Genomic DNA, 288,358 nt, shown 5'->3' with positions numbered 1-288,358 from the left:
AATGCCTATTTCACCCTAGCTCTGCCTGTGTTTGGGCTGTCAGGAAGACTGTGCCCACAGATTTCCGAGGAAAAAGAGCCCACTGGTGTGGTCCATCAGGGAGCTTTGGTTCAATCCCCTAATGTAGCTGACTGGGGAAGTTGGGGCCCGCTGCTGCTCACCCAGTGGCATTTTAAGGACTGGGTAAGGGTGGGTGCAGTGCTCTTTCATTAAGGAAATCAGCATTCTGCTCCAATCTGGTAACTTACATTCTTGTTTCAGCAGAATGGTCTGTGCCTTTTTAGAAATATGGCAGGTTCCCTTCTATCTCATTAAGAGCCATTATCATATTTTCTAATAATTTGAAAAAAGAATGATTCCAGTATTGCTGCATAATGGCAGTATTTTTTGTATCAATGCCACTTTATCTCTGGGGATTTTTCATAGACAATGTGATATCCGTTCAGAACATCTTGCAACAATGAAGTTTACTTTTAAAAGCTCCTTCAACACTTTACAATAGGAATTCATGTTTTTATGCCAACAGTTGAGATGTTAGCATGAACTAAAAAATAGGTGCTGGCAACTTATTGGGATTTTGGCTCAGGGTGGACTGCTCAGGTGGAGTAAATGTGAATGGGTTATGTAGTCACATGCTTTAAAATGCAGGTGGGTAATGAGTATTTTGATGGACTTCTTTTTAAAGAAGTCATAAATTTCAAATGTCCAGAAAGATAATAAAGAAGCTGCTGTTATACTCCACCTTTGGAGGAAAAGAGTTTGCAAAGCAGCAGGAAGTAGATTTCAGTCCTTGTTAAACTGACACATGGCCTGGAATATGAACTGCATGACACCTACCTTGCCAGCTTTTACGTGGCATCCAGCGTGAATACAATTCTGATAACAAAATAACAGAGCAACAATGAAGCACTTCAGAGCCAAACAGCCTGGCTAACCTGGCTACCCCGTAGGAGACAAAGTGGGTGATTTGAGACCAGCGTGGCACAAATCAAATCACTTTTATTTCCTATGAAATCAATTCTGTTTTCTGTTTCTTTTACAAAACACCTTCTAAATTGTGTTGCCATTTTATTTTTCCATGAGGATTCTAAAGAGATGTAAAAATTATGGAAGGGCTGATGTGGCCATCCTGCCTTTTCTTTGGTGCCACCAAACTCTGTACTGACTTTTGCCATTTTTCAAGGAAGTAGAGTAATGCTGAAGACGTGATGCTGTTGTTTCTCAGGAGTTGACAACTGATGGGTACACCTAGATATTACCTTCCTTCACTATCCCTCCCTGTTGGGATTGCTGACGTCAGGGATGCTAACAAGACCAGTCAACAGTAATTGAGTTTGAGGCTATGCACACAGTGGACTTGCTACTCTAGAAGAATTTGCTGGGAGGCTCAGTTTGGTTGAATTCCCTTTTGCTGATTACTCTTGATAGATGATCGTGAGTAAAGTTACGAAAAAGCAGGCGTCTCACATCAGATGGGGACCAGGGAGTCAAAAATCTCCACTGCTGCAAAAACAGCACATGTTCCAAGAGGCGTCGTGCTGCCAGTGCCCGTCAGTTTAATTAGACCTAGCTCAAAATAGATTTCATAGTTGCTGGATTAAAAGGCTACATTTTACTCCCAGGTCTCAGCCCGGCATCTGTTTTCAGAGATATATCTGTGTCTGCAAGCGCAGGAGCTAGAGCTGCCAGTCAGGCATGGAAGGCCTGTTTCTTATTTCATTTGCAGGTATTTTTTAAAAACCTCATTTGCAATGTTATCTCCAGAGTAGGAATGCAGCACATAGAAGATGCAGAGGCATCAGGGCCTGATCTCTTTCTTCTGAGCTCTCATTGCTTCCTGCCAGTGCCAGGCAGCACAGTGAGTGCAGCCAAGGGAGGACTCCTCAGGTCCATGCTCATTGCTGGGGGCAGGAGTTAAGAAGCCACCTGAGCCCCAGAAAAGAGCTCCTACTCCTGTCTACTCCGTGGCCTCAAAAAAACACCCCAGCATTCATCTGCCTTCTGTGACTTGCTTTTACAGAGCACCTCCTCAGGATTTGTCTGGGGGTGTTTGTGTGGTGGGATGAATTAATATACGCTGACATATGTGCAGGAAAGGTAATAGAGGTAGGAAGGCATAAAAAAATGATAATTTCATAGCTCTCGTTTTATATTTTTCCTGCAAGTATCTGGCTTTGGCTTGAGAAAAGGCATGATGGAGGCTCACCAGTGCCATCCCTGTATAGACCAGACAGAGATGATGCAGTCAGCCTTTGCAGACCCCTCCTGCTGCAGGCCACTGCATGCACTCAGCTATTCTCAGCCATCCAGCACAGCCCCCTCCTTTCTGAGCTCAGTAACAGCCAAAGCACAGCTGACCTGATGTGCACGTTTGCTTGTGGGCTCACCCGGGACAATTTCCCCATAGCACACTGACATGCGGAGGTGGGAGCCTGTTGAAGGTCTCAGGATGTATATGGTGCAGTAGGATACAGTTCTTCCTGCCCCACTGCTGGAGTACAGCCCTGCAGCATACACAGAGCTCTCAGCTGTAGCAATACAGCTTGTTTCAGAGTCAGCATGCCTTTAAATTCCTTAGCAAGCCTAATACTTGGGGACTATTAAAAACATCAACAGATTCCACAGACTTAAAAACATGAGGAAAGGGCACGAGCAAGCATGTGGTAACTGTCAGCAAGTATTGATTTTCTCACCACAATCTGAGCACACAATCAGGCATACTGAGGACGTGGCATTCCTATGAATTCAGTTTTGATACACCGTTTCTCAAATAGCTCTAGAGAAGCAAAGCTAGGACTCTTTGCAGCTGAATAGGCACGGAGTCCTGTATAACTCTCTGTGTTTTCTTGCCATTACTTTATTTCCAAAGGAGAGGAAGAGCACTGTGTTCATGAATGCGATGTAAAAGCTGTTCACGGTGCAATAGCTTGGTTTGCCTGAGTTGGGAATGAAAACCTGGTCAGAGGGAGGGAATTAAACCTCCAAAGTAATGCTTCTGATTTGCAGAAGGGAAAGGGGAAGTGCTAAGTGAATGTAGGAAATTGCAGCATTATGCGTTGTGAGCGCAATTCTTTCCATCCTTGTAGCTAATGGACTGAACAGAAAGTGAACAATTTGTTTCATACGGTGATTCACCAACACTCTGACAGCGTTTCCAATTCTGAGCTCAGTTTCATATTCAGTTCCCTGTTTACCAGTGAAATAGTACAATTATCTGTCTACCTCTTACATCTTACAAGCAGGCAAGGCTGCAGTATCTGGAAGGAATAAAAATAATGGTATAAATCCTGGCTGTTTAAGGCTGGAGGGAGGGGAAATGAAGCAAGTGTTATCTTTCCAATGGTTTATTGGAACTCTTGTCTAGAAATGAAGTTAAATTTCCTGGGAAAATAGGTGCAAAGGAAAAACTGCCAATGGAACTCAGTTTTCAATTTCTATTTAATGTTTTCTCCATTCAGGTTTGTGAAAGGAAATCACAAAACATTTCCTGTTTGAATTTTCTCATCAAATTGTCAATAGTAAAGTGGCCAGAACTGTTACAGCTGAATTGGCCACACAAAGCTCTGGTAAAAATGGGATGTCTCTCCCAGAGGCATTTGGTGAATGTGCTAAACTGCTTTACAAGGCAGGATGACATTTTTCTGCCTTTAACCCCAGTTTTATTTTGAACAGAAATCACTTGCTCTATAACGAGTTCCAGTTTTAAATCTGGAAATGTTTGCGAGCCTGCCCTAGCTGCATGTATTTCTTACTGGTGAGATCAGTGTTTGAATAAAGGAAAATCTTGGAGCATCTTCCCAGAAGAGTGTAATTAGTCACTTGTTAGTATCGACTATTTATGATGCATCAGAGCTCATCAGGGCTATCTCCCAAGAGATTCTGTAAAAATATATTGTAAAGTGCCTTTCCCCAAGCATGTACTGTATAAATTCAGTAGAATTCTGAGTCTACACCTAGTGCCCACCATAAACAGTGAGGATGAAATTGTTGCTCAAAAATGCCTCTAGCCTGAGAGACATTTAAATTGGTGGCAGCGATCAGTGTAGGTGCTGAAATAGGAGATTTTCTCTGTGGTGGGCATCAGAGGTGTCCATCTATCTGGGGATGGCACCCATCACAACCACAGCTTGAATTTCATCGCAGCCAATTTGCACATTGTTCCTGGTGACCCGAGTGGGAACTCTTGAAGTATAATCTGTGAGAGCTTTCCTTGGTAAAGTTAACCTTGGGTAGTTAGTGTGTGTGTAGCAACCTGCATTGTTAGGTGACTCCATTCGATCTGATGAATCTCACACCACATCCTTCTGACTGCAATAAATTCCAGGCAGATCTGGGCATTGGCTTGAAACTGAGTCCTGCCATTTTGTTAAGCTCTGGAATAAATCATATGTCTTGAAAAGACGAAAGAATTTCCCAAAGAGCTTCTGTGCTATGATGACCCTTTGCAGCCAGTTAGGTAACTTTTTGAGCTAAGAAGAAGAGATCATGATGGACCCATGACAGCCTTAAAGTCATTCTGGGTTGAATTTACACAAAGCCATTTCTGCCACTGGGGAGCTTACAGTAGATTTCTCTGGTTTCCCTTGTATTTCTGGGCATAGAAAAAGGAAAAGAAACCACAAACTGGAGATGGCAAAAAAAAAAAAAAAGTTTTCCCTCTGTTGGTAGGCAAGTGGTGCTAAGAGAAGCCTCTTGTTTCCAGCACCACCAAGTTTGGGAGAGTGAGTGAGGGGAGGTTTAGGTTAGATGTTGGGAAGAAATTCTTCACTCATAGAATGGTAAGGCATTGGCACAGGTTGCCCAGAGAAGCTGTGGATGCCCCATCCCTGGAGGCATTCAAGGCCAGGCTTGGTGGGTTCTTGGGCAGTCTGATCTAGTGGTTGGCAATACTACCCATGGCAAAGGGTTGGAACTAAATGATCTTGGAGTTCCCTTCCAACCCAAGCCATTCCATTGTACTGTGATTCTATAACTGCTCCTCATTCAGCCTCCCTGGATTCTCATTCCCAGAAGTTGTCTCAGACGGCTTTCATTCCTTGTGGTGCCTTCTAGCAGCCTTATTTTCAGTTGCCTGGGGCACTACAGCATGGTGAAAGGTGACTCATATTTCTCTTTCAGAATATGACTTCATCTTTGCTACTGCAGAAAGGATCTTTATTGCTTGCCGATTTCTGAAAAATGTTTTGTGATGAGATGACAGACAGTACACCTACTTTCACATGTTTGCCAAAGCGCAAGCAGCTTGCACACATCTTTCACTATTGGACATTTTCCAGCACAGGGATCTGTAATGCCCCAAGCCCTAACATCTATTTTTTTTTTTATTTAAGATTAAAGCAAACAATCAAACTGATATTTATTTTATTGCCCTCCTTCCCTTCTGTGTTTAAATAGCCATTTCTCCTAATTAATCCTCTGTCTGGCTCCTCGGATGATAGAAATGAACTTTTATTTTTTTGTGTGTGTGTGTATGTACATGTAAATTAACAGGATATTATTTTCGGGGCAGATTTCTCCATGTTCTCCTGCATTGTGACTGCTGCCCAGGGTTCTGCGAAGCTGCACGTGTGCTTATCGTGCAGAAAGCAGAGCAAACATTACATAACTAACCCACATTGCCTACCAGATGCCTCAAAGTGTCCAAGACTTGTAGGAAATTTCTGTTTTCTTAGGTCTGCATCCACCCTGACTTCTGACGTTTTCCCTCTGATGCACTGTGACCTTGTTGTGGATGCGGAGCCTTCTGCTCAGTGCTTCGTGGACAGATGGACAGTGGTGCCAGCAAGAGACTGCAGTATTCAGCCCGTTAGACTCTCGCTTGTCATTCCTCAGATGGATGACAACTGATTAGCTATAGCTAATGGTTTCAGACAAGTGCTTAACTAGACTTAAAGAAACACTGTCTCTGTGAAACAACACTCTTTTGATGGATATTTAAAACTTCACTTCTCTGCCAGATGGATGTATTAGTAACTGTAGTTCACCAGCTGATCACATCTCATAATTACAATTACTTGTCCTAGCCCAGGGAAAAGCTCAGTTCATTTGTCCAAGTATTGATTAACTGGTGTAGTCAAGATCGCTTTACTTCACAGCGGATGGATAGCCATTAATAATGTTATAATTACAGCACTGAAAATATGGTGATGAGGGGCTGGATTGGAACTTCAATAGATAAGGAGACAGGCATTGTTTTTATAATCCTGAAAAAAATTAAAGCTATTATATAAAAAGGAGATTGTTAACCCAAGGACCCTACTGGCAACAATGAGCTATTTGCGTTCCCATCTGCACAGATGGGTAACCTGGAGCGAGTTCCTGGGGCAAGGCCGGGAAAACATTTGCCCAAGTGAGACTTTGGGCTGAAAGGTGTGCAGGAGTGTGAGGAGGCAGTGCTGTACTTTAGTATCACAAAACCATCATGAATTGTCAAACTCAGCCATACCTGAGCAAAGGAGTGATGCTAGTTCCTGCTCTGGTGAGGCAGGGGAGAAGGAGTGAAGGGCCTGGCCCTCATGGAAAGTGCAGAAGTGCAGGGTGACACAAGTCCTTCCCTCTTCTGTCTTCCCTTGTGAACCTCCCGGCACTCACTGACCCCCATTGAGCAGGTGCTGCTGTGGGCTGGGATTGGGCAATCTCCAGATGTCCACTCCAGTCTCAGCCATTTGGTGACAACAAGGCGGGGGCATTTCACAAATGCTGCTAGTACATTCTAATAATGGTGCCGCCAGAAGTTTCACCATCTCTTTCTAAACCAATGCAACATAATGTAAATTTCATCTAATTTTTGTGATAGGATTCACACCACTGTGTCTGCTGTTTTCTTCTTTGAAGCATTTTCCATGCTTTTACTTGAGATATCACTGATCATTAGTCAGTAAGCTCTGTTCCTGACAGAGTGGGATCTCTTCTGATCTCCCACGAATGGTTTGAAGCAAAACAGAAAATACATTTTGTCCTTCTTATGCAGTTTGCAGGAATGCAGTTCTGCAAAAGAAGCCAGCAGTTTGAGGATTGTGTAGTTGGTAAATTTATTTCTATCAGATCTCATAGTGAGCTGCACACTCTATCTCTGCAGCTTCAAAGCCAGAATCTGACAGCTCCTACAACTCAGCGAAGGAATCCTGTGAAAATCCTTCCACTGTGGACAAAGACCAGAAGAATTTTCTCTGTGTTTTAGGTCTCAAAGTCGAAAGTTCAAAGACTTGGGCACTTTGCCCTGCTATGAGGGTGATGGAAGTCTCTTGGGTTAGGATTGCTTCTGGAGAGTCACACATGATACCTTGTTCTCTTGAACTTCTGTGGGAGGTAAGAAGTAGAATATGCACCAAAGATGTGGCTTTGTGGATGGGGTAAAAATGGAGAAAATTGTTATCAGTAAGGTCATATCTTCTGTTTCTTTGACCTCATTGTCTTAGACTTGACTTGTTCTCAAGGATTTGTTCTGAAATTATTGTTGAAACAGTCAGTTAATCTGATGTTCATCCATCACATAGATAAACGTGACCATTTCTACAGAACAGGTAATTGCCTGTGGATAGTATATGTGCTTTTATTCCTTACACAGCCTGTTCTTCCACACAGGATTGTATTTTTCACAATTTTGTATGTAAATTCACGCTTATCTCAATCTGTGTACACGTGAGCACATTTTGCTCTGCTGATAAGGATCAAGGGATGCATCCATTGCTACATACTTTATATTCAAACAAGCTAGAGGTTAATTTGATGCCGGGAGAACAGCTTTTAATTCTTCCTCTCATGGCATTAAACAACCAACATTAACTTGCTTTGCTAGCTCTTGGGGTCTATAAGGAGATGGTGTGAGCAAATTTGATAGCAGGTATATTGGCATGTGAATGTAAATCAGGTAGAGAGTTGTAGGAAAAAGGAATCTCAAGCTAAGGTGGTGTGTCATGTTTTCCAAAGGAAAAATGAAACAAATTAAGTTCGGGCTTTTTTGTTGTTGTTGTCACAGGGTTGATAGTTCCGCACTGTAGTGGATGTTTTGGAAATAGTAGGTAAGGAATTCTTTTATTAGTGAAAACATAGAGCTCTCCCTTGTCGCACTCTGAAATGTAAAATCTCTTTGCCAGTGCAAGTCTTTGTTGCTATTTATTTATTTCCACCAAAGACTGATATTCCCTTCATCTCCCACTCTCCTTAAAGTTCTCCAGAAAGATACATTCCCTCCTTTTTCCCTAATAGGATGCATACTCCGATAGCATATTTTTAATTTACAAAGTAATACGGGGAAGCAAAATGTAGACAAACAATGATCTGACTCACAGATACTGATTGTACACCCCCTCTTTACCACAGCCATCATCACTACAAAATTTTTATTGGATTTTATTGGTACTTGCAAAAGTTAAGAAGTTCCAGGGAATTTTACTTTCCCTGTTAAAGCTAAGAAACGTATCTCAAAGCTTGGAGCCCTCTTTAACAAAACCACTGCAAGCAGGTCTTTCTTAAATTGGCCAGATGACAGCATGAGCGCATTTGCTGAGTGCCACCGTGACAATCTGGGGAAAGAAGTGTCTCTTTGACAGACTCCAAACTATTTCGATAATTACAGGTGAAAACTAATAGCTTGCCTTGAGATCCTTGAGTGACCAGGGCATGTACTTTCAGTAGGGGCTTCCACAGTACAACAGCTGCATTTGGTGATTCTGCTCTCTGGGGTGCTCCAATGGGCTCCCTGGGTAGAGGGCATTATAAACAGAACAATCAGGAAGTAATAAATGGAATGGACAGCAATTCTGAAAGCTCCTGACCAGCTGGAGTTGAAAAACCTCATGCCAGCTATTGCAGCTATGGGATAATCAAGTGTGGGCTGGGTACCTAACTAGACCTTCTGGTTGCAAACTAAAGTGATGCTCCTTGTATCCAAAAAAGTTGTTTATAATACTCCGTGATTGCTTCTCCCAATAACATTTTCATTTTCCACCCTCATATTCTTGTCTGTTCTCTGACATTTACTAGGCACTGAATCAGAGTATCAGTCTCACTATGGGGTGGAGTGGTGATGTTATTGTCACCTGCATCAACATCAGAGATGATGTCAGGCTGTCAGTTTTCTGTCCTTGTAAGAGTTAATTAAAGCAGTAGCCAATTGGTAGGATATTATCATGGCTTCAACAGGTCTTTCCCTGAATTTAGGTGCTAGGTTCAAAAAACAGGTTCTAAAATTTAGACTAAGTGTAGAAAGCTAAGTTCAAAAGCATGGAAACTGCCAGCTCCTTTCCTGCTTGCACTCTAGAGGTATATTATAATTAGAGTATATTTATATATACTTAGAGGTATTTGCAATCTAGAGGTATTAAGGAAATCAGTTCTGACTTTGGCATTCACTGATGCCTAAATCTCAGGAAACACCCATAAATGCCTTCATTGGGGCTAGGAGTCTGCCTAAGTCTGACATTTCCCTGAACAAGTCTTCTGAAAGTGAAAATCAAGTTGGAATCAGGAGGACTAATTTCACAAAATTAGGTGTGCATGATCTTTACCATTCAAGGTTCAGGCAGGGAAAGCCATCTCCCTCTTTCTCAGAATACCAGTTGGGAGCAGAACTGACCAAAGCCATATGATGATTTTGGTCTTCTGCCCAAAAAAAGAGAGCCCAGCACCTCTCACCTGGGTGGGGGACATCCCAGCCACTGCTGAGCACTTCCATCTTTCCCAAGAGCTATGACTCTGTGTGTCAGCAATTGGAGGGGGCAAATGAAGCTGGACTGTTAGGACGTAGTTATCTGAATTTTACCTTTTCTCCCTTAGCTTAGCAACAGCTGCTCTGAGTGACTTCCTACAAGAAGTACAGCAGGAACCTAAATTAATGTCTTTAAAACTGCTGTCTTATCCTGGTAAGATAATTCTCAGACTAGAACTAGTCTTAAAAGAATACTAAACTGTAAAAACAAGAGCATGGATCAGATCTGTCCAGAAAAGTTCCTTTACTTAGAGAGAGGCTGCAGTTCTTCTCTGTAATTGTATGTAAAATAACTTTCTCGTGTCCAGGTATCAGGCTATTTGATGTGTTAACAAGGCTGTTGTGATAGAGTCATGGAGCACCAAATCTAAGCTTCTGTTAAAACAAGTGCATTTCTAACCATTTTGTTTGCCAAGAAAACCTTCTCACAGTCTAATTAATGTAATGTTGTCTGTCTGAGCCTGCAGACAGCCTTAACAGAATAGCATGAACCCTTCCACCCCATTCATCTCAGTGAAGTGCCAACTTCACACTCCTTGGCTTCACTCAATGTCAATGCTACTTGTTTTATTGCTGAGTGTTTTATCAGAAGGTTTGGAAGGGGCAGGTATGCTGGGACATGATGAAAAGGGTAAGCACAAAAAAAAAGATCAAAAAGAGAGAAAGGAGAGAAAGGAGAGAGAAAGGAGAGAGAAAGGAGGAGAAAGAAAAAGAAAGAAAGAAAAAGAAAGAAAGAAAAGGTTGAAAATGAAAAATAAAACGCACTGGTTGTAAAGATGGAAATGTTTTCTCTACTTTCTACATAGTTTGGAAGACTGGGGGTCCTCAATTCTTTCTGCCACACTTAATGGATTGGAATTACATATAGATTTTGGTCTTTTTTTTGAGTTATGTTCTGTTCTTTAGATGCCTGCACTACACGTCCAATGCTTTGCCACATGTGATCTCTGATAGGTTGTGCGTTTTGTAAAACATACCCTCAAATGATTTGAAATTCATTGTTGAGGCATTATGTGTATTTTGAGGAGAAGGCTTAATTCTTGGAAGCATATGAATCATGATTACCAAATGGAAAGTGCAAAGAGGGCTAACGGTGAAAGTCGTGAAGAGTGAACGTATTCTGTAGTGCTTGGATATGAATGCACATTGTAGCAGAAATGCTAAGTCATGGCCTGAACCAGTGATTGAGCACCTGGTGGGAAGGCAGGGCCAACTCAGGGGAACTCGGGTGCATGCAGTGCACCTCAGTGACCAGAGAGGTGGAGCCAGGATTCACCCCCATCCCAGACCTCATTTAAAGGTTGGAAGTAGAGGCAAGGTTATCTTGCTGTAGATTCCTGCATATCTGAGCCCTTCTATGGGTTAGCAGATTATTTTCTTTGTTTCTGTGGCTATGGCTGCTGCATTTGAGCATATTCTCATTTGCTGCAGCCTAGAGCTTTTCTACTATGCTGTCATTGCTTCCCTTTTCATTGCATTACAGCATTACATATGTTTAATATAACTTCTTAGCTTAGCTTTCTGATGGTCAGGGCTGGGACACTGGGAGGAAGACCAACTGCACATCAGCTCTGGGCCTGAGGAAGTACAGTGGTTGCAAATACCTTTCTTGAGACATCTGTATGGCTTCCCTCTCCTTGATTTGGCCTCTGCCTCCTGCTGTGTTGTGCCTGAGCTCTGACTGCTGCTGTCCCCCATTGTGCCATGGTTGGGCGCTAACCTGTTAGAGGCACCAAACATCCTGTGCATCTGGGTGATGGACTGAGACTTCCAGTGACTGCAGAGCAAATGGGAATATAAGATCTGCTTGGCTCCTTCAGGAAAATTCCTTCAAGGGCCCTTCATGTGTTGCACTACTGCTGACGCTGGAACAGCTGTAACTGTCAGTCCTGCAAAGCAATCTAGCTGCTACTTGTCCATCTGCCTTGTTCCACTTTCTGCTGCACCAACCTGTGTTGTCATGGAGAGCAGCGTGAATAGGTCTGTGCAAGTATCCTGAGTGCTGCTAGTTGGAGGTGTTGATGTTGGCACTGACTTCTGTCCTGTATCCAAAATGCACCAATCTGCTTTTGGCTTCATCTCCATCAGAGTGGCACCCTTCCTGCGCAGTTCTCTTGCAGAAGGTCTTGCTTGCTCCTCTCTTCCCGTCAGCAGGTTTTCAAGATACTGCAGTCAACTGCTTTTCTTCATACCTGGATGAGACTACCCACTCTTAGTTTCCACGTTACCTAAGTCCTGCTCATGCTCCGTAGCTGAAGTGAAACAGACCTGGCAGCTCTGGGGACTGTGACTTGTGAAACACTTTTATTCTAAGGCCTCTAGCACAGACGCTGCAGCTTCATTTGTGCTTGAGCTTTGTTACTTTTGTAATGAATACCCATAATGAATGCCCATAATTTCTCTCCTCACAGACAGAAAAATTCAAGAGTCACAAAGTATGGTTCCACTTCCTTGGATGGATGGTTGAGGAGGCATGGGCTGTGAAGGGGAGATTGGCTTAGGAGGGAGCGTTGTTTTTCTGAGCAAGGCCAAGCCAAGCTGGGGAGAAAAGGGCATGGGGAGATGCAGGGAGAGATGGGGCCTGGAAGGACTGTGAGGGGAGGCTACCAGGTCTGTCCTTCATCACATGGATAAACAACCCACATAGCAATGACAATAAATAGTTTTGTGAAGAGCTAGATCAGCTTTTAAGGGAGAAAATGGCAGGAGATGTAACTGCAAATTGAAGAGGAAAGCAGCTGAGATGGGTTTCCCTGATGCTGTCTGTCCTTTATTTGGCAGCGGCTCGTTTGTGAGGTGGGAAAAAAAAAAAAGCAATCAAGAGTAGTTTATGATGCTAAGACATTTCAATGGCTTGCACTCAGTGAAAATCATCGATGCTCCCACTTTAGCTAGATTTTGCTACTTGCAGTTGAAAGCATTTCACTGCCTGAAGTCCTATTTCGCTAAACCTGGCAATGAGTAAAATCACAAGTTCCCAAAGAGAACCCTCTGGGCTTGAGAGAGAGGACATGTTCATTACCTTCCTTGCAGTTAGCAGGAATGCTGCGCCTTGAAGGGGCACCCCATCCCTTCTGGTCCCCTCCCCACAGCTCTCTAATCACAGGTGCTGTACCTCATCACCAGGTGCCAGTCAGGTTGTAGATCGCTGCTGTTTACTGCATTTTGTAGAAATCACTGATTATGTGTCACCATGAAACACTCTGAGAGACAGGCCATAAATATTTCTATCAACCTGTCTCTCCACTGTCCCCAGGACTCCACTCCACGCAACTCAGCTAATCCCTCAAAATACAGTTTGTGTTTTGCTTTCTGTGGAGCTGACCCATATGCAAAGGAAATGTTACCTTGGGAACAAGGTTAAATGATACGCTTATGGACTTACTCTCTTTTTTCCCCCTCTATTTTATGATGGAAATGTAAGATGTTGTGAATGGTTCATCATAACATATGCCAACAGAAGCATGCCAAAAATAACAATCTGAAGCAGCACACGGTATGTAACGCTTGCATACTTCTCCCAGAGTTAGAGAGATCATTGAAACAACACATGTCAGATGCTATTACTGTCATATTGTTGGGGCCATCTGTTAAAGCCCAAGATCAAGACCTGCTGCTTTCCCTGGAACAGCAGCTCCACAGAGGACTGTGACAAATTAAACTAAATCTGCTCAAGCCTGGAGAGTTCATATGAGGGGTTTGCTTCTTTTATTTCAAGATTTCATCAGGGATGAAACCAACAGTGTATTTTGGATATTGCTCCAGGGAAGTCTGGGGAAAGAAGGCTTTTTTATTTCATTTATTTATATTAAGTGAGAATAAGCAATAGGTACAAGATGAGGACTGCATTATCAGGATGGGAAATGTGCATCTGCACCCAGAGCTGTACTTCTTAGGAAAAGCATGACTATAAATAAGATTCGTATAAATGTGCACATACAATTTTGATAAATATCGATAAATGATAATTTGATAGCAAGCTGCAGTTGAAAATTATGACTGATTAATTATGGTGACTACACACAAACAGATTTTCAAAGGAGAAGAAGTATTTTTGAAATTACATATGGAATTCAGATGTCAGCTCTTTCTGGTGGTCTTCGGAGTCTCATCAAGAAAACCTATAAATCTCTTTATTATAAGTAAGATAAATTTCTATGTAGTTTTGGTTTCACAAATTTTACTACTGAAGGCTGTGGGCTAGATCTCGCATATATGTTTGCTGTATTGTTACAGTTACACACACACAGACACACAGTGTGCACAGATACGTATGTGATGTACCTGCTCTCAATAGAACCAACCTAATGGAACAGCTTTTAGTTCCACAGTATCCATATATGCTTATGTAATGGACATATGTTTTACTGATGTGTTTCATAACAATTTTAAACAATGTCCTTACTGACACCAGAACACTGAATAATTAAATGCGTTGATGTGGAAGGGGGAAAATCTGTGTTATGAAGACAGATATGATTCAAATGCCATCAAGTAGGAGTATTTTTCAGATATGGGTAAATGACATCACAGATCTGGAATATTTTTGCGGAGGTTTAGTTATGCCTCATGTTGGTGAAAGACTTGGACCATCTCCTACTCATTCTGCATTTTGCAGTTAGTGGGGGATCTTTTGCTTCAGAACACTTCTAAACTCTGATTAAACTCTGATGCAGGACAAGCTTCTGCTTTGAAATCTCAGTCTGTGCTGCAGCTGCAGCATATGGATACTTCTCCTGTGGACTCAGGATGCACATGCTCACTGTGAGAGCCTCTTTCTGCCCTCTGGAGGTGTTCAGTACAAGGGGTGCAGGAGAACACTGGGGAGGTGGAGGATCAAAGCTAGTACTGAAATGAGGGGGAGGCAGCAGAGAGATGCCCTGTGGGTCTGTGGCAGAGAAGGAAGATATATCAGGAAGAGAGGACTGCTGGGGATTCAGTGCTGGTGGCTTCTCCTTGTTCTGCCTCCCACTGTGTCTTTGTGTAACCTACTGGTGGTTGCAGCTCTAAGGATGGTCCTTAGAGCTGAGGAAGGATGCAAAGTCCCAGTTTCCAGGAGAGCATTCCTATCAACAAGACAGTGACTTGAAGATTATTAACTGTGCCATCAGGTCCGGGGGAGAGAGCTTTTACTTGTGAAGGTCAGACTCTGGGGAGAGGACAGGAACTTCATAGATTTTGTAATCTACTGTTGTTCTTTCCTTTGGGTTTCTTGCAGGAATCTGGAGTCAACAAGATGCTGCTGCATCTGCTGCAGGTGATGAGGAATGATCCCAGCTGCAGCATCCTCTAAACACATTGCTCTATCTAGGGATACTAACTCTGTGAACTGATTATACAGTGCAAAAAAATCTAACAACCTTCTATTTATTTCTGTTGCAGGAGAAACTCCCAAAGCAGATCTGTGTCACTCCTCCCAGCCACTCTTACTCATTGCAGTCTTCAATGGAAAGTGTTTGAAATAATTATTTGAAGCTCTGCTTAATTTAAATGCATTGTATCCAAACTAACTCAGAAGAGCCCAAACTGTTTTTGTGATGGGCTGCAAAATTCTAGAGTCCTTGGAGGGGAGAAGTCAGGTGGAACTGAGAGATGATGAGGCAGTTGTGGGGCCAGGCAGAGGGCATGCTGTTGGACTGCAGGCACCATGGAGTCATTTGTCACCCTCAGAAAGAGCTAGCCTGAAAGAAAAAAGCTTCCACAACATGAAGTAGCCCCCCCCCCCTTCCTTCTTCCCTCCCTCTGCAGGTTTGATCTCACTGTTATTTGGGGTGGAAGTATTTTTCTGGTTTTGAAATTTCTGCCAAATGACAAGCTCCCAGGACAGGGCATTTCAGCTCAGTGAGACTGATGCTCTTGTCACTTTTACTGCTACCTCCAGCACAAACAGACAGAGATGCCAATTTCCCTGAGCAGCTGCTGGCGTCTGCCACCAAATGGGACTCTCGGGGCACCCACCAGTGGATTGGTCCACAGCTTCCAGCATCTCCAGCCTGGGGCAGGTATGCCAGCAGTCAGAGGATGACCAATCTCAGAGGACTGTCCTGGATTAAGAGGAAGATGCTTTGACTGGAAAATTTCAAGCTTTACAGTTCAGTATTGTGACTAATCTGTATTTTGACAGCACTATCAAACATTTGTGCAATAATTCTCAAGAATTCTCGCAATCTATGGTCTCATGTTCTCTCTTTGCTTGCACATCAGATGGACTCTCTGATTGCATATAATATCCACCCTGCATGTGAGCAGAAAAGCTCTTGAAAGTAGGTCCACTTTTAAGGTCATGGAGAAAGAACAGGCAAATTTGACCAGAACTAAGGCAATTCTTCTATGTTTCATACTAAGTGAAAATAAAAAAATTTTCATAGAGGAATCACAGAATCACAGAATTGTAGGGGTTGGAAGGGACCTCCAGAGATCATCGTGTCCAACCCCCCTGCCAAAGCAGGTTCTCTACAGCAGGTCGCACAGGTCGGCATCCAGGCAGCTCTTGAACATCTCCAGAGAAGGAGACTCCACCACCTCCCTGGGCAGCCTGTTCCAGTGCTCCGTCACCTCACTGTAAAGAAGTTCTTGCGCACGTTTGTGCGGAACTTCCTATGCTGCAGTTTCAGGCCGTTTCCCCTTGTCCTGTCTCCACTCACCACTGAAAAGAGTCCGGCCTCGCCATTCTGCCCCCCACACCTTAGATACTTATAGACCTGGATCAGGTCACCTCTCAGTCTTCTTTTCTCGAGGCTGAACAGACCCAGTTCACTCAGCCTTTCCTCATAGGAGAGGTGCTCCAGGCCCCTCACCATCTTTGTGGCTCCGCTGGAAGCCCCAAACAATTCCAAACTGCTCTTTCCATGAATGAATTCAAACACAAAGACAGCCTCCCTGTGGTGTGCAGGAGTTCAAACTGAAGATGGGTCAGCATGAGCTCTGTTGCCAGCCTCAGCTATTGTTAGTCCCACTGCCAGGCACCTAGTAATTCTATACTGGAAGAGGCTTGTGCTGTCTCAGTGGGGAAACAGGAAGCCACAGTAGTAGAGACTATCCAGTTATGAGGAGTTTTTCAGAAAACACCGTAAACACGTTTTCTTCAGGAACCTTTTCTTGAGCTATGTATCTCTAGAAATACATTTATTCTGCATTACTTTTTCTGCTGTTTAACCATGTGGCAGGTTTAAAAATCTGGTGCCTGAAAGATGAAGAAGTATAGTGCAGAATTATGTTTTCTTTCTTTGCTGTTTTCTCGTTTGATTTTCCTTAGTTAGAAATGGTCTTCTGGTGAAGAATTTAACTAAATATTTCCATACTGCAAAACTCAAATGTGTTTTCCAGTGCTGAGAAATATAGACCTTCTTGTCTACACTGGGAATGCTATTTAATGAAGACAATCCTCAAGGTAATAATACGTATGGGGGAGGCCAGGGCTGGAGCTATTTCTCCTTAGGGAATTGTGAATTAATATGTGTTCCTCTCTTTTCCTGTCGTTTTCTTATGCTGTTAGTAAAAAGTATATCCATACTGTAGATTTAGTCTGTGTGGTTTAACATCCTAGAACGGTTCCCCTTGGGACCTAGCAGAACCGGGGAGGAGTATGTTTAGGAAATTAGATGATTTGTCAAGAATTAAAGAGCATTTTGATCAAAACAAGATTCTTGAAATAGATTCTGTATAGATGGTTTCGAATCTGTTGGTTAGAACTGCAGTTCAGAGCTGATTTACTGCACCCTTTGGCTCCTGGAATCAAAGGCAGGAAAAAAATAAAGTCAACCTTATTAATTCACGGTGCTGCAAGAAGGAAAGAGCACCAAACATTCTGCCCATGATGATCTTTGGGGAGAGAGTAAAAGAAACAGGGCAAGCCCTGAGGAATCCTTGTCATCGCCCAGTGCTGATGGCTGTGCTTCTGCCGAGGGAGGGCCTGTTCTGCCTAGGTACGCCTGCCTGTGGGGCCACTGTCCTCCATTGGGCACACATTGTCCTCTGTTGTCCTTCCTTGTCCTTCACTGACCTCCCCTTTCTTTTGCCCATGTGGAGACTCAGCCCGGTAGCCTTTCTTGCGACCCCCTGGAAGGACAGCGCCAAGAGAGATCTTGAGATATCTCAAGGCCGGCCAAAAAAGGAGCCCCTTTTTGGAATGAATGCAACATGATCAAAGTCAGAAGAGGATAGCTTTCTGCAGTGTCAAAGCCCTATTTCTAGAAAGCATGTAGCTGTTTAACAGTCTTCTCTTTGTGAGGGAAGCCATTCATTTTATCTGCATTTTTCCTTGGGAGACTAGTCCAAAGCCTGATGTGGCATCAGGAGGATCTGAAGGGGTACTTACGGTTCTCATTGTGCCAATTTTCAAATGAATCCAATTCCCACTGTTGCTGGTAAAGTCTTTTAATATGCATCTACTGAAGTTTTATTGACATATTTATGTACTAATAAAAAAGGAAAAAGAAAAAAGATACTCAGGAAGAACAATTTTCAGGAGCTGAAATGTTTTAACAGTGGTTTTGTAACTGACTTGTATTATTTTTGATCTTTGGAGAAGGAAACTGTGGAAAATTCAAAATCACTAATGAAATGGTCTCTGGCCTCTGCCTTTTAAACCATTTTATGTGGAGTTTTCTCATTTTCTGCTGCCTCTCGTTTACATTTCACGTCCTTCATTTTTAATGTCTGTGGGCAGCTGGCTACTATGTGTTGTACCTTCTTTCCACACAACTCATTTATCTGCTATTATATTTTCCTGTTCTCTTACCACTGGGAAAACAGCATGTTGACATACCATCTTATGATTTATGCTTTTAAACATTCACCTGATCCAGCCTTATTATGTCCTCAGTTGTTGACTTCAGAGCGAATTAAAGTAGAGACTTTAGCATCTGTTTTGAAATTGCAGAGATTAGCCAGAAAATTTTGTAATGATTCTGATGAGCATCTGTCAGGTTTTTTTTTGTGGGGCACTGGTAAGAGCTTGTCAGTGGCATCTAGCTTCCAGTTCATCATGTCTGGTGGCTTAGGGTATAGGCTTTTCCAAAGCCTAGGATATACTCTGTTTTGCTCTTTTGCATGGGCACTGTTCCAGTTTTATTAACAGATGATGTGTAACTTTTTCATCTTTTTTTTTTTTTTTTTTTTTTAATAAACTCATAAAATGAGTCTGATTGAGAACTATGCCTTTTCAGTTCACTTATGAGAGTTGTCCAATTGCTGTATCCAGTTCAGTTAACATCCAAATTTGGTTTCATGGAAAAAAGGTTATTGGTTCTATCCCAGAGGTCACATTGAACTTAGAAAATAAAGGTCACATTATATCTTGAATTCAGAATGCACAGATGCTATATGGAGATAAAACGTGAAACCCAGAAGGAAGAGGAAGACGTATTTGCAACTATTCTATGTATATGTAAATAGAAAGCAGATAATTTAGTACTGGAAGAGTGTGGTTTCCTTTCTTTCTTTTAACAAAATAATGTCATAAAAATAGACAAACAAGAAAAAAACAAAATGGACAAATGAATTACAACCGATACTCAATCACTCTTAAATAGGAGACTAGGGGAATAGATGCTAGTTTCTTAGGATATGGCCAGTAAATATATAGACCCTTAGTGGCAAATCTAGCTTCTCAGAACATCAGTTCCTATATCACCGATGAAAATAAGGATATAAACATCAAAAATGAAGTAGAGAAACAATACATGTACCCTTGAGATCTCAGTATAATCCAAATCAGTTGTCTGTAGGAGAGTTTAAAAATATTTTATGCACTGAAGGAATGCAGCTTTCCATCAGAGAAATAAAATAGATATATCTACTAGGTATCAGGGCCAGTCTCATTTCCTTTATTTGGAGATCATTTTTCTTCTTCCTTCTCTGATGTGATTTCATAGTCACTGTGCTTACTCCTTTGAAATTCTCCATTCTTAGCTCAGATGTAGCTACAGGCAAATTTCAGAGAAGAAACTCTTGGCTCAGTTTTCTCCTGTGTTGTTGTGTTATCCTGTTTTACATTTCCAGTCTTCTTCTCTGGTGAGACATTCTCAGTGCCTTCACAAGCATTGTGTCCTGTGAAGGAATTGCCTTTTAAATCTATTTGTCTAGAAATCACTGTGACTATCACAGATACATTTATCTATCTCCCTGTTTATATTTATTCTCAGCTATCTTCAGGAGTGTGGCTGTAATGGCTTATGTATTTAGATAAGTGCTGCATCTAGATTTGGGCAGTTTTATTATTTGCTTCATTTGTCTTCTGAGAAGCAGAGCCACTGTATATTAATGTCTTCAGTGGGGTTTGTGGATGGAGATCTGAGTCTCCTCAGCTGTACTGGGATTGCTGTAGACAGACGCACAGAGCACACAGATTTACCTAAGATCGAAGACTGCCCAACTATATTTCTTGAAAAAATCACAAATCCTGGAGGGCAAAAAAAAAAATCTGAAAGGGAGGCAGGTGCTGGAGGCACCTTCAAGCATTAGCCAGCTGCTGCAGCAGCCTGAATACACGTCCCACTGGTAACCACTGAGCCCACTCACTCTTTGTCAAGCAGTGCTGGCACTGTGCATAGTCAAGAAAGAACACACACGTGTAGATTTAAACTTCTGGTACTAGGTTTGACATTAATGCTTTGAGTCTTAAAATCATAAAGTTTAACATACAGAAGAAAAAGAAGGCAAGCTGATTGTGCTTGCATATCCTGTTATGCCTAAAATATGTTTGTCTAGTACTAATACATTTTATTAAATATACTGTGGTTTTTAAAGCAGTGGATGCTTCACTCATACTGAAATCTGCACATTCCCTGTTTCTTGTTTATATTCATAATCAGTGCTTTAGTGGCTGCAGTCTTCAGGTGTCAGTGTGGGATGCTGCGTTCTGTCTGACAAATAGAGAACCTAAGCACAGGCAGAGTAAATGAGTTCCCTGAGGTCGCATGTGGATCTCTGCAATAGGAACAGGAGCTGCACTGAACTTTTCTGGTAGATCATTAATGCAAGACTTTCCTATCCATGTCTTTGCCAGAGCAGCCCAGCAAGCAACAAGGGCCGAACAGAGGGATGCTTGTGGTTTAGCATGTGTGTGATTGAAGGCTGGTTTATGACACAATAATCCAGTGTGCTTATGAAAACCGTTAATGATTTTCATAGGATCACGAGAGCATCAGAGCAGACTTACAGCAGTGTACTCTGCCTCCTGTGCTTGGAAGGAGGATGTGTGGTTCTGAAGCAAACATTGTGGGACTTGGATCCCACACGGTGCCTCACCCCAGTTTCAAATACAGATTGGCATAGCCTTAAAGCAAGATGTTTGATGTCTCTTTGTTAAGTACCTTCAGCAAAACCCTTATACGCTTGTAGAAAAATACCTTTTGAAATGTGATGTATGCTCAGACTCAATCACAGGTTGATTACATTTTCTGTGGAAAAAATTCAGAGCTAAACAGTACTGATTTTTTTTCTGGCCTTTATTTTATAAAATGCATGCTGGTTCTTGACACGCAGAAATAGATAAAGCAGAACAAAACAAATATAATTTACCAGCATAGATTAGAAGCCCATACACAGTAGAAGGAAGTAAGTCAGTTGTCACCTCTAAAAGCTCTGGAATTGATTTGTTTATCTTAATAGTATAAATATTCTTAGTGCTATTCCAAGGGTGATTTTAAATGATGGATTCATATACTAACAGACTCCACAATGTACATGCACAAAAATTTACTCACTGTACGGTGCATTTCTCACAAGACTGAAAGCTCAGTGGTTTAAACTTAGTTAAAATCTTGGTGCAAACTTTCAAATTGATCTCTTCTGATGTCAGCTAAATTCTATATTGTTTATTACTTTGCTTAAATAATTAGTGACCTGGTAGTGCTCCTAGTCCTTTCCATCAGTGAGACTAATGATGTCTTCCATTATTGATGTTTCAAATGTCTCTCAGACTGTATCAAAGGGCAGAGCACCTTTCATTTAATGTGATACTTCCATGATAACTCTCCCTAGATTTTCACAGGATTGATCATTGCGTCGGGGAAAAGTGTTTGTTTTTTTTTTTTTAAATGTTATTTTTTTAAAATGTTATTTAGTATTGTAATGTTGGTGATGCACAAGAAAAGGAAGATTTCCTGTATAGGAGCATATACCAACCATTTGATGAGTCATTGGTGTGCATGTAGTAATTTAATTCAGTCTTCAGGTTGTCTGTTTTAAGCAAAAATCTTACCTCATTTTTCATGTGTTTTCTATTTAGCATAGGCTTTTGTAGGGATTACTGGGGAGGAGGCCAGTTTGTTCTCTTTAACCATGAAGAGGAATTATACTGCAGCAATTAAGGAAAGAAGGATAACGGTGTAAAAAAACTCAGTTTGAATCAACTCCTGGCTGCTTAACTTCACCTTTATCCTCCATTATCTACTATTAAAAGTGAAGCGCTATGGTTATCAAATCTTTGGCTTCAAACTTAAAAGTGCCATAAGGGGTCTTCAGCCTTGATGTTGCTGTTTGTGAAGCTGACTTCAAGCCACTCTCAGAAGGCAAAGGAAAGACGCTGATGGCAGTGTTTGAAACAAGAACCTAACTGATTTCCTGAAGGGAAAGGGTTTTGCATTTGTTTATGGATTGGGCCACTTGATTAAAAAACCCACCTGCAACTCATGGTAAATACTGAATTGCTTTGGATCTGAACTGATCTGTACCACCACCTCCACCCCTTTCTTCTCCTCCATCTCACCCTGGACTTGGCACTCCTCTCCCAGATGCATCAGGGGCTCCATTCTGTAGCCCATGAGCCACAGCTCACCGCATACCTCTCTTTAGTATTCTCTTAAGTATACCTCTCTTAAGTATTCCTGTTTTAAAGCCACCATCTTACATTTACAGTACAATTCTCAAATAGGAAAGCTGTCTTTGCCTTTAGTACACTGTGACATTTGTAAATATTTTTTGCTTTCCCCTGTGAGTTCAGAGTAATACAGTGGTATGTACAGGGGGACTTGGGGCAGGAATCACCAAAAATCCCTGCTCAGATGAGGAACTCTTTCCTGTTTTTATAGTTCCTTCTAAAGGAATGCCTGCTCTTCACAACTCGTCTCAAAAATCTCCCTCAGATTCTCTATGTGATAAGATGTCTCTAAAATACCTTCATAAGCAATGTGAGTTCAGCATTTCAGGCATATTCCTGTAGAGACTGCAGGGCCATTCCAGGAAGCGTGTCCCCTGGATCTGCTGTTTAATAACTCCTGATCTGTACTAGAACTTAGCATAGCCATTACCGAATGAATAAATTGCTCTCAGTCACCTACTGGTGGAAATTTCTCCTCACAGCATCACTTCAAAAAGAAAGCAGTTCCCCCTAAAATGTTAAATTGATGTTCCAGCTGAGAAAAATAACAGTAACTTTTGAAAGAGAATTTGATTTTTATACTTTTCTGGTTTAATAACCAGCAGCCTTGGGTATCTACAAATATATCCTGAATGCGTAATCAGCCTGTGCTGAAACCAGCACAGGTTTCACGTATCTCTTGTAAATACAGCTCCTGAGATGGGTACATGATCTATGGCAGCACACAGAAGTCACTGCATGAATTTACAGTGTGCTCCAAGAGCGTACCTTAAAGGGTTGTGCGTTCAGAAACATGACATGCTTTGGTTTTGCAATCTGTTATGTGGATAAAAGCCTGATTTACCAGCTGGGAGGGGGTCGCGAAGTTCAGTTGCTGCAAAAGTTTGAATTTCCAGTTCTTGGGACTGGAGACCAAAATATGGACTTGTCCCTGTCCCTGGATGCATTCAAGGCCAGGCTGGATGTGGCTTTTGGCAGCCTGGTCTAGTGGTTGGTGATCCTGCCTGTGGCAGTGGTGTTGAAACTAGATGATCTCTGAGATCCTTTTCAACCCAGGCCTTTCTATGATTCTAGTTTTGTGGCAGAATTGACAAACCACCGATTCCCAAAGCACAGAAATGTATCAAATCAAAATCCATTTGTATTAGCAAAGAAGGTTGCATACAATGACATGGGAAGTTCTCTGCCTGTGCTCTTGATTCTACACTTTGATCTTGTATTTTTTAAAGCATGTTGTGTACATGGTAAATAATATGGAGTAGTAGAATATGAAGGTTTCTGCTTGCTTCCTTCCATTGAACTCAGAGTGCTTTATGTCAAAGTTGCAAATACACCGGGGGTCATGGAAAGAAAATATTTGCTAGTTCTCAGATAGTTTGGGGTGAAGCAAAGGACTGCTTCAGCAGGTGAACACATTGCAACCCTTCCTCCCCAACCTGCAAACTTCACTGACATGAAAGCATTTGACGGGGTGGTCAAACTAGGAACAAATTTCCCCTTTTCTGGATTTTGAGAAATCACTCTGATTCCTGCTTGGGAATTTTTATCTTTCCAATGGGTTTTCAACTCTGGCTAGTGTCAAACCAGCACAGCCCCATTTGCAGCTCCTGAGACACCACTGGTGGTGCTGGTGTTCACTGGTGCTGACTGCTCAGCTGCTGCGGGGGCATGTTGTGTTTCCATGGAAGCTAAGCCACTGAAATCCTGTGAGATGCACAAGAATTGGAGGGTTAAGGGAGATCCTGATTAAAGTTCCATTTACTGATGCTCTTCACCAATTTATATCCAAGTGCTACTTCACTAATTAATGGCTGCTCATGAAATGCCATGTGTCAGCAATGAATCACTTACTTTTGTTGCACTTCAGTAGTATATCGTTAATGAGCAAGGACAACTCTTATAATTAAAGCCTAAAATAGCCCTGTCTGTAGGACACCATCAAGTGTTTATGTCTTGCTGCAGTGGGTGGACCAGTTTATATCACTCTCCTGTCTTTGTCTGTGCTAGTTTTGTAAAAAAAAATATGGAGGATTGGAAAATTGTGGGGCAGCAAATTGTTGTTTGTTGTTTTTTGTTTGTTTGTTTGTTTGTTTTACTGTAATAGGGGTAGTAGTTTAATTGCATTTTGAAAGAAAGAAAAACCAGCCAGCTACCCTTATCTGGAGCAGCCTTAAACAGAGGTTCTCTTAGAGTATTGCTTCTAATGAGTGTCACTGAAGCTCAAAACTAATTAAAAATAAATAAATAAATAAATAAATAAATAAATAAATAAATAAATAAATAAATAAGAGGGAGAATCAGCTTGTTTAGAGCAGAGGGCAATTTGGTGCAAATCACTGATAAATCAGTAATTTCGTGTTCCTCAGCTGCAGGTAGCTGTGAAAACTGAGAAACGGGGTCAAGCCCTCTGCGAATGTACATAGACAACTGTTCATACTTTGAGCAACATTATGAAAAATGTGCAGCTGAACCAATAAAGCAGTAAATAACATTTCTCCTGCTTGACCTGATCAGTGCTGGCACAGCTGGAATTTTGCATTTCTTTCATGGGAGGTGAGACCAAGTGTTTGGAGAACATTTGGTCAGTCCATGCACCTGCATTCCTTTCTCCATTATGTTATTTTACATTGTAGTTTGAAGCACTGATCCAGTCCAATGGTTTCTTCATAAGAGGAAAAAATGAATATTTTTAGGAGCAGAGCCAAATTGCCCCACAGTAGCAGTGATGTGCACAAGTGACTGCTTCCAAAATCTGGCAGTGGGAAAACTGAATCCCACCTTCCCTGCTGTGGGGTAAATCTGTTATTTGTGGGCCCACTCCTTCTAACAGGCATCACAAGGGAAGAAGGAGAGGGATCTATGTAGTCTATCCTGAGAAGATTAGACAAAATAGAGACACTCCTGAAAGATGGGCTTCAGTAATTATTAAGCGTAAGAATGGACTTTTAATTTTAATGGTTAAGAAAAAATATACGAAATTTTAGGGATTTAATTTTCTACTGAAAAACAATTTTGTAGAAATACTGTATATTTCACCCCTCAGCAGCCCCTCACTCCCACACCCTTTTACACCAGCTTATTTGAAAGTTCAAGCTTCTGTAAAGGAACAAATATTTACAAAAAAGCTGTATCTACTCCTGCTGGAGAAAGTTGTTTTTCCAGGAAAAGAACAACAAAGACAAACATCTGTTTCCTTTATAATGGCTCCTGAATGCTTTCCCACTGTGGCCAGACCCAGTCCTGCAGCTCTGCAGACTGAGCAGCAAAAGCTCTCCCATTTAAAAGCTTCCATTTTTGGTAGCACGACAGCTCAGCACTTGTCCTCGCTGTAGCAAGCAACATGTAGACCCTTTGTATTGGCCTCCTACAGAGATTTGGGGAAGAAAAAAAAAAAAAAAAAAAAAAAAGCATGAAATGAGGATCTTTTCTGAAATGACTTCTACAAATTCTGAGAAAAGCTTTGTGAGTGCCTGACAAAGCCCTCGTGCTGGTATATAAAGCGCAGTGGGATTGCCAGCTATGTGTGTTCCCAGGCTTGCTGAGGAAAATCGCTCAGCTCAGGTTGAGGAGGGGAGATCCAAAGCTCCTTATTCCTGATAACGCTGCAGCTTTCCCTGCCTGGTGTTGCTGGAATATTAAGTGCTGAAGACAAACCTGCAGCTTATCCCCTCCACAGCCCCAGTGACATCATGACGCTGGATAGTTACGCAATGATAAATTAGGGAATAATTCCTCTTGTCAGCATCTGCTCTCCCCCATTTGTTTAGCTTTTTGGATGCTGTTTGTTTGCATCAACAGGACTATGGATAACCACCCTCCATCTGAGCTGTAGACAGTGACAGAAGACCTGGGATGGGATTCATTAAGATATTTTTGGTCTCGTGACATCCCTGTTGGATAAGTCAAGGTTCTGTATAGCTGCGAAGTGGAGAAAGGGATATGAGTCTCATTGCCAGAGCATCTGCAAAATGGGCACTTTATGTTTTTAAAAAACAAGCACTGTTGTGGAACAGAAGCGTAATATATGCCGTTAACATTAGTGTCATTGAGCAGCCTCTAAATAGCAGATTGGTAGGAAAAAAAAAAGATATGAAAATATAAACAAAGAGAAAATGAAAACCGTTATAAGCGCTCTGCATAAGAAGGGCAATCTGCAATTAAACACAAAGGCTAAGCTGAAATAATGTGAAAGATGAGACATATTTCCTATTCTAAAGTGAAGACTGATGCTCTGTCTCTAACCCTCAAAGCTGTGACAAAAACTTAATGGTGTGAAGCAGAGACACCATGTCAGACTTCATTCTGTGTTCCTGGCTTTGGATGATTTATCACTTGCAGCCGTTCTGTCTGCCATTAATTAAGTAGAAAAGTTATTTTAGTAAGTTAGATTGGTGGTGTTGCATCCCCTTCTGAGCTTAGATAAAACTGAAACAAAAGGCTTTTATTGCAGCAGCTGTAAATTCAAGTTCCAAATGCATTCTTTCACATTTTTACACTCATAAAATAAAATAATAAAAAAAGTAGCTTTGATTCTTTGCTGTAGGTGCTCCAACACTTGTTATAAATGTGGTTGTAAAAACTGATTACCTCCTAACAAATAATCTGCATGAATTTTTACACAGCCATGAGGATGCATGTGATCTGCATGGCATTACGAGAGAATTCTGTCATTTTTTCCCCTTGACAATGACCTTAACAGCCTCCCATTTGAGTTTTGGAGGACAACAAACTATTGACTACCAAAGTATGGGAGAGTGATGCTGGATGCTGGGAAAGGCTGCCTGGAAGTGCCCCTGAGAGACAATGCTCAGCAATGCAGGTATTTCTTGGAATTGGAGCCAACTTCCAGCCAGGCTCTCTCTAGTACTCTGACTGCGTTGGAAATGTCAATAATGTCAACCAAAATGAGAGGCTCATGAACAAGGAAGACAGAGCATCTTGCTGAGCTATGGCAAAAACAAATTTGCTGCCAAATGTGAGTTACTACTACCTACCCACACAGCTTTCTGTGTTGAGTGGATAATACACCTCTTTACACAACTTTCCTGGCAGCGCATCTATTTGTTCCACAGTCCCACTCTGTGGGGAACTGGAAACTTGAATAGACACATATTTATGAGAAAAGAGCTATTTTTTTGTCAGCTCTGTTGGGAATGAATTCCTGTTCTTCCTGATGTATTGTCATCTTCTGTCTCTTCCTTCTTTTTCCCTTCTAGTCGCAGGATATTAGATTACTCACACATAATGTTTTTCTTAATGACACATAGTATAAAAGTTGTACCCCAGTAAACACAGCCACAGAAGTGTCAAGGTAATTGGTTTTCTTGCAACTCAAATCACGATGGAATGAAAAGTACATAGGTCACTCTGAAAGTAATGCCTCCTATGTATATGTGGAAACTAACATAAAGAGATGTCAAATAATACTATTTGACAGAGCAAATTCTCAGCAACCAGACACTATTTTTTCATCAGTCTCACCACCATTAGCTATGCAATTTTGCCAGCAATGAGCAACAACGTCTGCACGCCAGGCAAAAATACGCACCATGGGAGGTGATCTGCTGTTTCACAGCTGCTGTAACTTTGATACTGCTAAGGAAGTGTTGCCCAAACAGTCCATCTTTAATCAGCCCTGATGAAAGTCAGACGGAGCCAAATCTGAACAGTACCGTGGGTGTGGCAGGACAGTCCAGTCAAGACTGGTAGTGTGCTCCACAGTCTTCAAAATGGCATGGGACCAAGAGTTATTGCATTGCAATAGAAAGGTTGTCATCTCCTTTGGCCTGACTCTAGAAGGTCAAGAACTGAACTTAGTCAGCTTTGCAATCTAACAGTCAGAAGTGATGGTTTTGTGAGCCAACATAATAAAATAGGAGACTTTACTTTAGGAGCAGCCCTTGTACAAATTACCAAACTGATGAATGATATGGCTGCTTGTTTTCCATCAGCCAATGACAAAGTAAATGCCTCATTCTTTCTTGTACAAAGATGACAGATTGGAGACAAGAATTGGAGTTGATTCTAAAAGTAAGTATTTTAGGTGGCTGAATTGAAGATGCATGATGGGAGAAAATTAGTCTTGATGGAATATTCTTTAAACATTTTATTATTGCTTTTTGCACTACAGTGTCTTATTCAGTCTCATGAGAACCATCATTAGACATTTGACATAGTTTTTATTCAATTCAGAAATTAACAGAGTGGCTTTCATGAAGTTAAAATAAGCTCAGAGTGAGTAGTGATGTGCAAGACAACTGTTTTTGCTCACAAGAAGAAAGCCAAAGAAAAGCTTTTCTGGAAATTTTGAAGATAATGTCAAAAAAGAAAAGAAAGGGACAAAAAGAATAAAAAATGGGTGTGAAGACTATGGTTTTTAAAATGACATTTGGCTGTTATCACAGTTAGCAATATTCAGGGATATTTGATTGGCTGTGTGTGCGTATCTCAATATGTGCGTTTGAGAGGGTAATAGGGGCTGCAAAAATTAATTTTCTTGTGAAGATCTGATTGCTCCACCTGTTATGGTCTGTCTACAACCTATACTCCTATCAAGTGTTGCCGATTAGTTCACAGAATGTAATTGAAGAATGAAAATAGAAGAGCAAAATGTCTGATTTATAGACGGAATTGGTTATGCACTGTGATTCTTTTTTGATGCTGGTTTAAATATTCTGTTATTAAATTGATTAAATAATTAAATGCTGCTATAAACATGTCAGATGGTATTTTACATCGATTTTCTACAGCTGAGTGCAACTCTCATGTACTTCCCAATGCAGTAAGCATTACTGAAAGTAAAGCTGGTGCTAGTCGGTGAGGAAGAGCGTTAAAGAGCATGAAGGAAAGGAAGAAGGGATGGAGTGCCCTCTATAATCACACTGGTGAAAAATATAGTTAGCTTGGGCAGGTCATGCTGTTTGTGTATACTTTGCTAAATAAAATGCCTTCTCCACTGGGTTGAGCAGAACTGAAAGCAAAAAGATTATTTAAATGACTGCTGCTGTTCGAAAAGAGTTTTGTGACAATACCATCACCAAACTGCATGCTGCACTTCTTGTATGTTTATTCAAGTGTAGAATTAAATCTGTATTTGAGGAAGCATGAGAATTTAAGACTGTAAGAAATCCCAAGATCAAAACAAAACTTCTTGCTGCAAATCATAATATTAGTGGCAGAAATAAATTAAAAAGTGTTTTTTGGAGGAAAATATAAAGGCTGATAAAATTAAGGTTAATCAGCAGGAATTTAGTATAGCAAAATTAAAACTAACTTCAGCTATAGTCATAAAGAAAGACAGCAGCTGCTGTGTGTTGCTCTCCACCCAAAGACAGGGTGAAGTGGGAAGTGTGGGAACCCACAAAACCCAAGTATTTCCTCCTGCAGTGGCCTCATTGCGTGGCTCTGCTCTCACACTCCACCTTGCACCATCTGTCTGGCCCAGCAGACCTCATGTTATCCAGAGCATCTGTTCACTCATTAGAAATACTTGATTTTTCTGGGCTGTGGATAGCATAACAGTTACATGCTTGCATTGTTCAGTTTCCTCCTGTGAAATCAGTGGATTTGGGGCTGTGGAGCAAAAGGTGATGCTACTTCTAGTACTATGACTGCCCACTCTTCTAACCCCTCACCTATCTCAATCTCCAATTTTTCCTGCTTCTTGAAACCTTCAGTGAAACCTACAGAGAAGGCTCTGTAGCCCCAAAAGCATGGGTTGATCAGGGGTCTGTGGCAAGCTGGAGCTGGAAGATGAGGTTATTGCTGTGAAGGTGAAACAGAATGGCTGTGCTTTACCATCCGTGGTGGGCACAGTGAGTGCACTGTGGTCCCCACAGGCATTCCACAGACAGCCTTGTCCACCCTAGCTGGTCATATGGCCTCACTGCACCTGGGCCTGCCTTTGCAGCTTCTCATTGTTGAAGAGCAGGTGTTTGGTCTTGAGAGCTGCCTTGAAGCTACTCAGACATCCCCCAGGGTGATGTCAGGAGCAAGAGGCATGCAGCATCAGCCGGCCTAACTTGGGATGCTTGAAGTGGGGACAGTTTCCATGGTACTAGGTTAAGGACACATCCAGCTGCACTCATAATGACTTGGCAGAGGGTCTATCAGATCTGTAAGTGCTGTTTTCAGCACACTCCTCCAGATCTGCAGCCGATGTGAGAGTTCCACAGCACCTCCCTGCAGAGGAGTCATTCATTTGCACTAGTTATGCAGTGCCTATATATAAAACAAGATATAGAGAAGTTCAAAGTAGCATGAAGAGATTATATTCATCGAGATACTAATGTCAAAAGTAGATCTGGTTTGTCAAAGATGATGGCTCCTTCACCAGCACTGCTCAAAGGGTTGGTAAGGGTTGGTCCAGCTCAGTGACCCACATCTGGCTATTGGAAGGAGTGGGTGTGCATGCTTGGAAGGAGGTACTGTGGCTGAAATTCTTTTTCTAAAACAAATTTAGAGTTTTTGCTATGGTTTTGTTTTTCACATATCTTTAAATTTTAAGAGCATTCTGGATGCAGTATATGCATTTTGCCCCTAAGACTTTACTTCTTTAATTTTTTTTCTTAATGTATTCTATTAATTTAACAGAAAATCAAGGCAGAAGTTGAAGATATATGGATATTCTCTGTATTTGGCAAACAGCAATTTCTGAGAACAGGTTTGCCTTACAGCAACTTAAGACTTTCATTTGTAAACATCCACATGGAATCCACATTCTAGGAGTCCCAATCTACATCAATCCTCTGCCACAGCATCCGCTCACATTTCCTCACAATTTTTCTTGTTCACTGAGGTTATTTTTGGACTTAACTGTCCAGCCATTTAGAGCCTGCACATGAAGACAGGCGTTTTGCTACTGCAGCAGCAGCCGGGTGCTGGGACATCTCTCTGCTCACTGTCATTTCACAGGTGCAAGGCAGGGGCCTTTTTGCAACTGGTCATTAATCATGTACAATTGGACTCAGATACAAAGATTAGAAACTGCTTAATGATTTTCATGTTCCCTTTTCAGACCAATTCTGAGCTGGGCGAGCTTCTGTCTCTGAATACATATCAGAGAAGATTACATTAAAGCATTTTCTTCACATGTTGGCAAAGAGATTCATTAAGAACTTATGGCTCAGTATGTTGCAAGGAACTTGGGAATTTGGTTCAGTGGGTCTGAAATCAGTTATTCCAGCTGAAAGGATAGCAAAGGAGGTACAATCATCACCTGTGTTTTGGGGACTAAGGTTCCTTCAGATGTATTTAGGAGAACAAGTTAAATATTAGCGTGAACAAAAGCAGAAAGCTTATAAAAGGATCAGGATAAATACTGAAAAATAAAATTATTTTTCAGCAGTAAAGAAACTGGAGAAGGCCAATAGATCTTGTTGACAAGTCAGCAATGCTCACTATAAAAGATATACTCAGAAGGGACATCTCCACAATTCAAGTGCTTGGCTTTACTCCAGTTCTGTATTTTGAAGTCTTAAAAATGATAACTGTCTAAATAGCTCCAAAAGGTTTGTGGATTTATTTATTTATTTACTTCTTTATTTAAGAAATTAGCTGTAACTAAGAACAGATTTGATTGGAATTTGGAAGGCAGCATTTGTCATTACTGAACTTGTTTGCTTATATTTACAGTTCTTCAGCAAGTATCAAATGCTGAAGGTTTTGAAACAAGTGTGCAGTGTTGTTAGGAAATGTGGCAGAATAGTTCCCTTGAGATGTTCTCTTTCTGCCTTGTAAATACTCCATGGCAATTTTATGCAATGCGTGGAGAGCCAGGCATAAGTGTCTGTTCATCTCAGTTCATTCAGCATCATTCAGTGTGAGGATAGTGTTTTGCTGTACATTTTATTAAATGAAAAGCTGAAAAACAGAGAAAGCTTCCAAGCCCTCTGTCAGTGAACCACACAGTAAATGTGCAATTATAAAACTATAATAAATATTTATGCACTTACCACATATTGTAAATCATGCACATGCATGAAATAACAGAAAACTTAATAGTGGAACATTTTCTGCTTTACCAATTACTTTAGGACTACCATTGCTCACCTGCTTTGGAAGCAAGAAGTGAATATGTTAATATTTTCATGTGCGTGAAGAAGCCGGCACTTTCTCATACCTGACAAGGAGGAAGTACATCACACAATGTGTTTAATGTCAGTGTATTCATGCAGAGTATAGGTGTCACTTTTTAGCAAGTAGTACCTCCTCCCCTTCTGTGGACAGAAACCTGGGCTCTTCTGCACTGTTTATTAAAATCTCCCTGATTCTCATTTTGTAAAAAAAAAAAAACAACTCTGAGGTATAAACTCTGTTCCTTTGCAGAAAATAAAAATTCTGCAGCCTTTTTTTTGTGAATGGAAATAAAGGTTGAGAGATAAGTTTGGGGGCAATAATTTTAGAAACTTCCAAATGAAACTGTCAAATAATTTCTTTGAAGGCACTTTTTAATATGTATTTCAGAAAATGAACAATTTGTAAGACGTCAAACATCTTTAATTGAAATTTCTGTGCCTTTGCTTTAATAAGTTAACTTCATTTACTTAATCTTTTAAATTTTCTCCTTAAGTGGTCAGCACTTATTAAGACAGTGATGTGATTTACGTAGAATTCTGCTCGGTTCCATTTTCATCGATAAAAAGAAATGTCCCCTCCAAATGTGGTGCAAATATGCAGATGCTTTTCTGAGGAGACACGAGAGGACAAGGAAGGCTGGAGAGGCTGATATGTAGATCTATTTCTGTGGGGCTTGGTTATAGCATTCTATGAATAATCCAATCATATTCAAGTCCTCAGCCGAGGACTTGAGTGTGTGAGTGAGTCCCCTATGGCAGGTCAAGGATTTTAAGATAAGAATGTTGATTAGATTTCTGAACAGTCATCAGATATGCTGTGGGACTACAGGGAAAGAGGGCAGCAAGACTGGCCAAACAATTCAGTGTTGCAAGAGAAGGGACAAAATCAGGTCCTGGGGCAGACTCAGCTGTTGTGGCAGAAGAGGCCTTCCATACGGACTGGAGATGGCTATGAGCAGAGATGTATGTGTCAGTGATAGTTTGCCTTTTCAGGGGTACTGTTCTTTTTCAGCGCACAAAGGGAGATTGAGCGGGTGTACTAAGATTCTTCCTCGTTTTTCTCAATATTGTTTTGTCTAGTTTGCTGACATTGTGATAAACACATTATAAAGACATTGTATGCTTGCATGCAAAGAATGTTAGTTGGCATGCCTTCCAAATCTGCAACAACACAGTAGTACCCAGTGGCTGAGAAGTAGGTGCAGGTGGACAAAAGCTAATCTAGTCATGATGACATTAAGAATACAGATCACACACCATTACAAAGGCAGAGGCTACAGCCCAAAAATAATTTGTGTAGAAACAGGAGCCTATGTCTAGTGATAAATGAGATTTACTCATCCCTGCAAAAGAAATAAGTAAATAAATGAATAAATAAATAAACAAATAAATATCTGCTTAATTGCACCTTTTCTCAGCACTTTTGTTCCAACCTGAGACCTGTCCCAGGTGAGCTGGAAAGGCAGAAATCTCTCAGGAAAGCAATGAATCTGTAGTTTTATACGAGGTATTAATTGTATAATTTTATGTCACATTTTTAAGTGTAGCAACAGGTAAAATGATTACCAAGCATCATTTTTTAGGCGATTTCTTTGAAAAGCGTAACTACTGTTGCAGTTCTGAAACAGAGTACTGTTGTTCACAGTAGTACAAGTTAGAGGGAGGCAAGAGAAGGATGAGAATTTTGTGCCAGCCAGATTTAATAAGTAAACTGAAGTTACCTAAATCATATGAAATCTTAGCGTAGTTCATATGCTTTACACTGTATTGTCCAAATATCTTGCTGGGCTGATAGGCTTAGGTTTAAAGAATTCCTAAAAGAATGTGAAATAATTTCTGTTCCATATTGTAACTGCTGATGTGTATTGGTTATATATTCACCTTAAGCTGAAAAGTAAAGGGCTTTTAGCTTCAGGCAAACAAAATCATGAGTTAGATTTGTCCTCTGTATGATAGACAGGAAGATAGCTTAAATGGCAATGTTAGATCTCTCTAAGATAGGGATATGCCTTAAGGATAACCACTGTTACATAGAGGTTTCTGGTGAGGTGAAGAAATGGCAAATGGAGTGCCCGAAGAAGAATTCTACAATACTTGCCAATATCTTGTCAAAATTAGATAGATTAAGGATTTATTCCCTCAGTTGGATTTTCACATTTAAACCGATTCTGATTATTTATCCATGCATAAGCAGATACTATTCCCCCATAATCTTCCTTTCTGTCTCCTCAGAAAATAAAATAAAATATCACAATACTTGTACTCCCCTGTGCCATATTGGTATTCCTGTGTTTTAGGTACAGAATTCTCTGTGAGTATATAAATTACTTGTCAATAATGGACATGAGTAGTGGAAGGTGGGGTGCCACATGGCTACTGTTCAAATATCTGGCTCCCCATTCCTGAACTGAAAAGCTCAGGACCCCCACACAACGTTTCCCTAGACGAAAGTGGAAAAGGAAGCATAGTTACTAACAGGAATCAGTCCAAGCAGTTACTGAACAGGAACACATTCAAAGATGTAGGTAGATTGCTCTGAAAGTAATGCCTCCTGGTTATTTCCATGGAAACTGCAACAGTTACAGAAAGCACAGAAAGTTACTGTCAACAATATTTGACAGAGCATTTTCTCAGCTACAAAACACTATTTTTCAGCATAGCCACCATCATTAGCTGTGCATTTTCGCCAGTGATGAACTAGAACTTACATGCCATGCTTGCCAAAATCTGCACCAGCAGTGGTGACCCACTGTCACTGTCACCATCACTACTGCTGAAACATACCACCTACCACCTCACTGTGCTCATATCCACTCTGGTTTCCATAACCATTCAACAAGAATAGATGAATGTCAGTGGGTGCAGTGCTTTCCTCATGAAGAAATTCAATGACACACCTTTATTTCATACGCACTTCCATGTCAGACACTATTTTGCCATACCACCCCTCTGCTGCCATCTGTCACGTGGCAACAACATGTAATAGAGTATCTATGAGAAGGTTTAGCCTCTACAACCATACCACCAACATCCACCTCTGATGTTGTGGACCAACATACTGAAGTTGATAGAAGGGCACCACCAATCTCATTTTTATGTTTTTGCTGGAATTGAGAGGCAGGGAAGCACCATTTGACTTCTTATTGAGTGAATGCTGAAAGGTGCCATCTGTACCTCCCTGTGTGCAGTAATAATGTCAGTGGGAAATCTGTGGTCATAGTTGTCTGGGACAGAGTATATTCACTTTCTTTTTTATACCTCTGTGTTTCGACACTTCCTTTTTCTCCTATCACACAAACAGAAAACATTATTTAAAGGTTTGTCTCTCAGTGTATTTATCTACTGTACCCTCTGCTTCATTTGAGGCTGTTCATAGAAAACCTATACGCAGCACTTTTGAGAATTGGAAGCGTGGAAGGAAAGAAAATTGCACGTTTATCTTTACTTGATTTCTTAATTTTGAGAAGCAAGTATAAGTTAATTAATTGACAATGAGGTTTTAGATTTATCCCATTAGCAGTAAGGGCTGGGATTGCTGAGCACTTAACTATTTTGACAGGTCCAGAAGATTGGTTTTGTTACATACTGTTTTTTCTCACTTCACTTTTATATTTGTTTTAATATTTTTTGCTAAGTAATGAGAATGCTAATATTAGCTAGCATGAAAAGATCTTTGCATCCAATAGCTTATACTGAATAGTTATTTTGTTAGGAGAATAACAAGATGCTCTTGCACTACAATTACAGATTCCACTCCTCAAAAGCTGGTGATGTTGAGATTCAGGATTCTTGCTGGATTCTGGTAAGATAAAGCTAAAAATCAGTGGATCATAAATTGTAGTAATATTGAAGAATTCTAATAATGTTAAAAAGTAATAATTAAATTTAATGGTGATAGTTCTTCGGAAATCTAATAAAAATCAGTGTCTGTGCTAAATTCTGTACCAGAAATTTATAGTCAAAATATCCAAGGCAACCAGGTAGGACATTTGCACTGAATTCAATGTCCTCTTTTTTTCTGAGTGTTTGGACTAGATATTTAACTTTAGGCATATCAGGATGTAAAAGCATCTGTTAGCTCAATTCCTCTACAATCAAAATTCTTTGAAGTCCTTCAACTTCTCCCTTTCAAGACAGAGCTGCATCTGGTATGTGGTAGGAGAATTCAAAAGTATTATTGTATTCTGTTAATTTCTCAAATGATTTAATCAAAACCCCCAAAGAATTGCACCCAAACTTGGTTTGACTCCTTGCACTTAGCATAAATTCATACTGGGGCTTTATTTCCTCCTAACCTAGCTAGATAAATGCTGCTGTAAATTATTCTGCTTTTAGTGAAGTATTATTTCATCTTGGGCCTGCATTTCATAACTTTCAGAAGCAAAATAAGATTTTTGTTCATCTTATTTCCAACATTTGCTTAGATAAGCTTTGTGGCGTGGCTGCAAGGTTTATAAAAACAATACACATATTAAGGGATTGGAGGGCATTGGTGACATTTCATATTGCCACAAAAAGGGATCTTATTGCCTGGCTGAATTCTCCTCTGACACATATAGGATTATGGGATAATTTGGGCTGGAAGGGCATTCAGGAGGCCTCTAGCCCTATAGTGAGCTCACAGCATAGTCCACTGTAAGGTCAGAGCAGGTTGCTTGGGGCTGTACCACAGCATGGGCTTGATGTCTAAATAACGTTGGTGGAGACTGCACCTGAACAGTGTTAGCAGCCTGCTCTACTGCTGGACTGTTCCCCTGGAGAAAACATTTCCTCTGTCCAGACTGAATTTCTCTGGTTTCAGCTTACATCTATTGCCTCTTAGTCTCTGGACATGCACTGCTGTGAGGAACCTGTTTCCACCTCCCCACAGGTGCTGAGGGGATGCTGTTGGGTCCACTCAGAGCTGTCCTTTCTACTGGAGAAAAATCCCTCAGCCCATCCTCACAGGACATGTGCAAAAGGCACCGTTATTGTGGTGGCTCTGTACTATCTTACTCCAGTAAACCAGTGCCTTTCCTGGATGGGGCAGTCCCAAATCAGCTGCAGTGCTCTCAATGCGATTTAACAGCTGCTGAGTGCAGAGAAAAGCCACTCTGCTGGGTGTGCCTGCTGACATTGCTCAGGGTCCTGCTGCCTTCATCACTGCCAGAGCTCACTGCTGGCCCATCCCTAGGTCGGGGCACTCCAGCACTCCCAGGATCTCCTCCCCAGAGCTGCTCCTCAGCTGAAATGTCTTCTTTCTTTCCAGGGGCATGGCTTTGCATTTGTCCTTTTTGAATTTCATAAGGTTGCTGTGGGCCCTGTTACTGGAACTTGACCTCAGGCAGGACTGGAAATCAAGTGGGAAAGATCTGAGAGGATGAAATTGAATTGGGTTAACTCCTGAATCATTCAGGACTGAAATTTAAATACATTAAAGGGAGCAAGACAGTGCAAAGGTATTCCAGTGAATCCTTGAAAAACCTTGAAATGTTGTAACAGAATCTTTCATTAAGATACGTGTGGTGTTGAATACAATGAAAAACCTTACACTATAGAAGTAAAACCACTTGGCCAAGAAAAAAATCTTTATAAGTTGTCGTAGCACGGAGACCGGTAACTGGCAGCACTCAGCTACATAAAGTTAACATTAGGTGTCTGATCCGAAAGTATTGTGTATGCCCTCACATCTGTACATCCATACACACAGCATGTGAAAACTGGATTGACAGTGTCTGTTAATGGCGCTGGAATATGCTGATGGGATGGGCCTACACCTGGCTGGGAATATATGCCCCTTCATCATTATTAAGGCATTAAAATAAAGAAAACTAATGGAATTACTTGAGTTGGATCCTAAGAATAAAATTTACCTAGGTGAAATGCCATTGTTCTACCTACTCACTGTATTGGGTCTTTTTGAGTGTTATTTAGGATTAAGGAAGGACGTGATTTAAAGTAAAACAGGTATTATTTTTTTCTATGTAAACAAGATCTCATTTGACTTTTCTCAATAATTATTCAGTAGAAAGAAAATTAAAGACTATATTCCCAATTAAAAGCCCTTATTAAGCGTTTGGCCCAAATTACTTGATTGTATCATTTTAATGAACACAGAAAAAATTAATCAGCACAAAAATTCTTTAATTATAAAATGGCAGAAAGCCACAGAAACAGACAATGGTGGTTCTTCAACAGATACCTAATTACTCAGACCATTTCAGAGCCATCTGACAAATTTGTCCAAACTTTCGTGGGCAACACTCATCAGAAGTTCACCAAGTCCTTTTAGTGCTTAGAGCAGGAAGGGGTCTGAGCTTCCCTTTAACCAACGTAGTTCAGGAGTCACTCAGCTAAGGCTGGTTTATTCTACAGTAGTCTACATACACGAAAGACAGAGGAGCATTGCTAAATAAATGAATAAATAAATAAATAAATTTAGAAGCCATCTCTCTTTTCACAAGTACAACTTGATCAAAACTGAAGACTTTGTGAAAGAAGGAATTGCACACATAACAAAGCCCCAAAGCAATGAAAAATTGGGTGCAACTTAAAGCCACATCAGTGCTACCAGCTACTACCTTCCTGAGGACTAATTTCTATGTCTGTAAGGATGATGTATTTTATATCTGCAGAACTCAAGATGTGGTGTTTTTTTTTTCTTTCCTGAATGCAGTTCCTCTTGTGGTCTTTATTTTTCCCTGATAACTGCACAGCAATCAACTTCTGGATGAGAATCCCAAACAGATCAAGTCCCTGAAATCAGAAATTCCACTCCCAGCTGCTTAGAGAAAATACAAAGAAGAAATGTGGCAAAAAGTGCCATGAAAAACACCCTGAAGATTGAAATGGCTTAAAGTGCATGTTGGCTTCTTGCAGAAAATAGGATGAAATTAAATGAGATGCACTCATTTTTTGTCTTTAATTCTTAAGTAATCAAAACAGCATAGCAGGACAGTGTTGTGCCAGAATATCAGGAGATGTGGTTTGGAAATTAGGAGATAAAAAAAGAAACAAATATTCACTTTCAGACTTCTCTTCTTCTTCTTAATTAATTAATTTACTTATTAAATTTCTGGTACTAGGATTTTCTCTTCAAGCGCTTACTCTAGAAATTAAGTATTCTTTGCTCTGCATGAGATTCCCTATCAGTGTTGGCACTGCATGGGAAATACCAAAACTACAGCACACACAGCTCTGCACTGGTGTGTAAGCGCAGAAAATAACTTACTGGTCATTTCCATAGGCAAACTCTTCACATGGTCTAACATGGGTTAATTCTGCAGAAGTCAATGGAGCTGTGTTGATTCCCACCATCTGGGTGTTTGGCTAAATCACTCCCTGGCAGAGTTACAGAGGTATAAGGGTGCCAATGCTGTTCCACTGTCATTCTTTGTGGGTTGACTGTGTATTTCCTGAAAGAAAACAATAATTGAGGCACTGGTATTTGCTTGACAGATAATGCTCATGGCAACAATCTCTCAAGCGTTTATTGTGTACACAGTTATTGAGAACACTGACAGTTTTCCTCTACTTGATGACATAATAAAATACTATAATTAGTACAAAATGTACTGAGCATTCAACATTTAGCTGTCCAGTGATATTCAGTGTTGTTGTGATTGACAGTTTTTAGTGGAGAAGGAGGAATTTACTCTAGTGATATTTGCATATGTTTTTCAATTGATGCTCATTGATTTGCAATGTCAAAAGTAATGTGATTTCCAGATTATTGTTGCCAAGTCAGGACTGGTTGCATTTGTTATGAGGTTTTCCATTAATCCACGTAATCTATTGTGTAAATTACTGTTTATTTCATCATGGATAGGTGCATTTCCTACAATGAATAACCAATTGTTGGTCTCTTGTTCCCATGATGTGTCACTGAAAGGAAACAGTGACTTTTCTCTGCATGCTTTGCTGACTTTAAGATAGCAAGAATAGGAAGTGAGGTTAGTTTTCTCTGCAGAAGGAGGCTGCACTAGTACTGCCTCATTCAAGGGAACAAGGTTGCTTTTCTAATTTTGTTACATTCAAGAGCTGTGAAAGCGCAATAAAATCTGAAAGAGTGAAGAGTAGGAAAAGGACAATGTTTGTGCTGTGGAGACAGAAATGTTTGAAATCACTCCCAAAGAATCAGTGAAGGGAATAACGACACATACGACCCTGGTAATTCTTCCCTGATACTGCCTAGCTGAATATTCTGCTCGTTTCGATTGCAACATTTATAATCAAGCACTTGCCATAAAGCATCATATTGCCACATAACTCTTTCAGTAGGCAGCTCCAGAACAAATGCATGCAAACCTTTATCAGCATACGCTTAGGGTGCATGGTGAGGTGTATCTTCACCGGATATTAAACCCAGGTGAGAACTCAGCTCTGAGGCTTGAAACTTAGAATTTTTAAAGCTCCCCAAAGCATGCAACATCAACATTTAGTCCAGCTCTCCTGAGGATCAGAGTGCAACAGGGAGGTCAGGTTCACTTCTGAATTGAAATAAGAGAAAGTCATTAGGAAATCACTGTCTGTCGCAGGTAGGCCACCCCAAATTCTAGAACTGTAGAACAGAAAAGTGAGGAATGGACTTCTGGAGGTCATCAGGTCCAACCCTTGGCTTGAATTAGGATCACTGGAATCAGATTGCTTAGAGTCTTATCCAGTCAACTTGTTAGTTTCTCAGTTGATGAAGAGCCTATATCCCATCTGGTCAATCTTGACTGTCCTCCCACTGAATATTTTTTCTCCTAATTTCTAATTGGAATTTTTCATTTTGCAGCTTGTGCATCTTGCCTCTTATCCTATCTTTAAGAATAGCCTGTTTGTGCCTTCTCTATGCAATTCTATTTGTTCACTGAAGACCGCAAGAAGACTCATCCTTAGCAATTTCTTAAGATTGCATAAATTTGTCTGACAGCCTTACTTTGTACACCGTGTCCTCCTGACCCCTGCTGAGGTCTAGGAAGAGCAAGGTGGGGCACAAGGACTCTTCCCAGCTTTTCCTTCCCTCTTCAGTTCCTGGTGCTCATATTAGGTTTTGGTGCTGATACTGAAGGTCAAGAGTCATGGGGCAGAGAGAGTATACTCAGGTGGATGTGAATGTAATCATTCTGCTGGGGCCCCTATCTGTGAATGCTATAAACTAACCTGCAAGCCTAAACGTTATGGAAAGTGACCAGGTAGGGAGATTATGTATGATTATGTATGAAGATCATTCTGTTTTGGGCCTGAGAACTGATTTGAGAATAGAGCTGGTGCCTCCCTTATGAAATTTCTCTGCTGTTGCAGCAGCAGACACCCAATAAAAGCTTTGATCAAGTGATATGTCATGTGCAGGTGCTGTTCATATTCACCACAGATATTTTAAGAATAATTTAAAGAAGGTTTTAAAAGATTTTATTGTAGCCTTCATTTGTACTTTCCCACCTGCAAGGCCACACTAAGATGCATAAAGCAGATACCAATCAAAGAGATGTGCAGCAGTGATGCAAGTACTCATTCACTGCACCCTTGACAAGGCTGGATTCAGTGAGGCAGGCTGTCTGCACAGATCAGCTAGTGCCCATCCAGTGCAACAAACCGTTCTTCCAGCTACTGCATTGCTATGCCTTTACATACATCTGATGATATCAGATGAGAGTTTAGGTTCAGAGACGAGGTTTTGATTCTGCCAGACTGATTTCCATTCTTTAAACAACCCTAAACCTGAATGGTGCAAAAGGAATGGAGAGAAACTGAAGAAGTAGCTCAGTTATCAACTGCCTCTTCCACTGGACAGTGCAGCCAAGTTTTCATGTCTGGAGCCGCATACCCTGTCCCTTAAATTGTGCTGGAGTGACTGCTTTCCTGTAGGGCTTCCAGAACCATACTCAGCATAAAGGTCTTCAATCATTCCAATTTACTGGGTGATTCTCACACAAGAAAAGCAATGTCTACAAATTCATGCAGTCGTGGATTCCACAGAATACTGAGATACAGAAGCTTTCATGGCATAATCCAGTGAATCATAAAGATATGCATGTACAAGCAGCTTTAAAATTTCAGTTTAAATATCAAATTGCTGAGCAACATCAACATAACTTTGTCACAGTGTTTAGTGAGAAACACTTAGAGCAAAATATTACCCTCCTAGCCAAATGTGTGTCAGAGAGAAATATTCATGTCTTTCTGTATGGCTGTAGATTCAAACTGGAGTGAAGAAAAAATACAACATTTTTAATGCAAGTATTTATTTTGGGTTGATTTTTAATGAAATATTTGACAATCCTGAAGCACAAATATCATCATTTACTGCAGGATTTAATTAAAAGTTGCCTGTTTTAGACAAAAATAATGCATCTGTCCTGAAAAATCTGTGCTACAGCATGCAGGCAAAAGAAATGAGAGAACACAATTTTGAAGTGCACATTTATTTCATGAGTGCTTTTAAGTCCTGCTTATGGGCCAAATTCAAGAACCTGTAGTTGGCAGTCTCTGTAGGAGAAGAGTTGGTGCAGTGTTAGGAGAAGTAAGCAGGATCTCCATGTATCCCTTACTGTTACCTTCCTTTCCTCCCTGGGGCATGGCTGGCTTTTCCATATTGTTGTACAGCCTTAATCACAAATTGGCAGCTTTTCAAACATTTTCTGCCCTGCCCTGAAAGTGCACTTCAGTGCCTGCTGAGTTGGAGCTAACCATATAAAAAAATTGGCTGGTTATGGCCCCAGACAATCCTTGCCCTAAACTGCCACTATGTGGTTAGGTTACTGAAACTTGTACTCAGCTGTTTTGGCAGGAGCCCTGTGAGGGTTCATGGAGCTTTGTGTTAGGATTGAATTGAGAATGGGTTTGCTGAGGATTCCCTTAGTTGGACAAAACTCTCTCATAGGTCGCAACCCATGTGATCACAAGAAGGCAGGCAGAGCTGTGAACATGCTCCCAAGGCTGTGTGTCCTAAGAGAAGAAAATAGATGTTTCACTGATAAGATGGTGGGATTTACTGGCTTTGGGAACAGATGTGGTCCTCTCAGCGAGTAAAGCTTTTATAACAATAATCTGGATGAGTTCTCTGCTGATGTCCTATAAAGTGAACAGCTGGCTGGAAATGTTCCACAGAACATCCTGGATAGAGGACAGTTGTGATACACACTTTCTTCCCTTGCAAACAATGCCACACTGCAGGGGCACGAGAAGCCAGTGTTTTTAAACATTATCAATTAAAGTGCAGAACTGCAAGGATAGTCTGTGTGCATGCATGTGAAAAATGTGAACACGCTCTTTAACAGTCTGGGCTTTCCAAAGCTACTCTCCAAGTGATCTGAATGGATGAATATCACACATTTCATCTGCTTCTTCCAGGTGATTTTTCAGTATTGCTGAGCAGCCTCAGTTTCCAGTCACCATTTTATGCATGCTGGAACTCAGAAGAGTCTGAAAGAAATGGGGTCCTAATACTGTTTATATTCAAGTCCAAGGTTATCTACCCATCCTCAGCTTTCACATGAGTCACTGTTTGCATTGGGTTAAGAGGGTATAGAACTGCTGCTAGCAGGTATCCTTAGGGATTCTGTTTATGATGAGGGTAATTGGCAGGGCTCTGGGGAAAGCAGGAGGCAGCTTCCTTTCCTCAACAGGGACTTGATTGAATAACTCAAGCTCCTTTACTATTCACACTGCTCTCACTGGGTGATGAACTGGGATTTGAAGCAAACAAGCAGGTAGCTTAAATCAGACAAAACCAAACAAAAACAAGCTAGCAGGTACCTGAAGGGATCTTCCAGCTACAATGAGATGAGCAAATAAGCAAAGTTGTGAGGATGTGAGCTCACAGAGCAGCTCCTGGCATATTCAGTGGGAATTGCTTCTCTGTGTGATGAAAACCAGGTCATTTGCTGAGTGCCTAAATGTGGACTTCGCAGCCTCATGGGAGGCCAACGTGGCTTTTCTCTGAGGAATTCTTGGCCTTATGTTACATGCTTGCAAGAGCATACACTTCTCCCCCCCAGCCCCTAAGAAGAAAAATAAAAAAACACAACTGCTGTAAATCAAGGAAAATTCATAACTTGCTTGAGGTATAACAGCTGTTGATTTAAGGCTCAACATCTTTGGTAGCACATTGCTGCTAGGAAGATAAAAATCTTTTTGACAAAGTTGTGACCATAAAAATTGCAAGGCTTTAGTCAACATTTAGAAAGGATTTGCATCTCCCTTATAATAAATAACAATAATAATAGCTCACATTTATATGGTGCTTCCCAGATTCAAAACGTTTTGCAAACACCCACTAATTAATCTTATTGAAATACTTCCCCTTGCAATACAGTGATACACAGTCCAAAATGTGTCTCATAAAGAGGGCTGATGACTCATAAAATGCAGCATTTTCCTCGGTGTGTGACTACTGCTGGATTTTAAAATGACATATATAAAAATTACACACCTTTATGTTTTTGCAGCCTATTCTTCAATTATTACAACAGCAGAGTGGCTGTTTAATTTGGGCTGGAAGCATGACTGGAAATCAGATCTCCAGTCTGATTCTCTGGTTTGATATTCATTCACGTGGGCAAATGGTGGAAGTCAGTGTCAGCCTGCCGAAGGTGATCACCCCAGCTCTTCCTCAAGGTTTGTGTGTCTGCTCCAGAGGGCAAGCCAGAGCCAGCACCAGTCATTGGGGAGCAGAGGGGCTACTCTACTCTCTCCAAGGTCTGCTGAGTCCAGTGAGAAAGAACAACATTGGCAGCTGAAGTCCTTCCTACTCAGTTTTGAGGATGTAAAGGAAACATGAAAGAGATACATACAAACTTGCTCTCTTTTTGTACACTCCTTGAGCCCTCCTTGTTCTCCTCTTCCTACTTTTGCATCACAACTCATACTGATTTTGTACCTGTTCCCGAAGAAATATGAATCAATCCTGCAGTGGTGAAAAAGGATTTTTTTCTAGCATGGTTTCTGGCATATATTTCTTGAATGACATCTAATATTTTTGTGAGAATCCCACCAGTCAAAACACACTGTTGACTTACTGTTGATAATGGCTGATTGAATTTTTTGTGCTGCTGCCCAGCAAAAAAAAAATTAAATAAATAAAAAAAATCTTTGTGTCCCTACTACAGAGGACATGTCCTCCAAAGCTGGAAGAACAAAACATGGCTATAAATAGAGATAGATGTACATCTCAGAGCATTTGAAGTACCTGTATTCAACAAAATCAGTTAACTTCACAGCTTTCCCTTTTGTTTACTGTTTCTTACTTAAAAAATTAATGTAGGCAAATACCCCACAATGTTTAAATTTACTAAAGATAAACTCAAAATTTACTAAAGATAAACTCAAGCCAACCTTTGCACCACATACACATACTAATGACTCTTCAATATACTGTATTTTTTGATGTATTAATTATTGCTACAATGTTGGTAGCATTTTTTACTGTAGGCAGTAAGGTAATTCCAAAAGATGTGAAATTATGCTGTAGGACAGAATCATTGTTAAAACTTGTATTCGCTCTGTAGAAATTTTGAGAGACTGTGTTTTAGGTCTTAATTCTTATTTATTTGAATGCTGCTTTATTCCATATAAGCAATACCAGAAGCACTTACAGTAAATACAAAAATAGTTGACTAAGTCTACAAGGCCTTTTTATGCTGACAGAGTGGTACAAAGTATTCTTAAATATTTATGAGAATCAGGCTGTTGTGGCTCTTGTTTAGCTCTGATCCATACTTGGTTTATATCCATTCTTTGGCTTAAGAAGCTGAAACCTGTGGAGCTGGCTCTCCTCCCACAGGCGGGTCTTGATTTTCACACCACAGCAAAAGGAACTGTGGCATCCTAAACAGCCTTCAGCAACTGGTAGTGCACATCTTTCTGGCAGCAGCTGAGCTATTCAGCCCTGTCAGGCCCAGTGAATCTCAGATTATGTGGCAGGGCTGGATCCAAAGCCTCACTGCCCTCAGCAACATGCAGATTCCCAGGAGAGGATGTCCAGGAGCAAGGGAAGCTCCTGTCAGACAGTGATGGGGAGAGTGGGCCTGGTTGCATGCAGCCATGGCTCCAGCTGCTGCCAGGCAGCCTGTCCCATTCTTCAAGCCATGCTCTTGGCAGTCCAGCCTCCTGTGGTGTAGCTCTGGGTTTCTATGAGCGGTTCCTCAATAAACAGACTCAAGAACATGAGAAGGCTCCAGTCAGTCTTTAAACGCTTAGCCTCAGCTGTGAAAGGTCACTGGGAATGAAGCAGGTAATATAAGGAGCTCAACTTCCCCCTCTGTAAATTCAGATGTAAATGATGACTCCTGACTAAAATACATTTGCTACTTTCTCCTTCTGTTAGCTCTGAAAAGCCACCATTACCATAGAAGGAGGGAAACAATCTCCAGTTTGAGCTTCATTAGTGGAGAGGCTGCAGTGCTCCCGTTGCTGGTGATGTGTGAAGGTGGATGTGGGAAGCCAGTTTTCTGCTCCCAGATTGACTTCGCAGGGTTGCCTATGAGCAGGAGATAAGTTTCTTTGTGGCTTAAGCAGATCAGATTTGACAGTTGTCAACACATGGGATGTGTATGTAGAGCCTTTATAATAGAAGTTCTAAAAAGTTAGCTTCAGTTTAATCAGTGACACATGCTGCTTCAGTGACTGGCATGTTTGCTGGATCCTACTAATATGCGTCTTGCATGTTATCATATCACACAAATGATGTTTACATCATCACTCAGAGTGTGTTGACATGGCCTTTTCCTTGCAGAGTAATCCTTGTGCTTTGTTTACACATTTGGGAATGATTGTGAGTATTTAGCTTAGATTTCCATTTAAGCCTGAAAATAAATATTTGAGAAGCCCAAGCACCAAGCATTTGTTGTTCAGACTGTTCTTTACATTCAGTGCTGAGCCCTTTTCACATTCTTATGCTGGACCATTGTCAGCTGGCTGAGGGGAAGACTAATGAAACTTTGTTGGCAAGCAGGGATCAGCATTGCTCACTGAGTTTAATGGAAGTGCTGAGGAATTGACATAAATTTAGGTGTAGCCACTTGGTGGTAAGCAACAAACAGGCAAGAAAAAAATATTAACATATGACTGGAAATTGCCTCTAATCTAATACATGACAGTTAATACCTCTCTCTTTGCTAATGACTATCTATATGAATGCTCTGAATAGATGCTTGGACTACTCTACTGTAAAAAAAGAGTAAACTCTTGAAATCTGCAGCAGACTTGAGAAACAGGTTAGAAAGTAAGGTTAGCTGTTAAGGAAAATGTAGTGGTTAGGAGTTCAAACAGCACACATTTTACATTACAGCACTCTTCATATCGCTACTCTTACTCAGACCAGAATGTCTGCTCTGCATTTTGCAGTCCAGTGGGTAGGGCTGTAACTGAAAAGTTGAAAACACAAGGTTGGGCCTCCTTCAGAACTACATCTCCGTATGCCAGGAAAGAGTGCTATGTTATAATTCATTTTGGGAGATGTGGTTCTGAATCTTCTTCAGGAAATTACCTGTGAAAGTGAGGCTTTAACATCACAGCTTTAGATTAAGGCATGTATGTTGCACCCGAATTAACTTTTGGGTACTCTATGGGTACTGTTAGGTCATGGCTTGAACTGGTGATTGAGCACCTGGCGAAGACGTGCTGCTGGCCCAGGGAGCACAGACAGAATGTTTGCACCTGTGCTCCCCCTGTGACCAGAGGGGTGGATGCAGGCTAGAGTCACACTGGGCTCATGTAAGGGCCAGCCAGTGAAGGGGAGGTATCTTTTGGACCATGGCTGCTTTTTATAGAGGGTCTGTTGTATAGCTAGAGAGCCATTTCACCAGCTAGTTGTATTCAGTTCTCCTTTCTGTATGTGGCTAGTGGCCTACCTGTGACTATTATGTCTAGCATTGCCAGGAACTTATCAGAAACTGGTGTTTTTTGGGTTTTTTTTGTGAGTGAAATAGGTACCTAGATCAGAATTCCACTGATGCAGAAGTTGTGGAGTTGATAGTACAGTATTTATGGAAAAAATATCTATTGTTAGAACTGCTGGTCTGTAATGTTTATATGGAAGCAGTATATCCTATCACGCACTTCAGAAAAAAGCTTCATACAAATTCAGCCTTTTTTTTTTTTTTTTTTTTTTTTTTAATCCTTCTTCCTGTTTTAACGGAAATGAGTTGGGTGAGATTTTGTTCGATCGCTGTTTATGTTAGAGACTTCCTTAGCCTATGACTACATAACACCTGTTCACACCGAGTGAATTTTTCTTATATCAACATTCAGTCAGTATGGTTTTAACCTTAGTTTAGTTATCTTAACTCCTTTGATATCAACAAGTCTTCTGAAAAAGCTGCTGTGGAGGAGTAGCTTTTGGTCTTGTCATATGAGAGGCACAAATATAACTGTTTATGCAGGAAGAGCTTTTGACAAGTAATTGTAATGCCCCTCCTCACTCTCATCACACCCTCTTCTCTCACCTCATGTATTATTAGAGTAGTTTATATATTTCAAACATCTTATGACTAAAACTTCTGATACCATTTCGATTGAAATGGAGGCACTAGTAGAGAACAACTTTAAAATCTTTCTTAAACAAAAAAGACACTTTTTTTTTTTACTTTTAACAATGTTTAATTCTCTGAAGAAAGACTAAAATCTCTGCAATCCTGGCAGTCCTGCAAAGCATCCATTTCCTTGTATCTTTACTCCTAGAGATCTGTAAGGGGTAGTTTGGGTAAACCTGTCGAGATTTAAACCTCTTGTAAAAGTTTCTTCCTCTAACATTACCATTACTAATTTATTTTAAAATGTCAAAGGCAGAAGACTTGTTCTAGTCAAGTATAGATCACCCAAGCTAAAGCAGGCCAATATTTTAGAACTGAAATAGCCTAGTATGGAAAGAACCGAAAGAAATAAATCAGGCTGTGAACCGTTATCGTTCACTTTACATAGTGAAAAACAAATATAGCTGTCATTTTCTAACATTCATTCAAAAGAAATTGAAAATGTATATCATTCTTGAACCTAACAAAGAAATAAAGATCTGCCTAATATTCTGTGATGCATATTACTTGCATAATGTGTATTACCACAAGGAGAAAAAAGGAATGAACTAACGAGATAGTTTAAAGTTGTAAAAGTGGCTTATCGTATCCCAGAATCGTAAAAGGCTCATTTGAAAGAGAGAAAAGGGGGAAAAAAAAAACCCATCACAATTAAAAGTATACCAAGTAAATAGCGATTGTTTCTATCTTCCTACACTGCCTTGGAGCCACTGTATCGAGCAGTGGCAAGGGTAGGTGTGTGTGGGTGTTGTAAAAGTCCAATATGGGAATTGGCTCAGATCCTCAGATTTCTGAAGTGGTTTATAACTCTGAAGTATTATTTTTAGAGGATGCCAATGCAATTACGCGGACTTTTCTTCTGAAAATTCTGAGAGAATAAAAGAAATTTACCACCAATTTTTTTTTTCTTGCTAGCTCAGTGGATTGGAGTAATGAAAATATATAAGCATATGGGCTTATTCTTTGCTTTAATTTTGTGTTTATAGGTATGGAATGTTGTTCCTCTTCAGAACTTCTGGCCTGGCACTCAGTCATGCTGAGGATAGTTTTGCTGTTCACTCCTCATTGACCAGACTCAGCACTGAGCCGGGTGAACTTCTTGTGCATCTCAGTGGGTTTAGTTGCAGGAGTCATGCTTACACTCTTAGAATTGGACCAGACCCACAAAGCTGTTTCTCAGGGGAACACCACAGTGTTCAATTCACAGTTATTCTCCTCTAGCCTGCAAGGTTTTGGACCAGGTACCTACGTAGAAAGGTTTCTCAATTAGCATCACTTGTCCCTTCTACTACTCAAGGGTAGTTCAGTCTGGTTCCTGGCACTTTGTCACTTCTGAAATCTGAAGAATTGCATATTCTCTATTTTCAATTTCAGAACCATCTCACTTGAGAAGTAACCCATCTTAAACGATTCCAATGGTCCTTTCCAGAGGGTGATCAATGGCCAGCTGACATGTAAGGGATGCAGACAGCTAATGAAACGCGCTGATGAGAAGCCTGCTCACAAAGATAAAGGCTAATTTATGTAATTCAGTTAGACATTAAAAATGATGTCCAGTTTCCTTGGAGCAGTTGCTGATCACATATTAATTATCCTTCAGAAAAGACCATTACCAAAGGCTAATAAAGTTTAACCCTGTTGAGTGGAAAATACTTGTTTTAGAAAATGTTTTTCAGTAATCAACATATATAAACTTGCTTCAGAGGAAGAAAAAAGTCAGATACCATGTTGTATAGTAAGGAGTTACACAGAGTTCTCCTCCTTCAGAGGACCTCTGCATAAAACATGAATTACATTCTAATTTGTAGTATCCTAATTGTGTCAGTTTACACTGAGAAATAAAACCTTTTTCATACAATATACCTGACAAGCATCTATTATAGCATTCCGCAGAAGCAATTTCCAGTGAGATGTATTTTCATGCATTGACTTATTAAAAAGTTAAGGAAATTGAAGAGTATACTTGACAGATAAAATTAGAAAATTAATGGAAATGGATAATCCACTCAGATATTCGTGAAAAAAAAATGCATGAAGGACTGAATACAAAAGCACAGGAGAGGAAATACTTCAATTCATGAAGATAAAAGTGAATTTTACTATTGGTTTGATTTCTTTTTCCTTGGTATTATTAACTTATATACATGCATACTGCAGCTCCAAGAAGCCCTAATCAAGTCTGCAACTATTTTATAACACATCCTTTTTATATACTAACTCTGATATGCTTTGGCTCTCCCTTCTTCCTCCCTCCTCCATGAAAGCATCCATTTATATTTTCTTAGAGTAAGAAGCATGCAAATTGTAACTGAATGCTAGACACAAATATCATTACAGCAATTGTAACAAATTCGGTTTCAGAGAGAGGTTCGTGGTGAATTGTTTCCTGTTTTGTGAAGAAGGACATATAATAATTTTGTTTTCACTATAAATTATTCTCTATTTCCTAAAGCGCTCTTGGAAAAAGAACTGTTAAATAGTTCATACTTTTACTTATTTCCTTTTAAATAAAAGATTTAAAATGTATGTGGGATGAGATCATCTGTGCATACTTTAAATGTCATTATATTAAGTTCTGTGCATGGCTGCTCATATTGAAGCTGCTGGTAAAGCTCAAATTGATTTTGAAATTTTACTCTGCCATAGTTATATGTACTAACATGGTGTGGGGTGAAAAGGTGGAAAAAAAAAAAGAAAATACAATGAACAAGGACTTGAGGGTTCAGATGAGGACAGGGAGATCAGTCACTAATTACTGTCATAGGCAAAACAGACTTTATATAAGGGAGAATAATATAATGTATTGCCTATTTCTGATACCCTAAAGCAGTGAGAACTAAAAGCAAACAAAATACACCACTGCTCTGTCTGGTACCCATGGGCTGCAGGAGATGGCCTGCCTCCCAGGCGCCGCTCCTGGGCTGCAGGGAACTTGTGCAAGTTAATACTGCCACTATTGTGTAAGTGACACCTCTTACATCGGCTGCAAGATGAGGAGTTCAGGATTATCCTCAACAGACTCTCTCCAGAAGGACGCTTGGTTTTCATCATATCGATCATATTCTGCCTGAGAAGATGGTTTTTACATCATTTCCTTAATTAAGTTTTATTGAGCAAGAAGCCATTTACAAGAAATTATTTTCAATACTTGGCACTGGATAAAATACTCTTTTAGATGATGGTTATTACGTTTATCTTCAGTTTTGGGAGGCAGTATGAGAAGATAACAATAAAACAAACCGCAGTCCGTGGTGCGCATTAGATGCGGCTGTGACTTTCCCATTGTGCCCCTGTTCCTGGCACCCAGACAGGTTCCTGACAACAACGATTCGGGTTCTCATTCTTACTGAGCATCCCCTTCTATTTCTGCAAAAAGCCTTTTGGCTCAGCTGGCCTCTAAACAGGTGTATCCCTTTTCTCTGTACCTCATTAGGCTTCTTGCCAAGGACAGGAAGGCTGATTCAACTCTCCTGTCAGACTGTATCTTTTAAATTGGCACTTTCTAAAGTGAGATTTGGTATTCTGCTGCTTTAATGGGGCTGAAGTTTGGGAGACGGTGGAGCATTCCTGGTTACCCCAGAGATAAAAATTTTAAGGTTTTGTGATGACATTTAAACAGATTAAAACTTTTCTTATGTCCTGCACATCTCACTGAAAGACAAATATTGTATTTCAGATATTTTCAATAACAGTTGACTACTTGTTATCACAGATAAATAGAACTTCAATGTTTTTCTTGTGCTGGAGTTGTTCATAGGAAACTGGCTGTTCAGGAGAGTCAATATGATATTTTTTCTTTGGAAAACGTTTCCCTGGAGGACCAAACCTTGCCATCCTTTATTCACATTCTCTTGCAGTGGTTTCTCAAGGTTTCCCTCTGACTCAATGGCTTACCATCTGGCAGGAGCCATCTCACTCTCTCCTCCTCCCTTCCAGGGTATTTTTGGTAGGAGGGAGGCTAAGGACAAATGCTCTGCATTAGAAGCTAGTCTCTGGGCTCTTCTGAATGAAGACTGGTTGCAAGCTGAGTGTGGGGAATTTTCCACCTAGACAGAGCACAGCTAAATGTGATAAATGGTGGGGCTGAGGCTTGCAGAGCCAGACACAAAGTGTAGCTAAGCAGCTACTCCTGGGATGAGCAGTGGTTACACGGCTAATCCTTCACTTGGTAGTAGACAAGGTGGGTGCAAGTGTGGATGTGCTGAATGAATCAGTGCTACAAATAAATAAATAAATAAATAAATAAATAAATAAATAAATAAATAAATAAATCACCAGTTTATTTTTCTTTCTTTCCAGATTGTTAAATCTCTAACGCAGCTGTCATGAGTCAGATTTGTGCCTTCAGTGAATCATATAGGATTTTGATAATCACTTCCTAAGCTGAGCCTACACTGCATGCTTGATAGGAGTCACAGTCTGTGCTTTTGCTCGTCTGTCTTTCACTCTACCACCACCTTACGCTTGGTTCTCTAACCATGGGCAGCTCCAGAAAATGGCTCTCTGGTGCTCTTGCCTCGTGAAGTGCGTGCTGTACAGGTGTCTGGCTGTCTTACGGCCATCTCATGCTGCAGCCAAGAGGAGATCCACCCCGAGGCTGTAGGATGGGTACAACAGCCCCTGAATTTTGCCACAGCAACAACGACCAGGAGGTTTCTCAGCTGCTGACCCCAGCCCGCACCAAGCGCACTGCCTGAGTGCAACACACTGACCTGAATGTGCACGTGGCCACGCTGCTGTAGTGCTGCACTGCTACAGCCTGCCCAAAGCTTCTGCTCTACGGGCTTAGAAATTAATAATTTAAATAAAACAAAGGAAAAAAAATAATTTAGGGAGTTCTTCGCATGTTCTCAGCTAATGTACCCATCTATGCAGAAGGAGAAGATCATATACACAAGTTCTATAGAATGTTTGCAAACATTAATGTTAATGTGCACACCTTATCAACATACATTGATTTCATAAATCCTTTAATTTAAATACCTTTGATTTTCTGTCTGGAAGACAGAAGAGAACAATAATAGCCGTTGCTTACCGAGTTTACAGAGCCCTACATTAGCTCTTGTAAAATGATCTTGTATTTCCTTTGCTTTAACTATTAATATTTAAAAGAGTATTAAAAATGCTGGAAATCTGAGTCAGGTAGACACTGTATAAATAAATTGCATATTTGATATTAATTTGCTCTGTTACTTCCTATCATCCTCTATGAAATTGTAAACATCCTGCAAAGCTGTGAACAACAATCTCTGTGTGCCAGTTTATTACCTGTATAGATATCATTATACCCTTGTGACAGCAAAGCCAAATTCAAGGCATTTTTCATAAAGTAGGAAAAATTACCTTTCCAGTGACATATGACACAACCTTCAACTACTAAATGAATCCAAGAAAAATTCTCCTTTGGGAAAAGACCTTGCACATGATTTGTCAGCCTTAAGATCATTTTTTGAGAAAGTTAATTCTGAGAGGCTTTATAACACAGTAATGTTTTCTGCCTATATTTAAACTGTCCTTTGCTGTGATGCATTTCAGAATCAAACTACAGGGGCAAAATTTGTTTTGGTACATTTTAGCTGTGCAAAGACTTAGGCTCTCATGGTGAGATCTGAGAACTTATTGGAAATCTCATATAAAAATCTTATTTGTAAATGTCATGTCATGATTTTCAGCGGCAAAGTGTTCCAGGAGATTGATGCTGCACTGAGGAGCCTGAGGGATGGAGACTACAACTGAGGTGAGATATCGGGGGACTGACAGGGGAGTTTAAGCAGGATGAAGTGGTTGGAGCAAAAAGTGTCAGCTCTGGGGAGAATGAAGGACAAAAGGATATTCGTAAAGAAAGCACATTCGTTCCAAAGCCTCACCAGATTTAACCCTCCTTCTGCTCCTGATAAAGATGTGTTTGTGGAGCCCGCTGGCGCTTCAGCTTTACAGCAAGTCCATACACAGGGTGATAACTTACAGCATCCAGTAATTTCTGGGATGGTGTGAATGCACTGTGCCTGCCCACAGCCCTGGGAGGGTTAAAGAGAGCCTTAGTTACCTCCTCCAGTCGAGATCAGGCAGCAGCTCTGCACCAGCTGCTGTGATAGATGGCATCGTGGGGCAGCAGGTGGTGAGGCTGCAGGCTGTCCTGCAGAGGTGGTGAGACACAGGCTGACAGGAGTGGTGGAACAAGTAATGTGGGCAGGAAAACTGCCAAGGAGGGAGCTAGGAAGCTGCAAAGGAAGCCAGGAGGACAGGGAGAGATGCTCTGCTGTTGCTTGTTTTGCAGCTGGCAGGAAAGAGCAACCCTGGTCATCTCTGCCCCAACCAAATGGGTGGGACAAGGGTGCCTGAGGTTGGGGTAGTGGCATGTGAGAAGGTTCAAACCCTTGCACCCACAGCAGGTGACACTAAGCCCTTCTTTGTATGTGGGGATTACCTGCCTGAAAGCATGTGGTTGGAGGGGGCTGTATGGGATGGACATGCTTGACTTCACTGCAAATGTGTGCAACACGCTTCTGCTGCCTTGGAATTCACCTTGGGGCTGTACAGAGCCCCTGGGGCTGTCTCTAAAGGCAGCACTGTGTGGCGGCACTCTGTCACTTGGTCTCACACATGGTCTTGCTGAAAAACACACTGGAGCAGCATGAAAAATCACAGGATTTAAAGCAGCTAAGCCCCCTTTGCCCATCTGGATCACAGCTCTTCCAGGTAATGCTACATCACAGATATGCAGATATTTACCACTCAGAGTTAACAAAAACAATCCAAAAGAAAGGTTCAGGTGTTTACTGAAGAAGAGAAGTCTGCGAGTCTTATCTTTTCTGCAAACTTAAGTTTGCCACCTGCATAAACACAAAAGAATTTTCTGGGCTTTGGAGAGCCTTGTGTTTTGAAGAGGAACAAAACTCTGGACAGGTAAAATTATTTACATGTTTTCAGAAAACTGCATTGTGCAGTTTCTTTAGCAAGGGAAGTACTTGAGTGGGAGTCTGTCTGAGCAGTGGGTCAGGAAGGTGGTCAGATCCTGAGGAGTGGTGGCTCTGGGCTCTGCCATCCAGCTGACCTGTGGGTTAGTCAGAATGTAGGTAGATGTACACATGCTGTTTCTAATGCAGCAGAACCTAAAACAACCTCATAGAAAGCAGACCCTTATCTGTTATGTATTTCACCAAAGCCAGCACAAGGACCTGTTCTGTGTGAACAGTGGTCCATTTTTAGGCACATGGCCATTCCTCAGTGTGACTTTCAGAGAGGCAGATAGCCTCTCCATGCCTTCTGGTACCAGGAAATACATTGGCTTAGCTGATTACTGATGCTAGCCCGGTGTATTTGAGGGTTTGGGTGGGGAAGGTGTGGTAAGAGCAGCTCAAGAGAACACAGGGCTGTTCATCTTTGGGGAAATTCCCTGAAGCTCATTGAGCAGCTTCAGTTGTGGCATGAGTGCCCATGCAGCTCCCTGCTCCCTTTCCATCTAAATAATGGCTACATCTGATCATGGGAAACTGCGTTTGTGCTGTCTTATATTCCTTCACTCATCCTGATCGTATGTCTTAGGGATGAAATCTAATTTCAGTAAAACCAAAGAGCTACCATTTAAAATGACCCCATCCTTACCAGCAAGAGTACTGATATAAGACAAGTTGATTTAGTTCCAGAGATTTTCAAGGATGACTTATTTCCTTTATAAGTTTGTATTTAGGAAGAGAGAAGATAGAGGAGGCAGCCAGCTAAAGTATAGAATCTGTAACCTTAAAGTGGTTTGCTGCTTTTAATGCATATGTAAACAAAACATAGAATGTTTTGTTTGGGGATAATAATGTAAAAGAGCTGCTTTATTGCAGCTTTCTAAGTTGAGAAAAGTGACAAAACAGGTTAGTAAAAGAAAAAAAAATTTAGGAATATCAGAAACATTTTCTGTCCCACTTTCAAGAAGCCAAACCAAACAGCATTGCAGCTCCTCCTGGGACGGGGTCGTGTGGGCTCAGTGCCGTAGAGCTGGGCAGCTGCTATCAGTGTGGGGTCACTGGGCAGCCCTCATGAGCACAGCTCACCGCAGCTCAGGCTGGATGCCCTGCTCACTGCCTACATCCCCTGGCTCTTTAGTTTGTATATGTTTTTGAGAGTATCATCGGCTGAATCTGAAGCTTCTGTGTGGAAATCCACCCTGAATTTCACAGGCAAGTGTCCTGCGGTATCGAATCTGATCATCCATCTCTTCTGAAAGTGGGATTAGTGGGAGTTTACAATTATCTAGCTTTGCTTCTCACGGAAAGCTGTTGCAAAACTAATGGCAGTGAGATACAGGAGCATTTCTCTTGCGGCAAAAATCACACAAGCCAGAGCTTGCCACTTACATTTTCCGAGATAAGTTTGATGATTATCCTGTAAATTAGCATTGATTTTTTTTTTTCTGCAGATCCCATTACTTTCAATCTCAGAGAGATTGTTCTGTCTCCTCGCATACCTGTTATAAATATATCGCAAACGTTTTCCCCGTTGTTCTTTCTCTTTAAGAAGCCCCCGACCCAACGCCTCCCCCTTCCACAGCCCGACTCCGGGCTCCGGGGACCCATCGCTGTGCTTTATGGCCGGCCGACCCACAAGGTGGCACTAAAGAGAAAAGTGACAACTTGCCTAATAAAAAATGAAAACCAACGGCAAAATACCATATGCTGAATCAATATTATTTTAATTAGGAGCACGCTTCCTTTATTGTCAGTCGAATTTTTATTTCGTGAAAAAGCCTTAAAGCCAGAAGGCGGCAAAAATGGTTCATTGCCCCCATCCCACATCAAAAGTTAAGTTTTAACGAGAATGAATGAGACCCAGGCCATCGACTTATCACAGCTCCAGAATCTGGAGGAGGATAATAGTGATCAAAATTTAGTTAATTAATTTTCTTCTCTAAGGAAGAAAGGAATTCAAATGAACTAAAAGCTGAAATCTTCTTTTCAGTCATTAGTCATGTTGGTTAGAGATACGGCACCAGCAGTTATTTGTCATCTGCTGTAGCAATGCGTTTTCTATGGGAAGGTTTTGATTGTTTAATTTTTATGATTCTGTCCTTGAGTGCTCTGGGCTCATTTTATAAACCAAGTATCTGAAATAACATGGCTCTGTGATCGTGAATTTTCTACTGATAGAAGTTAAATCTTGCTGGTTGGATAACAAGTAAGGATTTGCACTGAAAACATCTTAATCGTGAAAGTTCTGTTGAGCTCAGAGTTTAAGTGAGCACCCAGATTGGAATTTATCTGACAAGAAAGCAACAGCCACCCCAGCCAGGGCCGCTCCATAGATAGCTGACCTGAAGCTTGCTACATAATTAAATTCCCAGACAGACTGGCTACTGTATTTTTATTCCTTCTGAGATGTATGCCAATGGGATTAGTGCTTGCAAGGGCGATAGGGGGCAGGAGTTCACTTGCAGATACATACAGAACATGGTAGCAGTGTATTAAGAAAAAAAATCCTCAAAATGTTTCAAAGCTGTTTTTCTGTGAGGTGAGCAGCATTATTGAATACTGTTCTCTGGGAGCCACCAAATGATCCAATGTGTTGTCATTGTATTTTGTTGCTTCATGAAATTTAAGAGCCTTTGGGAATCAAAGTGACCCATGTGTAGCTTGAAAGACTGGAACCTAGAATTACGAGGGATTTTAAACATTGGTTAAAGTTTACATGCTCCTGATGCATTAAGAATAGATCTCTCACTGGAAACAGATAAGATTTTTTTTAAAACAATCAATAGCTGGTGCTCTACATTCAAAGACCTCGTTCGATTGGTTCACATTATTCACCGGATGAGAAAATACAAGCATCTATTCCTCAGAATCCCAGTAAAAGCAAACTCTGGCCAAGAGCAGCAGAGAAAAGCCTTCTGCCTGCCCAGCCAATCCCTCTCTGCTGTAATACCTCCCCTTCTAGGACACCTCTTCAGCATGTGCTCCATTTTCAAGGCTAGCCAGAAGAGAGCCACATCTCAGCATGCACCAAAGCGCTTTGTTGGAATCAATGATAAAAGCATGGCAGCTATAAGCATGTGCTGACCTGCTTCATGGAGCCCTTGTACAGAGAGCATTTGGGATCAATCAGAAATTTGGCTAAGGAAACTCCCAGTGATCCTGCAGAAGTCTGTTATTTCTTTAACAGCCCATTCCTCTTGAAGGACAGTTGCAAAGTGCATTCCCCTCAGACATTAAATTTATTCACTTCTTCCAAAATTGTCTGTTTCGTACTTCTACAGGACATTTGGCAAGCCAAAGACCCCCATGGCATTCTGAGTAGGAAAGTGAGGATCAGTGTACACATCCTCCCAGTAACCCTGAGAGCCTGTAATGGGCTACGGGTGGTGATGGGGGGGCTAAATGAATACATCTGTGTACTCACGCTGTGTCAGCTGGACACAGAAGATGATCTGAGGCAGGACATGGAAAAGTACAAGGAGGGTTCTTGCATGATGAGTGGGTTCTCAGCTTGGCTGAGTCAGGAGAACATCTAACTTGGCCTCCATATTCTTTCCTTGTTAAATGGAAAATGGAATACTGAGAGAAACAAAAGACTTCAGCATGCTTATAATGTTTTACAAAGCACACTAAATACTGAGAGAAACAAGAGTTCAGCATGCTTATAATGCTTTACAAAACACACTCAACTGTTCGCACCTGATACCAGAAATCTGAACATGTATTGCAGAGTAAATGGACAAAGAACTTACCTACCTACCTACCTGTCAATCTATACATACTTCAGCGTTCTGAAATATGTTTTAATTGAAACATACCCTTGGCTTGCCTTCTACCATGTTCCTTGTATTTTTCAGTGAAAGGTGCTGAACAAGCAGGTCAGATATGATCTAGGTGGAGAAATATTGGTTCCTAAGCTAATATGGAATATCCACAGATCCTTGAGACTAAGGGGAGTGGTTTTAAACTGAGACAGGGGAGATATTAGGTGGAAGTTTTCCCCTCAGCGAGTGGTGATATGCTGAAACAGGTTGCTGAAGGAGGTTGTGGATGCCCCATCCCTGGAGGCATTCAAGGCCAGGCTGGATGTGGCTCTGGGCAGCCTGGTCTGGTGACTGGTGACCCTGCACACAGCAGGGGGTTGAAACTGGATGATCATGTTGTCCTTTTCAACTCAGGCCATTCTATGATTCTATGATTCTTACTGTTAGTTAATTTGAATTTACCAGCTGTAAGTGTAATGAATGAAAGAAATAAACTCTTATTTCTATACTCTGTACCCTACTACTAGCAACATATCTTTATTGACTGGGTGAAACGGAAATGGGTCATAGTTGGAAAAAAAAACAACTCTTCAAGAAGCTGTGTTTAAAACAGCGAGAAAACAAAATGAATTGAAATATATTTAATTAAAACTTGCTAGTGAAGAATGAGGACAGTTGTTTTCCATCTTAAATTGCTACTTAGATGAGGAAAAGGAAATGAATGGAAGAAAAAGAAGAATCAGTTGCTGAATAGACATGGGTAAATATGAAAACTGAACATCTGGGTAAAATAATGCATCTCAGCCATATAATATGAAAATTTAAAATAATATTCAATTCCCATATGGAAGTAGATATTTTTATCATAGAACTTAAGGTTAAAAACATTGGCTTTTAAGTAAAAAATACTTCAGGACTCAGTAGGATAGTACTGAATAGGATCAAAATGATTGAAAGAAAAAGAATTGCACAGAAGAGGATGGTGATGGTAATATGTCAAAGAACAGAGAGAAAGGGAAGCAGCAGGGGGTCACTGGGGCTGCTAGTGTGTGGTGCATGGTACATGGGCAACGCTTCATCAGTGCCTCCTCAGCTGTTCCTTCTCACTCAGGGGGCAACTGAAGAGCAAGAGCTGATGACAGGAAAAGGAGAGAGGAGGAGAGGGATTCAGGGATGCCTTGTTTGCCTTGTGGCAAACTCCCAGTTTCTCACGATACAAGGCTTTAGCCACAGCATAGTGCAGTTCCACGCTTTTCCTTTTCTGTCTGTTCCTTTAGAAAGGGGAAAATAAAATGTGCCCAAGCTGAAGTTGTAACTAGTCATCTGGCCATCTCTAATTATAAACTAAAGATAAATTCTGCTTAATGCCACTGGATTCAAGTAAGCAAGGCTGTTTAAACAGGTGGTGTGGGGAAGGCTAGGGTACAGCTGTGAAGGAGCAGAGGAGAACAATAGAAGAAAAAGCTTGATTTCTTTGTGCATTTAAGCCAGAACAAACCATGTGTCAGCTTGTTTTACAACCCAGAATTTTGGCTCTTTAGGCTTTTAATTAGAACGTTTTTCTCTTAGCATTTTTCTTAGTGGCAATTTTTAAACAAACAGAAGTATATTCACAGGGCAATACAATACATTAAAGAAGCCAACTTGCTGAAAATGTCTTCTGGAAAAACATAAAGGATCCAGGAAGGAAGGAGCACTGTCCCAGTTTGCTCCTTTTGGTCCACTTGTTTGGCAGTGGTGCTTCTTTTGGGAAGAGTGAGTAACTTGCAAAGCCAGCAGATTGTAGACAGCCTGTTGTGCTTGGAAACAGCCATCTCCTAACTACCATTCAGTCCCAAATACAGTAAGAAATCACTACCGCCTGGAATCTGGGTCTGTGGGAAGTGACTAAGTAGTCCACAGTATTTCAAGAAATCACCTTATTGATGTCTTTTTGACCAACACGTTAGCAGTCTGCTTTGGCACTTAGAAGGGAGGAAGAGCTGTGGATAGCCTCAACTTTGAAGTATGCAAGGAGAACCCAGCTATGACCACAACTGAAAGGGTCAGTGGCACACTGACTACACTGACTGATGTGGGCTGACTCGGCCTTTTTCCCCTGAAATTCTTCCCTCTATACATTCCAGAGGCAGTTTTTTCTGGACTTTGCACAGCATGACATTTTCTGGGACCATATTTTTTTTTTTTTTTTTTTTAAAGGGGGATCAGTAAGATGAAATCTGTCAGTAAAGCTCTGATGTGCCCGGATGAATGAAGGATGGATCAACCAGGTGAAAAAAAACAGAAAAAGTTACGCAGCCTCTGAAAGCTGTAACGTGCTGCTTCTCTCTTTGGAAAAACTGTACCCAGCTGCATGATATACAATACGGTTCTCGTTTATAGAGCTTTTCTGCCCAGACTGTAAAGTAGCATTGTGAATACCGAGTGGTGTTTATGTGTGATCTTAACATAACATAAAACACATCTTTATTGGGAACCCTCATCAGATCTTTGCTGGCCATAGTATAAGCCGGTACAGAATTGGAAACTGCACTGTGTGAAGTTTATCCATGTTTCTCCTGATAATTATTTAGGAAGGGCCATCTCCGCAGCAATTTGGTTAAAGTAAGACATGCTCTTTTATTTTGTACGAGTACCTGAAACCCTCTTCTATAAGCTCATAAAATGTGATTGCATACAAGATGTTGATGGCCTAGGGGAAGTTCTGAACAACTGGGAGTCATTACCACAATTTTGCTGCAAAAATGATCCATGATCTGCTGTGTTTTCCAACACTTTTCTCAGAAGGACCAAAGGAACTGCAAGCTTCAGAGCACTACCCTGGAAATCCATGCATGCACTTACAACTGTGCAGAAATGAAAAAACAAGAATCCTTCCCAAACGTGCACAAACTGTTTTGCAAGGGCTCAATGCGTTTGTCATCTTCTGTAATGTCTCATCAGGATGGCTATACATAACAACCTGTACATGGAACTGCTTGCAGAGAGCAGCATTTGAGAACAAATTAGTAAGTTAATACCTCCCTTGACCTGTATCTCATCAAGCTGAATTTTAGAAACCCGTCATTACTAATATGAAGGAGAGGTTAATCTGGTAATGTGCAGTTTTAGAGTGATAGATGAGTCGAAGCACTGGAGCTATTTAGCACAGCACCGTGTGGCACCTTCTCAGCATAAGTCTCCAGACTGACAAGGATCCCACGGGGCTGTGAACCTCTCGCCACTCTCTTTGAGTAATGGGACCAAAGTTGGAGGTGAATATAAGCAGCCTTAACTCTGCTCACCCATGCCTTGCTCCAGTATTTTGCGAGTGCTATTGTAACTTGGCTTAAAAGGAATTAGCCTTGTGGTTTTTTACTAGCATGCACCTTAAATCTTTTACACTCTCTCTGACACCAGCTCTTCAGTTTATAGACAGCTCTTGTCAAAGCAGAGCTGTGTGACTGAATCCCTCGGCTGGTGCTGGAAGATCTCAGCCCAGAGAGTTCTGTGCTTGTTATCTGTACAGCAAGAAGGCCAGAGTGATGCTCCCATGCTGCCACAGGCAGCGTGGATCCCTCCTTACATCGGCAGAGCTGGCAAACAAGCACAGCACCATTGCCAGGCACACAGCTCAGCAATTCGCTGAGACAGCTTCACAAAACCCTTCCTCTGTGACTCTGTGTTCAACTCTTCACTTGTATTTAATTAGAAAATATGATTAAAAATATTTGTAAGTGACACTCACACTGTTCCGTTTCATTCTAGTCCGCTCCTATTCTTGAAGCACATCTTTGACTGACTGTCTCCCTGATGGGAACAAACACAACTTAAAACCCATTGCAGAAAGCGATAGAGGGAAACACTGCCTTCTCTGCTCGTGCCTGATGCTGACAGCTGCATACAAAATCTCAGGCACTTCTTTTGTGCCTACTTTTAAAGAGTTTAATGAAACATACAGAAAGTGATATTTGAAAACCCGTAGCTTTGGATGTCAGTTTGTTTCTTTCTTTCTTTTTCCTTCTCCAAATCACATAACAATAGTTTCCTGCCTTTCTGCCTCAAACTTCAGTCAACGAATCACAAAGGCTATCTGCAGATAATAACATATTTCTGTTCATCGGCCTGTTGTAACAGGTGGGCAGCTAAATAACAACACAGTAACTGTGGCAGGTGCAATTTAAGGGGCAGTCTTGGCCCTCTTTGGACATGCAAACACCATTAGCAAAAGCATCAGAGCACTTACCATTAAGGCTACTTGAAACTATCAGCCTCTGTTAGACTGAGCTGCAGGATGAAACAAAGACTAAGATCCTTCTGGGGAGAGCGTCCTATGTTCTGTCCTGTTTTACACCGGTTTGAAGGTCCGTGAGTGATTATTCATATTCTGCAACTGCTTGCAAAGTCAGATAGCATTTCTAAAGGATGCAGGAGATTCGCGGAAGGCAGAGATCAGGCATCCCTTCAGAAGGGAAAATGAATACATCTCATTTCATCAAACCGTGCAGATTTGCTACACTTATGAAAGAAGTGTAGGACTTTGTTATTGCATTTTCCCCATGGAAAGTAAGGCCCTTATTCGTCAAACTAACGTATGGAAGTACATCGTGTATTCCACAGGACTGAATGCTGTGGATAAACAGATAGGCAACTGCTCATGAGATCGGAGATAAAGAGATCAAAAAAAAAAAAAAAAAAAAAGAAAAGAAAAAAGAAAAAAAAAAGGCATGGAGATAGTTTTTGAAGCATGTGAGCAAAGTAAGGAGAACAGGAGCGATGCTTTCATACATCGATCTGGATCTCCGCTTTGCAGATTAATTCTGCATTTTCACAATCCCTACCCGCAAAAGTTTGGGGGTGGGGGAGAACGTGGGAGAAGCGGGCTCAGACCGAGGCTCTCCATGCTCCCGGCCGGGGTTAAGCCGCGTGGCGGTGCTCACCCCTGGCCGCGCTCACATAATCCCCGAATGCTGCGGCTGTGAGCGGGGATGCGGCGCGGGTCGCGGGTGTGCAGGGCCGGGGGGGGAGAGTGGGAGCCGTCCTGGGGCCGCGGAGCGGCGACATGAGGCTCTCGGGAAGCGCCAGCCAGCTCTTAAGGGCTGATTCTTCTCGGCATATTAATCCCTTCGATATAAGTAGGATATTTATCCTTTATCTCGGCTCCATCCCCGCGTTCGGATGACAGCGCTATTGTCGTCCAAACGTGCGTTCGGCGGCTCTTTATTAAGTCTATATAAATACAACCCAGCACCGCGTTCAATATTTACGGGGCGAGCGCGCTCTCAAGCGCACGATCGCGGGGAACCCCAAGGCTCGGGGAAGGGGGAGGCTGTGGTCGCCCAGCGCATCGTCCTCCTCCCGCCTCGGCCGGGGCTCCCCCCGCCCGCAGCCCCCCCGGAGCCGCCGTGTCACCCGGCGGGACACCTCCCCCGTCCCCGCGCCGCCCCCTCCTCCCGCCCCCGCCCGCTCCCCCGGGGCGCCGCCGTCACCGCCGGCAGCCGGAGCAGCCGCTGAGCCGAGGGGCGGCGGGGCTTGCCCGCCTCTCCCCCTTCCCATCCCTTCCCTTCCCTCAGCCTCTCCCCGGTGCCTATATATAGCTGCCTCTGCCCGAGCCAGCCGGGAGAGCGCTCTGTACCTGCAAGAGACAGAAAAGACAAAATAAGAGCGGAGCGGCGAGGAGCGACTCTCCAGGGCCGGAGGGAGGAAGAGGAGGCGGAGGCGCCGCCGTCCGGTGCCGCCGCCCCCGGTGCCGGCCGAGCCCCGCGGGGGCGGCCCTCCCGATCTCCCTTCCATCCCCCACCGCCCTCCCTGCGCGGCGGCGCGGGGCGCGCATGGCTCAGGCGCTGCCGGGGCCGGGCGCGGAGCCCGACCCCGGCCCCGGCGGCTCGGGCTGCGCGGGAAGGAGAGCTCCGTGCGAACGGCGGCGCTAGGGGGAGCTGCCCGGCATGTGCTGAAGTGCCCCGCAGCAGCCGCACAAGTTGACGGAGCGGCCGGACGGCGCGGAGAGCCCGCAGCCGCACCCCCGAGCCCGTCCCGTCACCCCGGCCGGGGCTGCGGGCGATGTGAGCGGCGCCGCCCGGGCTCTCCCGGCTCGCTGCCTCCCATGTCTTCGGGGCCCCCTCGGGGGGCGGCGGCCCCGCGGGAGGCGGAGGCGGCGCTGCCGTAATGGCCCTGGAGGAGAAGCGGGAGAAGCGGCCGCCCGTCACCCCCATGATGATCGAGGAGGAGGCAGCCCTGCGCAACGGCAGCCGTGGACTGCCGCCGGGGCCCTGGGCCGAGGCGGCGGGGCCGCGACCCCGCACGACGGAGCGGCACATCGCCGTGCACAAGCGCCTGGTGCTGGGCTTCGCCGTCTCCATCCTGGCGCTGCTGGCCGTGACCATGGTGGCCGTGCTGCTCAGCGTCCGCTTCGAGGAGTGCGGCGCCGCCGCCGACGGACCCCCGCGGGCCGCTAACAACGGGAGCCTGCCGGGACTCGCGGCTGGGCAGCCCCGCGGCCGGGCCGAGCCGCGGGAGGAGACGCGGGGCGGGGAGGAGGCGGCGGAGCAGCAGCAACAGCAGGAGGAGGAGGAGGAGGAGGAGTGGCAGCGGCGGCGGCAGCTGCCGCCCTGGGCCCGGCCACGGCTGCCGCGGCACCTGCGACCGCTGCACTACAACCTGATGCTGAGCGCCTTCATGGAGAACTTCACCTTCTGCGGGGAGGTGAACGTGCAGCTGGAGGTGCGCAACGCCAGCCGCTACATCGTGCTGCACGCCCACCGCATGCACATCGAGGCGGTGCGCGTGGCCGAGGACAAGCTGGCGGGCGCCGTGCGGGTGGCACGGTCCTTCCTCTACCCCCAGACCCAGGTCCTGGTCGTCGTCCTCAACCGCAGCTTGGAGGTACAGCGGAGTTACAACCTCAAGATCATCTACAACGCGCTCATCGAGAACGAGCTGCTCGGCTTCTTCCGCAGCTCCTACGTCCTGCACGGCGAGCGCAGGTACGGCGGGAGGAGCCCGGCGGGCGGCACGCCTCAATCCGCGCCCCTCGGCGGCGGCCCGTGCACAACTTCGGGCGGCGCGGGGCGGCGCTGCGAGGCGGGGAGGCGCCGAGGGCCGGCGCTTGGAGGGGAGGAGCTGCCGGAGTTTCTGCGGCCGGGACGGGAGAGGGGCTAGGACTGAGGGAAGGTGGTGGTGGCAGTTGGGGCCGAAGGGGTTTCTTCGCTCCGAAAGTGAACCTTTATCGGTCGGTGCGGCCGAGAGAGAGGCTGAAAATTAGCCAAAAAAAGTAAGTCAGTCAGGAAAAGAACGCTCGCCGGTTCAAATCGACAGCCCCTGCGTTAGAGAGTACTCTTGCGCAATGTGGTTATTGGCAGTTTTCACCAGTCTGATGTTGGAATTGCAAGTGGGATTGAAATTGCCTGAGCCGTTTGTCATTGCACTGAAATAAAATGTAAATTTGGAAATGCACGGCTGTAGGAAAGGATGCAGATAAAACGCCTTTATTGCAGAGAAGTGAGCGAATGGGGCAATCAGGCGTTTCTGCAGACCTGTGTAGAAATGGGCACGCAGTAAGACAAGGCTGCCGACAGCAGGGGGGATAATTCGCTTTACAAAGGCAGCAAGAAGTTGTTTAAGCAGTTACTGCTCCTGCCTGTCTAAGCTTCCTGTGGAAATAGTTGAGCTGCCTGGTAGCTGCTTCTGCTGTGACGTTTCTTCAAAGTTACTGTTCTGTGTTCTATGCCAGTGCTCCTGTTATGATTTGGGGGTTGAAAAAAAAAGAAAAAAAAGTCAGTTTGTTTTCATAGCCATCAGGAGAGTGTAAGGCACAGGAGTGGAAGGCAGTGGTAAAATGCCCTTCCCACAACTTTCTGTATCACTTCTGAGAAACGAGGCATTTTGCTTTCAATGCACTCGAATATAGTTATACTCAGCATGATCCTTACTGTTACGGTAGTGTGGTGTTGAAATCAGCAGTGGTGGTTTTTCTTTGCGCCAGCTCACGTGTTTATTTTGGTAAAATGCTGTTTTTTAAAATCTGCATCAGTTCAGGGTTACGGTTTCAGATGTGTACCATGAGCATTGTTTTTCCCCTTGAACTATCAAAAAGTTAAAGACTCCCTGAGATATAAAATAAATAATACACATTCTAAACTACGAAACTTTTTCATTAGAAGTGCCCTCTTGCGATTCGCATTTTGATTAGTGGCCTGATTTTAATGTAACTCATGTAACCATTTGTCGTCCTGAAACGTGGATGATTTCTGCTGTGACAGACATCAAGGCTTCTCTTCTGCTCCCAGGGACCTTGATTTTCCAGCAGAATTTCAGCTTTCTGACGTCTTTATATTCGATTAAAATACAGAGACATTGCTGGAGGAGTAGTTGTTGTAAAAGGGTCTAAAACATCATTTTTCACTTTTGTGATACGTCAGGAGTGAGTAATGGGTTAACTGTGAAGCTTTCCAAGTGTAACAGTGCCTTCATTTCATAATTCTTTTGTTCATAAAGTTAGTCCATTTACTGTGGTCTTCATAGGTGAAAGCCATAAATTAGCCTAAAGTGTTCACAGTAGCATGAAGTACTTATTTTCTTACTGCAATCTGTGCTACTTTAATTGAAAGCTGAAATTCAAGTGATAAGCCACAAACTTATTCTTCATTATGTGCTAGAATTCGCTGATTACTGAATCAACACACATTTAATACACAGCTCCTGTAGAGTACCATAGTAATATGCACACGTAATTTAAATGAACATCCACCTTGGGCATAAATGAAAAAGAGAAGAGAATTGTATATTATTCAGACAAAACAAACAGACATATTCTTCCATCTTATCACTACTAAGATGTCAAAATAGATAGCTTGTTGAGGAAACACACGTCTTCCTTTAACAGATGAGGTGGAATTAAAATACCTGCAAATTACTGCTGTGGGGATGCTGAGCAGACAGGCTGCAAGGCTGTCATTCCCAGAAGTACAACTTTTGTGGTGATATACTTGGGAATCGGAGATAAAAATGTCAGTGCCCAGAGAAGGATCTAGAGGATGAATTACTCAACCTGCTCTTCATTTTTGGTATGGGGTAGAAGTTTTGCTTGTTGTTCTTCCTAACACTTAGGGGAATAGATAAGAATCATAGAATGGCCTGGGTTGAAAAGGACCACAATGATGGTCTAGTTCCAACCCCCCTGCTGTGTGCAGAGTTGCCAGCCACTAGACAAGGCTGCCTAGAGCCACATCCAGCCTGGCCTTGAAGCACAGACTATTTTACTTTAAGCAGTTTAGTCTTTGGGAAGAAGTTTTAAACTTTCTTTTTGTTTTACTTTATGCCACAATAAGGAAATTGGTATTTGATAGTAATGTGTGTGTTACAAACACCACTGTTACTGGTAGCTGGTGTATTTTTAGTATGGAATATTGACCATCCAGTGTTTGCCCAGTTACGTCTGTGTGGATGTTATCTATTCCTCTGTGTGAATACAGAGGATGCAGAGGTCACTGGTGAAGAGATTGTTTCAATGGCCTAACACCTAACAAGACTGCAGATAGGACCCTGAAAAAGTGGGAAAAATGTTCCCTTTTTTTTAGAGGGTAACAGCATATATACAGTATTCCCTATTTATGCATTTACGTGTATATCTGAGCTCATTAAAAATGTTAATTGCAGCTGAAAGTTCATCATTCTGGCTTTATTAATAACAGGCTGGTACAAGCTTCCGAGCTCACTTGAAGCTACTGTTGGTGTCTATAGCTCTTTAGCATGTGCCTAGAATGCAGAATCAGGACCACTTGAAATACTTTGCATATAAATTAAGTTGCTTTGCTTCATTTAATTGGCTGATTTGGCTTTGTTGCACTAGTGCAAATCCACTGATAATAATGGAATTTTCCTGGATTAACACTGGAATACCTGGCATCAACTTTTTACCTTATATTGAACAACCTTATTCAGGAATATGATGTAACTAATCTGTATTTTATAGTGAAGCAAGACAAATGCAGTATGATGAATTCCTTCGGTGATGATTTGCCTAATAAAGCCTTTTGTTTTAGACAAAAAAAAAAAAGTACAATGGTAAAACCTTCAGTGGTGGGAAAAAAAATCTTTTTTTTTTTCTTTTTTCTTTTTTTTTTTTCCTTTGAATAGATTTATGAAAGAGGTGATCGTTTCACTTAAAACCATATCTGGTTGTCTCGAGCATGGATGCTCTATAGCGAGATAAATGCAACATTTCAAGAAGTTTTTCTTCATGAATTTTATAAAATAATGCTAGCAATATTTCTAAAACCCAAGAAGTTGTAGAAAAAAATAATTATCCTTAAAGGTTTCCTGATTATTTACTTATATTTCCCCCTCAGGGTTTGAGAGCATCAGATATTACAGAATACAGAATATGATACCGTTATTTGTACTGTAGAGTAATGCTCGTGGACTGATGAATAATGAGTGCCACCACTTTCATTTTATCAAACGTATCCACCTGCTCTCTTCCTCCAGAGGAGTAACAGATGATTATTCGACCTCTAAAATCGTGGCAAATGTTTACCAGCTATCTAAAATTGCATGGTGATTTCCACTGATGAAATCTTAAAAATTGAGACATGATTCAATACTTCTCCAAAAGCCTTCATATTTGGTTATGTAGTTTAGCTGTAGTCATTTTCTTGCCCTCTGTGCTTCAGAGAATGTTCCTATTGAACACTGCAGTTCAGCCTTTTAAATGCAGCTCCTTTCTGCATAGTGATCATCGTATGTGGGGTTTTGTCTGAATGGTGTAAGTTTGGAGAAAGTCTCTACTTGCAAAGGTTCCTTTTCAGTATCTGCATTAACATCTGCTTAGTTCCAAAGAAAATGATCACTGTTATTGATAATAATTGTTATTATAATGAAATTAAACTATTGAGCTTTCCCATTTTATACAGTGGCTTGGTGTCTTCAGAAATCTTTGAGTATTTTGCCGTGTGAACTGATACGTATTTGTTTTCAATAAAATATACCACATAAGAAAGGCACCTTTGAAAAAAGGTAAACTACTCCGTGCTTGTGTAATTATTTGGTTGTATTTGTGATTTTTGCGAAGATCCCTGAATATATATAATTTTTTTTGTGACTATATGCAGTAGCAATACTGCTGTGTTTTAGCACAGCGTGTCTGAGACCTGTCCACTTGCAGAGAAGTAATCAGCAGTGGAAAACAGCAACCCCCCTGAGTACACTGTGTGGGTGTAAGTTCTAATGTCCAAAGAAAGGCAGTGTGTGCTGTCAGCATCTCAGGGCAGAGTGAGCTCCCCAAAGGCTACTAAATCCTGGCTTTAACTGAGGCCGTGCTTGCTTATGACCGATATTGGCAAACTTTTTTTCACATACAGAACAAAGCTTCTGTGAGATCCTGAAGTCTGATAGAAGGGGATTATTTAACCTCAGCGTGATGCCAGCAAATTTGTACAAAATTTATAGGCCATTACTTTATATTGATTGTGTTACAGTACAGGTAGTAAGAATTCACATCAAGAAAGGCCACAATGATAAAGCAGTGTTCAATGCTGTATACTTGTACTGTTACATTTGTTGTTGTTAAACCACAATAGTCAAGCAATGTCTGATTTACTATGCCCATGAATAGAGTGCTGGTCACAGACAGTAACTGCCGCAATGTCTTTTGTTTGCTTCTGTTCCAGGTTTCTTGGTGTTACGCAGTTCTCTCCTACTCATGCCAGAAAAGCCTTTCCTTGCTTTGATGAGCCCATCTACAAGGCCACTTTCAAAATCAGCATCAAGCATCAGGCAACTTATATATCTTTGTCCAACATGCCAGTTGAAACATCTGTTTTTGAAGAAGACGGGTGGGTTACAGATCACTTTTCACAAACCCCTCTGATGTCCACATATTACCTGGCTTGGGCAGTGTGCAATTTTACATACCGGGAAACCATCACCAAGAGTGGAGTCGTTGTAAGTATTTCTGATGTTGTACCAGACACGTTTTGCTACTTTGAAAATCTCTTTTTTTTGCAAGGGATCATAACATCAAGTACTTTAAGAGTTTCTTGCTTAGCATTCCTAAAATTTGCCAGCTCATTCAATGTTAGTGTGCATTGTTTGGAGCATTTTCTAAAAGTTTACCTGATTTTTTTTTTTTTTTTTTTTTTTTTTAATTTCTCCCTGCATGGGAGCTGCTGAATCACGGCCTGAACCTCTGATTGATCACCTGAGGCGAGCCGTGAGTCAGCCAGAGGAGCACAGGTGAAGGCAATTCAGCTGTGCTGCCGAAAGGGGTGGAGCCTGGCTGCACCCCTCCTAGACCTATTGAAGAGCTGGCTACCAGTGGGGAAGGATCTCATCTGGAGATCCCTCCTTCTGGTGTTTTGTGAGTGAGCCCAGCATAAGGGTAAGCCTTCCATTTATTCTCTTTTGTTATCATAGTCCACTTCACCGAACTCTCTTGTTTATTTTGTGGTTGTAATGTCTTGATGTCCATTGATTATACGCTCCCTAATGCTTTTTTAATTGTTAAGTTTACAAAGTTTTGTTGTCTAATGAAATTTTAAACTTTCAGGTATCCTTTTCAATTCACTTTTATTTCCTCAGTATGTTTTCTCTTGCTTCGATACCAGTGTTTGTGGTACAGTAATATGGAAGGGTTGTTAGTCTCCTTCTTTTAATATTGACATTCCCGTGGTGTGCTGTGTGCTAGCTTGACAGGCTGCTTAAGTATTTTATCTCAGAACTTGTTTAGAAGCAGAACTTTATGTCCTATCAGCTTCATGAAGTGCAGTTCCATGTTGGTGGAAGCACTGACTTTCTGGAGCTGTTGTTTCCAAATTCAGCATGATTCCAGTTATGCTGTGGAGGGGGAAAAAAAAAAAAAAAAAAAAAAAAAAAAAAAAAAAAAGGAAATCCTTTATTTATATCAGTTTTGTTTTTGTTTACAAATATCAAGCACAGAACTGTACAACAAGCTAAAACATACATGAGAAATGCTGTCAGCTTAATAGAATATTTCACAGTGCTGTCATCTTGATTTTTCAGGTGTATGTTCAGAGAAACACTTCCTTTTTAGTTTCTGTGAATAACAAAACTGATCTACTTTTGGAAGCTGAGGGCTAGGCTGGAGTTCTAGCTTTGTGCCTGAGCAAAGTGCATTTTTACCTTTATGCTTCTACAAATGCTCGATTACTTGTGCTGTAGTTTGGTGCCATAAAGAAGAACTGCCTGCCTCCTTACTGTTGTTGATCAAGACATGGAGTGTATCCATAATCACTTTTATCAAGTCTGAGCTTTGAGCTGCTGCAGAGGGAGCTGATCTCACCTCCTCTCAGCCAGAAGTTTTCTTTACTTTCTTGTGCCAGTGCTCACCTCTGCACAGCCCGATGCAGTTCTGAGAACTGACCTGAAAAGATAAATGAAAATGTGTGAATGTGTTTTCAGGCAGATCAGTTCTTTGATCCATCTTTTTGTGTGACTGCCTGAGATCTAGGATTCAAGGCTGTGGTAAGATGAAGGAGTTTAGACCCAGCCCTCTTTGTTGGTGGCTCTCACTTGGGTCATACTGAAATCATGAGGAAATCAGCATCTGAGATTATTTCGTCTGAGTAATGTAATGATGTTGGAAATTCAGAGCCTGTACTTGCAGTTCTACTGGTTGCCTGTGATGGCTGCACTGCTTGTGTAGCTCAATGTTACTGAAAGAGGAAGGCTCCTAGCTCTGCTTCTTCAGGCTGGGACCAGCTGCTCCTCCCTGTGCAACAGCTCTGTGCTAGCTGAACCATTAGTTGAGTTGATTTCACTTACAAGCTTGAAGAAATGAAACCTCTCTCTCTCTCTCTCTCTCTCTCCATTTTTTGTTCCTTCTTTTTTAGCAAGGATATTTCTCTGTCAATTCAGCAAGTTAATTTAGAAAAAGATTGCGTATGTGCCCGTGCAAAAAAAATGTAAGAAGGGAGAATGGTGGAGCTGATGCCTGCTTCTTAGTGCTGCTACCTTCAGATTGATTGTCTGTAGAAGAAGCATTGCTCTTGGGATGAGTAATTGGTTGCCTCAGGCTGTTGTAATAGTTGCAAGACTGACCTAAGTAGAACAGGCTGAGATTTCAGGCCATTTCTTTCTCCTTATCAATCAGTATGGAAACAGACTTCTGTCCAGGTTGGAGTTGATGATCTTCATTGTAATCCTTCCTGGTGAAGGATTTGGTTTTAAGCTCAGAACAATATCATATTTTTCTGCTTCAGAAAACAGCAGTTACTTGTGTTTCTCCTGTAACTCCTCTAAGATGGAAGTTTTCGATATATGCTGTCTTATGTTCCTTGTTCTCTAATACAATGTATTATTTGCAAGTTCAGCATGCATAATACTACTGTATTATCTCTGGCAAGTCCTCTACACATCCTTAAGGAAAAAAAAAAAAAAAACAACCCCCCCAAAAAAAAACAACAAAACAGTTGTAAGCTGTTCAATTTTCAGCATCACGTAAACAAATATGTGCAATGTGAAGAATGAGCTTCAGGACCATCAGTTTGAAAGATACATCCTATTTCCTCTTTATTTTCTTATGGTGTTCACAGCTCATAACTCATAAGCTTCTGCTACTTGAGCATGTATAATATCTTGAAGACAGAAGCATACTCATGTGATATAGACACTAACTATTGCTTTCTGCTGGTCTCAAAGACAACATCCAAGTATTTATTTCATGATGGCTGCAGTGGTCTTAGTTATGTTTGAGTCTCTTGCTCAGCAAATTTAGGACATGTTTACTCCACGACCTTGAGCGTACCACCACACAGAACTTTGTCAGCAGTTGCTGCAAATTAGTAGGCAGTTTTTGGCGAAGACATGAAAACTAGAAGCCTGTATAGATTGAGATAATCTCATATCCTATAAGGTTGCTCAGATTTGTTGAAAGAATACCTTGTGTTAACATATGGTGAACAGCTTAGAGCTGGCTTTGTTGATATGAATTGCTGAGGTAAGCCATCACTTTGTGGCTTTTATACTGTAACCCCAGGGGTCTGTGTCTATTATCTGGGTAAATTTTTGAAATTTGACCTCCTGGTGCAGGCAAGTCTAAACTTCTTGGTTCCCTCTGAAGCTGTTTGGGCACTAAAATTTACTTGTTCCTGTATTCTTGGCAAGTGAACATAAATATTTGATGAAACAAAGTTAGCTTCTAAAAATAAATGAATGTTCAAGAAAATTAACCCAACCTCTGTGATGAAACATTTTGATGTGTATTGATTGGATGGTCATAGCCGCAGGATTGTGGTCAATAACTCTATGTCCAGGTGGAGGATAGTCATGAATGGTATCCCCCAGACACACTGCATGACCTGTGCTCTTCAACATCTTTATCAAAAGCATAGACAGTGGAATCAAGTGCACCCTCAGCAAGTTTGATAATGACACCAAGCAGAAGGGTGCGGCTGACACAACGGAAGGAAAGGACGTCATCTAGACAGACCTGGACAGGCTCAAAAGTTAATAATAAATAATAAAGTTTAACAAGACCAAACGTAAGGTGTTGCACTTGGGTCTAAGCAATTCCAGATGTGAGTACAGACTGGGAGAAGAAGACACAGAGAGCATCCCTGCAGAGAAGGTCTTATGGGTCTTGATGGACAAAAAGCTGGACATGAGCCAGCAGTGTGCTCTTGCAGCCTGGGAGGCCAACAGTATCCTAGGATGCATTGAAAGAGGGGTGGCCAGCAAGGTGAGGGGGGTGATTGTCCCACTCTGCTCTGCGCTTCTGAAGTCCTAGCTGGAATACTGCATTTAGGTCTGGCACCCCAGGCGCAGTAAGAATGCGGAGCTATTGGAGCAGGTCCAGAGAAGGCCACAGAGATAATCAAGTGACTGGAGTACCTCTCCTATGAAGAGAGGTTGAAAGATTTGGACTTCTTTAACTTGAAGAAGAGAAAGCTTTGGGGAGATACCATTTCAGCCTTCCAGTAGCTGTAGGGAGTTTACAGGCAGGAGAGGGACAACTTTTTAACATGATCTGATTGTGATAGGGCAAGGGGGAATGACTTTAAACTGAAAGAGGGGAGATTTAGGTTAGATGTTAGGAATAAATTTTTTACTCAGAAGGTAGTGAAGCGCTAGAACAGGTTGCTCTGAGAGGTTCTGGATGCTCACATTCCTGGAGGTATTCAAGGCCAGGTTGGACAGAATCCTGGACAGCCTGATCTAGAGGTTGGCAATCCTGACTATGGCAGGGGGATTAGAACTAGATGGAGAGGTACCCTTCAATCTATATCACTCTATGATTAAGGGGCCTTTCTTCTATTAATGGGATGTATATTATTTTATAGATCTGTGGAAGAATCACACAGATCACAGAATCACCCGGGTTGGAAGGGACCTCAAGGATCATGTAGTTCCAACCCCCCTGCCTAGCAGGGCCACCAAACATACACATTTAGATCAGGTTGCCCAGGACCCCGTCCAACCTGGCCTTGAACACGTCCAAGGACGGGGCATCCACAACCTCCCTGGGCAGCCTGTTCCAGGGCCTAACCACTCTCCTTGTAAAGAACTTCCCCCTAACGTCCAACCTAAATCTTCCCTCCTTCAACTTGGATCCATTTCCCCTAGTCCTGCTACTGTCAGCCCTTTTGAAGAGTTGACTCCCCTCCTGGGTGTAGGTTCCCTTCAGGTATTGATAGGCTGCAATGAGGTCGCCCCGCAGCCTTCTCTTCTCCAGGCTGAACAAGCCCAACTCCCTCAGCCTGTCAAGAAGACTGCAGCTTGTGTGTACTTTTGGTTTTTGTACTTGCACGAATTTGATTTTGGTTCACAGACTGTTTAGAGGGGCTCAGGGAAAGTATCCTTTCAGATTTTGACAGTACTCTAATGCTTAAAATCTCCTCTCTCTCCTGGGTGACCACTTTTAGTAAACTGCTGTGGTCAAGGGTGGATAAACTTTCTAAGGAGTAAACAAAACAGTGAGTTTAAAAGCAGGTTTGTTCTTCAAAAAAGATTAATTTCTGACTTTTCAGTTCTTCTCAAAGAATGGCATTGACCTCAAAATTAATTTTAATCCATGCATGACATTCAAATACATACCAAGTTAAAAGTAGAAACTGACTTGGAAAACTGAGCTAGCCAATCAAATAATAATATTGATATATCCTATATTGTTCTTGCAGATATGGAGACTTATATTTCATGTTCTACTATTAATTTGAAAGAGGAATTAAGACAAGTGGTGCTTTTGTAGGAGCAGAGTTCAGTGGCTGTGAATCATTCCCATAACTCTTTAGTCTGTATGGATCTGATCAGAATCCCTTCCAGAGCAGGTAATTTAAAAGCAGAATTGCCTTCTTATGTGCATTACAAGACTATAATTTGTTGCTCAGATTCATCTGGGATTACAAGGGATGATTCAAATCGTTGGAACTGCCTTTGTGTTTGAGCACAGCTTGACTCCTGTAGAAGAGACTGTGGTGTGCATACCTGTGCTGCTGTGGACTAAGAAGCAGAGCAGTTCTACCAGGATGCTCCCTGAGGTAATCTTATGTTGAGGGAGCAGGAATATCCTTACAAGCAGGTTTAGCTGATCTCTGATGGCTCTGTACTGCACTGCAGCTGTGCCAGCTGTAGTCAGTGAAACTCTTGGAATCTGTGTATTGTTAGTTTTGCACAGTAAAATAATCCCTAGGAATTCGCATACCTTCACATGATTGCTAGCTTTTACTCATATACTGTGTTTCCTTATCATACCTCATACATATGTTCTTTGTCAGTAATTCTTAAAAGCAATATATTGCTGGCTGTATTGTAACATCTGTCACACCGCCTCTGTGTCTCTTTCCTTCTCTGTTGTCTCTATTTGTCTTTCCCATTCATCAGGCCTTTGCCTCATTTTTCCCCTATCTGGATTGGTATTTACTCTACTTCATGTTTAGCAGTGCTTCTATTCTTCAAACCCTCTGTTTCTCATTGTTCCTTTGTCAGGTGGACATGGAAACTTACTATCTCCTTCACCTCTGTCTCAGGTTATTTTTCTTCCTTGCTTTTCTTCTCTGCTTATTCTTTCAGTTAGTAGAAGGAGTGAACGCTCAGGGACAAAGTCTATCAGTGGAGATGAATGCATTGCTGGGAAGGGATGTTTCAGGGAGATTCATCTTCTATCATTCTCTCAGTGTGGATGGGATGTGGAGATAACTACAGAAATGAAGAAACTTGCAGCTTTAAAGTGTATCAAGTGTATCTCTTGTCAGAGCAAATATCTGCTAGAAAGGAAAAGTATGTGGAAAGGAGTGGTTTCAGGAAAAGATCTGGGTGAACAGGTTAGAAGAATGTTGCAGGCAGTGCTGGAGGTGGTGAGAATGAGGAATAGTAGTAGAAAGCGGCTAGCTGAAAATGTGGTGATGAATGGAAGAATGTTGATGGAGGACAGTGCTGTAAGAATTTTGTGTGGTTTCTCTTTGGCTACTCCTGCTCCTGTTCCAAAATGGTGGCAGTGTGAACTGCAGGATTGGCAGCATGTGGGGCAACCCAGAGGTTGGTCAGCTGTGCGGGACAAGACCTTCACTGGGTATCTGAATCCATACACAATACATCTTTAGGAAAGCTATAGTGCTGGGTTGGTCTTGGTTTTATTTTTGTTAAACATTACTGCACAGTCATTAGGGCTGAGTATTTTTTCATGATATTGAGAAAGACCTTGAGGCTAAGAAAGATCTTATGAGAAGAGTTATACCAGAATAAGGGCAACTGTTATTGCACTGATGTTATTTTGTTATTACTTTTTCTAAGGCATAATCAGAGATCACAAGCTCCGGGTTACTGCAGATCTTAATTCTGTGCTTTTGTGTAGCTTAGTCTTATCCTGACCAGTGGAAAGGAGCTGTGAAAAATTTGGCTAAAGGAAAATAAGATAATTACTGCTTCCATAGTGCTAACTAGCTTTCAGAGAACCTGAATCAATGTCTCTGCACTGAATTCTGTAAGGATTGTGTTTGGGGGACTCCCTCGATTTGGCTTGGCATCACTCAAATACAGAGAGAGATCTTAAAATGGGATCAGTGCACTGATAGTCACTTGGTTCTGCTGATGTAAAAAGTCATTTTTACTTGGGAAGGGTTAGTGAATGGGGTTGCATCAGTAGATATAGGTCACAGTCAGCCAGCATCACACGAGGATTGTTAGTTTAGGTTCAGCTCCACGTGACATAACTCTGTACTCACGCTCGTGTCAGGAGGGTTGGAATCACAGTCACGCTTCTGACCATTCATGAGATGCTGGAGAGCTAGGCTGGGCATTTCCTTATCTGCAGTGCAGTTTGCCTGCAGTCTGAGCGATCAGTCTGGTAAGACCGGAGAGCTGACTTTTATTAATAGTCGGAAAAAAAAATAGGGAAATCAGGTTGAACAACTATTCAGAATAACTTTCTCCCCAGCGGATTCTGTCATTTGTTAGATGCTAAAAAAACCCCCATCAGTTCTCTCTAAAATAAATTCATGCTTATTGTACATCCTAGCCTGTAGATTTCAGCAGATTATTCTGCATTTGAAAAATGTATTAATGCCTGTATATAATAGCAGTAATGACCTCAAGACCAGGCATTTTCTGTCAGTTAATGACTGCCTGGGTTAAAGGCCTGAGGCTTTGCCTTAGGCCCTCTCTTGTGCTGCTGGTTATTAACTGCCAGCAAATAGTCTCTCCATCAGTTATTATTTATTAATCAGTATTGATGCAATTATACACCAGATAGTTCTTTGTGAATGAGCAAATTGGTTACAGCAGACTGATTTAGCTATCAAAAATAGAATTAGTTCTCAATTACATTTAAGTTTTCTTTCTCTGCAGCCTGAGTTTTGCCTGGCTTCAGAGTTGAGCCTTATTTTCTGAACCTACCTATGTGTAAAAAGTAACTTTTGTTAGCCCACCACTCACCACTGGGAGGCCACACATGTATCTGATAAACAGATAGCAGCTAATGCAGAGAGCACTGGACATATTTCTAAAGCTTGACGCTGACTCTCAGTGTTTAATCTTTGTATGCCCTGAAATGCTGATATGATAGTGATATCATGATACTCATTCATTTTTTTTTTTTTTTGTCATTACTAATATCCTACCCTTGTATCCCTCAAATAGCTTTCATCAACAGGTTCAAAAAAAAAAAAAAAAAAAAAAAAGTAAAGCATGTCGCAAAAAATGTGTTTGGAGGTAAGAGTTTTGAGCTAGAAAAACACACAGATATGAACAGATTCTTTGTGCTCTCTTTTGCTTGTATGAAATTTTCTCTGTAGTAACATCAGTAAAGGTTAGTTCTGCACATGCTTTTCTACTCAGTTCAGTGCTTATTACTGTGAATTGTTTTAGTTAGTTGGGAAGCTCTAGTACAATAGGAATCCACAGAAACTGTAGCCTTTCCAGGTTCATCACATCAATATTTGTTTGCCTATTCTCCTTCTTGCATATTGAAAATGACTTTGGTTTATTAATTTTTAAATACTGTAGCTACAAAATATGCCACAAACAAAAACCTATGTAATCAGCATCTGTGCCAGGCAATCTGTTAAAAACATAAATTGCAAACTTGCAGTCCACTGTTATTGATTTCTGTTTAATTTGCAAGTTGAATGCCCTAGGAAAATACTGTGTATATATATATATATGTATATATAGTGCTTACTGCTTTAAAAAAAAAAAAAAACAAAAAAAAACAAAAAAAAACAACTCTTGGTCAGCACTTGTAGTACATGCAGTATTTAAATGTGATATTTATTTCATTAACAAACTCAGCTACGCGCCACAAATAATATTATTGAGTTGCAAAGCTTGAGTTTGGAATTCTTTTAAACTTTTTAATTTTCTTTTTTGCTAAGAAGATCAGGTATCTTGTGGTAGTGTTGTACTTCGTATGTACAGCAAAAAGACTTAATTGAAAAGCACAAATTAGTTTCTTAATTCATGGCTAATTCATAGCCTTGCAGTAATAAGGAGAGGAGGGAGAAGTAGTTCATGTGATTGCTCTTGTGACAGGCATCATCCTACGAGCTTGATTGCAATTCAGTACCTTCAAGAGCATTGCCTTATCTAGGCTAATGGAAGGAAATGTTGAGGACTCTTGGTACTTTCCACTGCTGTCCCTTGCTTATAGGAGTAGTCCAAAGTTTCTGCAGTTCCTTGCATTTCGCATATTATAAGCAGGAGAAGCAAGGAGGTGGAGGAGGAAAGACCATTTTCTTTTCGTGTCCTAATGAGCATATGCTTGGTAGCATGTACTATGTGAAGCCTGAGCACTCTAGCTGTTCTTTGCTCTGTATGAGTTTTTTCCATGTCTCCTTATGCCTCTTATGTTCTGCTGTCATATCTGACTTCATTAACTTATTCATTAAGGTCTCTGTTCTTGTTGTCAGCATGAATTCTTCTGACATCCATCAAAGCAGTAAGACTGTTAGCGTGTTGTTCTAAGAGTCATACTCTTCCTGGAGATGCAAAAATGAAGGTCCAAATAATCTGTAGGATCTCACTGCAGGGCGGCATAAAGGTGCATGCATTCCAGCTTCAGCCTGAGCATCTGTCAGTCAAGCCAGTGTTATCCTGTATACTCACCATAGTAGCTGTTCTCTGGAGTGAAAATGGATTACTGAGGCAGGTGTCTTAGTTGACATCTTGTTGAGTGACATATACAGCATTTGTGAAGGAGGAGAGTGATGTGTACTTTTATTTATTTATAGACCAGACTCTCCTCCAGGGTTTAGCTAAGTTTTAAATGTATTTTTTTCATACAGAAACCAGAAATTTAGCCTATTTATTTCCAGTTTTTATAGCCAGTGGTGAGAAAATAACCACTCATTTCAGAGATTGATAACTCTTGCCAGTCTAACCTCTAATTTTCTGACAGTCAAGTGTCTGCGATGTTTACTTTCTAGGTTTGCCTTCTACCTGCTTTTCTTCTTTTTTTTTCTTCCCCCCCCCCGCTGCCTGGAGTGTGGAAAAATCTCTCTGGTTTGTGATGTTATGCCCATAAAGGACCCAGTCAGTAAATTTGATTTTACATAAAGGTGTCCGTAGTGTTAACAGAACTCTTTGATTCTTCCAGTTGGGTACTTTGACAATTCTGATACCTGTTTGGAGGATTTTTATCAGATGCCACAGTGGCAGGACTTCATAGTGAGAGCAGAGTTGGAGCAGGCTGGCTGCAGTGGTTTGTGTGTTTTTCCCTTGCTATTTTCTAAGGGAGTCATTTGCATGGGCTGAGCTCTGCCACTGTGGGAATAGCTGTGGTGACTCCTGCCTGCCTTGTAGATGGTTGGTTTTATTCTTGAGTCTGTTACATCTCGTGGCTGCTGAATAGCTAGAGTACAGCATGCAGCCCCTTCCCCTGGCACCGTTCTTGAACAGTGGGATGAGGACAGGTGGCAGAGAACCAGCTGCGTTGGCTTGGTTCCATCAAATGATGCCCTTAGGAAATCCTCGATTGCTCCTTTCTGGCAGCTTTCTGGCTGCTCTGTGCTGTTGAGACATAGCAAGAGCAGTGAGAGATGAAAACTGAGTCCGTTATCTTCTTACTTGGAACAGCATAATTTGAAAGCAGATTATGTTTCTCTTTGAAGGGTAAGTGACCTAATGTGTATTAAAAAAGTTATCCCACAGTGGATTATCCTGAAAAATATTTAGCGACACGTTTTGTTTAACAGCGTGCAGCAGAGCTGTATGGCTGTTTAGGACAGGACGTGAAGGCTAATGCATTATTTGAAATGACTGCAGTTAGGGAGGGCCTAAGAAGCAAAAGGTAGTTATTAGCATTCATTGGGCACCTCTGGAAATACTAGCACTTTCTCCCCTCCCATCCCCCTTTCCCAAGAGCAGTGAATAGTTTGGTAGTCACAAGTCACAGCAGCTTGCAACCTCAATTACAGCTGGTCTCCCTACGACAGCAAGCAATACCTTGGTTAGTAAAGATTAAAGAAGGGAATAAAAGGTGGAAGAAGAAAGGAATTGGATTCCTATGGAATGATATTAAAAAAAAAAAAAGTATACTTACTGAATCATTTGCATGCTTTATGTTTTTTGTAGTTCTCCATTCCTCTGGCTAATTAGATCACAGTTCATGGGTGAACAGCAGAAGAACAGCAGTAGATCATGCTGAGTTTTTTACTGAAGATTGTTCTTAAGTGCTAAATATTTGATAATGTTGTTTTGCAGTAAATTCATTGTTTCCTTTTAAATACCATAGGAAAAAAAAAAGAAAGGAAGACTGATCTATATGTGGTGAGAAAATTTTGTAGCTTTCTTTTTTGGTCTTATCTGAATAATTCAGATAGAAGACTATGTATATGGGAATGTAACATGTACTGCTTTATGTAAACTCATATGTATGAGTATATGTAAATTCATGAAACAAATACTTACATTTTTGGCTGCTGCTGCTGTCAGACTTTTTTTTTTTTTTTTTTTTTTTCCCCAGACTAAAAGAATAATTTTCCTTGTCTTAATGCAGTTTTACTAACTGAATTCTGATGATGGAAAGAGTGATGGCCAGCCTTGGCATTCCTGTCTTCATTAATCTTTACTTTGTATTCCTTGGCACCTCCTTGTGTTTAAAATGTGTTAAGAATGCAGTTCTAGAGCAAGACAACAGAGAACTGGCAGTTAATATCTGGTATGTTTCAGGCTGCGGAGCTTTTACTGGATACCATTTTGAAATAGACACCAGCAAAGGTAATAGTACAGTCTGCCCAAATTTCAAAGTCTTCCTATGATCCCATGCTCAGATTGTATGAAAATTGTGTTCATGCATATATTTGTTATATACTTTCAAAGACTTTTCAAATCCTCTGAAGTTTAGTTAGTGTTACTCATGGGGCTGTGGTCATTAGTAGTATGCTTTATTGGGATCAGCTGTTTCACCCCTCACAGGATGTGGAATGCTATTTGCTTTTTATGTTTAGTTTAAAAATACAATATAAAATACAAAATAAAAACAAACAGAATGAAAACAAATAAGAAATAAGATAAAAAAAAAAATTAAAAAGAATCAATAAAACAAGTGCACCAACATTTAATATTTTATTCTTTTTCTTATGTCTGTCTTTTATAGCTTGTGATGATCCACAGAATTATTTTGGGTTGATATGAGATGTATTATGCAAGTTGTCTGCCAAGTGAAGTTGCATTGACTTCCGGCACGAGAAATTTGTAAGGCATAAAGAGGAGATGAGGTGGTAGCTTGGAGTTAAGAACCTGGTATGAACCTTTTCAGAACTTCAGTGGCTAGCATGACAAGACTTGGAAAAAGTGAAGAAGGATAGAGTATTCTGAGAAAGAAGCTGAGAAAGCTTGAGACTCCTTGCTATGAAAGGATTTCAAAGCACCTGACTAGCTTGTACCTAAGAGCTGCTTGAGCAGCAGAAAAAATTCAGAGAAAGCACAATTTAGGTATGGAAATGAAGATTTGTAATTTGTGTGGTTACAATAGGGCATATTATTAACACTTGTCTTTACTACAAAATACTTTGATGAGTCACACATGACTGGAAATGATTATGCTACCATGAAGTACTGTGAGGATAAAAAGGATCAGTGAATCACAGTGCAGCTGGTAGAGTTGCATAGTTTCATAGTTCTGTTATTCAGGGGTTGATGGGTGAGAAGAAATATCTTGAGTACTGTTTTGTACATTCACATGTGCTTCAGCAGCATTTGACATATTTAAATGTGTTAAATTATTCAGTCTACTCTGTAATTGAAGTCAACAGTACCTTGAAATATCTATGTGAGGAAGTCCGGAAAGGAACAAAACTAATTTCTGTAGAAAATCGATCTGCTCTGAAAAATGCTTCTCAAATTCACAGGATATTTATTAATGCTGGGGTGTTTTCATAAAACTGAATTACTACAACAGTTAGGGTAAACGTTTACAAGTTGAAGTGTTTTTTCTGCAATTGTTGAACTTTTTTAGCTTAACTTAGACAGGCTGCCCTCTACTATCTAACCCTTAACCACATATCTAACCCTTAACCACAGATATTCACTTGCTTGTCTTTTTTCTTCTGTGGCTGCCTTGTAGTATCTAGTAACTTCAGCTTCTCTGACCTGCAAGTCTAAGTACTCCTGTGTTTTCCACAAAGTAGAACAAGTTCAATTAATGTTGTTGAACCTTAGGTTGCAGCTTTATGCTGTATGTAATGCAATGAGGTGTTGTCCTTACGTTACTCTGGACACTTTTATTGTATAGTTTGTATTGGTTCTAATGATCAGTGGCTAAACAGTGAGGTTGTTCTGTTCAGTAATGCAAGGGGAACTAGCCATAAAATTTGATAACCTTTTGACTTAACCCCCAGTGTGTAGGGTAGCCAACAGAGAAGAAGAGGTGGAAATACATGAGTATCTTTTTTAGTGATATGCTATCATAACTGGTGGGTAATTGCAGCATAAAACTACTTATACAGTTATTTGGGAATCTGACTCGGCATGTCATCCTTTCACATTCAGGCTGCTCTTGTTATTATTCAAGTCAAGAAGTTAATGCTAGATGCTTGGTGTGCGTTGAATACAGCTGAGACCCTCCAAAGGAGTGTTTCTTCCATTTTCTTTGCTTGTATCTCATTTTCCTGTTTGTTAAAAGCCCTCTACAGTTATTTCCTTGAGTATAGTTGCCTTGGTCTTCGTAGCTGGGGGAAAAAAAAGTTAGCATTCTTCACTACAGGGAGGTATTGTGCAAGGGTCCACAGACAGAGCTGGCCTTCAAGTCGTATATTAGATCACACAGATTGTTTTCAGTCTTTTCAAAAGCATGCTTGTTTTAAAAACAGCTACACAGGATTGTGTTTTGTCATGCTCTGTGTGGAGGCCAATTTATAGATAACAACCAGTTGAGTAGATCCCAGCTATCATTGCTCTTGGCCTGATGGTGTTATATATGGGCTGCTAAAGGAACTGCTTTCTATGAATGTATGTTACATGTTTTGGAAGCTGTTGCACTTTACTCTCTGTGACAGCTGGTGGCAATGAGATCTGTAATTTACATGCATGTCTCATTTACTTAAGTGCATTTATTCTACCTGTCCCTTGGCTACCCACTTTTTTTCATTGTGAGGATCTATGACTGGTTGGTCTTCATTTGCTTCTTGTGTACCAGTCCTGATTTTATAGATGGCTTAGCTGTCCTTTCTCAGATCTCAGAAATACTTAATCTGGCCTTGTATGGAATTCGTTTCCCATCTCTTCTTATTCTTATCATTCTTCTGTCTGCCTTTTAAGTTCTACACTGTCTGTTTTGATGTGCTGAGCAAGAGAGAGGGGGTGGTGCCACAACTGCCTGCAGTGCTTGAGTTTTATAGATGTAAGTTTGTACTGTGGCATAACGATGTTTTGTTTTTTATTCTTTTCTTAATCATTTGTAACAGTCTGTTTGCCTAGTGCATATCTGCTGAGCACTGAGCTGACATTTTCAGGGATTTACTCCAAGAATTCCTCCCTGAATTATAGCTAATTTAGACTCCACTATTGTGTATGTACAGTTATGGCTATTTTGTCCCCATTTGCATTTCTCTGCACTTACCAATGTTGAATTTAATATGCTGTTTTATCAGCCAGTCACTCAGTATCATGAGATCCACCTGTAGCATTTTGTACCTGTGACTGTTCTAAGTAATTCTGTACAAACTGCACACTTCTCTGATTATACGTCTGAGTCAATTCTGGATGCATTCCTATTCTTATCTCTGATGGTGTGGCAGAAGAGTTTGTGACTAGCAAGAAAATGCCAGTTGTGAAGTCTGTTTTGTGACAGGAAGCTTTCAGACAGCCGTACTGAAAAGTTTTGCTGAAAAAGATTTTGACAGTGTAATACTATGTAACCGTGAAAAAGTGAATGGAGAATATGAAGTTTGCTACTGGAAGTTGTTGGTTCACATCGCTGCCTTGTTACAAGTGTAGTAACATTAGCGATTGCAAGACAATTGCTGTGACTGAAATCTGTAGTACTTTGAGTGTATTTCGGTCATATTCAGCTGCCCAGATGTAGATGTGTCTGTTTTGGAATATTCAAAATCAATTTTTTTCCTCTTCTGCTTCTGTTGAACAGATCTGTTGATGTATTGTAATGGTACAAATACTGTCTCATATGCAGACACCACAGAGACCTTTCCGACCTGAAAGACATCTGAGGGTTCTGCTTTGTGAAGCATCACTTTAACCATAAGTCGTGGTGTTGTGACTATAATTCTGTTACACTTGTTTGTTTTTTGAACAAATGCTGAGAAATGAAGTATCGCAACAAATATGAAGTATTTGTTTCCAGAAGGCATTGCCTGACGTGATGTATTTTTGTCTTTGTTTTGGTAGGAAGCAGCATTATGGCAATATGAATTCAGTCATGACAAATTAAGAATTGCAGGTGTGGTTGGTAAATTGAAAAGTTAGTTGTCTGCTCATCCCTAGTGAGATGCTCTCACGTTGGGAAGATGCTTATAATTTTTTATTTTCACAATTTTAGGAAATGCTGGTGATCTGCAAATATATCAAGTAGAATGCAGAAAAAAAAGTATGTTTTTGATGGGTGGAAAATTTTTGTATTGATTCCCCAGTTCCCCTCTCCATCCCCCTCCCCCCCCCCTCTTTTTTTTTTTTTTTTTTTTTTTTTGGGTTACAACATCCAGGACTAAACAGCGAGGAAGATTTCTCCTTTTCTTTTCTCAACAGAGAGCATATTAGAACCATAAAAGAAACATCATATCTTTGTCTGAAAGTCTTTCTAGTCTGGAGTAGGACAGCTAGTGAAGTATTTAACCAATCCCTATGTATCTGGACAATGCCAAATATGCAGCCTCTGTGAGAGCTCCAAAATGGAAAAAAGTTGGACCTTCCATACCTGAACTTTTCATCTGAAAGAGACTGTCTGTGGTTTTGTACCATTTTCTGCTCATCAGCATTCAGCAACCCTGCAGGATAGAGGAAAATACAGAAACATAAGAAAGAGAGATAAAAGCAGACTGGGAGCTGAAAAAAGATAAATGACTTTCCTGTCAGTGCAGCATAATGAAAATCAAATCAGTGCTTGGCAATGTGCAGTTGCCCAGTATGGCTAACCCCAGACAAGGTTTTAAGTGAAATATATGTATTTCATATTTTATTCTCATATTCATACAAAGATAAATGACTTTTTTTATTAGTTGATAGCAGTGAAAATAGAGGTCCTGATTCTGTAAAGTATTGAGAAAATATGTGACAGTGTTTAGTGTCTGTTCAGTTTTTGGTTTTGTGAATAATGGAATTTGTTGTTGTAAATATAAGGCCTATTACAGCCCCTCTTTGGTTTCTTTGGACATGGTTAACTGGGTATTCTGCAGGCAATATCTTCAAAATGTAGAAGAATTATTAATTTGAGAAAGCACGAAGGAGATACTTAAGAGCTAATGATCTATTAGAATAGCTCAGCATTAGTGTGCTTGCCATTGCTGACAGATGCATAACAAGTCTTTGTGGGCCAGGCAGGCAGCAACAAGGAGTAGGAAGAGTTGTCTTGTATTGCTCCTTTCAGCAGACATTCAGTGTTGCTGAGCTGCCATCTTCTCCCATCTCTGATGGCACTGCAGTCTAGAGGTATTGATTCCCAATGGGGCCAGCTATCCTCTCTCATTTTTCCTCTTATGGTTTTATGCCATCACGTGTTCGTGTTTTCTTCATGAGTCCCTCAGCTACTAATAATGTCATCTGGATAGTCTTACCTCTGTCTGTAAGTTTCATGGTTTTTATCTGCCTACAGACTTTCGTGTAGCTGCTCTTCGTTAGTTACTCAGGCAAGCAGTATCAGAGCTGGACCATGGCATGTAGGCTGCTTAACACCTGGACGGTGGAAGTAGTTACTGATGAGGATTATAGTGGTAGTATTCACATCATCAAGCTACATCTGTAATTGAAAGTAGTGGAAAAATAATTCAAACAGATTTACTATCAATTTGATTTTTATCAAAATAATAATGTTTGTTACTTGTAAATTTTCATATTTCAAATTATTATGTGTTGGCATAGTGCTACACTGTTTGTAGGAAATGCACAGTGGAAACATAGTTCGTTCTAGAATGTGGTTATACTGGAATCAAAACACAAGAAGGAATCCTTAACAACTTTGAAAGAGTTTTGCAAAGTTGCATTTTGTTCCAGATTGAATCTGACTGTGTATTTTTAATGGACGTAGTGTTGAACATCTGCAAACTGTTTGCAAGCTGGGATTTTCTATTTGAATAGCTGACTGTGGAATCAGACTCTATAATCACTGATGCTGTGTCTCCACAGTACCTATTTGCAATATAGTAATATAATAATCATAATAATAGCAATAATAAGATCCCTTCCCAGTTAAAATTCAGTGTTCTGGATAGCATTTCATAGTATTATAATGTACTGTATTGTTTATTATGGCTCACATAAGACTGTGAATGGCTTTCAAGTCCCATCTACATCTAGAAATATGCTTGTTTGCTGAGTTGTTCCCTTCCAGCTTCTTCATTTTAGTAAACAAATCCCAGAATCAACAAGTGTGCAAGAAACTTCTGAACCAGATGCTGTTTTTTCTTTCTTTTTAATCTACTCTGTTAAGAAAAAAACAAATGTACAAACCTGTCAGGGGCATTCATACCATTACCACAGAATGAACTGAGGATACTACCAACTCTATCATGGAAGTTAGGGGAGGAAGAATTGTCACATTCTTCTATCCATTCCTGTCCTTCTTAAATACTTGAATTGGTAATGATTGTTCTAGATTTTAAAACTTTGAATACAGCTGTATGAATGCAGTGCAAAGTATGGCTAGGAGAGCTATTGGTATTTAAACCACCAGGAATCCAGTGTAGGCAATTCCTTCATCTCTTACTTGCTTTTCTGGCTCATCTTTCTAAGCTGTAAGACTAAAAGTGAATGAAGGATATAAAATCTTTCATTGCTATGCTTACTGGCTCATTTATGTGAGTGACCTAGTAACTTGATCTGTTTCTGTAATTCGCAACTTAGAAGTTGCTTCCAAAATATCTATTTTTTTCTAGTGTACAAAGATACTACTTTTTTTTTTTTTTTTATGAGCTCAAAGGCCAGCTATCAAACTGGTTTATTTCCATTTCATACCATCCTAGAGATCTCAGGATGCCTATTTCTTGAGAATTTGAAAAACTCTTAGCAATCTTGACTGAATGACCAAGTAAAAATCATAATTCAGAGTTACTTCTTAGAGTCTGATGTGAGTGTGCTTGGTAAAGTGTATAAGTGCATCAGTGAAACTTGATTTGGGGAAGACCAATGGAGCAGTGTTTTCTGATGCTTCAGGGCTTGTGATATGGTGTAGAGATGCTGAAAGTGATGGAAACAAATGTGGAAAATGATGGCTGTTGAGCTGACTTGCAGCTGTTGTACAGCTCATATTTGACCCCATTCTTGCGTTGGTGTAAAATGAATAACGCACATCTGTTCTTGTAGGGGAAGATGAGTAATCCTCAGCAGAGTACAGCTCAAGTACAGCACAGTGATCCCTTAATTGGCACTAATATAGCTGCCTCTGAAACAGAGTGGGATAACAATGTCAGCAGAGCGTCACATCCTAGGCCATTTGCTGTACTGTGTGTCGAGGCTCATTAGCTCCGACACAAATCTGCGTCTGTGCCATGCAGGGCTGTGCGGTGCAGCAATGCCTGCCTGCCTGCTCCTCTGCACCCTGCTCTACAGCAGTCACTCTTGTCTCCATGTATCCTCTCTTCAAAAAGCTTATTGGTTTCTGAGACCAAGCTCACCATCTACAGACCCATAGTGACTTGTGGGTTGCTTTTTTTTTTTTTTTTTTTTTTTTTTTTTTTTTTTTTTTTTTTTTTCCCTCTCTCCCATTAACGAGGCCTTTTCATTTTGCTGAGAAGAAAACCAGAGGTGAAATATCCAGGCAGTTATTTAACATCATCTCTGACCTACTAACCTGCTGGTGTTTTGTTGTTTTTTTTTTTTTTTTTTTTTTTTTTCATGAGTAAGCTGGGCAAAGATCAAATGCAGAAAAAGTCTGAAGGCCTGCTTGGATTTGTAAGGGTAATGCACAGAGCCATTTGGGAGCAGCAGCTAGCTGGGAGTCCCTGAAATACTGCAGCTGGACACTTACTGCAGCATTTTGCTCCTAGGCTTCATCCTTTTGGGGGATTCACAATGAGATTGTTTGGGTTTTTGAACCAGGGAGGACTTTCCACTTTGCCCTTTCGTTTAAGAAGGAATCAGTCAGCACTATGAGCATAGAAACCAGCAGCGATGCTTCTCCCTGGGATTTCATTCTTGCTTCCTCATCATTTTTTTTTTCCTTTTTTTCGTTGCTCTGTCTAATAGGAGACTGTGGCTTCAAAGACCCTCATGGGAAAAGCACAGTTGTTACTGCCTCTAAAATGCTTGAGAGCTGTAGGCAACACTGGCAGCAGAATATTAGTCAGTGGTATTTATGCAGATGTTTTCCTTAGAAGCTTCTGGTCGCAGTTTCCTTCACTTCAGAGGCTGATCTGAAGACTCTCAAAATGTGTATTAGTTCATACTTTCTCTCCTGAGCTCCTTCAGTCCCTGTTCTCTTTTTAATAACCTTCCCCCATCCTGGTGCATTAGTTGCAGTTTGAGTCTTAGAGAAATCAAATTTTCAAGAGCAAACTCTTGCTTCTCTCTGATTAGAGTATGGAGTCTGAGGTGTAGGTCAGACCATTTGTCCTTCTCACTGGCTGTCCTGCCAGCAGCAGCCAAGCACCAGAAACTCAGGAAAAAAATCCTGCCAGAGATCTACTCTGAAATATACTGAACCTGGAGAAAGCTTTCTTAGGAAGTGCCCACTTTATCCTTTACAGTACTTACATTCCATGAAGGCTTTCAAATGATTTTACATTTGTCCATGCCAATAGTTGGTCAAGTGTGGAAATGCTTTTGCTTTCTGCTCATGCGCTTTTGATATTGCCTGTAATAACTTGCTTCAGTGTTTTTTAATATGGATACCTGGAGGTGCAAATCCTCTGGCTGTAAACACTGTTTATTCTGTGGGTGCGGATATGAGAACAAACAAAGCCTGCCATTTTAAAGGTTTGCTTTATACTGTGTGGTTAGGGTATGTCTCATGAGAGGGAATGTTATCTTAGGCTCAAAGCCTGTTAAAAAGAAAGACTAATGAAGCTGTTACATTGACATGAGTGTCAGCTGGAAGCTAAGCAGGGGAATAGCTTTCTGCCGCAACTGAGAAAAGGGAAGGAAGGACTAAACAACAGCAATCTGCTCCAGTGTCAGCAAAGGAACATATCTGTGCAGTCTGTTTTGATGAAGTAGGAAGTAAAGGAATGACTGTGGCAAAAATTCCACAAAATTCTGGCTTCCTGTTTGCCTGATTGATTGACTCTTTAACGCTTAAAACTTTAGTGCAAGTTTGGCCAGTACAGTGACTGCCTTGCTTGCAGCAAGATTGGAAAGCCTGGTTTCAGAAATCTTTTTCTTCTTTCTGTCTTACTATGATCTGTTGGACCTGCATGTTTTAAAAATAAATTATTTACTGTGAGGGTGGTGAGACATTGGAACAGGTTGCTCAGTGAGTTTGTGGATGACCCCTCCCTGGAAGCATTCAAGATGAGGCTGGATGGGGCTGTGAGCAGCATGGTCTAGAGGGATGTGTTCCTGCCTATAGCAGGGAAGTTAGAGCTGGGTGATCTTAAGGGTCCCTTCCAACCCAAACCATTCTATGATTCCGTGTTGCATTTTGTGCAAGTTAGCTTCCTCACGAAGGAATTGCTCTGGAGTCACGCCATTTTTTTTTTTTTTTTTTAAAAACTAAAAAAGTGGTTCTAATCCTGTTTTCTTTTTCTTAGTCAGTATCCTGTTTATTTACAACTTCATTCATCTAATGCATTCTAACAGTTCACTGTAAGTAAAGATGTCAGCTGGTGAGCTGACTGGTAGCTGTCCAGATGTAAGCCAGGTGTGGCATTTGAGCTATAATCAGAAATTGTTAGGAAATCAGTAATCAATTTTTTCCATAGGTGTGCAAGTAATAACACTGATTAATTAGCCACTTTCTAATAGGAAATATACTGTTCAAATAGTGGACATTTTAAGATTGAGAATATGACTTGAATGACAAAATTTTCAAAAGTGATATTTCATAGTCATAAATATCTGACCTTTTTGTATTCTGGAAGGAATTTGATTAACTCTGCAGTTAAATATTTTATATTATTTTCATTTTTTTGTAAACAGTATGCTTTTATGTGTTCTGTAGATCTTAGCTATCTTCATCATCTTGGTCCAAGTTTGCATATGTCAGAACACTTGAATTTTGCAGCTTCTCTCTTAAGCAGCAAAGTTCATCTATTTGCCAATTCACATTCTTTGTGTATGTACAATCTGCTGCTTCTTATCTGAGTCTCTGCTGGCTAGGTGGTTAATCACTTTGATTCCTGGTTGTGGCCTTGATCTTTCTCAGATGGGAGTCCTCAAATTGTAGTAGTATTCTAATTGATTCAGACTTTCTATTTTGCTTTTTCTATTTACAATTATAATTGGCTTTCCCCTCCCCCCCATTCCCATGTGTTATCCTGAGATTGGTGTGCCCAGAATAGGGCTGGAATCCTTCTAGCTGTGAGTTGGGGCATTAATAGATAACCACCTCCACCAATTTATCTTCTCTGGCTGAAGTGCTTGTTCTGCCTGTGGCTTTGTCAGAGGCTAGATGTGCGAAAATATTTGGATGTTACTAACACAGCCAGCTTTTTTTTTTTTTTTAAAAAAGAGTTTTTATATTTTTCCATAGATATGGAGAGTTTTTGGAGAGTTTTTTATTATTTTTTTTTAAATTTGAATTTTAGTAGATATCCATATGAAAAAAGAATGATTTCTTCTTTCCCTATTTCATGATTTGTAGATTTTGCTTTTACTGGGCAAATTCTGTGTCTCTGCTCTGACAAGTTTTTAGCCTGAAGAACCTCTTGCAGTTAATATGGTTGCTGTTATTGATGTTAACTCTTTTTGCTTTTGTGGTGGATTTTATACCAAGTAGAGCACAAAATCTCTCATATTTTTTTCCCTCTTAAGGGCCAGTTTTTGGAAAAGTGTTATGGGCTGACTCTAGCACAATGCAAAGACCTGTTGATGAAGTGCTGACTTTTCTCAGAGCCAACAAGTTTCAAAGTATAAAGTGCTTTACAGTGCTGTTTACTTTGCAAACAGTTTTTCTTTTAAGTTTTGCTTTAACTCGCAAAATAATTCCCTGTATTCCTTTGGCTCATTTCTGTTATTTATTAGCTATGCATTGAGTAAATGCATTTTCTTAGGGCCGTGCTGTGTCACGTTTTGTTTATCACAGATTATTATTATACTGATTAGGGTTTACTGTAAATATATGATGAGTATGGCAAAGTTTATCTTCATCAGACTTACAGTGAGGTTTTCCTGAATTAATGAAGAACGTGAAAGTACTGACATGCCTTTGCCATTATCTTCCTGTTGTTGAGGACAGTCTTGCCTCTACTCCACTTTCTTTGCAGCTATTGGACAATTGCTGTGTGTTTCTTAGTGTCTGTTTTGTGGGGGACCACTTAGCTGAAAACTCTTAAAGTAATTCTTTCAAGTCAGTAAGAAAATATCCTTTCCCCTTAAAGCTTAAATAGTCTCTGAACAGTAGTCACTTAACAAAAGATGTTATGGATGTGGAATGGTTGCTCTTAGACATGAGTGAACTTAAGGAACCTTTCTTTAGAGAATAAGTCAGCCCTTGCTCTTATATATGTAACTAGATTAGCGCAATAGACCTTGCTGTCGTGTTGATGGCCTTAAGACAATGCCAGAATACAAATAATCGGTTATAATAGTTGCAGGTTATAATTTCAGATGGAATCGCAGTCTCTGGACAAGTGAAATTGGCTATACTATATAGTTTGTTGAATGTTATAGGTCACTTTTTAGCACTTTTGCTTAACTTGTATGCTTTTCTAACTGTTACTTTTTTTAATCCGAAGGCAGATGAAAAATTATTTATGTATGATGTTAACTGTATGAGTATAAAATAGCCAATGAAAACTTCTCTGAATAAGAGAATTCTTTTAAATTCCACTCCCTGTCAACCCAAAGGATGTGGAAACTGATGTAAAGCTTTGGGATATGTCTACTGCAAAAGGCCTTGGAGGAAAAAGCCATTCTGCCATCATCAGGCACCAACATGTCAAGGCTGTTTGAGCAGGGAAGCAGGACTGCCTAGATACTACCTTGATGTTTTTACTCCATTCGTGGCTGAAAGCTTACTCTGTGATGAAATGAATGCTGATATATACGTAGGAGGAGTCAAAGCTGAACGACTGTGGAGGGGTGGGATAGTGGCAGTCTTAGTTGACTTAAATGACTCTTAAATGGCACCTTTAATTAAATTTGCTGCATGTTAGTTGTTAACATGTTCATTTTCTGTCCCTGAGACATTTCAGCAGTATGATACAGATCCTGAGTGCTCTGAATTAATGTAATGAAACTATGGTCAGTGATATAGTCAGTATTTTATTTTATGCCAGTTGAGCATTGGTTGGATTTATATACGAGTGCAGCTCATTAACTTCTGAAAGTATTTTATGATCTCCTCTCAAGTTAGAAATTGTAGCATGTCTGCATGACAGTTTTGCCCTCTAGGGGAATGTATTTTTGCACCTTTGGCTCCAGCAGTCAGCAAACACCAGGATTTGCTCTGTTCAGATGACAAATTGATGTGGCAACTAGATGCTTCTCTCATACACGTTTATTTGGAAATGAGATGCACAAAAGTCTTTTCTACTATAAAATTTCTGACAATTTCTTTGCTTGATTGTCCACATTTTCTCACTGGTAGCGGAGCTGTTTCAGAAGTTTCTTTCACTTCTTTCTGTTTCGGGGTCACATTTGCTCTAAGCCTCTTTCCTTTTGTCCTGCAGCAACATTCAGGGACCTCTGTGTTTGCATGTAGTTTCCAGAGAAACCTCTTTACTATAACTCCATCCATGACTGCTTCTTTCCTACAAACATTACTTTTAGTGATCAATTATTTCATCTGTTTTTGATTATTGATCTGTTATTTCAACTGGCTTATTAAGCCATTTAAAACTGCCTTGAATGAGGATACAGACATGGTGTTTGTTTTTTTCAAAAAGGTTGCACCCAATCTCCAGTAAAATGGTATTTCCTTTGAAAGCAATGGGTTATGGTTTCCACCTAGCTTTAAAAAATAAAATTAAAAAACCATAGAAGTAATACACTTATAACCCCGAATATTTTATCTGAGAAGGCTCAGAGTAGTTATGTGTGTGTCTACTCTGAGTTTGGAGGAAAATCTCCTTATAAAGATGATCTGTCCCTTTGGTATTCAGTGAGCACATTTCATTACTGTACAGACTCTTTTGGGTATTGTCTATGATGAATAATGAATGGGAGATTGAAACAAGGCATTTTTTTGTAGTTTTTTTTTTCCATTATCAAGTTTAAATATGTTTAGTACAGCAGATTCGATATTTCACTACAGCTACTTCTCTCATTTTCTCCTCTATCCATTTATCCATTTTCTTCTTCCTTGCTCCATTGTAAAATTCATTGTGTTTGAGCACACAAAACTCATGGTGTTAGGCACACAAGTGAAATAACTAATACTCTTTCTCAGTGGAGCTTGGCTTGTAGCTTATTTACTTATATAGAGAATATGATGTCAATGTGTTAAAATCTGATAAATTCAGAAGAATTAAAACTCGCTTGAGATGCAATGCTAAGTTTGTGGAAGTGACCCAGTGAAGGAGGTAGCAGGGCAAACAGGGAAATCTATTATATTAAATGCATAAATTGGAACATTTATCTCTGTAACGTTAGTAAAAACAATACCTGTACCTGAAGTACAATCAAATTAGGAAGTAATGAAGGCTTTTAAGTACAGAGTAATTGCATGTGTTTGCAGCTTTCACTTGCTACAGGAGTACTGCAGATTTTCAAATAAAGAACATAGGGCTATTTCCTCCCCCTCTGTAAAATTCATAAGCTGCTTCTCTATTGAAATATTAGAACCTGCTGAAATACTTAAGTACATGCTTAAGGTTAAAGATGCATTTAGAGTTTAAGATGTGCGTAAGTACTTTTCTGAACTGAGATTTTTTTTTTTTTTTTTAAATCACTGTGAGTTGGACCCCAGATGTACAAGTGCTGGGCTGAGCCTGTGGGTATAGCCACACAGATGACGAGAATGAGTCTGGAGAGGCCTTCCAAGAAGCTGTGCTTTATGTGTAGCCTGCTAGCTTTGAGGAAGAGATTAAAGAATAAACATTATTCCCAGGATGGTATTGCTGATACCAGCTGATGTGCAGAAACATCTGTTTTGTAATGTGAGAGCACTCTGAACTGCTTAAAACACCTGACAAAGTTACTTTTAATTCTGCTTGAAGTTAACGGGAGGGGAAACTATCCTTAATTGTGGATTTCCGTGTTGATACCATGTTACCTAATCTATGTCTGAGAAAACAAGATTTAAGGCTGTCATCTGACCTTTGATCAATTTCTGTACTTTCATTTGTTTTCAGTCCATTCAGAACAAAGAAAAATGGGAGAATGATACACGATGGTGAAATAGGTTCCATCCTTGGAACATCAGCCACATTCACTTGGAAAGCTGCTGTAATGTTGCCAAGTTAAAGGAGAGAGCGAAATTTAGATCACTTGTGGTCCCATAGCTCTATGTGGTGTGATGTAGGCAAAAGCACTCTGTGGGTGAGAGTACTTCGGGAAGTGTTTTTGCATAGTCTGTTGTGTGGGAAAGTCTATGGTCTTAGGTGGTGAGCTGAGGGATGGAGTTATAGATGCTTTTTCTCCCCTTCCTGGCATCAAAGCCAGTCTTCTTGTTCCTGATGCTGTGGCAGAGACAAATGAATGGCCATTTGTAAGTCTATGCCAGGATGCTTTTAAGCAGCAGAGAGCTATTTTCCTCATGTGATGTGCGATATAAACATAAGATCCAGTCAGTGATTGTGTTTCCCATCATCTGAATAATCAGTGGTCATGATCAGAAAACTGGCAAACAGACATTCAGATGCACACACAGGATTGTTGGGGTTGGCAGGGACCTCTGAAGGCCATTAGATCCAACCACCTTGCCCAAGCAGAGTCACCTAGAGAATACTGTGGAGGATCCACTCATTTAACCCACATTTCCTGATCTTATCTATGAGGATGTTAATGAGGATGATGTCGAAAGTCTCTCTGAAGTCAATACAGGAAGTTTCTACTGCTCTCTCATCTTTCCAGCTGGTCATTCCATCATAGAAGGCTATTAGGTTGATTAAGCATGGCTTCCTCTTGGTGAATCTATGCTGACTACTCCTGATGACCTTATTTTCCTCCACATGCTTAAGCATGACATCCAAAGTGAGCCTTTCTGTCACATTTCCAGGGATGGAGGTAAGGCTGGCTGGCCTTCAGTTTCCTCCTTCTTGCCCTTTTTGAAGGCTGAAGTGACATGGGCTTCCTTCCAGTCATTGGGTATCTCTTGTCTTCTCCGTTACCTTTCAAGGGTAATGCAGAGTGGCCCAGCAATAACGTCCACCAGCTCCTGCAGCACTCCTGGATGCATCCCATTGGGGTCCATGGATTTGTACATGTCAAGTTTGCCTAAATGATCTCTGGCATTCTGGCATTTCAAAGATGCATTTTTTTTTTTGTATTATTTTTTTTTCCTTCTCCTTCTTTCCCATGCATAAGGACTACTGAAGAGGTGATCTGAAAACATGAACTGGAAACAGGGCATCTGCTGTTGGTGAAAGTTGTCTTGGAGAAAGCATCCATACCCCAGAGATTGAGTTGGTCATGCCTTGTCTCCTCCAGATTTAAAACCTCAGTAGTTAATGAGAGTCATTCCATTGAGTTCAACAGGCGCTGTGTTAGGTCATTGCAGCCCAATGAGCCGTCTGTTCTCACAAGCCTTCCCTTGTTAAAACAGAGGTGCATTTTGTTCCCTTGGAGCAGTGCTTCTCATTGAGTGAGACATAACTTCCCCCCCGGGCATCAGTGAAGGCAGTAATGGCAATCAAAGCTTTAAATCATGGAAAAGATGGACTAAAAATTTAAAGAAAAGATCAATTTCAGAATTATTTCAGAGTTTGTAGATCTTGAAAACTGAATCTAGAAACTCTTGGAGCAACTAATATGTGGGATTATTGTGATCGGTAAACTTGTACTCTGTGTTACGGCAGAGATGTAACGATGTTCATCACTATGTAAATTCTATTTGAGGATGCTTTCAAACAGCAGAGAACTGTTTTCCTTGTGGCACAATTCAATTTATTTCAATAGAGGGGGTAAAACAAACAAACACACAAAAAAACCAAACAAACCAATTCACCTTGAAATCAAGCAAGGTGCCCCTCCTCTAAGGAGATAACGCCACTGCAAGTGTGAAAGTTTTTCAAAAAGAATGCACACAAAACAAAAAGATGGCATAGCAAATGATTTGTAAAATATTTAGTTCTAAAGTAAGCAGTAGGCTTTGGTATGTGGCGCGCTTCAGGCCTGCAAGCGTCATCCTGTAACATCCTGACTTCTGCCAAGCTTCCTTAATTCCCTGGGGGAGCAGATTCAGACTTTTGGCACATCCAGCAAAGGTTGGTTGTGTCTTCCCCTTGTGCCAGAGGGGAAGTGTACCAGAGGGGAAACATACGTACATTCTCTTTGATCATCCTTCATTTCTGGTGATTCCTACAAAGGCAGGAGGTTGAATGATAGTCCCTTTTAGAATTAGATATCTGTAAATAATATATTTTGATTCTCTGTTTGCATGGCGAAAATGTGGAATGTATTCCATGTTGAAAAAAGGCTTCAGTTTGACCCAAAATATTTCACAGAATGAGGAAAAAATGATTTTTTTCTTACCACCCTTCATCCCTTTCATCCTTTTCTTTTTTAGCATACTTCAATTGTAATGAAAAAGAAGCAGAGTTGCATTTTTAAAATGTCAAAACAGAACAGTTCCACTTCATCTTAACACCTTCCTCTGTTTGTTATGTACTGAAGTTATCACTAGTCTTTGGTACATTGGAAACATTTTTAGTGAACAAACTATTCACCAGAATAATTTTCATTGCTATTGCAATTGGTACTTGTCAGAATTTGTCCATTGTACTTTGTATATAGTTACTAATTCACATTTTCTTTGAAACTCTATGAAGTAATAAGACAAGAACAAGTCTTTAAGTGCTGCCTTTCTTGTTGATGAATAATTTTTGCAGCAGACAGGAAGATTTTTCTTGTACACAGCATTTAATAGCCTACATTTGGTTAGATGTGGTTTGTTCTAAATCTGCTACATGTTTCTTAGCATATATCACAACAGCCCATCATTCTGGGAAACAGCTCTTGACCAAATTTGTCTAATTTGATGACCTGACATTACAGATTCTTAAACTGCTTTGATATATTTTAAGTATCAAATGTTGAAATATTAAAAGACACTGTGTAAGCTGTCATAACATACAGAAATAATTTCTGAAACTGAAGTTTTTGTACAAGTACTTTTGAATAAAATTAGAGGTGGAGGCTGTTGAGCGCTTACAGCAGGTATATGAAATTTGCCACACAGTTTGGGGAATGTTTGATGTTTTCACTGATAATACTGCCAAAGTCATTCAAAGAATCTGTGTTAGATAACTGATATTTTAGAATTAATCTTCAAGGATGACTTTTCCATGGTGGTATCTGATTGTGGCTGTTGTATTGTCATTATCTAAAGTTCTAATGAAATTAGCCCAGAGCTGCTGGAAAGGAAACTAGGGAAAGCAATGTTGTTTTGCTTATGCTAGAAAAGTAGGAGAAAATGTGTGGTGCAGCAATTTCATTTATAAACTCTTAACTACTTGCTCTGCTATTCACAAAAGTGAAAATGTGTCATGTCTTCCATCTGGGGCTGTGCTGCTTTAAAAACAACAACAAATAAATGCCAGAAGGTGCATAGGGCTGAGGATGCAAACCTAGTTATTCAATCTAGTGCTAGAAAGGGGTGGTTCCTTTTAAGAGATTTGTAAGGGGGTTGGATCTTTTTCATAATAGTCAAGTTCAGTTAGAAAATTGCTAATGGTGTCCAATAAAGGGGGAGAGGAGCTAAGAAAAAGCAGAATTTACTTTGTATGCACTTTGGTTTGTCCATGTACTCACAAAACTATGGTAATTGCTAGGATGATCCCCCCATAAAAATCTTTCCTCTGTTTACCTCATTCAGACACAAGAGGAGCAGTGCAGCGTCAGGACAGCACCACTGTGTAGTGAATATGCCTGTTGCATCAATGGTCCCCACCTTGCTCCTCACCACCCTTGGAAGGAGGTTGGTGCAGGCTTTTAGGTGGTTGTGAGGCTGAGTACCTTCTTTGAATTTCCTCACTGTCTCTGCCTCTGAGCAAGTTATATAAACTGACACAGTCTCATTTAGTCACCAATCATGTGTTATTAATTCTCTTAATACCTGAACTAAAACATCCGTGACCAAACTCAAGGCTGTGTAGGGTTCACTACTGCAGTAAGATGTAATGAGAACAGTGCTTTAAGTGCGTGCAATAAAAATGTTAAGTATGCTTGACATGGTGAGGTGTCAAGGCAGGTACCCAGAATAACTCTGTCTTCCTTTGTTCTCCACTTTCTTACATGAAAGTAATAATATCACTTAATCTTGCAAAGCTTGTGGAAAAGAGCTTCAGTAATATTTTCAAGGCTGTAGCATACTCAGGGGTTACCATATGAAAAGGCTAATAAAGAAAATCAAATAACTGTCTATTGTTGAAGGAGCCAAATGTCATGTAGTAAAAGACATCATGCGATGATGTAATCAAGGACTGCACAGGTATGCAAGAGGATATGAGTTGTGTGGGTTGTCTTATGATGAACCTTTATAAACTTGTTTAAATCCTTAACTTGGCGGCTGTATTCTGTAGTTATGTTTTGTAGTTATTAATGGCATGAAGAATTATTTCTAACATTGCCCATACAGTTCCAAGCTCCGGAAAACTGTGAGCACTGATCTTGTACCATTGTGTAAACATTCATTATGATACACAGCCAGACATAAGCAAGTAATTATACTGATTTTGATGGAAGACAAGGTCATGAACTGGATGCGAGTACATTTGACACAGGCAGCTAATTTGTATCTTTGTCTTAGGTCTCTACCAAAATGGGCTTCTAAAGGGAGTGATTAAGTTTGTATTATAGGCTAGGAAGATAAAAGTATGCCTTTGAAGCATTCAAGAAGAGACTTTATTTGTTTAGATAACCACTCGTACTGTGGAAGAAGCTTTGCAAGTCTTCTAGGGCACCTTTCTCTCTCGACTCACAGAGTGAACATGTACTCTTTGGTAGGAAAAATAGAGCATGCATCCAAAGCACTAGCTCAAGTTGTAAAACAGATTATTAGATGACTTTGTATCAAGTTCTAAAGGGTGTTCAGATTTACATGTGTAGGAATGTGTGTGAGATCTGGTTAATTGAGCAAAAATATGGAAGAAAGCTAAAGAAATCGGAAAATAACATTATTTTTTAAGTGAATATCAATGCTGTGAATCCTTTCTTTTTGAATAGTCCTTATACTCTTTCTTACTTGTGCCATTGCAGTATTTGATGAATTTTGCAACTAGTCCAGAGGCCTCTTTATCTTTCCTAGCAGGACATATACTACTTTTGTTTATATTTAGGTCTGACCCTGCAGAAAAAATTCTTCTTGTTTATTATTTAAATTAATGTAAAATCAAATTCTTAGCATAATGATCAAACAGCCTGTGGGAAAATATGTAATAATTATGCATTGTTGTTCAGTCCAACATATTTATAAAGTAATGCAGCTTATCTGCCTTCTGAAGTGAAAGCAGTAAACAAACAAACAAAAAAATATGCTAAACACAAATCTTGTGTCTCAATCTTCATTCTGTTTTATCTGCTCACACTTCTTGTTAGAGCACTGTCTGAACACTCTACACTGAACACTGAACATAGTCTGTATCACTTAATGCTCCAGAATGTCTGTATTCCCTCTGCTAACCCAGGGGTAATTTTCTGAGTCTAGGGTTCCTTCATGCATGTTATGTTCTGAGGCTGTTCAGGTGGAAGGCAGCTCCTGGTAGAGTGAGTGCCCTTCTGGCATGAGTATCCCCACTGCCTGGTTACTTTTCACTCCCTTCATTTTCTTTCACACCCTTTCTGGACATAATTCTGAATTATTTTCTGGGTAGTGTCATCCATCAGATGTGTTAGATGAAGACTACACCATTATGCAACCACTGTTATTCAGAAATGCCCATAAAGAGGGTATGTTTTTGGAATATGCAATATTGAATTTTTTTTTTTTTTTTTTTTTTTTTTTTTTTTTTTTTTAAGAATATGAGAGAAGTTAAAATCTAAAAGACCTTTCCTGGTTTTAGGCAAACAAACTAATAACTATCCTGTGAAGCAGCCAAAGAAGATGTGTTGTGCAGGGAGGTATCAACATTAACTGCATTTTGTGTGGAGCTTTTCTGGCATTTGAAGATTGCTGGCACGCCTTGGGAATGCCCATGAGAGACCTGGGCAAAGACACAGATAATTTCTGAACTGTGTTCAAGCTTAGGTGTGATCTCTGTGTTCAGCAGTGCAGCACTGTCAGTCTGGAACTGTGCAAGGCAGGCAGAGAGGCACCAGGGAAAGTGTACAGGAAAAATAAAATTGTGCTCAACATTAAGTAGATAGAAAATGAAAATTTGTAGCGTTGTGTTATTTGAGTTTTGGTACCTGGCTCCAATCTTAAACAACTTTAAATACCTTTTCTGTGTTTGCCAGAAGGCACATGTTGTAATACAGTATGGTGAACTTTGATTTTTCTTCTATGTCCTTATTTGAGTCCCTTCTGTTGTCCTATTTTTCATAACAGACATATTTGGCCACTGTCAAATTGAATGATTTTTGCATACTTGGTTGACCAAGTCTTCTTTTTCTAATACGCTGATACAGTCAACTGTGCCAGTAAAACAATTATGCAAAATTGTGTGTAAAGGTTTAATGATACATGGCAGTGTTCATTACAAATCTAATTGCAGTTCTTACCATCTTTTCATAAACTAAAGGTTTCAAGAAGTTTTAATTTGTAACTGTGGTTAATCTCTGGTTTTAGAAAATATGCTTAATTTGGCAGGCAGAAAATGTCTAAAATAAAGCCACTGTAAAGTTTGGAAGGAAGCAATAAATGGAAGTAGTGACTTGGAGGAGTTCTGGTGATGTTTTATCTGCTTTCAGGTGGTGATTATGAGAACTCTGCATTATTACATGTCTCATTAAGTTACACAGTGTTATTCATTTTACCTTACAAATCCTAACTATGTATGGCTGATTGTGCACTGGCTCTATAATGGGATACAAAGATATAATGATGGAGATATTTAGTCATCATTCTTTGCTGCTAACTACCCCCCTAGAAAGAGAGAATGGATTAAAGCAGAATTGAGGTTTGACATCTGATTTCTACTTGGCTAACTGAATATTGGTTCAGAAAATGAGCAGTAAAGCACTGTTTAGCAATGCTTTCACTGAAGCTGAAAATCCCATGGGTTTTTCTTGGTCCAGAATAGAGCATTTAGAAATATTTCAAAACTGATATTTCCACTTCATGTTTGCACTGGTATTTTCTGATTTCTGCCTTGCTGCTTTCCTTGGATCCCTGGGTGGGATTTAATCCTGCCATGGGAAGTAATAGAGACTTGTATTATTATTAGAACTGTCGTTCTATAGAGAATCATTTTTGACTGGTCATTATGAACTGCAGGGAGAGGCCTTCTGCCCCAGCCACCACAGACAGAGCACGCTTCTCCCCATCCCTGCTGAGACCATCAGGCTGTGTGTGAGGGAGGAGTATTGAAAGAGGCCCTCCTTTCTGAGCCTTTGTGGTTAACAGTTGTCATAAGCTGTATGTTGTCTTTGTCATAAGGAAGCATTAAAAAACAGAAAGACTGGGAATAATGGATAGCCTCATGATGCATTGTGTTACCTTGTTCATTGAACATGAGCTGGTCAGCACATTTGGCACTCAATGTAGTCAGATGTGTGAGCTTTTCTGTTCTGAACACAGCGGCTTGTATAAACAGCTTTAACTTACTGCACTCCAAAAGCAGAGACCTGAAGCAGTTGTGTAAGATTGGGGAATGTTAATTGTTCGTGAACACGAATGAGCTTATAAATAGTTGTTTTTGCAGTCTTATGTGGCTCATCGATGGTAGCTGTGTCCTGCCAGAGAAAAGAAAGGAGGATGTTCTTTTTTTTCTTCACAGAGTGCTAATACTTTCAGTTTGCTGTAATGTGCCTTTAACAAACCGTGAACTTCTCTCCTACTGAGCCACTGCATCTTGCCTACATTCAGTGTAGGCAGAGAACCATTATACTAATCCACTCTACCATCATATCTCTAGCAAACACATGTAAGTGTTTTCTTTAAGTATTTTGATGCAAGCGGTGTTAATTCTTTGATTTGGCAACATAAACAAGCAGGAGATTTTGACTTCTCAACTTTTTAACCTTACTTGTCTACGTTATGATTTTCAGCTGCAGTGTGTTTTGACAAATGTATGACAGTAACATTTGGAGATAGGCGAATAAACCTGCCACCTCACAACAACCTTAGAATGCTTCACCTCTGCAGGTAGCTTAACTTTCCTATGTAGGCACTGAAATGATCAGTCTTTCACTTTGTTCTTTAACAGGTACGATTGTACGCAAGGCCTGATGCAATCCGAAGAGGATCAGGAGACTATGCCCTAAATATTACAAGAAGACTCATTGAATTTTATGAAGATTATTTTAAAGTGCCCTATTCCCTGCCTAAATTAGGTAAGATTTTCCCTAGAATGTGAAGTTCACGCAGAGCCCAGGAAAATGCCTACTTGTTTAAAGGAAATTCATGACTGGAATGCACAAGACTTCAAAGTAAAGAATATTTAGGCTAACTTAGAAGGGTAAATAAGGAATTTTTTTCTCTCTTCTGGAGAGGAAAGGAAGTCAAATTGTCCCCTCTACAGTCTTGCACTGAAAGGAGCAGGAAGCAGACAGCACTTGGACTTGTTAGTGAGTGAAACACTGGGAAGAGAACTTGGCAGCTTTCACTGATGAGTTTCTTTTTTCTTTTTTGAATGCTGTTTATTTTGAGCCTTGCTTTCATTAGGAAGCCATTGAGAAGCGTTTATTCTGTAATATTTATATCTTGATGTCTTTGCTTTAGATAGGGAACAGAATTGAGAGTATTTGTAGTAAATGGGAGCCTCTTACAGTGTAAAGAAATATCTGGTGTTTGTTCATGTAGTTAATTTTTGATGGTTAACATATGTTTAATTGTGTTGTAGCTTGCTGAAATAATTGGTGTATACTGGTTTTTGCAGCTCAAGTTACCTAAAGTAGAAGCTGTCAATTTCTGTTATTTTTGAAATAGTTTCTTCTTCCCTTTCACTACAATCATTTATTCCCTGATACACTTGAATATTTTACACTGTATTATTACACCTTCCCTACTTAGGGGCATGTTTGATCAAGATCCAGGAAAGCCTATTGCTCAACAGCAGGAAGGAAACTTGTATTTGATCAGAAGTGTTAGAGTTGGAACCACAGGTGATCCTCCCAGGAGCTCAGGGTCTATTTCATTAAATCCTTTGCCTGCTGAGTAGTGTTATTAGGCTTACAACTAACGATGCAGGAGATAGATAAAGTAATTGATGTTGCTAGATGAGGGTGTTGCATGAATATTTTATAGGCATGCTTTGGCATTTGTTTCTTGTTCTCTTTAAATGGTGGGTTACAGGCAGTGTTCTCCTGGTGGTATATGCAAACAGATTTAAACATGGCATGTGCATTAGATTTCCCACGTACCCTTTGATGCACAGTTTCAGGTATGTAATGGTGTCTTCATACTGTAAGTTACAGACTTACTGGTACTGAAAATTTAGAAGGAAAAGTATAATCAAAAACTTTTCTCTGAATATAAATGAAGAGCAGTGGGACTCCGATCATTGCTTCAGATAGTTTACTGTGGATGCCAGGTAACAGCAGGCAGTAGTAGCTGTTTCTGTTTCAGAATATCTTTCACAATAGCAATGTACGTCCTTTCAACTCAACATGATTTATAGGTTATCATTACACTGTTGCATTTCTTTTAAAACTATCTTATTGGAAATTAGTATGTTGAAGTTTGCATCCCTTTGCAACAGAATGTATATTTTTTTCCATCAAGTGTTCATAGGAAACTTGTGTTAATAGGAAGTACTGCTTGAAAACTTGAGCTATCCTATAGTATCACTACAAAATAGTTAGCAAAATTTATTATGCTATAGCAGAGTTGAATTTATTTAGTGTAAAGAAATGTAAGATACAGAAAATTTTAACATTTGTGATTGTAAATATTTTTGAAAAATTGAATTGAATGTGAAGTACTTTGTTCCTGGTTCAAGAGAATGCTAAGATCACTAAGCTTAAGAATACACTATTGCCTGTAATACAACTGAGTGCTGATATTTAATTACTTACTTTTACTGGAAAATGGAAGATTGGAGACAATAGTGTGGCTGATGAATAGAAGATGAAAACACTGCAGTATTTCTACAATCGAGATTTTACAGTAGTATTAAGTCTATCTGAGGGGTCTAATGAGTGACAAAAAGAAAAGCATTGTCTACAGCTGTTGAGGGAGTGCTCATTGTGAGAATGCTTTGATACAGAAAACGTGCCTGTACTTTCTGAGGCAAAGAACTTCAGGGATGTTACCTGGTGTGCTTCTGTCCTCGTTGCAGAGCATTGTGTACTTCATTAAGGTTTCTGTCTACAGGGCACATCTGAGGGCATTTAGGTTTGGAAAATGTTGCTTTATCAGAGGAACCTGGGCTCATTTGTAAATTTGTGTTGTTGACATCCCTTTCCACAGACACTTGGCATATTAAGTTATTGATCGTCATCTGAGATTGTAGTAAACTAGCTAGGATTCTGTACAGGAACCACTTTGTCCTGACAGTTTTGACTACTTGCCTGTCCTTTGACAAGGCTTTTTTTTTTTTTTTTTTTTTTTTTTTTTGCTGTACTTATTTGCTGTCAGATATTTGTGGTTGCTGTTGCCTGTTGTGGGCTTCTCTGAGATCTTTACAGTGTTTATGGTTATCAGGAACTGTGGAGAATCTGGGGGAACCATTTTGTCATCCAGTGACAAACGTTTTTAAGAGTCTGACTGACTTCGACTTCTCTGAACTCTGCTGACTTGTGAATATGCTGGGACAGTAGAATCGTTTGCCAATTGATGTGAATTCTGGTAATGAATGAGAAATGGGGATTTTTCTCATTTGAATAACCAATTTCCACATTTAAAAGTTCTACTTAGCTTGTAGATATGCAATTTTCTTCCATATCATACTATGAACTTGAAGATGATCATGTAGGGTTTTAAACTAATAGCTCTTGTTTGAATTTCATTTCTGAAAAATAATTCAAGTCTTTAAAAAAACCCACATTTTCCAATATAATGTCATTATAAACAGTAGTTAAAATGAGGGGTGGATAAGGCATTGGATTTTACTTAATTCTGGAAAGATATGCTGTAGGGTTTTTAATTGTGTTTCTATGGTTATTGAATATAAAATACATTTCTGTATTTGTGTCACATATTTAGTTTTAATCCAGTTTGCAGTACACAAAACCTTTTCTTCATATGTGCAGAGCTTTTTCTTGCAGGGATCTTTGAGTCTGGAATAGTTTTCCTGTGGGGAATGATTAGGTAAGCAAAAGCTTTTCATGCTTGGACAGTTGTGACTCTTTAAGCTGTGAATGATATGGAGTGGAGGGGCTGACTGTCTCTTCCAGGGAAGAATAAAGGGCCATGCTGTGAGGTTGGCAGGAGGCAGGTGCAGAGAGCACAAAAAGATTGCAGCTACTGAGGCAGGTGGTAGATTTGTGAAACTTGTCAAAAGAGGTTGTAGATGCAATCCATAGGTCCAAAGGAAAATGTGAACAAATGCATAGATCGCTCCGTAAGTAATGCCTCCTACTTATTTCAATGTAAACTACAACAGGTGCAAAGAGCACAGTAAATCTATTTGGTATAGCAAATTCTGAGCTATGAAAAACTATTTTTGAACATGGCCACTACCATTAGCCTATGCGTTTTTGCCAGCAGTGAACAAGAGCCTATGTGCCACACTGGTAAAAATCTGCACCGCCATCGGTCTGCATGGCTCCTCTTTCATGTTACTGTTGCCACTGCTGTAACACATCACCCACCACCTCACTGTGCTCACATTCACTGTTTGGTCTCCATAGATGTTCAGGAAGCATCAGTGAATGTCAGTGAATGCCATTTTTTCCACTTGGAGGAATTCAGTGATACAACTTTGCTTCTTGCATGCTCCGTGTCAGATGCTATTCTGCCTGACTGCTCCTCTGCTGCCATCTGTCACACAGCAACAAAGTGCAGTGGAACGTTGGTGGGAGGGTTCAACCTCAACTGCCGTACCTCCAACATCCACCTCTGACATCATAGGCCAACATAATAACATAGGAGGCATTACTTTCAGAGCAGCCCTTGAAAGAGTCCTGACAAGTGGAAGAATGAACAGTTGAGGAATTGAGTTTTAGATACAGAAAAAGGATAGAAGAAGGTGAATGCTTTTGCTGTTCTGTCTTGAGGGTTGTAGAAATGAATCAATATTTAATCTATGAATGCTATAATGTGGTGTGCAAGTTAAAATATATCTTAAAAAAATGATATATTTTTCAGGATTTGAGGAAATCTTCTCTGCAGAATTAGTACATGGCAGCTCCAAGGTTATTTAGGATAATTTAATGATGTTTTTTTTATGGGTGTATGCAAGGTACTAATTACCTTGTTTGTGCAAAAATGATAAGGTCTTGTTTTCATTATACAGCACAAAACACTTTGAAGTTTTGAATGCAGTCTCAGAAAGGGTTTTTCCAAGATGTTCAGTGAGTATGCTGCACAATGGAAGACAAGATTGAGCCCTTAACATTTACTCTTAGAATATTTTTGAAGAACAGAGTTCAAATTTTGAAGTATATTATAGAGGAGTTTATACTGTTTCTTACAGTGTAAGAAATTGGTCAACCATGTAAGGAAGAGGCTTAAAGGGGAACTGTTCTGACTTTCAGAGGAAACTCGCATGTTTCCTGATTGTTGACAGTGAATATATTGATGAGTGAAAGTGGTGTTGCCTTTGTCTGTCACATTGGAGGTCCAGAATGAAATGTTGGGATGATGTTCTATGGTGGTTGAATGATTTGCTGATAATTTTTATCTGATTACTTTACTATTACCTTAACTCTGACATTTTCCCAACCTGTTCATTGGAATATTGCTTTCTGACCTGCTATCCCTACATCTGCACTCTTTTCAGCTGTTACTATTTTCTGACTTTCCTTTGGTTGTCCTTCCTCCCATCTCTAGCTCCTTTTTGGATGAACATAACTCCATGTTCTTGCCTGCATTCTTTGTGTTAGTTCTACTGAGTTTCACAATTCCTACCCTTGTCCTTGGTCTTTATCCCTAAAAAGGTAGCCATCTGTCCAGCTCTGGTGTGGAATTGCTGTATTACACCAAGAAAGGTAGCTGATTTTTCTTTTCCTATCTATAAAATGAAAACAGTAAGCAATACTTTTCTGGTCTTGTTTTAACAGTAGTTGAAAGTGATTGTGAGTTTTTTCTTGGTTCCCTTTTGATTGAGAGGTTGCCAGCCTGATAATTTACGAGATGCTGATCTGATCTAACCTCTAGCCAAGGGCTTCTAGAGTTTCATGGCATTCTTATGAGATCAGGGTTACAGTTTCTATCTGAGCTGCACATAATCTTTTTGAAATATTTCCAGTCTTTCACTGAGAGACAATCCATCACAACCCTGTAGGAGAAAGGGAAAGGAACACTAAACTTAATAAAGTCTGAATGAGTGGTGTATTAACAGTGTTCTGAATCTTGAAGGAAGAACTGCAAAAAGAGTGATGCTCTGGAAGTGGGGCATTTGACTTCTGGAATGAGAAAGGTGGGAGGGCAGGCACTTAGGACTTGATTCATGTGCGTAAACATGGTTATCTGGTAATGTTTAAAATGCCTTGGAATATCCTGAATACTTCTGGTTCCTGCTCCTTATGGCCTCCAAGTGAGATGCTTTTGGTCTGGGGCAATTTCATGCCTGACAGCTCCACATGGATATTTTTAATAACTTGAAGCATCTCAAATGGGCCTATCATCCACGTTTAAGCAGTACAGGCAGAATCTTCTTTGACTGGCTATTTGAAACATGTCTGGTGACTCTGCACACATTTTGGTTGACATAGAGCATTCGTACACAGAACAAACTATGTCACATTTACCTTGACCTTTGCAGCTTCTGTTTTGAGACTGCTTTTCTCTTCTAACATTTCTAAAATCTGAGCGCTTCAAAACAGCAACTAGTCAGCTCTCCAGAGGGAAAAATTCCTGCTCCAGCCTTAGCAAAAGACAATGTTTTTCTCTGAACAGTGCTTTGAAGTATGAAAAGGAGCTGTGAGTTAATAAACTGAAACAAACAAACATCACCATAGCATGATGTTAAGAAAAAAAGGGAAAAAATAGTATTCACATAGGACTTTGTCTTAATGTATTGCTATAAACTATGATAAATGGTAAGCTGATGCTTTTCAGTGATTAGTACAGCAGATTGTGATGGGCATTGAAAATGGCTTCAGAAGTTTATTGAGAGGAAGCTGATTTCCCTTCCATGACGCAAGCTTCAATCTGATACAGTTTGCAGGAGACAAGAAAAATGACATAGAGAAATAAAGCAGGTTTATATAGAATAAAATGAATAGTCACTGGTGGAAATAATCCTCTTCTAGTGAAATGCTTTCTTTTCGTTATGTAGATACTGCCCTCCCCTCTTAATTAGGCCATGAATAAAATCCAAACCTCTCAAGCAAGGAAAATGCTCAGAGGTAGCATTATAGCCAGTTGCTATATGCTGTTCAGTCAGCCTATAGTAAAAAAGGTGACCAAATCTGACAGCATCCCCATTGGCTACTCAGATAAATCATCTTATGACACCAGTTGGCTTTTAGATGATTAATTAAGAAAATGGGAGAGGGTGATGCTGTTATGAGATTGCTACAGAATGTGGCATTGTTGGAGACTTCATGAAAATGCCAGAGCTATTTGAGTCATGAGAATGTGTCGTGCTCATTCCTTCCTGTGCATTTAAAGAGGCTTTTTCCTGCGTTTCTCATAAGTAAAGCATTTGAGCAGTTGGCAACAATGTAGAAATGGATGCACTGAACTTTAGCAGTCTGAAAGCAGTGTCTACTCAAAGTACATTACCTTGTGAGAAATGTAGATGCCTTCAGAAAAAGATGCTATTTTTCCCCCACAGTTAGCAGAAATGAATCATCTGCACAGAGGTACCGGTGGAGGTATCTCTGCTAACTGCAGAGAGAGGAAATCTGGCTAGTTTAAATTTGACATCTTTCAGCCATCTAAAAATCAGATAGGATGAATTCTTTCATGGAAGTTATAAAAGTGTTTGATAGATGCAGAAACTCTACAGAAATTATGGCAACTCCCAGGAAAATATGTGAACTTCTACTTGGTAAGAGAGACTTAACCATCTAAAAATGCAGGAATATAAAATAATTTTCAGATAGCCATGGCTAAAGTAGTTTTCATTATTGCTCTTTTCACTCTGCTACAGCAGAGCTGTCATCTGTGATTGTCTTCTCCAGGGCTGCAAATGATTGTTTATTAACTTAATCATTCTGTTCTTCTCCAGAGTTGCTCACTTATGAATATCAGATTTTTGAGAATCAGAATTGTGATCTCTGCTGTAAAACAGTATTGTTGGAACAGGACCCTTCTTGACCATGGCCAACACAAGATTTTTTTTTTTTTTAATAAGAGCCCACTGAAGACTGTTAATAACTCCACATCTGAGAGTTGAGAGAGTTCATCATACTTTCACCAGCAACTACAACCTTTTTTTACTTAACTTTACTATAAAGTTACTATAGTATGTTTACTATATTTTAAAGAAACTTTTAGAAAAGAAGCTTAGTCCATGGCCCCACAATGAGTTTCGTGTTTGTGTAGGCATTGGGAACTGCAGTTTCTATGATGGGATAGGGGCTGTATGTTCCTAGAATACTGGGAGAGCTGTTTGATGAACATAGCATGGCACTTCAAAAATTAGGATGTGGAGATTAGAGCTTTGTGGAGGGAAAAAAACAAGTATAGAAGTGTTGGAAGAAAGAGAAAATGATAGAACAGGGATGTGATGGAATTAGATGACATTCATGAGGGTTTGCACATAGATTCCTGGTCAGTATGCAGGAAGACTGGATTTGCAGTAGGAAGTGCTAAACTAGGAATTTCCTTTTAATAATCATAGCTATAATGTTAAGATTGAATAGAAGTAGGTAGTGCAATTGGTCTAAGTCAGTTAATTAAAGCACTAAGGAGAACATAAAAGAACATGGTCTATTTTCTCGGGATTAGGCTGGTGTGAGGGTTAGAAACATGACAGTCTCTACATGTGGAATATATTTTAGCAGTGTTATACAGTGTGTTTGAGTGTATTGTCTGCTGATGGAGAAGGAAAAAGACTGCTTACATGATGAAACAAATGGTTCACTTCTGCAGTCTTTTGCAGTGAAAGGTGTTTAAAAAGCACCATCAAGATGGCTGTATATCCACAACAGAATAATGGTATAACACAGCTAAGAGACTAACAGAAGCATGGTCATAAAGGCATATTTGAGTAAGCATGTGAGGAATTACCTCACTTGCTGTAACTTTGAAAAATTGTATCATAAATTTAAAATAGTTTATTGTAAGAAAAGTTCCAGTTTACATATAAACAGGGGATAAACCAAGGGTACTAGGCTGAGTTCTGACAAATTGAGGTTTTTCTACACTGTGTGTAAAGTGGAGTCTTTCCTCCATCAGAAACAAAGCTCAATAATACCAAGGTATTTTGCCAAAGGGGGCGGGGAAAAAAAATGCTGCTTTATACTGGTCCGCATCCAACACTAAAATAGCTCAGTCAGACAAATATCTTCAGTTTTAGTGCAGACAATTTTATTTTTTTTGCTAAGCTTTTGACAAAGCTTTTTGTCATGATTGATTTAAATGAGTAGTTGTACTTAAGAGAACAGCAGTATGTCTGATGGCATTGTCTTTTCTTTCAACATTGTGGTAACAGTTATCAGGCCTCTTGCATTTCATTTGGAAAGTGGAGAAGACCAAGTTTCAGGCCAGGAAGCAAGTTCAAATGAGTTTAACAGGAGTTATGAATGGTTGCAATGAACTCTTTCTTTCAGTCTTGTCTAAACAGGTTTGTTCCGTACTTGTTTCAGCTCTGCCTGGTGTCAACACTTGCTGAATGCTGTAGGTTCCTGCACTGGCTCTCCAAACCTGAAAGAGTTAATGCCATGCCAAAGCCTGTTCAGAACCTTATTTAAGATGCATGACTTATTTAGATTAAAACTCACAGAGGAACACCAGTATAGCCTACTTTCTCAGTTCACACAGGCTAGAGAGGCTTTGAGGAGTTTTCTCTTGTCTTTTCCCCTCACTCCTAGTACTTAGAGCTGTTAATAGTTTGCTTAGCTCCCTGTTTTCCTTCTCCTAGGTAGATCTGACATTTGAAGAGTCATTAGATGTGTGTTTTAAGGCTTTGCTGTATTTTAAAAGATGCTTTGTAACTTCTACTTACTCAGATGCTTTAGTGGCTGGAATGACAGCTTCCGTGCAGAAAGACTAAAAGATAAGAGCAAAAGGAGATTTCAACAATACTTGCACTGTATTCATTTGTATTTTTTTTTCCCAGAGATTACGATTGATTCCACAGCAATTTTGAGAAGACTACCATCATTTCATGCTGATTAGAATTTGTAAGAATGTGTGATTTTAATTGTTTTTAAAATCAATATCATTTAGAAATGAAAATAAACAAGTTAATTGGATTTTTTTTTTTTCTTTTTTTTTCTGCAGCACCAGAGAAGCATTCCTAGTAGCTCTCCAGGTTTTCAGTGTTAGAAGGATTGGTCTTCCTTGGTATAGCTTGTTATGCTCTCCATGTGGTATCGTGACAAAGTTTGCTTTCCATTAGATGCTGGTTTGAAGGCATTAAACTTATCACTTTGAGAAATGAGTTTCACTAGGCAAAGCTGATAAGAAAGCACTTTGTCCATTGACTCACTTAAGCTGACTTGCATTTGCTTTTGTTCTTTTTTTTAATGTCTAGCTAGAAATTTGCTTGTATATCTTAAAATCTTGATGTTATTCACTCTTACTGTAACACGAAGGTCCTTAATTGTCCTACCAAGAACAATTATTCTTCTTCATTGAGGAGAATATTATGCGCTGCAAAAAATGAGAGGTGCTCACAAAAACATTCTATACAATTATTACTTTTATTTTTTTAAGAGTTATGCAGTACTAGTGCTGTGAGAGACACAGGAAAGTAATCAGCATTCTGAATATTAGAAATAGTTAAAAGTCTGTGCACAGATGTATTAAAGTCTGTACGTAGATGTATAAAATGAGCCTTCACATCTTCCTTCTGTGCTGTGAAAAACCATGGATACAGACATAAAGCAGATATTTTCATATATCATCAAAGGGCATGAGGAGTTTCTTTCTAGAGATTATGACAGTGTCACGAAAAGATTATAACACGTTAAAGTGGGACTTAAATAGGCCAGAGATTTCTGTCTGTACAAAAGATGTGAAGAATTGTATAACTAGCAAGCTGAATAAACCTATTGCTGCTGCCTAGATTCTGTTGGCTTAGTTATAAACCTTCCACCTGTACTAGGTAGTTTCTGTAAGCTACTGAAATTCAAAGGGATGTACGTGCTCACCTTTTATTGCTTTCGCTAAGGATATTGTAACTGAAAAGACATCCTAACGCAATCAAGTATGCTACGTTTGCAGCACCTTGCCTGAAGCAACTTCATTTTCGCATTAAAGAAACCAATGATTTTCAGCATAAAGATGAAAATATTAATATGGCTGAACAACTTTCATTAAAACAAGTGAACTGTTGCTGTAGATGCTTTTTTTTTTTTTTTTTTTAAATGCATGCTGGAAAGTTTCTTGAAATAGTATCTGGACATTAAGAGAATCACTTGAGGACAAAAAAAAAAAGCACAAAAAACTGTGGAGGTATCTGGCAGATATTGCTAAACTTGCTTTTCCTGTTCTCCCTGGCTGTGCATATAATTCCCCTCTTTCTTTGCATCTAATATATTCAAATGCAATCTGCTTGTGTATTTAAAACATAAAATTTCCAGATCCAGGATCAGGTCTGCAAAAGCTGCATTTTCCTTCCCTCTCTCTGTGATTCTTATCAGTAATGCTTTCTAGTGAAGCTGTCCTCATGAAGATATATATTTATTATAGTGATAGCACACTTCAGAAAGTGTATTAAGCTAAACCAACTCCCACTGTTCAGCTCAAAAATATGTTCCTTGTCATATGCTACTACTCACTGAAATTAAACTTAGAAAATATTTTAGACTGGAGAGATTGAGTCACTTTTTTCTAATGGTGTGCTCCACTTTGGCATGGCTGTGCGCACTTGTCCTATTTTACATTATGGGGCGGTTGGATCCCAGAGCAAGTGGGAGGGGGGGAGGGAAAGTTACACAAAGACACGTGAAAGACAAGCATTTAAAAATGTATTCTGAAGACCTCTGTCACAAGTGTCTGCAGTTACTGCTATCTCTCTGATGGCATAGATAAACCTTTGGAAACCTTGTCAGAATGACTCCTGAGTCTGTGGCGTTGTCACCGATCCCTCAGCTCTGTAATGACAGGTGCCTCCTAAAACAGCAACACAAGTCAGTGGTTGAATTTCCCATATGAAATCATGTCAGATGTTTTCATAATTGTCATAGTACCTAAGCATTTTATAATCACTGCTGTCTGTTTACGCGTAATGCATCTCAAAAATGAAGAAGTACTGGGGCTCAGTTGTACTATTCAGAGGTGCAGTGGAAAGTAGTAGTGCTGAGAGGAGATGTTTTGTTTATAAGATCTGCATAGAGTTCACTTGTCAGATGAGATGTGAGTGTATAGTGCAAGAGAAAAGAAACAGAAGGCAGTTGGAATATTTTTTCATAATTAATTATTGATTATTCAGTGGCATGAGAGGGACATAAATGTTGCTCCAACATTTCCTACTTTGAACTAGTCTGAGAGTTCTTCTTTGTAGGGTGCTAACTGTCAGGTGTGGAAATACTTAAAATTTCATAACTGTCGGAACTGCAACTGAGATACATAGAAAAATACGTTATATGGCTTTTAACTGTTAATTTAAAATAGTTTCCTAGGTATTTCTTATCCATATTCTTGAAACAGTTTAAGTTTTGGTTCTGTCTTAAGGTAATCACGAATAACAGTTTTGTGAGGAAGCATAACTGTTACTCAGTAACAACCAGATACACCAAGAATGCAGTTTTATGCTGCATGGCGTATCTCCAGGTATTTCTGTAGAAATTCTATAAGTTTCCAAATGATTAAGAGGATGTGAATTGCATACGCTGTGATTAATAACAGAATATTATAATGTGGCTCTTACCAAACCTTCCAAAGGTACAAATGTTATCAGATGACACCAAAGGATATCAGGAGTTTCTGCAGATTGTTCAGAGTAGCAGTTATCAGACAGCTTCGTCTAATGCCCTTATTGCATTTGAAGGCAGTTGGATGAAGGTCCAATCCCAAAATTCACACTATTATATTTTCACCGGTCCATTTCTTAAGTAAAAGAAAAATATTGTAAAAATATAAAGGTCTCTTTCTCCATAGTCAAAATGCCATTGTGAATATGGAATATAGAATAGTAAAATCCAAGTACTTAGCCAAAGGGAAATTTAATGTTACAGTTGTGAAGTGAAGAAGTAAAACAGTACAAATGAATATAATGCAATTTTAAACAACAAAACTATCCCTATAAGTAGTTTCTTGTCTCTCAGAACTGTGTATATATTTGTCTGAGTGCTATTTCAACATTAATCTATCTTTCCAACCATGCTTATGTACACATAGATAGACACATGCAAACATATACTCAGTATCTTGGCTCTGTTTATATATAATATGATTAATCCTGTTAATTAAGATTTTATAAATATTGTTTTGTTGATTATATCCCAATCAGCAGGTACCACACATTTCTGGAGGCTCTCTCAGGTCATAGTTCCCATCTTTCTGTTGTCATGTGATAAAATAAATTGTATGGGGGGGGGGGGTGGGGGAAGGATTAGACATCCCACAGCCAAACGTGGTTGCACAGCAGAGCAGGGAGTTTGGGAACATAGAATCTCACTTTCAGTCATTAGATGAGTTAGGATCTGTGGATAATTAAGAACTGAGTCATTAGTGAGAGTAATCTCTTGCAGGTCCTTGTCTGAAGGTCTTGTGAGGAAGATGGAGCCTGTTTGCAGCTGTGGCTGTTGTCTTTCCTTTTCTGGTGACCTTTTTCTTGCTGCCTCCTCCACTTACAGGTCCTCCTTGGAGTATTGTTTCATCAGATCCAAGAAAGATGAGACATGCAATCCATATCTTACATGGAGAGTTTCATGAGCCAACCACTTCAGTGGCATGATTTATCTTCTTCCCTCTTATTTTTGCGAGGTTATTTTTAACTAACCCATTCCAGAGATCTGTTTTTTAGGCTGGTCCATCAGTTTAAACTGCACTGCTGAGAGTCTAATCTGGAAATTCTTAAAACACCTTTCCTGTCATTATTGATGAAATTGTAACCTCAGGAAGATTATGGTCACAGATGGAGTGGCTCTAATAATAAGTTTAATTCTAAAGTAACTCTTACAGTTCATATGTAAAGTATACATGAGCGATATCTGTGTTAGAAAAATCAGGAAACCTCACCAGCAAACTCCCTGGTTGCTACCTGTAAACAGAGTAAAGATGGCAGAATCAACTCACCTGAAGAACCGTCTCATACCATACCACCAGTTTGCTTCCATTATTTGGGGTAGCCTGTAAATAAAAGACAACAGATGCAGAAGCTGTAAAATTGTTTCACTTCAGTGATCATGTTTACGAAGAGAATTCCTACAGAGAGATAGTAGGACTGGAGATAATATAAACGTCTCTTTCCATATCAAAACTTTTGACTTGACAACCAAGCTATTTTATATTTTGGAAGGTAATTCCATGTAGAACCAGTTTTGTGACAGCATATTCTTTGATCTGTGAGACTGGTGAGCTTTGCTGAAACTCATTTTAACACTCCTAGCTAGGAATTTGCCTTTGCTGCACATCCAAGATCAAGGCATTTTGACCTGAGGATTATAAACAAGTCCAGACAGTGCAGTATTGCTCTTTCTTTGCGTGAAGATGGAAATATCTGTAACATCTGAATTAGTTAATGGGATTAAAATGTAAAACTGCATGTAGATTTATTTAAAGGCTTTTTAGATGTCTTTGTCTATTGGCACTTATATGGAACAGCGCTTTTCTTGTCTTCCGGTTGCTAAAACCTCGTTTCTCAGATCAACCATTATAAAATAGGATTTCAATAAATACTCAATGCATATTGCAAATGTGGTCTTTTCAGGAATCTCTTTTCTCTTTCCTAGTACTCTAGCACTGTATTCTTCCTTAAATTAAGCATGCTGTGGCATGGAAGTGTAACAAGTTTAATTTGCTGGTAGTATTTCTTCAAGTTTCTGACAGTTTGGTCAGTAGCTTCTCTCTCTCTCTCTCTCTCGCTGTGAGGGAGGTGATGCATTGTGCATTCACTTCAGATGCATTTCTTTTGAGTCTTCTGATGACATTCCCCAGATGTGTAAATAAAGTTCCCCAGTAAGGGGAAAGTATCTTCTTCATTCTCTCACATATCAGTTAAAAAGGGATACATTCTCAAATGAAGACTGTGATCCATTTCTTTCAGTTTGAGTTGATTACATATTTGTTATCATTCACATTACAGGGTCGTACCCACGAAGATTCTTTCCTTAACAGAGGTAGTGAAAATTAGATGCACAAATTGGGTTTTATAATAAATATTAGACCCTCAGCTTACATTTTTGTTTCTTTTAAGTATTTTAGTTTTTCCCTCTTCGCTTTCCTGGGAAGGACTGACTCTAGAGACTTGTTGCCGAGTATCTTTATTACCTCTTCTTTCTCTGGTCTTTCCATGAGTGACATTTCAGAATGGTAACCAGCTCTGAGTTGAATTTTTTCTCATTTGTATGTGATAGGTTCCTATGGTGTACCATGGCTTCTAAAATCTGCTAACGGGAAGCTGAATCTGAATTCTTTTCTCAGTTGTTGAAACTATAATCTGAGATTTACTTGAAATTTAGAATTTGTATTGGCACAAAATGTAATAACACTTTGATTGATTACAGCAGATTATTTTTATTTATTAGAAAGATATTTTTCTTTAGTAGTTAAAATATAGTTGAAAAAGTTGTGTTTTTATTTTGTTTTGTTTTTAAATCTTATTTATTTATTATTTTTTTTTGCCTGAAATCCTAGCTTTTGACATGTAGGTTTATGGACTTACTTGATTCTTACCCTGAATGCTTAGATTGTTTCAGATAGACTGAAGGGTTGGTGGATAAAACTAGCTTCTCTGTATTATTGTGTGAAGTTTTGCATCCCCCCCAACTTGACTGTGAAGGCAGTATAGCTGAAAAACTTAACAGCATATAAATAACCTTTTGTTTACCTTTTCTTCTCTCAGTGTTACCTTTGTGTCCACTGGAGCTGGTTTAGTGTTGAACATATCTGTCTGTCCTTAAACTCGAGAGTGCAGCCCTTCTCCATGACAGCCATTTTTACTTGATATCTTCCCTTTGTTTTTTTATGCATGGTGATCAGTAGTGAGATTGGAAATCCCAGGTGAGGCTAAACTAGGAATTCAGCACATGGCTGGAGAGCTGCCAGCAGCTTGCAGGTTTGGGAATCAATATGAAACACCTGATTTTGCTTGTTGTCTGCCAGCTGGTTGTCCTTCATATATATATACACACCTGGTGGGTGTTTTTAAATGGGATTGTACAAAAGCTTAGATGGCTTCTGATATGAAGTCAGTGTTCTTTCTGCTTGATCTTTAAAATATGATATCTCATTTAGGCTTTGGGGTTATCAAACATATTTAGGATGTTTTCATTTAAGAGTCTCTATTCAATTTGGTGAGACTTCATTTGCTTCCTTTATGTTTTTTTTTTAATTCTTGATATTACTATGAAAAGCTAATTTCTTATGCTTTTATGTACTATCCAAAGCCAGAATACTATACACTTTTAGGAGGTGAGATTGGGGAGCATTCATTTCCTGTATTTATGTAGATACAGAACTTTGTGAAGAAGAGTTCTGAATTACTGTACTGCGGTACAGGTGAGATGCATGATTGGTGTGTTTGGGTTTGTGCTTAAATTGCTCGTTACTGTGTACTGAAACTGAGCAAAAACATAACATTAGAGTATTTTATACTTTTACAGTCACCACCATTGATTAATGTACCATAGCTACTAGCAGCACATTTATGTATTGTGGGTTTCCTCAGCTAGGCTGTAATCCCATCAGCCTATAAATCAAACAGGACTAGGAAGATCAAAATTTGCATGGAGGCTGTCCTATTGGCAAGACAGTCTTCTTATTTCAGTAGCTGATATTCTGCTTCTGATCAGCTCAATTATTCTGTTGCTGTTGGATGAAGTGCAAGTGAAATAAATAAATCCTTTAACACATCAGGCCTTAAAATAATTGTACACTTTGGGAGGAATTAAAATGGATGCTTACATTGGTCAAATTCCAACATACTGTAAATTGTGTTTGTATTATATATAAATCTTCAGCTTTTAAAACCAGTCTAATCCAAAGTGGCTTCAAAATAGTGAGTGAAATGATTAAGTCAGCACTGAATCGTCATAAAATCTGTCATAACTCACTATTACCTGAGCTAAGTTTTATAGTTTGCATAGAATTTAATTTGTGCTTGTTTTTTCTTCAGTGGAATTGTATAATTGGACTCACAGATTTTTTTCTGTATATTATCTACTGAATATATAGAGTACATATTTACAAAATGAGAGTCTTATGTCATACTAAAATTGCCAGAAAAAATTATACCCCATACAATTTTCATATAGTTATGGGTAATTCTGGAAGAACTTCATAATGTCAGATATTTCTGATACAAGATCACAAAGAAGTGTGATGACTTTGAGCTTGTAAGTTTTATAAGATGTTATAGCTTGTAAATTTGATTTATAACAAGTGATTTAAGTGATTTTCTGGGATGGATAACAAAGCGAAGATTGATATCCAAATATATTAAAAGCATTCCTGAATAAATATTCTTGTACTTTATAATTGAAAATATGAAAATAACACTGTTAATTTTATCTTTTCAGCTGTCAATAAAACTTTTTTTTTTTTTTTTTTTTTTTTTTTTTTTTTTTTTTAAGAAAAGCAGTTTTAAAATGTATCCAATTTTCTTTGGACCATTTAACAGGCATACCCTCACTGCACATATAAAATAGCTACTTTTGTTAGTAATAGAAGAAAAGAAGTTGTGTTGTGCTGCACATTCAATTGAATAATTTGCCAATGGAAGTTTCATTTTGGGAGCTATTTCAACATGTATTTGACTGAATATAATAAGTAGATGGTTATTTTTACTAAAACATGTTTAAAAATGTCAGTGCCCTAAGCTTTCAAACGTGTAGCTGGTAGAAGCCAATAGGTGATTTCTATCTGCAGCGGTATTAAATTTACATAAGTTTGGTAGCTAACAGATGTCAAGAAGAAATGTTTAAAATTCATGAAATAAAGTGTAAATGAAGAGGAAATTGAAACAGAACATTTATTTACTTGCAAGAGATTTCATTTTTGAAGAAATGGATGTGTTTGCCTTCCTTGGCTCCAGCCGCATTGAGGCTTATCCTGTGTTTCATGGCTCTTACAACACTCTGGCTGTCAGGATTTTCCCTTCCTAGAAATACATATATTATCTGCATGAGTAACAGACCAGCAAACCTTTTCAGTGCCGCTTACTTGGATTCCCCTGAAATTACTGGCTTGAGGACCAAATCTTATGTTTCTCAAATACAGATGATCATTAATTAAAAATCAGTTTAATTTCCAGGCTAAAAGACTTTTTACCATAGACCGGGAAACCTTCCCTGTTGTGTCCTCTGAGTTTATTTCAAATTGTGTTACTGTCATGTATTGGCTTCAGGATTGAATTTGGCTTGCGAAACTGTTTAGCCCATTACTGTTTGCTGCTTTTTCCCCACATGGGCTATTAAAATTGTTAACTGGATATTGCTGTAAATCAGCATGTTGAAATGACACAGGTTAAAATAAGCTGTCTGGAAAGATTCCCTTTGACATTTGCATTTTTTAAAAGATGCATTTCCACCTTCGCTTTTAGGAGATACATGAAGAAAAAATTACCTCAGAGGAAATAATTAACCTCCCCCAATAATTTGCACATTAACATGGACCAATATTTCATGAAGGAGTGTCTGCAGTCTGTTATTTCAAAATGCAAAAGGAATGGACAGAAGTCAGCTTTTATACAGACTGCTTATATAAATATGTTGGGTTCTTTGACAGCCCTTTTTCTACAGGTCAGCTTTTTCCTGTGAATTTTGTGTTCTGCCAAAAAAGGTAATTTATTGGCTTTTTTTTTTTTTTTTTTTTTTTCTTCCCAAAGAAATAAGAAGTAAAAGTTCTGTTTCCTTTTGCAAATTAGCCTGAAGTGAGTCACTTCTTTCCCATGTGTCTGAGATGATGTTAAAGTACTTAGGGAAGGAATGGGATATGTTAGTTGGTACAAAGTTGTTATCAGCTGAGAAATGTTCTTTTTCTGTGATTTTTTTTCCTGCTGTTTGCAAGATCTTTCTTCAAGCTGGTGTTGACAAGATAACAGTGAGAAAGGTTGTTGAGAAGGATACGGCTGTAGTCCCCTGGAGAATTGCTATATTCCCCTGTACATCAAAAGTTACTGCATGCCAAGTAATCTATGTGAAAAGAGAGAGAATGATTTGCCATTGACTTTTTACTGTCTGAGAAAGCAAATTGTCTTTTCTGTAGTGTTGTGGAGAATTTGTGTTATTTTGTTAAATGATTTCCAGGGTAGAATAAAAGCATCTGGAGGAAACAATTGCAGAGAAAAGCCCAAGGGATAATCTTCAGGTACAGCCAGATAATTAGAGCTTTAGCTATACAGGCTGTTTGACGTGTGATTGCATGCCCAGTGGAGTCAACGGGAAAATCCTGAAATGGAGTCCACAGACATGGTTTCAAAGCTTTAGGCTGGCAGATGAAAGAAGCCAATTTCTTGCAACAGCTCTGTTGTGAAAAAACCCACACTCTTCTTCCATTAAGCAATGTTTCAAATTCAGAATTTCTTCACAAGCAGAAAATACCGTTTTGGACTGAAGAATGTTGCTTTGCCTTTGTTACTTTTTCTATGGCTAAAAACACTACTGCAGGGGAACATTACAAAAAAATCTCTAGAAATAAACTATTTTGTGTAATTAGTGATTTTTTTTTTTTTTTTTTCACTTCTTGTGTTAGGCCAGGGAATAGGATTCTTAAGACCGCAGAGTGTCTGTGCTACAGCTGAAAATATGTCCTGCTGTGTAAGCAGGTCCCTATGCTGGGCTCCTGGTAGATAGGCCTCTCCTCAGCTGCTTGTGTTTTGTTCATGTGCAATAACTCTACTGTACCTTTGTGTCCTAGATGGGCTGCTGGGCATTGTGAAAATGAGGTGCCTGATGGACTGCTCAGGGAACACTAGTACTGTACTTCTAAACATTGATAGAGGCAGTTTGCAGAACATGGAGAGACCACATGACATACAGCTCAAAGCCTCTCCACACATCTCTGAATCCTACTTTACTGCAAATTTGGCTCCAGCTTTACTTTTGTAGATGGTAGCAGTGAATGTGAATTCCTTTCTGGACTGGGGAAGTAACTTAGGGATTTCTCCATGGACTGCAGAGTGGAGAGTATATGTTTAGAAATCTCATCGCAGGACAGACTGTTTACTGTTTGGGTGCTGCTGTCAAGCTACTGTGAGCAAAAATGACAAGAGCCTTCTTGAACTGTGATACAAAGGCAGTGCCATACGTACATTGCTGCTGCTTTTGCTAAATTGTCATCTCACTCTGTGAATTGGTATTTCTAGAAGTAGATTCTTTGGTCAAAGGTTATTTTATCTGGGGAAATGCTGAGTGAGTGCTTCCTCCCATCTGTCACTTCCTTCTGAACATCAAGTAGTATGTTCGTGTTCTCTAGTGCAGTATCCTTTCAGAAGACTTTAAAAAAAGGAACTGAAAAAGATCAAAGTACAGTTCACATCACCTGTTAATATATAATTTTTGCAGTGTTTGTGTAAGCATCTAGACTACATCTGTCAAGGATGGGGGATGGTGTCTGTTCCCCTTGCTAACTGTGGGAAATGTCAAGCGATGGAAACAATTTTAATAATGTTTGTCTGCTTTCTGTGTAGAAAAGTGACTTTTATATGGTGGTGAATTTATGGGTCAGAATCTTGAGAATCAAAGTTGTTATTTTTTGCTCCATGTGTTGAACAAAAAATGTAAAACAGACCTTTTGGTATCAGATTTCCCAACAAGCTACAGATGACTTCAGTTGGCTCTTCTTGGCATATATGTACTACTGGCATCCATCAGGTAAGTGACCGGGAAGAGTGCATAAGCAAACAGAAATAGAGAAATAGCTTTTTATCTCTGCGTACAACTGCGGTTGCATTTTTTTCCTCTCTTTTCCTTCTTCTCTTTCCTTTTCCTTTTCTTATTCTTCTGGGCAACAGCCCCAGAGAGATAACTTATACACCTGGAGTAATTAAATAGGCTTATTTTCAAAGCAGTGGAAATGGACTTGCTGTGAGACCACCTCAAATAGCAGAGAACATGCAGGGATTGTGAAGACCAGGCTGATAAATGGTGTAATATAGGTAGAGTTTGGAAACGGACCTCTTGGCTCAGTGAGTGCAGTCCTATTTTTGTGTCTAACTGCAAAATTCATTTCAGCAACTCATCAAACTCCACTTTACATATGACTTCTATGAGTTTTCTGCTTCTAATAATCTCACTGGAGGAATATTGTGGATTTAAAATTGCTTGACAGAAGTGAATACTGTGGAGTTTAAATTCTAGTTGCACTGGCCTGGCCGATAAGATTTTTTTTATCTGGTTTCTTCAAATTCTTTATGATCTTAAATGTTTAATTTTACAGTACTTCTTGGGAGAAAATTTAAACATTTTACTTTGAACCAATGTGTATATATTTGAAAAGGTAATATTTTCCTACCACATAAAATGTATCCTGACTTGTTAAAGGAATGGCAGAACTGTGTGCAAACAAATGGTTTAGTATTTAGAATCAATAGCCATCACTAATTTGTAAGGAGTGGGAAAGACTGAACCGAGTCCTGATGTGGTAATTCACTGATTTGAAGTGAGTCATTTTGACTCACAGGAGCTAAAAGGAGAAATAAGTCTGTGAAAAAGGATGGCTGTTAATCAAAGAAAAGTCTGGGAATATAGGCATGATATTGTAGCCTACTTCTTCCCGGGACTGCTAGCTGCTTAAAAAACATTAAAGACAAAATCCAGATGTCCTACTTTTGGCACTTCAATTAGATGTTGCAACTCAGGTCCACAAGCAGTAGTAACTGTATCAGTGATGTTTTTCTGTTTGTTGGAATACTAGAACATTGATTTAAGCATATATTCTCTAGGTACTATATTCTTTCTCCTTTTCAAGCTATGAAAGTTCTATATCTTTTCCAAATCCTTTCAGTTTTTCCTTCCTTATGTTCTGGTTGGGGCCATGGCAAGCATTACTACAGGCATTTCTTTTCCAGAGCTGGGTCGTGGAAAAAATCATGCTCTATCTGGAGATTTAGATATAAAACCTGGTGCTTCCAGTTCTCAGCAAGGCCAGAACCTTGCAGGCAAGTCAGATGAATAAAAGCATTAATTTACAGTAGACTATCTGAGGCTTTGTAGGAGAGGTAAACCCTCTTGCTTCACCTCATAACGCAACTCTGCTGACTGACAGGGAAGAAAGGGCAGAAAGGAGAGAGAGGATGGTAATTACAAAAAGAGAAAAAGTTTTTTTGCTATGTGTTTTTTACAATGATTCGTTCCCAGTGATGTTACTCACTGAAGCATTTGGGTAAAGCAAGATTAAAGAGTTACATAGTCACCTCCACTGATGACTGATTGCAGTTTGGGAGCAAAATCAGTTTAAGACATTTTTAGGGTATTATTGTGCCCTTCTTGGCAGAATTAGGATCAGTACATCCTAAGCTCATTATCGTCTGAAAGGAACTTGCTACAGCCATAGCTATTCTCAATAAGAAGACAGCATTGCTTTTTGTGTAGGCAATAGATGTCTCCTGTGCATCTATTTCCTTAAAATAAGAGATCAATATGTTTCTGTTAGTGTCAGGGTGTGAGGATGGAATGGTTCCTGCTCAAGTGGAAGTAGTCTTACTCCTCAAACCAAATCACTTGTGCAGAGTTCACTCACTGACAGTCCAGGCAGGTCACACGATTTGTCAGTTTACTTGTACAACTTCCAAGGCAGGATATAGCAAGAGGAGGAGAGGAGATACTAAGTTTCTTCCTGCCTGGCTTGAAGTGTACAAGTAAGATGTTTTCTGGCAAAAAGAGAAGTTGAGAGAAGGATCTAGAATGGTTGTGATTCCGAAGTTAAATTTCTGTTACAGAGATATGAATGGATCTTGTTTTTGGGCTCTTTTCTTGGGAGGGATGAAGGCTACTCTAGAAAATGGGACACGTATGAAAACCATAGAATTTGCACTGAGAAGATGTGGGCTTACTAACCAAATCATAGTGTGGGGAAAACTCAAGATGGTTAAAATGTGAAGCAGAGCTGAGCCTGCTTCCTCTAAGGTATCATTTTTTATATACGTATGTCTGAAAAAATACATATAAACTGCAAACTGATGCTTGAATTTAGAAAACTAGTATTTTTATTTTCTTTTAACTTCTTTAACTGTTTTAAAGATAGCTAGTTAATATTGAGATACCGCTTCCTACTGCTTATAGTTTTTCTTAAAAATCAGATACTGGAATACCCTATCAATAAAATATCTACCTTCCATATTCAAGGGCATTGAATAACTGTTTCTTTCCTTAAATACATTGGGTAATTTTGAATCACTGATTTAGGAGAAGTACCCACCACTGATGAGTGATAATGAGGGAGGATGTATGTCTGCACACAGAGTGATTCTCTGATCTTTGTGAGATATGTGCCAAGCACAATGTGTATACATGGGGGACAGAGTAAGAAAGATATATATTTGCAGTACTGGAGCAAATGTAGAAGTCCAGTTTCTTGTAGACCTTAGAGGCCTGAGTGCATCTGTTTGCACATTTCCATTTGCAGGGAAAACAGCTACTTAAAAAAAAAAAAAAAAAAAACACAAAACAACAATAACAAAAAAACAATACAAAAACTCCCAAACCAATGAACAACAATAGCAACTGTAAATGGAAGTATTTTTTCTTTAGCTTATGGATTAGTTTTGTTGACAGAGTACTCATTTGTTGCCCCTAGGTTCCTACTGTAAATTGAAAGCCTCTGGCAATTTTGTCAGGGTCTGAAATTGTTTAAGAAGAAAGGGGAAAAAAAGGAATGGAAAGGGGGAAAATGGAGGATTTCCTAGAGGGGTGTTTTCAAATGCTGTCTCTGTGCATTGTACTTGCTGAGAACATAGAACTTAGGCTATCCTCTGTTGCCTATGGCTACTTGTCAGTGCCTGTTTTGGGAACCACTGAGCAAACAACATGGAACCGTTTTGATTCTGTTTCTTCTCCCCTCCTTCCTGTCTGTTGCTTCACTCTGGATCACAAGGTGTGCCGGCCTTCTTGTGCTGGGAGTGAGATCAAACAAAGGCTTTTCAACAAATGCTGCAGGAGTCTGAGGCGTTATCTGTGATATCCCAAATCATGTAGCAGCAGAGGATCAATGCAAGCAGCGCAGAGAAAACTCTCAGTCACTGCACTGGTGTGAGCAGGCTGCTGAGAAAAGAAACTGATCCTACAACTTTCTCACAAGCTCCTTGTAAGGCATTAAGAATATCAGTGTTCTCTGAGGCCCATACCACTCAGTTTTTGAGTTGAAGTTTTGAATTAAAATTCTTTTCCCCCCCTGGTATATTCCACACTAGGACAAATGCCAGGCTAAAGACTAACATGATGGAAAAAAGTGGTGTGTGTATACACCAAAGTTCAGAAAGAGAGAATCTCTCTCGTTTTTTTTTTTTTAATTAAGTCATTTTCTAACAAAATTGAGAGCTCTTCTTCTCTCAGTTGAGAGCAGAAGAGCTCTCAATTGAGAGGTATGGTGGATTGAAGGTGCAGGAGCAGTACCAGGTATGAGTGACCAGAGAGTAGGAGAGATGTTTCACTTCCTTCATTAGCTACATATTCAAGAATTTAAAGTGTGATTATGAAATTCCTCATGTAGCACATGTATCTAATGTTTTTATTCTGACTACTTTTATTCTGCAAAGCCACTTCAGAGAATGAAGGTTTCTTTCCTGCTTGTGTGACTTTAGAAGGCTAGTTGATATGCTGACTATTCAGGATTTGGAAAGCTGTGAAGCTGTGTCACATAAACACAGAATTCCAAATTGGGCTTCAGCTTTCAGCACTGACCACTGAACCTCCTTTTTTTTTTTTTTTTTTTTTTTTTTTTTTGAGGGGGAAAGTGTTACGAATTAAGAATTATTCTAGGGTGGAATTAAAAATGAAAAAAAAAAAAATCACAAAACACCTTAAGTTCTATTTCTCCATTCTTTTTAGTCTTCCCTAATTTTATCCAAAACTGTTTTGTCTTTGAGAGTATGAATATTTGTATATTTAAGAAGGGCCCTTTACAGAGTATATTAAAGGGAAAAATAAAGCTGTAAAAGAAGTTGTGCAGAGCTATTGTTCCTCAGGTCCTACATGGAACGTTATTACTTGCGATAGTCATTGAAAGTGATTAGAGATTGGTTTAAAACAGATAAAATACTTGCTTACAAAATTGCTGGTAAATAATGAAAGAATTTTTGATCAATTTACTCCAATATGAATTCAGAAGTAAGTTGTCACTTTTTTTATTAGTTTCTGAAACTGTGATTGGAGTTATACAAATTTTATTTTTAACATTTTCGTGGTATACTAGTGTCTTCTAACGTTGATTTTGCTGGTTGCTGGAAGTTCAAACAGCACTTTTTATGTTTTTGTTTATCTCTGACTGTAACTCTCCTCAATATACTTATGAAATAAAAAAGGAGTGAACAGCTCTTACAGTCTCCAAAATTGTCATGGCAAAATAAATCATAAACATAATTTGGGAAACTTTTCAAACTAATTAGGATTAGTTTTATTGAAGACTGGGTTGTGGTGGTTACTAAGCAAAAGGTAGAACATAATTAATGACCACCACTTCAAGACATCTCATATTATATGCCTTTTAACTGTTGATTTATTGATGCAAAATTACAATGAGATGGCAGTGCCTGCCAGTTCAGCATATTTGGGTGAGCCATTCAATCGCCTCCAACACATTTTATATGTGGGCTGGCAGACATCTCTGCATCAAGTGGCTTCACTGCCAAGGGAAGGATAGATACAGCCTGGAACTGTGCAGGCAAATGCTGCTTTAAGTATGTGCTAAATTGGTGCATTCCCCAAGAACCTTGGCTTAATCACTTCTACTTCACCAACATGGTCTTTGTTCATGTACCTATACAGAGCCTTGACATAAAGAGTCGGGAATAAGCACTTTGCAATTAGGTGGTCGGGAATAAGCACTTTGCAATTAGGTGGCTCTTTTAGATTTGCCATGGTGCAAGGAGGAAGAAAGATCAATGGTCCTGTACCAACTGAAAGAACACACAGACTCCAGCGAATCTGGTATCCCAGTGAAAAAAGCAGACCTTGAGTGGGTACGGAGCCAAGGAAGTGGCAGACAATTACAGTCTTATGTTGATGTCAGTGTATGACCTTCAACCTTGAATGTCATCATATACATATCTGTGTTTTTTTCATATCTTCACTGGAAAAAGAGCAAGGGTTACAAAATTATCAGGTCCTAAAAAGACCAAATGAGTGAATGAATTTAGTCATCTTCAATTATAGGTAACTACTTAATAGTTGTTTAATCTGTAAGAAACCACAAAATACCTCCCAACCGCTTACAGCATACTTAAAACTTTCAGTACAAAATGCCGAAGCCTCAAAGGTTGTGTAGAAAGTGGGAGGACTGAAAATCTTCATTGTAGCTGGAAATGTATTAAAAAATTTCCCAGTTAAGCCTGGTAGTCTTCTCATGGTTCATCTTATAGACTGAATCAGAAAACGTTACTATTGATCTGTGCCAGTATGACCTAAGCAGAAGTTCCTGGCATGTCAACATGATACACCAACAGGGCTGCAAGTATGATGTGTTAGCAGGGCAGCAAAAAAGATGTAATTGCTGATGCTGTGGAGGAAAGGCTGATTAAGCTGTTACAGAGGAGATTATTTCATGTGTATGATTACATACATGTGGCTGGAATTAAGGACAGATGACCTCCAGCTCTTTCTTCCTTACCTCAATTGAAACTTGATCCAAGAAACTATTTAAGAAGATAAGTTCATTCATCAATCCTGAGTGTATACATCCGATATCTTAGCTGATGGCAGATTCACAGAGACAATGCCATATTGTTTTGTTACAAAAGAATCCCTTACATGTGCTAAGGCTTTGTGTACGGATCTCTCCCTCAACAAGAGTTATCAAGAGTAATCAAATAGGTGGTGACACCTCATGGCAGCACAGGAAAATTCAACTTGGTAGGAGAAAGCCTTCTGAGGGTTGATGGTCCCACTACTTTTCTTTCTTGTAGAAGAACACAAGGTGCAATTATTCCTTCATTTTTCTCTTCGTTCTCTGCCAGCATCCAAACATAGAAAATTGGAATAGTGGAAATACATCTGAGGATGTAAAATGTAGCAGACAAAAAGGGAATAAAGGATTCTGATCAACAGAGAATATGGGAGGAAAAAATAAGAAGGTGAGCTGGAAGAGAGATTTTGGAATTGACAGTGAGAATTGTGAGGAGGCCAGAATATCCGGAAAAGCTTGGATTTTCTGCAGACCTAGTAGGAAAATCTAGGTGTCTGTAGACAAGTCAAGACATTTCTTTGAGTCTGAAAAAAACATTTGAATAGATAGAATCTATAGGAGCTTTTATCACTATTGAGAGAATACTATTGTACTGCCTAAGTAGCAAGTTGTTCTGATAACTTTTGTTACTATGAGAGTTCCTTGTCTTCATGCTTAGTTGTTGCTTGAAACAATAATTGAACACCTGGTGGGAAGGCAGGGCCAACCCAGGGGAGCTCAGGTGCATGCTATGTGACCAGAAGAGGTGGAGCCAGGATGAATCCCTTCCTAGACCTCAATTAAGTTGGCAGTGCAGGTAAGAGTAGCTTGTTGGAGATTCTGTATACCTGAGGCCTTCTGAAGGTAAGCAGCTTCTTTCTTTTCTTTCTGCACCTGTGGCTGTTGCATTTAAGCAAGTCCTCGCTTGCTGCAGCCTAGGACCTTGCTGCTCTGCTGTTATTGCTGCACTTTCCATCATGTTACACCATGCGTTTCAGAGGATTATAGAACGTGTGCAATTAATTCATTGTATTTGAACATTTGTTTTCAAATGAAGCTACTTGGTATGCTTACTGAAATGTATAGATTAGATTGGAATTTATGAGAAAACCTATCTGGAGAAAGGTGAATATCTACAACATTGAATACTCAATGAATGAATGTGATCTTTAGGGAGTGATGGTAGGGACTGTTCATCTTTTGTCTGAAGCTTCTGAAGTTTTTTACTTGTAACTTCAAGTGCTGAAGTTTGAAAGAGCAAGTTATAACTTTTTTTTCAACATTGTCAGGCATATAATCAAATCCACTGAAATTTGTGTTATTATTGTACACAAATATTCGCTGGTAAATGAAATAGCTCTGGCAAGAGATAAAAGTACCTTTCACTGAATTAAATTTATTTATTGTTTATTTTGTTCCAGCAGAGTAGCTGGTTTTCTTGAAGTCTCTGGTAATTTATCTCTCTGGATGACTATCTTTGGTCATCATTGTAATATCTGTGAGCTGATATATAGCTGAACTCCTCGTCAGAGTAGACAGCAAGGAATGTAGTGAGGCCATGTATGGTAATGCAAAGTGAAGTACCATATCTATTGTCTTTGAAGAAGAATGCATCACACTTCTTTTAAATAGCTATGGAAGCATTATAGATGGAAAAAAAAAATATATGAAATTGGGATACCCATAAAGAACTAGTTACAGTTATGGATTTGTATGTCACATAGCTAGAGAAGTTTCAATGTCTTTGAAAGTAGTAAACAAAACGAGCCCTTCTTGTTTTAGCTCTGACTGAAATGCAAACAGGGGAAAAAAAAAATCAATATTTGCTAAATGAGAGAGAACAAAATTGACTTTAAGAGTAAAATATCTTCTTGGGGAGCACCTAAATAATAGCAGAAAAAAACTGGAACAAACTCTCCTCCTGTAGAAATTCTGTATTGTGACTTTCATCAAATAAAACTGAGATAAGGAGGTGACTCCTTACATTCACAACATATAATTGTTGCATTTTAAACATGTAGACTCATAGGGAAGTATCCCGGGTTTGTCCTTTGTCTTCATCTATCTTTGTTTAGTTTATTTGTATTCCTAGTAAAGTGCTAGGCTTTGATCTTCCATATACTTAATCATTTGATTTAAGTAAGTTCTTAGTTTTATTAAATGTGAATAACATTTGAACCAATACTGTTAAGTGCTGTTCCAACACTGAGAAGGAACCAGGAAGAACATAAAACCACTGTTTCATTATGGCTATTTTATAGACTGTCTTTTAGAAAGTGAAGATGATGTCTTCAGTGTAAAAGAGAACTTGATTTGTAGACTTCTGTGTGAATTTTGCATATGTGCAGTGTGGATAATGTGATGTCTTGGATTGCTAGCTGACTAAATTCACTAGAGGACTGTGAAAACTCTTTGCATGGTATTAAGGTCTTTAAGAACACTTTCATGGTGCCCACTGAATTGTCAGTATAGTTTGAACTGTGTTGATAGGAGCCAGAATACTCATCCCATACCAGTTGTTCTTTTGTATTTTCATTTTAATTCAAGATAAATTATTTAGCTAACATTTCCTTCATTTAAAAAAAAAATCTCAAGGCAATAGTTTCTTGAATATGTTAGACTTTACTCGTTTTCTTAGTTATTATGGAGTGAATAAATTTGTCTTATGCAAATTTGGTTTTTAGGTATCAAGTTATTTGAGCTACCTATTGCATTAATCTCTGCTCCTTTGAGGAATGTTTGGCGTGAGTCAAATATGTTCAGGCATTTCTGGAACAATAGGAATAAAATTGGAAGATATGCTGAGGGAATTACATGATAGCAAATGAGTTAGGTTTTTATCTTATGTTTGTCCTTCCTTATTCTCCATCATCTCCCTTCCTTCACATCTTTGATGTTCCCAGTTTTTGAATAACTGAACTGAGTGAGCGGTAACATTGACTTCTCTGAAGCTCCTTATGTTCTTCCTGCTAGGGCTGATGTGCCATTACATTCATAAATTCAAGCAAGATAGGAAGAAAGACTCTTCTTTATCAATCAGTCATAGAATCATAGAAAATCTTGAGATAGAAGAGATCTGTAAGATCATTGAGTCCTACTCCTGACTCTATTACAGGATCACCCCAAATTCAAACCATTTCCAGAGCACTGTCCCAATTCTTCTTGCACTCTGGCAGCTTGATGCCATGCCCACTGGCCTGGACAGACTGTTCCAGTATCCGTCCACCCTCTGGTGCAGACCCTGTCCCCAACCCCCAGCTCCCTCCCCTGCACAGCTCCATGCCGTTTCCCTCAGGCCCTGTCGCTGTCACACAGAGCAGAGCTCAGTGCTGCCCTCCGCTCCCTGTGAGGAGCTGCAGCCGCCATCAGGCCTCCCCTCAGCTCCTCTGCTCTGCGCTGAGCACATCCAGGGACCTCAGCTGCTCCTCACACATCTTGTCCTCCAGAGCATCATGTTTGTACCCCTCCTTTGGACACTCTGTAGTATTTTATGTCATTCTGATATTGTGGCCCCCAGACTGCACGCAGTGCTCAAAGTGAGGCCACACAGCGCAGAGCAGGACAACCCCTTCCCTCGCCCAGCTGGCAGTGCTGAGCCTGCTGCACCCCTGGGTATGATTGGCCCTTTTGACTGCCAGGGAAAACTACTGACTCATGTTCAACTTGCTTTCAACCTGAACCCCTAGAGTCCTTTCTGCAGGGATACTCTCCAGTTTATTGCTCCGCAATCTGTATATAGAGCCAGGGTTGCTCCGTCCAAGGTGCAGAATCTGGTACTGGCTCTTGTTGAAGTTCATATGTCTGGTAATTGCCCAGAACTCCAATTTTTTAAGAATTCTCTGCAACTCCTCTCTACCCTTGAAGGTGTCATCCTCACAGTTTTGCACTGTCCAAAAACTTACTTGATATACCTTCAGCCTGTATTCAAGTTACTGATGAAAACATTGAAGAGAACTGACCCTATAACGCAGACCCATGGAACCCCACTAGCAAATGGCTGCCAGCCTCATTTATTATTACTCTTTGCATTTGAGCTGCCAGCCAATTTTTCATCCACTGTGTTGTGTTTTTGTCTAGCTGCATGCTGGACATTTTGTCCAGGAGAATACTGTCAGAAACGGTACTGAAATCTTCAACGTTGCTGAAATCTAAAAACATTTTATTAACTGACTTCCTGTGATGAATTAGTGGAAAGCTTGCTACTAATTCTTAAATTTTACTTTTGTGTTCTCTGGTGGCTTCTGTTGTTATATTTTGCTGTTGTCATTCTTCTACTCTGTGTTGTATGTCAGAAGGCGCCGTGGCTGTGCTGACAAATGGAATTTATAGTTTCAGAATAGCCTTAGTAGTGATACTATGATCATAATATTATTTTGTGTTAACGTAAATATTAATTATAAATATTATGGCTGTCTGGGAATGCAAGTGGCTTTCAAGAGATTATGCCTACTTACAGATATCCTGTTTGAACACTTGTATGTGTGACACTCATCTGAAGACTTGGGATCACACTTTAAATGGGCAGTGACCTGCCTAATGTCATTTTATTAAAGACCTAGCAGGTTGTTCTCTATCTCCTAATAGATTTTACAGTAATTTCGTTATGCAAGTTATTCTTATATTTTCTGAAAATAAAGACACCCATGGTCTTTTATAGCCTTCATTCAAATACTGCTGGAGCAGCTAAATCTTTAATTGGATTATTTTTCTTTTAAGTGGAATGTTGAAACTATCTTTTCTGTAAGTAATACTGAACCAAGATGGTATGGAAATACTGTGATTTTGAAATAGAAACATAAAGGAAACACTTTAAAATGAAAACTGTATTATTTTCATGTAAATTATTCATAGGTTATCAAGTCTAGATGAGGTTTGTGTACCTAGTTTTGTCATGGTTCTTTGATATAATTTTAATATAACTCTAATGTTTAAATCTATGATGCAGGGAATGAAATTCTATTCTGGAAACCATTGTGATTTCTGTGCACTTGGGAACGTTATGTATTCACTGGGCTACTGGTACAGAGGGAAGGTATTTATCTCCAAGACTTTGTAACTCAGCAGTATAACACTGGACATAGACAAGATTGAACTTGGAATGGTCTTTCAGGGGAGTAACATGCTACACCTATTTTAGTGTCTTTCTTGTACCCAATGGAAGGACTGATAAGAAAGGTTTTCCATTTCTGTTATTGGGTAGATGCAGTTGATTGTATCAAATTTCTGTCTCCGTCACTTTAACTTGTTTTTTGTTTTTTCTTTTTTAATGGCTTCTTCTGCTAGTCATGCTTATTTAATTGCCAGTTTTTTCTTTGACATCTTTGATGTTCATGTGATTGTTGCATTCTCTGTCACTGCCTTTTGTGTGTATAATTTACTCTCAAATACGACTTCACCATGTAAATCTTTTCCTTTAGTAATCCTCAAGCTACCATCCTTCCAAGGGTTTTATTGATTCCCAGAGTTCCTGAGGATTTCTCTGTGGCAATTCTGTGTAAAGATTTTAAGAGAGGGAAAATGCAAGAATATCTGAAGTGTTTACATCTCTTGTTAATAACTAAACAACTTAAGCTCAAAATGGTGTTTTTCTGGTGTTCCAAGCTACCTTCTCAGCTCTATGATTATTGCTTTAAAATTTTTGAAACACAGATTGGCTGGAGAAGATGCAGGAATAACCTTTTTGCAGTTCTTATGGATGTTGAGTACAGAAAAAGATAATATGAACCTTACAGAAATTTCTTGGTACCATCCAAAGTAACAAGAACAAAACGTGCTCAGCAAGAGAAGTATGTTTTCCAGCAAAGATGCAGTACAAGTGAATAAAATACTGTAATCTAAAGCATTACATTTAAATAATAGTTCTCAGATTTTAAATTTCAAAGAAAGAATTCTCTTGACATTTTAACTGATTGTAAGTTATTGTTTTTCTTTTTTCCATGCTGACTTGCTCTTTTAAATTAGAAGCATATTAATTATACAATAATAACTGCTTAATCTTTTGACATTTTAAAGAATATTGGACGACTAAATATGGAAAGATAGTTTGTTGAACTCCATAAAATAGGGATTGTTGATGTGCTATATCAGTTTTTGGTAGTATTGGAAAAATAAAGTTTTATTTGTGTTGATTTACTCTGCTCAATGACTTGTTCAACTTGGAGCTGAAAAAACATGAAAGCTGACTCTCCTTTTTCAATTTATGTTGGAGAACAAAATTATGAGAAGGTGAGATTTATTAGTTCGGAAATCAAGGAGGACATGCTGACTGAAGAAACCTGTTTAATTTGTATCCTGCAGGTAGCAGTGATGGGTGATTCATCAATAGTGTGACTGTACTGCATCTCTGAATGTAGATGATCCTATATTCCAAATTATAATTCATAGATGCTGAAGCTAAATATTGCTGTATTTTGTAATGGTCTTATCTCTGTGTCTTTATAATTGTGCCTTGTTTGACCTTTCTCCAAGTCTGTTTCCCTGACAAGAGCTGATCTGTACTGTGTTCTGGAATCAGTTCCCCAAAAAGGGAGTGTTTGGGAATTTTGCTGGAAGAAAGAGGTCAGGAGAAGAGGACTGCAGCCACAGATTGCAGTGTAAACTTGCACTGAAGTCTCTAGCATGGGTGGATTTCCTGTGGGTCAGGTCTCAGCTGTGGGAACTTGAGGTTGCAGAGAAGAAAAAGTCTTCTAAGTAAAGAGAAGACTCTGGCTCTGTTCATAGCCTTGTTCAAACATCTTTTTTGCTTCCTCAAGTTATTTAATAGCATTGTGATCCTTTTAAAATTCTCAATATGATAAAAGTTTGAGATGTCATTACACATCTCTAATAGGTAGTACTTTAGATAATAAATGAGTGCATTTTAACTGAATGAACAGTGTTATTTTTTTCTCCATGTCCATATCTTGCTAAATTGTTTTATTAAACTCATGTTAAAAATACCGTTTTCCTGCATTTTAACTTTTTATTCCAAACTCCATTTAATACCAATTAAATCGAAAACATAACTAAAATAATTAGTAGTGTGTCATCTGGTAAATAATAAATTTTATTCAGCATTTCTTACATAATTACACTTCAAAAAAAATGATATTTGAATAGGTGTTTCTCCAAGCTACAAAATTTTTAGGTAAAGTATGGTTACAGCTAGGTTTGATTTGAGCAGAGAAACTGTACAACTTCCTCTTTGTGGATGCTCCTTAAAAATGTGAAAGTACAGCCTCTTGAACTTGTAATGCTAATGGGAATTGCAATGGTAGGACAGGAGTCAGTCCTGTAATCTCTTCACTGTATGTCTGTATATTATACATACGCCAAATGTATTCTCTTTGTTAGCTAAAAGCAATACCACTCTGGGGAGGCAATTGCCTAGAGAAACCCAAGCTTGCAAGACAACTTGCAGAAAAATACTTCAGGCGCTCTCATGTCCTCTGCCTTCATTTCCTCTTTCATGCTTCAGATAAATTTCATCCCTGCCACTCCCTTGCTCACTGTCTCCCCTTCCAAAGGTTAAAGCTGTAAAAATTCAGAAAATGCACCTTGGCTTGCAAGAATAACAGAGAAACTGCTGGTGATTAAAAACATGTGAGCTAGTATTTGCTTTTTCAACTAGTTAGCCTCCAGCTAGGAGGCACATAGCTTCCAGTATCTATTAACCAAAAGATGTGTTACAGGAAGAACCTTACCTATGATTCGAAAGATGTGTTAGAGGAAGAACTTTGTCTACAAGTTGAAGTTTGAAAGTATCTGTTGTGTGAACTGTGTTAAATTTAGGATGTCTTACCTTCATTGGTGTGTCTGAAACTTCCTCTTCTGACCAGACAATTGGCATTGTCTGAATGCTTTTTTGTATTAATTTTATTTGGGAAGCAGATCCACTTACAGGTAAAATTCTGGGGACAAAATTCTAGGTACAGGAAGTGGGCTGACAGAAACCTCATGCAGTTCAGGAAGTGGGAAGCGCAAAGCCCTGCACGTGAGGATAAACAAAGCCATAACATGCACACGTTTTGAGTTGCCCAGCTAGAAAGCAGCTTTGCAGAAGGGACCTGGAGGTGGACATTAAGCTGGGCATGAACCAGCACTGCCTACTCATACCAAAGAAAGTGCGTTGTATCTTGAGCTGCAGAAGAAGTAGTGTTGTCAGGTTGAGGTGAACTTTTCCCTCTATTCAGCATTGGTGAGACTGTACCTGGAGTGCTGTGTTCAGTTCTGGGCTTCCCAGTGCATGATAGATATGGAACTATTGGAGGGTGTTCATTAAGGGGCCTCTGAGATTAATAGGTTAGGGCTTCTCGCATACAAGGAATAGCGAAGACTTTTTTTTCAGTGGAGCTCAGTGCTATGACAAGAGCTTGGGCCTGATGAACCTCCAGAGGTCCTTTCCAACCTCAGACATTTTATTAGAGCATTTTACTGTTATTACTTAAGTGTACTCAAACACTATGTTTCCTGTCATACTGCTTCTGAATTGGCTGTTGGAATACGGGCTGACCTTTGTTTAGTACTTTCAATTCTTGTTGCCTTTCCTTAGACTTCTCTGAAGTTCATAAGTGGAATTTCCTGGTATTACTTACAGTAATCACTTATTAAAAAAGCTAAATTTTGCACAAATTTGGTCAGCTATGACATCATTCTAAAGAATAAAAGTATATTTTCTGGGGATTATGCATGAAGCAAGGGAAGACATGCGATTTTTTTGTTGTCTTGTTAGATCCTGTAGTTTTCTCACTCTACTCTCTGATTTTGAGAGCAGTGAGCTTACTCGGGGATAGTTGCTGCAAGCCCACTGCTGTCCCGAAGTTATTCATTACTTTTGTATATGGTCTCACTTAGCAGTCAGTAATGAACTGCATACATTTTGTTCTTTTTAGATCTTTGCATAATATGGAGATAGATGCAGAATGTTGGTTCCACTGAAAATCATATTATATCCTGAATAATGCATATGAATTAGGAAATGAAGGATGTAATGTTTTTATCCCTTCATTGAAGTGGCTGATCTAAAAAGCTACTTACTAGCCAGTTTAATATGGAAAATAATTTTTAGTCTAACAAACAGGTATTTTGCATATCTCTGGAAGTAAACAAGTAAGTTTAAGAAGTATGGACAGACTGTGTCTTGAAAATTTGAGAAATAGAAGAAGTTGAGATAAAGCATTGTCCTTTTGGGTCCCAGGAACATTTCAAATATAAAATTAGCTAAAAGCCTGTTGCCATTCAACCGAAAGATGTAGAGGAATGTGAAGATCTGAGAGTGATGGGAGGAGTGCACCTGAAAGCAGTCTTCGAGTTTGTCTCTTGCAGATGAGTTTTCAGACCAGGACTTCTGAATCATTTTTCAATGCAAGTAAAAACATGGAGCAAAAGAAATACACAAGGACTGAAACCATGATTGCCTGCTCATTAGTGCCAACTGAGGACAGATGAGCGTATGGATTACTGTAAATACATTAAGTGTAGATTTTTTTCTTTTATCTGGTGGTAATTTTCATAGAATCACCAAGTTTGGAAAAGGCCTGTAAGATCATCCAGTCCAACCATCCACCTGTCTGCAATATTTCCTACTAAACCATGTCCCTCAGTACAACATCTAAATGTTTCTTGAACATCTCCAGGGATAATGACTCCACTGCTTCCCTGTGCAGCCCATTCCAGTACCTGACCACTCTCTTGGAGAGCAACACTTCCTAATGTCCAACCTGAATCTCCCCTGACACAACCCGAGGCCTTTCCCTCTAGTCCTATTATTATTTACGTGAGTGAAGAGGTTGAATTCCACCTCACCACAACCTCCTTTCAGGTAGTTGTAGGGAGGAATAAGGTCACCCCTTAGCCTTCTCTTCTCCAGACTGAACAGTCTCAGCTCCCTCAGCCACTCCTCATAAGGCCTGTGCTCCAGACTCCCCACCAGCTTTGTTGCCCTTCTCTTAACATATTCCAGGACTTCAATGCCTTTCTTGTAGTGAGGGGCCCAAAACTGAACACAGTACTTGAGATGTGGAGTCATTACAGCTGAGTAAAGAGAGATGATCACTTCCCTGCGCCTGCTGGCAACACTATTTCTGATACAAGTTAGGATGCCTTCGACCTTCTTGGCAACCTGGGGCATGCTGCTGGCTCATGTTCAGCCAACCATCAACTAATACCCCCAGGTCTGTTTCTTCTACACAGTCTTTCAGCCGCTCTGCCCCAAGCCTGTAGCATTGCCCAGGGTTGACGTGACCAAAGTGCAGGAACTGCCGCTTGGTCTTGTTGAACTTCATCCCAGTGGCCTCAGTCCAGCAATCCAGCCTGTCCACATCCCTCTGTAGGGCCTCGCTACCCCCAGGCAGATCGATGCTTCCTGCCAACTTGGTGTTATTTGCAAACTTAACTGAGGTTACACTCAGTGCCCTTGTCCGGGTCATCAGTAAAGGTATTGAAAATAACAGACCTGAACCTGTCATAAGTATTTATTACAGTGCTGTCTGTTTTGAAAATTATTGAAAAATTTTACCTGCTTTTGATCTTAATTTGGCTTAAATGTGATTTAATGGAACTAACAAGGTGTATCTTATGCTGAGGTGTAACAATTCCATACGCTAGGGCATTTAGGTATCAAAGAAATACCCAGGAAATGATAGTTGGTGTTGCTGTCATGATTACTTTTTGTCAACAGCATATACTCATTTCATTCATAAAGTGATTTAACCTATAATTTTTCCAGTGTTTCTTTCCTCACGCTTATCGCTGACAGTCCTGATTGTCACTGTGTGTGCAATTCCTATGTTCTCTGACCTCTGCATTATTTTCTTTCTTGGATTTCTTTTCTGGTGGGATATTAGGTTATCAGTCTTATTCACAGTGTCAGAAATCTCTCATCTCTGTATACTTAATTCAGAGACTCCTGTTGATAGCAGACTCAACTTTTCTTTATTTCTGTGTCCTTGTTCCAAGTTCTGCTACAGCCTCTTCTGTTCTCAGCTGTTATTAGCTCCTTGCCACACTTCGTTAGTATGCTTAAGTTTGCATTAGTCACCAACTTCTCTACGGTATATTTTCTTCTAGAACTTCGGATTAAAATATGCTCCTTCTAGAGTTTAGTTTTTATGTGGATCGCAGCATCCTTTCATTTTTTGTATTGGATTTTCACATTTGGGTTCTACTCTGAGATAACTGAAACATGTGAAACATGTCACGTATATCTGAAACCACAACTGCCTTTCTGTTCATCTGTTGATTCCAGGTACGGAATAAGGCACCATTTAAATCTCTTACCACTGTTTTCATTCTTAGATTTTCAGGCCCAATGGGTAGTTCAGGTGCTTTTCCATTCTGTTTATTTCTTTGCCTTTGTTGCATCAGAGAAGTTCAGGTTCTAGCCCTTCAAGAGCTGTGAGGTATCCCGAATAACCGCGTGGAGAATGTTGTTCTTTTTTCTGTTAGACTTTTGCACTACTGCTTTTTAATGTGATTTTGCATATGTGATGGGTAACAGTGCGCATAGCATGTCGCTGGTAGCCTGTGTTCATGCTGATCTGGAAGGGAATGGATGAATAAATGCATTCAGGATATCTAAATTCATCGAGAAATTTAGCTTCGACTTTCATAGTTTGTCCCTGCTGGCTCACTGGGGTGTCCCTGTGAACAACTTGTAAGGATCACAGAATTGAAGGGGTTGGAAGGGACCTTCAGAAATCATTGAGTCCAACCCCCCTGCCAAAGCAGGTTCCCAAGGTCTCACATGTAGGTGTCCAGGCAGATCTTTAATATCTCTAGAGAAGGAGACTCCACCACCTTCCTGGGCAGCCTGTTCCAGTGCTCCGTCACCTCACTGTAAAGAAGTTCTTGCGCACATTTGTGCGGAACTTCCTATGCTGCAGTTTCCGGACCTTGCAGTTTAGGACCTTCCGGACCTAAGGCAAATTTTATTTTAGAGCTTACTGTAAGCAACAAGATCAAAATCAGTATCTGAGGAGCTATCCTTGAGTTTTTGTCAGTCCATTCTTCCTTCATCTTCTTGAGGAGAGGAGAAGAGAAATGATACACATTATCCGCAAAAACATTGCCTTCAGATGTAGAGCATATGATCAGCTACAGTGTAATTTGCTCTCTGAGTGGAATATTGTGATACGTATTGTGAGACAATGGTAATGCAGTACTTCTTCTTATCTTCTCCAAATCCCTATTCATACTTTTTTTGTCATTGTTGTTAAAATTTGCCCATTGTCTGTGAATATAATCTCACTTGAAAGCAAACAGGAGAGGTAAATCTAAGTATACAGTGTATGTTTCTAATAAAATATGTGTCCTTACCATTGTGATGCAAATCAGTTTTATGTCATTTGTGGCAGAAAAAAAAATTACTGTATTGTGTTGTAATTCTCAAGTAATAAGAATTTCTGGAGGTTTTTCTGTGTATTTGCACCTTTATTTTGCAGTGACAAGAATAAAGCAGAGGCCCTTCATCATTTTCTTTGCAGCACTATGCATACTGTAAGTGTTCAGTAATCAGCAGTGTGTTGTTTTCAGCTATGGAGTCCTCATGCTCTATTAACTGTGGTGTTAGGAAAATGGCTGTTGGCAATTTTCCATCATGTCAATGCTTTTAGTATTTACGTTAGAAATGGTATTTATGAAGGCAACAGAAGCCACTCTCATCTTTTCCTCTCTCCAAATATTTTGGCATTGAGAATGGGAATGCATTTTCTCTGTTCATATGTGGTATATGTTCTGTATCTGGAACTGTGACTTAGAGAAACAGAACACTGAGTTTGATTCAGTCTGTGTCTTAGTTCTGTGTAACACTTTTTTTCCTGGTGTGTATGAAAAGAGTTTAGAGTACCCACATCTGCCTGAGAGCTGAGGAAAAAAAGGTTTCTATGACACGCTGTAGTGTTGTTCCTTACTAGAAATTCTGTGAAAGATGTTTTTTTGTCCCTGTTTGTTATTGTGCAGCAATTCATAATGATCTGTCTAGGTATTATTTAGATGAAAGGCACTGTTCATGTAGAGATCGATACAACCAAGATGATACATAATTCAGCCTCAATGGGCTATTGCATTCATATTTCATTTCAACATTGAACCATTTGATACACTTTGAAATAACAAAGCAATGATCTATAGATTGGGATTATGAAAATTGAAAGCAATTTAATAATATGCATGTCAAATAAAATCAACGGGTTTCCATTCTATTTTCTTAAACTATATACCAGCCATCACCCAGAGTCAAGGCTACATCGCTTGAAAAATAGCAGTTTTCTTTTTATATTTCTGCTTATTCTTCCCTTCTCTCCCACATTATTTTTCCCTCTTGGAGCCTTTGGTATTCACGTTTTATTAACCATCCTCTATTCACATCAACCACTCTGGAAATCCATCCATTGTTTATGTCACTTAATGTTAAGTAATATTTTGTACAACAGTAAGAAGCAGGAGAAATACCAGCAATAAACTGCTGTGTGTCAGTGATTTCTCCTCAGGGTCTGCAACAAGCCATTTGATTTGACTGAAATAATGGCAAACAGGTTTAGACCTTTGCATTAACTCTGCAGGCTCGCATCCATGTGCACCTGCTAAGTGTCATGCTTGTAGAAGGACATCAGTGCTTTAGCCCTAAAGATAAAATCGGTGCCAGGAAAAGCATTTGGGCAAACAGAAGTGTTACTCAAAAAGTTCCCATGTCACCTGTCATCCAGGTGGTCTGCAGCTTATGTGTGTTTGAATAATTCATGTACAGATAGTACCAAAATACTCTTTAGTAGTGGTTTAAATAAAAATACAAGTTAAAAAGACAGCTAATTTGGGGTACCCAGCTGCTAAGTGCTCAAAGTCAGGTAATACAAGTGATTTAGTTTTCAGGAAACGTATTCTTAGTATTTCTTGAAATCAATCTCCTTAACTCATCTCAAAGTATGCATTCGAATCCATTAGTTGTACTTTGTTCTGTAGTTGAAGGTGGAGACCCTCCTATTGGCTTCAGAATTATTTCTTCTAGGCCTGGGATGGGGTTTTTCTTTTTTTCCCCCTAAAGGCCTTTTAAAGGAGTGAAAGTACATATATCAGGAAAACCTGCTTTCTCTGGTACATATTTCTCTGTTATACCAAGAAAACAGTACAGGAAAGAAAGCTTTTGAGTGGCAAATTTTGACGCTTCTTATGAAGGCTATTATCAGTTCTTTCTGAGTCACCGATCTGTGTATTTCCTTACAGTACCTACCATTTGGCATAATGATTTTTAACCCATGCTGCCACTTCTGGTAGTTGGCTTTTTCTTTAAAATCATTGAATTTCCTTAAATCATTGAATGGTATTCTGTTTCAGAAAAGCACATTCTACTTACTGTTGATAAAGAAATGCCTTTGATTAAGACATCTGAGTGGCATAAATTATAAACTCTTTTAGTAAATAGTTTGTATTTTTGTTCAACAGCATTCATTTGCACAAGACCTTTAGGGAGATTTAATAAATATTGATTGCATTATGCAGCATTGTGAAAGGGCAAAAACATACTTGAGATTTTCATTTGTCAAGATTAAAATTACCTGATACTAGACAAACTTTCCCTTAATTAGTCAAAGTCACTATCAAAAAATGAAGTTCCTAATATCAAGAAATCTATATTTGAAATGTTGAAGAAAGCCTCTCTGAAGAAAAGTGTGAAAAAAATGTTCTAAGAGGCAGATTTTTAGTCTAAATTTTGAAATAGATATGAGGATTAGAAAAGAAAAACGTGGAGTTCACACAATGAACAGTTTATCTCTGTATGCTTCCTAATTTTATTAAGGAAATGCGTAAAGATGTTTGTCAGAAAATTAGTTTTTCTCACTGTATGTTCTTGTATAAAGTTGCAGAGTTTTAGGATTCTTAGATTCATTTGAGATACTTACCATATCTGATAACAGAAAATTTGTATTTTTTCCCTATATATATTCTTTTTTCCTCAGTAGTTGCTTTTTCTTTCTCCTTGATTACAAGAAATTTAATGCTCTGTGTCCTGCAGGATCTATCCCTTGATTACATTTAATCGAGCAGCTAATACAAGATCACAGTGTATCTACTAGTAAATATCTTCATTCGTGTAGATAACTTTGTGCACACAGTCATACTCATGTATAGTAAGGATGTGTGTTCAAACATTTAAAACAAAGATGGTTAAACATATTGTTATGATAGGTGTGGAGAAGATGAAGAAGTGAAAGAAAATACTTCAAATTCAGGGTACTCTTTGACACTTGCGTCTTGTTTTGCATTTAATCATATTTAATTCTAATTCTGCTCTCATTTAAAGTTAGAATGATGTTCACAGTTGGGGAATTCACTACTATAAATGAGTAGAAAAAGAGAAAAAACAGTGTCATATCTTCAAATTACACCAATGCTAAATTAATAGGTAGTCATGTTGAAAGTGGATTCTCTTTGTGACCAAGTTAGGTGATGAATTGCTAATTTCTATTTTGTATGATGATGATACTTGCTAATAATGTTGGACAATTATATTTTGATTTAAGCTCACATAGTTATGATGCCTTAATTGAATGTTTGGAAGTAAAAGGAGCTGCTGAGCTATTTACAGTTCTTGTAACCTGAACTGCTGAAAAATGAGATTTGCACAGGGCCGTATTTCAGAAATATCTGTATGTATTTGAGTAATTTGAATCAGAGTAATTGTACCACTGTCGTACATTAATGTGATGTTCCAACGCCTTTTAGTTTGAATGGCTTTTGTGATGATTTTATTTTAGCTGTGGTGATTTTATTCAGTCATGAATTTAGTCTCTGTGAAGGCCAAGAGGTGGAGTTCTATTCCAGTGGTGCACAGACCTCTGCCTGCTGTATCAGGAAATCTCAAGTAACACTTTTATGATGCATGGGGATATTATTCTCTGCAAGCAATAACAAACACTTCTATTTCCCCTGCAATATCTACATAATCAAACATTCACGAGTGCTTTAGAAAGAATTTAATTAAATACTGTGCAGAGTAACTGGATACAGCATGTGCACAAGCTGTTATATATTCAGTAGTTCATATTTTTGCAGTTAATATAGAATGCTTTTGAGCAATACAATGGGTGAATAATGTTTGTATCAAAATGTTCATAATTACCCCTCCTTTTGTACCTTGCTCCTCGAAAATTATCTTTAAGCCTTAGTGGGTGTCACCTTGAGGACCATTAGAGACCTTCCTCAGTTCTTTTGTGGTGTAGTAGGCAGAGGAAAATGCAAATTCCTCGGATGAGACTTGAACATCAAACATTGTTTCTCTGAAATGAAATATTTTTGCTCCCTGGATAATAGAGCAGATGATTGTCTTGGACCCAAATTGGGGATTTTGTTTAAAGGTGGTAGGAATCTGGGGATCAATCAAGATTGACTTCTGAAGAATTTTGTTTCTGAATTAACAGTAAGACTGGGAATTCTGATTTTAGACATGGACAATGAGAAGAAAAAGAATTTGTCCTGTTGTAGTAACAAGTACATTCAGAGTCCAGTTTGTCAGTTGCTGGAGATTAAGGAAGTTGTCTTCTTGGCATTACAGTGCATTAGTTGATGAGTGAAAGGAATATCAAGGCTTGCAGAGCAATGGCATTGCGCAATAAGAAAGTGATTTAGAGTATTTCTCTGCTGTTGTCTGCCTAGAAGGCAGCTAGCCATCAGTCAGACTGGAGGGTTTTACTGGTATGTCAGTGCTGCCATGCATCCATCTAAGCCACCAGACCATTGCCAATGGAACAAATACTGAAACAGTCAGTAATAAGCTAAATAAATACCTTTGTATTTAGGTGGGGGTGAACTCCTTTCCTGAACAACATGAGACCTCAGTTTCCCAGTGCCACAGAGTTATTTCACTTTATTATTTGCTGACACTAGCAAAATGTGTCTGCTATGACTGACAAGAAAGACCAGAAAATTCAAATGAATGCAAAAGAGAGAAAGGAAGCAAAACAATCAGTGCAAGTATGAAATAGTTTTTCTTTTGGGATAGTTTTATTTTCATATCACTTTGCTGATTTGAAAGGAGTTGTTGAAAACTGGGAGAAAATTAGAATCATTCTTTCTATGTTCTTCTGAAGATACTTTTTAAATGAAAGTTTAATCACTGCAGGAAAAGTTACAGCTTTCTTTACACAGCTAAGAATAGGAAAGGTCCCTGTTTAAATTTAATGAATATTTGCCATTAAGTTCAGTGATTTCACCCTATAGCCTTTGTGTCATCTTTTAATGCTTATCTTTCCTTTGTATAGCAGACGGGAGTTTTTTCATGTTAGTAATAACAAATTGCAGTTATTCTATAAAAGTAGTATGTTTCAAGTTTCAACTGAAGAAGAAAATTAAAGCATGTAAATCTGCATTAACTGGCAGACTCCTCTTGAACACCATGCTTTGGATTTTTGCTTTGCTCTCCTTAATTAGGTTCTTGTTCTAATGTTTGCCTTTATATGAATATCTGTTATTTATCCTTTGTAGTTCCTCTGTAATTTGGCTATTTTCAGGGTTTTTTTTTTTTTTTAATTTGGAAGTAGCTGCTATGCTCTCTCTGCGCTTCCACTTGAGGTCTGTGTTTTTTTTACTACTTGCAAAAAAATTTTTTTTTTTTTATTCCCCTTTTGGGGAATACTGAAATATATCTGAGTTCTTTATCTACTCCTGATATTTCTGTGGCTTCTTTCTATGAATCCTGAAGTAGAGCTCCTGCTGTCAGGTTGTTCTTCAAGCCAATTCTACCATGTAGATAAGGAAACCAAAATAGGAAAATGTAGGAGATGTGTGTGCTGTAATAGAATTGCAGTCTGTAAACAAGTCATAATTTCACTTCTTTGGGAGGAGTCAATCCAGAGATCATTCATCCCACTGCCTAAATCTATGTGTGTTTTTTAGGAATGAACTGGCTTTGGAACCAGAAGTAACATAGCCAAATGAGAGGAGTACATTAGCCAGGCTAATTAATTAAGAAGCCAGGCTAATTAATTCAACTAGAAAAGAGCACCATGCTGACGTGACAGTATAGCTTCCAAAAGCCTGGCTGATTTGCACTGGCCTTCTTGTAGACTTAGAAGCTGTTTCTAGACTCTTTTAGATATTTTTGCAGTGGAGCAGCACTGCGTACTTGTTTATTCCTTATGTCAGTTTACTCTGTTTCCAGACTGGTCAATTTGAATTTCTTCTCAGCCACTTTCTCTAAGATCTTACTAGCATCTGGATAGCCATTGTAATAGTGTCTTCTTGAACCTCTTGCCACTAAGAGAAATTTCCTGTCACTCATTTTAATATATTTTTTTAAATAAGATGGAATTCCCATCTTCTTCATACTGTTTTATCTCTTACTGGGTACTAAGCTGAAGTAACTCATCTTTGATTGCATCTCGCGCCATTGTTCCAGCCTGTGGAACTGAAACAGGGCTGTCAATAGCTCCATCCTCAGAGGGGCTGCTAGCAATACTATGTACTGAAAGATGCCTTGTTTTGGCAAGGAGATTCTGAAGAGTTTGTGAACTTCTAAACAGCTTGTGAACTTCTCCTTCTACGACTGGGTGACCAAACTGGTAGATGAGGGAAGGGCTGTTGATGTAGTCTACCTAGACTTCAGCAAAGCCTTTGACACGGTTCCTCACAGGCTTCTTCTGGGGAAACTGGCTGCCTGTGGACTGGACAGGTCTACCCTTTTTTGGATAGGAACTGGCTAGAGGGCTGTGCCCAACAGGTAGTGGTGAATGGAGTTAAGTCCAGCTGGCGACCCGTAACAAGTGGTGTCCCCCAGGGGTCAGTACTGGGACCCATCTTGTTTAATATCTTTATTGATGAGCTAGACGAGGGGATTGAGTGTACCCTCAGTAAGTTTGCAGATGACACCAAGCTGGGAGGTGGTGTCTATCTGTCTGAGGGTAGGGAGGCCCTTCAGAGGGATTTAGCCAAGCTGGATCGCTGGGCTGAGGTGAATGGGCTGAGGTTCAACAAGGCCAAGTGTCGGGTCCTGCACTTTGGGCACAACAACCCCACGCAGCATTATAGGCTTGGGGATGAGTGGCTGGATGACTGTGAAGAAGAGAGGGACCTAGGGTGTTGGTTGATGCTCGGCTGAACATGAGCCAGCAGTGTGCCCAGGTGGCCAAGAAGGCCAATGCCATCCTGGTCTGCATTAGAAATAATGTGGCCAGCAGGAGCAGGGAGGTGATCATCCCTCTGTATTCAGCACTGGTGAGGCTGCATCTCAAGTACTGTGTTCAGTTTTGGGCCCCTCACTACAAGAAAGACATTGAGGCCCTGGAGCGTGTCCAGAGAAGGGCAATGAAACTGGTGAGGGGTCTGGAGCACAGGGCTTATGAAGAGTGGCTGAGGGAGCTCGGATTGTTTAGTCTGGAGAAGAGGAGGCTCAGGGGAAAACTTATTGCACTCTATAACTTCCCGAAGGGAGGTTGGGGTGAGGAGGGGTTTGGCCTCTTATCCCAGGCAACAAACAGGACCCGGGGAAATGGCTGCAAACTGTACTAGAGGATGTTTAGGTTAGACATGAGAAAAAACTATTTCTCTTAGAGAGTGGTCAGGCACTGGAAAGGCTGCCCAGGGAGGTGGTGGAGTCGCCGTCCATGGCAGTGTTCAAGAGGTGTCTGGATGAGGAGCTGCAAGATATGGGTTAGTGCTTGTGGTAGCAGTGGTAATGAGAAGATAGTTGGACTAGATGATCTTGCAGGTTGTTTCCAAACTTGTGATTCTATGATTCTGTGATGATTCTATGATTCTTTCTAATTGTTACGAAACAAGATTTCTTCATTCTTCCCCTAATGTATATCCTTACATATAGTTTGGCTTGAAAGATGTTCATAAAGAAGTCACTTTAATGAAAAGATACACAATACTTTTGTTAAAATCTATGCTACTGCTTTCATTGTGGTGTAGTAAACATGAGAAGTAGCATCAAACTCATCAGTAAATCTACATCAAGATATTGTAAAATAATCTATACTCTATGTAGGTAATTTCTTCAATTAAAAATACTAAATACTGTTACATAAATAACATAAATATCATTAACAGGTAGTGATATAAGAACAAAAATTGATATTTTATTAATGTTTCCTAAGTAGAAATGCTAGAGAGCTGAAATTAACAGTCCTGTTTTTATGTTTATGTTATTTAAAATGTTTTTAATGATTGTTTATGGCTTTATCTACAATAGCTCTTCAGTAAAATATCTTTCAAAGGAAGTTAACATATTTTTTTCTTTGTTTTCAGATCTGTTAGCTGTGCCTAAACATCCCTATGCTGCTATGGAGAACTGGGGACTGAGTGTTTTTGTGGAGCAAAGGATACTACTGGATCCAAGCATTTCTTCTATATCATACCTGCTGGATGTCACCATGGTCATTGTACATGAGCTATGTCATCAGGTATTCAAAGTATTCAGATACATAGTACTTATATCAGAAACCATGCATTCCTTTTCAAAACTGAAAATGAATTTGCACAAACAGTTACAGCTTTTATTGTGAGTGTAGTCCAAATAACAGGAGGATCTATAAGACACATAACTAGAATGCAAAAACAAGAGTCAGAATGGGGGTAAAGAAGAAAATCAGTAACAAAGAACTTGCTTATCTTCTGTATGATTTTAACATATGTGTTTTGTGTGTTATTCAGAAGATTATACGCATCGATAACGGTAGAAAAGAATTTATTGCAGAACCATAGCAGATTCATACTGAGTTGCACGTTCATGTCAAAAAATGCTTTGGTGAAATCAACTTGGTAGTCTTACTCGTCTCCTCTCACATACACATGCACTTCTCTTTTCCTTTTTTAAGTTTGGTATTAACCCTCTGTTCACTCATGATGGACAATCGAGTCTTTATATGTACAAAAACATTTTTATCAATAAAAAAACTTTGTAATAAATCCATATTACAATTTGTTTCATATTTCTTCCATCTTATCTCCAACTAAACACATTATGACTGTTTAGTAATATTGAGTGGAATGCAAATGTTATTGAAGAAATGTGCTTGAGGGCCAGGAAACCCTTTCTTATACTCATAACAGGCATAATCATAGCCCTCAGGTTAAAATCCAACTGTGTAATCAGCATGGCTTACATCTGTGACTTTACACAGTATTCTTTAAAATGCAATGCATATTCTTAACACTTTCTGCAAATATAAGTACCATATAAAAGGGAGCCTTCATAATAGAGTTACGGTAGATGAACCTGGAAATAATAATGCTTAGTTCGTATTCATGTTTCACATTAAATCTGTAGATGAATATTAAATCCTCAGCTAAAACATGACATTTTAATTGAAAGTTATTGCTGGTTTGTTCTCAGTGTGATCATCTTATTTTGTTATATGCTCTTTATTGTGCAGTACAGTAGAGTAGCACACTGTTCAGCTAGAAAAATCATGGTGCCTGAGGAGTAAGATGTGGAAAACACATATTAGATCACCAAATCCCAACTCTGGTTAGTATTACGTTCTGCCACATAGTGTTTTTTTTTCTACTGTGGGGTTCAGTGTTCCTGAGTAGAGGGTTTTTTGCAGTCTCCTTCAGAACCTTTTCTGTAACTCTTTAAATCCAACAACTGATAACTTTTTCTTTGCATTCTGCTCAAGTCTTCCTTTTTCAGAAGCCATTTCATTGCTTCCAGTTATTTTTTTCGCTGCTGAAATTATTTCCTCTCCTTCCAAAGCAGTTTATATGTAATATGTGAGCAATTATAACATCAATATCTGCAAAGTTTATTTGTTTGATTCTCATTGGAACTGATTCTCATTGAGCCTCTCTGTCAATGTGTTGTTTTGGGAACTTCAGAGAATATCGAAGTTGGAAAAGACTATATGTGAATTTATTTTATGGTAGCTGTGTGCTCTTAAGTGGCCTTAAAAGTGCGAATGAGAAACTTATTTGGTGTCTGTTCTCATTTTACTTCCAGGAATGTTCACTTAATCAGAAGTATCTTCCTTCATTCTTGTTGCTGCAGTTTCTGTTTTAGAGTTATACATATCAAGGCCTTGCTCGGCTTAGTGGGCAAATTGATACAATAGTTAATACTCTACTTTTTAAATGCAGAATTGAGTTACATAGAATACAGATCATTCAACTGCAAATAAAATTTAAAGACAGAAACCCTCCAAAAATACATAACACAAAACACTGATATTGCCCAGACAGTATTTTTTATTCTGTAACCAGAGTTTTCTGCTGCAGTTTCCTCAAGGAAACTATAACTCTGGCTCATGTAGGTCAGGAGCATAAATGATAGTATCTTTGCTCTATGTTGAACTGAGGTCAGATTGGATCCAAGATCTCTTGCCGCTGCTATTTAATTGTTAATTATTCAATTTATTTTTCATTCTCTTGTTCATAGTCTAGTCTTCTAAACTGTGGTGGTTCGAGAATATCTCTTCACTGATTTTTATACATTGAAAAACAAGGACTAATGAAAATCTCTACTGACATTGCCAAAAGTAGATTCCATATCTACAGCTTTACTTTATATTTAATGTAATTTTGAAGATTTCCAATAAGATGAAAGGGAACTGCCCTAAAATATGTTTGTTTGTTTGTTTGTTTTTCTTTTTGTTATTAAAGAAGAACTGTGTCATTGCCCTGTTTCATCATATAGTGCTCCTTGATTTTAAAGTCTACTTGAATACATACACAGCATATCTTAGTACAGTATGGAACTGTGCCATATGATGCCTTTGTCCCTTACAGTAACGCAGCAAATGATATACCTGAGATTCAAATAAATTGATAAAATTAAGAATTGGGATTGTAAACTAGATGTGACTGTTCAAGATTGGAATTCCTAAACCAATTGAGCATTTTATATGCATTTGGTCGTGAACTGCAGTTTTTAGAACACAGAGGCATCATTGCAGAATTACAAAGAAATTCTGTGGTCCTCAAAGTACACGTGCAAAGAATTCAAGAGAGAATTTTATGCCTGATTTCTTCACAGGTGACTTTGTAATGCTTGACTAGATTCTTATTTTAGATACAAGTTTTAGGAAGGACGTATTTAATACAGCTAGCTTTAGTTTCATCATTTTTAGGCTTTTAGTGCTTGATATTACAGCTTGAATGTTTTAGAACACTTCAAGTATTTTAAAAAAAATTAATAAATGGCAGAAGGTGGAGTATTTCTGCATTAAAGCTTTCCCTCCGAGCCCCAGAACACAAATGATATATTAGTCAATACAGACATATTTATAGCATCTTAAGTTAATAGCTCAAAATAATTACCATAATTTATTAAAATAATTCTGTTAAATTAGCAATCCATTTTATTTGCATATCACAGATCAACCCCACTTACAGCCTTTGAAGAAAAAGTTGTTTGAATTTAATCACCATATTTTTTTGTTAGTTCTCCCCCCTGAGCACAAAACTTCAGTTAAACATGCATGAATGCAGAAGGAAAATTAAAAAACCCTAAGCCACTGTTTTTTTTGTTTTTTTTTTTAATAATCTGTAAGAAAAGTGCATGGGAAGGAGTACCTTTTCAGTGTGTCTGTAATGAAGGTAAGTGCCTTTTGCGTCAGGATGAACACAAATAACTGAGGGAAACAAGCAATTTATGTAACCAATGTATTTCAATTCGTTTTTCTTTCCGAAAATGAAAAAAAAAAACCAACATTGTCACTCAGGGCAAATAGCATCCCTCTTCAAACACACAAATAAATAAATACATGAGCAATTACTTAAATGAAATGCTTCACTTAATGTTTCCCTTTCAGACATGTAACACCTATAACGATAATCGTACAATTCTTCTTGAATATTGGTCTTCATTAATTGCATTCTCTGGGACTGCTTTCTCTAACAGTAATATTCTCTATGATATTCAAGACTAGTTAGGCAAATTCCTGATGGTTTCATACTGATATTATATGCAGTTTTAATTTCTGTTAAATAGTTTTCTTCCAGGATGATTAAATGACAATGAAAACTTTTAATTTTGTCATTACTAAATAAGCACATTAATCTCCTAGAGGAATAAATGAAATATTGATTCTGACAACAAATATTGGGAATGCAGCAAAATTCATATTTTCCACTTTTCAGCTAAGATGATAAAGCTAGGCTCCTTCTTAAGTCTTTTTTTTTTTTTTTAATCTAACTTTAAAGTATTTCACTGTTCTACTTTAACAAATAATTTTACAAATTCTTTTGAGTTGCAAGAATATATATTACAAATTTGATAAGTTTTACTGTTTAAACCTCTTTCTGAGTAGTTGTAGTGTACCCTGACTGTTACTGGTTTCTAATCTGTTCAGCAGTCTTGTAATTCAAGACATAAGCACTGCGATGCTGTGTTTAACCTTTTTAACGTTAGAAATCATTTAGTCAACGTATTCTAGAATAAGTATAATTTTTGTACTACTTTGGTAACGTATTACTCTAATTTTTAAAATTGTGCATTATATACATAAAAAGATTTTCAGTAGTTCTTTACCTTTTCAGATAAATATTCTTAAGATCGATCTTTATCTCTGTTGGTCCCGTAGAGAGTTAATTTAATACCCTTAGCTATGTTATGTTCAACTATCCAGTAAGTTTGTTTCACTTAGCATGTGAATAAGACTTTTGTCAACCCCATCTTTTACCCTGAAATTCTTCAGTTCATTGCCGCTAATGTTCAATTTCGCATTTTGCTTCATTTTTCTTTCAAATCCTATTTACTGAACACTGTGGGGCAATCTGTTAATCTCTGTTTCTGTCATCTGTTCTTTGGAGCTCCTGTGTTCATTTCATGAAGGATCGTAGTCATGGCATTGATCCTCCCTGTGCGCTATTCTCCCTCAACAAAGACGTGCACAGAAGCAAGATCTTTCATTGAGATGCTGGACAAAGCCTTCAGATATGCCAATCATCCTAAAAAGAAACTGCTTACTTGGCCAACCCCATGTTCCTTCATTTTCTTCTCTCACTTGTGTCAGCAGCAGCACCTGTCCGTGTGTGTTGCCTCCCTCTGGAATACTTATTTGCTCCCTTTCTGTTTACTATCAGTTTAAAACTATACGAAAACTCAAAATTATCCCTGTTGATTATTAATGACTCTCTTCTGAGCACATTAAAAATAAGTTTGTTTCCAGGAGCCAAAGTTTGTTTTTTGGCAAAGGATTTTACAGAGACTGTGAAATAACTTTCTGAAATAATGCGTGTGTTTCTGCTCTTGTCACTTATGTTAAGATATTCCCAGGTTGCCCAGAGTCATTACAATCATTTATACGGCGTGATACGTGAGCAGTAGAATTGATGAAGCCCAATTTCTTGTATTTGTTTGTCCCCATTCCTTTTCTGGCGATCATCCTATCTTTGGCTAAAATCCCTGTGGCACCTACTAGTCCTCTGCCATGATAAGTTTGTGGCTACAACCCAGATCAGCTCCCTGTTTTGATAGTGCTGAGGCTTACTCACAGAGGGGGTTGCATGAAACAGCTTTCCTTAGGAAAGTGGCCAATGAATGTCAGTATTGTTGTAAATCTTAACAGGCAGACCTTACAGAGGAAGAAATGCTGAAATATAGGCCTAGAATAGAGAGAGAGCTTATGTTTCCAGTTCTTAAATATTCACGTTATACACAGTGAAGTATCCATGTGTTCCTAGCTCAAATAAGCTGGTTTCACATTTTTCTCTCGTTGTATTGGTTACTTCCTTAAACAGAGGTAAACATCTACTTTAGATAAGTAAAGCAATGCCGTGCATACTAGTTCTTTTCTAATATTTCATTTAATTAATTTATGTGCATCCTGTAAAAATGCTTAATTCAATAGTATATGAAAAAAATCTGCTTGTCCTCTCAATGCTATAAGCTACTGCTTTTATTGAAACTTGTGAAGAATCTGCTCTCTATAACGTGATATATGCAAGCATGATTTTCTAAAAGGTTTTTTTTTTTTTTTTTTTTATGTAAACTTCCTTTGCAGTGGTTTGGTGACCTCGTGACTCCAGTTTGGTGGGAGGATGTGTGGTTGAAAGAGGGTTTTGCGCACTATTTTGAATTTATTGGGACAGACTACCTCTACCCAGGATGGAACATGGTAAGTATGTTTTATTTCATTTATACTGAAACTCTGCAGCAAGGTTTTTTTCCTGGCATACTCCTGCTTCTGCTATAGACGGGGACTGCTGAAAAACAAGAAATGATGCATGAAAGTATCAGATGTCTAATAAAGCAAACTCACAAGGTGTGAAATAATTTGAAAGCATTCCAAAAGTGTAATCTGCAATTTATTACAAAAGAAGTAAGGTCATGTCTATCATAACCCAGTGTTAAAATAACTACTGTCTCTTTGCTGAAAAACGTTTTGGATTACAGCTGTTATGATTTAACATGGACCGTCTATGAAAATAGACAGAACATTGAATTTAATCCAGATCAAAAATGTAAAAGAGATGTTTGATTAAAACATACTGTGAACTTGAAAATATTTTCTTAGAGTATTCTGTTCTTTTCTCTCCAAGTTTACCCTTATTGTTGTATGGGTAATCTTGTTTACGTATGCTTCTTGTGCAGTTCAAATTCTTTGTAGTATTTTAATATTTTGTTGTTGGTGTAAGTTTAGATTTATAATTGCAGTAGCAAAATTTATAATTGAAGTAGAAAAACAAATCTTCATCTGAACTGACATCTGTCTTGTATAGGTAAACTTACTTGGTATACGTGGCTTTGGTTGTATTAAAACTCATTCTCTTAATCTTTATGAAAAACACATCCTGAATTACAATGTAATCATTCTAATTATGAATGCAATAGAATCTGGCAGTCTTTTATGATATTAGCATAGTGAAATGCTGTAGATGACAATGTTTATACACTGAATTTTATCTTCAAATCATCCATCATTTGTTCTTCACATAATCAGTTCAACAAATGTGGAATAACTTTGTTTTAGAAGTCATTTGGAATATAGAATGCTTGCTTGAGATTTCTGTGGAATGAATGTAATATTCAGTGTTATGCAAATGACATGCCCATCATGTGAACTCCTCATATCTTAGCAGAATACAGGCAAAACAAATGGATTGAACAAGGTATGAGTGTTAAGCTTGGAAATCAGACACATGCTGCATAAATTAGAATTAGCTGAAGTAGTATGTCTGTGTCTGGAAAAATACTGTTGTGTCAGTTTTTTTTCCCCTATATTAAAAAGAAGGTAGAAATAAACTTTTCATAAACATTCGGTTAATATTAATTAGAAATTCTTAGAAAAATGGTTGTAAGATGAAACACTTGTTGAGTTAAACATTTAAGCATGCTGCATTCTTTTGTAGACTACTGTAGAAATCAATATTCTGACCCTTCAGCCTTATAAAGATTGTAAGAAGAGGAAACAAAAGTAACTGGAATTTGGCTTGCTGGATATCGTTGTAATTGATATAAAAGAGCATTTCCTGTTTAGATCATAGAGACATTTATTAAGTTGGACAAACAAAAAATGAGCCTTTATAAAATGAAAAGTTGTTCCAAACAACTTAGATTTTTTTTCAAAAATGAAGGATACAAGCTTCATGGATCAATAGTAAAATCAAGAACTACAAATCTTATTTTCTATAATGTTGGTTAAAGAGGAATATATTGCAACATTCTCGTTGGTGTTTTGTCAGCAGTTATTGTGAAATAAAAATAAAAGATACTGTGTATATGATCATAGAGCTCTTTGCTTCAAGAAAATGGAGTGTGCTATGCCAAAATTCTCCTTCTTTCTAAAGAATGGGAAAAGTTAGTTCATTTCTTTGTCTTGCAGTTTTGAAATTTTACTCTTGGAACTTTCTTTAAGAAGTCCATGAACTAAAATGTCAAATTGAGTTTCATTTCAGTTTATTAAAGAATATTTATTATATTTTCACTGAAGACTGCAAGTAGATTCCTGGAAAAGGGCTTTGTTTAGAAACCTGGACAGTATGGGTACATCTGAAACAAATATCTGCAGCTTCCTGTCTAAATTGTAGGAGATTTACTAGCTTTTACTGTTGAAATGACATAAGCTCCTCATATTTTGCTGCTACTTGTCTAGAGATGCTACCCCTTAGTGAAGCTGTGTATTTTTTGCAGCGTGCATTTTATGTGGAATTCATAGATTTGGTATCATTTTCTTCTCTACATTCCTTAGCTTGCTTAAACATTTCTTCCTCTTCTAATTTTTTTTTTTAATCTCATCAGTTTTCCCTGAGTTGTTTTATTAACTCTTCTTTTACCAGAGGATAGATGATTAGATATCAGGATTACCGAAAATGCCACGAAACATGAACTATTGCACCTTATTGAGTCTTCCAGAAAGTTTAGTTTCTTGTTGTGTCCACAAGGCATTTACGTAGTTCACTGGGATGTGTAAACTTAATGAGAAAGGAAGTCCAATTTTTAATAAACTCTATCCATTCTTATGCTATGTTGAAATTTGGGTAAACAGTTTCAAGAACAGAATGAGAAGAGTCATTCTGACAGAGGCTTCTGTTATCTGTTGCAGTTAATGTAAGGTTCATCAGAACTCTCCTGAAGAAATGGACAAAGTTTTTCTAGTTTCAAAACAGGAAGGTGAGCTTTAATGATCTCACCCTTGGTTTTTTAACGTCCTTTTAAAATTAAAATTGAAGTTAATTCAGGTCAAAGCGAAAGTCTCACTTAGTTCCCTCAGCTGCAACTTAAGGCCCTGCATGTTATTTTTTACTTCTCAAAGGTGAAGCTACCTTTGATTTTCTAAGAGATATATCGCGACTGGCTGCTCATTAGACATTTACAGTAGTCTTCCCGTTTCAGGCTTTTACCTTGCCTGCACCCCAAATTAAGTGTTTTGTGCTGCAAGCAGTTTTCCCCAAAGATCAGAGAATATTGCTTAATCATGTGTACTCCAATTAACCATATGTATGCAAGTGCCTTGACTGTCGCTGTTTCATGACTTTGAAATTCAGAGATGAGATTTCTGTATTAGAGCATACCATATAACGTTTTGGTTATCTCTTCATGCCATGAAAAGCAGCAGCAGCTGAATATAATTTCTTGAGGTGTGAGATCCTCTGACTGGTACAATAAAGGAAATCCTCCCTTTGTGAAAGTTGTTTCTGCTTTTTTTTTTTTTAGGATCACAGAATGGAGAAAATTGAAATTAAAAAGTATGTACTGCTAATTTGCTCTTCATAGCCCTGTCATTTCTCATCCACCTTATTCCTTTCAGAAGTCCAACAGCAACTATATATTCCTTCTTTCTCTCTGCTTGTTTTAGGTGTTATTTTGAACTCCTTTGTATAGGGTTGTGTAAAAGAAGGAATTCAACACAGACTTTTAGATCCATGAATTTATTGATTGATCTTTTTCCTCCTTATTTACAAGTGGAAGGAACCATCATGTTTGTCCTTGAAAGTCTCTGGCACAGGGTTAGGTATTGAGGACTATGACAGCAGGAATTACTGACATGTAATTTTCCCTTTCATCCATTAAATGAGTGTCAAATACTCTAGCAGTCAGTACCTTGTTTGATGCTGAGAAAGCACTTCACAGAGCCTCACTGCCTTCTCCCCCTTTGTTTTTTTTATTAAATGAAAGTTGGCTTTGGTGAAAACTTTATTGGATAAGTCAAGGTGTGGTACATCTGTGATTGCTTTGAATCCCCTGCCTTTTTTGTCAGTTAAAATTCTGGGATAAGATCTCCCACTTTCTTGTGTGCTTACTATTTTTACAGACAAGGAAAGTTGTGTTTGTCAAAGATTTTCTTAGTATTCAACAGCTGTGATTAAAATATTTGCAGTAAAATTTTTTGTGTCTGCCTGGAAGGACATCCTTCACCTTTCTTAAAGTGAACTGTATTTTTTTCACACTCTGAGGTTCCATACTCTAGGTGGATCTGTTATTACTACAGGCAGCTGAAAATAATAATGGTGTTACATATCAACATTTCTGTTTTTAAAATGCAAGAAATTATCTGTGCCTGGAAAGTTAATAGAAAGCGGTTTAAGTAAACTTCATTACATTAAGTACTTTGAACACTGTGGAACACTCTGCCTAGATCCTTGATTAATCCTAATTTCCAATCCTTCTTATTGACAGGATTGAAGTAATAGAAGTGAATATTGCCATTAAACACATGCTTATCTTTAATGTGCTTTGACTTGCATTGCACTTTATATGCTCTGGCAAGGTACATTAGTTGGAATTCTTGGTTTTAAATAGTTAAACTCTTAACGTTTAGAGATCAGACAAATGAATATCAACATTTAGATGAAACATTTATTCAAGAGGTTGAGTATAGGTTTGGAGAATGTCAATGCCTCTTCTTTTTTCATGTCATCATAGGCTCATCTTGAGAAAGCAGTTGAAATTGCATTATTATGAAAGCTTTTCAGTCATATGATTTTCATTCTTCTGAGTTCAAGGTTTATATTAATATTTCAGAAAGAAACTTCATTGAACTTGCTGAATTTCACATAATTTTGATTTTTTTTAAAGCAATTTGTCATCAAATTTGAGAAAGAATATTTATGACAACTTTTGACTTCCATATAGGAGGAAGACCAAGGCATGGACTCAATTTAGGGCAACCCTAGTGAAAGAAAGATACACACTTCAGGAAATATAGGTGGGAAGTTCAGCGGATAAGCAATTAGAAGTATAATGAGAGGCTTCCTTACTGAAAGACTGCTTTTTGTATTTTCATGTGTTGCGAATGTGCTACTCATTAGTTTTAAAATTGTGTGCATCATGCAGTTACTTGAAACATAAACTGATAAATAATTTTTGAAGTTTCTGCAAAACATATTTGGTGCCTTTAAAGCTCAGCTCGCTGAGCCTCATTGCTTTCAGGATGGTAGAATCTAGGCATGCAAATGTTAGAGCACCTGAAAAATACTCTAAATAGTAATTGCATTTTCCAGTTGTAGCTGGAAGTTGCCTCAGCGTACCAAAAAATATCTCAAAGTGACTTTATTTAGATAATATTTACTGCTTCTTAAGGGTGAGAAGATTTTTCTCTACAGTGGATGCATTGGAAGACAAACTTTGTACCTTGTTGCCTAACTTTTAAAAATGTTTTGGGGTCAAATATATGAAGATAATGTAGATCAGTGTTAATCTCTTATTTTTGTTCAACTCTTATTTCTTTGAAGGCAATTGCATACAAGATAGCAAAGCAGATTCTCTGAATGAAAGAGTAAAATTAGTTTTCCTTGAAGCATTTTGGGGAGGTAGAGGATGTTTCCTTTCATAATGTTTACTGTTTTGTAATGTGTCCTTTGTTTCTGTAGGTCCATATTTGGCAAAATGAGTCTGGTATACAACCAAATGAAAGTTACACTTGAAAAACAGAGCGGTGACAGGAAACCGCAGTTGAAGTAGTTGGTGAAATTTCACAAAAACTCCTAGGTGATATATATGCTATTTATGCTACAAATAGTATACTATAAATATATCACCTGTTATATCACCTGGGGGGGTCATGGTTTATCTGGTTTGGCATTTCATTCAAGAGAATATACATTTCAAATTCTCTTTCCTGATATAAGAGAGTTATGGAGGTAGACATGGGAATTGTGACATATTCATAGTTGATAAAAGTAGAATCTGCTGCAGGCCTCCTTCAACAAACTATGCACATAATTGAGGCACACATGCAGAGATATAAATTAAAAAAGTTGTCTGTAATCTTCTCAAAATACAGTTGGGAGGAGAAAGAGAGAAAAATTCTGTATTCATTTGCGAGTACTCAGGAGACATCCCACACTATGACAATGTAGTATTTTTAAATATATAGACAGGAAGGACTTTATTTTGGCTCCCATTGGATTTTTCCTTTCCTTGAGGTATTTTTATTTTTTTTTGAACCTGTGGTTTCCTCACAGATTATATTCCCTTGCAGTTTGTTAAGTTTCACCCGAAAATGTACTGTGTTTGAACTGCAACTTCCTGGTAGTGTGTATGCTAGAATTCTTTCATTGCTTTCAAAATCTGCCCCTATTTCTTTTTCCCTGGGGTGTGCTTTCCCTATAAACTGAAGTACCACATATTGCAAATGCTGATTTTTGTCAGGCATGAGAGATCACTCATCTCCTTTGTATTGCTGATGGCTAGTAAAATTTGGATAAGATATTTCCAGCAGGTTTGTCAGGGAAATCATTTGCAGTTTGCTCACCAATATTAAGCTTTATTCATGTAGATTTCTCAGTCCATGAACCATTTGAATAGCAGTCCCAGAAGAAAGTAGTGCCTTTAATATTGAGGCCTTTGATCTCTTCTGCATACTAATTATCAGTTTTGGCTTTTATTGTGTTATTCCTTTTGTTTCACGCTTGGATGGTTTTTTTTCTTTTTCTTTTTTTTTTTTTTTTTCTTTCTTTTTTCTTTTTTTCATTTTAATTATTTTCCCTGCTACTTCATATTAATTTTTAGAAATCATGTGGCTAAAATTATTACATTGTTGCCATGCCATTTAACTTGCACATTATGTCTCAATATGGTATCTCAGTCTCTTTCCATTACGTCATTGTTATCCTATTACATTTTTATTGGATCTTGAAGGTAGAGTCTTTTGCGTAAAAAAATGTTATTTCACAAGTTATTCTTTCCATTTAAAGATAGACTACTTGAATGGTGGTCAGCATGTTGGAGGGTAGCCAGTTTCTTATTCCTCGTTCTTATTGCTATGGAATGATTTATAGATCCACATTTAAAAATCTACAGATTATTTCCATTGTGTGAAAGAATTGCTACAGCTACAGTTTCTGACCCTGTTATCCATATCATTTTCACCCATAGCAGTGAATATTTATATTGTTTAAAAGTTGGCTAAGGAAGGGAAAGCTCAGAGAAGGACTAGGCATTTCAAGATGACCATGTACCAAAAAAGAAAGTCTTACCAGCCAAGAGTACAGGTAATTGCTGTGGAGAGACACGTACGTGAATCTACTGACCACTGGTGTTTGGGCAATAATCTGAACATGTAAATGTTCAAAAGATATGCTAACCTGATAAAAATACTTCAGTCTCTTCATCTGGAAGTACAAGAAGGAAAACAACAGAAAGTAATAGCATATCTTTCTTACTGCAAGAGAGCCTGGACTTCCAGACTTGACTACCCTCAGATCCAGGGTGGTGCTAAGGAGAAGAAAAAAAGAGGCTGGATGCCAAGTGGGTAGTAGGAAGATAAGAAATGGAGTAACTTCCTGCTTGCCTTTAAAGAAAGGCATAGGTTTGAGTGGAAGCATTTCTGCCCTTATTTCAGTCTTATTTCAGAGTAGGCTTCTGCTGTCATCATACCAGCTCTTGCTCAGTGCACTGCCTTGTGCTTATGTACACCTACTAACAGTTTCCAGGCAAAACCCAGAGACTTATCTGAAGCCTCCTTTTCTTTACAGGTGAATCACAGTCTTTGGCTTTTCTCTTGCAGCTGAACTCCCTTGGAGGAGAGCGATCTTCAACAACATTTTGTAATTGTTTCATGTTAGCTGCAAAGCTGTCACCTACCAGTTTGACAGCTCAGTGGCCTCATTAAATGAATTCCAAAATTGATTCTCTTTTCTCTGCTATGTGTTTCTTTAGTCCAGTAGATATCATGCTAAATCAGATCAATTCCAGTGTACTGCATCAGGTAAAATAACTAGGGAATAAAAGGCCCCTCTTCTGTCATTATAAGCAATTTGGTCACATGTGTTGCCCTTTTCCCCTTAATGTTCAGCTATGACTCTAATAGCTGAAATGGTTGCTTCTTTAACAAAATAATTAAGGTGGTTTTAGTTTCTTTCTGCAATTCAGTTTTCTGTTGTCTCTTCACGCTGAATGCCTGCTCTCAACTGGGAAATTCTTCTCTCAGTATCTCCCTAGAGTTCTGCAGATACCAGAGTCTTGTTTTGAAATCTACTCTCAGAGACTGTATTTTGAAGGGAAAAGGTGGGAATACTTTGGAAATTCTTTTGTTTTAAAGAAATCAGCTTTATAGCTCAAAAGCCACCTTAATTCTCTCTAAAATGCATGCAAACGTGTTTGAAGACATAGTAGATATTCTTGTTGTATGTCAGTGTTATGGTCTGCCATAAATTTTAATGAAAACTTTCCAGATATGGTAACTCAAGTGAACTGTGATGAATTTAAAATGCTCCTTTCCTGCTCGTCAAAGGCTAACATAAGGAAAAAACAAAACGAAACAAAACATGACACTACAGAAAACCAAAGTATAGCCTTTGTTTTTGAATATTTTTTATATTCTTTATAGCTTCATTTTATGATGTTCATTTTCTTGATTCTGTTTGCTATACTTTAAGTCTTCCCGTGTAATTAACAACATCCTTTTGATATTTGATATTGAAAAAGAGTAAATTTTGAACAGTAACAATCCACTCCCACACCTTTTCATTAGCTGTGATATTCAGACATGAATTTTGGAGGCGGATCTATACCTATGTGTGTTTATACCTGTATGAGTTGCATATCATACTTCTGATGAAATAGATTTTCTGCTGCTAATAGAGAACATGACTGAGATATAACCAAAGCATCTGCAATCCTTTCTACCTCAGTAGTTTTCCCCTGAGTGGGACTGTCATAATACTTGTTTCCCTATGCTTCTTGTTTTCCCATAAAAAAGGACAGTTACTAACTGTGCATGCCTGAGAAAATTTGGTAACGAACAATAATATGAACAAGACATTACTTTTCCCTTCACAAACCTTACCTCATGCAGCCAGCTGAGAACACTAAATGTGTGTTGGGTAATTGGCTTCCCTGCATCCAATGTTTTTAATTGCCTGAATATACAATCAACTCAAGGTACATTTCTTGTGCTCTAATGAATTTTAACGTAGAGGTTTATTTCCAGATGGATCAGCACTGAAACAGCTCTTCAGCTTCTTATAAATATGATTTAGATTAACACATTGATACCAAAACCTTACCACCCAAGAAATTAAATATAGAATTTATTACGTAATTGTGTGACTAGTTTATCTATGGACATCAAAATAGCTTTTGGAAAAAAAAATGCATCACTCTCTAGAGTACACTATGGCACTAGAGGAGCATTAATGCAGGAAATCTTGTACTTACAGAAAGTTTGAGATATGTCATTTCAGGGGGAAAAAAATCTTCCATAATTTTTAATTCACTCTGCATTTATTTGTGACTTGAAAACCAAGGAAATGAAGCTCTTCTTTCCTGACACAGCATGTTGGAGTAGATACATCTATATGAATGCAATATGAGGACATTTTACAGTATGTCATTTCTCAACTGAAAAAGTCATATCTACTTGTACTCTAAGAGTGAATGCGCCACAGTTCATAGAGTATATCTGAACATTTAATTAATGTTGCTGCCAGAGTAAATATGCAGCAGTTTTGACATACCTCTGCAATCCATATTTATAGAGGATATAGGAATAAATCAGTAGTATGTTAGATATTGTTTGGGTTTGCACCTGCCTCTGATGAAGCTGTGACTTTGTCTATGTCATTTGACTTCTACATGTAGTGGTAGTCTCACTCGTAAACAGACATAATAGTGGTTTTCTCTGCACAGAAATTATGAAATAATGGAGATAATGTTTTTAGAGCAAATGAGCTCATGTGGAGAAATGATTTCTTTACAGGATTTAAGAAAGATGATGCACATATTTGCTGTGACACTTTGGGCTCTGTTCATCATTCTATCCCATGTTGACCTGCTCTATGAATTTGATTCTAAGAGTCAAGTGACTTAAGCCTTACTATGCCTTTGATCTACACAATAAAACAATAATGATTGTGTTTAGTCATCTTTGTCAAAAGAGTTTGTACCTGTGTATGCAAGGAGCTCATTGAGTGCTAATCTGTACCATACATAAGTTTTTGTGATTGAAGACTATGCCACTTTCTCTTTTGTCTCCAGCCTGAGTAACTGGGAGTGAATAGTTATGGTAATCAGAATTGCAGTCTACAATATAAAGTAGCTAAATTAATGTCTCTAATGTAGATACATTTTGACTCCATAATAGTCTGTAATATTTCAACTAACTTATTTCAGCAAATGATCTCAAGTCAGAGGGGTCTCTGATGCTAGAGTTAGTTCCTGTCTGTTCTGTAGAACTGTTCAAGATTTTAAGGTGTGATAGTGGCTTACGTTCAGACCAGAAGGTCACATTTTAGCTAACTGTCATATAGAGGCTGCCTCTGGTAACCATGCATCATTTCTACATTATTGTAAACGTGTATGTGATACTATTGCTTATGCTGTATTTCAGGAAAAGCAGAGATTTCTGACAGATGTTCTACATGAAGTGATGTTGCTAGATGGTTTGACCAGTTCGCATCCAGTATCCCAGGAGGTGCAGCAAGCCACAGACATTGACAGGGTGTTTGACTGGATTGCATATAAAAAGGTGGGACTAATTAAACTTATCTATTTCTATGAGATTTGTCACTACTATTAGAAGATTATGTTCTGTCTGTAGAACAAATGCTCAAGAATACATTCATAATGTTACTAGGTGGTAAACTTTAATTTGTGTGGAATATGTTTGTGATATACTACAGCACGTCACTACAGTAATTTTATCCCATGACATTCAACATAACAGTGTTAATGTTCTTTTAATTACTATTCATTTTGTGGCAGTGTCTGAAAAGTGTTAAATGCTTTAAAAGCAAAAGGATACATAGTCTTTACCCTTTTGAAACTCTCAAGAAGATTTCTCAAGTACTGAATTTAATATTTTTTTCCCTTTTTTTTTTTTTTTTTTTTTGATGTATGAGATGTTTTTTTCTATCAACCAATGAAAACTCAGGTCATTGCAGAAGATCAAGAGCAGAGGAATGGAATTCTGTTGTGGAGAAGGAATATGTATTAATTCAGGCAATTTCAAATTGCATTTTAGTGATAGGAATGATTCAACCAACTTTGGGACTTCCATGGAAGAGTGGGAGAAATGTATAATTCCACCTTCTCTGTGATAGGGCTTGCTGTTAGCCTATGACCCAAAAAGTGGAGGTTTCCATCATACCACATTATTCTCTGCTTTGTGGTGTGGTGTCCAGTACTGTGCTTTAATTTCATGACTAAATGTGCTTGATGCCTGATGCAGATGTTGTTTCCTGCAGCTTTCCACTAGGAAGGTTGTACTGGAACTCTTTGCTCCAGACAATAAGTCTTTTGACTGTTACCCTTGTACTGGATAATATTTTCCTTCTGCACCATTAGCTGCCTAGCATCAGACTGAAACAAGACAGCTGCAGCATAGCACTGACTTGCCTGCTGAGCTTCCAGTTTATCTAGCAGATATTTAGGGCTAAAAGAGAGTGTATCCTCTCTTGCAGTCGCCAGTTATTCCCATCAGCAACAAATTCAAGATGTTAATCTTCTGTTAGAGGTTCTTATTCCTTTTAGGGGTGGACAGATGAGAGCATCTGTGTAAAAATGCTTAATAGATATAGAATGTAATATTTGAACATAAAATACCTAGGAAAATATTCTAAAATACTGGAGTAGATCAAGAGCCCAAATAACATTTTCAATAAAATTTTTGCTGCCTTTGAAAATATTATTCTTGGTCAATTAAGTGATAATAAAAAGCAGGTTTTTGATTATTGAAGTGTTCTCATTGTTTAAATATTTTAATCATGTTTGCTGGTGATAGCTGAACCTCAGCTGATTCAGAGGTTTATCTCACATAGTATCTTAATATCTCAAGCTAATGATTTTTTCTAATTAATACGATAATAGTAATATCACACAGTACTCTGTAATACTTAGCACTAATCTTTTAATCATATGAACGTTTTACAAACACAAAGAATTTTTTATTTACATTGAAATGATAAATAGGATTCTAAGACACATCTGTATACTGTTAGCTATTTTATACATGCCAATAGCATCACTGTGTTTTGTCTGTGAATTAGAGTACAATCTGCGTATTGTATCTGTCTGTTTATTTAAGGGTTCATTTTTACTGTAACAGTGGCCATGCTCAGTGGATGAAGTCAGCATTTCCAGTCAGCTTCTCTGATGGTTGGCTCTCCCAGAGCCCTGAGTGATGTTGAGTGAGTTCATATCAGGGCCTGTACCTGTAAATTTTAACTCGTTTATCTGATCTAGCAATCCAACCTGAGAAATGGCAATGAAAGAATTTACTTTTGCGCTTTCTAAGGGGAGGAGACTAAAACACTTTCAACCATAAATTCTTTTTTTGCTGTCTAATAAGTTATCTGCCTTTCTGTCAAGCCATTCATCCTTTTGTTTTGAATACAGTCTTTCATCAGAAGAAACTTTACCAGTGACTTCATAGCTGCTTTTTTCCCTGTTTCTGTACTTTCCTCTAAGCTTCTGTTTCCTTTTGAGAATAAGTTAGAACAAACTTAACGTTTTGTAGATCTTGCATTCTGGTTTCATTTCTGTGTAATCTTGTATGCAAGCATGCACAATTTGCACTTAAAATCAATTCGCTTGTTGATGAAATGAACTCTTTTATGAGATAGCTAGAACTTTTGCCTATCCTTCTAGCTCTCTAATCTCTGCCAATATCAATACTGTGACGAATAGTATGTTAATAAAATCTGAAATGTACCTTGTCGGGTGTTTGTTCAAATATTTTCCAGTGCCTCAAAGCCCTCCTTACACTGTGAGCCCTGAGCGAGGGATTTTATTGCTGGTATTTCATGGATGGCTTTTTAGTTGATTGCTTACTTATTTTTTAAATTACTGAAGAATACCAAGTTCTTGAGAATTTCTTGCTTTTGACTCTAGTAAACTTTTGGTCAGGACCATTAGTGAGGTCTTTTCTACTGTCTTTATTAAAATGTTAATTTTTTAACAGTCTAGGACTACATGCAGTATCTTTTCTCAACCTTTTTTTTTTTTTTTTTTTGCATTCTCTTTTAATTTTTATTCAAAATATTCACCTGATATTCCCTGGGACCTTAGGTTGTCATGTGATCTCTTTTCTCTCTGTATTTTCTACCTGAAATTGAAATTGTGAAACTTTCTCCCATCTCATTTTTCTGCAGTGAAATGACAGTCATAGATTGTCATTGTCATTTCATTATCTTTACTGTCATCAATATGGAATAAATCAATTAGAAACCATTAAAATGCCTGTGTCTGCTAGACATTTAGCTGTCATTACTCTTCCTATACATTTCAGAGGTAACCATTGAAACTGTGATATTTAAATGCCTTGGAGCTGAATATACTTTTCATTTCCACTTTCTTGTCCCCAGTGGTTGCATGTGTTAAAAGGTTCATGACTAAACTCCCGAAATATGGTATTCAGATAATCCCATTAGCAGAGTGAAACAGGCACTGCAGCACACAGTATTTCCACTTATGCTGTTGACAGTGGTGCTTGCCTCTTTCAAAAGCCAAACACTATCATAGCAGTCCTTCACATAAAAGCATGTCATGTCATCTTCCACTAAGGCCACAAATATGTAGAAATAAACAAGAAGCCATGGTAGCACATTAATAAGCAAACAATAGTGGTAGATGATTCAAGGCTCTCAGTTCACATCAGAGAGTGGATATATTTTCCTAGTGCAGCTGGAAGTGAGTGAGTGTCCTCCCACAATGACAGGAAAAGTGGTTATATCCCAAGTGCAGTGGGAAATATACCCTGTTGAACACACAAGTGGATCTGAGAATTATTAAATCAAGGCAAAAAGCGTGACAGCCTTTCCACACCAGAAATAACTGACAGCGGGAATCAGCCCTGGAAAGCTACATCAACAGAGGAGAGAGTGCAGCAAGGATAACATGAGGAACAACAATCAGCAAGGAAGAACCAGCTGTAATGAAACAGAGAAACAAGACAGCTGCATCACGGAGGGAGCAACCAGACCCAGAACGGTGTTAGAGAGATATCCGAGATAGAAGTAAAGAAGTGATACTGTACATGAGCAGTCACAGCCAGATAAGAGAAGGTGTGAAAGGGCACCAAATACAGTATAGAGAGTTAGATAATATCTGAAGTTGTTTCCATCATGCTTCTGAATGCTTTAAAGTGTGCTGGTTGCAGATCCTGGTAGCAATCAGAGCAGGCAAGTTCAGTTGGCTGGAGTGTAGCTATCAAAGTGTACGACCAGCAGAATATGTCTCAGCAAGCACAAGTACAATCAAAGCAAGGAAGGGTGTGGCTGGAATAGAGAAGAATATTCAGTTTTTCCTTCCTGTAAGCAAAATGAGTTTCTGTAGTGATACTGGTCCAGACTTTGCAACCCAAGTAATTATTTTCTAAACATTTGTCTGCATAATTTGTTTTTCATTGTAACTCTGTGCCGCTTCTTTAAAAAAGCTTTTTCCTGCTTTCTGCAACAGTCTGATGGAAGTAGGATGTATTTCTCATAGTTATAAAGGAAGGGGGAGGCAAACCCCCCAAGGCCAATGTTAGAAGGACTATACAACTAAAAATACACACAAAGAAAAATGATCAGTTTCCCGTTTGTCACCAGAAACAGTTCTGGCAAAAGAGGATTTAAGACACTGGAAGTAGTGACTTGCTCTCTCTATAGTTCTCTCTGAAAATTCACAGTGTATCATGTTTTGCAAGAACAGTCAGTGCAAAGGCTCTCTAAAATCTTCATTCTTTTCACTTCTTTTCATCAGAAAACTGGCCGGATCCTAACGCTGAAATAAACAAACAAAAACCAAAACATCTATTTTGACCAGTGAAACCAATATTAGTATTAGTATGAAATCCACTCAATTTCATAAGTGTAAAGATATTGTGACAATCTTTTCCTAACAAAATGGTTGTGTGCAGTGACCACTTGAAAGTGAGAGCAGCTCATGAGTGAACACTATAAGAAATACTAGAGAAACACTAACAACTAATAAAATAAAGTAAAGCTGATTATATTTTTAATTAATCACTTAACTAAATCAGGAACGTTGAGATGACATCCGGCTAGCTAGTTAAAATTCTTACAATACATTTCAGGTCACTGTGCAACCCATTCCCTCTCTACAGTGTAAAGGTTTGTTCTTCCTGTCTAATTTAGCTGTGATGTCACCCGTGAATGTCATGAAGCTATCTGAGTGCGTCTGATAGTGGTGTCTGTTCTTTGACTTGATAACACGGAAGGTCAGTGCTCAGATTGTAGAAGGTGCTTTCAAGACCCATTTGAGAGTAATGCATTTTATCAGAGGATGTATCTTATAATGAAAACAATTCCTGTTCAGATAAGAATGTTTTAGATCTTCACAGCTTCCAGTATGAAAGCCATTGGAACGTGAAGTTGGTGAAATTTTTAGGTTCAGAGCAGTCCCAAGAGTGCCTGACTTCAAGAATGCAGGAAATCCTGCTCCAGCCCATGGGGTGTTAGTATGTAAAGCCAAGCAAGTACATCTGAGCACCTTCCTGACTCAGAACAGTCAGTAACATACTGCGCTGCTAAACGTATGGTTGTGTAGTGTTTTCTGAAGAAGAATCATAGAAACATCTCTGTGAGATGTATAAACAGCTGCACGCCTAGAATGATTTGGGAGTACTAGTTTTCCCGTGCTGGAGAAAATTATGCATAGAAAAAAGTAATAACAATGGAAAACAAATGTTAATCAAAACACTATTTTAAAGAGGAGTGCATTAGACTAGAATGCTCGGTCAATGCAAGGCAGAACAGTCAGGAGGAGCCAGCTGTGATTGTCTTCTGCTTGTTCCTTCTCAAAGGCAATGGCAAATGACAGCTCTCAAGGCTTAGTGCAGGCGATCAAAGCAAAAAATTGCATTAGTGCCTCAAGATGTGTGCTGCCATCCTTTGTTATGCTTCTGTCCCCAATGGGGAGTTAAGAAGCAGAATTGTTTGGCTGTGGCTCAGATGTTTTCATGGCATAAGTGTTGATGAAGGTGGGCTAGCTCCATGTACATACCTATGCACTGGAGTTCCTGAAGTGTACTTACATCTTCTGTCTCCCCAATTCTACTTTGTAATGGTAATTTTTAGCAAAGGACAAAACAGAAAGCTTAGTGTGGTACCTTCTTAAACCTTCAAGGGTAGTTTCTGTTTTTCCCTGACAGTGACAAAAAAGAAAAAAAACAACGATTCCATAGTGAAGATGAGGGATAACTTTTGCAGATACCCAAGTTCACATTGATTAAAGAAGGGCAACAATCACAAATGTTGAAGTAATTGTGTACAAATTATAAGAATTGGAAATAGAAAATAAATTGTAGGTAACTTACGTAGAGCAAAAGAAAAAAAACTCAACCAAAAATATGAGGGCTGTCTGAAAATATTATGTTACGTTATTATGTTGTCTCACAGCATCAGAAGCAGATGTTAATGGTGTGAAAGTAGAGGTTGAACCTTCCCATCGGTATACTATTAGATTTTGTTGCCATGCGACAGATGGCAGCAGTGGGGCAGTCTGGCAGAATGGTGTCTAACATGGAAGTGTGTATGAAGAAATTGTGTGTCATTGAGTTCCTCCATGCAGAAAAATGGCACCCACTGACATGCATTGATGCTTGCTGAACATCTGTGGAGACCCAATAGAGGATGTGAGCACAGTGAGGTAGTAGTGGGTGTGTGTCTCAGCAGTGATGGCAATGACGTGAAAGACAAGTCACGTTCTGAACACCATGCAGACCTCTACAGGTGCAGCATGTGGGTGGTCATTCATTGCTGGCAAGAATACATACCTAATGGTGGTGTCTCTATTGAGAAACAGTGATTTGTAGCTGAGAATTTGCTCTATCAAATAGCGTTATTGTGCTCTTTGTATCTGTTGTAATTTCCATGGGAAGAAATTACTGTTGGAGCAGCCTATGTATAACAGACTACTTGTAGATTTTGCAGGCCTAGAGGACCCCCATTCAGGATGTAGCTGTCTGGAACAATCTTAGCAATACTCTTTCGTTCTTGTTATTTTAAAGGAATATTTGAATTCTGAAGCCTAAAAGATGTATTGAAAGAGAAGAAGTAGAATGGCATGCGTAATTATAGTTAGTTGCAAATAAATCAGTTTTAGACAAATGGTTTGAGATGGTGGTGTTTATTTAACTAAAAATATGAAGGAATGTTATTCTTCATGCTTCATAAAAATGAATGTGGTCAAACAGATCTGATTTCAGTCTTTGATGAGATTGTGTGGTTGGTAAAGAGAAATTGTGCAGAAGCATAGACTTCTAAATTTTGTTCTGTTATGGCAAAATATTCTATTAGAAAAATAGTGCTACATGGTATCACTACAGAACACATTGACTGGATTAATAGATAGCTGTCTCATAATACTGACCTCCACAGTAGTAACTGTTGGAGAATCATCACAAATTTTTAGTTTTACTTTACTTAATTTGCTTTTAGATTCTCAGTGGAGTTGGTTGACAAAATGGTGATATGTTTCTTCTTTAAAGTAAAGCAACAGTGATCATGGAAACACTTTAGTAAATGTTCCATCATAAAATGGAAAATCTTCATCTATTACTTCTAATGGAAGACATGGAATTGTGGAGCTAGTTTTATCATTAGAGGAGATCATTAAGACAGTGGATTTTAAGACACACTGGTTTATTCACTGCTTACTTGCATTATGGTGAAGGCCCATCTGTGTAAATAATGTCATCAACCTTTTTTGCTTATAATTTCTTGAGGCTTTTCTCATTCATAATGAAGAAGTATAAAGTGCTTTTTTCTTGGTGGTGGTGTGAGCACATATAACAGATTTTGGTGGCCAGGCTAAATAAAAGTGCAGTTGTCTCAGTGCAGAGTCTCAGTCTAGGCGACTGAAGCATTTCATTATTCAAAGAAAGTGGTATGAGAACACCTGAAGAACATGATGGTCTTTTACTCCTGAATTTTGTTCATTGTGTCATGTTCCTAAAATTTACAAGAGCATTTTTGTCTTTTCTAAAAAAACTAAAAAAACATTTCACCAAAGCTCATCTTGCCATCTGACCATTCTGATATTATCCGAGCCTAGAACAGCTGTGTTTGTCAGAATAGAAAATGATTATGATTTCTCAGTGAAAAGCTCTCCTTGAATATAATGTTGCTTTTTCAGTGATGTTTTGGCATCGGGTAAATGGCCTTACAGTCTATAAAAACAACATAAGATGCTGTTATGCAACTTAGATGATTTAGCACAGTAAATTACAGGTTTATAGGTATACTTGCTGGTTTTAAAAATATTGATTCAACTAGACTGCAAGTAAAGTTTTAAGAACAAAGTAAGATTAATTTGTTTATTAAAATTTATCCTGGTTTTATTGCCGAATATCAACAGCATGTTAACTTGTGGGTATGCATACCTTGATAAGCAAGTATCAATTGGAAATTATATTTTATAAAGTAAAGAAGATAAAAATTTCTGTTTGTTTTTTTTTTCCCCTCTATCTGTATAATAAAAAATAAAAAGGTAGTTTTTTAACTCCTTTTAGTGTGGGTAGCCACTTTTTAATAATTCATTATTGAAATCATGGAAATCAGTCAGACTCAAATTCAGCTGATTGTGTTGTTACTTGTTTAATTCTATGTGTGTAAGCTGTGGAATTTAAGTTAAATTACTTGTGTTTTTAAGGTGATTCATTGTGTCACTAAAGGATGGCCTGGACTAAGAATTTAAGTATTGGGCTCATGGTGTCACATCTTGTACTTGTATGCATAGTCTGCATACACTGGTCTTCCTCGCTTTTTTCAAGGCTTTTATGTGGATTTTCCAAAGTGAAAGCCTCTAGGAATTCATTCAAACATGTTATGTTTTTGCCATGTTATATATATTAGGATAACATTATGTTATTGTAATCTAATAAGGAAACATTCACGTTCATGAAATTCATTTGCATTAAGCTTCATTTTTCTTGTAGTATTTTGATGTACTGTTGGAGAATACAGAAAATTAGTCACACTGGTGTACTGTGGTGATCAGTTTCTGAAAATGAAAGAGTTGGTTGCTGGTGCCTTATGTTGTGGTCTAATTCATTCCCTGAAAAGAATTTGTCTGTGAGTACTTCTGAAGTTTTCAGAGATGAGGTACAAAAACACTTCAAGAACTCCAGACAAGGCTTTGCAGTGATCTCTGCTCCATGGAAGAGTTTCAACAGATGTGTCTGTTGCTGCCCATAGTACCATACTGGAATGGCAACAACAGGGCACTTGTTCCAAGACTATCAGTGAGGCTGTCGACCAAGAAAGTGGGTACAAATTACAAAAATAGGAAGGCAGAGCTCATTTCAGCTTGATCTTCTGGGGGGGGAGATGAGGAATGACTGGACTTCTTTTATGGAAAAAGAAGTGAACATGTTTGCTTTAGAAAGCACAATTTAAATTCAACAACCTGGATTTGATGGTGGTTACCTAACTGTTAGTTGCTCTCAAAGGGGAACTGAAAAGATGTCAGTTGATTTATTTAAGGTCACACCAGTTGCTCAACAGACATTGCACCAGGTTACTCACATCTCTCAGTCCTCTTCTTTAAAATGCTGATAGTGGTAGTCAAGTTAATTCAGTGCAGTACTTGTGGTGTAACACAATGATTCAGTCAAACAGGTTTTTAAGAAGTTGTTTACACGAATGCACACTCTTCTGTATCTGCAATGGAATAAATTCTGCAGATGTGACTTAGTCAAAACATATTTTTTGTGTCAGATTTTCTGCAAGATTTGACAGACTTCATTTTGGTTCCTAATTTTATGTAAAGGTTCTTTTTTAAATGTCACATTCTTGTTACATGTCTGATGTACATTGTTCTTCCAGTTTAATTCATGCTGTGTTTTTCCCAATAAGCTAAATTTCATAGAGCATCCAGCTGTGGTCGCTTAGTACCAACAAAGAATGATTGTTTTAAAAAATGTGGCTTGGATACTACATGTTGGCTAACGTTCAGATTACAAAAATAATGTGCAAATGTACTTTCTTTGTATGAGTGCTTTGTAACATGCTCTTTTAATATTTTGAATGAACCTTGAATCATGGAATTATCTATCCTGTATTTTAAAATATACAGAATAGTGTATGAATTCAGGAACTTTGAGGTGAAATGAAATTATACTCATTTTCTTAAAAACCTATTTGATTGTGGATATCCTTAGGCTTCCACTTGACAGAACAGCGTAAAAATATGTTCAACATTCTTAAGAAAAAGAAATGCTGCTTTTATTACATTTGGAGTTCTAAAAAAATCTCTTTTCTTCAGCATGTTTAATGAAGAAGAGATGCATTTCAGTCAGTATTCAGAACATTTTAGTCAGAATTTGGAAGTGTCCTCTTCAGTGTGTGATCTTCATTGATTTGGTTAAGGTTGTTCATGCCTTGAATGCAGACAGCAGTCATACCTTGGGATTACTGGGTGAGGGGCCACTTCATGGCCAATGTGTAAGAAGGGGAACTCAGAATTTTAAGATGAATTGGTTGTATTAGACTTACTTGATTCCTATGGTGAGGGAACAGATTGCGGGAACTATCAATTTGTGGTAGATGTATGGGAAATACTAATCAAAATAACTCAGTTGTTAGAAAGTGTGAAGCTGCATCGGAGCTGCATCCATCTGCATGTTCGGGAAGTACCCAAGTATGGAGTGCAGAGCTTCTGGAAATGGGGTGTAGACTGTGCTTGCAAACAGGCTCTGTCAGAGAGTTGCTGGGGGCAGTTTAGTTCCTAGAATTTCTCCTAGAGCCCATTCTCTATAGTCTGATGAGTTCAGCTTCTCGCTTCAGCAAGGTGCAGTCTATAAAGTGTGTGAAGGATAAATAACTCAGTACATGTATAACTTAATTGCTTTAATGTTAACTTCTGCAAAAGGAGATTTTGTCTCCCTGTCCAGCTCTAGTCTTTATAAGTAGTTAGGAGACACTGGCTTTTCAGAAATCCTTTGGCAGGTCACCATGCCACAGGCTTTTGACTCTCATACATGGAGCTGTAAAGCAACTAGAGTTGCCTCAGACTAGAGGAAGGTCCTTTTACAGACTGGAAATGAAATGAGCAAATGATATGGAAGAAATAAAGTTTATGGCCTTGTCTCCCACCTGTCTCTACTTGCCCATGGAATATTTTCTCCAAAATGTGATGGGCCTTTCCATGCTATTCCTTCCAATCTTTCTTCTAAAAAATTTTTAAGTTATATTCAGTTGTAGCATGGCACAGAATAGTTTAAGGAGGGAAATGTTCATGTATGTTTAACATAACTGATTGATGTAAAAAAAGTACTGGCATATACTAGGTATAGGTTAGTAGCAATCAAACTGTGTATTGATTCTAATCTTAAATCAATAGCTTTAGGAAAAAATGGAGCATTCGTTAGTGCTTATATGTGATCTGAGCTTTGTTATTATCACTTCAGATAAAGATGAGTAAAAGAAATTATTTTTGGTAATAAAAGCTCTAACAATAATGTGATTTATTTTTATTTTTATTTTTTAATGAGAGAAGCAAAAGCAAAGGGGGTCATTGGAGGTCTTGTAGAAAATTGAGGTATTCGATTTTTTCTTTAAATACAGTTACGTAATTTTTGTTGGCAATCCTCTTCTCCTCAGTATCTCACTCTGCTCTTTTACCTTGGGTACCATGGTGGTGGTTTCCACAACAAGATACTTCCCGATTTTAAGTTTCTATGTCAAAGCAATTGGCTTTTATCCCTAAACAAGTGCAGCAAGGTGAACATTTGTGAGAAAAACTTATTCTGAGATCTGCATGATTGTTATTCCTGATATTTGTTGTTACTTGAAATAAATTTGTAAGTGAGACTGCAAGATACTTTCTCAGACTTTATGAACTCAGGGAGGTGTTTTTGCACTGTTTACACTTTATCTGTGCTATTTCAGATATATTTCTTCAGATGAGATGAATCAAGACTAGCTGAAGTGCTTGCTTCTCTTTCAATTGCCTTTAAAAGGAATCTGTGCAGCTGGCTCAGCTGTGTAAAACTGAGTAAGCATGAGGGTAGTTACAGTGTAGGCATCTGCATTCAGTCACATGAACCTCCATCCTACGGTTAAAAGAAACAGCAAAACTCACAAAAGCAGAAGGAGAAAGAAGAAAAAAGAGATGATATTCTAGAGAAAAAAATGACAAAATTTGATGGGAATGAGGATGGAAAAACTATGCTAGTTAGCCTTTTACGCTCTCTGTCTTTCCCTACTCCAGCTCATTTACAAAATGATAGATTATTTTACTCTTCTGAGTGTCAACTGTAGTTCACAGCTTCTTTTCTGTGTTGGTGACATTTTTCTCTCGTGAGCACTTTTTGGAGTACTGACATAATTTTTGATCTTTAAAATAATAAGGCTGGATGTGTTTACAAGTCAACTGTATCTCTTCACGTGTGGCCCCTTGTCCTTGCCTAGCTTCTGCATAGTTCTGTGTACTGATTTGCTGATTGTCACAGTATCTGCTTCTCCAAAATGACTTCATTCATTCATTATTTTTAGTATTTTTATTTACTGCCTGTTTGGTACAGAACATCCACCTCCATCTACAAAGCACACTGCCATATCTTCAGGACACTGTCTTGAGTACCTGGCTGTGGTTTTTTCATGAGAAAATATAATAAACTGAGGTATGATTTGTTATTTGCCTCTCTGTATATGAGAAGATGGTATCCCACCAGTTTTGTGTCTTAATTCTTCAGAAATTCTTGGGAACGACCTATTAGTATAGAACTCCTGTAACAATGGGGAGTCAATCTGCATATGGCCTTTTTGAGCAGTGCAGTTGAATTAATCTCACCTAACTTTAGATGACTGCAGTGCAGATTGGTGCATATAAGCTGGTCATCCAAGGGTCATTTTGGAGTCAAATATAAGTGATAGGTGCATTTAGGGTACAACTCATCTGTTTTGAGATGAAGTGCACGCAGGATTGACTGATTCTGTCCATTGACAGCGTCTAAAAGTCTAAATAACTAAACTACCTGTAGACAGAGATGCTACAGATACCTGTATTTGGTATCCCATGCTGTGTGGCTGTGTAACAATACTTTGTAGTAAGCAGTTGTGATATTTTCGTGGTTTCAAACTTAAAACATGGTTGTTGTTGGTTTTTTGTTTTTTTTTTCCCACTGATGAAAATTCCATTTAGTATTTTCTTTTGTATAAGAAGTGATTACAAGATGTAAATTGCAAGTGAAATAATTAGTTTAAGAATTCAGATATTGTAAAATCAGATCAACTAATTAGAGAATTGAATTAACTTACAGTATTTGTGAACCTGTAGTGATGTCACAGAATCACAAAATGTAGGAGTGAGTCTTTAAAAATTAAATCATTTAATCTGAGATCAAAGTTACAATCTCATTATTATTTTTTATGCGTGGGAATTAGACTGAATGCCTTAACTTAAAATGCCTCTGCATTTTCTGGATATCAAAGACAAATTCAGCTCACATATAAAGGAACGTTGATCCTCATTTTAATAATGGATGATCTTTACTGTAGTGTAGGTGTGAGTTTGTTCAGAGAAAGAAATCTATATAACGTTCACTCCATAAATGTACAGCAGGTTAGCCACTGTTGGCTAATTGTCCAGCTTTCCCAGGAACGCTTTGCAGAGGGAAGGAGTGCACATGCAGTTAATTTCCATGGGACAGCTGATTTTCTGCCTTCCTTCACTATAGCATCTGTCTCACTGCTGAAGCTGAGGAAGCTCCAGCTGTTCACAGTCTGTAGGATGAACATGCTAGGTGATCCTCACTGTATGACTTCACTGTCGTGTTGCTCAGTTTCCATTTATGTAATGGCAAGGATATTGATATCAGTGTCTCACGAAGCACTTTGAAATCTGCTAATGAAGGGTAGGTATTTCACCAGAACCAGGTAGTGCCATTACTCATTGGCACTGAGTGAACTATTATTAAAGCACGGTACATAGCTTTTCCCTAGCTTGAGTAAGCTTTTGTATTGTCAGGAACATAGATACATTGAGTGAATAGGAAATAATTACTTTCCACTAGACCTGTTAAAACCAATGCACTTTACCTCTTGACAGAGTACTGAGTCATCTACTGCCTTGAGGAAAGCACTTAAATCATCTGTAAGTGGTCATGGTGCCCTGTGAGGGAGCCAGATTCACTTCTCAAGACTCCATACATCATTCCTCAGTTGGACAAGTGCTGGCAGAGCAGAAGTAGGCCTGAGAGTGAAGTGGGAAGCGGATCAGTTGCGTGTCAGGGCATTCAAGGAATAATGCTGACAGGTTCCAAAGATCATCCTCTGCAGTAGGGCAGGTTTGTTGTGATTTAGGATTTATACATATGTAGGTTTAGGTCTACGTCAGAGAAGCTTTCAGAAGTATGAAAGCAGAAGTTCTCTGGATTCCGTATAGTTGACTGCTTGCTAGGTGAATATACAGTGAAAATGCCAGCATTTGGGCCATTCAGATAATCCAAAAGATATGTATTCAATTGCTCCTGTAACTGAAGATGCTGTACATACCTTCTTTCCCTCCTTAGAATCATTAGGGTCATCCTCCATGCCTATCTTTTAGGAAGTCCTCCTTCTTTATTTCACTTACTCTGATCTTTTAATCCTTCTCTCTGTAAATTTATTTCTCTTTGTATCCAGTCAGTATCAGTGTTTCTTGTCTTTTCCTTTCCCTCTCAGAGCTGGGGATGTATCAATTGCATCTTCTTTGGAATGTATTTCTATTCTCTCTTCTGCCTCCTTTCAAGGTAAAAAAAAATAATAAAGTAGTGAAATACGTGGTTTTCTCCCATTCCTTCCCCCATCTCTTTTCACTTCACACCAAGGGGCTGCATTTGCTCTTCTGTTTCTTGCCCCTTCTCTGGTTGTCTGGTTTTCTCTTTTTCTTCTTTTCTTTAGAATCCCTTTCCTTTCTCTCTCTCTCTTGTTTCCTATACTATTTTTCCAGCAAATAAGTCATCCAGATAGGCAAGCTGTGTGGGGAAGATAGCAGAACTGGGACAAACACATTGTTGTTTTGGATGTTATAAATGGACTTCTGGGTTTCCTGAAGGTAATTAGAAAGAAATTCTAAAGTATCTGTGAAAATGAATAGATCTGGAGAGAGTATTCCTGCCTTTGTATCTTAGAGCTCCTATTCAATCTTTATTTGCTTTTTTTATTTTATCTGCTGTGTAAAGGCCAAAGTTCCATCCACGATGTGACTAAATGAGAGCTATGAGAGCAATTTTATATTTATTTCATGTCTTTCTGATGGTTCTTGGTCCCTGGATAGAAAAGACTGTATGGGAAAGATCATAGGTATTTGTTTGCTTACTTCTCACAGAAATTGGTAGAGCTAAGGTACCTATATGAATATGCATCCATTATTAATATGTGAAATTTAGATACTGATAAATGAACAGAGGGAATACTGACAAATGTGTGGCAAAAAGAATATGTTTGTTGTCAAGGGTTTGGACAGATACATTTTATGCATGGCTTTTTTTTGGTTCTGCTTCAAATATTTTTGGTTGCACTGCCTAAGTTACTTACCAAATAAATTGGATTTATCTGCTTATTAGATTCTTTTCTGTCTGCTGTTTATCTGCTTACATAGATTTATCTGCAATTTATCTGCTTAAGCATCTCAGAGAACTTTACTCACTCAGTTCCTCTGGTAAAATGAGGGTAATAACACTTCCTGACCTATAGTCTTGACTGCTCAGGTAATAATCTGTATGGACAGGAAGAATTTTCCATACTGCTGTGTGTTCCTGATATGATTGGGCTCTCAGTAAGATAAGGTACTACCATAAAAACACAGCACAGTGTTAATAATGCAAGCATCTTTTTTCTTTTTTTCTTTTTTGCTTTATGCAGTGTTCATTTCTTGTAAGCAATTACAAGCATTTCCTGAATTCATTCTTTTTTTTTTCTCTTCATTTACTTTATGAACTATATTTTTTGCTATTTATGTCCTTTTGGCTTTAGTATCTGATAATTTTTGAATCTGTGTAATGTAACTTTTTTTTCTCCCCTAATTAGCATTAGTCTAATTCCTGAACCTACATCTGTAGCAGAGGTTGTTGAATTCCAGCATCTTGTTTTCTTGCAGCCTTTGATTCACTGTTTTTGAATCAGAAATGTCCTCCCTCTCATACAGAGATCATTACTAAGTGTAACATTTGATCAATGGGACTGGGAGGCTGATTTTCCTGATTTGACTGCAGAGTAAGACATTATGACTAGATAATCTGTTCTGCAAATGTATTTTTGCTTGAAATAGAGCACTTGTACAAGTGGAAAATATACAGAAGTTATGGTCATACTGAGAGGGAGTAAGAAAGCCCATGGGGTGCCTTAAAGAAAGCTAGTGTGTCTGTGGTTCTTGATGTAAGTACTGACAATTGGAATCATTTGTAAAACAAAAGAAATTTTTTAGATCTCAATCCTTTGCCTGGAGGGACAAGAGGATAGAACTGATGTATGTACAGTAAGTATATTATACAAATACTTAGATCTTTGGAAGACTGTGGGAGTTGAACTGACTGTTAATGAAGTCAAGTATGGATATCAACATCTTAAAAATGAAAATGAAATGATCCACTTCTAGATCACCACATCTTGAAGGCTTTTTTGAAGGAAAATGTTATCACTAAATCCTGATTTACAATAATGTAATTAATAGAAGAATATTATGAATAATTATTGCTGTATATTTTATCATGGACATCATATTTTGCCTCACTGAAAATTGCACAATAGTGCTGAGTGCACATGAGGCTGGGAACAACTTGATCATTTTTCCCGGTAAATCTTCGTCTTATCTTTTATCTCATTTTTTAATTTCAGTGCAATTAAAAATTATTTAATAATCTTTAACAATTTTCCAAGATTATATTGTTGGATACAACTGCATACTTCAAATTGTTATTAGTTTTGCACATCAATATTTAACAATAACAACTTACTTTTCTGAATTATTTCCTGCAGGGTGCAGCTTTAATTCGAATGCTGGCTAATTTTATGGGTCACTCTGTGTTTCAAATGGGCTTGCAAGTAAGTAAGATATTTCTGTCTTTGTCCAAGTGCGTATTTCTAGCAGCTTGTCTCACTTGTACGTTTTTTCTTTTTAAACTATCATATATTTGTGAAAATGTTTCTTTAATTCAGGACTGTCGGAGGCACCAACATATCCTTGAAGCTGACTTTGATAGAAAGCACCGGGCAGTGTAGCACACAGGGTGGTGCCCCTGTAAATGAAAGCTTCACCTCTATCTCTTGGTGTACGTAGATATTGGGCTTTAGCTGACACACTGTTTTGTGTCTGGTTTGTGCACATTGCCAGGTAGCGGCTGTTTTAGCCATATGACAGCTGTGTGCAGGGCTAGCTGAGGAAGGAGCTACTTCTGTTCAATTACATTTGCATGCTGATATGAAAGTCAAGGCAGCTAGAAAATACATAGCCCTAGAAACTAGTAACTGCTTTTCGGATAAATACTTCTGCCTTTCCCTGCCCTCCACATAAAATTCCTCAAGCTTTATTTTTGCCTTTGATAAACATGGAGAGCTCTCTACCTTAACAATGTTTTCAAAACTCACTTTACCTTTTAAAAGAAATCTGAGGAGGTAACAATTCTGTATGAAGAAATTCAACATGCTGATTATTAAGGACGAACTCTTTTCAGCAGTAATTCAGTGCAAATGACTGTTTCATAAACTATTTAAAAACAAACAGGCCAAAGCATAAAAAACAATGCAACTCCCTCTATTCCATGGAATTCTGCTTGAGTAAATCATGTTACAGGCAGCTGTGATTGATGAATTATGTATGATGCAGCCTGCTACTTAGAAGTGTCCTTTAAAATAAATTGATGTTCACCTGAAATACAATTATGCTAAGATGGAAAGAGCAATCAATCTTATCTGTTCTTAGTAAGCTTTTCATTTTGAAATTTAAATAAACTATGTCTGGGATCAGGTCATTTTTTAACACAATAATTCTACTTCTAACCACAATGAATTGAAAGACAAAAATATAAAACAAAGTTCCATAAATGCTTTAGTTATATTGCAGAGAAGTGTATTCCATGCAGTAGGCAATGTAAGGAAAGAGGGAAAATGTGACTTTTTTGGAGGGTTTATAGGACATTTGTGTTTTGCGTGGGATCCATTTAAATATTTTCCTTAGCTATAACATTTGGTCTGATCACTTAGTTAATTTCATCCTGATTTCTTTTTCGTAAGATCTTGTATATGTAGATATTGAAATCCTCATCTCAATTAAGCCAAGAAGATTTCTGTCATTAGTCCAGCAGTCTATATTTCAACTACATTTCATAAGGAAATTCAGTTTTGCTAAAAGAGCATTTCACTGAGAATTGGAGAAAGGGAACATTTTTATACATATATATCAAACCTCCTTTTTCTGTTTGCCTTGAACAGAGTTAAAGTTGTCGTGGAATAAATTAAAGAAAAATACTTTAAATCAAACAAAATAATTATTATTTAAAAAATCAAAGTTGCAGTAGAGTTGGTGTTCCTAATATTTTCCTTTTATTTTTCCTTTTCACTGTTTCTGCTCTAATGGAAACTCTTCCTTTATCAAAGCCAGTGAAAAGTCTGTGAAAATCTAATTTGTGGAAGTCTTAGCATCAGTTCAGTAGGATGATATTCAGCTTCTGCTTATAAAAAACTATTTGAAATCCAGATGGAGATTTTCTGTATGTCTGACTCCAGGTTGAACAAAATAAAGCACGATGTTCATGAGCTTGTTCATAAGCTATGTAATAAGTTATGTTCATAAGTTATGTAATTGGAAGTGGCTGTCATTCATTTAATTCTTTTGATTCTTTGTGAATGTAACAAAATAACATTGACTATGTTCTGTAGAGCTGGGATGCTAGCTTTGCTAATGATGTGGGAAATGGTATAACTGATTCACCCTCTCTTACCATTTTAGCTCTTTAGCCCCAGTACTGTTACTTGGGATTTAGCATGAAGTTCCATTGCATCCAGTTTTATTACGGAATTCCAGTGTTAGCAGCTAAGTGGCTTTTTTCACATATTGCTGCAAAAGTAAAGCATCATTACTATTATTTAGATATCTCTTCAAGTAACAAATACAAAAGTACAAAACTGTACTTGCTGGTTCATTCCTGCTCATTCTAATGGCTATCTGAGAAACTGAGAGACCTTGGCTTTATCTTACTGACCTTATTTGTTATTAGCCTCCAGTATGTAAAATGCATCAGTGTTAATATGATCATTATTTCAGTTCTTTTTATGAGTTATGTCCTTAGTGTTTCACAGATGACAAAAAAGAGTATTTGTGTAGTTTTATTGCACCACCATAGATCAAAATGAGTAACCTTTTATATGCATTTGCATGGAATGCTTGTGATTTCACTGAAGTCAAGGTATGATTCATCATCTTATTAAGAGTTGCAAAATTAGAGCTTTTATACAACGCTAACAAGCCTTTGGCTTAAAGAGAGGAAAGGTTAAAGTTTAAAGCAAGAAGCTAGTGGCATGTCTACCTTTTTTGTCTCTTGCCACTTACATTTTCTGAATCTAATTACATGCTATCGCCTGGCAGGTGGATATTATGAAGAAGTCAAGATAGCCTGTCAAAGAAAACAATCAGTTGTGTTAAAAATGAAACTAAAAAGTTGGTGAAGGGAAACATGGCTCAATGCTGGATATTATTTGATAATTAATGTGAACTGAAGAATGTGTACAAAGGTGCCCATGATGCGCAGAATTCAGCAAACCATTTTACTGATGAGTCTGTGAAGATATAAAATATTAACCGTGGCAGTTTTATAGAATACGTGGTTTGGACAGATTCATATCTACTGAGGGTAACTGGCCCATTTCTATCACAGTAAATATAAGGTGAATATATAGTGTAGAAATTCCATTGTAAAAGTGCAGCCAAGAGAATTCCTAATGAAGATACAATTTTCTGGAAGCCCTGCAGAAAAGATGTCTCGAATCATGTGACAGTATCAAGCACAAGATTTAGTAACAAAGACAGATCTTTTTTCACTGTTTTCAGATGGCGTGTCACAGACAAATCCAAGGGGGAATCCACTTATGTTTAATGACTGAATAACAACAGTAACTGTTACCACAGCTGATAACTGTTGGATACAAAAAAGTCACGGCTATCCTTCCTGTAGAAAAAAGTCTAGTGACACCTTCCTTCTCATAGTGGGTGATACATTTCTTGTTAGTAGTCCTGACTTCTTTCTTGATGTGCCAAATTTAATTTGCTCCAGGAAAGCTGAAAGGGTGAATGTCACTAAATACCAATACTCTTCTTACAAAGTGTTGCTTTTCAGTCAAAATGCCATTAATCTGGTAGAACATCAGTTGGGAGTATGGAGAGGCTTGGTCAGCAGAAGGCACCAAAATTGGCCTTATCATTCAGTAATATGCAATATAATTTTAGATTTGTATGAGATTTTCACCTGTGGGTTGTTGTCCTTAATCTGTGTGCTTGCAATGAATTATTGCTACTTAACTTCTGTTACTGTATTACTTTTCTAGGAAAGTTTTATAGGTTTACTACAAGACATCTCTTAAAGTTATCAGTGTTTTTATTTTTTTCTCATATCAGAGAAAAAAGCCTAGAGATTTGAAGGTCTGGTACTTAGATGTGTGTAAAGAAACACCTTCAACTCTGTAAAGAGACCATTCTGCAGTGGTTAATTTACATTTTTCTTATATTAGGTTGATTATTTTGGAGATTCATCTCTATTACTCTGTATCTGTCAACACTGCATTTCATTTGCCACGTGGCAGCTCATTGATCACACAGATCTGTATCCTTTTGAACTTCACTTGCTGCTATGTACGTGTTCATCACTCACTCTGATTTAGTGCATCATCAGCAGTTTGAATTAGTTACCAAAGGAATCCCTGCTTCCTTGTGATAAATTAACTGCTTTTGTACTTTAGGCTTCACATTGTGAAGAAAAATTTCCATACAGTTCTTTGGATAGACAGTGTCTTTTTTTGGTGCTGTGGTCACCATATTGAAACAAATTGGTCAATCTTTCAGAAGATCTGACTGGGGAAATCTGGCATGCAGGCTGTTAAATAGAGCAAGGTTCAAATTTCAGACACTTCTTACTCTCATAAAGCTGGCTAGTTAGACTGAGCTTCTTTCATTTACACTGCTTAGTATTTCCTACTTTTTAGACATCTCTGTGCATACCTATGCTCTTTGAATTGTTGCAACACTTAATGTGGAGCTCTATCTAAAACTTTCTAGATTTAAAATAGAGCTCTAATGTGCTATCTTCTCTATTGTTCACTGCTTCTATCCAAAAGCCTACTACTTTTATACATTTTATTAAACAGACTTAAATATACCCATTTTATCTGACCTATTTATTATATCTTTATTCCCAATTCAGGTGTATACTGTTAAAAATTGAACGTCATTAAAGACTTGTTAATGGAGTTTTCTGTAAAAACAAAAGGCTTACTTCATTAAGCCTTAGGATTAGGCTTAATGAAGTAGTCTTCTGTGATGCTCTCCCTAGAACAACAGTGAACATGGAACTCTCTTGGGTCTTCCTCAGCTCAGTGAGAAGACACAAACTTTTGCTAGCAGGCAGTAGCACCTTCACAGATGTCAATCTTCTGATGTTGTAGTTCTGCTGTCTGGTGCGTTTAGTATATGATGAGTGAAGTGCTTTTCTGCTAATTCAGCATCCGTTTGCTTGGGTTTAGAAGAGTGCAGAGTATATGACTTTGAAAAACATCATGGGTCATACTGGCTGTGACCTGTACTTTAGAGCTACTGATCCCTTTATTTTTTAAACTCTTCCACTTTTACTGACAGTTGTCAACAGAACAGCTTGAGTTTGTTAAAAGCAGGACATAGGAATTCATAGGAAGTCTCATAGGAGCTGACATCACTGTTTTCTGCACTGCATGTCATACGAGACTGACAACATCTTTTGTCCTTTCTGGCCCCTCAGCACTTATTGTTCTTCCTTTTTACATCATTCTGGATTTTAGGTTTACATTTTTAAATGAATTCAATGCTATGAAGTTTTCCTGTAGCTTTTTGCACCACGAGTTAAATAGCTCAGTAAAAGTTTACCTAATGAATCTTTTGTATGTTGCAGGTCTCCATGTTGTTTTTTTTTTTCCATTGAAAGTGTTAAGATGTGCAACAGAGTAAGGGCCAGGCCAGTATCTCTGTAGAAAATTGTTCTTCCTCACGTGGATTTGGAGTATTCCACATACATTGCAAAATACTTCTGTTTAAAGAAAAATTATGGTTGAGGATGCATAATTACATGTAGAGTTATTGAGAAATGCTAAAGGTAATTTAAAGTTAATTGCTTCCTCTTTTTCATACATCTTAGCCTGGGCTTCTGTTTACGCAATTGCCCAGTATTTTCTACACATGGCAATGTCTGATACAACTCACAAAGTGGACCGTGCTAACTTAATTGTACTGTGCCTTTTTTTCCTCTAATAGATTCATAGAGTCATAGAATCACAAGGTTGGAAACGACCTATAAGATCATCTAGTCTCCTCATCACCATTGCCACCACAAGCACTGAACCATAATAATTTTCACTCATTTTGTAGCCCCTGTTTGTAACTACTGCATATGATTTTCTTAGTTGCCAACCATCATGGTTTCAGAACATATTACTAAATTCAGTGGATAGAAGACATCAGCCTCCTACGAAGGGTAGTAGTGATGCTAGGGACCTATTTATAAAGGAGATCTAGGTCCACAGAAATGTAAGTTAAAAGGTACATATCTGTGGAATATACAATAAGAGATAACCAGTACAGCATTTTTTCTGTCATGTTTCTCATCACTTACAGATCAGAGCAGTTTATGTGTTCAGAAGTGCTTCTTTCACTGGTGTCATCTTCAGTTGCTGGGACTCAACATGGTTGCAGCTCAGCCTGTAGAGGTATTGTATAGAAGCAGTGCAGAGAAAAATTCTTCCTAAATTGCTGCATTATAGAAATATTCCCATTTGATTATATTAACTTATTTCCCCACTTTCTGATCTTCTTTTTGTTTCCCGTGTATTTGAGTCACGTGTTTTTTTTTCCCAGGCTATCAGAGTGCCTTTGGTCCATAGAATAGATGAAAGATGGGGGAGTTGGGCTCTTTGATTTCTGTTTAAAGGCTCTAACCTCATCCTAAGCTGAAAGAACTGTGAACTAGGCCATCTAAATTTGATCGTGTTAAGAAAAAACACATCTGTAAAGTAAGATCACTTTCCTTCTTGCCTTTAGATCTCTGTTGCAGTGCATGAAGATGGTAGAGCTTTTCAAAGAAAAGAGTGCCAAGAAAAGGCAAAACTTATTATTTCTCCATACTTTTATTCTGTTGAATAAAATTTTGAATATTCAGTCTGGGACAAACATTTTGAAGATAGGATTTCAGCTCAGTGAGATGGATTGAAAACTGGCTGACTGGCAGAGTGCAGAGGGTCGTCGTTGGTGGTGCAGAGTCTGGTTGGAGACCTGTAACCAGTGGTGTCCCCCAGGGGTCTGTGCTGGGTCCGGTCTTGTTCAGTATCTTCATCAATGACCTTGATGAGGGGATAGTGGCCAACCTCAGCAAGTTTGCTGATGATACGAAGTTGGGAGGATTGGCTGACACGCCTGAAGGCTGTGCTGCCATTCAGCGAGACCTGGACAGGCTGGAGAGCTCGGAAGTAAGAAACTGGATGAGGTTTAACAAAAGCAAGTGTAGTGTCTTGCTTCTGGGGAGGAATAATTGCATACACCGGTACAGGTTGGGGGATGATCTGCTGGAGAGGAGCTCTGCAGAGAGGGACCTGGGCGTCCTGGGTGGACGACAGGTTGGCCATGAGCCAGCAGTGTGCCCTTGTGGCCAAGAGGGCCAATGGCATCCTGGGGTGCATTAAAAAGAGCGTGGCCAGCAGGTCGAGGGAGGTGATCCTCCCCCTCTACTCTGCCCTGGTAAGGCCTCATCTGAAGTGCTGCGTCCAGTTCTGGACTCCCCAGTACAAAAAAGACAGGGATCTCTTGGAAAGAGTCCAGCAGAGGGCCACAGAGATGGTGAAGGGCCTGGAGCATCTCCCCTATGAAGAAAGGCTGAGTGAACTAGGTCTATTTAGCCTTGAGAAAAGACAACTGAGAGGGGATCTAATCCAGGTTTATAAATATCTGAGGTGTGGGGGCCATAATGGTGAGGCCAGTCTCTTTTCAGTGGTGAGTGGAGACAGGACAAGGGGAAACGGCCGGAAACTGCAGCATAGGAAGTTCCGCACAAATGTGCACAAGAACTTTACGGTGAGGGTGACGGTGCACTGGAACAGGCTGCCCAGGGAGGTTGTGGAGTCTCCTTCTCTGGAGATATTCAAGTCTCGCCTGGATGCCTACATGTGTGACCTTGGGAACCTGCTTTGGCAGGGGGGTTGGACTCGATGATCTCTGGAGGTCCCTTCCAACCCCTACAATTCTGTGATTCTGTGATTCTGGTCAAACTGGAAGTGACAAAAGGGAGTGCTATATGTAAGGAGTTGTAATGGCAAATGCTGCTAAACCTCAGAAGCAGATGAAGTTCCCAGTGCCAAATGTCAGAGCAAAGTTTACAGTCAGTGTCATGTTCATGCTGTTACTCATCTATCAGAAAATGTTGGTTTATTTCTCCATTGTTAGAACTTCTTCCAAAAAGTAAGACAATTATTATAAACACAGCTTAAGTTGTTAAATGTGTTTCTTCAGAACGTGATCACCCTTTACAACATTACAATCAACCATATTACATATAATGCGTACATATCCATTCGGTATGCTTTCAATAAGCTTTATTTCCTTATTTTGTTGCATGGAGAATTCAATTATGGCTATTTTCTCCATTTTTATTATAGGAATTATTAAGAGAAGGAATTGCAGGTATGAATTCTCAGATAACATCAGCAGGCTGAGTGGCTATTTAAGAAAATGCTTTCTTTTGGAATAAATTATACTGTTTTCCCAGTACAAGCTTACTAGCAACTTCATCTCTGTTGCTATGAAGCAGCACAATGGAATTTACACAGTGCTGGAAGTATGTGTTTTACTGTGATTCTGCCATCCTTGTGCAATCAAAATTTCCATTAGCTCTTCAAAAGTCAGTGGGAATATTTCCAGCACAAAGATTGCAGGATTGAACTCCAAGTTAATATTTAGTACATGTAAGAAAAGAAATGTCTACTTCTGTTTAACCTGATGGAGGGTATACAAAATAAAGCTGAATCCCTACTGGAGAAAAGAAGCTGTAATTGGAAATCTCTTTCTCTACACTCAAAGTTAAGTTACTGTAGCAGCCAGTAATATATCCACAGCAAGAGAAATGTAGAGATGAGTCATAGGTGGAATTTCTATAGTCCAACCAGTGTAAGCACTATGGGAAGGACATAGCTCCAAAGCATACCAGAAAGTACCCTCACTGCCTTCCTATGAGTTCCTGTGCTGCTCCAAACTCATGTTCCACTCTCATTGTCATTTGTTGAATTTTGATTTGATCACTTTTGAGAAAAAGCAAAGACAGTCTTCCTGTCAGGATCTTGCTGTTTTCCTTAGCATCTTAAGCAGGTTGTCCTCAGCAGTGTCCCAAAAAGAAGGCTTCAGTTCAGTGTACTTGTGTTGTCTATCTGTCTAGCTGAGGACCCCCACAGGCTTGAGCTGGAAAAGAGTTTCATTTATAGGTGTGCTTTGACTATATTTTGAGGACGAAATTTGTTGAGGTAAATTGAAATAATGAGGCCACAGACTTAAAATATGACAATATAATGTATCAGTTTTTACAAGATTTTACTACTTGTTATAGTGCAATCTACTTAAACAGTGAGGATTACCAAGTGGATTGTTAAAGAAGCAAATAGAATTAGGTAGACGTAGTAGCTTGTAGACAGATGTAAATGAGAATGATTTTTAAAGGGTTCTACATTTTGCAAAATTAAATGCAGCTTTAATCACTGTACTGCAGGATAGTCTTTTGCACCGTGTTTATTAGATCAACATAACCAACATAAAACATAGCAAAGTTGAAGCTCTGCTGTTACTGCTTCTCCATCTGTTACTCACTGTTAATGTAAAAATGTTGCAGGCTCTTGTGATCTAGACACAGTGACATGCAAATCATGTTTATATACGTTTTCTTTAAGAGATTTATGGTGACCTCTTCACAGTAAGTAGTAGTGATTTCTTTCTGATTTTGCGGTTTCTACAGAAAAGAGTATTGTGGAATAAAAAGCACAGACGATTTGGATTGTTAGCAGTCTCTGGGCATATTTCAAGTTAATGCAGAGAAACAAGCAGCCAACTTGTCACAATTAACAGGTGCTGTCCAAATATCTCTGGAAAAAGTACCATCACTTTTTGTTTTTGTTGTAAATATATTTATTGAGCAATATCTGGCTTTAGGCTCAAATACGTTGTGCAACCAAACAAGGCAGAACTAAAATGAATGAACAATTTCAGTCAAATATATGCAGTTCAATTTCAAAGAGTACTTTATTCCTGTAAGGTTTTTTCTTAGTTCAGTAGTTTAGTGCCACTACCAAATAATTCATCAAATACATTTCCCCTTAAAGCCAAGCTTAATATACTAGCAAGTGTCTCACTGCATAGCAGACACCATCAGAGTCTGCTTGGCAAATAACTCTGCAATCCTTCCAACAGTTCCCTTTGGACTTCTAATGCAAATTGTTCTGCCACCAACCTGTGATTGCTATTGTCATATTTCAAAATAGAACCTCCTTCTTCGTGTTAATAGCTAATAGGTGAGGCTGAATTCAGAAAGGCAAATGAAGCTCTCAGTATAATAATTCTTGATCTTTCAATATGGATCCCAAGCAAGGCAGGATAAATTTTGACTCTGAAAAATTGCCTGAATACAAATTTTGAATCTTTTATTTAGATGCCCCATTCACATTGAATTCACTGAGTTGTAAGGCACGAGATTTATTAATTATAAAACCGTGTGCCTTGAAAGTATTTGGAGACTTGATTCTTCTCTTATGTTGGAATGAAAATGACAAGGCTACATTGATTTCAGTTGGGTTACTTCTGATTACAATTCTGCTCTCTTCTTATCAAGAGGAAGTAGTGCAAAGCAAATAGTCCCAATGACTTAAAGATGGCTTTCTGTTCCTCCTTTCTCTTACTAATTTTTCTTGAGTCTCAGGCTGAATAGAGAGCTGTTTAGGACAGGGCTCAATCCTTTAAATGAATGTCACATTTGCAATAACATGGATGAAATATTCTCAGCATTGCCCTAATTCCATTCCCACTGAAATTAATGGTAAAAGTCTGACTGATCTATATAGCTCCAAAAATGTCAGTTCTGCTGATCTGATGATTGTTATAACACATAGGAGTAATGAATTACAAAGAAAAAGGATTCTATAATTATGCTTGTATATTCAGCATCATTGGTTCTAGAGAAAATTAAGATTTATTTCTGGATGTGGGTCCAGTATCACTCTTCCTGATTAGTAGTTACAGCTTACTGTTCACATATAATGATTTAATTGTATATATGACGTGTTGACAGTGGATATTTTCCACTGTCCACTGCTGATGATTGTGAGCATTCTATCACTGTTATGTGTGGAAAAAATAAAGGTCTGGGATTTCAGCTGGTGTACATTGATGGGGTTCTACTGATTTCCATCTCCAGGATTTTATGCGTTGCCTAAGATACTATCCCAAAGAGAAGGCAAAACACAGCTGAAGTGAGAACTTGCATGATAGATCTGAAGTATGCTTTTAGGCTGCAATTTTTAACCAATTCTGCATTTGTATCTGGAAGTTAGCTAAGATGTTGCTTATACATAAGGTGTTTTAAACGTGATTCTCCTCCTACATTCTGATGTTAGCGGCGTGAGATCAAGGGCAAAAAAAAAGCAGCATCTAATTGTCAGTGTCTGCTAGGTAACATCTGGTAGCCTAAGATTAAGTACATAAATTCCTAGAAAACTAACGCACTGGATTTGATAGCCAGAATGTTAGAGGCTGATTTCCACCTGAACTAAATATTTTTATTCTTTACTCTAAATCTTTGATCAGATACAGCAGTTAGATATAAAAATGTTCAACAAGAACACATAGTAAATTGAAGGAAAGAGAATAGGACCCAGGAGTAGGCATGAAAGACAAACGAGGGAGAGAGAGGCAGAACTACTGTTTCCTCAGCCCTGAAAAATACGGACATTCAGAAGAATGTTTCCATGAAATATGTTTCTAGTTTTTCCTCTTTTGTCTCGTAAAGCAGAATTCTCCCAGTTATTTTTTGAGAAAAAGTTATTCAATGTTAATCTGATTTAGATCTCAGCACTGCTCATGTAAGTCGGGATCCATTGATTGGTTCAGTGAACTAGTCAGCTTTATACAGATAAACTGAGAAAGGAATTTGGTCCCAGTTATAGATCTGAAGTCTTACTGAAAGTAAAATATATGTTTGGAGGCTTATTTCCCCCTTCCACTTTTGTGACATCTTCACATTTATCAGTAACTCCCTTTTATTAGTTGTGAGTGTTATCGTATTTGGATGGTCGGGTAGTTCATTTCCTCGAAACCAAGCTCAACGCTAGCAGTACTGAGGGAACTAAGATTGCAAAGGGATAAAAGACTTCTTCCTTTAAAATAGTCTTCCTTTCTTAAAAGAAGTCTAATGCAAGGAAGGTCCTACAAGTTTAATCAATACAATATTACTGAAAACATCTTTCAAAATCCTTCAGCACTTTTCAGTATGTTCTCATTTTTACTGCTGTTCAAGCCATCTATTTCAATATTCAAGTAATAAATTCTAGTAATAAAATAGTTTTGAATTATTTTTGGGGAAAGATTAAGATTACTCTTTAACAAATTATTACGTAATAATCCAAAGCTTGGGATTTTTTTGCTAGATCTTTGATTCTGCTTGTGTAATAGTTGGAATTTGTTTTCATGGCACAACAGATTTTGGATTTCTTCTTGGTATCTTTTATTAAAAGTACTAAAATAAGTGTCACAAAACCACATTGTCTGATTACATATTTTATTGATAGAGGTGAAAGCATCGTGGGGTGTGTGATTAATTTTCATATTAAGTAACACCATGTCAGGGTCTAGAAACTTTCTACTTTCCCCTTGTCAAAGAAAACATTTAAAGGTGACATTAAAATGAGAGAGAAAGGTGGATGTGTAGAAGAGCTGCTTTGAATCTTGAAAGTGGTTTTCATGCCACCTTTTCTCCTTACATACCCTACGGTTATAGGAAAGTGGCTAAGGCATCTCTCCATACTCCATGCTCCAGTTGATAGAACAGCTTTTGTAGATGCTAGACAAGCAATTTTGTGATGCAGCCAGATAGTTCTGGACATACGTGGTTATAAGAAAGCTGCTTTAAGTCACTTTACCACCTTTGGAGCACTGCTGAGCACAGCTTATATTCAGGCAGCAATGGTTTTAGTGCCGTCTTTCTTTCATGTTCTGTGGATTGCGTCTCCTGTTTGCTTTAGTTCTTTTTTATTATTCAATGTAGAGTTGAAGGTATGGCAAGTATTCCTGCCCTTGAGAATTACAGTGAACGAGAATGTTTTTTGTCCCTTTGCAAGCTACCTAAGGCTTAGATATGGATCCCCAGAAGGAACAATGGATTATGTTCCTGCTTGTTCCATCCTTAGAACTAACAATTAGGGTCTGGATTTTGATTGCAGTTTTAATACTTTATGGAATGTATTTGATGTAGATGTGTAGAAGCTTCTTCTTATTTTATGTTGAGGGACTGTCCATGATAGGTACTGCAAAAGAAACTACCAATGTGTTAAGACTGGGTCATGGTAACCCTCTCTACGCTGGAAGTCATTAGCTTGAATTGTGAATTGGCAGTGTAGTGGAGAGTTCTGGTGGAGTCCTCAGTTTAAAATCAAACTCTGGTATGAGGACACTGACAGTAGAGATCTGTAAAAGCAACGATTTGGAGAGAATGGAATAGGACAGCAGTTCACTGTCTCTTCTGGTGTCAGAGCTAGACAGCAGCAGATGAAACCAGCAGACTGACAGATGGTTGAAACAAAGCTACCTTCACACAATAGTTCACTACAGCGTGACATTTTTTTATAATGTATTGGAAATGCTCAACATTTATATGGGTTCAGGAAGTGATTAGCCAAATTCATGGAAGATGATTCTGAAAGCAAAGATTAATCTGCTCAGGATTCATTGTGCCATGATTTACTAGATGCTGGCGGAGCATAGTGGGGATGTTTACCCAGTTTTATACCCTTTCTTGTTGTCTGCTACTGGTTACTATTGAAAACAGAACACTAATAGCTGAGGACTTTCGATTTGACTTATTTCAGTATCTTTGCAAAATCAATGAATCATAGAGTTACAGAATATCCTGATTTGGAAGGGACTCACAAAGATAACCTAGTTCCACACAGGAGCCCCCAAAATCTAAACCCTATGTCTGAGAGCATTGTCTAAATGCTCCTTGAACTCTAGCAGCTTGTGGTCACGACTGCTGCCATGGGGAGCCTGTTCCAGTGCCCAACTTCCCCTATGGTGATGAAACTTCTCCTAATCCCCAATCTGACCCTCCACTGATGCAGTTCTTGCTGTTCACTCAGGTGTGTAACTGTCACCAGAGAGCTGCCCCTCTGGTCCCCTCTTCAGGAACCACCATAAGGCCTCTTCTCAGCTTCCTCTTCTCTGGTACCTCAACCGCTTCTCATACATCTTGCCCTTCAGACCCTTCACCTTCTTCATAGCCCTCCTTTGGATGCTCTCTGATAGTTTTATGTCCTTATGCTGTGTCACCCAAAACTGCACACTGTAATCGAGGTTTATGCATATTATCACTTTAAGGTTGCTGTTTGTATAGTATGTGTTAGGTACCACTCCTAGGTTGGCGTTGTGCATGTGGTCTAAATGTATCTTTATTGAAATAATTAAAATATCTACAATCAAGTTGTGTTTTCTTAAGACTGTGTATTCTTATGTTGTGTTCATTGTATTTTATTTCTTGATAAATGTTATACTTATTTTTGTTTTCCATGATATAATGAACATGTTAGATTGGAGGATAATGAATTTTTATAAGTCAGTGATGATCTATATCTAAACCTACCAATGTGTGTTTTGATAGCTAAAAAGATAAAAGGAAAGAAGCATTTAATAAATTTGTAGTTTCTCTGGATGCAAAAAAGCAAAAGTCTAAATGGTAGGCTGGTAAAAAGGTTGATTGCCTGTATCGCATAAATCCTCAAGTGTCCCACTCCTTTTATTTTGCTGTGTAACAGTTCTGAAAACAACTCAGAAGAACCGATACATGCTGCATTTTCTAGCGCAATTTAGAGTGCACACGTACATTTGGTGTTAGTTCTTTATCTTGCCCTACTTTTGTTTATTCCTATTTTAGCTTTTTAATTTGGAATTCAACTTCTTCAGCTTTGAAAGGTATTGAATATTTCACTGTGTCTCAGATTACTGTATTTTTAGACAAAATGGAAGCACAGTGTGCTGTAGGTGCAGCCTGTACTGTATTGTCTTTCTTCCAAGTTATTCTCATGACATTGTGAAGACTAGGCACTGCATTTAGAGAGTCAGTGTTCTTTTTTAGCCTTCCTAGCGTGTGATTAAGTGGGAGTTGCTGCCTGTTGTACTATGAGTCGTGTGACAAGAACTAAACCCGTGACAGGTGCTACAGTATGTATATCAGAAAATTTGCTTCCCAAACACTAATTATTCCCAAAGTATTTTACTGCACACAAAGCACAGATAACAGAGTCAGCAAATTTATCTCAGTTTTATCATTGTGTTGTAAATTAGGGTTTGTCTCTTACCATTGTGTAAAGATAAGATGGTGAAAATTCAAGTGCAGCAAAATCTATTGATCCACCATCTCTGTTATGTGGTGTTTTTTTCCCATTTAATTCTTCCAATCAAAATGCTGGAAATATATGTTATTCAAACAGTCACTGCTGAATTTCACTACTGCAAATGAATGAGCTGTTGTCTAGTGACAGAACAAGGTAGGAAACAGTGTTGTTTCTCCAGGTGACCGTAAAAAAAATAGAAGCATGTTGTGCCTGAATAGCCCAGACTCAACTTGGTGATATGCTTCAACTATTAATTTTGAATGTTAATTTGTTATGATTATAGCTTATCAAACATTATATTTCTGGTTGCTGTGGGAGAAGAATGGACTCTCAGCCACAGGAACTGTTAATAAGTGAAAGCATTCAATTTTTATCCCTCTCAAACCTTCAGTTATATATGCAGTGAAAACATACCTGTGCTTTGTTCCAGCCAGCCCTTTTCCACTGTATCCTTCCACTGTGAAGGCGGAGAACCTTTGTGATAAAATGTTATATCCTACATTAGCAACGTTAGGTAAATCTCTCTATGTAAGAGTTTGCAGTTCTGATGATAACCTGTTGCTCAGTTAAGTCTTTTGCTACAACTCTAGCAATCATCAGAGTGAGCGTATTGTTAATACTAGACACAGAATGTCTCCATCTCAAATAGTGATTGGAACTAAGTTTTAGAAGCTTCTTCTTTTCATTGTGACAGTTGCCCAGGAATCCATTCTGAGAACAGGCAATTATTTAAAAAATGTATTCAAAATTTTTAGTTTATAGAGTGACTTACAAAGAAAAAAAAGAACATTGAATGTTGTAAATGAAATTCTTAGCAACAATTTTTGCATTGTAAACTAGCTTAAGAAACTGTTTATTTTCTCCCTTAGGATAAACATATTGTATATTTCTAGTTTTCTGACAAATGAAAACATTAATGTGATTTAACTTATACTAGCAGTGATTCATGGCTCTAGTTGTTTGGCTTGTGTATAGTAATACTGATTTGTATTTTTATTTTGTTTCTGTAGGACTATTTAACCATTCACAAATATGGCAATGCAGCCAGAAATGATCTCTGGAACACATTGTCAAAGGTAAAATGCTTTAAACTATTGCACTGAGGATGAAGCAGGAATATACTGTGGTATTTCTCTTGGTAAGCTTAGGACTGAATAGAACATAATGAGATCTTCAGACCCCAGAGCAAATTTAAAAATCGATGCAAAGAAATTCCATTAGAGTTAACAGAACAACACTGACAACACTGAAATATGCTTTCTTCAGTATTTTAGTTCTTTATTATGTCAGAATATATTTCCTTGCTTGTGCTGTGTCACTGATGTGCAGTAAAAGCTAGTTTGTGGAACCTACTGTCATTGCCTTTAGTGGTAGCAGGGTGAGGCCCATAAGCTGGGAAGTGCGTGAAAATGCTGCACCTTGGCATTTACATCAGCTATGTTTTTTATTTTTGTATGGAGTTATGATTGGTGTGAAAGAAAAAATTACTAAAGCTTTAAAGTTTACTCTAAACAAGTAACTATTTACTGTAATATTAGGTGTCCTGCAGAGGATTCTAGTTTCTATGTCCATGTTCCTTTCACTGCTGCACCCACACTTGGTTTCTAGTCTCAGTTCCAGTATGTATTTAAGGGCAGAGCTTGAATTTCAAAAGAGGGAGCCAACCATGCCTAGATTACTTGCGTACAGAGCTACTCTGGACACCTCAGAAGAGAGACAGAGTGTAAGAGAATGTAGAGGACAGAAAGGAAGTTTGGGCACAAGTGCCAACTCAAGCCGTACATAAACATGGCTGTCTAGTAACTATTGACACCAAAACTAGCATCCAGCTGGAGTTTAAGATATATATGTTTATCTAGATTAGCAGGTATCTATGAGTCTTCCAGCTACCACAAGAGATGTCCATAGCTGCTCTGTCTCTACCAGTTCTGTGAAGATGCATTGAATACTGTAGGACATCTCAACTGACATTTGTTAAATAAGAACAACTAGAGTTCCAAAAGCCTACTCAATATAATCAGCAATATGATCAGCAAGGTATAGACAGTGATTCAATTGACTAGCCAGTAGATGATGAAACTGAACCACTAGGTGCTTTAGGATGAGCCCTGGTGTCTTCCTCTGGTAAAGCCTTTGGGGAAATGCTGGGCAATGGGAGGGGGATGATCATATTCTTGAAAGAGCAGAAGAACCCACAACTAATAGAACAAAAACAAGACTTCATTCTGGACCCTAAATACTGGGGTTACATGTATGCTTAATTCTATTGTTAAGCCTAATAATTACTTCTTTCTCACACATGTTTGTTGTCAGCCTCTTTTTTTCTAATATTGCTTCTCCAGTTCAGAAGACTTCTTGCTGATTTCTGCTCATATTCATCAGATGTTAATTCGTCTGTGATCAAGGGCTACTCAGCAGTTAGACATATTTCTGTCACTGCATAGCTACTGATGCCTGTCATTCTCATATCCAGACTCATCTCCCATGAAGCTATAGCATCTCTTTTTATTTCAGATGAAAGTCTAACTGTAAACCAACAGCTCATTGACACGCTCTATCAAATATGAACACATTAATCCTACAGTGTTATGACATACAGTTTTTGAAGGAGCTGGGGATATTGTTGTATGCATGGTCTCACTTTGGACAGGAGGGATAGTATTTTCAAATAAGGGCAGACATTTGATTTTCAGAACAGAGAAGCTCTATATTTTCAGAAAGCAAACACTTTGAAATGTGCCTTACGGCAAATACACACAAATACTGTTAAAAATATGTGGGTTTTTTTAACATTGTTTGGTCAATAATATCTTCTGGAAATAGACAACCAGTACTTCTGTTGTGCTTGTAAACGCCCTATAAAGTGGATTGTTTCTTCCTTTCCAACAAAAGTGCTCTAATGATTTGTAAAAATGTTGACTTTTCTCTATGGAAGATTGCTCAGTATTTAAGATACACAGACAGTGTTGATGTAATTTTGCAGTTTATGTATATTTACTGATTATGAAGGTGGGTGTGTGTGCATGTGTGATATTTACAAAACCACTGAAATTAATTATATTCAGCTAGGATGGAAAAAAAAAAAAAAAGTTTTACACGTTGGATTCTGGTTCTGCTTCAGCATACCAAAACTTTTCTTTTTTCTTGAAGGCTTTAAAAAGGGTTGGAAAATCTGTAAATATCCAAGAAGTAATGGATCAATGGACGCTACAGATGGGTTATCCTGTTATCACCATCATGGGAAATGAAACTACGGACAATGTCATAGTAATCTCCCAAGAGCGTTTTGTTTATGATAGTGATACTAAAACCAAGGATTCTGGCCTTGGAGACAACAGGTACTTACATTTCTCAATGAATATCTTTTAAGAGTCTGTAGTTCTTTACGTGCTTTTCGGTGTATTTTTGTTAGAGTTGACTCTGCAGGAAGCTGTGCTTTGCATGGAATTAGTAGCATGTTGTGGCACTTCCATTTGAATTTTATTAAAGATTAGACTAGTTAAAAGAATTGACCAAAATCATTAGAGTGATAGAACAAGATAAAGCTTTAATGTGTCCATTTGCATTCTGACAGCTCTATTTCTGACTTCTATGCTGTCTTACATCATGCTTCTGTTTCCTCTTCATCTTTTTTGATTTTGTCACACTTCATGAAATAACTTGGAATATGGTTGGAAGGTCCGATATTTTTTTAAGAATTGCTTGGATTAGACTTCCTCCATGCTTCTAGGTTAAGTAGGAGATGTTACCACATATTGGCTAGGTATATTGCTTGACCTGGAAAGCATCAAGAGCTATACTGGACTGCTATACATGACAGGGAGTTCCAGTTGTTCCAATTTTTAAATCAGCAGGTTTGCAGGTCCACTGACCAAAATCAAGAAGCACTGACACATCTCCACCTCTGTCCTTTTTTGACTTCTCATATTGATTCCTTGCCAATCTCAGGTGACTCCACCCCATTCCTTTGTCCCAGGAACAAACTGATGTTCCTTGATCACACTGGGGAATCCTCATCTTGTTCAAAGCAATTCTGCTGTGATATTTTAGTGCCAAGCAGTTAGAGCTGTTTGTAGGGCATTACAATTCATCCTTAGAAGCTTCCACATTCACTGCTTCTTGCTTAGTGTGAAAGAAGGCATACTCTGAACCTTGAGTTCTCCATGTTTGTCCCATAGATTTAAATCATTAATACCGAATTTTGCTTGATGCATCTGAAGTTTATAGAATATTCCTGGCTAAAAATATAAAATATAATTACATATACTGGGAAATATTTATAACTAACTCATTGTCTTTTTATAAAACAAATACTGTAGAACTCAAACATGACACAGTAATTGTTTTTTTTTTTTTCCTGGCTGCATTGGAACAATCTAGTATGGTATTAAGTATTTAATTTCTGCACCCATGTATTTCCATATAAAATATTAGTGGATTTATTACTCAGAAAACAGATATTAATATTTTTTGATTGCTTAAAACAGAGATGTTAAGCCTTCTAAGTATTGTGGAGATATTAAACAGATTTGTCGGGTAGTCAGCATTGATTGTATTAACTGCTACTGTAATTCATGAGTAAAGACTACTGGGCATGAAAACATTTTGTACGGTAGAATATTAGGAGTGAGAAGTAGACTCTTAATAGTTTTATTTTCACACATGACATTAATTCAGAATTCATAGAATCACAGAATTGCAGGGGTTGAAGGGACCTCTAGAGATCATTGAGTGCAATTCCCCGCTAAAGCTGGTTCCCTACAGTGGGTTGTACAGGTAAGCATACAGATGGGTCTCAAATACCTCCAAAGAAAGAGACTCCAGAACCTCTTCGGGCAACCTGTTCCAGCGCTCCGTCATCCTCACTGTAAAGAAATTCTTCCGTGTATTTGTGTGAATATTCTTATGTTCAAGTTTTTGGTCATTGTACCTTGTCCTATCACTACACACCACTGAAAACTCTGGCCTCATCAGATTACCCCCCGCACTTTAGATATGTATAAATATTTATGAGATCCCCTCTCAGTTTTCTTTTCTCCATGCTGAACAGACCCAGGTCTCTCAGCCTTTCTTCATATGAGAGATGCTTCAGGCCCTTTATAATTTTTGTGGCCCTCCACTAGACTCCTTCTAGGAGATCCCTATCTTTTTTTGAATTGAGAAGCCCAGAACTCTGCACAGTATTCCAGTAGCCTTACCAGAGCAGAGCAGAGGGGGAGGATCACCTCCTTCCATCTGCTGGCTACACTCTATTTAATGCACTTCAAGATACCATTGGCCTTTTTGGCCCCAATGGGACACTGCTGGCTAATGACCAGCCTGTTATCCACCAGGACCCCTATGTCCTTCTCTGCAGACTACCTGTCCAGCAAGTCATTCTCTAACCTGTACTGGTGCATGTGGTTGTTCCTCTCTAGGTGCAGGACTCTTCACTTGCTGTTGCTGAACTCATAAGATTCCTCTCTGCTCAACTCTCCAGACTCTTTAGGTCCTGTTGAATAGCAGCACAGCCTGCTGGCATGTCAGCCACTCCTCCCAGCTTTGTATCATCAGCAAAATGGCTGAGAGTGGACTCCATCCCATTATCCAGGTCCTTGATGAAGAAGTTGAACAAGACTGGACCCAGCACCAACCCCTTGGGCACACCACTAGGTACAGGTCTTGAACTAGACTATGCCACTGATCACAACTCTCTGAGCTATGCCAGTCAACTAGCCAGTCAATGGTGACTCAACAGAACAGGCCGCAATACTGACCCCTGGGGAACATCACTGGTGAGCAGTTGTCAGCTGGATTTAACTCCATGTACTACCACTCTCAGGGCCTGGTCATCCAGCCAGTTCTTTACCCAGCAAAGAGCGCACCTGTCCAAGTCATGGACTGCCAGCTTTTCTAGGAGAATACTGGGGAGGGCAATGTCAAAGGCTTTGCTGAAGTCTAAGTAGCCTGTCACCAACCGGTCCTTCCCTAAAAAGGATGTGGCCATCGTGACAGCATTCCAGTCATGCTGTCTCACTATGTCTCCATGATCACAAGATCATGGCTCTGTGATTGCACACATCTCTAAATCTTCCTGTTTATTTCTCATGCTGTGTGCATTAGTATACAGGCACTTTAGGGAAGAGGGTGCAGGTGTCCCTAGAGGGATACTAGAAGATTTCATGTAGGCATACTCACTCTTGGGGTAGATAGCCTTCTGGCTTTTGTCATTAGAGGCAGCTAAGAAACATTTGTTACTGTTGTCTTGGCTCATTCCTCAGTCTGTTGCAATGGCATTGCCGTTATGTACCCTGCCTCTCAATTCCTTCAGTTTAAAGCACGCTTCACTAAGTTAGTCAGCCCGTTCTCATGAATTGCCTTTTGCCTTCTAGACAGGCTGATTCCATCCTCCCTAACAGTTTATAATCTTCGTAGAAGGTTCCATTATCATAAAACCCCAAACCTTTATGATGGCACCAGCCACATAGGTAGGACTTATGTGTATTATGCATCTATTCCTGGCTTTCCTCCTTCTTCCAACTGGTAAAATGGAGGAGAAGATAACCCGGGCTCCAGTGTTTTTCAGTTGCCCTCCCAGGGCTTTATAGTTCTCTTTGATTCTTCTCACATTCGGCCTTCCAGCATTGTTTGTATCTACATGGAACAGCAACAGCACAGTAGTCTGTGCTCTTGGTGAACTGTGGCACCCTTTCATCAGTGTTTCGAATCTTGGTTCCGGGAGGCAGTAGACATCTTGAGACTACCTATCAGGCCGGCAGAGGGGAACCTTGGTCACTTTTAAAAGTGACCCACCACAAGCACCTGGCACTTCTTTTTATGAAACTTCAATCCGTTATTTGGAGATAATGTGGATGGGTAATGTTCTGCACCAACAGAGAAAAATATGCTGAGTTTCTTAAGTGATTTTGCATAAACATTTTACTATAATTGTAAGTTCTAAACAATGTGAAATTCTGTTCAATGTAGAGCACAGAAAAAGAAGGTATCAGAATGGGCTCTGTCAGGAGTTTATTGTCCAAATAGACAATACAGTACATATGTGTATCTTCTTTGGCAAGTCTGTTTACTGTCTTCTTCCTACTGTCTCAGATTTGTTTTTCTCTGTGCTTCCATGGTATTGTAACCTCAAATGAGAGAGGTCCCTAGCCTAGGGAAGGCTTTGCAGATGAAATGTTTACTCCAGAAAGTTAAATGACGGAGCTAGTTTGCTACCTCCCAGTTAGTTATTTGAAAGTCATTTTATGTAAACATAATAGCAAAGAGTGGGAGCCATATGCTTTTAGCAAAAGATGAAACTTTCCTATTCCATTCATCTTTCAAAAAGTCACTCACCATTTTATATTAAAGTCCTATGACTTAGTTATAAATAAGAGTCTAAGGTGTTAGAAAAATGAGCTTACCATTCACTGCTGTGCATGAGATTTGATATGCACAACGCCCTCATGTCATTAAATGTCCTTTCCTGCCATCGAATTAAGTAGAAAAGCAAGATTGACAGGCTGAAAATAAATTTAATCTTTCTGTCTGCAGTTCTTTTTGTTGTTGTTGTTCTCTTTTTTTTTTTTTTTCATTGAAAAAGTCACTTTTTTTCAATTCTTGTGAAAGTGGTAGATAGGGAAAATCACACTAATGGGATGTCATTTGATAGTTCATGATATATTGCTCCCGTTGTTTTTTTGACTTTGCAAGAACTGGATCTTATGTGAAATGATAAAAGGGGCTAGTTTTTCTGCAAAGACACAATGTGGGTCAATAACTGGAATTGAAAAAAGACTCTGATGGACACTTGGAGCAGTGTCCTGAGTCTGCTGGTCATTATGGCCAGGGAATTGCAAGGGTTTGTTGGAACCAGATAGCTCAGATAGGTCTTACGGGAGGCACAGAAATGTACATAACATGAGGCTGAAGGCTTGGGGGTTATGTGTCAGTAGCCTATCTCTTAGTGCAGTAAAGTCAGTGTTCATACTCCTTGTGTGACCCATGAATTCAGCCTTAGATGGATGGCTTCCTGGGAAACCATAATAGTCACTACAAACAGTGGGGAGCAGATTGCATTTATGCCATATTTGGGGCCCTGCTCTTGCAGAGCACGTGTCATTGACTTTGTTAGGATAGTTTGTCTTTCAATTAATCATGACTATAATTTTAAACACTGTAAATAGTAGGACTGTACAAAACACAGCAAAATGTACTGGCTCAAGCCTTTCCAGGAGTTTATCATCTAAATACACAACACAGTATGTACTGGAAGGCTCAAGGGAAGGCTCTTAAAGCATATATCTGCCTCACAGTCATAAATCATCCAGAGGTGGGGCTGTAGTTTAGCATGGCACAGCAATAAACGGGTGCATTAAAAAGAGCATGGACAGCAGATGGAGGGAGGTGATCCTCCCCCTCTCCTTGCCCTGATGAGGTTACATTTAGAATACTGTGTCCAGTTCTGGGCTCCCCAGGTCAAAAATGACAGGAATCTTCTAGAAGGAGTCCAGCAGAGGGCAACAAAGATGATAAAGGGCCTGGAGCGTCTCTGATATGAGGAAAGGCTGGATCTGATACCTGGATCTGTTCAGCATAGAGAAATGAAGACTGAGAGGGGATCTGATAAATGTTTATAAATAATTAAAGGGGGAGGGAGGTAAATAGATGAGGCCAGGCTCTTCTTGATGATGTGTGGCAATAGGACAAGTTGTTGTGGCCTAAAGCTTGAACATAGGAAGTTTTGTACTAAAATACAGAAGAACTTCTTTACAGTCATGGTAAGGGAGCACTGGAACAGGCTGCTCAGAGAGGTTTGGGAGGGACTGGGGACAAGGTCTGCACCAGAGGGTGGTGAGCATGGCCCTAAGCTGCTGGAGTTCAAGGAGTATTTGGAGAACACTTCTTGGCATAGGATTTGAATTTTGGGAGATCCTGTGTGAAGCCTGAAATTGGACTCAATGATCCTTGTGGATCCCTTCCAACTCAGGTTATTCTGTGACTTCGATTCTCTGAAAGAGTTGGTTTAGAGTAGATTTTTCAGAGGGATTTGCATAAGAAATGGAAATAAAGAGGTACATGAATATTCAGAATTATATAACTTCTATAAGATCTCTGTGCTTCTCTGCATGCTATATATTTATGCAGCAGTTAACTATTAAAATGAAATTCAAAGTAGCACATTCCATTTGTTTCCCTAAAATCTTACAGAGGCATGCTCACAAGCAGGCATTTTTTTCTGAATGAGAAATAGTTAAAATAAAAACTGTTGATACCTTTGACAGTGTCTTACCTCTAATCCATTACTATAAGTGTCTTTAATTTTACTGTGGAAGAGAATGAATAATTATAGTTAATTTTAAAAATAGTTGATTTTTCCACATTGTGTATAATTGAAATTGTCATTTCTCTGAAACTGCAAAAAAGTATGCCTCAAGATACACACATATGTATCTACTGTGATTTATTTGTATGCCTAGAATTGACTGTATGGCATTCCAAGCACTAATGCTTAGCTTGGAATTACAGAAGGTACACAGTTTCAGTTTTTGCAAAGTGGGCATATATTTTTCTTGACAGTCATACCTTTACATTATAAGCATTTTTATTTTGTGAAGAAAAAAGCTAATAATGACAGACACCATTTCTAGGAATAACATTACTCAGCAGGGGCAAAGTCAGTGAGCTTTATTTTAAACATCAAAGTCTGCAGTAGAACAGTTCAGTTGCAATTTCATTTTATCCAAGCAAAAATTTAAAATTCCAGTAACAGATATGTAGTTCATATTCTTCTCCTGAGTAACAATCCTTTTGGTATGTGTAGGTTCCATCCTGCACTCATGTAAACCTCTCTGAGAACGGATTATTCACTTACATCATTTGAGTCTACAGGGGATGAGGTGATATTCCATCTGACAGGGTTCAGTGGTTTTCCCTCCTGACAGACAAAGTTATGATTTTAAGATACCAGACTCATCCATCATTACAAGAATGGCTCGCAGATATGACAAGAAATCTTATGAAAAATAATCTGTGGTCTAGACAATGAACTAATCAGCTTTGATGAAATCCATAAGCCATTTATACGCTGTATTGAAGGGTAGACAAGAGCTTTTTGGTTATGAATATGTTTTGTATTTTAAAAATATGAAGAGCTTGTCTCTTCAAAAGAAGAGAAATAACTTTTTCAATATTATCAGTATAATTAAGTTCACATTACTGAGCTAATATTAACTTGTATAGAGTTCTTATCATGCACACTACTTCTGTAGCCAAGTTGTTTGTTCGAGATAAGGTACCAAGGGGAAACGTCTTGCTACACACTGAATAAAGCTAGCTGTGAGGAAAGAGAAAAAAGAAAAAGGTACAAACTGGGATATGGACAACATATTCATATGTGCTGAAGTGCAATAATCCTTGGTGCCTTTCTCCACGTGGTTGGTCAAGGGAAAATTTAGTGGAATGTCCCCTAGACAGGGACATGACCAACAAAACTGGACTCCTGCATCATGCACCATGTAGTAATAACAAATGAAAGGAATTACAAGTAGCAGCAGAGATGCTTAGCAGTCACTCGAAGATGAATGACAAACTGCAGAATTATTTCCCTTCAATTCTCTTCTGAATTTCTTACACAAAGCTCATATATGCAGGCTTTGCGGAAAAAGTCTGTGCTTGTCCCTTCACAGGTGATTATTTGAATAGTGAAAGCCTAGCTGTGTTTAGATATTGCTGTGAGTATTCTTACTTGTTGGCATAACATTATAATGAACAGAAATGGGAAAAATACACTGTCCACTTATCATCTGAGGGGTTGGTTAAACATAAATATCTTATAGCAATCATGGAATAATGTATCATATGTAGTATTTATAATGTGATTAAAAAGGAACAGAAATACGGACCATATTGTTTTATAAGCAGAGGATTTATTTACCAAATATTTTCTTATAGTGGAAAGACTTCCCATCTCGGGGAAATATTCTCTAATCTTCCATTTTCTCATGTTCTTTGAGTGTTTTCTTGTTGAGCCTTTCCTTTTTGCTACACCTGAAAGAATAAGCTTACATCAGCATTTATGTTAGAAACCACTTGTGTGTTGCTACCTAGGGAGTAGATGTGGTACTCTGGGTCATCTTGTCTAACCTGAGTGTCTCTTTATCAGCTGTGGTAACAATGAAGGGAATGGGGCTCTGGGAGAAGAAGGTACTTCATGTAGTAGAGACAGAGGAAATTGAATGATCAAAAAACAATTAAAAATCAACAGGCCTTAGTGAAGCACAGCACTGTGTGTGAACACAGCCAGATACTGATTTAACCATATTTTTTTATGGTCAAGCAGGTATTTGAAAATATTTATTCTTACAGAAGAATGAAAAAGCATGGGGAGCTCCTTCTTTTTATGTGTACTCTAGTGTAGGGTGCGACTCTATGACACTAGCAGATTTTATCCTTCAGTATGTTTAGGGACCTTAATCCCAGCAGCCTGACAGAGCATAGTGCTTGCAGAGTCCTTCTCAAAAGCAGCAGACGTAGCTTCTGTGAGGGACCCAGAGGAACCCTGCCTGCCTCAGGTACCTGTGGGAGCATTGTTCTTACTGTTGGATGATTGCAGTTGCTAGCCCAATAGTTGTAGCTCACATTTTGCCTGCTGCAAAATTTCATTTGTTTATTTATTAGTTTTTTTATTTATTTTCGTTTGGAAGTCAGTGAAGTCTCATGTCATGACCCTTTGTTTCTGGAAGCCTCTTCTCATTGTAGCGGTATTATTAAATCAGAATAGAGAGCGCTTTTAAAATTTGTTCATGCATTTTTGTGTGCTGATGTATCTTAAGGAAGATTTTGCTGCTAGCAAAGATCTCAGAAATGCCAATTTTAATTTAACACTTTATTTCCAAAACTATTTCACAGCTTCTGTTTATGAGAAACACTTTCATTAGGCAAACATCCAAACTGCTCTAATGCGCAGGATATAGGCAGCATTCAGTGTTATAATTTGCTGAATGCTAGAAAAGATAAAAATGGGATACTGTGTCATTGCTTCCTTTGTGGTGGCAACACTCGTATCCTGGCAGAAGTTAGGCTGACAATGAAAAGCTGCTGGTGTATTTTATTATCACTGCGGACTATGTCCCTTTCCTCATCTTATTTGCTTATATTGACTCTTGGGAATTGCTAGATACCCAAACAAGTTAATTAGCACACATTAATTAGATCAGTTTCATGGTGAGAAAAGGAGTGTGTACTTGAGTGCAAGCAATGTATTTTAATTCAGAGCAAGATGAGGAGGTGAATCGGAGAATTGGGGTGACAGTGTTAGTGGAGAGCTGCCCAACATTCAAGAAGAAAAGGGAATACAGTGTGGCAAGGCAAGGCACAGCCTGGAGCATTAAAATGGTGGAGCTGCACTAGGCAAATGCAGAGAACCAGAGAAATGAAGGCAGTCAAGATAACGGCTTACTGAAGTAAAGAAAGGTTGAGGAAAGCACTGACGGCAGTTGGATGACAGAAGGGTAATGGGAATGATGAAGGTGGATGAATGTCGTATGTTTTTGGGTTTGATGAAATAACTTGTATGCTTCATTTTTTTACCACTTCTTCCTGTTGCAGTCTTAAGGGAAAAAAAATCTCTTATTGGGAACTTATCTTTGCATTTGAGACTTTGGGGTCAATAATAGAATCTCAGATTTTATTGAGAAGATATTTTGGTTGGAGGCTGTTAGGGAAATTTACCGAGGAAGCAGAAACTGCCATAGGAATTATATTTTAATCTTGGTTAAACTCATAATGTTCTGGGGAAAAATCAAAATCAGACATTTGAATACACTAAAAAATGCTTGGATCTGAGTTTCTGAAAACGTGTTGGAGGACGATAGACATAGATACAATGCTACTCATATTCCTGTAGCTGACAAGGGTATCACAGGCAGTACTAGTTCGTACTCATCCCATAAAACATCCTTCCGCTCATCATAATGTTCAGATGTCTCAGATCTGCGCTCTGTATGCTCTTGAGTAAAGTACAGCACAGAGACAGCGGGTTGCGTGGTCAGCACCACGTGTGCAATTCTGCAAGGACATTTTACACTGGAGCAAGACCTTACACAGCGTGCTGCAGAGAGAGATGAAGAGCTTTTACTGGAGAGTAAAGAGGCAGCTGTTGGAGTACACACTTAAAACCAGCTTCTTTCTGTCTCTGACTCAGCACCCAAAATTGCTTGTCACTTTCAAAAATGAAGTCTTTTGTGTTCTGATGTAAAAAGGTTACGTAGGGAGAGGAAAGAATTTGTAGTATTTGTTCTTTGCCCACAGCATTTTTCTAAATTCAGTAAGGTACTGTACTTGTGCTGACACTGAAATGAGTCAGTTTTAAAGAGCCCCTTAACATTTATAACCATTTTGTTTGTAATTTGTTTTGGTATGAAATGTTAAGCTAAAACTACACCAAAGTTTGTAAAGGTTCAGCAAGAAGATTGTCCCCCCTCTACTCTGTCCTCATGAGGCCTTATCTGCACTACTGCATCCAAGCCTGGGCCCCCAGCACAAGAAGGATGTGGAGTTGTTGGAGAGGGTCTAGAGGAGGACCACAAAGATGATCAAAGGGCCAGAGTACCTCTCCTGTGCAGACAGACTGAGGGAGTTGAGCTTGTTCTGCCTGGAGAAGGCTCTGGGGAGATCTCACTGTGGCCATCTAGTACTAATGGAGAGACTGACACAGTCTGCTAGTGATAGGTTTAGGGGAAATGGTTTTAAACTAGAAGAGAGGAGATCTAGGTTAAATGTTAGGTGGAAATGTTTTACTCAGTGTGGTGAGATACTGGCGTAGGCTGTCCAGGGAAGCTATGGATGCCCCATCCCTGGAGACATTCAAGGCCAGGATGAATGGGGCCCTGGGCAGCCTGGTCCAGTGGGTGTCAACCAACCTATGGCAAGGGGTTGGAACTGGATGGTCTTTAAGATCCTTTCCAAACCAGGCCAACTGGTGATTCTTTGATTCAATAATTGTAATTATAAGATAGTAGTATATTATTTCCAGACAACATAATTCTTTTCAGATTGAATAATTTAATTGAAAGAAACTCATTTAAATTACTTTGACCCTTAAATAGTTATCAAGGGAGAGTAGGGTTTATCTAGGGTGGCCAAAGACACACAGCTGTTTTCTAACAGAGTACATGTGCTTTCATCACAAGATGATCTCAAAGCAGAGAGGCACACATGAGTTCTTTCATGATAGTGCTAAGGGCACTGAAACATTTATGTGTGGGAATTACTGGTTTCACTGCACTAATAAGGGAGGTATATTTGGCTTAAATATGCTGAAGAATGTAGACTGTTTTCCCTGTTCCAAATGTAGTACTTACTTATAGCTGAAAAGTATTCCATAGATTCTTGTAAAATCCAGAAATAATTATGTCTATGGCAGTGTGAAGGAGAACCACAAAATCTCCATCTCTAATATGTTGCTGTTAAACATAGTAATTACTGCTCTGTCTACAGATTAATTCTAGTGTCGATGATAGTATTAAAATACATGATCTGTTTGGTGCTTTCAGAAATAGCATATTGACACTGAAAATCATCATTTTCCTTCCATATTTTTGTATTTAGAAATACAGGGGAAAAAAAAAAAGCACGCAATCCATTATCTATCGTAGAAATAGTTTCTCTTAGAAACAACAATCAAGCCTTATTTTACATTATACCAATATGATTGCATTTTTAAACATGAATTTCTAAATGAAATCATACATAATAGAAGAATATATAAAATTAGCAGCTGGATTGAGGCAGAACTGCAAATAAAGAGGCTCACCATCAGAAAGTGCTAGCATCTTTCAAGACTAGAATATAAACTTCTTATTCATCCTGTCATGCACTTTTAAGTATTTCTCCAGCTTACAAATATGATCCGTAGTCACTATCGTGCATGGAGATAAGTATAATTTATATTCAAATGATAACAGGCCCACATTTTTGAATACCTTCCAAATCCTCAAGTTTTGCTTCCATCTGAAATGGAAAAAGTAGTTGGACCCAGTACTGATTTCTGGTCATCTGTGAAGCATCAATGAATTCCACATCTAATAAAATTCATAGCTCGTGGTACTCTGCAAAAACTGAGGTCTGTAACTCTTCTGAACTCAGAAAGTGGGTGAGTCCACTGAGATCCTTCAGTCCTATGATTTGCAGCAAGTATCCTTTGCTTTTGTTAAGGAGGTGGAATTGCGTCTGCCTAGCATTGGCCAGGATAATTTTGGAATGAACTCTTCCCCAGTCTTTTTATTGCAATCTTTTTCTAATTCAAAAAGAATCCCAAACTTAGCACCATGTTTTCCCAATTTTGTTCAAGTCCATAAAATTATTGATATGCATCCCACAGTTAATGTGGCACCATTACCATGTCCTGGTGTCTTCATTTCCTCATTGATGTCATTTTAAACAGAAGCTTTTCATCCACTGGTATTATGGAAGTCCTGTTCAATTCGGACACAGGCAGGCTTTCTTCTGTTAGTAAAACCTATGTACTTTCAAAATTCAAAATAGCTAATTGTGACTTTTTTCACTTGTTTTTCACTTCTTGTTGCTGTGAATGTAAGACTTAACACTGGACATGTCCAGATGACAGATAAATAAGCTCCAAGCTGTACTCAGTTATTTCAAATTGTTATCCTTTATCCATTTTTCATCTTTTATTTGTCTTTCCTACAAAGTTAGTGCTACCTTCCCTTCCTATCTGCTGTCATCCGTGCTGAGTTCTTGGAATCCCTTGACACTCTGGCACAGCGTAGGATGTGTAATGTTTGTGTGAGTGGGTATAAAATCCTTTTCTGTTGTGTTGTGCCTCTGGGCACAGCTACAATTACTTTGCTGGCACGTATTAAATCTAATGAAATCTTTACATTCTTATGAGAATGGTATTCACAGTGTGAATGTATCATCAGCTCGTTTTCCATTAAACAGAACAAACGCACTATAGAATCACGGTTAGGAAAATTACGTGATATTCACATGAGCTTCCCCTGAAACCTGAAATTCTCTTTACTGAATTAGATGTTCTACTGTATAAACAATCTGAAAAATCTCTGTGATGTTTTAAATTGCCTTTCCAAAAACTATCTGTCTAGAATGAGTGCTTTACAAAATTTTACCTCAGTACTGCTGAATTCTACTTCATGTGTGATCTCTTTCTCTATACAGAAGCTCTAAAGCTGTTATGCCGTTGAACAGCTTTAGTTATTTCTCACTTACCACCTTGCCTCTATTTGTGCTCTCAGCCTAGTAATAAATGCTTCCAGGTGTCACAGCAACAAGGCTCCTAGTTTCACAGGTTACTTGAATGCACGTTCAGGTTTTCCTTAAACAGTTTTTCTTTCAACTTTCCATTATCTTAATATTCAAAATTTGCATAATACTGTGGCCTTCTTTTGCCTTGGGAATAGAAACAGTAGTAGGAAAAGAGAAAAAAAAAGAGCTGTCTACTCTGTTTTTACTATCCCAGTGTAATGTTCAAACTACACACTATCTTTTAGTTCACTAGTTATCAACTTTCCCTGTCCCTTATTTTTGCAATAGGCTTCCAGGTTATTAGTCAGAAACTTCTGCAGCTTTGCAGTTGGATGCTTCTTCTTCCTGCCGTTATCTGTGCCTGTCTTGCAAATCAGCCAAATATGCAACTGATGTACAAATACCAATCTTTAAGTCTTGGATTTCCATTTGTTCTGTAAGACTTGTTTGCTTTCAAAATGTCACATTTTCTCATTTCTTTGCTTTTGTATTCTTTTGTTTCTGAAATACTAACAGTTCATGTGGATGGCTACCAAGGTATTCCCTCTGTAGGAAATGCCCCTGTCAGCATCATAATGTACTCCAAGAGTTGTGACCATTGGCAAAGACCACTCTGGAAGGTGTTGCCCTCTCAGACTCAACACTGCTTACCCAAGCATCCTGTCTTTGCGCATATGAAATCTGAGCACTCTCCATTTGGAGAGATGAGAATGAGAAACAAATGCTGAGTAGACCTTGCTCCTTATTTCTCAGCTTCAGCCACTTTGGATGTACCAGTTCTGTCTTTAACTGAAGAGACAGGGTAGGCATTTTGGGTAATAAGATTTGGTTATTAAAGTAAGGAAACAGGAATCTTAAGCAGCCTGTTTTACTCTCAGATATTCTTCTTATCCTTTATACTTCTAAATTATTTTTATGCCTTGCTTTATCTCTGTGTTAAATAGCTTTAATCGTATCTTTCAATCTTAGATTGTTATGTTCTCAAAATACTTTACGAAGATTAGTTAGTGTTGTAGATGAGCAAGAAATGGATTCCCATCCCACAGAAATTTTCAGTATATCAAAACATTTCCCTGTACTGAATCAGGACAAAAATCAAAGCAAAGACTGTGGGAAAATGGTTTAGAACATTCATCTCAATTCTGTAATGTCAGTACCTTACATTTCAGTTTTATTTTATCTTGCTCCTTTAATGTGTCATTTCAAGCCAAGATTTTGAATCAGTAAACTGGTAATTTTTATTTAAAACAGTGATTATGTTTAAGCAATGTCTATTTTAAATGTTATCACTGAAAATATATGTTTAAGACTTTTTTTTTTTCTCATGAAATGCTTTGTTTTGAAAAATCTGCCATTTTCGGGGAAACTTACATTTAATCGTGGAAGGTGAAGTTGCCAACATTGAGCAGATGGACAGGCCTGTCCAGTTGCTTGTGCAGGTAACTGGTGCCATTGGAGGTACCCTGAGGTACTTCATTTGAAGCTGTACTGCATCTTACATGGGCAGGACCATCCTTAGATGCTGTGCCTTCTTGCACATCCCCTGGCAGCTCAGGTATGCTTCGACGACTCAGTAATATTACCTTTCACAACTCAATTTAACCCAGAGAAACTAAGCCACAGCAGAATGATGGCTGAGATTTCACTAGGACAGCTGATGGAAGATAGATGATTTGTGTTTTACTGATCTCAGATAGTTTGGACAATTCAGAATTTTGTTTCTCAGCTTAATAAGCTGTTTGAAGGTACATACAGATTTTGATGTCCAGCTTGTTTTGAACATCATTCTATATGTGCTTCACAATAGGAAGGATTAGGAAAAAAAGCAGATGGTAACTCATTTGCCACATCTGAAAATTTGGACCTCACTGACTTCATGCTGTGCAGCTGAAAGTATAGCCTTTGTATTCTCCTTTGATCATATGTTCTAGCTGCAGTGAAACTCTGCTTTCCTGTGCTGTTAGCACATTTGAGCAGAAGGTTGGATTTCCTAAGGTCCCTTTCCACCTACATCACCCTGTGTTTAAATTTTCTGATTGTCCCTGCTCTTTAAAATAATTATGCTTACTATATCCTGCTAGGAGGAAGATCACATAACATACTTTCGTGCATAAGATTTTAATTTTGTCCCTTGTTCTTCTGCTGTTAGATTTATTAAAAAAGAGTGTTTTTTCTGAAGTCCATACATTGTTCTGTTTTTCTACCTTGTCATGGTTCTTTTCCTTTGGTTCTCTAAGTAAGTATATAATCAAAAACTATTAATAGGTGTCTTCTATTTCTAGATAGATCTGGGCTTCTTGTAATTTTAACTGTTCTTTATTTATTTTTGGAAGTCCAATTTTCTCATTAAAGAATGCTGGAGAAAGTCATCTGTTCTGAAATAAGAGGGAAGATCCCAGTTATGAAAAAAATGCAAAAAGTGAGAAATTAAATGTTGAAATTTATCAGTGGAGGGCAGTAACACATGAAATCCTTGAGAAAACCAGTTGGCGCTGTTAATTGATAAAGGCCATGGACGAATAAGCTGCCAATTTTCCGGTAATATGGGGTTTGTGAGGAGAGTGAAAACAAGAGGCAATTACTAAGATTGAAGAAGCATCGCTCAGTGCTGGTTGACATGGTGATAAAATGACAGGTGAAATAATGTTGACGAGCATAGCAATGATACACATGAGAAAAACAGTCCTAACTTAGATGCTTGAAGATGAATTCAAAATAAACTGTTCTTCCTCAAGGAGGAGATCAAGAAGTTGTAGTAGACACCATCAAGCAACTGCATAAAACAGTGATAACTATTGCTGTAGACTTGTAGAAACAGAATTGTAGAATTATAGAATCATAGAATGGCTTGGGTTGGAATGGATCTTAAAGATGAGCTGTTTGTTTCCTAGCCCCCTGCTTTGGGCAGGGTTGCCACCCACTCGATCAGGTTGCTCAGAGCCTCATAAAGCCTGACCTTGAATGCCTCCAGGAAAGGAGTATATAAGAAATGCTAGGGTAGAAGAGTAAAGAATTATGACACGCTGATTGCGTGGTAGACCTGCCTTCAAAACACTGATGACAAGTCTGATTTTCTAATCTGGAAAAGAGTGTAATAGGTAGAAAAAAAGAAAGAGATGGTCAACAAAAGGTGTTAAGTGCAGTTGCTGTATATGGAACAATAGAATAGACTTTAACCTAGAGTCTTTAATCCAGAAAAAGAGATGACTTTAGGGAGTATAAGTCTGTAAAAGCCTAAGATGTGATTTTTCACTTTCTCTCCCATTCAGAAAGCAGGTTGGTTAAACTCTGTGGTAGTACTCGAGGCAGTACACCTCGAGTACTGTGTCCAGTTTTGGACCCCTCTCTGCAAGAAAGACATTGAGGCCCTGGAATGTGTTCAAAGGAGGGCAACAAAGCTGGTGAGGGGTCTGGAACACAGGCCATATGAGGAGAGGCTGAAGGAGCTGGGAATGTTCAGCCTGGAGAAGAGGAGGCTCAGGGGAGACCTCATTGCTCTCTATAACTTCCTGAAGGGAGGTTGTAGTGACCTGGGGATCGGCCTCTTCTCTTGTGTCATTAGTGATAGGACCAGAGGGAATGGTTTCAAGCTACGGCAGGGGAGATTCAGGCTGGACATTAGGAAGTGTTACTTTTCAGAAAGGGTGGTCAGGCACTGGAATGGACTGCCCAGGGAGGTGGTGGAGTCACTGAGCCTGGGGGTGTTCAAGGAAAGGCTGGATGTTGTGTTGAGGGACATGGTTTAGTGGCAGCTATTAGTGATAGGTGAACGGTTGGACTGGGTGATCTTTTAGGTCTTTTCCAACCTTGGTGATTCTATGATTCTATGATTCTTTGATTCTATTTTAGATCATACAAAGTTCTGCTTATGTAAAACAATTATATTACTTGTATACTCTTTATAGTACAGCCAATGATAATAGGCTTCTGAATATTGAGAGGATACTTTATTTTTCTGTGAGTAATGATTAGGAGCAACTGAACTTCTTTGGTTAGCTTTAAGTCTGGGGGAAGCAGGAGAAATGTCATCAGAAAAATGCAGCGTTCATTACAGGCAGTGGGTGGAGATGTTCTACTGGGAAGATGTCTCTTGAAAGCATATGTGCTTGCATCTCAGCAAAATTGTTTGCTAATGTGGAAGAGTAGTTGAAGAGATGTGTAAAATCTGAAACTCCAGGAACTTTTTGTTTTCTTCTTTAATGACCTAGGATCTTTGTTTTGTCGGCTGATGAAGTGAACTACTGCCCTTTTTAAGCTTTGCATAGCTCTTTACAAATAAGCCAACTAAATGTTCCACTGAAAATCCAAATTTGCCAGTTATCACAGGCAGGAGTCTGAAACATGCTTGTCATGGTCTCAAGATTTATCCACAAAGATTTACCCAGTTCTTATCAGTTGAAAGTCAAGGCCTAAGCAGGAATTTGTCACAGATATGATCATTTTTTGAAGAAGACAGAATACCTCAATACAGGCTATCTAGACACAATGTAAGGCTAAAGAAAAAAAATCTGTGTAATCCAAGCAGTGCATAATTATTTACCCTCTGGTATTATGTGCATCTTGGCATCTGCAAGTTTTTATTGCTAAATGAAGCAAGTTGCCCAGAATTATTGTGTAAGCTAAATGAAAATACTAACAAAATACTAACACACTTAGATGTATTGATATGATGCTACCAAAAATACAAAAGGTACCAATGCTTTCTCTTTAATTGTGAATGTTATCCTGTGTCCATTTTTATACTACCTTTTAACAGCATTCCCCTCTCCTCCATCTCTTCCTATATGACTGAACAGTATTATGTACAACACAGTTCATATAAAGTATCTATTCAAATTCTAAATGCCTCCTTCACCCTTAGAAGTAATTCCTTAATTTTCTGAAATAACCCATAACTCCTCAAAATTTGGGAAATCTGCACTGAGTTCCCTGTTAAGGCAATCCAGTTTTTATCCTGAGGGACATTATATACAGATGTCTCTGAAGCCCTGCAGCGTCTCAGGCAGTTTGGATGCATCATTTCTTAACTTCATTTCACCCAGGCACTGTGTGCTACTTTGACAGACATCCAATTCTTGCAGATGTACTTTTGAGGATAGGAAGACCTCATGGATTTTTCCAATCCCACTACTTCAAGATTGGATTCTTATTTTCACTGGAATTGGTTTGTCAAAGCAGGCAGCAGACAGCAAAATGAAGAACACTGATCACTTTTTCCCCTTGTCATGTACTCTGAAAGTAATGCCTCCTATTTATTTCCTTGAAAACTATGACAGATACAAAGAGCAAAATAAAACTATTTGATAGAGCACGTTCTCAGCTACAAAGTACTATTTTTAAACATAACCACCACCATTAGCAATGCATTTTCACCAACAACGATCTGCATGCTGCACTCATAAAAATATGCATAGCTGTCCAGAACATGGCTTGTCTTTCACATTGCTGTTGCCACTACTGAAACACACCACCCACACCTCACTGTCCTCGCATCCCATGTTTGGCCTCCATAAGTGTTGTGAAGTATCAATGAAAGTCAGCAAATGCAGTTTTTTTCCTGATGGAGGAATTCAGTTCCACACCTTTGCTTTATATACACTCCCATGTCAGACTCCATTCGGTCAGTCTGCCCCTCTGCTGCCATACCACTAAGATCTGCCTCTCGGCCAATGTAATAAAATACGAGGCATTGCTTTCAGACCAGCCTTTCTACATACATAGAGGACAATGGTGTTGCTCTTGGAATGTAACAGAGTAATCAAAAGATGTTTACTACTCATAGTCAAAACATGAGAAGAGGTGAATGGACCTCTTCCCTCTTTAAATTAGAAGAATACCAATGTAAATCTGCAAGAAAGTTTTCTTTTTCCAAGTCACACTTGGAGAACATAGTCCACACAGATCATTCAGAGATGGCATATAGAAGTTATGCTAATAAAAATACTTGACAGGTGAGCCAGATACGTCTCTGTGACATATAAATAAAATAGTTTGTAAGTGTTGTTTTGCAGCAGTAGTAGAAGCTTCTCTGAGAGTGGAAGGAAAAAGCAGGTAAACATGTAGAGAACAGCAGCACTACAGGAGGAAAAAATGGGCTTCTGGAGAGATCCATTGGAAGGAAATCTGTGGTTCCCTGGTAAATCAGTAACCAAGAAGATGAGATTTGGATGTTCTGGGGAGTGTCAAGAATATTAGGAGACCCAAATCTTGATGAGGTGCATATAAAAGTTAAATCTACCAATCCTGATCTTGCCAACTAAACCCCCACATTTTCTGAGAAGTTGTGTCCTGTATGACTCCAGTTCCATAGCAAAATCTCCTTTCAGAGATTGCTGTGGGAGTATCATTAATTGGAGGTAACACAGTAATCTAAAGTAGTCTAAAGTTCTCTGCATATTTATTGCAGTGTACAAAAAATATCTTTTTATGATGTTCCTTCTCAAAATTATGAGTGTCTGTGTATATACTCATATGCATGTATCTGTATATGTTTATATGTGTTTAAATCAGCAATGTAGGCAATTCTCAGTATCTTTTATTTGGTAATATACAATTTTTCAGTAGGTCTTTATCTCAAGAGTCATAAAAATACCGTGCAAATGCAGTTCTTTCAAATTTCTCATATACCAAAGTTCTTTCCTTTCACATGAGTTATTGGCTTTGTGCTCATTTTTGCCTCATTTTTCTTGATCATAGTCTGCTAGTGTCTTTTTCATTCTGGAGACCTAACTGTTGAGAACTGTGTGTGCTTTTAAATATGATATATTTCCTAAAATACTTCTAGGAAAGATGGAGTCTTAATATACTACAGGTGTCTAGTAAGGTATAAGCTGCTTAAGAGAGAAGTGCATATTCTCCAGTGCATCATTTTACAACATCTTCTGACTGCCTTCACTTATTGAACCCAGAACTTATTATTACTGTAACAGAAGCATCAGAACAGAGTACATTTTTTTGCCTAATTAGCCCACTTCTGAGTCCAAAATAGTAGTTAGGTCAACAATGAAGCTAATTTTGTGTAAAGACTTTAGACCGAGAATTGGAGAATGCAGAAGTGGACATTCTTTTCTGCTGGCTGTGCTATAAAGGTTGGTAATCTCCAGCAGAAGAGATGGATGGGCAGTAGCATCTTCAGATGCCATAGCTTAATTATCCAGAAAGTATCTGCCAGAGCATGTGCTCATATAAAGCATTTATTTGATGCATCAATCAATCTATTAGTTTTCCCAGTGTGTCATGATTCTTATATTCATATAACCCAGAATCACTTGAGACTTTTTTTTTCTCCCATATGGCAATAAATGCCATGTTTTCTTTCCATTGTCACTCATATCTCTTTCAGCTGTGCAGTTTTCTAAATATCTCCCCCTCTCTGCTGAATCACTGCTGTACTGAAAACTGCTTCTCAACATGTACAGTCCAGTTTTGCATGCTGCAAAACTCTGTGCTTGAGGAGTCAAGAATCAGGGCACAGTGAGGGGTGGCTCTTTGTGAATGCACTGGAAGCCAAGACCCCAGCAAGACAGCAAGACAGGCATGGAGTGGCAGCAAGACTCAGCCTGGAGTCCAGATCACTGGGCAGGTCCTTGGAGATGATGTCAGGCTGGGACATGACCCCAAGATCTGGGAGCCAAAGCTCCCAGAACAAGGCTGCTCTTACAGTGTGCACATGAAATGTGCAGTTACCCATTTATGGAAGTTCATGCTGGATATGGCCTTTGAAATAACAAAAGTGAATAATCATTGTGGTATTGATGAAATCTGGGAGAGAATAGCAATTGCTGTAGAAGTCTACTGTTTATCTTTGAATCTGCACAGAAGAAGTTCAGTGTTGCATGTGATTTCCTGTACTGAATGACAGGTGTTCTTTCAGGCACAATCCTTGCAGACCAGCACACTCTGACTCCAGTTATGGCACAGCTGGGCAGCGCTTACAGTTCAGTGGAACAGATGTGGGCAAACTTAATTTTTTAGGTACTGTATGCCATCTGCAGTAATGGCAAGAGGGAAGCTGATGTAGGCATCAAGAACTTGCCCCCGTTCATCTTTGCACCATTTTAATTGTCAGTCTAAAGTGATGTACTTACTTGGTATCTAAGCAGTAATCTACAGTGATATCTGAGTTGGAGCAATTTTCTTGCTGTGCTGCCTTGCTAATGGAGATGTATTCCCTGCATACAGGGATCACGCAAACCATTACTGAGTGTCTTCCTTCAGTACACCAAATGACAAAGCAGCCCTGTAAGGGAGGTGTTTGTTCTTTCACAGTAGTTTGGGAGTAGAGATAATGATGAAGACACGCAAGGGTTCCTCTTTTCCATCTGCCTTAAAAGATTGGCTTCATACAGTCAATTTCTGTTTGTTGAGATAAATATGTTACAAAAAACTTAGGTAAATTATAACATTTATTCCAAATGAGAAAAAATTTGATACCCTGGATGGAAGTTGTGGTTGTGATTATACCAACTTATCTCCAAATCCACATTTAGCAAGTTTTGTCCAGGTTGTAAACACATCAGTGATAACAAACAGTGCACAGAAGCAGAGAATCGATTTTGTTCATTTTTTTGTAAACCAGCAGCTATAAAAGCCCATCATACCTATTTAAGAAGTTGCTAAATACGTATGTTATTTTTAAACTTTGAAGTCCCTGTAAATCCAAGGATGTTTTATCTGGGAGTTCTCTCTTTCTAAGCAAATGTAACAAGGTTTCTTCATTCTATAGGATATCATTATTTCCTCTTCTGTGAATTCTTTTGTTAAATTAGGAAAGCCTTGCAAAAAAAAAGTCTCATATAATGATAGTGTGTGAAAAATGTAAAATATCATTTAAAAAAAAAAAAGAATGACTTTTTCATTGTTTTACTGCTATTAGCAAATGCATTTCAAAATCAAAATAACTTGTTAGAATCCACATCTTTACACTGCTACTGAAATTGTGTTTTGATTTCTTTGACATGATCCCTGATTGCTGTGAGAAGAATCAGTTCAGTATTTTTGTTCTTAGATTCCCCCTCCTTTGTCTTGCAGCTACTTGTGGCAGATTCCATTAACAATTGCAGTAGGAAATACGAGCCACATCTCATCAGAGGCAATTATATGGGTGTCTAACAAATCAGGTAAAGCTAAACTTTCCTCCCAGTGGAATCTCATAAAGCATACTTGTGTTTTCCTCAACTGTTTCTTTGGAATTGATCCTAGATAATTGTTTAGTTGCTCTGCACCCACTTTCAGCTACCTGAAATGAATTACTAAGGAAGTATTGGGAAGGGAGAGAGGAGGAATGAAGGATAAGCAGCAAGCAAGTTTTATATTATCACAGAAATTAGACAGTATAGTGAAAAGTTTTTATATAGTACTGTGTACTTCAGTGCTAAATATTTTGTATTTAGCAATACATATCAAATTATTGATGAATGCAATTCAATTTATTGATTTGTGAAAGTTAAATGTAATATTCTTGTAGCAAAGTATCTGATAAGTATGGCATAGTAAATGCAAAACATTTACCTTTCTGTCATTTTGTAACTCCAATCATGGTCTGAACCAGGCCTAAGAAATATTTACTGTTGCTAAAACATTTTCTTATTGATCTGCCAAAATATTTTGTATGCATATTAAATAACCAGATGTGGGACCTTGAAATTGCATTCAGCTTACAGCTTATTCTCTCCCTTCTCAATTCTTACATGATCATAATAGCTACTGTCCTGAGAACAGCTAGGGCTGGATATCAGTGTGTTTTTTTTTCATCTGAAAAAAGGAATCCCACTGTAAAAAATTTCATGACATATTTATTTCCTTAGTAGTTCATAGTACATCAGCTGACAGTTTTGGACTGGTGTTGGAGTGGATGAGGAAACAAATGTGGAGACTTAAGTAAAATGAGTGTAAGGGTGGGAAAAGAAATAGCCATATGTCCCCAATGAATTATAAAGGGTGAACTTACCCCTTCTTGTAAAATTAAAAGGCTGTAAAGCCTTCCCTCCAACAGATATTTAACTGGAACGAGGAATGTGTCAAACCTGTGTGTGTCTGTGCTTTTCCTTTTTCTCTTTTATGTCACCAAAAGGTAGTAGTCACACAGTGCTTAGCAACAAGCAGAAGCAGAGATGAATGGTGTAAGATTAGTAAAAATCTGAATAAACCAACTTTCTAGTGGTATCAAGTATGTGCTCCTTTGCCCTGATCATTTGCAGCCCATTAGAATGTAGCATGTTGATGTAATGGTCTCAAAATGTGCCTGGGACCAGGGTGCTTTTCTTAACTGGGAAACATACTCTAGTTAAAGTGTAATAAGGTGCTGTCCTGCTTTGCAGAAGTATACTGCATTGGCTGTATTTCTTTATGTGAACACCTTTGGAATACTTGAAAAACCTCTTTGATCTTTCACAGTCTGCCTCAATGACCTGCTCCATTCTTGTCCTTTAGGACTTAACTGAACTCGCTTGAAGTTGATAGAAAGATTCCCATTGACTTCAGAGAGGGTTGATCTTCTCAACTCATCTCATTAGATCGTACTCCTGGTGCCTCCTTGATGCCTCCTTCCCTTCACTCCTGCCTTGAAAGTTCAGTATATCACTATTATCTGCACAGTTGCCTTTTGCTTGCAGAGTGCTGTGAAGGAACAAGATAATAAAACCTCTACCCACTCTTTTAAGATCTACTTACTCCTATTGGAGTGCGTTCAAGAAATAAACAATTTGTGATGGCCAGTGTGAGCAATCATTTTGGTGTGGCTGCTATATAGAAATTAAAGAGGAACTTTTCTAAGTCATCAGTTTCCAGTGTAGCAGGTCAATGTCATTGTGATCTGTTGCCATAATCCATGTTCTTTGTCATTACTTTCTCACTTACTTGCTACATCTCATTAAAATGATACTGTAAACTGATGAGTATAGCAAGGATGTACTTCTCTTGCTTATATTTGTTGTTGTGTAGTTCACTTGAAGGATTTCTCAACATTAAAACGATAAGTAAGTATGTCTCTACATCTGCTCAGTATCTGATTCATTGTGTATGCTACTATATGCTGGGAAAGCTATAGATTCTTTTGTTGCACTCCTGGAGATTTCTGCAGCTTGTATGTTTCTTTCGTGAGGATCTGGAGGAGACTGTGAGACTGGAAAGGGCAGTTATCAGGACTGATTTGTTTGGGAAGGAATAATCCTGTAGAATTTCTGTTACGTTGAGCGTACGTGTTTTTGTATTATTCCAAAGAGCAGCCAAAGAATAGCCATTCAAGTGGAACAAAGCATTCCAGAGAGCATTTGGAAGATTGGAATCAATCACAGTGCTCTTCAAGTGAGTGTAATTGAATATAGACACTCAGATCAAATTTATCAGACCTTGTTCAAGATCCAGTATTGTAAGAGAAATAAAACAGTCCCTTGACACTGAAGTTTAAAGTGGAAATTATAATTCTTATGAACTTGTGCTCTGTCATAGATCCAGGACCTGTTTCTGTTTCCTCTAAGTATGTGCCCTTTTTCCTATTCTCTGTGATGATGTACAGAAGGTAAAAAATCAAGAATCAGCTTTCATCTTGTCTCCACAAGACAAATGTATCGCAGGGCTTGAAGGAAGATTCAGGCCATTCTGTTGAAAGAGTACTAAGTGTGCAAGAACAGTTCTACCCATTACATTTCTGCATATCCAAGAGAAGCATAGACATGTCTTAAGTAAGGAGGCTTAGCTAGTATCCATTTCAACTAGGAAAGTCAAGCTGTGGACTAAGGCATACTTGCTGTTTCCTAGGTATGAGTTTCTGGCAGTCAGGTTCCAGCTAGGAAATAAGACTTGGGAGATGCTGCTGACTGAAGTTTCCATTCTCACCTCCTGTACCTTGACTCATTTGTAATGTCCGAGGGAGGCAGTTCTCTGATGGACCTCTCTGCCTCTGGTAAAATTAGTCATTCAGACTCCTCTCATTATCTGTGCAGGATTGCCAGGAGATGGAGGAAAGAATTTTCTGCAGGACAATTACCTTCCCATCAGCAAGTATCAACTTACCTACAATACTGGCACAATTTTGACAAGATGAGGAAAAAATTAATCCCTTTGTCCCAACTTTTATTCCTTTATCACATGGAAGATCCTAACAGGAAACTGCTGCTTACACTTGTGTAACATCACCTTAGGTGTTAGCTGTTCCAGTAGGTAGGAATGTTAAATTATGGTAGGGTAGTCTGCAGTAAGACTATGTGAAACAGAACATGATTGTATTTGCTGATATGATCAAGTTACTATAGAGTTCACTATACTATTTTTTTCGATGTGGAACTAAGGCAACATGGCAAGTGAGATGGAAAGCATATTTTGTTCTGGTTTGCCTTTTCTGAGTATGAAAAATTGAATTCTCTATGAATCTCTGTATGAATTCTGCAAAAAGTTTTGCAGATTTTAGTTAATATCAGTACCTTTACCCAAAGAAAACAAAAACAAAAACAAAAAAACAACGTTATTGTGATGAAATTCCTTATGGAACATTTTCTCAGAAAATTTTCACTTGCTGTTCTTGGCATGAAATTGTGTTATTCTTCTGTAGTTATTTTTACGAGAAAATGGAGTCTGTTCCATCAGTAGTGATTCTACCAAGCCAATTTCCCAGTGTGCTAAGAGTTGTATAAAATGAAAAGTTAAAAGAAAATAACAACTGTGAGTCTAAACACTTGAAGTGGTAGTGTTTAGCCCACGCTCTTGTCAGCACGGGAGAAATTTCTTGCAGAAGGGTGCCCTTCACCCAGAGCTGCCTCGTGTTGCTGTTTGGAGGAGCAGGCTTCCATCATGCCTGCTTGTTTTAGTGGAGTGGAAGTTGTTGGAGGGCTGTGAGAACTCGAACTTCAAGCCACTTGAAGTTAGCACCAGCTGGAGGATTGCCTCACACTTCCAGAGCAGAGAAAATGAGAATCAGACCCTAACTGATTTTCTTTTTTTAACTTCAAAAAGAAATGTTGTAAAAATTAACTCTTTCCATCTCAATATTTCATGTATATATGAGGCAAAACTGAAAGTTTCAGAGCAGTGCTGTTTTCTGAGGTATCCACGCAAAACATGGCAATGGGAAAACACTTTTTGAGGAAGAAGATTGAAACCAAATCCCTTTAAACTGATATGCTGTATATATATTCCAGATTTAATTTTAAAAGGTGAACTAAAGCCATCAAAGATAGATTTCTTCCCAAATGAAATCTTTGTCACTGTTTAGGAAGTCATGAATGGTTTAATTTAGGGTTTAACGCTGAATGACCACCTTTTCCCTAACTGTGATACTTTAAATGGGAAACAAATGTGTTTGTGATAAATGGAGAAATTGCCCAGGTGGATAGAAGTTTTCTGTGCCGTAATAACCAAAAGAAAGATTTATTTTTTTTTAATAAGAAGGCATGAGGATTGGCAGATTCAAACGTAAAATTCCAGTAAATTATATAGAACTATAAGAACCACATGCCTACTACAGTCCCTTAAAATAACCACCTGCTTACATGAACTAGAAAGGCATGAATGTTTTCTGTTCCGTATTTCAGGAGGAGGTCAACACTTGAGTGGTCTTATCAAAAAATAATAGCAAGTGGTAACGGTTGGATTTAAACTGACCAAAATAACAATAATGCCATCAGGCTTTGAAATGATACCATTCTCCATTAAAGCTCTATGTGTTGGAGGAGTTCCACAGCTGTTATTTACAAGATAGGTTTTTTTTTTTAAGTTTTCTTGTTTGACTGACAAGTATCGTTCAGTACTGTATTAAAGTAAAAGTGATTTCCTCACTACAGAGTGCACAACAATGCACATACTGAAATGAGAAAAAATACAAGTATGTGTTTCATCTGATCTTGAAAATTTCTATTCATTGTTTTTTGGTTTTCTTTTTACCCAGAATGGATTACTGTGTGCCCATTGCTGTTTTGATAGGTTTTTAGGTGTCAGAGAAGTGCTGGGATCATCCAGTTACAAGTAGCTCTTTCCAGCTACAGTGGCATTTAAAGGCTAGTTTGCAATAGAAAAACATGGACAGAAAGCAGCACAACATTAGCACAGGATGAATTTCTGCCATGTAAAAACAGTTTCCTCTTGACTCTACAAGGCAGTACATCCCTGAAGACCTAGGGATATTCTAAAAGTTTTTGTTTCCCTCAGCAGCCTCTCCAAGATAAAGAAGTGGGTATTTTTGCTGTTGCTTTTAAGAAATCCAATAGTTTGATTCAGGACATAGCTGAGATTTAACAGTGATAGACTTTATTCACAGCACCATTCTGGGTATAATAATTAGGATAGGGGTAGATCCAGATTCAAATTCCTTTTTCTCTCTCTGTTTTATAGCAGTTGTATGAACCAAATCCTCTATAAGGAAGTGCTCTTAGCACTGTGGTGTAAATTGTTACTATTTTTATTTTTTATTTGTCTACGTGTATTTTTCTTTGTATAAAATAATTGAATCTTATGCAATCAAACCAGGAACCAGGATTTGAGTCTTTTGTGAGGAGGCTAGATGTGAACAGCTGGTGATTATGATTTCAGGTTCAGTATTCAATGTACTTAAGTAGAAGAACAACCTCAGTTGAACAGTCTTAGAGAGTTTTTTTTTTAGAACTGAGCTGCAGCCCAGTGTTTAACAAACCTCTGTGGAAGAGAAGGCACCTGATGTTAAAATCCTCTCCCAAATCAGGTTGTGGCAGTAGCAGCTTAGTATTTATACACTGGGTATGCTGGAAGCCAGGAGTCTGCAGGGCACAGGTTGTAAATTGTGAGCTGGAGAGCTGTATATGTACAGTTTAGATGCCCTGTTACTCCTGGAAGGCTAGAGCTTGGCATACCCCGATAATGAGTTCTTACAGATCCTCCTACAGTTTAGTTACCCTGTACCTGCTAGTCTTAGCTAGCTGTGTCTCTCCACCTAACGCTGGGCTTGCCTTTTTCAAGGCTGGTCTATAAGCAACCTGGGCTAGTGGGAGGTGGTATAAGGGTTGAAAGTAGATGAGATTTAACCCAACCCAAGCCATTCTATGACTTAGTTTTGTTAAGTTTTTTTCAACTACTCTTATTTCAGCATATAAAGACTATGTTGGTACTTTATCTAAGGTAACTAAGTGGATAAAGTAAATATTTTAACTAAAGAAAGTTTATTTTTTTTCTCAATCATTTGCATAATTAGACTGAGCTAGTGCAAATCAGTTAGACAAACCCTAAAAGAACAGTAACAAATTAAATTGAATAGGCAACAACTGAGTTTTCTAGGTATAATATTTCAAAGCAGGGTATTTTGAAGAAATATTAATGATGTTAGGACTACCTAGATGAGAAGAAGACTTCCATTTTTAATCTCTCAGCCTTTACTCTGAATTCATATGTGAAAAACTGCTCCATGAATTTAAAGATAAACAGATTATTTGGTGTTTTTAGAATTGGATCTCATTGCTTTCTGCATTTTTTTGCACCTTTATACCATAGCTGTTTCTTTTCGATGCTGTTATTTAGCCAAGAGAGAACCATAACTTTTATCTGAGTTCTAATCATCTATTATTTCCTCAGAAATTACTTTTTTTTTTTTTTTTTCCAAGAAAGGCTGTAAACAATTTCTTTTCTTTAGTAGGTCTAGGTATGAGATAGTGTATTTGAATTGTTAAGACAATATTGCAAGCTTGTCTTTTTTCATTTGTTACTTTCAAAGAATTGAAGCATTCAAAACAATTTCCTTTTGGAATTACATTCGAAACAAATTTGGCTTTTTGTTTTTTGTTTTGTTTGTTTGTTTTTGCTTGCTTTTGAAATTAATGAGAAGACCATTCCTTTTGTCAGAAGCATGCATACTAGTTTTATTGGTACTAGTACTTGGTATTAGTGGTACTAATAGGAATGGGAGGGTGGTTGGACTAGATGATCTTGCAGGTCGTTTCCAACCTTGTGATTCTGTGTGTGATTCTGTGTGATTCTGTATTACAGCAGAAAAAAGGTGATGCTGAATTTTTCGAGTTGTTTCATAATCAGTTGTATCAGATTAATATACTGAATTGAGAGATTATTCAAGAGACATAGATGTCTGATACTTCAGCCCATGACGATTCGTCCTGTAGTGAAAGAAGCATGTGATGTGATTTCAGCGTATTTTTGTTGTGGGCATCCTTAGTCCTGCAAATAGTGATGGACTGGCTACATTCTTGCTTGTAAAAGTACTGGGATATATGCTTTCAGTCCCTAGGTGATTACTTAAAAAGAGGGGAAAGATGAAGAGCAGGTTAATAAATGCAAGGTTAATTAGTATAGTTCTAGAAGAGAGCCTCTCAGTGATTAGTTAGCTAGAAACTACACAACTGGAAAATCCAATAACAAAAGTGTCATTGACTACATGCAGAAAGAGTTAAGGGTTTTTTCGTTTGTTTTTGTTTTTGTTTTGAATCACAGGTTTAATCTCTCTATGTAGCAAATCCATTGAATGACTAGAACTGTATAAAGTATTGTAGCATGGCTAGCATCAGGTACCAGATTTAAATGGGCATGTCTTTGATAAATATTAGTAGCCAGAAAAAGGAGCCCTTGCAGATTTTTGTGGGTAGGGGATCTCTGTAGGAGCCTCAACTACTGTCTCTATATGAGTACAGATAAAAAAAAAAAGATTAACCCCAATGATTTTGTTAGTTTTATCTTACTAGCTTAGTAAGTTAGTCTTCCTAACTTATGAGTATTTAAAAAAGGACAGAATTTAACAAATACATCTTTAGAATTTTTAAAGATAAAACTAAGTTCCATTCCCATGTTCTTCTCTCTTTCCAGAACACCACAGAATTCCTGCTTTGGAAGAGGCAAGTTGGTTGCTGGGGAACATCAACCAGACTGGCTACTTCAGAGTTAATTATGATATTAGGAATTGGAGGCTGCTGATTAATCAGCTGACAAGGAACCATGAGGTAAGCTCTTCTTCTCAACCCTAAAATCTGCTTTGATATGTGAACTTTCATTACTTTATCACCCTAAATGGTTCCATTTTTCTGGTTGCTCCTCATAGGTTATCTCTGTCAGCGATCGAGCAGGCTTGATCGATGATGCATTCAATCTAGCCAGGTATGTTTGCTTGCAGATGATCTATCTTCATACACATTCCTGCAACAACTCATGCAATCACTAACTCAGCAGTAGAGTGTGTTTTGAAGTTAAATATGTCTTAAATGCACTTTTGTTCTTTTTTTTTTTTTTTTTTTTTTTTTTTTGTGTGTGTGTGTGTGTGTGTAGTGCATAAATGTGGTCTCTAGCACATTCACTGCTCTTGATCAATAATTGCTGTAGGGTATTTTCCAGTCTGGAGAGGTCTGATCAATTTTGCACCTAGTTCAGTTTAACACTTTGGAAGTAAATAATCACCTTCCACTTTCTCAGATGTACAAGGAATGAATTCTTTTTTTTCTTCTTTTTCTCCCTAAAACTCCCTCCCTCCTTCTCCTTGTTCTTTTTTTTCTTCTTATAAGTGACCCTTTTGCTGTATTTTATTTGTGTTGGAAAGCGCCTTCAAGCTCCAGGAGGTTTTTTTTTTTTGCTCTGACTTATGGTGTTATATCATTTTTCCAATATCTTTCTTTTCTTGTAATCTGTTAAAAGAGACTATTTTTCTGTATAATGTTTTCCACTTGGAATGGAAAGTTTGAGTTTTGTTGATTGTTTCTGGAATTTATACAGCTTTTTTGTGTTTTAGTATGACTAGAGTTATGTAAATTAACGCACTCAGTGCTGGTTAATGCTTTCTTTATGAACTGAGACAATTGGATCATCCCCGTTTTGAACTCAAAATGTTCAGTACATTGGTAGTCAAAGTGAAAAATGAGAGAAAAGTAGAGCAACTTTTCAAACTTTGAGATTTTAGAGATTCCTGGGAATATTGCATCAATGAAACGTTGTGATGTCAAAGTCTGTGTGAGAAGAATTCCTGATATGACTGGATTTTATGTTTACCCAATGTATTTATAGCCATATTTGAGCAGGAGCTTGAAAGAATTGGCAGGATGGAGGTACATTTCAGTAGAAATGGTCATCAGAGATTTTTGAGATTCAGGCACAATGTCACACAAATTGTGGCTGTGTTGTTCCAGCTTCTTTGCAGTAAAGATTAGCTGTGTGCCCTATCACTCCATTCTTGCAGCCAGTCTAGCCCATATACATCACATAAACTAGTATTAGCCCTTATTTAACAGTCTGACAATGTAGCAGAGAAGAAGGCATTGCAGGGAGAAGATGAGCACCCTTTCTGTTCTTGCACTGCTCTTCATTCTTGTCTTCTAGCTTCTTCATGAATGCTACATGATTAGAAGTAGGTTGCCATTTCAGTTTTCAGTGGACTGTGACCCATGTACTCATTGGCCAGAAGAATACTACAGAATGTTCCAAAATACGTAAACTACTGCAAAAACTGATGTGTGCTTAGCAATGTAACAGTCTCTTCCAGTTTTTTTTCGTTTGTTTTTTATTTTTTAATTTTTGACTTTTTGGCACCTCTGAGCTGGTTTTTGTCTAATAAAGCTGAAGTAATTTATGGTTGTATGGAATCAGTGTGTGGCTTTTCTCTTTTTCCATGAACTGAATGCATGATTTTACTTTACTGAAAATCTAAGCACTGAAAAAAGCCTGTTTCTGAAGCTGATTCTTGTAGGTTGTGGTTTTTCTTCATCCTGAGCCAATGCTCTAGAATGTCATCTTCATGAAAAATAAAGACAAGGTCTTGATTAATGTTGCAACCTGCATAATCTGGCCAAATTTTCCTACCTAAAAAACACCCAGACATAGACAAGAAGCTCATTCCCAACATGCTTTCCAAAGCATGTTGATGATAATACTGGATCAAGGTGTTTTTTCTACAAGTAGTTTTGTGAGAACACTGTGAGTTTGTTCGCAAGATTTCGTGTTGTAAAATCTTAACATTTTGTTTTTAATGTTGAGCTGCAGTGGTCATCTACTGCATTTGCTAATCATGCACAATGGAAAAAATATCAGTTGTGCTAAATATTTGCACTGTATACTCATATGTATCTGTACTTAAGTGGTAATGCTCTTTTAACAGGGATACACATATAGATTCCTGCTTCTTTGAAATTTTTTGACAGACTCATGTCACTAATACTACTTTGAATATACAACTCACAAGCCAGTCTTGCTGTGACAGAATTGGCTGAAATAGAGATGTAGAGATGTGCATGTTTGCAACTAGTAAATTTATAGGCAGTATTCAAAGGGTAGCAATAAGTTACATAGATGTGGGTAAACTTGGTATGTAGGCTTTACTGTTAATCTTTTCTTACTTCATTCATCTATCACTTTTCTAAAGAAAAAAAAAATCCACAATTGATTATAGTCATGCTTAAAATACTCTTACTGGCTAGCTGTCTGTCTGGTATAGCTTTGTAAGAAGACTTTGGTATTTTTTGTTCTCATTTCCCCTCTCTGAGACAAATAAAGACCAGGGACAGACCTACTCCTTGCCTTATCATGAGCAGGACTAGTGAGGCACTGAGAGAGTTAGGAGTGTTTTGGGACAGGCCTACATAGCTGAGCACCTCTGGGAATATGAAAGCATGTGTGGAAGTTCTTGTGGGGGTAAGTGGTGGGGACTCACACACTGCGCTACAGTACAATGCAGTGGTCTCGCTGTTTCAGATGCTCAGCAGTGTTCCAAAACAAGCTCTGAGGACTATCTAGATGACACTGACGCTCTCAGTTTTCTCAAAAAGTCCATGTTCAGAAGACCATCATTAGCCTAAGAGCAGCCTAGCTTTTACTCTTGGCTGCAAGGCACTCTGCAGAAAGTTGCTTTGCTTTTTATCAGAGCAGAGCCATGCTTTGGATGTTACCTGCCTTGTGGATGCAGCACTGATTCAATCTAATGTCTGATGCACAGACTGTGTTTCTCCCTCTCCATATAATGTTATGTGATAGGGAGATTAAACACAGACAATTGTCTTTGACTGCAACATGTGAAAAAGTGAGTAACCTTATTGACCAAGCACAGAGGTAGTAATTGGTAGTTTAGACCTGACTTTGGAGAAGACTGCTGTTTTTAAGGCTAATTCTGTCCTCTGATGTAGTCCCTGGTGGTACAGATATATTATCTTCTTGTCTACCTCTATAAACATACACATTTTGAGTGAGGAGAGAGCTCTGAAACATATACTTTTATATTAATCCCTAGATATTATTTTCTATGATAAAATAATACATAAATGAAAACATAACTTCTTAAATCTGTGCATGTCCCTTTTAAAACAATTTCCAATGCAAGCAGCTTTTTTACTGTATTAAATACTGTATTTCTTTAAAATGCCCTGTACTTAGAGATTTCTGAAGTACCCCCTAGTGTGCTGTTGAACTTGATAATGTCCTCTCCCCAGCAGAAAGATTCAACTCTAATTTTCCAGTGTCCTAGTATGATAAGTCCTAATGTGGTATTTCTATATACTATTAATGCAAACTGATTTTGTTTCTGAAATATGTACATGTCTTATCGTTAGGAAAACATTGAGATTTGAAGAAAGCTGAAAAATATCATTTATTTTGAGCACATATTTAAATTTTTTTTTCAGAAGTGTTTGATTTTATTGCTCCAAAATGTTTATCCTTTTATTGTCCAGTATAATGATTTCTCAAAAATAAGTATAAATGAATTGATAACTTCAAGGAATATTTTAAGCTCTATAAATTTAACTTCCTAAACTTTTGCGTATTTTCTATGTAAATATATTCCTTCTTCTTTGTGTATTTTGGTTCCATAAAATCAATCAAGCAGAATTGAACTGAATAATAACAATAAAGGAAAGCTACAGCTTGCCCACTGTGTTTGAATTCTCACAAACTTGTTTGTTTTTTTGAAATTTTTAAGCATTATTTTGTTCTCAGCTGTAGTGCATATGTGCACCCTGAGGATCTCAAGTGCTGTAGCTTTGGCGGTAACATCACTTAGGGAAATATATATGCCCAAAATTCTTGAGCTGGAACAGAACCTTAGTGCTGTGTCTTTCCATCTCATTGATGATCCTTATTGGCCTTTATTTATCAAGGAAAAATATCAGCCTTATTTATCAAGGAAACTGCTGGAAACTGCAGCATAGGAAGTTCCGCACAAATGTGCGCAAGAACTTCTTTACAGTGAGGTGACGGAGCACTGGAACAGGCTGCCCAGGGAGGTGGTGGAGTCTCCTTCTCTGGAGATGTTCAAGACCTGCCTGGATGCCGACCTGTGCGACCTGCTGTAGGGAACCTGCTTTGGCAGGGGGGTTACTCGATGATCTCTGGAGGTCTCTTCCAACCCCTACAGTTCTGTGATTCTGTGATTCTGTGATCTTTTTAGAATGCTTTTTTGTGAGATTTCAGAACAATTTGAAATAATGCTGATTGTATTAAATGAGCTGGATGTGTTGATAATAGACTGAGATAGACAAGAGAAGACAAATGGAACTCTGTATTTCCTCTGAGCTTTGATTGAACAAAGGTAGTGTCACAGGAAGAAAGAGTTGCTTGAGAGTGTGAATAATGCTGTCAGGTTGTTCATTCTTTCTCTTTCCTTGGAGTAGGCTATTGGTGAATATGTGAGATGGGATGCTTCTCACTTTACTTTAGGCATCCCAAAGGTAGACCTGTAAATCTGAGCTCATCATCCTGGACTGCACTGACAGATAATGGAGAGAAATGTGCACTTGACCTCTTGAAGCCACTTAATACAGACCTAAAGAAATTACCCTCTTGATGTCCACAGCTTTGTGCCACCCCTAGTTCTTATTTGCAGAGCCCTAAAGTTTCGTATTCACTTCCACTCATTAAGCTGGTTGAATTAATCCATTGTTATGTCAAAGAAAAATATCTGGTTTTATTCACTGCTAATCAGTGTTTAATCAGATGATCAGATGTGAATGTGGATACCTATTTTACTCTCATTTAAAATATTGTTCCTTCCTGTTTGGAAGAAGCCACCTGTATTTCTCTTGAAACCCAAAATGTATCTAATACCCCTCTTTCCTGCTTTCACTTACAGTCATGTTAAAGTGATAGCTGCTTGGCTTGCAGGACAGTTTCTCAGGAATGAGCTTCTGATACTGACAGTCTACCTTACTATTGATCAATATCTTGCCTTCTGTCACTGAAGAGATTGTGTAGTTCTTTGGATACTCAGATTTTTCTGACAGTTCAAATTGCCTAGTGACAGTGTGGAATATGCCAAGACTAAACTCATTGATTACACATTAATAAAGGCCAGAGATAAAATTTGGTGGTACATTTTGAGTTTTTCTTATCACTGTTCCTTAAGTGGATTCATGAAAAATCATGAAGCGGTGTTGTTAACTAATTGTTTTTCTGCTGCGGGGTTTCTCCACTGTCCATGGAAGTCTCTTTTTCTGAGGGCCCTTTTTGAGCATTAGAGAACAGCAGAGAAAGCCTGTATGTCCTTGATCAACATAGAGCAGAGGAAAACAAAACCTAGAAACTATGTAACTGAGGGATAATAAATGGTGTGACAGTCACTCAGTGTTTGCAGAAGTAGATGAGTAAATTAGTAAAAGTGAGGAAAGGCTGTTCTTACTGGCAGGATAAGAAACAGCTTGACCATACTGCAGTGTTGCCTATTTCACAGCTTATGAAGAGAGGGAGATGTTGTCTATCCAGTCTAAGTTCTTTTTAGGACAGCAAGCCTGCTCCTGTAGACTTCACAGATACAGAGAGTGATGTCGGAAATAAGCAATGAGAAAAAAGCACACTTTCAGAATTAGCTGTGAACTAAAGAGCTTTCCTTTTTGTTAGCTTTCATGAAAGTTCCTCTTATAATCTTACACACCAGACCAAAATCAGGAGCCTGATGCAGGCAGGTAATAAGTTACGCTGATTGTTTTCCTGCCTTTAATCAGCTCTTGGCTTGCTTTGTTCGAAGTTCTGAGTTCTGCTAGCTCTAGAAAATCAAATTCTGAAGGTAAGGGAAAGGACAGTGTCAACCTGACTTTCAGATCAAAATCCAGATTCTCTAACTTGACACAAATTTGTCTTTAACACATGAGGTTTGACTACAAGGTTGGTTCCAAAAGTAAAATTCAGAAATAAGCTACAACAATGTGACCAACATTCACACAGAAGCAACTGCTGACCAATGGAATTCCTGACTGTAGTTATCGTGTAACTTAATTTCTAATTCGTATGATCTAATTCATATGAAAGCGTACGAATCCACAATGCTTACTGATAAATTTGAAGAATATTTTCTCGAAGAAGGAAGTGATTGTCCCTCTCTACATTGTACTGATTTGACATCTTGAACACTGTGTGCAGTTTGGGCACCCCAGTACTAAAAGGACGTAAAGTATTGGGGAATGTCCAAAGGAGCGCTACAGAGATGGTCTGGAAGGCAACATGTACGAGTGACAGCTGAAGTCCCTTCATGTCCCCTCAGCACAGAGCTGAAGGAAGGCCTCATGGTGTCCTACAGCTGCACACAGGGAGCAGAGGGGCAGCACTGAGCTTCTCTCTCTGTGACAGCAGCAGGGCCAGAGGGAACAGCGTGGAGCTGTGTGAGGGGAGGGTCGGGTTGGGTGTAAGGGAAGCGTTCTTCACCAGAGGGCAGTGGGCATGGAATGGGCTGCCAGGGCAGTGAGCACAGCCCCAAGCTTCCAGAGGTCAAGGAGCATTTGAACAATGCTCTGAGACATAGGGAAAAGCATGATACAAACTATCAATCTCTGTGGAACAAGGGGTTGGATTTTATGTTCCTTGTGGATCTCTTCCAACTCAAGATATTCTTGATTCTATGATTCTATGAAATATGTACATGTCAAAATTAATGAAGTGATATTCATTGTCATTTTCCACAGCTGAAGATGTCATTTACGGTAGCATTTGTTGCAAGTCTTCCAGCATGTCTAGGATAATTAGTTCCATGTTACACTTGATTATGTTACTTAGAGTCCTGTTCAGTGGAGTGTCAGGAAAAGTCAAGGCATTTGAGGCCCCATTTAAAACTCTGTGTCTAGATAACAAGTAGGCAACAAAGATAGAAGTTCTCATCTAGGCTAAGTACTGAATTTCAGATTGTTTCCAAATTTTAGCAGCCATATCCGAGGTTATTGACCTTGTTTGACTTGGGTCATTCATAAACAATCATAGAGAGTTCATTTAAATGAATAAACTGTAAAGTTTAACTCTAGCCCTCATTACTATTCCTGATACCATTTGCTGGTAATTCAACAGAGAAAAACAACAGATATGTTAAGTAGCTCCTTTAATTAATGCCTCTGAGTTAGTAACTAGTTAATGGAGCAAGTATTAGATAGATAGTTTGCTCATGCTTGATTAATAGTGGTATAGACTTAGTATTTTAATAAATAAGGCCTCATTAAAATTATTTCAGCAGATACTATAGTAACTTTTCACTGTCGAAAATTTTAGTGATGGTTCTACACGTGAGCTTGATTTAGATATGTTTTCCTAGAAGAGTTGTTTTTGGTTTTCCTTTGATATAAATACTCTCTCGGTGAATCACAGCAGTTGTACCTTTCCTAGAGATAATAGCCACAAATACTTCAAGGTATCATTCATTCATTCCGTATACTCTGTATCCATCCATATGTTCTTTGACATATCACAGCCTTGATATCTGCTTTACATGGAGATACACTTTTCAGCTTACATTTACATATGTTCATAAAAGAAGAATCAAACTAATTCTTGACAGTAAGCATTCTAAAAGTCAGTTCTGTTGTTGGAGTTATGTATCATTTTTGCATCTGATTTTCTTGTGTAGATAAGAGCAATGCAGCAAACTGTACAACACATTTCAGGGAATCACTGGCACTACAAGAGCGTTCTGGAGAATAGAAAAACCTAGTGAGAGCAGCTGAAGAAGTTGAATAAGTGTCTTCAGCATGCACAAAAGAGAAGCTGGAGGTCTCAGTTCTTTGCAGAGAGTTTAGTGCAGTCAGTAGGTATGGGTGTAGCGTGCATCTATCTTGTAGAAGTGGGTGATGTTGTTAATCCGCATTCCCACAAAATTTCTTATGCATTGTTCATTACTTGTACAATTATAGCAATATTTTTGTTCTGTAACCTATGTTAACTCTGTCCTTAACAGAAGAGCAGAACAAACGCTTTCAAGAAAACATGACAGTAGTTTCAAGGGAGTGCAAGAATTATTTTTAGCAGCTGGCTGTCTGCCTGTTGTCTTTTCAACTCATGCTTATGGTCTGTTCAAGATGCTTGCCAAAATTAGTTTGATATGGGTGTATTCATGTTGCAGTGCAGATGCTATGGACTGTTGCATAATGATAGCAGAAAGGAACAGTCTGTGGAATCCGCTTTGGGAGGGTTAATCAGAACAGTTCTGAATTGTACTTTGAGAGAATGCTCAGCTTGGTGTTTCGAGTTGAATGAGGAAGGTGCTGTGAGTGGAGCTTCTTGAAGGCTTCTTAGCAACTTTGGGTAGTGGAAAGGGGGCTGAAAAATGCAAATATAACTTGTGTGTTTGTGATGCAGTTCAAGTCTTTGCCCATCCTCACAACTTCTGCCATTGTATGGGAGGTCTGCTGTCTCCTTCTTAGTTGTGTTTGTTCTGTGTGCTCTGCTCTCATCTATAACACCCTTTTTCTTTCCTGCAAGTGTGTTCTCTGCCTTTCCCCATCTCCTTCACTTCTGCTCTTATAATAAGTAGCTTTTTTTCCTTCTAGAATGCCATTACTTTCTGACCAGAGCAGAAAGCAAGAGACTCAGCTTCTCTTTGTGACAGGGAGGCTGGAAGTGCCACTCTAAATATCCCGTCTTTTCCCTTTTTAACAGCACCAACAAAGGCATATGAATTAGGACTAATTTTTCTAGCTAGAGAGGACTATCATCAGTAAACGAAAATCTGCCCACCTTAGGCTGCTGACTGCTTTGCCTGCAGTTTGGAGCTCAGAAACTGTGCTCCTTTCTGGGCTCACCCAGTTACGCTATGCCAGGGTTGTTATCATCTGGAAGAGATTTGATCTTTGGCAGTATATGCTCTGTCTGCTTGGCAGAACATACCCAACTACCTGCCAGGATACACTTCTGAACTGAAAGTGCAGGTTGTGCTTTCAAGTTTTTTTGTTATCATTTGGTGATTTTATAAAGCAGTTTTTGAAAGTGTATGCTAGGATTTATTGGTGTTTCACATAGAAGAGTAAGGTCTCTTTTCTCAGTGAAATGTAATTCTTCAGAATTAATGTTTTATGAATTTGTCTTCATCATATTTGGCTAGAATGGTATTTTTCTCTAAGTGAAGCAGTAAATGGAAGAACTGTGTAAGGAATAGTATGCTGGATAGAGACTAGAGAAATCTCAGGTGCTGTTTCTGCTCTGGAATTGTTCGGTGACCTTGGTAAAATCACTTAAACTGTTTGTGTGTCAGTTTTCTCTCTGTAAAATGAAGATAAGAGAATAGGTGAGGGGTTATAAGAATTTCACAGACTCTTTTATTATAAATATGTTTTTAGATAATTGCTTTTACAGACATAATACACAACTGTGTAGATATTCTGGCAAACAAAATTCAGATTGTATGCTTGTTTTCAAGATCACACTTTTGTACTTTCCATATGAAGTTCCTGGCTTTTAAACACAAATTTCACTTGGCTGATTGATGCATGAATTGTAAACATTTGAACAGGAAAGGAAAGAGAGATATGAAAATGTTTGGTGCATAATAATAAATGAATCCAATTCTGAATGTGCTCAAACATGCTTTCATAGGTATCATTGCTCATTGACAACTTTAGGAGTAGAAGGGCTGTTTCGTTCTACGCCCCCAAAAAATCATTGTGAAATAAAATAAGTAACACTTTTTTTAACCTAGCCATCAGAAAATGACCTCCATCAGCTCCTGAAATATATTCAAATTTCATCAGTTAATTTAAGTGACAGACACACCTACAAAATCAGGTTTTGGCAGTGATGAAAAACATTACATTATCCAACTTGCTGCTAAGTGTTGATTTTCAGCTGTAAGATCATTCCTTTTTATCTTGTACTCCTCTGCTTTTGTTTTAATTTTTTTTTTTTTTTTCATATGGAAAAGAAGAGGAAAGAAGAGATATTAAGCCCAATCTGAGGATTTTTTGTTGTTTTATTTTTACAAATGCTGGATTTCAAAGTTGTTTTTTTTTTGTTTGTTTGCTTTTTTTTTTTTTCTCTTTTTGACAAAGGTGATTAATTAAAATTAGCACTAGCCTTCACTTATGTAGCAACTCAGAATCTATGAAAGATAATTTAAATCATGTGATTATACTGATAATTGCATTGAATTTGAGCTGTTCTGTGCAGGATGCTTAAAATGCTCTTGTGTGGAGTTGAACGTCACTTGAAAAGTCCTCAAATATTATGCATGTAAGAAAACATAATAATAAGCGTGCTTCACTTAACGTTGTCATACTTTGTGAATCTTTTGATGTTAGAGAGATTGAATGCTGATTAAATTTAGCACTTACAGTGAGCTTATAAGCCAAATGGTGCTGCTGTACTTATCAAAGAGCAGATGTGCATTCTTGTCCTGTTTATGTGGAAGTCCACAGCTGGTACAAATCATAATGCCTCCATTATGCCACTTTGGATGTCTTAGAAAAGCAAAGTCGTCATCTGTACCTAAGTCAGCCCACCGCTGGGAGTGGAAAATGGTGCTTTTATTCTCAAGGTCCTTGAGCCCATTTTACAGGTTGCTCATCAGCTTTCAACACAAAATCATTATTTTTCCAGCTTCCTTTCCTGAATATGGATGACAGATGTCTCTAAGGTTTTATTATTTGAATATCCAGACTTTTAGAAGTGTAAGGTGACTCACGTGAATTCAGGAGTTCATTTCACTCTTGCACAGGTTGTCTTGCTCAAAGCTTTTTTTCCATGCCAGTGTTCAACCTACTGCTTCTACTAAGCTGCCACAGAATTGCTGTTAAAGCAATGTGGGAAAATATATCCTGAATACATAAACTAATCCAGACGCTTGACCTTAAAGGTAAAGGAATGAGTCAGTGAATGAGAGTCTGACTTATTTTAAAATACCCCATTGTGGGTTAATGAACATATCCAGTTATTCATACATTGCGTATGCACAGAAATGTAATTGAAGTTAATCTGAGTTGCGCATCTATGCTCTGAAGAGCTGCATTTTTTTCCTCTTTAGACTTATTTAAACAGAAAGCTAGTCATATGTTATTTCATAGGAAACAGATGATGCAGGGTGAGTTTTAAACCAGTGGCAAGTAAATCACTTCATTTCCATTGTTTCAACAATGTTGACCAGTTTGCTGCCAGCTTGGATTTTCTAATTTTGATTTAAGCACAAGATTTATAATGGCTTTGTTTGGCGGTGGGACTAAGGGATTGATGGTACATGTGTATGTGGGATTCTCATCACTGTAAGGCAACGCTGTCGTTTTTGTGACAGAGTCTGTTTGACTGGTGCTGGATTTATGATAGAAATAATTCAGAACAGAGTAATAATTTTCCCTTGACAATTACACTACCATTTGGTACTTTGTCCCTAAGGGGAAAAAGAATGTGCTGGGATCTGTCCATAAGTTCAGTGGCTCAGTGTAAAGAACAAATCAAGGTCAAAATGCAGCTGAATACACACTGATGTTTCATAATATAGTCTAGATCTCTAGCTTTTATCTGACTTGTTAAGAGCTCATGTAACGTAAAGATTATTTTGGATTGGTAAAGGATTTTTAGTGGGATATTTTTGTGATGAATATTTCATTACCACATTCATTGCTTTCTATTTATTGTCTTTTTTTCTTTATAGCAATGGTCACTGTAGCAGTTTCTTCAGTGTAAGCAGAACAGTAGCTTGTTCAAGGGTCGGTGCTTATGATATTATATAATGTCCTACACAACTTTATATTCATATTACTTTTGAGAGGTCTTTGTCTGTCTCTGCTCTTGTCATAAAAGTAGGGAACAACCTTTTTACCACAATTTGTCAGCAGCCTCTTTAGGCATGAAAAACCTGCTTGGTCAGAATTCTTTTCTGGAAATAATTTGTCTAATGGCTAAAACAGATTTCTTTGCTTGCCTGTGTTCTTGTTCTCCTCTTTGGTTCATTAGGAAAAAGTGAAATCCAGGAACATGGATGATAAGACAAACCTAATGTTTTGCCCTGTTTCTGACTGATGCTAAAGTTTTTTTTGCAACAGGAAAGGTTTACATGCTGGTAAAGCTGTTTGATTAGGACAGTTACATAAAGAGTAATAAAACAACCAATCATCTCAAATGTAATTGTTTTGGTCAAATTTTGCTTTCATTGGCATGTTTTTTACATTCAGTCCAAAGTTTACAGTACAAAAAAGGCTGGCTTAGAACTTGAAGAGGTTTTTTTTCTAAACAGGCTCTTCTCTGTATGACCAGTGATTCCAGTCAAAAACTTCTAATCTAGAATGCAGTAAAGACTCCAGCTTTTTATGTTTTACAGTGAAGTTACTTAAATAACATTTCATTTTAGAACATGTACATGGGTCTGCTAATACTCTTCCTTGAAGAGTCCTTCTCCCTTCTTCCTGGGAGAAGGACCAGAATTAAAATATCACTGTGCCCTTGGGAAAAGGAGTGCCAAAACTGTAGTGCTTCTAGGTTGTAGATTTGTGCTGCTTGAGACACCTGGAGAAACAGTATGATGTCTCAGACCAGTCATATGATTTCACATCACAGTATGCCTGTGGTGTTTATGTTTGTTACATGGTTTTGGTATAGCTTATAATCAATTATTTCCTGTAAGACAGATGATTTCTCAGTTTTCTTCTAACATGGATAGACTGGAAAAGAACCTCATTTCTTTGCTCTGGTGCATTTCGTAGGCAATATCTGATGGTAGTTCTGCTGGAACAGTTCTGCTTTAAGGACAGAAATATGATAGCGAAAAGGACACAAGAAAAATATGGATTTTTGTCACTGATGTTCCACTGACACTGATGGAAAAGATTGCAAATCAAGCTGCATGTGTAGAGTGAAAAACTTAACATAGGATATTTGTGCCTTTGAATAAATAATACCAGACAATTATATGACAAGGAAATTATTTTATGTTTTTCCCCTTGATGGGAAAGTTGCTACTATTACTTTTCCTTTTGTTGTAATGATAACTGTTAAACATTTTGTTAAAAATTTATAGAGGTCTGAATATGAGTTTGCAGAGAAATGTAGAACAGGCTCATTCTGTATTCTGCCTTCTTTCTTCATCTTAGTTGTTATCCTGCTCCATAAATGAGACAAGTGGTTTCAATTAGCAGTTGTCAGCCAACTGATGGTATTTTTTTGTCACAAGTCCTTTGACTTTCATTCCTTTGACCATTCCTTCCTACTTTACTAGGGACAAATATTTTGCTTTTGCTGACTGGATTCTACATAACCATTTTTGAAACTATTTCACTATTCACTATTCACAGACAGTGAAGGAGAATCCTAGGTGCACAACAGGACACGTTGGCTAATAGATGAATTTGCCACTGCTCAAGTGAGCCAGTATGTCTTGCTGGATTCAGTGTCTCCAGGGGGGAGTCTTGAAATCAGTGCTGGACAAACTTTTAATGTAAATAATGTGATTATACAAAAATGCAAAGCTTGAGAAATAGCTGCTTGGTTTTGTGAAGATGCAGAATAATAAAATCACAGAATGGTTTGGATTGGATGATCCTCTGATTCCAACCCCCTGCAGGCACACCTCCCTCTAGACACAGAGGTACAGAGGCAGGCACACCTCCCTCTAGACCGGGTTGCTCCAAGCCTCAACCAGCCTGGCCTTGAATGCTTCCAAGGAGGGAGCATCCACGACTTCACTGGGTTTCACCACTCTCACAGTAAAGAATTTCTTCCTGATATCTTGGCTAAATCTATCTTCTTCCAGTTTAAAACCAATTTTGCTTGTTCTGTCACTACCTGCCCTTCTGAAAAGTATCTCCCGAGCTTTCCTGTAGGTCCCCTTCAAGTACTGGAAGGCCACCATATGGTCCTCCAACAGCTTTCTCTTCTCCAGATTATGGAAGTTTAAAATGGTGAGATGATGAGAGCAGCAGTTTCCATTGTGAACAGAATGAGTAGCATCAGCTTAAAATCACAATTCTAAAACTGATTAGGAAAGCCAGAAGCTCATGAATAAGTAATAGATCTCGGAATTCAATGATTTTGTTTTGTTATGGAGAAGTTAAACTTACAAAGAAAAGGAAATAATCTGTTTTGCAGTGATGATTTCCCTTTTGTGATTAGCATAGAGAGACTCAATTTAGACATGATCCTAAATGTCCATTAGTGCAGCTACAATAAACATTCATGTGTTTATTTTTTTATGTAGCATGTTTTCTGAGCCATTCTTCTTGTTCTTTGATCCACCTTTCTCATGTCAATCAAATTATCAGTACAATAATCACAAATCCCACTGGGATCTAATTATATATGTGGAACTTTGAGCAAGTTTACCCCTTTGCTAATATTACCTCCAAGATGTTTAACTCTGCAGTCAATCAAGCTTGCTTCTGCTCACATTATTATAGTTACACATCTTTACAAAGTGTTGAGACCTAAAATTCATACTGCTTCAGAAATAAGAAAGGCTTGTAAAGATGAAGTAATTCCTATTCAGCTTACTTTCTCAGTTTTCAGATGTACTGAACTCTGTCACTATCCACTCTGAGAGGCCCATTCTCCTTTCACATCTGTTAAGTGGCTGAGTGACTTAGTGAACTCAAGCCATCTCAACTTTCCTTGCTTGAGTCTGCTCTGTAACGAGCTGAGAACAGGACCTTGCTGACAAAATGGAGACAAAGATGACAGCATAGTGGAAAGCATATTATGAGCATGTGGCATAGATAATTTTGAAATATCATATATGAACTCTCTTCTTCCACAAGCATTTGAAAGGAAGAGGATTATGAAACACAAAGGCTTACATGGATATGCTGCACTTTACAAGAAAACTGGTTTTGGATCAGTCTATTTCAAAGATTTAAGCAAAGTAGTTCTTAAAAGAACTGTTGTTACAATTGAGATCACAATTTATGTACGTGTGTATGTATCTGTAATTGTCTTTATTTGCTATAACAAGCAGTCACGTATGCATCTTTTCCATGTGATGGAAATTAAGAGAACCATTGGTGACCAACAAGGACAAAATATATGTATCATACTGAAGCCTATGTTAAACTGAAACTTGTGGACTCCAGCTTCCTGAGTTTAAGTGTTTAATGAAAATGAAATCATTATCTCCTTTCTAGGCAGGTAGAGAAAACTCCTGTGGTATTTAAATACATGCATCAGCAGAAGAACAGACTTGTGTGTTCTGGCAAGTTCACACCCACAGGGTTACACCTTGTTTTTGCAATCTGGGTAGTTAAGAAAAAATACTGTTTTGAAAAAGAAGAGTACAAATCCTAAAATGTGATGTTTCCAGTACTTAGATCTAAAAAGCAGCTTCCAAATGCTGTATAGCTCTTTACTTGTAAATCTAAAACTAAATATATATATATATATATAAATAAATAAATAATAATTAAAAAAAAGTTCTTGAAACCCTACTAAACTCTTTTCCTTTCGGGGAGAGATTTTTTACGTCAATTAAAGAGCAGGGCAAAATTCTACCTGATTGATTGATTGATAAACCTATGGAAAAAAAATTGCTTTCATGGAAAGTGCTGAAAAACTCTTAACCAAAATATGTCATTGGATGCTACTTCAGTTTAATACAGTAAGTTGTTCTAAAATGGCTTACAGTTAGAAGACAAGGCAGCTATGAAGGAGAGAGAAAAGTGTGGGGAGGAAAACTATGAAACTAAAGGAACCCTATTCACTATTAGTTCTTCCGAGATGACTGAGGCCATTTGAAATGATCTCTGAAACAATATACCTTGACTTGTTGATTTTATGCAGACAACTTTACTTCATTGTTTGTATTTTCTATAGCTACTAAAATCTGTATGTATTAAGGATAGCTTGTTTAGTCTTCTTTCATGTTTTTTTCATACCTTCCTTCATCCAGTATGTAGGTTTTCCCATGTGTTGAGAGAGACGGTGTGTTCTGCTTTTTATACAGTTGTCTTTTATGTCATTATAGTGTGATGAGTTTATCATGTTTGTCTGCCTTTTAATGTATTTTGGGAAAAAAAAAAAAAAGTCGTTTTTGCTTTATAATGTATCTCCTGCAAAATCAATTTAATACTAACTTCATTTATTGCGCAGAGCTGGTTATTTGCCTCAGAATATTCCTTTGGAGATTATCAGATACCTTTCAGAGGAGAAGGATTTTCTACCTTGGCATGCAGCCAGCCAAGCTCTTTATCCTCTAGATAAATTACTGGACCGCACAGAAAACTACAACATCTTCAGTGTAAGAGATGCATAGTCTCCCTATCTCTTTCTCTCTTCCCTCACTCCCTTTTGTTACCAAGAATTGAACTATCCTCCAGTTAGATTCTGTAAGTGACCTAGGGATACTAACTTCCTTCCTAATTATTCCCTTTTTAAACATAGGAGTTGTCAAGCTTTGGTTCATTTGCATTTGAACAGTAATGACTTGTTTGAGACGCATATGATAAATGGAAGGACAAGTAATTATTTCTCCTACAGAATACTACAACAAACAAAGTATTCTACTTAAAAGAGCCAAAGTAATCTATTTGCAGATTTTATCTGTTGTGGAGCCCCTCAGCTGTATTTGGATTGATACCCAAGCTCAGCAAGATCATCAAATGGAGGCACAACTTACACAGGATGCATGCCACTGAAGTAAAGATTTGTAGTCATTATTTTCTCCAAAAAGCCATTGTGAATTCGATGCAGTTACCTTAATTAACAAGGATTAGATCACCATTGAATCAGAAGCCCATTCATAATTGGGTCCGAAGGGACAGCAGTAGCAACTAGCAATAGGTAATTAAGATGGACATGACAAATATTTTACCAAGGGAAAAAAGAAAATCCTAGCTATGCTGAAATGTGTTTAATGAAAGTACAGTGAATTTTATGTAGTTTACATATTTTGAATGTTGTGTAATTTAATAAAGATATTTGAGTGAGAACACCCTAAAGCTTGAAATGCTTAGAGGTGCTTTTTTCTTCTTAGATGTGTATTTGTTTCTGTGTGTGTACATGTGTTTATACACACATGCTCAGAAAGCAGGAAGCTAGAGGTGACTATGTATATATAAATCCATACACATATAAATGTATATGCAGAGCTACCTGCTCTCTGCATTGTAGGCTTTCATGCAAACCAGAGCTGTATCATGAAATGATGTTGAATTAATTTGCATTTGCAGTCTGTTATTAACTACACAGAAAAATTCTTACCAGACTGCCATTGGTATTTCACTTTTAAACATACCTGTGTAAAGAAAAGACAATTTTAATAAATAAAAGCAGTAAAATTCACAGCTGGCTTGTGTTTTATCACTACTGATGAGAGCTTTGAAAGCAGAGGTGATAGCAGAGGAAATAAAAAGTCATTTCAGTCACAGAATAACATATCTGCTAGAGAAAGTGGCGCTATGAATCTCCTTTTGTCCTAACATCACATATACGTGCCCATGCATCTATAATAATAAAGCAGATGCTATTCTGTGCAGTTCTTTATATTTCAGTTCTGTTTTTCAAATTGGTGAATTTTACTGGCAGAAGATTGTGCTGAATACGACAGTTGTTTTCTTTACAACTGGTCAGAATATGTAAATACATCTCCTGTGTAAAAAATAAAATAAGCTAAAATACATCTTGTGCTGGGTTTGTTGCTTAAAATATAGTGTAATTAAATGGTACAAAGCTCATTTGCAGCCACGTTATTCAGTATTCTGAGGTCAATTGACTGTGCCTACGGACCATTTTTGCCCTGGCTGTGACTATCAAAACAATGTTCTTTTAAAAATGAACATACATGGTATAGTTGAGATTAACTGTAGATTAGATGTAAAGCTGTTGGCATTCTTGCAACTTTCCAGCCATATACTGTGAGTTCAAAATAGCATGTCGGAAACCCCAAATTGTTATATTTATTATGACATAAAATGGCTAATATGAGGCATCTGATCAATTAGCTTTTCTACAGATTGTTTCTCACTACACCAATGAAGGAAAATTTTATGTGGACTTTGCTTACTGTTGATTGTATTTCAAGTTTGAAACAAAGACCAAAACCAAATGTTAACACTGAATATTCTTTTCCTCTTCAGGAGTATATTTTAAGACAAGTCGCATCAATGTATCTCAAGCTTGGATGGCCAACGAATAATTTAAACAAATCACTTGTTCAAGCATCCTACCAACATGAGTACTGTTATATTTCTTTGTTATTGGTTTTTGTTTATTTGTTTGTTTTCTTACAGAATGTAGATGTAATATTGCACAAAATGATCTTCAGCATGTCATACTTTCCTAGCTCTCTCTTCCTTCTGGTTTTTCTTTTGGGGTTAAAAAGAGAGCAATGAGATGCTGTGAGATGAATTCTGTCTTCCTTAGTTTGAAGAACACTATTCATTAAGCATTAATTTAATATTTGTCTGCACTGGATATTTAAGAACTTGGACTCTTGACCACAAGAGATCTGAAGACTGAATAAATGTAAATGAAATCTAATTTTGATGCATAACCTTTCCTTTACTGTTGCAGCAGCTATAGGCTTGCTTTTGTAACTAGATTATTATCTTTGATTTGTTACACAACTATCTGCTGCCACTATGTTATAAGAAATGCATATTTGTAAATTTTTTACTGCGTTTATTAATGGAACCTTATTGCTTTCTTTAATTTGGGCAGAGAGTTGCGCCGGGAAGTCATCATGTTGGCCTGCAGCTTTGGTAACAAACACTGTCACCAGCAGGCTGCAACATTAATTTCAGATTGGATTTCTAGCAATAGAAACCGGTAAGTGGAAAATAAATGTTATTACTCCTCTTTTCCTACTCAGAGTCAGTATAGCTGGCCTCCTCTTCCTTTCATGACCCCCCATAGTGGTCAACTCTGCAGAGTGATATGGGATGAAGAAGAGGTCATCAGCCATTATTAAAAGTCTGTGGGGCTTCAAAATGAATAATTTTATTCACATATATGACTGAGTGGAGGGGACACCAATGCAGCCTCTGTTCACTCCTGATAACTTGCCATCAAATAATGATATGCTAGAGGGCAAAACAGAGTTTTCAGGAGGAGTTTAAAGGAAGAAAGATAAAAGAGCATTGCATCAGCAGACAAATACAGGTCTGTCTAATCCAGAGAGTAGAATGTGCCAAATGATAGGAAAAGTGAGGGAAGCTAGAGGCAGAAGGACTGAGGAGTAAGAAGGAGTTGGAACAATATATGTAAGGGAAATACTGTGCTGTACTTAAAGGTGAAGAGTTGGAAGTTAAATGTGATTCAGAAATAGATGGAAAAGCTCACATAGGGTTTCACAGAGGGTAGGATGATAACTGATGTATTGAGCAATAACAGCATAGAGCTTGTCTGACAGAAAATTTGTTAGGCTGTTCTGGCACGGGGTTATACAGCTTGGGAAGGGAACACAGGCCATGGTCAGTATATGAAATTTATCTTTTAAGTGCAAAAAAACAAATACTTTTAAATTACTGAAAATACAAGTAGCAATCAGTAGACAGTGAGATAAGTACAGACTGTAGATTAAGACTATGAGTCCATGAGAAAGAACAATGGATTTTCTCATTCTGTAGCATATGGGTGTAGAGGTATGCATTTGTGTAAATATGACAATTTGGTTTAAAATAGCCTTTCATAAAAATGAGAAAAAGAGAAAAAGTCTTATTTTTTTAGTCCTAATCTTGTGTTAGAACTTCAAAAGGATCAGATCTCTGTAGACATACAGGCATTTAGGATTTATCAAAGACATCTCAGCCCATCAGGTGTTTATTTGCAGTTGAAATATGTCTCTCTCCCTTTGTAATCTTTAAAAATCCTTTGCAGGCATATCCAATTACATAGTACTTGATAGTACCTCAGTGTTTTTTAAAAACAACCATCAAAATAGTCACGACTGGAAATTGTATTTCCATAAGAACTTGAAACATCCACAGATATCTTGGAATTAGAATCATAGAATCATAGAATCACAAGGTTGGAAACGACCTACAAATCATCTAGTCCAACCGTCTCCTCATCACCATTGCCACCACAAGCAGCTCCTCATCCAGATGCCTCATGAACACTGCCAGGGACGGCGACTCCATCACCTCTCTAGGCAGCCATTCCAGTGCCTGACCACTCTTTGAGAGAAAAAGTTCTTCTTTACGTCCAATCTAAACCTCCTCTGATATAACTTGCAGCCATTACCCGTGTCCTGCTTGTTGCCTAGGAGAAGAGGCCAAATCTCTCTTCACCACAACCTCCCTTCAGGAAGTTGTAGAGTGCAATGAGGTCTCCCCTGAGCCTCCTCTTCTCCAGACTAAACATTCCCAGCTCCCTCAGCCACTCCTCATAAGACTTGTGCTCCAGACCCCTCACCAGTTTTGTTGCCCTTCTCTGGACACGCTCCAGAACCTCAACGTCTTTCTTGTAGTGAAGAGCCCAAAACTGAACACAGTACTTGAGGTGCGGCCTCACCAGTGCTGAGCACAGGGGGATGATCACCTCCCTGCTCCTGCTGGCCACATTATTTCTAATGCAGACCAGGATGGCATTGGCCTTCTTGGCCACCTGGGCACACTGTCGGCTCACGTTCAACCGAGCATCAACCAACACCCCAGGTCCCTCTCTTCTTCACAGTCATCCAGCCACTCATCCCCAAACCTATAATGGGGTTGTTGTGCCCAAAGTGCAGGACCTGACACTTGGCCTTGTTGAACCTCATCCCATTCACCTCAGCCCAGCGATCCAGCTTGTCTAAATCCCTCTGAAGGGCCTCCCTATCCTCAGACAGATCGACACCACCTCCCAACTTGGCGTAATCTGCAAACTTACTGAGGGTACACTCAGTCCCCCTCATCTAGCTCATCAATAAAGATATTAAACAAGATGGGTCCCAGTACTGACCCCTGGGGGACAGCACTTGTTACAGGTTGCCAGCTGGACAGCTGGACAGCTCCATTCACCACTACCTGTTGGGCACAGCCCTCTACCCAGTTCCTTACCCAAAGAAGGGTATACCTGTTCAGACTACAGGCAGCCAGTTTCCCCAGAATACTGTGAGAGACCATGTCAAAGGCTTTGCTGAAGTCTAGGTAGACTACATCAACAGTCCTTCCCTCATCTACCAGTCTGGTCACGCAGTCATAGAAGGAGATGAGGTTGGTCAAGCATGACCTGCATTTCACAAACCTGTGCTGTCTGGGTCTGATCCCCTGGACACCACACACATGCCATGAAATCTCATCCAAGATGATTTACTCCATAACTTTTCCTGGTACCGAGGTCAGGCTGACAGGCCTGTAGTTCCCCGGATCCTCTTTACGGCCCTTCTTGAAGATGGGAGTCACATCAGCAACTCTCCAATCCTCTGGGACCTCACCAGTTAACCAGGAGCGCTGATAGTTGGCTGAGAGCGGCTCGGCAATCACCCCCGCCAGCTCCCTCAGCACCCGAGGGTGTAGCCCATCCGGTCCCATGGACTTGTGACAATCCAGGTGGAGGAGAAGCTCTCTGACTGTCTCCACCTGAATCGCTGGGGGCATATTCTGAGTAGCATCCCAGACTTCCAGATCAGGGCATAAAAAGCCCAGGGGATAACTGATCTGGCTATTAAAGGCAGATGTAAAGAGGGCATTGAGGACCTCAGCCCTGTGTATGACTATGTACCTTTAAACATTGTATGGTTGGGTTAAAATTTTCTTGTGTAAGATGATTTCAGATACATTCACAATGAAATATACGCCCTAAGTTATATATACCCTTAGGCTGCAATGATATGTATTAAACTGTTCAAAAAGGAAATTGTAGAGAAATAATAATTGAAAACAATCTGGAAAAGTAATTTACTTAGATATTCATTTACAAAATTGTATAATCAAACCTAACACCATTTATTAGTATGCACAGTAGTATATTATTCAGTGTTAAGATGCTGCCACCCAGCAAAGCTTTCTCCTAGCCTGTGTCTTCATTCCTTCCAAAAGAATTGAAGGAGTCATAAGAAAAAGGAAAAAAAACAACCAAACACCTTATTGCTTTGCTAACAATAGCAAGAGAGGAAAGGCATAAATTTAAGGAGCCGTCTGAAGATTCATCTTAGACTTTCTATGAGGCCATTCTCAGGAGCACAAGATTGTGGCTGCCAGCATATGACTAGTATTATGATAAAAGCATCACAGCAGGACAGAGGAAGAGAATAGCTACTAAGCTAAAGCGGTACATTTCTCCAAAGGAACTGCATGCTTTTGAAAAATAGCTGCAACAAGTAATGTAATTATAGAATATGGATTGACACTCAGCTGATAAATAGAGATACTATCTGCAAAGAAGACAGAAATACATTTTTGTTTATTTATAAAGATTATAGTATTTTTTCTATTCCTCACCCAAATTCTATTCTCAGAGCAGTTTCACATGCTGAATGTAACTAACAAATGAGCAGATTCATTTAGTATCTACTCACATTGAAAAGGTTAGTAGTATCCAGAGAATTGTGGTCAATGGCCCCACATCTGGATGGAGATCAGTGACAAGTGTCCCTCAGGGTTCGGTACTGGGTCCAATACTCTTAAATATCTTCATCGATGACATTGACCGTGGGATCAAGTGCACCCTCAGCAAGTTTGCTGATGACACCAAGCTGTGGGGTGCATTTGGCACTCATGGGGATGGAATGCCATCTACTGGGACCTAGACAGGCTTGAGCAGTGGGCCCAGAAGGACTTCATGAGGTTTGGTAATCCAAGTGCAAGGTCTTGCACCTGGGTTGAGGCAACCTCCACTACCAATGTAACCACGGGGATGAAATGGTTGAGTACAGCCCTGCAGAAAAGGACCTGATGGTACTGGTGGATGGTAAGCTCTATATGTGCCATCAATATGCCATTGCAGTCCAGAAAACCAGCTGTGTCCTGGTCTGCATCAAAAGAAGTGTAGCCAGCAGGCTCAAAGGAGGTGATCCTACCCTTCTGCTCTGTGGTGGTAAGGGCTCACTTGAAGTACAGAATCCATCTGTAGAGTCCTCAGTGCAGAAGAGACATGGACCTACTGGAGCCCATCCAGAGGAGAGCCACAAAAATAATCCAAAGAATGGAATACCTCTCCTATGAGGACAGGCTGAGAGAGCCTATAAAAGTCTTTTACAGTGAGGGTGGTGAGGCACTGGAACAGGTCACCCAGAGAGGTGGTGGAAGTACCCATCCTTGGAGACTGTCAATGCCCGGCTGGGCCAGGCTCTGAGTAATATGACCTAGCTGTGAGTGTCCCTGTTGACTGCAGAGAGTTGGACTAGATTATCTTTAAAGATCTCTTCCAACTCTGAAGATTGTACAATATTATGATTATATTAGCAACTCTGTAGACAGTCAGCCTATATTTTAAAATTTGTCAGTGTTTTCTCACTTACGAATGATCAGATTCCTTCAGCGTAGAGGTACCACAAATCACTTTTGTTCAGTTTAAACTGATTTGAAAATAAAGCAGTAAATTATGTGGTACCGTCTCCAGCAAGAAGTGTTGGAGAGGCTTTTGGTAAAAAGAAAGATAGGAGTATTTTCAAGTTTATGGCATATAGGTCTAATTTGAGTTTGACTATGAAACCAAAAGTGAAGATTAATTTGCAACTTTTCTGCCTATTTTTTTTTTTTTAAAGAAATGTTTCATACTATGAAGTAATGCACAAGCAACAGACTCTAGAATGAGACTAGTGAATTAGGCTTGTGTTCCCATGATCTTAATCAATACAAAATCAGTGTAATATTGAGTGTAAATGTTCATGAAAGTGTACAGGCAGTAAACCATGTAAAGGGTGCTGTTGACTTTCTGGCAGCTACTTCAGTCAAATTTTGAACGAGCATAACAGAATGCCTAATTATTAATGCCGTATAAATGCTAAAATTCATAACTTTTTGCCATGTTTTTAATCTATAGATTTTTAGAAGTTCTTATGAAATGAGTCTCTATTTTACTGGTATAATTTAATTGTGGATTAAGTGTTACGTAATATAGAAAAACACAGTGATGTCTAACTCTGTTTTATCAGCATTTGCCTGCAGTTTCTGTTGTTCCTAGTAATTATATTTAGTCTGGTAGGCCCAAAAATTAATTACCAGCTACTCTTCACTGTAGGGTACTGAAATAATCATAATTATCAGTTACTGTTTGTACTTTGTAATTACATGGTCTTTACTGTGCAAATAATTTACCACTGTTCATGAAGTAAAATAGTGGTCATTCATAACACAAAGCCAAAAATCCTCTTTGTATTTCCAGCATTATTTGGAAAAAGCCATTAAATTTCCATTCCAACCATAGCAGTTCAGATTTTCTTAAGGAATTAGTGAATAATAGTGATCTGCAACATCAGCCTCCACGCACAAAAGTAAAAATCACCTACGTGACTTGAAAGTCTTTAATTTGTAAAGTCTCTTAAGTGTTACAGTGCCTCATTTTTGGATGCCTGGCACACTGGGCAGAATCATATGTTTGGAATTGCCCTTCCTATGAGGAGATTTAGGAACCTCTTAATGAGGTTGATGGCAGCTGGTATGCTGAGTGAAGAGCCTCCTAAGAAGGGACTCTGAAAGAGTATGGTCACTCTTTAGGGACCAGCACTAGTGTGTAAACTGCAGTTATAGAGTTAGGGATCCTTTCAATGGACGTCTTTCAAAATTGTCACTAGAGGTCCACTTCTTTGTTTTCCAAACACAATCAACAGAGGAGCAGTACTGTGATTAGTCAGTAACAGATTGCAGTAGAGCTTCAGCGTTAATACCTCACCCCACCTTTGCAGTATGTAGACCACCCTCATCACTTCTCTGTGAGATCATCCAGTCATAGAATCATGCAATTCTATGCCCCTGGGGTGGTGCAGGGTTGCCACCCACTGGATCAGGCTGCCGAGGGTGCTATCCAGTCTGGCCTTGGAATGCCTCCAGGGATGAGGTATCCACAGCTTCTCTGAGCAGCCTATTCACCACCCTGAACCTGCTCCAACATCTCTGCATCTTTCTTGTGCTGTGTATCTCAGGCCTGGACGCAGCACTGCAGGTGGAGCCTTATGAGGGCAAACGAGGAGGACAATCCACTCCGCCACCCTGCTGCCAGCCCTCCTGTGATTCAGCTCACCATACAGTTGGCCTTCCCAGCTACAAGCACATGGTGCTGACTCATCTCAAGCTTTTTATCTGTCGATGTCTGGGGCTGGCTTAAGGCACCGCAGCACACTTTACTCCTCTAACTGAAGCTCTGTTACTGTGTCTTATTTAGTTAGCAAGAGAAATAATTCATCTCTCCTGCCTAAAAATGAGAGTGTTCATCTGAAAGAAGTCTTGAACACCTGAAATATCAAGATCACTTATTATGTAAAGGATTTGAGGTGGTATTACTCACTACCATTTTTAGAAGAAAAAATAAGAAACATAAAAAACTGTAGCTCGAGATAGAAACAGCAATCCAAAGACATATCATTTAAGTAGTTCTAATAGGACATCTGGTTGTACCAGTCTATCTTTATATTTTAATCCCTACAGTTGTTAAAAAGATGCAGTTATTTCTTTTAGCTGAAAATCTGAGGTCAGACTTGAGGTTATGATCTATTGTCTTTTTAGTCATGGAATTTAAGAATTTTTCTCTTCTGAAATGGCTGAACACTCTGAAATGTTTTGCTTGAAAGCCTGCATTGACTTCTGACTTAATACAAAGACCAACATTTTTGCTCTGCCAGCTTGGGATATATGCCAATCTTATACTGATGCACTGCAGACAATTGAAGCTTCTTTGCTGGTGTTTAGAAGAATATAAGCTCAGTTCAAAACATGTAAGCACATTAAAATTTCCCTGGTAGTTTGAGAACATAAGGTTACTGGAATTTAGTCAACAGCAGAATGCTATACAAGAGAATCTACTGTTGGCTGAAAATTAAGATGTTTGCTTTTACCTTCATTTAATGGGGCTCATCCCTGTGAAGCTCTTTCATGTGTGAAGAAATACATTATTCACACTCCTTAGATATAACAGCGTTGTGGTTCAGCCTAAAAAATTAACAAAATTACCATACAATGCCTGCCTGAGCTTGAGAATCATCCTTGTTAACCCCTTTAACCTTCACTGCATTTCTATTCTGAAAGAAAAACACATTTCTAAGAGGATTAGCATTTTCAGACTTTCTGCCTTGGGTAGACTGAGTAAATGTGTATTTCTGAGGTTCAGGCAAGAATGTATGGGGGAGCTGTAAAATCTGTAAACTCCTGACAGGAGGTATCAGAACAATGGTTAACATGCTAATGCACAGTTGGAGATCTCAAATAATAACTTATCCATAGATACAAGTGTGCTTTTGCAGAACTCTCTGTGAGTTGCAGGCTTGATTTTCATCCAGTTGCTGTTACTGTCCATTAGCTGCAAGTTGCCACAGATGTATTTCTGCTTGTAAAATGGACTGTGGAGATATGCTGTACTAATGATGGACAGGTTAGTGTGAATATGTGAACAAGTGAAAAAGCTGCTTTGAACTGAGATGTCTGATTTTGCTTTCAGCAATTAAAGACCTCCTTGTATTCTTTTTCTGCTAGGGCTATGATGATGCTATTGTTTTGCTAATGTGCAGCAGTGAGCAGTGGGAGATTACTGTATTGCAACAGACTGAATTGTGTGTTGATGTTTCTCTAAGACACTACTGAAGTCATTGGAAGGCCCATATCTATTCAGTGCAACTTTGGTCTGCTCTTATATTTTCTTTGTTACAAATTTGCTATAAAAATACTATTTACTAGTTGCTGTCTTCTGAATACAAACAAATTACCATAATTAATTGCCATGGTTCCTCAATACCTTGAAAACTTCTAATAGATTCAATTTTTTGATCTGGACTTTATGTCATTCTGGAGAGATTTTAGATTTAATGCAGTTTTTACATGTTTTTCGATTATTTTGTCACAAGTGCTCTGATCAGATTTTTTTTTTTTAACATAAGAATACTGCCTTGCAGATCAGTGGAAAACAATGGGAAGATTTAATATTTTAACCTTGCATAAATTGAGAGAAATTCTGATGTTTGTATATTTGGTATCTCTTGTCCTTGGACCTGCTGTGCTGGTTTTAGATTGATAACAATCTACTAGTTGTTAATCAACAGAACTAAGCTTTACTGTGTTATTTCATAAGCAGAGGTAATGTAAAATACTTATTTTTAATATGTTTTTTTCTTTTTTACAGTTCTGAGTATACTTTCAGTATGCTCTTTCTAACAAGAGATAAGAAGGTATTAGTTTTCTTTTTTCTTTTTTTAATAAAAGCAGTGCTTACATGAATAGATAATGTTTGTGGAGAAGTACTGACTGCTGTACTGGAGTGAACTGAAGTCAGCATCCATTCTGTTCCCCATTAGTCAATTAAAGTTGCATTCTTCTATCTTAATGATTGAGGAAAAAACTGAGTGAGCCAGAAAACGCTGAATGCAAATCCAGATGTTTCAAATCTGTTCTGATCTTTAATCAGTTCTGAGGACTTTTAAGGTACTGATATGGGCCAGAGATACGGAATGAGAATATGCCATGAATTTTCTTGTTCCGTCTTTGAGTTATAAGTCAGGAAAAATGTAAGTGTCTTTACCTAGATTAGATCAACCTGTTTTGGTTTTGGTTACTAGTAAAATAAAATCAGGGTCTTGGATCATTGCATTCTGCAACTCAACTACCTCATTTTATCTTTTTAAGTGTAATAATGCATGTGTGAGCTTTTATGTTTGCCATTTTAAAGACTTAAATTATTAAATATGGCTGTGACTGTTTGGAACACTAGTTAATTCTTTATCAGTCATAAGAAAGATGGAAGTAATGAAGTAAGATGACTTCCCTCACATAATTTGAACAAAGGCAGAAGTAACCAATGAGCCTTATTTGACTAAATCCCCACACTTGCTGTGCAGAATTTGTATTTACTCTGCTAGGGACAATGGATTCACGTTAATCCAGCTGCCTAAATTGACAGTCTACTTACTTGGATGGACCTTTAACTGCTCAATGGAAATGCCACCAAAAAAAAAGCAAATTACACTGCAGGAGAGTTTGTAACATGTCTATAAATGATACTGTGCATAGATCTGAGGGAATGGTAAATAACGTAAATTACCAGTCATTAATTGAGATCAATTTCAATGAAGCCTGGCTTAAGTGGTAGAAAATCAAATGTTTTCCCAAACAAAGCATTTTTTCTTTCCTATTCCTCCTGCCTTATTTCCCTCTCTAACGGTTTGAGACATGCAGTTGTGTTGCTTTGTTTCACAGGTGTGCTTTAGTGCTACCATCTTGCAACAACTTATAAATGTACCAGAGTTTAACAACCTACATAAATATTTGTGGAAATGTGGCCAGCAAGTTAATTATTTTTGTTAGTTGCTTGGAAAAGCGACTAACTTTTTTTTACAGGTTTGATACCCACCAGTTATTTTTGGGTATCATTAGTAGCAAACATGAAAAAAAATGAGAGTTATTTTAATTTTTCTTCACACATGAATGTCTGATAAATATAAAACAATAAAATGCATCCCTTGTTGTGTTCTCAACCCTTAGAAGTTTTAATTACTGAAAAAAAAAATCAGGCATAGCTATTCATGCATTTTGAAATGTTATTGGAGCTTTTCCAGCTAATGTCAGCTGATGTTGCTGAAATGATTTAGCTAATTAATAGGTTGTTGCTACATTTGAGTAGAATCTTGCAATCCAATCAATAAAACTGTTTAAGGAGGAAGAAAGCAGTGCTGAGTGTGCAAGTTAATCAAGAAGTTAACACTCTGAAAGACCATCTGGGTAGTATGCCTGAAAAGTGGGAGGATTTAGTCTTGTGAAAGGCAGAACTGGGTTTTCTGGGGTTCAGGTAACATTTTTATCTGCTGACTTCTGTATGTGATCACAAAAAGACCAACCAAACAAACAAACAAAAAACCTATATATAGCAATTATGGATTAGCCATAACTAGCCTGAGATCCTTAGAAACTATATTGTTTCTCCTCCAACTTTTCAGGAATGATCCCTTCACAACTCGGTAACAAAATTGAACAGAAAGGACCATAGTTTTTGTTGCAATAAATATTCATAAAGGACAAAGGAAGAATTGTCTATTTTTTGCTCAGTCTCACAATGAAGTGCTTAACTCACCACTAACTCACTAAATTGGTCTTGAATATATTCAGTGTGCTAGCACCATGTTCAGTTGTGGGATTTCTGCTGCAGGAAGGGAAAGGACCAATAGCAGTAAGCATCACCTGAGGAATTGTGTTCTCTGCAGGCGTCAGTCAGACCCACGTGATGCCTGAAGGTCTGAAGCACACTGGGAATGAGGAGATACGGTATTCATAGCATTGCCACCCTGAGCAGCCATGTAACAACAGAATCACAGAGTGTTAGGTTAGAAGAGATGTCTGGAGGTCATCTGGTCCAATGTCTGCCCAAGCAGGGCCACCTGGGGCAGATTACGCAGGACTATGTCCAGGTGGCTCTTGAATGTTTCTAAAGAGGGAGACTCCACAACCTCTCTGGGCAATGTATCCCAGACAAAGTGTAGTTGTCAGTTAATATCCCAGGGATTCTGTGTCAGAATAGCAATTAAATATCAAGTCCATCACAACTCTGCTTTGGTTTTCAAAGGAAAATTGTATCCTCAGTTATCTGGCAGAAGGTGTTCTGTGGCATTCCTCTCCTTTGTGTGCACAGTGGTACTCCCAGAGTTTGCAATAGCGAGTAAAAGTACAAACTTTGGGGTTGCCCTAACAGAAAATAGAATTTGTGTGGTGCTACTACTTGTAACAGAATCTGGATTAACTATCTGCGTGCAAAGAAATAATATTCCATTGTTCCATTCTTATCTGAGCATTGTAGCCTATTAAACAAAACTATAAATACAGTCATCAAGAAAAACAGATGTAAGTTAGATGTTAAATAGTTCCAAAAATAAAGAAGAATGTTTCTGATTAATTTTATTTGTCAAATATTACCCTAAATGGTATTGAAATTTGTCTCTTAATCAAAGAAGTCTAAAATGTGTGCAATTACACTTTAAAAAATTAGAACACAGTTTGCCCAGAAGATAAATAATTATGGTTCAATTTTATAAATGTATCTCCAATTGTTGGAACATACTTTAAATGGGAGCAAGTATGTACCAATTAATTATAACTTAGAAGATTATTCTTAGTTCATTGTAGAGCCTTATTATTTGCTGTTGAAAAAAATCCCTGTAAAGGCACAGCACGATTTTAATTAATTTTTTTCTAGCTGTTTAAATTTTCACTTTTTTCCCAAAGTATTTAATTTTTAAACATGAGCTCTGCTAGCCACATATTTCATTCTCAGACTCATATCTGTTAAGCAAGAAAAATAAAGTTAAGTAAATTGAATCAGTGTTCAAATAAAAGCCATTTAAAGTGATGCTTTCAAAAGTTAATCTTTATTTTTATTCTTCTGAAGCATCCATCAATCATGTTAGTTCTTTAAAAATGAAAGCATCCTTGAAGGCCCAGATTAGGTTTAATGTAACAAGGGGATACGTTCTGCAGTGTTATTTCCTAAGCAGTATTGAAACAATAGTTAATTTTATCCACTTGATTCAGTTAAAACAGTGGGCTAACGTTCCATGTGCTGATCCAATGGCATGGAACTGCAATTTTGGAAAAACATTTTCCATTAAGCTATATAATTTAAAAAGACTATAGACTAGGGAGGTTTCGCACGTTTAGATAACGATGAAATACTGGCCCATAATGATTTCAGAGGAGAAAGAGCAAAAATCTCTACAAATGGAGAAAATTCAATTAGAAGGCTCTCTGTTGAGGCAATAGTTAAAGAGAAATTACTTTGGGGATATTCACATTTTCATAAACAATTTTCATTTCCACAAAAAAGAACTCAGTGTCTACGGTTCTGATTACAGAACTCTCAGAGGAGTAATTTGTAGCTTTTCATAGTTGTAAGTTTCATAATTTCTAAAGATAGCACTGTTAAAATCAATATTTGTTTTTTGATATCATGGCTTGTGGGGGGTTGATTTTTTTTTTTTTTTTTTTTTCGTACTGTCCTAGTGACTTATTCACGGAGACCTAAAATATTCCCTGGAGTGACTGCAGAGCTGAGAATATGATGACCAAATTCAGTTGCAGTCACACTAGAGTTTTTTTAGCGTGAAGCCTGGAGACCAGATTGCAAGCGTGGAATCAGAGCCATCACTTGTCTAAGTCCTTCCTCCTTCTCAGAGTGTGCAACTGAGCATATGTCCCCTGACTTTAATCCCTTCAGACATAAGGGGCATCCCTTAATATGGCCTTGCTGGAAAAGCCTGTGGATTTGATATGTTTTGTTGCAAATTGAAACAATATAAACCTCATGAGTGAGGAATGCCAACTTTTCTGGGGTTCAAAGCATCTGCTTTGAGTTACCTTTGTTGCTGACTGTACCCAAAAACAGTGACCCTCCAGCATACGGTCCCTTCAGCATACACTTCCTCCCTACCTGAATTAATGGCACAGTCAGCCTAAAAAGAATTGCCTTTTCCAGGTGCCTAATGGTTCCTTAGAGTATCTGTTGGCTAAATTGCATCTCTTGCAGCAAATGAAAGTATTTCTTCTGGCAAAGCTCAGCAAAAACTACATGTGCTTTTAAAAAATGATTTAGTGTTTGTGTGTCAAGATATAAAGCCCATCTGGCAGTGAAGTAAGGATTGGCTAGGTTCAGTTGTTCTTCATATAGGATACCACCTGTTAAGAGTTGGGACAACCAGTTGTTGGTGCCCTACTTTCTTTAATTTATCATTTACTCTTATGTTTCTTTCCAATGTAGTAACACCTAAATCCCAAATTAAAAGGAAAAAAAAAAAAAAAAAAAGATATTAGATGGTAAGTAAGTTGTTCTGTTGAGAATCATTAATGTTTGAAATATCCCAATGATGGTGATTATGTGGGACAGCTGGGGGTGGGGCTGTTTTCACAGTGATTTGGTGGTGGGAGAAGAGGAAACAAACAGATCTTGAGCCATGTCAGGATTTATAGTATAACACCAATCTGCCTTGACTACGTGGCAGAAGTTCATTACAAAGGTGAGCCATTGCACCTCTAATTTTTCCTTAGAAGGCAAAATTGGGAGTATGTGGTAAGTATAATTAGATGTTTCATATTACTAGGAATTTTATAATCGGTTCCATTTCTCTTGCTTACTCTTTTAGCTTGTCTTTGGAGATTTTTCTCTTGAATAAGCATTTGAGTTTGTCTGTGTAAAATGCAAAATATCTCAACAGTAATACAGACAGCCCTGTCAGGAAAAATTCTCCAAAAAACAGCTCTATCATGAGCTTTGTCCACTCTGCATAAGCAAAATTCATGTGGCAGTCTGCATCTGAACCTGCAGATGCATCTGCAGATCTGATGACTGCTTACTAGAGAACAAGAATAAAACCTCAAAATGTAGCTTCTCCAAAAAAGCATAGCAGAAAAGTAGTGGGCATTGATTACCCAAGGGTCTTCAGCCAGGAGGAGAAGGGGGTCCACTTTTTCTTTCCAGTTTGCTTTTATTTAGCTTTGTATTCTTCTTATTTGTTTTCTCAAGAGAGGTCATAGCTGTTGGGACTGGTTAACTCCTTAGAGGCAACGACAGTCTTCATCCCTTCACAATCATTGTTATATAGCCTCCTGCCTCCAGAAGTGATGAGCAGCCAAAGCTTCAAAATGTTAAAAACAAGGTTGTTCTCATTTTCCATGGATTCAAGCATGATTGAAAGGATCAGCTGAAGCTTTTTATTTTTATTTTTACAAAAGCACCACTAAAGAAGGCTGACAATAGAAAGTTTCAGTGGGAAGGTTTTTTTCTGGAAGTCAGATAGACCAGAGTTAAAGAACTTTTTTGGTTCTTGAGTGATGTGGTATACTCCATGGTATGAGACATTGGCAAAAGTCTTAAAATTGTGATGAAACCTTCTTTCTGTGCTGTGTAAGATTTGACATCAAATTTTACAGTGGAAACTTAATTCTCTATCTGACTGTATTAGTGCCCAGATGATGACAGCAGTGTTTTGTACTTCTAGATTCTCTGAAGAGGTCTTGTATGTGAACTTCTAGAAGTGATTAGCTATTAGTAACTAGAGAATGGTATTTTGGTACAATTTTTACCGGGAAATGAAGGCTGAGAACAGGCTAGCTTTACTTGTAGGAACACCCTTCAGTTGCAATTCTTTTAACTTCTATGCTTGTATAGGAAGCATAAGCAGAGTAGGAAATTGAAAGCTCAGCTGAGATCTTGTTAGGAGAAAATGGTATAAATGCACATCTGATGTAAGTTCTGAATTTGGCTTCAAGAGGCTGTTTCATTGAACTGTAGTCTGAGTTTATATTATTGGAGTAACATATTGTTTTACTACCATCCTATAGCACAGTGGTTTTTGTATTAGTGTTAATAAGCTGAGTAAATGACCAGATCTCTACATATCTTTACTCCTGAAAACATCATTTTTTGGATATAATTTTTTCTGGACTTATGTTACTGTATGAAGATGAAGCAGTTCGCAGCACAAGCAATGAGAACTGGTCATCTCTCATTTTAAAACCTCTGTACTAAGGAAAGAAGGAGGAGTTCTGGCACAGAGCCCAGCAGCAGGCTGATAAGATCCCATATTAATTTGCAGAGCTTATGTTACCTGTCCTGCAGGTTACATGATACATTACACGTTGATGAACTGGACAGTTCATCAGTTATGTTCTTCTGTCACTATGACAGAGTTATGAAAGGAATAGCAAAAATGCATTATCTATTAGAAAATCCATCAGGATGTCTAAGAAAATTTTTGTGCATTTAGTAGATATAAATGCAGTTTTGCACAAAAACAGTTGGAATCTCCTAAAAGTAGTGATGTTCTTCCTTAGTTTCCAATATCAGGAGGCTGCTTATTTATCAGAGTGCAATTGCTGATTTCTTTTTCAGAATCCCACTTAATGTGAGAGACATTGTCTACTGTACAGGAGTTTCACTGATGGATGAAGATGTATGGGAGTTCATTTGGATGAAATTTCATTCTACACTAGCAGTTTCTGAGAAGAAAATATTATTAGAAGCCTTAACTTGCAGTGATGACAGAAACTTGCTTAACAGGTACAAAAAATTATGTACAGATTTCTATTTAAATTTTCATGTTATTTTATTAATAAATATAAAAAATAAAATATTTCATTTCTGAATTGTCTTATGTTCATTAGCAATGTTTGAAATCTTATAATTTTTTTTTTTTAATTTTGTTGGTATACTCTTTTTGTAAATGTAGTGACCAGTCTGATCATATTGATTTCATAAAACTATATGTGGAAGATTCTACTCAGCTTTTACTGAAATATTTTGCATCCCTCCAATTATGCTATCTTTAGAAGTACCGACATTCAGTTCCAAAACTCAAGATTCATCTGATTCATAGATGTGTCTGGTCTTCAGAAATAAACCACAAAACTTACTTGGAGACTTAAACAAATCATTTGTCAGTGGCTATTTATTTTCAGAGCTTTTAGATATGCTGTTTTTAGAGTATGTGTTGACTGAACTAAATAGGATTTTTTTTCATTTTTTTTTCCTACCAGACTTTTGAATTTGTCTCTCAACTCAGAAGTTGTCCTGGATCAGGATGCAATTGATGTGATAATCCATGTTGCTCGAAATCCACATGGAAGAGACCTTGCTTGGAAGTTTTTCCGAGAAAAATGGAAAATATTAAATGCCAGGTAAATATATTAAAAAAAAAAAAAAAAAATTGTGTTCATTTTCTTGTTTTTGTGTAGTCTGTATAAGTATTGTATGTGTATATATTTATGTATGTATGTTCCTGAACCAAATCCATTCTCTTTTTCTGTGTATAGAAATGTATGTAAATATGAAATACATACATGTAAGTGACAAATACATTTATTCTTATCACACCTAGAAACATTTCTCCCTTAATGATCATCTGTATGTACATCTATTACTGTACTGTGTCTGTGCTTAAGATAATGAATTCTGCCTGTGTGTCAAATTGCTGCAATTTTACTTCTACATAGATAAAAAAGCAGGAGTTCCCAAAGGAATTTAGCTGGTTTTAAGTCTGATAGAAAAAAATCTTTTCAAGCACAGTAGTTCAACTGCCATTGAGGACGTGGAGGGTAGGGAACAAAGCCAAACTCTTTCCTGTTTTCAAAAGGATTTCTGATGCTTTCCTTCCGTGCTGTGTTTCAGTTGGGTTCTAAGTAACTGAAGAGCAACATTTGGAATTAAATATAAATGAGCAGGAAGAAGATGGGTTTGCTCCTTATACCATGAGCACTATGAATCCTTTGAATATGTGCAGCATGCTCCTACTCAGATGCTTATTGAATGTTTGAAATTCATTTTTTGATGAAGATTTTGATATTAATTCAATGAATAAGAAGTTTATTTAGTTATTTATGAACAGCCAGATGGTCTGAAAGATTTCGCAACTCATGCTGACAGACTAGAAAGGACCATAGCTCAGATGAAGCTGAAGTTCTCAAAAGCAGATGTCCAAGAAATTAGGACCTCGGGCAAGGCCACCCTCATGGTTTTGGTAGATATTGCCAGACGAAATAGGAGAACTGTTCTATTCTGGACCCATGGGAAGCCTTCTGTTGTATCACAGAGTATTTTAAATGATGCATTTAAAATGCTGTTTTTTATTAACTAAATCCTTCTCCTTACTAACTACGTGCACGAACTTCCAGTGTTTCATACAATCAAAAGAAGAGCGAAGGAAACTCAGAAACTATGCAACTTCCCCAAAAATTAAAAAACTTGTTCATGCTGTTTTGGATGATATTTTATAGGTTGTAGAGGAAGTTTGGCTAGGAAAGCAGGTTTAAGCTGAAATTTGGTTTGGGGAATTTACATTGCAGGAGGATATTTTGTGAAAGCTGTAAGACTACTAAGAGTTTAAAAATTAATAGTCCTCCACTGCTGGTTTGATTATTCTAGAACTGGACTTTTACTTAGAAAGTTCATGGCAAAACCATTATTATTATGCAACCCAGTGCAATTTAATATGCTCAGAGTAGCAGCTTGTATTTTTTCTTCCTTCAGGGATTCGTATAGGGATTTATGTCTAAACTATTTGGGCATAAATTTGTCAAAATTTGTATTGGGTACGCTCATCTGACAACCTAGCTAACAGCTGTGGTATTAGGCATGGTCAGAGTTAGATGGTGTAGACAAATGGACTTAGAAAACAAAGTTTGATGCCAGATTATTTTTTTTAGTATGTTTTAATTTTTGATAGCTTATCTGTGCTTAAAATTGTAATTTTACTTATCTCTCTTGGTAAGCATTGCTGTTATCTGTTTTTTTGTTTTTTTTTTTAATGAGAAAATAACAAAGTCTATCTCTTTGCCCAACACTGACTTTGTATTTCATAAAGAGTTTGATCTCCAAATTCTGAACTGTTGTTCAGAATCAACAAAAGGATTGTAGCAGTTGCCCTTCGCCCTGTGCATTTTTTTTCTGTCAGGGACATCCAATGGCGTTTCTATAATTGCTGAAGAATTCAATGCAGTGGTGTGAAGTGCTTCATACAAGCTGCACTTACACAGTGTTTACTGAAAATAACTTCAATTTGTAATTACAGATTAAAATCTTCTACGAAAGTATTTCAGAATGAGGAATTGTTCTAATGCTTTATTCCTTAAAATATCCAGTGAAACACATAATAAAATGCAGAATTAGGCTTCTGATTTAAGCTTGCTACACTACTACATTTTTAAAATGCAAGCTTTATTGCTGAATTATAGCTCAAGTGTACTCTGTCTCAAGACATTTTTTTCTACCATTATAATTAATCATTTAATTTTATGTAAAACTATAATACTCTGTAATAAACATTAATTTAATAAGGCGATATCTCTATGGTATTTTCCATTGAATTTACTAGAGAAGATGTTGATGTATGAGATAATAAGAAATAGCTGAGGGCAATAGAATTATGCTATAATGATATTTCCTTTAACTTTAAAACACCGCATATCTGGCTGTCATTCCAACTCTTTGATAATGTCATCCCTTCTTATTTATACATCATGCTTGTATTCACATTGCACAGAAGATATCAATAATGTCTGAAGTCTTTAAAAGCACTCGTTGCTTTTACATAGGCTACCTACAAATTAAGGTGCCCAGTCTTTGTGAGAAGTCAGTGGGAGTAAGTCTGTAAGGATTTAAAAAGTTCTGGAAAAGAGAACTGAAAATATTATGCTCAAGTTCCTATTACCTGAGCAATTGGACTTCTAAATTATTTTGATCATGCATGCACATAGTGTCTGTGTGTGAAAATTGACAGCCACCTATAGGAAGTCCTCCTTTCCTTCGTGAGTCATTTCTCAATTTTGGGAAATTTGTCAATAACTGGGAAACCATTTACGTCTGTCCAAAGTGGATGGAATATGCTACTTCTCAGTTTCAGTTCAGACAAACACAGAGCCTTTACAATTGTAAGGAGTCAGAGGATTGCTTCTGCAGAAGTAAAGGAGCAGGTGGAGAGCCCCTGACTCGGGAGATGAAATGCTTAAGGTTTTGCTTCTACAGTGCTGTTGTTTTTTTCATGAAAAGTAGAAAGACTGATATTTGCAAGATTTCTCACATACATGTGTGTATTTTTGTTTCACACTTTCAAGATGTCATTTTGGGCTGTAGCTTTACTGTAATTTTTGCCATTAGAGCCCATTTTATAATTGCTATTAGTGACTGACTTTGTAACAAATATACATAATGGTCAGTTCTACATGAAGTTATAGTTTTCAGTGGAAGGAATTTTGCTACTTTTTGTTCACACTGTGGATTCAGTAGAGAATTGAAGAAAAATAAAACCCCCCAAATGGTTTTTATGAGGTCACTTCTGTAAAGTGGATTGGTAACCTTGTCAAAAGACTCCATCAAAAGGAGGTTCCAATTTTCCAAGCAGTCAATTATGATTCTAAACTGAGAACCTAATAATAAAGGCTTTTCCTTTGTTAGGAAGCCTAAACTTGCTTAAAGGACCATGAAATCCATACTTCCCAGAAGAGGTGTTTGCCTCTGGATAACTCTATACACTAGTGTGGCTGAGGTTTGAAAAAGAGACGTGTACTTTCTGAAATATCCATGAGTAATTCAATTATTAGTGCTCATAGAATAGGATTTTTGATCCCTGCACCAGTGTTTCCCTTCACACAAGCTCAAGATAGAGAGAAACAAGGTATATGCCTTCCTCAAAACAGAAATTTCTCAAAAAACAGCATTTCCCTTCTCTCTCTCTCCCTCTCTTAATTCTCTTCCCATGCTGTCCCTTTCCCTTTCTCTCTTCCGTTTTGGAAGGACTGTCCGGATTACAGTAGCCAGGTATGTAAGAGTAATTAATTTCAGGCTAATAGAAGCAGAACAGAAAGCTATGACTGTGCTAGTTCATTTCATTTTGAACTTTGAATTCCTCAGTCATTTTGTAAAAGCAAGGTGTGAACTGAATTATTCCCTCAGAGAAACTTAATTGCAGTGAGGTCTATTGGCATTATTTCTGCATGTCTGACAAGAGAGCTGAATTCCATATCTTCAAAACAGTCATGTTCAAATTAGCTACATATTTCTTTGGATATATGTGCAGATAAAGATAAAGATAACTATTTGTGAAGTGCTTCTTGCTGTGCTGAATGACAGCTAACTTGAAAAGAATTGCTTTTGGTTTACAATGAAATTGCATACACCATACTGAAGACATTAGGAAAAAAAAAAAAAAAAAAAAACAACAACCCACAGACTATTCCAACACGTGATGCAAAACTTCAGGTGTAATACTGTTTGAGTTGCTTTGTTTGAGAAGCTGAAAAAAGCTTGTGGAGAACAAGATGGAAGGATAGTATTTGAATGGCCAGTTTCAAAGCAGCTGCCCACAGAATGCCATTGCTGATTGTTATTGAACATCCTACCCAGCTACAAATCAGCTTTTAAATATTCATTGCCCAAACTTTTGAATTTTCATTGACAAGTTGATTCTTTGAAGATGCTACATGATAGCCCAGGGGATTATTTTAGCACTATTATTTTCTATCAACATTGTTTATTTTAATTATCTGGTACTGGAACAAGAGGATTTGATTCAGTTCACTTATCCAGTGGTTAATTGTAATGCAGATGACATGGATAAATGGAAAACACATTTAGCTGCAGCACTTCAAAAGTCTTTTGTGATGGTAGAGCTAGGAGGGCTCCTCAGAATATTTCTCCATAGATGCTGCTCTTCTTCTTCAATAGTGCTTGTATTTTGAGCTGCTTGGTGTCATGATGTGGAAGGCTGTTTTGTTAAACCTGGGATGTTTTTCCAATTTGGTCCTCTCCCTCCTTTGGAAATCTCATCTGTGGCTGGGGTTAAGCCCATTCTGCTTAATAGTGGCTGACTAAAAGTTATCTACTATTTTATTGGATCTGCAGAATTGATCCCACGTCCTCTCCCTTGAGTAACAAAAGATTACTTTCTCAATTTCATCTGGCCTGACTTTTGCACTGACTTCATGCATCTTCTTTGCCCTTGCAGGTATGGAGAAGCATTATTTATGAATTCAAAGCTTATCAGTGGAGTCACAGAATTCCTTAATACCGAAGAAGAACTAAGAGAGGTAATTTTTGAATGACTTCCAGACCATGAGGCTGTTTTTATTTTAAGGATAAAGCAGGGCAGGAGCAAGAATGTGTTAGCAGCTGCTAAGGTCAGAGAAGCTGTAAAGGACTGTCTTTTTCACTTTTTAACCCATAGAAAAGTTGTTGAAAATAAGATTTAAATACACAAGGTGAATTTGGCATCATCAGGAAACAAAGGTTTACTAATTGTGAATAACAGTGGCTAAACCTACCTGATTTTGTACAAGTCAGTATAACTGGCAGTGTACTGTGCAGAACAGCCTTGCAGCTCTCACTTAAAAAGAACGGTAATTCAAAGCACACCAGTGCCATCAGCTATAATAGCCCAGAGGCTAGGGTTATATTTTGAGTATACATGGGAACAGAGTAGAGACCTTTCCACTTTGTTGAAAAAAGATCAAAGTTTTATCATAAGAGAAAGAATCTGTTTCAGGCTTTCATCAAATGCACACTACTTGCTTTGTTGCCATTCGCTTCCCTCTGTAACCAGCCACTCCTTTTCTAAACAACCAAATTACATTATATCATCAAAAGGATTCTGCAAATCAATTTGGTAAATAAACTCTTGAAATAAATTTGGTATAAAATTTGGTTAAACCAAAGGACATCAAGGCTGCATTCTACTGACATTTACGAATAAATCTGGGTTAGAGTCTTTTACAGTGCTTCCAGCTAAGTTTTCTAGGTAAAAATATAAGTTCAGAGCGGACCAGCTGTCTGTGCAGTGCAGCAACTGGGCTACAGGAGCGAAAGAGGAAATGGTGTTGTGATCCAACACTGACATGTCAATACCTTCCAGTGCCATTTGAAGCATTTACTTCATATATAATTGACAATCTACTGTCTTATTACATTTCCTATTAAATCCTTCTATGTGATAGTACATATACTTCAGTAATGATTACGTAGATTTGTCCTAAATGCTTGACTTGTTTATGTGAACTGGAAATCTTTGCTTTCTTTAGTTCTTGCAAATTTAACTTGTTAAATTGTATTTCCAGCTAAAGAACTTTATAAAGAGTTATGAGGAGGGAGCTGCTGCCTCTTTCTCTCGTGCTGTGGAAACAGTGGAAGCCAATGTGCGGTGGCAAAGACTTTATAAGGAAGAACTATTCCAGTGGTTAAGAAAATCCTTGACACACTAATCTGTCTTTCCAGCTGAACTTTTAACCAGAAGCACTACAAAAGGAAAAGAAGTTTAAGAAGTGATCAGCATTAAAATCATGAAGACAAGATCAAATTGCAGGGAGTTTTCTTTTTCCTTTTTTTTTTAATTATGGGTTGTTTGTTTGTTTATTTTTTACACCAGGCTGTTTTGAAACTGTCAATAAGCTTTTCAGAAGAAAAGGTCATGAGTGCTTGTGAAATCTGATCCTCAGTGTACACAACCAAACATGATATTAAGTGGTGCATGTAAATGTTGAAGAAAAACTAGCAAACAAAAAACCCTTCAAAGACTATTTTGTGCATGCTTTTACCGTCTCTGCCTGTATTCTAGCATGCTTATGTATAACAGCCACATTTTATATGTGAATTCCAGTTACGTCAAAGATGGGCATTGTACAAAGCACAAAGACTTCTCTACGACAATCAGTGTTGCAATGAACAAAAAGAAGGGAAGGAAGAAGAAATGCAGAAGGATTCCATCTTAGGGCAGTATGAGATATAAATTCAGCTTTCCCACTAGCTGCCAATTACTCCACCATTTAGACTGTCTTTTGATTGTCACAAAGGTGCCAGCTCATTTTTTGAGTTGCTAGTTGTTGTAGCTGCAGTTTCCATATTCCCGTATTTAAATTATCATCTTGGAGGGGAAGAGAGAGAGAAAATGAGAGAGAAGGACATCATTCATTCATTCATGCGCTATAATTATAAATTTATTCACTGCTGATCAGTGAAACCGTGTAACTTTAGCTGTGAACATAGTCAGTTTCTATGAGGAGAACTTTGCATTGATTTTATAGAATCTGTGAATCACTTCTTCTGAGCAAATTTACAAGGCAGAGATATTCATGATGGGTCACCTAACCTGTGCAGTAATAACTTACACAGCTGATAATGCACAAATATTATAAGTCGACATAGGATTTAAATGGAAATTAGGAAAAGAGGAGAATATCTTCCATTCAAAGACACAAAATTAACCAACAGCTCTCTCCATGCAGTAGACCAGCCTTGGTAGTGATTTACTAACAGACAAATCCTGTGCTCTATGTGGGCAGTGTCTTTGCAAATATGGATTGTGCCATTTATGCCAACTTAGAAAACTGAAATATGGAGAAAGAAATGTGTGTGTGTGTGTATTCGTATAAGATAGTACCACACAAACACGGTTTTTCTCTTTCCTTGTATTTCACATAGAAGTGTTCTAAATGGGTGATACTTTTCTTACTCGCTTGTTTCTTTTTTCTCAGTTTTTAATTTGAGTGGTCAGTGATGAATTGGAAATTAGTTGCACAGTGCCCATCTGCACCATTGGTGCTATTTGATGAGGACAAAACTGATTCATCTTAGGGTCGAATGCTCTCCTCTCTGCCGTGGAGGAAGATGAACAAGCAAAAAATTAATAAAACTACTGAGTCTACAGGAGGCAGGTTGCAGCAATTTCAGAGGGTGGTTATAGATGTATAAAAGTGCTTCTTTATCACAGCCCAGTCCATTACAACCATCTGATCACATCATTGCCTGTATACTGGAAACATGTGGTCAGACAAATTAGAGGACGCACATTTTATCGTGCTGTTTCCTTCACAGGGCATGGAAATTATCAAAATGTTTTTACACTATCAGTTTCTTAACTCTAGTGAATTGCTTGTGAATTGAAATATTAGTGCAAAAAAGAACCAAAACCCAGCATCTTCATTTATTAGATTTATTAAGTTGTGTGGAGACAGTATTGATTTCTGGGCTCGCATTCCCATGGCACTCTCTCCCTCAAGAACTGGTAAATATCTCATAACTAAGCTGTTCTACCACTATCATGGGCCTGTCACCCATTTTGAACCTCTTAATTTGTGTCATTACCAGGGTACTCTTTGCAGACTAAGTGTATGAAATGCTTGGGTGGTCATCTGCTCCAGGGTGCGTTAGCTTGACCACATACAACGAAAAGAAGGGGTAATCCTGTTCTCTTGTACTGTTAACTCTTTGCCTTATAGTAATCCCTAAACCTCTGTGCTGTGTTGCAGTGCTAGTGAACCTAGTGCCCAGAGGCGTTATTGTGTCCATGTTGAATTAAATCCTCTTCCTCCTCCTATGTATTTTACCTACCTCACAGGCATGTTGTGAGGCTTGACTAATGTTAGCAAAGCTCTTGAATATCCTCTAAAGAAAGGCATTTAAAAGTGCTGAGTATTATTTTATGTGGTTGACCAAACTCAGCCTCAGTGCCACTATGTAGCTGTCACACTTTTAATTTCTACTGAATGAAATTGTATGTGGATTTGTTATTATAAAAAAGCAAGCCAAATACTCTTTATATTTGTAATGAAGCCCGAAGTTATAATCTCCAAAGAGTGCACAGAAAGCCAAGCACTCAAACATGAGTTACTTTGGGGATTTCAGAGAAAAGAAAGTTGAATAATGGTTTTCCCATTTCAAATTCTGTTCAAGATTGTCTTTGATGACTTTTGTTTTTCATCACCACAGACTAAGCCACATACCTCTAGACTGCACATAGAAGTTTTAGGCCTTTCCACTGATAAAGGGCAAACTAACAATGCGTTTCAAAGTTGAAAATTTAATTCAGCCTGTGTATTCTGCACAGTGCACAGAAATTCCCATTGTTGTTCATTAGAATTTAAGTTCTTGCACATTTATCTAGTTTTGGATGCAAATTAATATTGTAGTGGCCTTGAGCAACTGGTCTATCACAAATTTTAAGCCCTACATGTATTTATTATACATACCTATTGATGTATTGCTTATAATTGTTGTATTATAATGATGTTTGTATTACAGCTCCTATTAAGGTTGACTTAGTCTTTCCATTGTAATTCTCTATTCTTTTTATATTTTTTATTTAAGCTGTTTCACACTGAATCAGGATGAAGTTTAAATGGACTAAATCCAACAAAATTATAGCTTTTTTTTTTTAATAGTTTTTTACAATATTCAATCCCCCTGTATTTAATTATATGTCTTAAGAATTTTTTTTCTGTAGGAAGTTTCACACAGCTATGTGTTAAAAGGATAGTTGATACCTCATGGGAAACTCTAATAGTCTTCTTAAAAAAAAAAAAATCTATTTATCTGATTGATATTTTTTCTCCTTTACCAGTCCTTTTCTTCCTTTGTCCTCATTTAAAGATGGGCACATTTTTATGGTTTGGATTAGGATTAATAAACCAAATACCCCAAACTTCTTAGCATTTTCAAATACAGTATGTAAATCTGTTCTTTTTTGTGAGAGGAGATGCTGCAAAATGTGAAACCAGTGTGGATGTGTCCCTTATTCAAGCTTAGAAGTCATTTTATAGAGATTTGATGAGGCCTTTGCAAGACTTGAGATTCCTTGCACTTACTAATTCTTATAGCTTACTAAATCATATATGAAGGCATAAGGACACGATGTTATGCTGTCATAATAATATGGCAACCTTTGTACTTCTTTAACACTGTCCACTACAAAAATTCTCAGCTTACTACTTTGTAGCTGGTAGAAATACTATTCTTATATCCTCTGCTGACAGCTGTTGAAACAATAGTTGCTGCTAATTGTGGCTAGAGCAGAACAATGAGGAAGTTTGCTTCTGAAATGAAATGTCACTTCTGCCATTACTGAGAGTACTTTGAACATTAAGTTTGACTGATTTAGATGGAAAAACTTCGTATGTATTAAGTTCTTTCAAATTTGTGACCTTTGATGATCTTTTCACTGAATATAGCAAGAACTCTGATACTATGATGGGAACTGCAGGTGAATTTTATGTAGCTTTTTGGCTGTTGTGGATATTTCATTGATTTCATTGGGCTTTAGAGTGTCAAAGGAAATATCACCACTGATGCAGAGAGGACTTTTCACAGCAAGGATCTTAAACCATACAACTAAACCTAAATCTAAATAGCAAAAAATAAAAGAAGAAAATGTCATGTGTATGTATGTATATGTGTGTGAAAGGTCCTCTGTAGAGATAATTTTCCCATAAAATGTTAGTCAGTCTAATTCTTTGGATAGAATAGAGTGAATATCTGATGAAGAGGGTGGCTTTGTTGAAGTACCTGTGTAATAAGATCTTTGTTTTCCACATGACCATAGTCAATACTGCAGTCAGAGAAAATAGACTGAGTCAAATGTGAAACTTTCTCTTTAAGGAAAAGCAATGTGTCTTTGGAAACTGTTTATGTATATAACCAGTTTACCACCACTTCTGATACAAGTACTTAGCATATCAGGCCACCTGTCCTAAAGCAGGGCTTATAGCCACAGTGTCAGTATGAGTGTGCAGGAGTAAAAACACTGTCCTGTTGCTAAGCAGCCTGAATACAGGCTGTTCTCCCAGCCTTACGTGGAGCAGCCTGAAAACTGCACTGCCCATGAGCCTGCCTGCATCAGGAGGGCAGCTGGAGTGCAAAGAATCTCAATCCAAGTTTCTGTCAGCTAGATGGCAGGGACAGAAGGTCTCTGCTGGCTATGGGTTGTGGATGGTCTTCGGAGATTTGCATCATTGCCTTGTGTGACCTTGGAAACAGGTCCAGCTAGTGAGTCTGCATTGAATGGAAAAATCCAAATCCCTGCACTGCAGCCACTGCAGCCGGAAATTGTTGACCAAAATCTTTGTAAAGATCTCAAATATTGTAGTGTCTGTTGTTGAGAAATCATTCCAAACAGTCAAAAAATACATTAAATTTTCAAATATGCATAAGAATGCAGACAATCTTTATGATATTTTTTGTTAATATTGAGAATGTGCCATGAGTTCAGCCCATTTTCTAACATAGGATTTGGAAAGATGTCACTACAAATTCTTTGTGCTTGTAATAGTACTTACTGTACTAATACCACCAAAAAATTCAGGTGTCTGTACAAATGTGTGACACTGGTGTCTGTGCAGTTCCCTTTTTACATGTAAAAGTTTAAAAAATTAGCCATTTTGTTTTTCATGCAACTACAGGAGCCTCTGCCTATCTTCTGAAATCCAATAAAACCACCTTGACTTGAGTGAGCGGTCCCTCCTGACATAAGGAATTTATTTTTCAGAGATAATGAAGGAGAGGAAGGCAGTGTTGTGCATGAAGATTTTTTACTGAAGTAAGGCCATATGCCCTGGTTGGAGCAGAATTTTAATGTCAAGTGTATTTTGAAGAATCTGGTGTATCTGGAGTGCATCTTATGTCTCCATGCTGGCAGTGGAAGGCAGCTTCACCACAGTATACCCTACATTGTAACCCAGTTGAGGTCAGCTTGTATAAAACACTTTCTATGTGGAATGGTTTCAGTGTGACTTTGTGTTTAAGGAGAACCACCCATATGCACAAGTTCTCTGGACTCAGAGCTGGTGTCCTTTCTCTGAAAACAGCATTTATACTTTCCTGATTCGTATTGAGTGATTAAGTGTGGAGTGGTAAAGAAGTATTGCTGAATACTTTGCTTATTTTATGTACACTGTTTATAATGGAGTGATGTTGGGCAGCACGTGGATGGGCAGCGCTGTAAGAGTACGCAGTGCAGCCGGGGTGTGAGCCACAAGGCCCTAATGTTTCCTGCTCAGCATTGTGTGGTTTTGCCTGATAAGGATGTCCCTGATGCAATGTGGGAGGCCAAAAATTGAGATGCAGTATCTGTTCTGTGCAATCCATTTTGATGCAGGTAATTTGTTCATCTCTGTAATTTCAAAATGAAGTCTCACTGAACTGATGGCACACGTGTGGCCATGGCTCCTCAGACAGCGCAGCATGAGATAGATCCCTTGAAGTGACCAATGTGAACTGCAGCTGAGGATCTAACCCTTTGCTGTCAGAGCAGCCCTGAGGTGCCTGCTAGGCTGGTGTACAGACTGATTCACAGGTTTGTGTGTACGCTTCAGTAGCACGTGTTTGATGGCAGATTTTTTTGTTTAGTCTTTCCTTTGCTTTTTTTCTTTTTTTTTTTTAATTAGAGTAATACTTTGCGATTGATTCCAGTGTGATAAAGCTTTATAATAAGATGATAAGATGTTTGGAGAACTGCAGAATACTGTATTGTGAAGAGTGTGGCAATGACCCTCTCTTTCCTGCAAACAGTAGATTTCAGCAACGATGAAGTTCCCTGGACGTTCTGTGGAGAAACATTCCGAGCAGTTCCTAACGGAAACATCATTGTAATTACTGTATAACTATCCTGTACAAAGACAGCTTTATTATATGTGTAAATGTAATTTTGCTATGTTGTTTTTATGTTCAAGGGACAATAGACTTTGGTATGGATGAGACATACAGCCTTATAAAAACAGAGAGTGCAGTTTCTGTCTGATGTTTTACTGAAAGGTGTTTGTTGCTCTATTTTTGAAGAAGATAAACACATACATAAACTATTTCCCTGAAAAGTAATGACCTATTCCACTACATATGCTTCAATGACATAATGGACTATAATATTGAAAATAAAGGCTTGGTAATAAATTGCAGTTTTTCCCTAGAGACTCCACACGTAAGATCTTTTGACACCTTAAGAAGAAAGAAAAAGTCCGGCAGCTATTAATGCTGGTTATAATGGATGAATCCCTCTATTAATTCTGTCTCAGCTTTAGATTAATTCTGAATACTGTAATTAGAAGAACATATTTTTCCATTACTTCTCAAATCTGTACTCTTATGGAATTCAGTTCTTTGTCAAGTAAGAGGTGGAGCTCGTTCAGCTGAGATACAGTTCACTGGTAGTTTCACACAAATAAGTGTTTGCAAGATCAGAATGCCATTTTCATTTACAGGAAACACAGATCACTGCATTATGTCAGTTTTGTCTCTATGTACCAGTTGTACATGCATATATAGCTTCTAATTCTGGATCATTTGCTTTGACAAAGCTATCATTGCATATTCAAACTTAGACCTCTCACTTAAAAGTGTCAGCTCAGCAAAGCAGTTGACCACACAGCTCAGCCATGTATGTAGGCAGCTAGGCAGTACCCCTAATTTCTGTGGAGTTAATCATGTGGTTCAAATTATGTAAAGCTGGCAAGTGATGTAGTTACTGGTTTCAAGCTCAGAATATAATGATGTGGTTTTGCTCAATTTAGAGTTTAGTTTCTTTTTACTGAGCTTTGCTTGTCTTTTCATTTTTTGTAGGAAAAACATATTTTGCATATAAAGAGAAGATATTGATTCTCAGTTATCTAAAAATGCCAATTTTAACAGCGTTTTTCATTTAGTGTTTGAAACATCCTAGGATTTGGGAATATGAACAAAATTATTCTTACAATGTTAGTTAATGAATATACAACGCTAATCAGCAAATTAAACCACTAACAAGAAACAATATATGAATTTATGTTACAGTTTACCAGAACAGTGTTCTTCTATGATATGCCTTCAAAAATGACTCCATAAACGACTCTCAACGTAAAATTTTATTCCACATCAAGAACTGACTAAAAGGATCTTTTTTTTTTTTTTTTTTTTTAATGAGAAGCTTTATCTTCTGTATTTTTAGCAGAACAAATCTGAATTTTGTCTCTGATAATAAAATTTTGTACAGGAATGTGTAATTCATCACTGTCTTAATTTTCTGACGTGGAGACAAAACTAAGATAAATAATACCCAGCCTTTTGATTATGTTCCCATTTCAGTTGAGATAACAGTTTAATAATGCTGAATAGATACACTGAGGTTTTACAAAGCAAAACGTGCAAGAAAATGTATTTTTTTGACAAGAGGAATTTTTCAAAGCATTATAATGCTGAGACTAGTAAAAAGCAGAGATCCTGAGAAAATACAAAATTTGGGCTTGGAAATATTTTTAAGCTGAGACCAGAATAGAGAGCAGTGCCTGTCTTTTGTGGTTTCCTAATTATGTAAATTTTGAATAAGCAAAAAGATCTTTTCATTGCTAAAAGTGATTTCAACTGGAATGCAAATCAAATGATTTTTTAATAGAGTGCTTGAATTCAGTTGATTATTTTCCTTTTTTGAAGAACAGTTTTCGGTAACAATGAGATGTGAAATATGTGCAATTATTTACCCATTGGATAAAATCATGTTCTCACTGAATTCAATTGGAGCTTTGACATTGACATCACTGGCAGTAAAAGCCAACACTGTATTTTTCAGAATACACTTTTCAAGAACAGAATGTCTTTCTTTTACAATAAAGATGTTTTCTTCTGTGTTTGCACACCTTAGTGTGCTGAAAAAAAATAAATAGGAATCTGTATGGTCCTGATTTTGCAAAGCACAACGGGTACTTTGAGCGCGGGTAAGCAGAGCTGGGTCCTACCTGAGCACATAGCATCCTACCCATAGAGCACTTCACAGGGTTACGGTGAGGCTAGAATTGTGACCTTCTATGTGCACCTGTCTTTGAACTATGGAAATGTATCCTTCGTGTCTTTCTCCTGACTTCAGTTCTGACACAGAAATACAGGACATCCGAAGAGGTGGCTTGGGAGCTGGTATGGAGGCTTGACATTGAGATGGGATGCTGGTATGTTGAATGAACAATGGAAGGCTAGGGTGTGCTGCCTCCAAAAGGGGCCTCATCCTTCCCTTTTCTACTACATAGACCTCTCTAGGGGAGTTGAAGCAGGTGAGACAAGCTGCACAGCCACCCTGGAAGCATCCTTAGAAAAGGAGGCAGGGTGTGAAAAGAGAGAAATGGCACTTCCCTCTGAAATCCCACTGGCAGAACATCTCCTAATCAAGCTTCAAAAAGAACATGCTTTTTTTCTTCCCCAGTGCAGCCACAGCAATCAGTAGCACTTCAGTCAGTGGCTGAGCTGCTTTCAAGTTGAACATTTTCATACAAGACCAAATGAAGAGCTGTTTATTTGCTCTCAGCTCAGTATCTTCAGTCAGAGCAAAACTTTAAAGACATTCATTTGCTTTGAAAGCTCAGCAGCTGAGCTGGAGGGAGAGAAGTTAGAGACTTTGGTTTGTAAATTGACTTGAATACTTGCTTATTCAGATCTGTCTTAATAATGGAAAATCAGTTTTTCCTGACTAATTCCTTGCTTCCTCCTATACTTAGCAAAAAATATCTAGCTTCTTTTAATCTGCACTTTCTGGGTAGAAGCCATCGTGCAGGGCCTGACTGATATTAGGGGTACTTTGACTCCCACATGCTGGAACAGAGCAGGATCAAGGCCTCATGAGATGAAAGAAACCATTCTGTGAGCTGGTGATAATACTGGCTCTTCTGAGAATGAAAAGCATAAACCACATTTTAGAGGAATGGTATTGAGAATAACCTATTTTGGTGGACAAGGCTGTATCGTGGATAGGATGAGAAGCTGAGAACAAAGGCAGTTGTCAGAACAGTGCAAGGAAGGTGAGGCTGATTTGATGTGAAATAATGAGGATGTGCTTGGGAAATTAAAGCCTCATTATGTAGAAGCTTAGTCTTTGAGTTAGCAGCCATATACACAGCTGCATATACTGTGCGATCTAATTAAAACAAACAAATTGCTGAATAGTTAGAAAGAGAAACACTACTGAAATGCCTGCAAGTGATTGTAGTGGTTGTTTGCATCTTCAGTGGATGTCAAATTACAGAAACTCCTCTGTACTGAACCTAGCTTGTTATGTACTGTATGCCTATGCCAATTGGACATACAGTAGAACAGGGGCTAATTTGGCAAGGCCGAATGAGAACTGCATCAACAGGGCCATAGTGAGAGTTAAGTCTCAGGTGTGTTTCTTTTGTATTACTTCCTCATTCCAACACAGACCTGCTGCTCTCCTTCTCAGGCCCTTTAGGAACAGCTGAGAGTCTGGGTGTATTTTGCATGTTTTTGGCCTCTGTCTCATCTTGTCTCTTAGCAGTAATCAGAAGGCTGCAAGAAAGAAACCGGTGCAGGGGGTTCTAAGTGGCCCTGGTCTTGCATGGTCCCTGTCCCACTGAAGTGCCTCAGTATCTGTTGAACTACAGGTGCAGCAGCAGCAGCAGCATTACATCTCAACCCCTTGTATGGCACTTTCTGCACTTTCCTTTCTGTGATGCTAATTACTCACTCTACTGCCATACCATCACTTTTAGCAAAGTAATGCTTCTGGAACTTAGTCAGGAATCACGTTTGTTATACTTACAATCATTTTTGACCTGCTCATTGCAGAAGGTTAAGAAAGAGGAGAAAGAGGGGGAGGATAATGAGATGCTATTACATGACATGTCTATTACACTAATTCATTTCATGTGGCACAGAACTGTTGCCAGTGATAAATGCATGTTCCTGGTGCAATTATGAGATGTACCTTGAACTTTTCAATGATAAAACTGTCAGAAGGTTGCAGTGAGCTCAAGCACAAATGTGAGAGAGTCCTTAAAAAGATGAAATAGCTCACAAATATGATTTCAATAAATGGTATCATTTTCAGAAATGCATTTTTAGATCCATTAACTATTTATAGTTAATATCCCAAATGGCATTTTTATGTATTGTTTCTGCTCTACAATCATGAATGTAACCCATTTGTTTCCATCCCACTCAGTTGCTTAGCAGATTGAATTTGAAACACATTTCTGTAGTTAGCATAATTGTATCATAATAGAAGGCTTAAAACAAAAATCAGCATATATTTCCATATGTACAAGTTCAAATCAGAGCAGTTCTGTCCCTTTCAAAGTGCATAAGTTTTTGGATATTTGATGTCACAGTAGGTTAACCCAAGCACATAAGTAACTTCAAGGCAGATAAGTAACTCCAAAGGAGGTCACATCAGCTTGGAAAGTAGAGACACATGGGGGAATGGGAAAAGGGGTGTGGGGTGTCTTTCTTGTCTATTTTCTGAAGGTCTGTACAGCTGTAAAGGACAGGCAGAGGAAAATCCCAACCAAAGAAGCTGCAACAAATGAACGAAACACAGGTGAGAAATGGGACTCTGGCTCTGCAAAAAGCTAATAGAAAAGAGGATAAATTTTGACTTTAAGAAAGGAAAAAAAATACACAGGGTTATTCTGCATCAACATGTTCCATTTAATGCTAATCAGTTGCGATTATCTCCAGCAAAACCAGTGTGACAGGAGAGAGCTCAAGTTTTTATTCTTCACTGGCCAATGATCAGTGAAACATGCATTTTAATATATTCTTCCTGTACTTATCAGTGACATAAGACAAGCTGCGTCTAAATTAAGATCAATAGCTGATGATGGTTGTCACTAAATTTCACAGTGTTGAGAAGCAGTAAAATTAGAAGACTTCAGTAGTGCCTTACCATGGCTGGTCTAGGCTGTGAGCTGGATGAGGATTTCATTGAATGTGCCATGCAGTACAGATTTTTGCCTCTAGTTTTAAAACAATGTAAGCCACAGGTTGTACCATGTATGCCAAGTTCTTGTATCATACTAAAATATACGAAGTGCTTAAGGGAGCTCCTGCTAGAGCTAAGATTAGTTCACAGAATTCAGTAGCAGATAAATGGTTGACTCAGGAATTTTTTTGTTCTGTTTAAATCTCCTTATCACTGAGGGTATTTTTCAATAACATAGTTCAGCCTGGGAAGAACAGTCAGCTGAATTAAAAAAAGACAAAACAGGATCATGGTTCATAAAACTGTCCCTGTCTCTCTCTTCACATAATTCATTCCTCTGTGACCTTGCCCAATACCAAAATTTCAAAGGTGTATATGAGGTAGGCGTTTTAATATTTTTGTGTGCAAGTATATGACACAATTAAAAGTGGGCAAATTTTTAATTGATATATCTGCATGGAACTGCTATAGAGGCTAGGTACTCCAAATTATGCATATAATAAATGAGGAAATTAAGGTCATAGTTTCAAACTTGTGTGTGCAATTGCAGTTATGGCTTTAAAAGCATTTCATTTGTGTTCAGCAATTGTACTTTGTAAGAGGATATAAAACGGTGCTACACATTTTGAGTACCCATGTGATTTGTTTAGGAGTCTGCTATTTTGTTCCTACATACATTATACCGGCAGCTTTTGCTGACCAGATACAAGCCTGATGGCATAAATGTACAAAATACTAACTGTATTACATTTGAAAAACTAAAACGAAAAATAACATTTGCTAAAACTAAGAAATTGAGATCTGACTCTACAAACTGCAGCAGAGTAAGTGTAGGCATGCAAATAGACTTGAGTGAAGTAGACTTGAGTAAGTGAAGTGGACTCACCTTCAGCTGGGCAAGGTAGTTTGTCTTCTTTATAAGTACACCTACTCTCTCCGTGTTGTGCTACCAACTTCTAATTTGTACTGAAGTCAGTGAGAGAAGAATTGTATCCACCGGCCTGAAGGCAGAGCAGGACTGGGACTTCTGTGTGTCCTGGTAGTAATGATTCAATTAATGTTCTATCCAGTCCTATTTTACCAGAGCAAAGAGATTTGAACAGTTGAGGCAAACCAGTGGAATTAACTACTTCCAGAGAGTCTGTCTCCTATAACGTGTGTCAGATTTGCTAAGTTTAATGTCTGCTGGATAGATGACTAAATCTGAGCTTTTTACCAAGGTTCTCTTAGTCAATATGGAGTAAAAACAATGTATCACATCATAAAATATGCAACTAATGCAGTAAGGTGAGTAGAAAAGATTAATATCATGAATTAATTTCAGTAGTAGGTTAATTTAAGTAGGAAATTTTAAGACATGACCCAAAGTGATTAATGCACTTCATGGAAAATGTTAATTCATTTACTGCAGAAGAAATTAGTAGTTGAAGATGAACTCAGGGAGAAGATCAGAACATGCATTTTAAAAAGTAATCATCAAAACAATGGAGTCTCAGTAGGGCTTTTTTTTTTTTTCTCTGCAAACTTCTTTTGTCAAAATGCATGAGATCCAAAATAAGGGTACAAATGGATATACACTGTTCTGAACGACGACACTTTACAGATAGCAGATAGTAGTCCACCACTGCTGCAAATTGATGATTGATTTGAAGACATATTTTTTCCACATGATATGTAGAATAGTAACTTTCAATACCTAAATTGATATTTAGGGTTTGACTGATTCTTGATGACATTGCTCAGAAAAAGATACAGAGTAGTACTTTTGGCTAAAATCAGTGAAGTTCTTGAAATATTCAAAGGGCAGAGAGTGGATACATTCTCTGTGTAAGGTTCTGGTTTGTTTGATTCGTAGAATCATAGAATCATAGGATGGTTTGGGTTAGAAGGGACCCTAATGATCAAAACCAAAACTCCCCTACCATGGACAGTATTGCCAACCATTAAATCAGGAACCTTGATCAGGATTGCTCAAGGCCCCCTCAAATCTGGCCTTGAATGCTTCCAGGGATGGAGCATCCGCAGCTTCTCTGGACAGCCTGTGCCAGTGCCTCATCACTCTCTGCATGAAAAATTTTCCCCTAATATCTAACTCTAGTTTCCCCTAATATCTAACTCCCCCTCTGTTATTTTAAAACCATTTTCCCTTGTCCTATCACTATCAGACCGTGTGAAAAGTCAGTTTCTCTCATGATTTTAAACTCCTGTTAAGTACCTGAAGGCCACAAGGCTCTCTCTTCTCCAGGCTAAACAAGCTTTGCTTTCTTGATTCTTCTTCATGAGAGAATGCTCCAGCATCCTTTGTTGTCTTGCTCCGATTTATAAGAGGGAGAGGAGGTTCTTTAATATCTGTATACCTGGCATGAGATTGAGAAACAACGGTTCAAATGTTGGTCCGACCAGTTTATTACAAATCTTAATCAGGGAGATGGGGAAGGGGAAGACAGACATTATTATGAATTAGGGTGATGGGGAAGGGAAGGAAGGCGATGGGAAAGAAGAAGCAAGGAGTATTTGTAGGCAGCAAAAGGGAGATAGTCACCATGATGGATCCAGCATGGTTCATAGTTCAGTCATTGATCTTTAGTAGTGGTGGGTCGTTAGGCATTGTTGTTCTGTTGATGATGATGGTGACCACAGCAATGATGGCCCCTTTTCAGTGGTTCCAAAGTGGTCGAGGCAGCTCTTTTTGGAGTGACAGCTCAAATCCAAAGTGGTTGAGTAAGCTCTCCTTGGAGTGGCAGCTTCTGGCTCTGGGATCTCAGTGAAAACTCCTTTGTTCCTATCTTCCTGGCCTCGCCAGCAGATAAGAGGGAGCAGGGAGGTGCCAACTTGTACCTTGCCTTCACAGGATATAGTGGCATCATCCCCCAGTGAACAGTCCTGTGCATTATCTTCCGAAGGTAAACAGCTCCAAAGAAATGCTATCAAATGTAAAGTTGTCCACACAATGATGTTGATTTCCACATAGCAACACCCATCTCTCATCTCCTGGAGTCTTATCACAAGAAATACCTTAGAAAGCAAGATTTGAGCCAGAAGGCAAAGAAGGATTAATACATCTGATCATCTTTTTGACCCTCCTCTGGACCCACTCCAACAGCTCTGCATCCTACCTGTATCAGAGGCCCTAGACCGGGATGCAGTACTCCAGATGTGGCCTCACAAGAGCAGAATAGAGAGGGACAGTAATTCCCCTCTCCCCGCTGGCCATCCTTCTTTTGATGCAGATCATGACACTACTGGCCTTCTGGGCCACACCGCTGACTTATGCCCGGGTTTTTGTCCACCAGAATCCCCAAGTTCTTCCCAGCAGATCTGCTCTCAGTGAGTTCTTCTCCCAGTCTGTACTTGTACCTGGCATTACCCTGACACAAGTGTAACAACTTGCACTTGACCTTGTTGAATCTCATTAGTTCACATGGCCCATTCAAGCCTGTCCATATTCCTTGGGATATTGTTCATTCCATCAGCTGCACTACTCCACTTTGTGTCATCCGCAAACCTGCTGAGGGTGATTTCAATTCCATTGTCTAGGTCATCAGTAAAATGTTAAAGAGCACAGTTTCTATGACGGATCCTTGGGGAAACCACTACTGACCAGCCTCCTCTAGGACAAAGTACCACTGACCGGCTGAGACCTTCCAACCAACTTATTTTCCAATGAATAGTCCATAAGTCAAAGCTGTTACTCTCCAGTTTAGATATAAGGATGTGATGGGGAACCATGCCAAAGGCCTTGCAGAAGTCCAGGTAGATGACATCAGTTGTCTTCCCTTTGTCCACAGATGTCCTCATTCCATCACAGAAGGCCACCAGGTTGGTCAGGCATTACCTGCTCATGGTGAAGCACTGCTTGCTG

General features: G+C 38.5%; 1 protein-coding gene across 1 annotated transcript; it reads left to right on the top strand.

Moving 5' to 3' along the window:
* Positions 1-65,968: 65,968 nt before the first annotated feature.
* Positions 65,969-273,259, top strand: TRHDE (thyrotropin releasing hormone degrading enzyme; the record flags this gene model as incomplete). The annotated part of the gene is made up of 19 exons (XM_079538556.1): positions 65,969-66,786; positions 71,470-71,743; positions 105,481-105,607; positions 151,695-151,849; positions 157,391-157,504; positions 167,660-167,797; positions 184,236-184,301; positions 200,129-200,194; positions 202,269-202,456; positions 224,412-224,500; positions 232,152-232,285; positions 232,384-232,439; positions 248,562-248,709; positions 250,547-250,644; positions 251,130-251,237; positions 266,406-266,573; positions 267,050-267,190; positions 272,011-272,092; positions 273,116-273,259. The coding sequence occupies 19 exons, from the start codon at positions 65,969-65,971 to the stop codon at positions 273,257-273,259; spliced, it is 3,114 nt and encodes a 1,037-aa protein (XP_079394682.1).
* Between the last annotated feature and the right edge of the window lie 15,099 nt (positions 273,260-288,358).

The sequence above is a fragment of the Tetrao urogallus genome, assembly GCF_951394365.1.
Source record: "Tetrao urogallus genome assembly, chromosome: 1".
Classification (NCBI taxonomy): Eukaryota; Metazoa; Chordata; class Aves; order Galliformes; family Phasianidae; genus Tetrao; species Tetrao urogallus.
The sequence above is the reverse complement of the archived record's forward strand: the minus strand, read 5'-3'. Positions and strand labels throughout refer to the sequence as shown.